Source organism: Athene noctua, chromosome 3 (genome assembly GCF_965140245.1).
Source record: "Athene noctua chromosome 3, bAthNoc1.hap1.1, whole genome shotgun sequence".
NCBI classification, from domain to species: Eukaryota; Metazoa; Chordata; class Aves; order Strigiformes; family Strigidae; genus Athene; species Athene noctua.
Window position 1 is genome coordinate 30,386,711 of NC_134039.1, and position 288,358 is coordinate 30,675,068.

At 45.0% G+C, this 288,358-nt stretch overlaps 1 protein-coding gene across 1 annotated transcript; it reads left to right on the forward strand.

Annotated features, from left to right (window-relative positions):
- Window positions 1–31,442: 31,442 nt before the first annotated feature.
- On the forward strand, window positions 31,443–215,565 carry CACNA1I (calcium voltage-gated channel subunit alpha1 I). The gene is made up of 37 exons (XM_074901371.1): window positions 31,443–31,522; window positions 44,176–44,477; window positions 116,855–116,966; window positions 117,951–118,084; window positions 134,985–135,082; window positions 151,371–151,530; window positions 153,751–154,066; window positions 154,776–154,868; window positions 164,413–164,719; window positions 166,106–166,506; window positions 180,725–180,876; window positions 181,491–181,676; window positions 182,350–182,467; window positions 182,944–183,099; window positions 183,527–183,617; window positions 185,540–185,742; window positions 187,483–187,899; window positions 188,808–188,908; window positions 189,942–190,065; window positions 190,878–190,946; window positions 191,870–192,054; window positions 192,397–192,523; window positions 193,644–193,769; window positions 194,251–194,340; window positions 195,333–195,525; window positions 196,693–196,844; window positions 198,481–198,590; window positions 199,201–199,334; window positions 200,080–200,150; window positions 203,831–203,909; window positions 204,469–204,590; window positions 205,401–205,739; window positions 206,390–206,536; window positions 210,790–210,906; window positions 211,281–211,446; window positions 212,298–212,494; window positions 214,762–215,565. The coding sequence occupies exons 2-37, from the start codon at window positions 44,197–44,199 to the stop codon at window positions 215,461–215,463; spliced, it is 6,576 nt and encodes a 2,191-aa protein (XP_074757472.1). The 5' UTR covers window positions 31,443–31,522; window positions 44,176–44,196; the 3' UTR covers window positions 215,464–215,565.
- Window positions 215,566–288,358: the final 72,793 nt, after the last annotated feature.

Here is a 288,358-nt window from a genome sequence, read left to right on the forward strand (position 1 = left end):
AGAGAGCACTAGAGAGTATTCTCATGAGCAGAAGATTTGTTACTACTTATATATTCAGGTTACCTTTGTCTTGGTCAGAGTGAGATAAATGATACTGGCAGTGATCTCACCATGGGGAAAGCATTTCTAAAAATACCTCATCAGTCAAACACTCTCTTTTAGCGCCTAAAATACAATTTACAGGTTCTTTGTAAGCTGTTCATGGTTACATATTGCATAGTATGTTCAAGATAGCTTATTCTACTGTTTAAACACTACATTTGCATCATTTAACATTATTAGCATCACCTAATACATTGTTATGCATGCTTAGTGTCAGAATGGTATAACCTCATAAATGCCTTTATGAAGGCACCTGATGCAAAAACATCTTCGTTACCACCACAGCAAAACCTGTTTAACAAATTAGTGTGGTACAAGCTGCACTGATTTATTATCCTGTTGCTGGAAAATATATGCCCTTTTCTACCTCAGAAATAAACCATTACCAATACTATCCTATTTCAATTTCTGTAGCACCAATTAATAAAGCTCTCAATTATGTAGGTCTCTCAGAAAATCTGACTCTCTTCTTATTAAATGTCTTCAGTAGCAAGAAACCGTAATACAGGCAACACCTCCTTTGACCAGCAAGGTTGCGTGCAGACTTGCTATCATTTTAGTCAGCAATTGCCAGCAGAATAAAATTTAACGAGTGCAAAGGGGTCACTCTGCTGAAGAGGGAAGGCAAGGCACTTTCTTTAACTGCATTCACAGTCTCCTGCCTCAGAGTCCGGTCAGGCTCTTGGAGCTAGTTAGTGTACCAAGAAGTTAAATGGATGCATGCTTCATGGTGTGACTCATTCCCCAGGTTTGGATCTGTTGCCAAAGATCACGGTCCAACATGGGCCATGGATTTTTTAACACTTTGTGAAATCATGTACCTATTATTAATACATTACATTTCTTCAGCTCCTTTTAACAGGATCTGGCAACTTTTCTTAGGGCATGATCATTAGTGTTTCTCTTAACTGCATTCTGGATTCAGCTGCGCTTCGTCTTGGCAGACATGGTGGTAATAGGGTCCATCATGTCTCTGGGTGACTTTGGTACAACTAATACCTCTCACATTCCTGCAGACATAGGTGCAGAGTCTGCCCGTGGTTTTTGACTTTGCTTACATCTTGTCCCTGCAGTGCTAAACAAGATCAATTTACAGACTTGCACTGGGAATGTATGATTGTCTCTTAATGTGAACTGCATTTTGCCTGTGTATTATATGCTACTCTTAATCTGTATATACGTAGAATTTAGGCATTTGGATCACATAATTTTTTCTCCTACGTGTCATAAATTGTAAAATATCCTCTGCTGACCTTAGATTAAGTCAACTAACCTGTCTTTGATAGATCTGCTTTATGTTGAGCACAGCGTATAAAATGCTGTATTTGTCTTTGCAGAAGCTACCATGGCTTTATCACCCTCACAGTGATGATATGTTCATTATTTCATCATGATAGATACATTTAACTATTACTTTCTTTTACCTGAATCACTGTTAAAAACAGTTGAGCAGACCCTATAAATAGCTTTTTCCAGACTATTATGTACTATTAAAAAATTAATGTTAAGACAGTTTGTGTCTATGGCAGTAAAAAAATTCAGTGTTACATTCTAGTGTTTTAAGGCTTCTGCTCAAATTAAAATTTCATCCAAGAAAACTTCATCACTTTGTAATCCCTCAAAAATCAGTGCAGTTAGCTCCTTGAAGCACTTTGGGGACAGAATGAATGTCAAATGGTGTTCATTTAAATGTATAACATCCAAATAAATCACTATTTTAGAGCATGAGTAATCTAACTTTGGATGGCAAAAACCACAGGCGCTGCATTTCAGATTGAGAATGTCTTTGTTTCTGAGAGTTAAGCTATCTTTGAAAGCTTTTTGACGCTAATGTTCATGTTTTATAGCTTGCTTTAAATCTCATGCCTCAGTGGATACCTATGAGCTAGCTGGCTTTTCAATTACAAATAACCCAGCATACAGATCAGTTTAAGTTTTAAGTAACTAACTTCCATATGTGAATATTATCAGTTCACTTTATGCTTGCTTGCTTATAGTATTGAAAAATAGCAATTTTCCTCATTTGAATATGTTGATAAGATTTCTGGTTCATCTTGGAGTGACTGTTCTCCTGGTTATTCTAGGCTTTGGAAGAAGTCTGAGATTATTTTACATTTGGCCTGTTCCACTTTATTATTCTGTACTACATACTAACAAAGACTTTATTGATATTCATGCTTAATCATATTCTGTCTGTGGCAGTTCATAATAGCTGTTTGCTTGCTTTTACTTTATGTTCCAGCTTCTGGTTTCAGGGGTTTATGTAGGAGTCTCAGTCTGAAGGAATATTGTGCAGAATGTTAAAAAACAGAAGCTGAGGGCAGCATTAGAAGTAAAATACAACAATCACAAGCATTTATTTAGTTTAGGACTTTTTTAGAAAGAGTCTTATGATTTTAGGAAATGGGATCCTGATGTTTGAACACTTGGTATTGTCCACACTGACACATATATCTCTATTTTCTCTTCCAAAATGAATCAGACTGATTTTCAAGCTGTTTTATAACGGATTTTCACCTCTGCACGTTTCTTCACATGTGGATTGTGGAACGTGCTTTGCTTTAGACAGCTATCCAGTTTCACCACATCCCATATTCTATATTTTCTTTTGAACAGCAGTGTTCAAAGCTGCTGTCATTAATACTTAGCTGTGTTTGCACCAACTTGAGGCAGTTTGTGTTGTTGTCACTGTTCCTACAAAGAACCATGGATCACTGCATGCGCTGTACCTCAACAGTACATAGGAACCTTTGTCCTTTAACTGTGTGACATGCCTTTGAAAAGCAATTTGACTTTCTGGCCTACTAAATTTGAACAAGGAAGGGCTAGACAGTGCTTTGATTCATACACTTGCATGGGTAAGTGTCTAGTTACTTTAGACTAATAGAACATGTTTTATTCTGGTTTGTTAGTTTTTGGGGTTTTTTTAAAAAAATATTTTTTTATTCTTTTAATCCAGTGCAAATATCTGCCTGTTCCATGCACTTTTCAACCTGTTCCCAGGCACCAGAAAGCTGGCTCTGCCTTGCACAGTTTCTGCATATAATGTTGGTGCAGGTTTAGATTAAATCGGCTTCCCGTCATACTAGATGCTGTAGTAAGAAATGAACTCTGCCCTTGAACAAGACAAGAATTATTATCCTCCTGTACAGATGAGATAAGGAGGCACAAAGATTAAGGAACTCGCAAAGTAGCTGAGACAGGATGAATGCTTAAACTAGATCTTCTGAATGACAGTGTGGAGGCTTAGCCCAAAACATATCCTTGTTCTCCACCTGCTATGTTTTGCCTCCAAATGGGAAGAGAGCAAGCATCAGTAGCTGTGCTGAAGCTGGAAGAGCCTACTTTGTAGAGAGAAGTAATATTTTTAAGCACGTAAGTGTCATATTTGGAAAATACCCAAGTCCTTCTTCAGGGCTTAGAATATCAGAAGAAAGCACGTTGCTAGTAACATTTTGCATATAATACAGAGTTGGTGTCACGAGGTTTTTGTGGTCAGAAATAATGGGGTTTTGCATCCAGACTCACAAAAATGCCTGAACTTCCACTTCCCTTATACTTTCTATCTTTGCCTGAAGAGAAATCTCTTCAGGACATCTGCTGCTCTTGCATGCCTCCTAGAGTGGAGCCGGCAAACAGGTCTGCAACTGGAGGCGAATGATTTCCCTCTGTTGCCCACCACTATCCTTAAATGGCAGGAGAGGGAAGAAGTAGTAGAAGGATCCCAGGGCTCAGAGTGATTGATGTTTCCCTGTTCCTTATGTGGGCCATGGAAATGGTTCCCGAGTCTTCCTCCTGCTCTCCCCACCTATTTCATTCCTGCAGCATCAGCTCAGGAAGAAAGTGGCAGAGCTTACTGCCACTGTTTCCCCCTGTCTAGAAGGCCAAAAGTTAACCTGCTGTAGTTTCTTGTCCTTTTCTAAAAACCTGGGAAGAGAGGATAAAGATGCTTTGGTGGAGCAGGAATGGTCCTGAGTGAACAGGATGTAGGGGAGCTGTGGACCAGACACCTACTGCCGTATGTACACACTGGGGTTTGTCAAAAAACTTGAGAGCTTTGAGCTCATATCTTGCATTTTGGGGATCTGACTTGTTAGTTTTTGTGGTTTTGTGTCATGAACAGTGCTGGATCAGCACAGCTTCCAGGAGTTATGGAGCTGTTTGGTGGCAGCCCTTGAAGAATCTTCCAGGACATCTACCCTTGTTTCTTTGGAAGCTTACAGTGGCTTGATGAGACTGAGGCATCTGAGCCTCCAAGCTTATCAGGAGCTTTGTTTTCCTTTCAAATCAGCTTCAAGCAACTGGACTGTTACCTGTTGACTTTTTTTCTTCTCTCTGTATTTCAGCCTATCTTTTTCCTTTTGTGCTTCTAGAACTGATCTTTCCTTTTTAAACTGCAGACTGGCCTCCCAGGCTTGACACTTGACCTTCTTCTTTTGTTTCACCTTTGGCTTTCAACTTACTCTTTATTCCTCCCTTATGTTGTTTGATTTGGTCTTTGTAGCTTTCTTTTGTGTTTTAGTCAGAACTGTAGATACTCCATGTCAGAATCTGAGAATTTCACCCCTAAAAATATTCCCCTTCTGAATACACAACAAATGGACAGAAATTGAAACAGGGATTTTGAGGCAAGGTTACGAGTATAACATTCTTTAACTAGAGAGATTTGTAAAAAGGCAGTGGTGGTTCTCATTTCTGGAAATATTGTGGCTTTTGGTGAAATAAAGTCTCATTTCTTCCAGGAAGGATGTATTTTATCCTGATTACAATGGAAATAATGATGTCTCACGTAAAGAGCTTGGAACTACACAGAGAAGGTGCTGTATCAGAGCTGAGAGCTTAAGTATCCTCATGCTGTGCAGATGTGAAATTGGGGAATGTCAGTCCTTGTTGAACTTGGCTGCTTTCAAAGAGGTGGAAGGTTCCGTGTTTTGTTCCCAGCCTCTTTGCTCCAGGGCCTTAAAATGTTTACAAGCCCCAGAGCTGGCTCAGGATGCAGCAAAGTTTAACTAGTTATTCTTGTCACCAACCATTAAGGGTTTGGAGACAGATGAGATGGGCTGGGGCTGTCATGGGCTTCTGCTGTCTTAGGCAGACCTTGTTAGTGGATGTCTCTGCTGCTCGGTACAGAGCAGAGCTGGTGGAGCTGGGGACAGCATTGCCTGCTGATGCAGCTCCTGCTTGCTCCATCCTGTGCTGATGCTGGTTTGATCTTCCTATGGCTAAAGGCGTGTCATGTCCCCTGGTGCAGTAGCTAAAGTTGTGTTGTGTCCCCTCTTGTTCCCCAGTCCCTTCAGGTTTGGGAGGGAGCCATTTGGAGACAGGAGGAAAAATGGGGAAGTGTAGGAGGGATGGGATCATGAAGGTGTTGCAGGGCAGGGGATGGCTGGGCCACCAGCATGCCCAGACAGAGAGGAGGTCAGATCAGCCGATCCCTTCTGCACTTGTTTCTGATGTGGGGATTGAGAGCAAAGCATCGTAGATTTAGCTGCAAGCAGCAGGGGGGCTGGATGCTTATTGCCACAATGCACACTTTGTGATTTCCTAATTTGTGTGTGGGGTTTTTTGTTTTGTTTTGTTTTGTTTTTCCAGAATTGCTCAGAACCACACAGAATAGCATGTGAGACTTGCCCAGATCAAAGAGATGTACTGTCCTGTGGCTGGCACGCTGCATTTGTCAGTGTGGTACCAGACCTCTCTCCCTGAGCGATGCTTTTGTAATTTTTCCCCTCCCTTGTTTTTTCTTTCCTTCTTTTGCTCTACTAGCTGTGTTTTGTCTTTCCTGTCTTATTCCCTGTTTCCTTGACTGCTGTAGCCCTTGCTTCTCCAACCAGGATCTGCAATTTCTGAGGCTGTGGGAGGGTGACAGTTCAATCTGACCTTTTACCATTTGTTCTTGACTCCCAGCAGTTGAGTCCTTCTAAACTATATATTTGGATCTCTACCCTCTTCTCATCCTTTCTCTCCCTTTCCACCCAGCTCTCCTCAGCACAGTGTAGAAAACAGTATTTCAGAAAACATTGAAAATCCACTGGCATGTGCTTGGGGGACCCCCACTCTCTTGGGGTGCAGGGGCTGCCCGGGAGGCACTGGGTGCCAGGTACCCATACGCTCATCACGTGACTCCTCCCTGGGCCAGGCTGCCTTCTCCTCCAGGGCCACATCTGCTCTGCCTCTGTCTTCTGAAGTCCGGGGGAAAAACGCCAGTGGGAGAGGATGCCAGGCTGCCGTTTCTCGTGCAGGTGTGTGGTGCCACAAGTCCTCTCCTCACTAGATGTCACTGTGAGGCTGGGTTTCGCCCACCACAAGCACAGCAGCCAAGAGAGATGGGTGCTGAGATGGGTGCTGAGCTTTAGGAAGGCCCTCGCAGGAGCAGGGGGAGGGGGTGGAAGGTGTTTGCAGGACAAGTGTTGAGTTGCTGTAGGTTTTACACAGCCCTGGCAAGTTTGGGGCACAGAACCAGCAAGGTGCAGGAGGGTTTTCAGGTGCAACTCTATACCCCCACCTTTGAACACCCCAGTCTGTATCTGGTAGTCGTCAGGGCCTTACTGTGAATTGGCCACCATGACTTTTGTCTGAGTAGTGCTCATCTCCTGCCGGTCATGGTACCGGTTTGGCAGCACATCCCTTGCTAATGCTCGGCCCTGGACCACTGTTCACTGTCCCCATCTGTAGCCCTGGCTGCAGCACACCTCCATATGGTAAGTGGCCATGTCAGTGGCAAAGAGGGCCCTTGGGGAGGCACTGTGGTAGCCCCCAAAGCAGAGGTAGGAGATGGGCAGATGTAGTGAATGGTGTAGGGAGGCTTGCCAAGGGCTGGTCTTTTCTCTCACCAAGGAAGCCAAGTGACAAGCCAGCCACATGGTCCCTGTTACCGAAGACATGACTGCAGGGTGGGAGCTGTCAGACCCCAGCACCTGTGGGGAGTCTGGCTTGCACAAGGCCTCACCGTGCAGTGAGCGAGGAGACCTTCTGTCTCACAGTTGGCATACACATTTCTCAACATGGTGGCTGATGCTTTTATAATTTCTTTTATTTGCTTAATTTCTCGGGGCTTTCCTTCTTACACTTACACTTACTTCTTTCCTTTCTTCACTCCTTCTCTCTTTGATAGTTTTCTTTTGACTTGTGTTGCCAGTTTCCCTCTCCTTGCCCTCTCTTTTTCATTCTAGCCCTTGCTTCTCCAATGAGGTCAGCAGTTTCTGGGAGGGTGACAGTTCAACCTGACCTTTTATCTTGACTCCCAGCGCTTGAGTCTCTCTAAATTACAAGGCCAGCTCTTCTTTCTTACCTCCCTCCCTTACTCTACTATTTTTTCCTAAGACTTTGTATTGTGAACTAGACCTAGTGTCTTCATCCTCTGAGGGCTTCCTACTGGGCAGAACCTGTAAGCTGTATCCTAAGGGTGGGGAACTGGCTAATGCATGCCCCAGGAACCACCATATCTGTGGCATATATGGTCTTTAGGAGAACTATGGGGTTTTATTTTTAACTTAATCAGTTGCAAGCCAGAGCAAGAGAACAAGGGTTATGTGGAAAGCCATCAACCCTGGGAAAGTGTGTCTGTTTGGTTGTGTGTAGGTATACAGCCTCCTGCCTTACTGGATACACTATGATTTACACTGGTATAAGAGCACACCCCATATATGTGCTGACATCCATATGAATTTATACCTGGGTGTACTTACATGAATGGAAACAGTGCCATGGGATGTACAGTGTGTGAGCTCCTCAGCATGCATTCGTGCTGATTTTATACAGCTGATTCATTATGTGGGGTTTGGATGGCTCTAGGTAGATGTGTGTATTTGTGTGCAACCTGAATATGTGCATTTACACATGCATGTGCATCAGTGCTAAGGAGGATGTGAAAGAGATTGGCTGTGAATCCCCACAATGTGCAGCTTTTGGGGCCAGCCAAAGTGGTGAGGAACCCCAGAGATTCCTCCACTGGGCTTGCCTTGCTGTGCTCTTCCAGCTGCGTGCTGTACTGGAGACTGAATCTAGCTCCATTCCATCGTGTGCCAAGGCGCATTAACATTTGCTCCATCACAGAGCAGCCCAATTAATATTTGATTCTGGCAAATGAAGGAGGGCAGAGAGATTAAATGGGGTTGCCAGCTGGAGTGGTGCACATGGCAAGGGGGAGGCATGCTCTTTTTTGTTCAGTCCAGAGAAGCAGGACTAAAAGACTTTCCTGGAGGATGAATCAGGATCTCCCCTCCTCAAGCAGTAGCTCTGAATGGTCTGCCCTGGTGCCTGCTGGACATGAAGCTGCACTGAGACCAGGCAGCTCTAGGGGTGCTATATGGAACTTTTCACCACTGATGACTTCTGGGCTGATCACTGGGTGTGATTGGGGAGGAGCAGAAGCCTCTGGGGCCTGATCGTGCAGACCTAATGGAGTGAACATGGCCAGTTTGCCAGTATCGATAGGAAGCTGCAGCACTTGAAGGGGACCCCTCGGAAAGCTCTCTGTAGGAATAGAAGCATAGATCCAGGCCACAGAGTTCCTGGGGAGCAGCTTCTGTCTCGTTTACTCAGTGCATTGGCAGATAGCTGATCAGTATCAGTGGTGCCCTGTCAGTGTTGCTCAGCAGGACTTGTGGCTTTGCTTCCACGTCCCAGGCAGGTGGACTGAGGCAGATGGGCTGAGTTGGATCTTGTGCCCTCATCTTCTTCTGCAGAGCTGCCTGCAGTCCCCCAAGGACTGGGAGGCCCAGCAGGGTTCAGCCAGGCTGGGGGAAGCTGGTCTGGGCTGCAGCTACATTAAACATCTCCCAGATGTGATTGCCCCTTCCCAAATAGTCATCATATCACTTCCCAATTGAAAAGCCAAATGAAATTTCCATGTGGTTTGCAGCTTTTATGATTCTGTTGTTTGCTTTTCTCCCATTCTCTCCTTTTAAAATTTTATTTTCTTTCTCTCTTCTGTCTCTATTCACTCCTGCCAGCTGCCTGCTTTGAATTTAGTTTGTATCAAGGGCAATAGAAATTCTTTTTCTGCTTTCCTATTTGATGTAGAATGGGTTCTCCCCCCTCCATTCCTCTTTCTCACCTGTTGCTGAAGTAAAGAGAGATGTCTTGGAAACATTTCCTTTTTAAAATCTCCTTGTGCCCTCTCATAACTACTTGGCCTCTCTGCTGACAGTGTGGGACAGGTGCTAACACAGTACTCCTTTCCTGATCCAAGAGCTGGAGAATAAACTCTTGGGCATATTGCAGATAACCAAGCAAGAGCACATCTCACTACAAATTTAGCTACAAAAAAAGGGAAAATAAGTATTAGAACAGTTGGAGAGGGACAGGTTTTTCACTGTCTCTGGGAAATCATCCCTGCTGCTGAGCCCCTGAGAGCTGCCAGCATACAGAGCATCTCAGGGTTCAGTGCTGGGGCAGCAGATATGGCCTGACCCTGCTTGGTAAATCTGTGTTTTTGTGCTGTGGATGTAAAGCTACCCAGTTAGGCATAAAGGAACTGAGAGCAACTTCCCAGCTCCCATAGCCCAGCTATGTATAGGCTCTATGTGTGCGCATGCATGTGCAATATTTGCTGGTGGAGCATATTTGTGAGATGTGGCTGTTACCTTTTAGCAAGGAAGAATCGTTTATCTCAGCATTCTAATTATGTTCCATTAAAATGCAAATTTGGGTTTATGCATTGAAATTGTCAGTACCATTGCCATGGCAACTGGAGCTTGAGGGTGGGGAATTGGAATAGGTGGGACCTTGCATCTCTCTGAATCCCTCTCAAATACCTCCAGGTAATTGAAATCACAGTGCCCTTCCCTGGGAATTGTGGCACTTCCCCACTAGTGAATTTGGGGCATCACTGAAGTTCTCCTTGGAGTTGTTATAACAGGGCAAAGCCACCATCTCTGTAGGTCACAGGGTAACTCCCAGCGAAGTGGAAGATCTAGTGTGCAGGTCTTCAGAATGAGGTGAATCCTTTCCATTTTACCCCCCATGTCATTCTTCTTTTGAGGTGTCTGGCTGGAAAGGAGGAAGAGGAGAATCCCAAATGACTTCACAGACTTCCACCTGGAAGCCCTTAGATGCAGCCACACTTGCTGGAAGAGCTAAGTGCCATCTCTGCTTTTAAAACCACTCACCTCCAGTTAAACACCCAGTCAAGCTGTCTGTGTTGGCGATGTCCTGCAGCAGTGGGTTCCCCTGGTCAGTCATCCTTGGCACAGAGTGAGTAGAATCTTCCCCATACCACCTTCCTGGGACCTTGCTCCTTTCTCTGTTTGTTTTGCATGGCAAGGTGGCATGACTCTGTGTCTTCTTCCTCCTTTTACAAAGTACAGCTGGGATTCCTGGAGCTTGTCTCTCTCCTGTTTAAGAATCAAACGGTTTTAGGATGCTTGGTGGAAGTGAATACGGAGATAGGTTGGGATATGGCTGAATAAATTTTACAGGGGAAAAATGTGCCTCTCTGTTTTGACTGTTGACTGAAAATTTTGATGATAAATAAAGCATGATGAGTTAATTCCGAAACCACTCTGACAGCTGGGCAGGGAAGACAGGACTAAGTCTGTTTTCTGGCTCCCCAACCCTGTTAAGAGGTTCACAAAACCATCTGAATTCTCATGCTGGTGTTGTCGGGGGATTGTTTTTTCCTCTGGAATGGGAATATGATTTGCTGATAGTAAAATCTAGATACAGTCTTATGAACCTGGTGATCCAAACTGCTGTTTCTGCTGAATATAATTGGCTTGGATAGCCTGGAGGCTGTTTACTATCCATTTAACAGTGAAATAAAGAAAAGAGGAAGCATTCAGAGAAGGCTTTAGTTCAGCCTACCTCCCAAGCAGGCAGAAGTAGAGTCGGGCATTGCCCCTGTCCCCCAGTACAAGACAGTGTCAAACTGTAGTTAGATTAGTGGACGGCCATGGAGATTATCAGGGGATTGGAGCACATAACATGCAAGGAGATGCTGAGGGCACTGCCTTTGTTTATCCTGGAATAGAGCAATTTAAGGGGGATATGACTGATAAGTTAATTGGCGGGGGGGGGTGTGTGTGTAGAGAAATTGAGGCTGGACTTTTCCCAGAGGTGTGCCCCAAAGCAGCAGAGACAGGTTGCAGCAAGGGAAATTCCAACTCTGTATGAAGAAATCATGAGGGTGAACGGTGGCCTGGAGGTATTTTGGAGTCTGCATCCTCTGAGATACTCAAAACTTGAGCAGTCGAGGCACTAGGCAACCTGCTCTGGCTTTGAAGTTAGCCCTGCTTTGAACAGGGATTTGGATCAAAAGCCTCCAGAGACACCTTTCACCGCCAGTTATTCTGTCTTCTCCCATTGGGGGCAGGTTCTGTGACGCACAGTGAGATAGGGAGCCCACACTGTTCTCTCCACTAGGATGAATCACAGCACAAGTGATCTGTGGGTTTCTTTTGCTGGAAAATGTGGGACCTTATGGTGGACCCTCAGCTTCTGCTTTGGGGGAGTTACGTCTGTGCAGTGAGCACAAAAGTGATGGGGACGGGGGCTGGGCAGAGATCTGTATCCCATGAAGACAAGGAATATATCGCTTGCTACTTCTACACTAGGCAGGCCACTAAATTGAGGAGACTGGGTTCCCCAAGAGTGACATCTGACTGGGAAGGAGGAATAGGACTAAAATAGCCATTTTACATCTCAGGCTTTCTCAAGGAGCAGGTTAAAAATATATGATAGAGAATGTCCTTCTCTTCCAAGTGGAGAAGATGGTGGGGGAAAAAAAAAGGTGATATTTGAGTTTCTGCATCTGATGTGGTAAGGAAAGGCATGGAAGTGGCTGGTACCTGAAAGCAGAGCAATGAAGAGCTGCCTTCAGTGGGAAAGAAGCCATTTCACCATGTTCAATATTATCATCATTAAGCTGATCAGCTTCACCAGCAAGGAAGATACCGAGAATGAGAGAGCAAATGTTGTAAGGGAAGTAGAGGAACACACATTCAAAATAGCTGTGTTCTGGAGAAAACTTGCCAATAAGTGCTTACAGAGGGAGAGACAGAAGGTGAGATGGAGACCAGAAGAGAAAGTGGAAAAGATAAAATGACAGGGTGGAGGAGAGTGGGAGAAAAGTAAATTTCTATCATTTCTGTAAATCTCTCTGTCCTGATCCCTCTCTGTTCCCTCGCACATGAAAGTACCCCTCCTTTCCCTCAGCTGAGCTGTGAGACTCAAGTCTCCTCTGCACCGCCCCGGTGGCACTCTCTTTCCTCTGGGGATGAGATGAGGGGCTTCTGCCCAGAACCTCTGCCCTACATCCCTGCCTGAGATTCCTGTCTCCTGCCCTCCCCTCCACCTCCCCAGCCAAGCCCTCTGCTTTGGGACAGAGAGCTTGTGCCACATTTCCTGTATGGCACACCAGGGTACAACAGAGGCCTCCTCTCTTACTGGGCTGAGGTTTTACCAACTATGAAGATTTAACTCTGTGTCTGCTGATATGAAGGGACTTTCCAAGCTAAGGAGTAAAGACATCAACGAAAGGTGGCTTCTGCATTATTGATTTCAGGGAAGAGCAGACAGACTAGCTGTAGTCTCTTGTAGTCCCATGTAGTCCCTTGTCACCCCATACTTCTCTAGGGCTTCATATGACACTGTGTGAAAATACCCAGTGAGCCTTGTCCCTGACCAACAGGTTGGCACTGCAAAATCTCATATGGCTGCTCACCTTTCCCAAATGAGGTCCTCTGGTGGCGACCACAGCAGAGATGCTGAGACTTCTAGGAGAGGTGTCAGAGCCAGGTGATGCTTTCCCCCAGCATGGCACGTGCTCCATCCTTTCACCTGCAAACACAGGCTGCCTGTGCCATTCAGACTGGTGGGGATGGCAACACATGCACCCTCCCACAGCTGTTCCCTCATCCTCCCATCCCCCAGCCTTCTAGAAACAAATCCTCACAGGCTGCTTTCCTCTCACACCCTTGGCTGTTCTAACATATCCTCAGGGAAGGTGTAAGACCGGCTGTGGTGATGAGATTGTGATCTTTCTCTTTCCTTTTTTATTTTTTATTTTTTATTTTTTAAATTGACAGTGGAGTTTCCCTTGCCATTTTCAGCAGATCTAAAAAAAACCCCTTAATCGAATATTCAGCATCTTCCCTGAGCGCAGTGGTAGCCAGCGGGGGCTGTGGGTATGCGCTTGCAGAGGGGATGACTCACTAGCCCTGTCTTGTTCTTGGGCCCCCAGGACTCCTCTGCTTCTCTCCCTTTCTCTCTGCTGGCAGCTTGTGCTGATGGGCATGTGGCTGCCAACTCTGACAGGGCTCTGGTCCCAGCAGCAGAGGGGAAGAGGGCAGGAGAGAGGCACCCTGCTCCTTGCAGGCTGTGGGGATGGGATGCGAAGTTTTCACTGGAGTATGTGGATAATTGAAGGAGGATGGCTGGAGGATTTACATGTAGTGGTGGGGATGGGCTGGGGGAGAAATCTGGTTAGGAGGTCTGGTGATTTGAGAGCCTCTGATTTGAAACCTCCTGTACAGATCCCCTTCAGCTGCCCCAGGCATCTGCCCAGCCCCTCCTGGCTCATGCTCTTTCCTGATGGAACCTGAGCCAGTGCTGGCTCATTTTCACACACCCTCCCCTGTCTCTCAGTCACTGACTAAATTAAATTTCAATTACTTTTTCTTATTAAAAAAACAGTGAAAACAGCAGTTTTTAATTGGCAGCAGTAACTTGGCCTGTTGCAGTGGGGAAGGGCATTTGTGGGTGATTTGAGGAGGAGATGGAGGAGGAGGCAGGGCAAGATGGTGAGTCAAGGGTGGCACGCTTTCATGCCTAAGTGGGAGGGTACGGAGCAGGTTCCTGGCTGGGTGCCTCACCAGGAGATGTAGGATGGCATGCTCTGCTCCTTCCCGAAAAGGGAAGCTAAAAATACCAATTGGTGACCCCTCACCTTCGGGGTTGCCCACCAGCTGTTAGTCCTGAGGAGGGGGGCCATGCTAAAGGGTGAAAGTAGTCTTGTTCAGGCATCCACTGTGGATCCCTCATGGTTGGACGTGACTGGATGGTTTTCATATCCTTGTTCTGATGGGCTGATGAGGGTATAGCTTGCCTGTTAGGAGATCTGACACAGCCTGACCTTACCTCTCTGGGAGTATGTCCTTCATAGCCCCTCAGCAAGTTGTCAAGCTGAGGAAAGACAGTGAATGTCTTAATTTGTGTGTCTGCCTGAAGACACACACTGTTTGGCTGCTCCCCTGCTCCCCGTATGAGCTGAACAGGAGCTGTGTAGTCCGCAAAGCTGTCCTGCATCCTCTGGAAACACCAGGAGTCCTGGCGTCACCTTGGGTCTCTGGTTTCTGCTGTTGCTCGATTTTTCTTTTTTTCCCCCTCTGGTCCTCACTGTTTGTCTCCAGGAAATGCTACTTGTGACCTCAGCCATCTTAACCCTGTGTCAGCTGTGTGGGCTGGGAGCACCTGGGGCCCCTTTTCTGCTGGTGACATTTCCTGGGTGCATGCTGACAGGTAGTCAGGACTCATTGTCTCTCTAAGAAACCGGGAAAATAAGCTTCCATTTGAATCCCAGGTGCAGAGAGGATCTGCCTGTCACAGCCAATTCAGCTGCTGCTTTGCCTGGCAGTGTTATTTTCTATTCTATGGGCTCCCATTCACCTTGCTCTCTTTTCCTTTTGCTTGCTTTCCCCTTCACTCATCTCTTTCTCTCTCCCTCTCCTCTCTAATCTGCTTCCCAGCAGAGATTGGCTGTTAAGCCCACTGTGTCAAGGCTGTGAGATGCGCACAGGCATTAGGAACAAATTACATTGTTTGGACACTTGCCTCTGTTGCAGCAGTAGTTCCGGCAGGAATCTCCACAAGCATCATCGTGCCAGAGAATGTGTGTGTGCTGTGGCAACAACACATATACAAGAGGTCTGATTGCCCTTAACTCTTTCATGAGCTGTCCCTTGCATCCTGCAAACCAAGGTGTGAGCCTGTTCTGCTTGAGCCATCAACATATGGGCATGTGAGTTTCTTGCATGGTCCATGGGTCCAACAGCTGCTCTGACAGTGTAAGTTACGTACAGACTGATGGGAATGGAGGAGATGTCTAGCTCCCACATGCAGTTATACAAGAGCCAGGGTGAGTCCATCCCCAGCATAAACACTGTGTGAGGAGCTCAGGGTTACCCCTACCTGTGGCAAAAATTTAAATGCAGATGCACTTGTATCTTCTGGCAGATGCAGTTGTGGGAGCAGTGGTTGGAAGACCTGGGAGCAGTGGTGTACAGGAAACATGAAGAGTATGGTTGTGTCTGTCACAGTGACAAGGGCACACAGGAGGGGAGGTTTGGAAATGCTTGAATTCAGACAGCTTAGAGCAGGCCTCTTTGAAGGAGGAAAAGGATGAGAGTGAAGTCTTGGTGTAGTCTTTTCCCCTTGAGAAGTTTATTTTACTTTCATGATGGCACTTTCTCAGGTATCTGTATTGTGAAGGATGTGTGGTGACATCCTTCTGTGCAGTGGTGATGGTGGGGACAATATGTGAGAGGAGTGAAAGTCTGGGCACTGGGGCAAACATGGGCATCATCCTGGAGGAGGAGAATTGAGGAGAGAAACAGGTTATCAGAGGAACAGACTCAAAAGGACTTTATGAGTTAATTTTTATCTGAAGGAAATTAAATGTCTTTCCCAGATAGGCACCAATGACTTGGTCGTGGCTGTGCTTAGAAATTATGTTGAGGTGGCTGTGGCTGGGTTGGCTTTTCAGCACAGGGTGCTTGATACTGGGAGAGTTGGGGGGAGTGATATGACTAGTGCTCAGCAACCCATCCATGCTGGTGGCAGGCAAGGTGCTCATGGGCCTTTGCAGGGGCAGGGTCAGCTGAGAGGAGATCATTCTTCATGCACTAAAGGGTCTGTGCCTGCTTGGAATCTGTCTCACTTCATGATTTGTTTCCTGTACAGACTGGTTCCCCCTCACCATGACATCTGACTTTCAGGGATTTGCCCAGCAGTGGGTTAAACTTCCTCATTAATAACCAGACAGATAAAAATCACTGGAAAAGGTAAATGCAATACTGCTCTGACACATCTGATGCAGTTGGGAAGTCAAATTCTCCGGACTGGAAAGCCGTTGTCTCCCAGGGGTTTTCAGATATCACATCCTTGATGGAAGTGAATAGGACATGCCCAACTCCGTGACAGCATCTGGTAATGTAGTGTGGAGGGAAGGTATAGGAACAGATCAGTGCCAACACAGTTTTCTGGTTTTATTTTGGGAGAGAGCTTCATGAGAGGTAGGGACTGGTTTAAACCCTGGGCTGAAGAATAAAGTGCAAGGGGCAGAGAAAAGACCCATCAGCTGCATGACTTCTAGGGGGGAGACTCTGTGAGTGATGAGCAGTGCAAGGGAAGTGTGAATCAGCACTGCAGGAAGGAGTGATGGACTCAGACTTTGGAGACATCAGGAGTGCCCAGTGCCTGGATGCTCAGACTCTTCCTTAGTGTGGACAGCACCTCCAGAGACATATTTCCCCATGACATAGCCTACAGTATTAAAAAAAATTAAAAGATGGTTAGGGAAGTATTTCAGATACCTTTTGCTGTTGTCAAGGCATCTTTCTAGGAGGCAGTGGTGAGAATAGGCAGCAGAGGCAGGCTGTCTGTCTGCTGCTGGGCAGAACATCCCGGCAGGAGATCACCCGGAAGGAAGTGGTGGGCTAGGGTTTGGAGCAGGGGCTCCTGCTATGAGCTCCTGAATCTTCATCCTAATGCTCACCTTTGCCAGTGGCAACTGGGCAGTCTGTGGCAGATCCCTCCCCTTTTCCTGTGCCTCTACTCTGAACCTGTTTGGAAATAAAAAATAAAAGAAGAAGGTGTTGAGGGAGGGAGGATGTGGGAAAAATGCAATGGAAAAATAACTCTGCTTTAATATAGGAAAACCTGTATCTTATTTTATTGAAACAGATACAGTTTAGAAGAAGGAACATTAAGGAACACTTCAATCCTTCAATCCGGTAGCAGCATCTGAGAGAAATAGTGCAGGAGAAAAAAACCCGAGGGAGATGAAGATACAGAGATGCATTAGCAGATAAACAGTATGCAGCATGCTCTGGGCACTTCCCCTTAACTATGCCCTGGGAGGACCAGCTGAGTCTTCTTTTCAGCAACTCCAGCTCTCTGGTAAAGGAAAAGAGAGGTGTGCAGCTCATCTCTCCCTGGCCTCAGCTCAGCAGAGGCTTTCCCTTGACCTGGCATCTAATCCTAATATCCAGAGCTTGTTCCTTTAAGCATTTACACCTCCAATCAGGCTCCCAATCCCACTGCCATGTGGAGCCATAAACAGGGATAAACAGTAATTAGCATGGTAAATAGCTTGGCCTTGTGTTTTCTGGTTACGATATCGTGGTAATTATTTCCAGCTCCCTGCCTGTGTACTCCTGCTGCCTGATTTTGTGCTTTGTACATCCTTGCCAGTCTGATTATCACTGGACGCATTAAAATTGGCAGTTGCTCTCTCCTGTCTCACATCCACTCCTTGAGGGGAGACTGGCCTAGGCCCGTTCCGCAGAGGTGATCAGGGATGAATGAGGAGCAGTGGGTAACATCAGACAGCTCTGTCTTCTGGGGACTGTACCTTAATGGACAGGAAGTGGGTCTGTGCTGAGATAGCATAGGACAGCATTTGAAGGGAACCTGCTGCTGGTCATCAGGCCTTTGTAAAATATGGCAAGAGAAATGGCCAGATGAAACAGCTGGGAAGCTCCTTCCTGTGCATCCCACTGGTGAGGCTTTTCTCTCTCTGCCTTTTGGCTGCCTTGCTGCAGCAAACAGCTTTGTCTATGACAGAGGGTCTGATTTCAGTCTGGATTTTGGCCCAGCAGGGACGTATGTGCAGGTGCATGCAAGCGTACATCCAGTGGCTTAAGGTTCTGCTTCCTGGGGAGGGACAGATCAAACATGCCTCATCTTGGTCTCCTGGCCAGCACCCCAAGCTCATCTTCTTTTAAATGCAGCGTGGTTGCTTTGGCATCTATACATAGGCTGCAGCCAGTTGAGAGCCTATGGGTTTGGGGGCCGAGACCTTCCTGGAATGTGCTCCAACTTGTGAGCCAGGGCTCTCCTTTCTTTCTAAACTTCCCTCAGTTAAAAGAGTCTCTGTTTTGTAACATGCTGTGCTTTTGTCTTGTCTCTGCTCTTCCTCAGAGCTCCTGATTCACTTTTTCCTTCTGAATGTCCCATCCTCTTGAGGACTACAGCAGGTAAGCGTGTGTCTCGTGCTTTATTTGCATCCAGCCTGTTCTGATACGTATGCACACAGGTCAGAGGTACTGGAGGCAGCTTCTGGAGCTGGGGTAATTGTGCATTCACTCCCACTGTCCCAGCGGCCAGGATATTAGTGGAAGCAATTTGTTAGAACCTTCTCTGAGGTCTTGTTTTATTCATGGTTTCCCCTATAAAACGTCACCGGAATGGTTGTTTTCCTGTTTTATTCATGGTTTCACCTATGAAATGTCACCAAAGTGGTTGTTTTCCCAGTTGTATCTGAACTCTCCCCTCTTCCCCCCATGGAGATACACTGCCTTATAACCCCTGTGTGCCTTGTGGGTTGGATTTTGCAGCACTGTAGGGTTCATTGGCAGATGCATTGGCTGCTCCTGATGTACACAGGCATGTGCCTTAGCTGACCCAGTTTTTTTATTTTGCTGGAGATATATGAGTGTTATTATTCACAAAGTGTTGCAAACACACGCTGGGCTCTGTGAGACTCTCAGGAAGACAAAATAAATGGGCACTGCTGGGGAAAGAATGGCCAGGGGAGAGACAGCTGCTGTTTCTCTCTGAAAAGCACCACAATAGCAACACTTGATTGTGGTGGTGGCCACAGGCATTGGGGATTAGACATCTACAGAAGACAGGCCTGGCAGGGTCCTCAGGATGTCATTACTGCATATCCATCTCAGGATGATTAATGCATGCATCGTTCCCAAGAGGTACTGGCCTGGTTTTGAAGGCCTGAAGTGCAGGACATTCCTGCACATCCTCAGGCACTCTGTGCATTGTACACCTTGCTCTCCTTAGCACTAAATGTCCTGTACTGAAATGTAAGCCTCATGTTGTTTCTTCTGTCCACCATGGACACTAAGAATTGAGAACTCTTCTCCTTTTGTAGCAAACTTGTATGTATTTGAAGACTGCTGTCGTGTCCCTTCTTAGTCTTCTGTAGTCTAAACAGATCCATTTTGATCAGTACCTTCCTGGTAGGTCATGCTTTCTGCGAGATGCAGATGATTGTGGCATCATGATTCTCCTAACTATTTGGAAGAGTGCTGTGCTGTCCTCCCTATCACTCTCAGACTGATGGAATAAAACCTCTCCATCACCCCTGGAACCATAAGTCCTTATGTGGAGACGCATGCTATACTTCTCAAATACGACTTTGACTACATGTCATTTTTCTAGACAACTGAAGTCATTCATCAGATTTTCCTCACAAGACTTGGATTGAAGTGCATTGCTGCTCACTAAGGCAATTAATTCTAGCTGAATCTTGGTTTAGATATGAGCCAAAAAGGTGTCCAAACAAAAAGTGATTTTGTGTGTGTGTGTGTTTCCTTTAGAAAGTCTCTGTAGTGTTGATCTAAGGGGTGGAGAACCTTTCATTTCTTTCCATGTAACACCCATGTTGCTTGGAAAACCATCTCAGCAGTGAAAATGAGCTCTACTGTTTGGGGAGTTTTGCAGACAGCAAGCAGATGCGCTTTCCCTGAGTGGCTGCCTTTGAAACCAACCTTCAGTTCCCCTCAGACAACACACCTGGGAGGTTGTGATTTTGTTTCCTCCATCACAGGGTGCAAAAGAGTGGATGAAAATGATTTACCAAGATTCTGCCCATCTCACTCTTCCACAGTTTTTATCCCTGCAGCTAGAAGATAGGGAAGTCTGTCTGTTATATGGGCTAGGAGAAGGACCTTCTCTGATTTCTCATTTGCTTCCATCACCTGTGACCTGGTCTTCATCTTTAACCTTTGAGTTCTCTTTTTGCCTATTACAGAATCACAGAATGGTTTGGGTTGGAAGGTCCCTTAAAGATCACCTAGGCCCAACCCCCTTGCCATGGGCAGGGACACTTTCCACTAGATCAGGTTGCTCAAAGCCTCATCCAACCTGAACGCTTCCAGGGAAGGGGCAGCCACTTCTCTGGGCAGCCTGTTCCAGTGCCTCACCATCCTCTTGGTAAAGAATTTCTTCCTCATATCTGATTTAAATCTACCCTCTTTAAAACTGTTACCCCTTGTGTGTTGCTACACTCCCTGATCAAGAGTTCCCCCATGTTTCCTGTAGCCCCCTTTAAGTACTGGAAGGCTGCTCTAAGGTCTCCTCAGAGCCTTCTCTTCTCCAGGCTGAACAACCCCAACTCTCTCAGCCTGTGTTCACAGGAGAGGTTCCCCAGCCCCCTGATCATCTTCATGGCCTCCTCTGGACCTGCTTGAGCAGGTCCTTGTCTTTCTTATGCTGGGGATCACAGAGCTGTACACAGTACTCCAATACTTACAGCTGCAAGCTCTGCCTATCTGCCTTCTGAAACAGCTGAGAAGTTGCCTTGGTGTATCTTTGCCTCAGCTCTGCCCTGGCTGAAGTCTCCTCAGCCTTGGTCTCCTCCCTTCCTGGCTGTTGTAGCTCCTATTCACCCTCTGTGCTTTAAAGATGTTTTCTTCCCTGCTTGCTTTTCTTTCTGCTGCTTTACTTCCTTGTGATTTCACTGCAGTGGCTGCAAGAGTCCTTGCTAGCACCCATGTTTTGGGAGTCTCCTGCCTGCACCTTTTCACCTCTCATGCTCCTGCTGAGCACAGTTGAAATGGCACCTGTTCTCTGTCCCCTCTGTGCCATGCCCTCCCTCCCTCATTTCCCCTTCGGCTGAAAGTTCAACTCTTATGCAGTGATGCATGCAGAAACACTAAGCGTCTGCTTAAGACGTATATTAAGCACTCATCTCCTACAGGCTGTTCTTCAGCCTTGGGCTCCAACACACTTCAGCAAAAAGATGAAGATATTGCCCTCTCTGTGCAGAGAGGGAAGGTGACTCACACAGGGCTGCCCAGCCTGCCTGTGCCTGAGCTGGGAAGAAAATACAGGCAGCCTAATCCCCACCTGATGCCTTTCCTTGAGTAGACAGTCCTGCCTGTCTCTGGATGTGTCAGCCTGAGAGACACCCTGCCACTGGTGATGTACATGCATGTGAAGATGTGGATCTGTGGATAAGCTGCCCTTGTTTTGGGTGTTAACACATGTGCATACGTGTAGACAGATGTGTGAGCGCTGGAGGGCATTTGAAGGCACAGACGGGCCTCCTGGCCCCAGTGGCTTTCACAGCAGCTGGAATTTCTGCCTAGCTACTTTTTACAGTCCCACAGTAGCCAGGGGAGGGAAATGCGGAGGGTCACCGGGGGCTGGTGCCAGCACAGAGGCTGTGGGGGAGTGAGGGACACAGCAGTTCGCCAGCTAATGATGGCTCTATCCCAGCTCAGTGCTGGCTCCTGACAGCTTTGCACTGGGCTCAGAGTGCCCTGGTTTGTTTGGCAGCCAACTCAGTAGCCACATGTCTTAGATAAGCGACCTTCTTCCAGGAGTTTTATGCATCAGCCTTTTTGCCAGGGAGGATGGTGATGCACTGGCCTGATTTGCAGGTGTGAGGAAGCACTTCTGAAATGCTAGTGGCCAACCTGGGGCAGCTGCTTGAGCCTTGCTCCTCAGTTGACATCAAGGGAGCTCCTCTTTGAAATGGTGACTCTGGAGTACTCCTGATGGTGTCAAGAAGCCACATGTCTTTTCTGCCCTTGCACAGGCCCAGTATTTCGTGGGTCTCTTCTTGGTGTATTGTTATGGGGAGCTGTTTCACATGGGTCTCTTCCTCCTCTTCATCTCCCAGCTGTAAATGCTGGAGTCCTTTCCTCCCTGTCCAACCCACTAGCACCCATCTGCTCTGCACATTGCTGGGTCTGGCCTCACATGTCCCAGTGGGCTGCATGCAGAGTAGAAGAAGAAGGCTTTTCCCCTCGAAGCCTGCACAACAGAAGGGGTAGGATGGGGTGAGACAGAGCCTACCCACTGCAAGCTGGGGCTAACGCCTGCTCTCCTTGCCCAGGCCTCCTGAGCAGCCCCTGGGGATGCATGAGGCACATTGCAGTGCTTTGTGGATACTATCTGGTTACCAACAATGGTGAAGCTGTTATCAGCAGGACAAATTGGTTTGGCTGAGCATGGTGGCTCCATGCATCCCCTTAAGATTCATCTATACCATGTGGTCCTGAGTGCTCAGGCAGGCCATTCTCCTTGCTCCATTGTCAGCAAGTGGAGGACTCTTCACCTACAGGTTTGGTATGCTCCATGCATACCTATGCCACCCTCCAGCGAGGGGGGCTGGCAGGAGGGTTGGTGCACCTGAGATGCAGTTGCATCTGTGCTGACAGCTGGGTCAGTGGTGTGAAGCCGTGGGAAGAGGCAGGCGCCTCACATCAAATTCCCAGCCTGTTGTGAAGTGACAGTGCAGAAAGAGTGAGCAACAGGGAGGGGAGGAGGCAGGGTGGGAGTGATGTAGGAGCTGGGGAAGGGGAACGGGAGACTGGTCTGTAGCCTGGGAGCAGAACAGCAAACTGGTTTATTATTAACTATAACCCCTGTCCCTTCCTAACTTTGCATCTGATAAACGGTTCTCCTATTTTTTTTTTTTTTTGTTGTTGTGTGTGTGTGTTTCTTTTTTCTTTAATCCTCCCTCAGGCACTGATGTATCTCAAATTTAGTCTCCAGTATTTATATCTTTCTGTCTCTTCTATTTTCTTTCTTATTTGGAAAATATACCCAAGAGGACTGTGGGACTTGGGAATTAGAAGCACAAGGGATGCCACATTGGATCTATTGATCTAATCCAAGATCTTCCTTTCTGCCCATACTCTGCCTCTGCAGAAAATCAAACAGCCCATCCCAGTGAAAAATACAGCTGTGCAATGGGAGGTTTGGTGAGAAACACCTTCCTCATCCTCCCCATGGCAGTGCAGACCTTGATGTGTCAGATTTGGTCTCTGATGAGGTTTCGTACCCAGGGATCTCCCAGCTGGGTGCTGGTACAGGATCGCCCACTGTGTGGATGTTGAGCTGGGGCTGGGCAGACCTGGCTTTGCACCTGCTCTGCAGAGTGATCTTGGATGGATCACCTTCTTCCTCTAGGCCTCAGTTTCCTCATCTCTAAGATGAGAGCTAATTAGATCTGCTCCCTTCATCAAGTGCTTATATAGCATGTCTATAGCTGAAAAATGCTGGAGGAGATGCCTTGTTTTGTACCTCAACAACAGAAGAGAAAATACATCAACTGCCTCTAGACCTAGAAAATTCCTCAGTGATATAATCAAAAAAGGTATGTTCTCCCCGATAAGGGGGAAATCAGTATGCACCATGCCTCAGACAGAGCTGAAAAGAGATAACTTTGGGGAGATAATCACCCCAATGGTTCCTCTCAGCTTATATCCTGGGGATTTGATCTTGTTTCATCTTGCTCTGGAGCCCAGAATAAGGATCATTGGATGAAATGAAATTTCAGTTATGTTAGAGGGCAGGTGAATCTCAAACCTTTCATGTTGTGCTAGTTTATGCTTTTAATTCAGGAAAAGGCATCATCTCAGCCACGCCTTTACTGCAGTTGCGAGTCCCACAATAAAAAGCACATTCTCCTTTCCAGTCCTATATTTTGTGCCTTTAGTCCACAAGCTTCTCTCCTATAGGGCATAGTATGATGGGAAAGGGTTGGATCCATCAGCATTTTAGGCGTCCTCTGTCATTTGCGCTGGGAGTTATCTACTGTTTTCCCTGGGCTTGTGCTGCTCTCAGCAAAAGCAGTGTCTGAGTCAAAGTTGTGTCTTTCCTGGGCCGTAGCAAATGTGAATGGGTCTCAAATTTTTGTGGATCTTACTGCATGTCAGTAAGATGGATTCCCAACTCAGTCCTTTTCCTCTTCTGCTCTAGCTCTCCGGAAGGCAGCTGCCCTTGGACCCAGGACTTCTTGGCCCAGGCTATGTTGTGCAAACTCATCACGAGGTGTCACCACAAGATTGCCTTTGCTGTTATTTTGGGTTTGTAAATAGCTGTCCATTTTTCTTACTAGCCCCAGATGTCCTCTTGCTTTTTGGCCCATTGCTGCTTTCTGCCACTCAGCTGACTGCAGATGCTTGTCTGGTTTTCCTTAGAGGTTCCCCTGGGTCCAAAGCCAGGTGAGACCATGGGTCAGGGCCAGCTGGGATAAAGCAGCTGTGCTGAACATGGCACATGGCCTCAAAGAGTTAAGGCCAAAGTGGTGGATGGGTGATGAGAAGGACTCTGTTATTTGAGATGCAGGTTTGCTCTCTTTTTTAAGGAGCAGTGAACATGCCTGAGAGGAGACCCCAGTCCAGCTTTGACCTTGCTGCCGCCTTCTCTGCTCCTTGAAGTAGCTGCTGATTGGAGGATGCATCTTGCCTTCTGTGCCTCTGCCTTGGTCTCCCTCCAGCTGTGTGAGGGCAGGCAGGGACTGACCGTGAGAAGCAGGGAGCACAGCTATGCCAAGGGGGTAATGGATCTCTTGGGGACTGTTGACCACAGCCTAGACAGACCCTGTCCATCTGCAACAGGCATTTTGCAAACATTTACACACTTGAGATTAGCTTGCTTATGCTCGCTACAAAGGAAGCACTGGTCCTTCTTGCATAGAGGATGATCAGGATGCTGTATGCAGGCTCTCTGTGTTGTCCTTTGAATGATCAGTGGGTTGAAGTAGGTCAGGGTGGCTTAGCTTTGGTGCTTATCCACCAGCTGGGAAACCAGTTCTCTTATACTTTGAGTGGGGACAAGAAGGTTTTGAGCAAGATGACAAATAGGTACTGTGTAAGACAGTCCCTGAGAGATGGGTGTGTCTCAGTCTGGGTCCAAACTCAAGGGATGCCTTGGGGAAGCTCAGATCCAAGTTTTACTCTTGAATCCCACAGACCTACATCTAGAGAAGATTAATCCAGGGCTTTTGAAGACAATGCTCCTCTTCCCAGCAGCTGCTTAGTGAACTGCAATGATGATCTTCCTTTCCTAGACTGAGCTGTTGATTTAAATTGGATTCCATCCCTTGGAGACCTCTCCCTCAAATGAACACCCCCTCTTTTCCTCTACAGTGCTTTTCCTCTACAGTGTTGTTTTTCATAAAAACCACCTTTTCATAAATGGTCTTTGTCTCCTGTCTAGAAACCTGTCTGCCACCATAGCTAGGAGCTGCCCTTTGGAGGCGGAGATTCCTTTTTCTCTTGCAGTCTCTTTGTTTCTCTCCTCTGTTTAAGGATTAATTTATATTTTCCCTCTTGCCTCTTTCTGAGCTCTTCTCTTTTACCATCCCGTTCTCCCCTTGTCTTGACCTGTTACAGATGAGGAGGGGTGAGGTGAGGGAGTATCACAGCTTGCAGATGTCACAGATCCACAGTGGCATCTGGAGCAATCAGAAATGGTCTTTATGTGCTTAACCATCTATTTCAGCTCTGCTACACCACTCTGGTCCTGTAAAAATGAATTCCAGACAGGTTTGTACATGTACATGTTGTTTCCCTGCAGCATCATGTGCTGCTGCACTGTCCATCTTGGCCCTTCTCCAGTGTTACATCTCTTGAGGTGGTTCTTTTCCAATGTGTAAGATGATGCAGTGTTTATCAGGTGGCAGGGAGGGATGACAGCACCCACCAGAGAGGAGGAGGAGATGTGTGGAATACTCCTCTGTGAGCCCTTGGACCACTGTGCAGCTGACGGACATGTTGCAGCCCACATCTGGAATGGTTGTTGAAGGGGAGAGCGACCGTGGCACCATCATGCCATAAATGTACAAGGTGCAGGTGCAGGTGTGAGAGAGGGTGCTATGGGATGCCAGCCATGCAAGTCACCTGCTCTGGCAAATCACAAGTGAAAGTTGTGGTGGTTTCATCCAGATGCTTTCTGCCAGTGTCAGAGCCCTTTTTCTGGGGACAGAATTGGAGAATAGCTGGTGGTGGCCAGCAGCCCTTCCTCTGGAGGCCCCTGATGCCCAGGTGCTGCAACTGGGGCCAGAGGCATGTTGGCAGAGTGGCATCGTGCCCCTGGGGTGCTGGGCTGAAGAAGGCAGGGATACACTCTGCCAGCCTCCAGGTTTGTGGGTGGGCACCGGAGGGGAGTTCCATGCTGGAGCAACGGGACAAGGGCCCACTGGGAGGAAGCTGACATCCATCCTGAGAGCTGTGTGACCACTGGGATCAGGAGGTGATGTGGATCTGATTGCCAGCACTGTGGCTGGGAGCACCAGGCCAGCTCTGAAATCCATTGGCAGATCTGTGTGAGGAGCTGTGCTTAAGAGCCACAACACTGAATCATTTCCCAGAAATCCCCTGTCAGTCTAACCATAAACACCAGGGAGAGTGGAAGGTGGGGAGACATGTGTTTCTTCAATTTCCTACAACAAAGCAAGCGTAAAAGGGGATTAGGAAGGCAATGCTGGGGGAAAAGAGAGAGAGATTTAGAAGGGAAGGGAACATTAAGATTGAGAGGGATAAAATGCAGATTGAAGTTGTTGGGCTAGAACAGAAGAACTTCTCAGTCTATATATTTAGCTCAGTGAGGTATATAAACAGAAACCTACAGCCAGCTCAGCCACTTCTCCCCCAGTGGAGTGAGTCATCAGCCCTTGGATCTAAAGTTAGGTTCACGTCAGAGCTTTCTCTCTCTCTCATTTTATTTTTCTCTTTCTATTTTGAAGGGTGTGGGAAAAGCTGAGCACCATCTCCTGGAAGCAGCAAACATAAACCCACAACGGCAACAGATGCCAGACCTGATGCCCTACCTGGGAGCACTGTGAAAAAGCCTGCTTTGTGTCTGGCTGCTCCGCTTCCTTGCTGCTTGCCTGGGGATGAGCTCAGCCGATGTGCATCTATCTGGCACATCTCTAATCTGGCTAATCTGGCACACAGTGGACCCAGGTTTGAGGTGTCCGTGTGCGGTTGTAGATTAGCCGGAGGGCGAGCTGGGATGCTCAGCCATTACTGGGGGCAACAGCAGCAGGATTCACATCAGCGGTCAGTATTTGATTCCTGTATGCTGCGCAGGAGAGCAGGATCTGCCATCAGGTCTGGCAAGAGGGACTGGGGCTGGCTCAGCCTGGCAGGAGGCAAGATGATGCTCATGAGACTTGGCTAGAGGATGCTTTTAAATCCAGTGTAGGCTGCTGCCTAGTGGGCTTAGCCCACAGCCACCTGCAAACCTGCAGAGGAGATGGCTGCATCTCTCAGAGCTATCCTTGCAGCCTCCCTGCTTTGTTATAGCTCCCCCTTTCCGGCTTGTTCCCTCTCACCTGGTGCCCTTTCTGAAGCAGTGGCAGTGAATCGCACACTCCTCAGTAACTTCTCAGCCGGTGCTGCTGGCTCAGGTGGTGACAGAGACTACATGGCCTCTCCTGTTCCTCTCAAAAATCGCAGTGGGGACAGGGAAGGACTCTTGGAAATGCTCTGGATGCATCTGTAGCACCAGCTTGTGCCATGCTCACCTCTGGTGTGACCCACCCCCAGGTCGCTCCCAAGAGAACCCACATGTATCACTCAAGGCAGGTGACAAAACTCTTTGAAAGTGCCTTGGGGGTTGAAGGTGGAGCCCTGTTACTACTGTGAACTGCAAGATGGGGACCCATTCATCTTCAGAGCCTTCTCTTGGGTATGGGGGAGAGGAGAGTCTGCTCAGGGGGGGCAGTGGCTTCCCAGCCCAAGGCTTGGTGATAACACTGTGGGGGATGCCTGTGGTGTATCTACCAGCAAGCCCAAGGAAATCCTCCCCAGTGTGTGTGGTCTGGGGAGGGGTGTGGGGAGGAGGGGGCTCTGCTCTGGAGCATGAGCTACCCTGGGCTTGCTCTTTTCACCAGCTCCAAATCTGTGAAGGGATGAATGGCATGGCTCTGTTTCCCCACCCAGTCCCAATCCTTCTCCTCTCCTTCCGAGCCTGTTGCATGTTTTTATCAATTTGGAGTGTTTGTCTGAGTGACAGTTCAAATGTCTCTTTATCCCATGCTGTGGGTATGCTGGAAGGCAAACAGACATGATCCTGGGATGTGGACATCAGTGGTGACCCATGGATTATCCTGGGTGTGTATTTATGTGTATTTTTCCTCCTGTACCCCTCTGTGTATACCCTTCATCTTCCTCTATGATTTCATTTCTTTTGCCTCTCCTTGCTGACCTGTTTCTCTCTCCTGTCTCACCCTCTCCCTCTCTCTCCTGCCCTCCTCCTCATTCTCTTTTTCTCATTTGATATTCATGCATGAATAAATTCAATTGCATTTTTCCCTGTTCCCCCTGAAGGGGCTTGTTGGTGAATTGCAGGCATCTGAAATAATATAATGCTCAGATTCATCATTTCGGGGACAGAATTGAAGTTCTTCTTCTTCTCAGGAAGGAATAACAGATGCTTTTTAGGAGGAGAGGGAGTGGTGAGTGTCTTGTGGCTGGTGAGGAGGAAGCCAAGGGGGATTAACCTTGCTAGCACAAGGGGACTAGAAGCACACACTCTGGTGTATGTAGAAATGGGGAAGGCATACGTAGGTGTGTATATATGGGAGTGCGAGTACCTGTGGTTGCTTGCATATTTGCTATGTGTGGTGCCTGTGGTGTATTTAGGGTGGAGTAACATCTCTTAGGGAGCTGCCAATTGATTGAGGTAGGAGATGTCTCAGAAGTTTGCCAGCAGCTTGGCACCCAACCATTCAGAGAGATTATCTAGAGATCTGTCTGGGCATCCACCTCAGCCAACTTTGGGGATGATTATGTGGCTCTGGTATCACCCCAAACTCTGCTGTGACTCTGGGGACATGCCCAGTGCCACATCCCCATCACACGAAGCTGGGTTCGGTGTGTCATGAAATCATGTCTATCCTGCACTTCAAGGGGCTTCCTGATGTGGATGGGCACTTGCTGTCTCCCTGCTCCTACATGGGAGCCCTTAACCACAACCATGTTTAGTAATGAACGTGGCTGGAGGTAGTGTCCTACATGGCTTCGGTACAAATAGGCTCTAACCACTGATAGGGAGAGGCCCGGCCATCACAAACATTTATTATTCTCAAATAAAATATCTTTCCAGCTTGTGGAAGATGCATGGGTTCACCATCTGGCTGCAGCCCTGGTCAGAAGCTATGAAAAAAGAAAGGCTGAACTTGCCCAAAGAAGGGCTGTTTTTCACGGGGGTTGTTGATCAGGTAACTTTTGATGCTCGTAATATTCCTGTCATTTATAACACTGTTCCCTTTTCATTTTTCTTAGCACTCTTTGTGCACCCTGAGAATCCTCTGAGTTTGCCTTTCAGGAGAGGGAACAAGATCAGACACTTTACAAAACACAAAAGTGCTATGCTAAAAGTGGACAGCAGCTGTTGTCTTTGCTCCAAAGACTTTTAAGGGCCTCACAAGAGACAGTGGCAATGCCAACCACCTTGTTCAGGCTCCAGGGAACTCGTCTTATGTGATGGAAATGGCCGGGGGCCCCTTGGCTTCTGCCTGCTTCTGCTGGCACAGCAAATCCAAGCCACACAGAGATGGATGGCAGAGGAAAGGATGTGTACTGGGCATTTTTTACCCTAGATGGTGAACGCATGTGAGCTACCTTGAGGTGAAAACAGAGATGTTCTGGCTTTACTGAAGGGTGTGCTTTCTCCATTGCCTTCCTGAAGAGAGTTAATGTTCAGGGCCTGTTTTGCAGCATGATTAAAGTGCTTGATTTCCCAGCCATTTTTAGGTCAGATGTGTTAATTGCCCTGACCCAGCTATTTTAGCTGTGCACACAAAATCTGTGACAGATGGCACAGACGTTGAATTGGTGGGGAAGGGATGGAGAAGGCTTTGGGTATCCCTGGGAAGCAGAGGAGCTTCTGGGCTGCAGTTCATGTTGTACCACACCCCACCTGGGAGTTAGGCATTTTTTAGCTGCTTCTTTACAATATATGCCCATGGCAGAAGAAAATATCTCCATCTCTCATAACATCTGAGGTTTTATTGGTCTGAACAGGCAATACCCATTAAGAACCTTGACAGTGTGATCCTCAGCAGGAAGGTTGAAGGTCAGTGCTCCAAGGGTGAGGAGCCTGTGCTGGTATGGGGCCAGGCTGCTCAGCCATGGGATGGGACTAGTGGGGCAGATGGATGGGCTGGTCCTCCACTGGAGGGGGCTTGGGGCAGCTGTACTCTTCTAGCCCCTCATTAGTGGGGCCCCTGTGTATTATCCATCCCTCCAGCTTCACAAAATGCAGTAGGAAACTAACTTCCAGTGAGCTGTTCCCATGCCTTGAGTTCCTGTAACAGATTTGGGAGTAGGATGGGGGGAGAGGTGGGACTGGTTTTGAGGGAGGGACTTTTTGGTGGGGTTGTTAGGTTGGTTTTTTTAACTCTTCCCAAGGGGTAATTCTCTGTTTGGTCTGTGACCTGTGGAGGGACACATGCTCACAAGTTCAGGGCAAGGCAAGCACATTGAAGTCAGTGTCCATTAGAAAAAGAAGAGTGGGTGGGCTGAAGGCAGGGGAGGATCTGCTATCTTGAGACTCCACCATGGATGTGGGTGTGTGATGGTGTACAAGGAGATTTCTTCCTTTCCTCTGGTGTTGCTAGAATTTCTGCCTTACGTGCCTCTAATTGTAGGTTTCCCCTAAAGACATTTGGTGTCACTGTAAGGACGGCGTTTCACTCCCTCTCTGCCTGTACAGTTATTCTCTCTCTCTCTCTCACTGTGCAGTTCACTCCATAAGCCGTTGGTAACATACCATAAGACACAGATAGGGAGACACAGACAGACAGAAACCCCATGCCAGCCCTTCCTCCTCGCTTTCCCACCATGGAATAACTAAACTTGCCCCCACCCACACCTCCATCACCTCCTAGCACCCCACGATTATTTTGACCCTCTGGTCTTTTTGGAAGGAAGCTTCTGTCACTTCTTAACACCACCTGCCTGGAAAAACACACACACACACACACACACACACACACACACACACACAGCCCCCCAAACCCAGGGAGGAAGAGGTCTTTTTTTTCCCTCTTTTCTTTTGCTCTGACTCCAGAGCTTCAGACTCCAAGCTTGAGCAGCCACAATTTCTTACCATGTATTCTCCTTTTAAAACATCTCCTTCCTGCACACGCTCAGTCCTTGCAGCCACGGATCTAACACAACTCCCCGCTTCTCGCCTGAAGGTTCTTTGCTCCCCATCTCTCAGCTGATCCTGATCTTTTTTCTCCTATTTTTCCCCTCCCTGGGCGCTGAGGTGTGTGTGTCTGTGTGTGAGTGTGCCTGTGTGCAAGGGGGGGAGGGGGGGGGGCTTTTTTTTTTCTTAGTGGGGGAATTTTTTCAAAGCGTCTTCGTTATTATTTTATTTTGCTTCTCTGACTTGGACACTTCTCCCTTGGAGATTTCTTTTCCATGCAAAGGTAGGTGAGACGCATGCACACCTGGCTAACCTTATGTCTGTCTCGTTTCGCTTGGTTTTGCTGTCCTTTTAATAGAAAACTTGCGCCCACCCATGTACCTGCATCATTCCTGTTTTGTTTCTTACCTGTTTCCTCTCTGTTGAAGTAAAGGGTAGACATGTCTGTAATGTTAATAATTCTGTCTTCCCAGAGAGGAAAGTTATTTCTCTGTGCATGTCCAGCTGTACGTGTATGTCCGTGTGTGGTGCCCATGTATGTGAGACTGCCTCTGTTTACCCAACAAGTAGCAATAATTGATTTTGGTGTGTGTTTTGGGCAGGGGTGGTGGTGGAAAGGGAACAACTGTGTGTCCAGCAATTCACGTCAATGAGCGATTGCAGCAGGAATGTTTTTCTCACACATATTCAGCAGCTCTTTATACATGACTATAAATGATACAAGGAGTGTGAATAATTCCAGGAATTTAAAATATAGCTCTGGTTAGTTTGTACTGTTATGATGGGGAAGGATGGTGGGAAAGAGGAAGGGTTACAAAATCTCCTCCCTGGAGAGGTACCTGTCTGAGACTTGTTTATATATAACTTTTCTTAAAACCATCTCACTGTTTAGGGTCTTCGTGGGTTTGGGGTATTTTTTTCTTTGCAAAGTGAGAGTTAGGTCTTGGATTTAGGTTTCATAAATTGTCTTTTCTTGTTTTGTTTATGATTATTACTTCATTTCAATTGTGTGTGCAACATCCAAAGTGTCTGAAAAGGGACAGGGAATAGAATGTACTTTAATATAGCAAATGCATCATATTCTGTACATCACTGAAAGCTGTTGGCTGGAGTCAGGGGGAGAGATATAGAAGAATTAAAAAGAAGAGAACCAGAAATAATGTCAGGCAGTTTTGACTAGCAATTATCTGGTATATTTTATGCCAATACCGGTTTTTGTAACATTCTTGATGGATACCTTTTGCTTCTTGCAAACAGCAGCTGTGTGAAAAGTACCAAGGGTTTAAAAAAAAAAAAAAAAAAAAGAAAAAAACAACATGCATCATTTCCCTGCAAATTATTACAAAGAAAAATGGTAAACATGAAAAAGCAGTACTTGCTCTGCATTTTCTTTCTGCTAATAGGAAGCGTTTTTCTCATTGATCTGGGTGTTGCTAGTGGTTCTGTATCTCTGTCGCTTAGAAGACTGCTATGTTAATTGTCAGTTGTTTCTGTGTGCTATTGCAGAGCTCTTGGTCTTAAATTTGGGCTGATGATTGAGGATTTATTATTTCAGAAGAAGGAAGGGGTCTGCTGACCCTCCACCCCTCTCACCCCTTGATGTTTCACTCCAACATGTAAACTTCTTTATCAGTGGAAGGAAATCTGCAAGCTCATTATCTTCTCAACACCCTACCTCCAAAGAAACTTTTATTTCAAAGCATTGGAAGGGAATTCAAGACCCCTGTTTCTGCCTCCCTTCCTCTTTATATTTTAAGGACACCTTCTGACTGTCTGTCCTCCACCCAGCATTGCTCCAACCCTCGGGTCTGGGCAGGAACACCGCCTCAGGCAGAAGGCAGCTGCCCACTGCCTGCAAGGGCTTACGCTGCTGGACTGAAGGCATTTATTTCTGTCTCTATTAAATAACATAATAGTTTCATGCGATTGGTATCGAATCTGATCTTCCTGAGAATGGCAGCTGTTCAAGCCTGTCGGTGAAGGTCCAGTGCCACGATCCTCTCCCCAGGGGAGGCAGGCAGGGACTGAATCTGGGCATTGTGCTGGATTCCCTGCTCACTGGCAGGGTGTTTGCACTGGGCTGGCTGGGAGAGGGTGCAGTGTCTGTCCAGGAAAGCCTTGGCCCTGGCTGTAGGAGTAAGGTGGGGAAAAGCAATTTTCCTGCAGATCTCACAGGAAGGTGTGTGTCTGAGCACTGGCCACCTCAATGCACCAGCAGATGCACATGTACCTTGCCAGGAGACCTGCTGGTGAATATCTCAGAGAGTCAGGGGTACAAGGAAGGAGCTTTGGTCTGCCATGTCTAAGGTGTTTGCCTCGGGAAGCCTGGATCAGTCTGACATTCCCTATCATAAAAGGGGTGTTATACCAACATGTCTCATGATTTGTCTTACAAAATCTCCCCTTGTTGCTGCCTCAGGAGTGTTTTCAGGCAGTGGACCTGGCTGGAGCAGGGCCAGAACAGCCACAGCTGTCAAGGGAGTGAGGGGAAGTGTCACAGGAGCGGGGATGTTGCTTGCCTCCAGGTGTTTCTGGGTAGGCACAGTGGGCTTAGTTGGGATATGAGGAGACTGGTTGCGCTGCTTGGGGTGTATCAAGGTGCACCCATGATGCCAGGCAAGCTTTCCTGTGTCCCCGCCTTTGTCCCCACCAAGAGCAGAACCTTCCTCATTGGTTCAGCCCTGGGCATCCTCAAAACACTGGTAACACACCTTGTGCCCCAGGCTGCAGCTCTGTCTTCTACTCTATTTCTGGGTGTCCCTTCCTTCCTTCCTTCCTCCCTCCCTCCCTCCCTTCCTTCCTTCCTTCCTTCCTTCCTTCCTTCCTTCCTTCCTTCCTTCCTTCCTTCCTTCCTTCCTCCCTCCCTCCCTCCCTCCCTCCCTCCCTCCCTCCCTTCCTTCCTTCCTTCCTTCCTTCCTTCCTTCCTTCCTTCCTTCCTTCCTTCCCTCCCTCCCTCCCTCCCTCCCTCCCTTCCACCAACTCACTTCATGCCTGGCTGCATTACTGCTACCTGGTCTGGTTTGGGAGCACCGGTGTGTCCACATGCAGTGCGATGTGGGCCCAAGCTACAGCCCTACTTAGTGTTACAGCCTTGCCCTGTCACATCCACAGCAAGGTACAGCAGGAAGATGTCCCCGACCAGGGTGACTTATGTTGAGCCCTGGCCACCTTTGATTTTAGGAAAAGCCTGTAATTATGGGCTCTGCTGCAAAGAAGCCATATGCTTGGTCAGCTTTTTCTCCTGGGTAAAAAAAAAATGTTGAAACCAATTTTTAGTCATTTTTCTCCAAGAGAACAAGTATCTACAGCTGGAAACTCATGAAATGCACACACAGGCTTAGGAATCTTTAAAAGAGCTGGCCTCTGATTTAAAACAAATTTTATCTTTTATTAAATCAAAGTCCTAATCCTTCAAATTTAGGCAAGCAGGTGAACTGCTGAACTTGCAGAGACTTGCTAAAACTGATGGGTCCGTGGATGGGCTCAGAAAACAAGTGGTGCAGGTGGATCTACAAGATCAGGTAGCACCATTTCTTAGCTGTGTTTTTCTAAAATCCATAGAAAAGATAATGTTGGGCTCATTTTAGGAGTGTTCAAGATCTACAAAACCGAACCTGTTATTGGAAAGTAAAGGGTTTTTTCTCATCTATGCAGAGGTGCATAGTTGTTTATAATGACCTAATATAGTCCGTTTATTCATCTGTGTCTGAAATGCTATGTTGAAGCTCTTAGAAATTGCAGTCTGGTTTGAAAAATGTCTTACACTGATGCAAAATTTATTTAAGCCCTCTAATCATAACTCAGACTGCATAAATCAACCCAATAACTTGGTAATAAACTCCTCACTTTCCCGGTACTCGTCAGGCCACGGTGTTTGAAGCACTGTGGTGTGCCCTGAAGAGCAATCAGTCCGGTGTATCAGGGACTAATTGCAATAAGGAGATCTCAGAAAATGTCTTGTCACTTGCCTTGGTCTGGAAGTGTGGGCTGCTGTGGTGGGGCATGAGAGAGGTGGTCTCTTGGCTAAACCAGGCTCAGTCATTGGGGCCTTTGCAGCCTGTGGGTGAGTGGACGTGCTGCGGGCTCTTGGTGTGAAATGCTGCTTATTGGTGTTTTCTGCAGTAGCTTGTGTTTCCCAGCTCCCACAGAGTGCAGTACAGCAGCCCAGTTTCCGTGTGACCAAGGCAGGATCAGAGGGGTGCCTCTGAAAGAAAAGGTTGTTTCCCTCTTATCAAGTGTGTGTGTGTGTATTAAAAAAATAAAAAGGCAGCTGGTCTCTGCTTCTGACATAACCATCATCTGCAGTGCAGGCAACACATCCTGCTCCATTGTGCCTTGATGTGCCATTGTGCCCCTTGATGGGGGGCATCCTGGGGAGGTTAACAAGGGGCATTTCCATGTGAAACCACTGGAACCTGGGGTTATAGCTGTGTGGATGAACATGGGGTGGAGAGAGCTGCTGACCTGCACTATTGGTAGCTGGTGAAGTGGTGAGTGTCAGGATTTTGCTGCTGTGATGTGGATGCGAAAATATTTGTGTGGTGTGATCATTGGGGCAGTGGGTGGGAGGTTTTTATTTTCTTTCTCTGAAGTGTCAGTGTTTGGCTGTGGCCAGAAAAACAGCACTGTATAGAGAGCACAGGTGGGGTTGGTGATATTAAACATTTCTCAGGTGTTGGGTTAGTGTGTCTTGCTGACAGGCTCCATTAAGCTGCTTTCCAGGACAGAGGTTAGGAGTGAATTTTCCTACAGGTCAAACTGGCAGTAATGGACGGGATCCTGTTTCTGCTGCTGCAGTGTGTGCGTGTGCAGTGTGTGTGCGTGTGCAGCGTGCCCAGCATCATCTTGCTTCTCTTCCCAGACCAGAGACCTTCAGAAGTGGTGATGCCCTCAATTGCTTGTCTTCCTTGGGCATTTTTTCACCTATTTTGCCTTTAGAGTTACTCAAATAGGCCAGTAGAGGTGGTGTGAGGTGAGGGTTAGGGTATCTGTTTATGCACTCTTTCGGACTGAGTTTCCTTGCAAGGTTGTCTGCTATGGGGAGGGATTGGACTTGGACTACAGGAGTCCATTTCAGGTCTGTGGTCAGATATGCTTGCATTGGTGTCTTTGGTGCTTTTCAGTGATTTCTATTCAAGCAACCATCCAAGCTTTGATTTGGTTTTTGCTGAGTTTGTTTTTTTTTTTTTTCCTGGTGGCAGCAGGGAGGGAAGAAGACTTTTCAGGCATACATAAATGAGTAGCAATGTCAGTAGCTAAATCAGGTGGGATTCAGGGAGCCATCACAAAGTCCTGGTCTGTCTACTGACCTGAGGTTGAACAGCCCATAGGCCTCTGCAGAGTTACCTCCTCTTTGCTTCTAGATAATTCTCGTCTTCATAGCTACATTTCTCTTCCATATCCCCTCTCCCTTCTAGAGGCAGAGCCTTGGGCATCATCTCATTCCACACAGCTTCAGCTCACTTCCTGTTTTTGTTTTTGATGTAGTTTGCTCCAAATGTACATCTGGGTTTATGCAGATTATCTCCTTTGGAGGAAAAGAAGGGGGGTGGGGGTGGGCAGTAATTTATAGGGAGAGGAGATCTGTGAGATATAACTCCTGATGGTCCCCAAATCCCTTAGCACTGTGTTCCTTTTAGATGTGCTCCTTACTCTCTCATTACTCCCCACCTCCCTTTCCGCCTGAGGGAATTGTCTCTCCAGATGTGAGCAGTGATGTGGGATGGGACAAAGTCTGGAGGTGGGGTGAAGATGTTTGTGCAGGGGTGGGAGGTTGTATCCAGTGCTGTGCTGTGATGGGAAGCAGGGGGTCTCCTGGGGTCCCCTCACCCCTTGTATGCTGCTGCTTTGCTACATCTGCTCACTGCAACATGTCTTGAAGGGACACTGGTTCAGGCTGGACAGTGGGACCAGGACAAAAGGTGCAGAGAGGTTGGTTCAGGAAGGATGGTGTGAAAGGGCAGAGCTTCTCACTGCTGGCTCAGCCTGGGTGGGAGTGACCAGCTTGGCCCATCCCTGGGCTGCCCTTTTCCATCTGTTCACAGTGCAGGTACGCACTGGCAGCTGCAGCACTGGGCACCATCTGCCCTTGTGGCGGGCAGGAGCTGCAGCTCTGTTCCCCCAGCATGGGCTTCTCCAGGAGGCACAGTCAAGGTATTTGCACATTTTGTCTGTCCCGCAAGCACTTCATATTCTGGCTCAAGGACTGAGGGTGTGAGGACAGCCCCAAAGCTGTCATTGCTGGGAGCCTATGAGACCACTATCTTCCACTATCATCATGAGACCACTATCATCATCCTCATCAGATCCATCTTAGTTGACATCTTCATTGCTGATCTGGAGGAGGGAGTAAACAGCATGTTAATGACTTTCCCAGATGATGATAAAACAGGTTTTTGCCTGCCAGTGGGGATGCAGAAAAACAGCACAAAGGGAACTAGCGAGGTCAGAAAGATGGGCAGAAAATAACAAAATGAGATTCATCTTAGGAAAAACGCAGGCTAATGCATCTGGGGGCAATGTAATCTGAAACACGCAGTCTGAGGACCTGGTGAGGGCAGGGAGGGGACGGCACATGCCACGAGACCAAGGTGTGACGGTAGATGGCATATCAGACATGGGCTTGCAGCATGACGGGGCCGGCAACGGAGACATCACGATGGCAGCCCGCCTCTGCAGCCGGCCCAGGCGCCAGCCTTGCGGGAAGGCTGTTCTTGGCACATCATTATCGGCAGAGCATTGGTAGGCGAGAGGCGACTTGCAGTGTGGATCTGCACAGAACGACCACAGGGCTAGGGAGATTAATTTATGAGCAAGGATTAAGTGCTAAAGATGTGTAGCTTGGCTAAGTGGTGGTTTAAGTGAGAGGACATGACAGGAATCCACTTGTGTGAAAGGTGCCCCTGTGCCTGAGGAGGAGGCATTGCTGTGAGAGGGCAGGTAGTGAGGGGAGTAGGTTGGAAAGGGAAAACACTGGCTCTGGGGCAGACTATTAGAGTGAGGAGTCATCCCCAAATGGAGATTTTGGGGTGTCTGTTTATTTGGGACACCAAAAATGAAAATGTTTTGTTGAAAGCAGGCATGCATATTCTCTGGGGAGCTGAGGCTGAGGTCTTCAGTACCACTAACCTCTGGGTCTCAAACACCCCATATAGTTAAGGCCAGGTAATGATTTTCCACCGAGAAACTTCCTTTGCCTCTGTACCTCCTCAACCGAAAGTGACCATGTTACTCCTGTGCCTTTTATTCTCTCATTGTTTACCCCATCTCTCCAGCAACATCTTTACTGGTCTCCACAACATCTCCTTCAGGCTTGGCCAAAGGCTTCTTAGCAGTGTAAGCAGATCCCTACTTTGCTGTGCCAGGGATGTGGACCAGAGGCATGGCCAGGATAGGGCTATCCCAGCGATGCTAGGGGGAAACGATATGGTGGACATCAGCTGTGATAAGGGTGCGACTGTCCACCCTCATCTGTGTGACGGAAGATCTGGGCTTGCTCTTCTTCCTACAGCTGTGGGGTGCTGTCTGCAGTATGGGTTGAAGTCAGGGTACTGCTGAGGCTTCAGGACAGGTAGTTTGCTTATCTTTATTTTATCCTGTGCTGACCACACCACTCCTTCCCCTGCTCAGTGGATGGGGCAGTTTCTTCTGCTCCCTGTCCTGAGCAGGAGGAGGAATCCAGAATCACCCGGGTGGAAAGGGGGAAAGAAAGCTCCTGAACAAATCTGGCAGAGGTTAATAATAATATGCGTGGAGATAAGGCACAGCAGTCACCCAGCCTGCAGCTGAAAGGCAACAGGTCATGGACATTTGACCAGGCAGGGCAGCTGGGAGACCCTGTCTCTGGTGCAGGCCATGGATGGGGTGTTTCAGGGGTGCATGGGCACACTGTCACCTGTGAGCGATGGGTGCCATTTGAAATGCTTTCTGCTGGGTTCTGCCACGTCCCCTTACATTAGTTGGTGCTGAGATGATGGAGATGTAAAAACTCCTTTTTCAAATTAGCTGCTAATAAAAGTGACCCTGTTCCTTACTGATGCTCATACACTTCCATGCACATACAAGCAGACGAGAACAGGTGCTGCCTCCCATGAACAGGCAGAGAAACATGCCGATGCCAGATGAACATAAACACAGAGGGAGCCATGTACTATTAATTATATTGTAACACTGCAAATGCTCAAAATGTGAAACCTGTATGCCTAACACATCCCCACAGCCAGACACATGCATCAAAGATAACACACAACCAGCGCTTGCCATTTATAGCAACAAACAAACACAGGCTCACAACTGTGTACGACAGACCACCCTGGGAGGCACACGTGCATACGCAGCTACCGAATGGGGTCATGCACATGCATTCATAAATATGCCATGCAGTCAGAAACATCCCTAAATAAGTCCAGGTTTCTGTGAAGTTGACCACAAGAGCCGTGCCCCAAGATGATCGTCAACTTTCAGATGGATGTTTGGAGATAAATAAATACATGCATCATGGGTGCTGCTCTGATTCACAGGGCTGTCTTGCTCTCCCCTGCAACGCCAGCTGGAGGTTGTAATTTTTGTCCTTCTTCTTCAAGGATGTTATGGGGTGTTAGCAGGATGTGTGGCTGCTGCGCTTCCTACTGCTTCTGAGTAACAGGTGAATGGTCTGTAAAGGACTTGTGCCCCCTCAGGATGGGAGGTGCTGTATACAGGTAAGGCTGCTCTGAAAGGAAATACACTCTGCACTTTCATCTCAGCTGTGGGCCCTGGTGTTGCCCATGCAAGCAGTCTGCGGGCAGGAAGGGATGGCCCTGGGCCAGCATGGGCTGGTGAGGGATGCAGGGTTGAGGATGGTGGGGAGGAAGGTGAACCCTGTGGATGCTTCAACATGGGAGGAGAGATGTCCTGCTGAGCTCTGGGGATCTCTTTCCAGTATTTCCCTCTCCTGTCTGGCTGCAAAAGGCTCTTTCACTGGCAAGATATGATAGTCTCCCCTATCCTGTCTGCACCCTAGAGGTTTTCAGGAAAGGTCTGCATGGGCGTTGCAAAGGTCAGCCCTCCCTCACCCACAGTCCCTGAAGTCCCCTCTCTTGCCCAAACCCCTTCCAAGGAGGGGTGGTGAGGAGCCAGGAGACTGCTTCAGCTAGGACATGATGCCTGCAGAACACCTTGGGCTGACTTGCTCATGGTACTTCGGTCAACTGTGGCATGCCTGGCATGTCATGGCATTAACAGCCCCAGGACTTCAGTTGCAGCCCTGGGGGGGCAGCATGTCTCAGCAGAGACCTCTCTGAGCAGCACACACCAGGAAGTGACATCTGCCTTTGGGAACAGACACACTCTGAAGCACTTCCCCTGAATTATGACATCTCTTTTTTCTCCCAAGCAATCTCCCCTGCTCATGAACTCCACTGCTTCCCTTGCTGTTTCAGAGCACCCTTCTCCCCTCTTCCCCGGTGGAGTCCAGCAGGACTGGGTGCTTTCTCTGAATCAGGGAAGAGCTGAGCCAGAGGCTGTCAGCTTCTCCTGTGCCTGCCAAGACAATGAGGTCCCTGCCAGCTCACGTGTCTGGGGCAGGTGTGCATGCCGGATGCAGGACCAGCAGGGGCTTGGCTCAGGATGGTGGTGGTTTTAAATGGCCCTTGGGAATGGATGGTGGGAGGAGGAGTACAGATGTGATACCTGGCTCCAGGGAAGGCTTTGGTGCAGACTGCACAGGGAGAGAAGCAGGAAGACCACCAGCCTACAAATACCTTCCCTTCCCCTGGGAGGGAAGTGCAGTGGATGTAGCATTGCTTCTCCAGCAGTATGCAACTTCTTCAGGGGAATGTTTTTGTGCATTTGGAGGGCATTTGGCCAGAAAAGAAAAGTCAAGGGTGGGAAGGATTTGGTTTTCACTGATTGGTCTGGCCTGTCACCAACAGCTGGGAATAGACTTGCCTGAACCAAAGGTTGAGTGGGAAGAACGTGCATCTGACCACCCTATAACCATCTAATGGTCCTCTTTTATTGCCCTTGTCACAGTAAGCAGCACTGCACAAAGGGGAGGTTAGAGGCATCCCAAAAGTGAGTTCTGGAGCCTTATAATCCTGTCTGTTCTTACTATTACTATCTTATATCTGGGTAGGAACCCTCTCTGTTGATGCATGTTTTTCAGTGTATGCAGATGCGTGCATGTGGCAAACTCACTCCTCTTCATCATTTTTAAACAGGTCCTCTCTGGGGTTGAAATATTGTACCAGGCTCATTCTAACTAAGTTACACAGCAATGCTATGACATGGGAAGGTCAGTAATTGCAATCCAAGAGAAAATATCAGCATTGCATCAGTTGCAGCCTGGCCAAAATAGTGGAAATATCTGATTCCAACCTCCACATCTGAGCTGGTAGTGGTGAGGACACTGGATCTCTCTCTGGCAGGAAAACCACTCCCACTTTGAAGCTGAGACAGGAGGACTGACTCAGCATAAAGAGCTCAGAAGTGCCTCACTGCTTGGATTTCCCCTCTCCTTCTTTTGATATAGCATCATGTAGGAAATATACCATGATCACAGCCTTGGGGCTGTGGGTGGCAGAGCAGGATTTAGTATTGGGAAGGAAAGGAGCATTACTTACATCTCCAGTGTGGCATCTGGACACACTGTATTTACTGTAGGACTGTATTTAGCTTAAGGCCTTCCAAAGGAATTCACCTGGCTCTATGTCCATATGACCTCTAATGAGTCACTCTGGGCTGCACAAATTGGAGTGATAAACTGCCCATGGTGCAGCTACTACCCGGTTTGTGCACGTGTGTTTGACATGGTCAGAGCTGCATCCCAAAGTGGTGAGATGGAGAAGAGGCCCTGAATGTTTGCTTGGAGGGAAAGCAGGGAAATGCTGATAAGGTTGTTTCTCCCATTCATTTGCTCAGTTGTATTGTTAATTATGAAGCTTTGTATGTCGAAGTTTGCAATTGTCATGCCCGCATCAGTGTGGATGCTCTGAGCACTGTAATAAGTCATTCTTCCTGGTTGTGCCTGCTAACCTTTCTCCTCCATGTTAATGGGAAAGAAGCTGGACTCAGCCACTGCATGTTAATAGCCTGCAAGGGAGCCAGCTCAGAGCAGGCAATGGGGAGCTAGTGGGAATAGGGAATGGAAAATGTGGTACAAAAAGTTGCATAGGTGATGAGAGTTAAAAACCTGGTGGAACTGAAAACAGAGGTGCTGGATGGTGGGAAGGATGTGCTGCCACTTTTGTCATAGGGGTTAAAAAATTATGAACAGCATCTCAAAGCCAGTCAGGAGACACAATACCCGTTTCTTTCCAATAGCTGCAGGCCTTTGGGGTAATGAATTCAAAGAGTCTCTGTGCTATCCCCTCAGGGACACTATGTCTGCTTTCTAAACCTCTTCGATTGCTGCTCTTTTTTCTGACAAATACCAAGCCTCGAAGAACAAGCAAAGCTTTGGATCAAAGTGTGTGTTGGAAGCAGGGGCTGAGAGAACAGAGGGGGTAGGCAGAGCTCGCAGGGTCTTAACCGGGTATGATGGGGGACTGCAGCCCATGGCGGAAAGGTTGGCTGGACCTAGCAGATGAGTGCTGTGGAAGGCACTGGAGGTCATGGACCCAGCATCAAAGGGGTCTCAGGCTGAAGCATTGAGGGTGCAGCATGCCAAAGCAGAGCAGCGTCAGCAGAGATATACATGGGCTGCATGCTCCTAAAGTGAAGGAAACTGAGCCAAGTGCCTGGGAGGATACCCTGTGGCCAGGATGTGAGGAGATGAGGTCTGTGTGTGGGATCTTGGTGACAGACACGTCCTGTCCTGCTGCTGATTGGACTTTTTTGTAATGCAGTGCAGCTGAGGGCTCTTGTATTGCTTTTAAACCTGTACTGGTAGCACGGGCACTCTAGACACCTGCACATGCCAACAGGGTGAAAGGAAGAAAGCACCCATCAGGCTACCATCAGGCCACCCTTGGGCAAACTCTCTTTCCCAAGAGTGTCCCTCTAACACCCACCCAGATCCAGGCCTTGCAGTTTATTTCATTCCCCTCACTTTGACAAGCCACTTCCACTGTGCTATTCAAAGGACATTTAGCTTTGCATTTTCCAAGAACAAGGCCTCTGTTGAGTGCAGACAGCCAGCAAAGTGATGTTCTTTAGCAAAAGCACCATGCTCTGCAGTACTTGGGTGCCACCAAGCATAAGACCTATTCTGCTCTTCCTATGTTCACCTGCACTCTCTGACCATTCTGCTTAGTTGAATAACTTTTGCAACCTGTGTTCATGGCGCTTCCACTGCCGTGGCAAAGGAGAACTCCACAAGCTCCAGTAAAGTGTGCTTAATATTTAATCCCACTACTAGTTTGTGTTAGACTCCCTGTTTGAATGAGTGACTATTCTATATAGGTTTGACATACATTTGCCAGTGTTGATCTGAAAGAGTCTGCCCAACAAGTGGCATGGCACAAGGCCAACCTGTTGTGTCTCTGGGTGGGAGAGGGCATGCATGGGGCATCAGAGCTGAACCTGGGGTTGGCAGGACTGTGTGAGGGACTGCAAGGGCAGGGTGGCTGTGTTGTGTTAGGATGGGGCCATGCCACTCTGAAGTGCAGTGCTCCATTAAGGTGCTCAGGTTGTCTCCAAAACAGTTGGCACCATCAACTGAGATGGTATGGCACCATGCCAGGGTGTCTCAGGGGCTACAGGGATGATTTAATAGTTAGTGATGGAGAGGACTAGTCAGAGGAAAGGACTAGTCTTGGTGGAAAGAGGGACTGGCAGAAAAGAGTTTTGGTTAAAATTGCTTCAACACAAAGTGTGATTGTGGTTTATCACAGTGTCAGAGCTGTCAGTCCTGCAGCTCTCCCCTGCTCTGAACTCGCTGGGAGAACATGGGTGTGCTGTGCTTTTGCTGCATATTCCTCATGGGGGTTTAATTTCTTGTTCTCCCCTCCTCTCCAGGGGTTCTTGCTTGTGGCTGGCATGGCAGAGTACGTCCCCCAGCCTCCCACCACCTGGCCTGCAGGCCCACAGCCCCCTCACGCCTCTGCCATCTGCCCACTGGAGCCTGTGGATCTGGGGGTCTTGGAGCAACAAACGCCACCAGAGCAGCTGCCTTCCTCCCTGGAGCTGGATGAGGATGAGGAGGTCACCTCCCCGCCGGACCCTGATGTCCCCTACCCCGACTTGGCCCCTGTTGTCTTCTTCTGCTTGAAGCAGACCACCAGCCCACGGAACTGGTGCATCAAAATGGTGTGCAACCCATATCCTTCTGAGCTGCCCCTTCTCCCTCCCCACCTCTTGCTCTGTCCTGCCCCATCTCTCCCTCCCTCTCCCTGCCCTCCCAGGGCACCTGGCAGGTAAGGAATGACGTTTCATACATATGTAACAACCTGCTTTGTTCTTTGCCTGTGTTTAAACAGAACCTCAGCTGTTTTAGTGTGTGATCAAAGAAGCTGATTATGAAAGAGGGGACTTCATAGAGAGCTGCTGACAGCCCCAGTCACAGGGGACAGGGTGAGGGGAGAGGGGAGGAGTGAGGAGAGATATTTTAGAAAGGCCTTCCCCTTCCCAGATCCCTTTTCACCTCTGCCCTGGGGCAGAGCAGGAGTTGCTAGCCTATGAACTTGTTGGCAGGCTCCACAAATGGCAGAGGTGTCTTCTCCCTCTGAGCATACAGGCTTTAGTGAGAGCTCATCTTGTCCTTGGTGAAGGAACCACCGCTCCTGGACCTCAATTGCAAGGATACCTTACCTTTTCATCTAGCACATATCACTGTCCTGCCAATGTCTTGCCATGATCTCTGGCCAGGAATGAACGGGAGAAACTGTTCAGAGTTTGATGCTGAGCCCCATATGCCCTGGGAGAGGTCTCTGGCACACGAGCATGTCCTTCCTTCGCATGGGAGGTCAGCAGACACACACGTGTCACCATTCATGCTCAGTGCCTGGATTGCAAAGAGACCCCTGCAACCCACCAGTGCAAATGATGACCACCTGCATAACTCATTAGCACTGAGGCTGCTAGGAAGCAATGGCCTCCATGGCTCTTGAGTCTGATGCAATATACAAAAACAGGTGGAGGGCGCTTCTTGTTCTTTGGTCTGTGGGACCCTTCATGACTGGGAGGAAGTGGAGAAGAAGCTGAATCATTGGAGAGGTTGGTCTGAAGTTTTACTTGAACCTTTTCCTGGCTAGAAATCTCAAGTGATGGCACTTCCTACCTGGAAGTTTCTTAGTTCCCAGTTAGGTGGGTATTGTCTATAAGGATGCTTGTTATGGTTTTGATGCTTTGGCTTCTAGATTGTATCTGAGTGTCTGGGCACACAGCATAGACTCACAAAATGTTTCTTAGAGCCTTTTCAGTTTCAAGTGCCAAACCTCAGTTAAAGTCTTGAGGTGCTGTCAGCAATAACAGATGACCTTAGATGGCTTATGAATCTGGAGACTTGTTTCAATTTCAAATGTAGGAAAAGGTTTGGGTTTCAGTTCTGAGCTCTTGTCTTAAAGTTCAGAAGCCCTTAAAAAGGTGTTACAGTCTCAAGCCCAGGTTATGACTGAGAACCTGTTGGAGGTTTAGGTTTTCTGCTTTCCTTTCTACTGGCTGCTCCTTAAAGTTTTAAAACTTTGTATTGAATTATGCATTGTTTTTCAATCACTATGTGTCTGTATTAGTTATTATGTCTTGGGAATCTTGTCCCAGCATGCGGTAGGCTCAGAGTAAATCATGAGAGATTTGTGCCTCATTGAAAAGGCTGGATTCAGGAACTGAGCGAAGAGTAATAGCCTGGGTTTGGAATGAAGATTTGCTCTTGAATGGGAGAATGAAGTTGTGGGGGAAGAAGAGAAGAGCCTGTCCCTATTTCTCGCTAAAAAAATCAGTTAAAACATTCCCTCCAATGTGATATATAACAAGGAGTTTGCTTTAAGGTGTTAGAGCTGTGTTATTCAAGGAGTTGGGTACTGTATGTCCCTTTCAGTGTTTAAATATTACTTTTGTTTTAACCCTCAGACAGGTATGCTACTTGGCTCTGAAAAGGGCTTTTTCATAGTAGAAGTTATAGAAAGAAGGAAAAAGCCTCATTCAGCCACCTGTTGGTGACAAGTTGTGTCCGGGACTTCCACATCAGCAATGACATTACACCTGGCTACATGTGACACCAGAGTGTCAAGGGCTATGGTGAGGCTGCTGGAAACCTTTTGAAAGGGTTGTTTCAGACCTGTGATTTCAGCTGAACTGTGTGAAGTTAGGAGATTACTTGAAAAGTAGAGACTGAGTGGAAAGGATTCAACTCTTCTTTTGATTCCCCTCTACCCCTTGTGGTCCTCATTTTGAACAGATTATGTTGTAAGTAGTTTCCATATTTTATTTTTTTTTTTCAAATGAGGGATGTTTTCTGCACCGTGCAGGTTTTTTGCAGGTAATCATATGTTCTTGGCATCACACTTTTTTTTAATAGCACCATAGAAACGGTACAGTTCCATGGCCTGGCAGCATATCACTCACTATGGTCTCACCCCTGGCTGGGAATAAGCCCCTTTGTAAGGGATGCTTCTATGCAAGACAAATTGTGTCTTCTAAGAATTTATATGCCTGCCTACTTTATTCCTGTCTAAAGTTTTTCATCCCTGTTCTATTGGGCTATTGGGTCTCCAATGTACTTGTGCCAAGCAGGGGCAGGCTGAGTCACTGTCACAGGGCAACACCTGGGTTATCCTGAAGATTCAGCAAAAAAGATGGGTCATTAAATAAAAGCCTGTTAATCTTCTCATTGACTTTCTACTAGGCCAGAGCTTCATGATCACTATTGTGGAAGTACTGTCAATGAGACTTAAAATGGAAGCTCTGGTTATTGAGGACTATGTAGCAATTTTCGTAAGCACAAGGTCATTAACCACCAAATTTCAGTTTAGTAATTGCATTCTACCTACTTAAATCCCCCTCCCCTGAAGATTATTTTCCTTCCATGAGCAGTCCTGCAATTTTTTTATGTGCTATTAAACAACTACCATATTCCTTTGCTGCAGTGCAGTGAGAGGCAAAAGAACCACTTATATCCCTGTTTTAAAATCACTTTTGGATGCATATTGGTGTATAAATATGTACTGCTGTTATTGCAAAAACTTTAGACCCTAATTCCCTTTTAAGATAGGGACTATGCTCCATGTGAAACTTGGGGTGTTTGTCCCCAAAAGGGAGTATTTACTGTGCTTTTTGGTTTTTGCCATTGTGCTGTGCAATGAAAAGGAGCCTGATGCTTTGAAGTTAGGTAGTTATGCATTTCTAGGGTGGCTTTACATAGAGCCTGAATGAATGCTTGAATTATACTAGTTATTTGGTGAGCAGTTTTGGGATTTTTTAAAATCCTGATTAACCTTGTTAGATACAGGTAACTGCTGTGTAATCAGCTGGGTATGCAATGCAATGCAACCTGGAGCCTGGCTCAGATCCTGCTAAGTGCGCCTGTCAGAAGGAAGTCCGGCGTGATGCAGCACATGAGTAACCAGCCAAACTGTTTAGGTTGATTTCTGTTTTGATGAACAGGGAGAAGGCTAGCTGCTCTGAGTTGCAGACCATGGAGCTGTTGCAGCTACAATGTTAACACAGTCAATATTTTAGATACGGTTATGAAAGAGGCTGTAAGATTTTTTCCTTTTAAGAAACCTAAACTCCATGCCAAATAGGATTTCAAGTCAAGCTCAGAGGGGAAATAGGGTGAAAAGTGTGAAAACATGTTTCCAAAACAACTGTGTAGCATTCATCTTATAAATTTATAAAGTGTTTGGGACTAAATAAAGGCCATGCCACATGGTGCCTTACAAATGGATCCTGATGCACTTTGCAAATTATGAGAAGATTGAGAGAGATGCCTGGATGTCTGCATTGCTGTTTGACTCCTTGGGGTTCCATAAAGACTTTATATTTTATCTGTCTCTAGGGTCAAATGCAATAGATTTGGTTTGTCCTTTGAGCCTTTCTTTAAAAGAAACTCTTTCCAGGAGGCCCAGACCTCCCTTTGCTGTCATATCTATAATATTGACATAAGAGCAAGAGTGAAGCATGCCATTAAAAAAAAAAAAAAAAATCAATGCTAAAGCTCTAGCAGTAATAAGATAGGCTCTGCAGTTGACCACTCTGTCATTTCCTTGCTTTTTGTTATATACCAGCCCCCTTCCCTCATTTGTGAAGTGTATTGGCTATTTGTCTTCTGTTTTGCTCTCAGGCAGTGTTGCGTTTCCAGTTGACTTCAATGGTGTAGGAGTAGTGGGTCAGATCCAGTTGTGCTAAAGGTTATAGACACAATTTTTAGTACTGGGAGCTGTTTTATATGGTATAGAGCAGGGTGGCTTCTTGAAACTAGTAAGACTACTTGTGTGTACTGAGGGAGCTGCCTTGTATCTCATTAGATTTAAAGATCCCCCAAGGTAGGGGCTTTGTACCTGTCCTTAAAAGTCCTATCACACTTCTGGGGGTACCTTTCCTGTAACTTGTACTGACATCTGTATTGGCTTGGCCTATGTGCTTGGTGCTCAAGGAAACAGGACTGGCGTTGAGAATATTGATGGAGAACTGAAAAAACCTACAGATTTATTCCCCACTTCCTCCCTGCCTTGTGCCACAGATATCACTTATATAAGAGTCAACTGAGTATAGGATGGCTGTTGATGGCAATAGTGGTGTTTCAGGCTGGCACTGCCCTATGGGAACAAAGTAAGTGATGTGTGTGTGGACTGGTAGTTGATACTTCTCTTGGTGACATTAAGCAGGCAACGCCATGATGTGGGGAGACCCTGTGCTGCCAAAGCCACCACTTTTCAGCCAACATATGTGGCTGAGGGGCCAACAAATGTTTTGCTCATTAATAAGCTTTGGGTGAATAGGTGTCTTATATATTACACCCTGGTCAAATACCAGTTTGGGCAATTTTTGTGCAAGTGAGATTTTAGGTGCAGATTCTGTAGTATGTTGTACTTGTTTCTGTCTTAAGCTGTTGCTTTGTGTACTGTTAAACCCTGGATGCAGTCTTCATAACATTTGGATGTAGTTAATTAATAAGCAAACACCAGCTGCAAATTTATTGCAAGTCCTGTAATAGTTGATATGTCTTAAGGCCTGAGCTCCTGTAATCCTCCGAGGTTTACTTTTCTTTTTAGATGTATACATTTATTTATGTGTGTATGCATATAAAAATAATAAAAAAAGAAAGGTTCCTGTCTCTCTAGTAGGTAGAGAAAAGCTTGGAAATATGACCATAAGGTATAATGATATATAAAAAATTGAGTTGCTTATGAATTTTAAGTTAGCATTGATCATTCTTGAGGACATAGGGATCATGGCTTTCCACTCCTGGGGTCAGCAATATCAGCTTTTATGTGCATACCTAGAAATTACTAAAATGCATATATTATTCCTGCTTCTCAATTTTAAAGAGAGATCTCTCCTGTCCCTCTTTGCAAATCTAGCTTGGAAGACAAGTGAAGAGTCTGTCACTTGTTTGAGGACCTGTGATAGCTTTGTATTATTCTAGGTAATCAGGCAAATGTTGCTGCTGTGCCTTTAAGAATGGATTGATTTCTGTTGATCACACAGCTCTGTAGACCTTCTTCCAGACAACAGATAGATCTGTATACCCAAGATCCAACAAGTACAAGGTGATTTTTTTCTGTAAGAGGTTGTATAAACCTCTCTGCCCTCCACAACATGCTAAATCATCTTTACAGTTGCTCCTGTCGTATGGGAAACTGAGCCGATCCAGAGCTCTCCAGGGGACATGCGGTGTTGATAGCATTGGTGTTTGTCTGGGCATGTGCTGAATGCTTTTCAAGCTTTAAAAGGGTGCAAGACAGCTTTTGATTCTGCTAGGTCTTCTGCCACTCTGCCAAGCTCCCTGCTGGTGGAATGAAGTTTGCTATTAGAAAATAAGGGTGACTTCTAATAAGCCAACAGTCCATAAACTTGATTAATATTTGAAGGCAATGCATGCATTGGGCCAACACGGCCATTTCCCCAGGACCAATCTATCCTCAAATATTCTCCTCCCCTTTTGTGTTAACAATGGTGCTTTAAAGCAGACATCTCCTATGCTTGTGAAATGACCCTTAATTTTCCTGTTAATTCTCCTGTTGGAAATCTGGCTGGACTTCACTCCATCAAATTCTACCTATCCGAAATTCAGGCATTTAGGCTCTCTCCATAGATATTTGACAGACTGCCGTCTGTATCAGGAAATTCAGCATGCTTAACTTAACCCCTCCCTTTAGAGAGCAAAGTCACTCTCTGCAAGTACCTATTTTGTCTTCTTTACTAAAGAGGGAGTTTCTGGATAGCGGGCTGTGGGGATTGCTGGCTAGCATCCTGGGCTGCCTTTAGGATTTCTGTGCTGTTTGGCTCCCCATATACTATGGAGGGAGGCAAAGGGAAAGTCAGGGAGCAGGTTTAGTTTTGAAAATGATGCAGTCTGAAAATTAGTTCTGTAAATTCCAGCTTCTTTCCTGGGATAGAAACCCTGTTTCATGATTGTGGTTGGTCGACAGAGGCAGGTGGCACGGGGAGCATGATAGTGCTCAGGACCTGCACAAGTAGTTAGGAAAGAAGCTGCCTCTGCAAAACTAATGACAAGGGAGTGTCATTAATGTGGGTTGTTTGATGTGCAAGCTTATGATAGGAAATTTAGAGGGATCATTTGCACAGTCAGACATGGTGTAAATGGAATTTAAACTCAATGCATTGTCATTAGTAGCACACAAGGGATGGATATGTTTGAAGGGGATTTGCATGCTTGTGATCTGTAAGAAACTGGCTTGCTTGGTGTATATGTGAGATGTACACAGTTCCAGGCAAGCAGGCAGATGTAAAAGGACGAGGTCTAAATTTGGCTGGCTTGCAAGCTGACCCTGTGTATCTAAGCACAAATACTGAGATAGGATATCTCACTGCTTCCCATCCCTTTAGCTTATTCTCTGAAGGTTTATATAGTGAGAAGTCAAGCACCATGGTTTCGAAATAAAGCAGGACAACAGTACAAACAAAACCAGAGCTGTCTGAAGCTTTAATGTCCATAGGGTCTAACAAAATCAGAAAGAAGGCTTAAAAAGTTCTTAGTGAATACCTACCATCTTCATGCCAAACTCTGAGCATATTCCCTGTTACTGAAGGATAGATTCCTACTCTTGGAGGAAGGGCTAACTGCAAAATAGTGAAAGGATAAGAAAGGGGCATTTTTTTCCCTCTGTGTATGTTTACTACCCTGTTTCCCCAATACATGCCAAAAGTAATGAAAGACCTGCTAATGCTGCATGCTCTGATGCTTCAGGAAAGTGCTGCTAGGACTCCTACTGCAACAGCTTTTAATGATATATTTCAATGTGGTCCCTGGATTTCTGGTCAATGAATGTGGAGGGTGTGGGGAAGCAGGTGGGAGAGAGTAGAGGATGATAGTCACATCCTTGTCAGGTGTAGATCACTGTTCTGCTATATCTAGTGAGAACAGACCTATTTGCACCAGCTGTTGGTGTAAATCACTGTTCTGCTATACCTGGTGAGAACAGACCTATTTGCACCGGCTGTTGCTCTTCAGGATATGTTAGGGAGATAGGTCTTGTCATATAGTACGTACAGTGTTATCCAGTGCAGACAGTGTGGTTTGTGTCAGTGTGGGGAATACCTGGTAGCGTCAGGCCGGAAGAGAGGAACGATGTGCTCTGCCCAGTGTGGGAATGGTAACACTGGGAATGTTCTGGGGACCTATCCGTCCCTCTGCAAAGTATGTTGCTGAACCAAAACAAATGCTGAAAAGCATTTTGGAGCATATTGTGTTTATTCACGAGAATATATTTTGCCTTGGAGATGAGAACCATTTATTCTCTGAAAAATGGTCAGTTTGCCTTTTTCAGCCTTTTTGAACACTGGAGCAGGGCATGTGAAGGAGCCAGAGGGGGCTCTTGGAGAAATAGAAAGGGCAATAAAAACACTCAGTTTAAGACCCATAAAATACTCTGACCAGACCTCTAATTGCATGTTCTGTCATAACAATGTGAATTATATAATGCAATTAACCACTAACAAATTGACCAGCTGGCTATCTGAGGATTTGATACCCTTCCCACCCCAAACCATGGGGAAGGGCCTGCAGCCAGCTGAATTTGCTGTGTGTTGAGTGTAATAATATGTGATAGAAGTTGCATCAGGTGAGGAATGGTTAACAGTTGCAGGTCTTCTGCAGCAAATGGCCTGTAGCTGGTCCCAGGATGGTTAAGAGGAAAGTCTGAAAAACTTAGCCCATTTCAGACCTATGGAGAAAATAGGAGCAAAGAATCTGCTAAGCTCTCAGCCTCTAAGCTGGCAAGATCTTTTTAGTCCTAGAGAGACACTGTCTTTAGAAGATGAAGGTGTAGGAAGGCTGTAGCCTGTTACAAGATGGACCAGGCTCAAGTTTGCACCTGCTTCTGTCCTGTGCTCTCTTTGCCCACTGATTCTGGTTGGCCCAGCACACCTTGGTCAGCCCTTTCCTCGAGTTCCTCACACATCTCCATGCCTCTGCCTCTCCTGTGTTCACTGCCTGCCATGGGGCAGGGGTGAAGGAGGTCCTGTTTGAAGTGTGCTTCTCTGAAGTGGGGATTGCAGCCTGTTGCTGGTGGGGACAGTGGGAGGAGGGCTGAGCAGCAGCAGGAAGGGCTAGCTGTTCAAAGGGACAGATCCGGTCAGTGGACTGGTCTTGCCCTGCTCTTGGTTGCTGCTGCTCCTAGGGCTGTGGGTTTGTGCTGTGCTGCCTCACATCTGTTGTGCTCTTCCATCAGGGAGGTAATGCTATCCTACCTGGAAGGCTGCTCTGGGCTATGCTGTGGAAATGAATATGTATCGTCTCAGGAAAAGCTTTGGAAGAGGGGACAGGCTAGTCGAGGGGGATGTTTTTTATTCCAGCTGGAGAGGGCACCAGAGTTGTGACCAGCAGCTAGGGAAGGAGGCTGAGATGAGCAAGGAAGGCAGGTAAGAGTGCAGCTGGACTTGTGAAAGAAGAAATGAAGTGTGGTTATGAAGAGGTAAGACAACCTGGTGGGGAGTGGTAAGTTGAGGTTATCTAGGCTGGAAACAGCTACTCCAGCACCACACTGCAACTCCTTGCTGAGCTTGGCTAGCATCTGAACAAATCCTTGTAATCAGCGGTATTAAAGGTGGCCAATAGATCTGAGACAATCAGCATGAGCACTTAATCTTTATTGACTGCCATCAAGGACAGCTGAAGCAAGTAAAAGAGGTAGTGTGATGGTGGCATAAACCTCCTGCTGGAAGACCTGCATAAGGGTGTTTGGATGGGTTGGTTGGTCTGGGGACGGGAGTTTGAGTGAAGTGCTGTGGTTGGAACAGCTTTCATCTGCCCAGCCCTGACTGCAGGGTCAGCTGTTGGGGATGGAGATGGAGAACTTAGCTTGGCCTTCCTGCTTGAAGTATGCCCATCCCTGCCTCCCCTTTCTCCAGATTTGTCCTTGACCATTGCATCAGTGTGGATCAGAGGAGGGGAGCAAGTGTCTTGAGAGGGATGGGGGATGTATAGAGCTGTAATGTGGGTAGCCATGTGTCCCCTGAGACAGTGGTGCCATTTACACTTATGTACTGCAGTTCATCCAGGAGGAAAGAGAAATCTGTCCTCGCTAATGATACAAAACCACACTCTTTGCTTATCCTTTTGTCCTTTAGTTTTCTCTCCTCTGGTCTCCCCTCATCATCACCTACTGTGCTTGAGTCTGTAAAAGCTGCTGTTGCTCCCCCTCAAGTGTGATTCGGAGCTGCTGAGTCCCTGCAACTCCTCTAGCAGGCCCTTCTGTGACTAGCCACCCTGTCTCTCCCCTCTCCTTTTTCCATCTGTGGTAGTCTGTCATTTTCCCCTCTCCTATTTTTTTCTTCCCTCACTGTCATTCCCGGGTGTCACTGCTAGCAGCCTGTCTGCATTGATTGCTGCTGCCCTTGAATTGGCTCTTTCTGTAAAGTGCCCTTCTTAGCCAGTATCAGGGACAACAGGCTTCCTGGGGGGAATGGTCAGGAGCTAATGGGAAGATCTGAAGGTAGGATTTAAGCAGGGGACATAACTCGTCAGCTTAGTTAGGAGGAGGGAAAAGGGCAGGGCTCTGTAGAGATGCAGGAGATTACTTGTGAAAACAGTGTCCCCTGTCTGTGGAGGGGATTGCTACATGATGGGGTGGGATTGGGCTTCCTCATCCTCACAGGCTGCTTCTATCTCCAACTAGACTATTTTATTCCCAGCCCAGGTCAGCAGCTATCCTCCTGTGGCATCCCTGACATCCCCATCCTGAGCTGTCAGTGTGCGGGAGTGCTGTGCTGATCTCGGGATGGCAGGGTCCAAAGGGTGCATCTGCCCTGGGAGAAGGGGCAGGGTGCTAGTAGGTGAAAATCCTCTGGGCCAGCTTGGATGATACTTGCTGCTGGAGCAGCTGGCCCTGGTCCTCTCTGGGAGGTAGCTGGCACTCTGCTAATCCATGCTCACCAGGGCTAGCTCTTGTGGGCAGAGGCAGACAGATGTGATCTCAGCATGCTGGCTGGGAGCTGTGTGGCTGTGTTCTCCTGGCTTTGTGCCCCAGCTTGGAAGCTAGACAAGGTGTTCAAGGCTTTCTTATAAAAGTTGAACGAACATTGCTGTCTCAGCCTTGTTCCTGACCCCCCAAACCTTTGTGAGAGCCGTTTCATCTTTACTTTAATAACTTGGTTTTGTTTATCGCTGCCTCCACAGAGTAGCATAAATGCTGAAATACCACAAGGGCTTTCAGATTGCTTGTAGCTTGAAGTAACTGGATGTCTTCAGAGGCAGAGTGAACTGAATGTACCTCTTGTGGGATTTCAGTTCTTAAAGAGTCACGGATGAAAAGGGCTAACATCAGTACAAAATCATCCAGGAGAAAGCTGCTGTATCCAGTGCTTGTAATGCTAGCTATGAGATTTGCCTCAACAGGCAAGAAGGTAAGGAATGGAAAGAAAACACATGGTAAAATATTAACCTGCCTATTGAAACAGGCAGTTTGCAACAAACAGCAGCTGTTCTGTTTCATAGTGTGGAAGAGGAGGGAACTTGATATTTGGAGGTGGAGAAGTATTTTCTTCCATGCAGAGGTTGATAGTCTCTCAAGTCAGACATCTGAAGTCTCTGCTTATTATTTGGGAGCACACTAAGACACTGTGAAGGTATACTTGTCAAATCTGCCTTGCTTAATTGTTCACACACCCTCAAAAGACGCTTGTTACATTTACCTGTATCCTGCATCTTACTTCTCAGCTAAGAACTCAGCACTCTAGTGCAGCAATAAGCCCCCCTATGAATACGTCTTTATTTTCTACAAAATGTACTACAGATAATTTACCAGCCAGTTAGCAAGCATTGTTAACAAGCATTGTTATCAATAATTAAACTAAAACATATCTGAGAAAAGTATGCTTTGTGATGTATTACAGTTTTATGTCATTGGTTTTGTTCACATATTTACCAACTCATGATGTAATTTTTGCTTTGAGTAAGCGTCCTAGTTTTATGGGTGAATCTGGCAGGCTCTGCTTTGTCCATATGTGAGATTCAGGCTGGGCCTTGAAAGCGTTTGTGTCATAAGTAAATTATATTTAAAAAGACATGCTCATAGAAGTACAACAGTAATAATATATTGCCTTTGGTGCTGCCTGATGTTCAGTGCCACTGGCCATCAGTGATATTTCTTGATGAAAGATGTTATTTTTTTCTCTCAGGACTGTTTTTTACTTGCTGTTTTCTTTCCATGTGGCTCCTTTCTGATTAATTTCCTTGATGGAGTCGGATCCTTCCCAGCTTTGGAGTTTGTCCTCTCTTCTCCATACTTCTTGATCCACTGTTTAGCAGCCTCTGTGCTGGCAACTACTCTTCTCTTCCTACCAGAAGCCCTCTTGGATATGGGATTTTATTGACTGGAAGGGGCTCTAGATAGTAGCCCCCTTATTTTATACAGGAAGAACCTTCAGAGGTAGTAGTCTTCTCACTGTTTCCTTGTAGCATTTTGTTCATCCCATGCCTCCTAGTTTCTTAATCAGTGGACCCCGTTGTCTTTCTCTATGTGGGCGACCTGATAATACATGTTTTTTTACTTGCTGGGTGCCGAGTGATGTTTTTCCTTCAGAGATACTGCTGAGCAAAGAGATGAAGTCATGGGGTTCATATGGGGGCCATGCACACAAACAGAATCAAAGAAATGGAAGACTTGGTTTTCATTATTACATGAGGTGGTAACATGGTTTTCTAAAGCTGCCCACCTTTTCCCATTGTAACACTCTTTATCCCTTAATGAAATTTTAATTTGAGGTCTGGGAGACAGGGACCAGGCAAAAAGCCTGGGAAGGATAGTGGAATGGGGGACCCAAAAGCCCAGGAGGAAAATAAATCCAGAGGGTCAGGCAGCCAGCAAGGAGCTGAGGTGGAAAGTGTGTCCACCAGATAGATATCTGTCTCTACCAGAGTGGAGGGACTGGGGAGTGATACATGAGTAAGCAACCTGGAGAGGGGACTGGGTGGGCTGGGCAAGGCTAATGGAGGTGTAGGTGAGGTTCTGGATGGGAAGAAGCCGGCTGAGAAGGCAAAGGCTGGGGCAGTGAGCCCAACTGGAGTCAGGCTGGCAGGGCTGGAGGGCTCAGGCTGCAGTGATGAGGGGTGGGATGGGAGCATCCCATTTGGGGTTGATGGGGTGAAGTAATGTCCCTTCCCCAGAGCCTTCATGCTTTCCATTCCTGATTATTTCTGTCACCTTGCTGTCAGCAAAATTCTGTCAAGCCCATTAGCTAAATAAAGATCACATCACTGTTGTCACTGATTGCTGTCCCTCCCTGTGGATGCAGAGATCCTGTGGAAAATACACATGAAAGTGCAGTAAAAGATTGTGTTGTAAAGGCAGTGTGGTGAGGGAGAAACTGAGGTTCTACGTCATCCTTAACTCTGTCTTAATTTCTTGGATTGAGTCGTATCAAAACAGTCTCTCATGATCATATTCAAAGCACATTTTTGGTTTCAGAGCATCCAGGAACAAGTGATAGTCAAAAAAGTCTTGAATGCTTCTGAACAGAGAAAACTTTTTTTTTTTTTTTTTTCTGTAGCTGTTGAATTTCAACTTCATTTTCCACTAAAAAAAAAATGTAGTCATACCTGCTATGGAAATTTCAGCTCAAGCTGCCAGTCAGATGAAGCTCTAAGCAAATGAGACTGGGTGTTAGAAGGGAGAATGGTTTGGGGTAGGATTAATTTAATGTTATCAGTGTAACTGCTTACAGCCTTCTACCATGTAGTTCAGCTTGCACTGAAGCCTCGAGTTTCCCCTACAATACAATAATTAACTATTAAAATAGGTACTTTAGAAAAACATTCCTCCTCCAGAGAACCATAACCCAGGATTTTTTTTCAAAGCACAGAATTAATTGCATCCCTCCACAGTATCTTTGAGGTGCTGTTATTGCTTTAAAATGCATTTCCAGCATATTGTGATATGTCACACATCCTTTAAATATCCAATAGCTTTTTAACTTTTAAAAATCTATTTCACACTTAGTGGCATGCCTGTAATGCATTTTTCTGGAATGTGTGGCAGATGTCTGGGGAAACTGTTTTCTCCCATATGGGGATTATTTTACTGAAAAATGAAATAGGATTGGCACTTCATTTGATTTTCCCTGAGCTGTCACATCAGGGATTCTCTGGCTGGGTGTGAGACATGAATCCAGATCATAGGGAGACTGCAGAAAGCGATATGTGCTCTCTTCCCTGGGTGAAGGGGAACTTCCCATGGAAGAGCATCCTTTCCGTGGGCTGCAAGGAGGTCAGAACAGGCTGAGGAGGTCTGCTCTAGGATATCCTGCTTCATGGGACTTGTCAGCATGCTCTGGAGATACAGAAGTAGCATTAAGTGTGTACTTGGACCTTCCTCTATGGGGAGGAGGAAAGTGACAGCTTTGAGGTTACTCAGACCTTTGGGGAATGCCTGACTCTTGTGACCCAGGGTCCTGAGGTAGGAACTAAGCTAGGACTTCAGGGTTGGGTGTTGCTGAACTTGACTCCTAGAAATGATAAATGCCAGGGCTGCAGTCATTTTAGATGTGTCAAGCCACAATTACATGGCTGTGGTTTAGGGACAGAAGGGAATTTGTCATTGCTGTGTTGGCCAATATACCTGTGTTTGCATGGGCCTGATCTGTGTTTCTGTTTTGACTCTGCTTTCTCTCTACCCCATTTGAATGTGGCCTTGTGTCCTCTTGTCCTTGTGCTGTGGTGAATCATGTCTCTGTATTTTCTTATTTTTTCTGTCCCCCACAGAGAGGGAGACAGACAGCACTGCGCTTGGGGCAAGTGCCTCTGTCATTTCTCCTGCTACTTCAGAGGGAGAGGCAGGGGAAGGAGGTACAGCAGAAGAACTGCTGCAAGCCCCTGAAGCTAGTGCCTGTGCCAACATCTCCCCTTTGCTGAGACAAACATAGTGGAGATAAATACCAGGTGTCTCTGGAAGGGTGGTTGCATGTGCCAACAGTCCCTGTTTTGTCATGGTGAAAAAGCTGAGTCTTTCTTCCAGCTTTACATTTCAAAAGATTGTCTGTGGCACTTGGCCCACCCCTCTTCTTGTGCTCAACCTGGGAGATATGTTCCTAAGTTTCTGGGCAACAAAAATGCCCAAGGCTTATTTGGCTGTGGTAGTAGCCAGTGTGCCTTCACTGATGCTATGTGTGGGTACAGGTGTGCTGCTGTTGAGGCATTTCTGGGCAGTTTCCAAGGGACAGAAGAATATAGCCCTGAGGGAAACTGTCATCGAGGGAACTGCAGTGGGAAAATCAGGAAAGTGCCGGGTCTCAGTTGAAATAGAGATGTGAGCTGCTGTACAGTGGTGAGGGGATGGGTGGCTAAATGATCTGGGATGTTCTCCACAGGACAGAGGATGTCTGTGGTCCATGTCAGCGAAATCAAATGTGTCAGGTTAGACAGCTCTAGCAGGAGAGCACAGAAGTGATTATTTCTTTCCCCAGCCACTTGACTTCTCTGGGTACTTCTTGAGTGCGATTAAGCAGATTAGTGTCATGCACTTGAGACTTTGTTTCGTACCTATGGCACTTCCCAGTCTTGTTTGCACGCGTGAAGGATTTCCTCATCCATTGCTGTGACACCTCTCCCCACTGGGTGAAGGATTATTCTTTTCTGATGATTAACATTTTCATGGGTCTCAGGCAGCTTTTCAGGAACAAAGAGAACTTCCCAATAGAGAATCTGACGCAGTCTTCACTTTCTGGATTTAATAGTTACACCTGGGATTATTTCATGCCACTGAATGACCTCTTCTGAGACCCTGCTGATTCCCCCAAACAGCAGTGAGGCTTTCTATTTATATAGGCTTATCTCTGTACCCCTTCCCCACTAACTGTGCTGCTTATGCTTGGTGCCCTCAGGCACTTAGCTAGATGCTTGTGTTTGGAAATTGCACGGAGGCCTCAGATGCACTGTCATGAGATTGTTATGTCTCAATCTTCCTCCCCCCCTGCTCAACATGCACACACTGAGATGCTGGCTGGAAGATAACTCTCATGGAGCCAGTGTGACTCTCAGCAAATATGTGCAAGCAGCAATCAGACCATTAAAATGCACTGAGAATTAAGCAGAAAAATGTATAGGAACTGTTACTGTAATGTATATATTGCTTTTATATTATTAACTCTCTATATTGATGATACATACACAGTAAATATATTTGACTAATAGTGATACAATTACTACATAATAAATGATCTAAATGATTTATTACTCTAATTTATATGCACCTGTATAAATCAGAGGTGTAGTCATCATTCTCTTGCTGTCCCTAAAAGACACAGGAGGATTAGAAGACATTTGCATTGATGAGGCTTAAGTAAATATTTGACCTACTGATGAGTTCCTCTGCAATTATCCCTAGGAGATACTTGCTGTACCTTCCTCTGTGCACCTGGCTGGGTGATGCTAGAGGGATACAGGGAAAAGTGGGGCCCTTTCAAAGGTGAAGATTTAAACTTTGTGTTGCTCTTCAAGGTGTAGGGGAAGACTGTGGAGCTATGATGACAGAATAGGTCATGATGGAGGAAATTTAGTGGAGTGCTATATTTTTGGGCAAGCTGGAAGCCACTGATGAAGAGGGCAGTGAATGAAATGGATCAGATGGTTAAAAGCAGTGGGCTCCCAAATGTGGCTCAGGTGTGTTGGGATCCCCATGTAAACCACCTGTGCAAGAAACTGTGTGTTGATGGTGAGTAGAGCCCTCCCAGCCCTTCATTGGGCACCTTTGAACTTAATATATCCAGACAGCCAGTGGGGTATGTGAGCAGTGTGATTTGGTTGAAGAATGAGGTGTGCTACAGGCAGTGGAGTTCATACCCAGGAAACAATCTGTGGGCAGGTGATGGGAAGGCCCTGTTTTGGCAGAGGTGGGCATGGGGCTGCCCCTGCCTGATGGCTGCATGAAAGGTGGGCTGAGCTTTCAAAGATGCTGGGTTTAGTGCAAGTATGTGCTCAAGCATTTGAATCATATCTGCTTGTGGCTAATAAATTGGCACTGCTCCATTCACTTCCAGAGAGCTTTGCTTGTTAACTTTAGTTTAGGGCCTCTTGGGTTTCTCAAACTGGGATATAAATCTTAGGGAACAAGCTCTTTCTTGCAAGACTTGTGCCACCTTTCTTGTTTTGGTCAGGCTGAATATACCATAAAGAACAGCCTTTGTCTGTGCTGGTTTCATACTTCTATTCAAACCAGTCACTTACTGAAACAAAATTAAATCCGGGCCAGTAAAATGGGTTTGAGTTTCAGCTTCACTTGGTTTGTGCTTTGTTCAGATTAATTCTTCTTTCCCCAAAATGCTTGTACCTCCCACCCCATCCCCCAGACAGAGATGCAGCTGTTGAGTTGTCATTTCTCTGCTTTCATGAAGGCCCAGTGGGAAGAAGAGGCAAAGCAGAACATCTTCTTCCTTCTTTCTCTGACTGCAGGCAGGGAGCTGAGCTCGTGGAGGAGCCTGTACCTAGCTGCTGCCTGTGAATTGGTGGGACATTGCTCTGGGGATGCTCATGTGAAAGGTGTTGCTGGAGGGAAAGAGTGGGAAGGTCCAAGAGAAGAGGTGATAGCAAGCCCAAGAATTGTGAAGGTTCCCAGTTTGGGTAATTCACTGGTCCTCTCTGTATCTGTCCATCTGAGGGAGAACTACTAGGTAGGACGTCCTGGTATGGCTGGGCAGCCTGGAGCACAGAGAAGGTATGGAAAAGAGGACTTGGGAAATAAGATGAGGCAGTGCATTAGTGCTCACAGGAGCTGGTATGTGTTTAAAGCTGATGTGTTGCCATGGAGTGTGCCTGACAGTGAAGCTCCCTTGTTGCTTCTCTAATCCCATTCAGGCAAAGAAGAATGGTGAGATTAAAAACAATGCAGAGTGAAGGCACTCCATCTCCTGCTGTAGCATACTCTCCTTGACCCCGACACCCTCCACTGCTTGGGCATTTTTACAACTTACTCCCCCACATGGGTTGGGTAAAATGGCTTCCCTGGTAGCGGTCACCCTAGGCAAATCTGTTGCTTTCCAATGTAGTGTGAGTCTGGGAGAGCACCTGCCACAGCTTCCGCATGAACAACAAAGCAGGGAGGGAGAAGGGACCTTTCTGGGAAGCTGGGAGTGTGGGTGCAGGACTGGGTGCAGCAGAACTAGTGGCAATACTCCCACAAAGGCAAAGAGCAGAGCTGGGTTGGTGGAGGTCTGGTGTTGCTTATCACACTCCATTATGACTGAAGAAGCAGCTAATAGTCCTGTAATGCAAATGTCAGAACATCCTAGACTACAAGATGATATAGGTATCATGACCTAGAGAGATTAATAGCAAGGAAAGGATGCAAGATGAGACTTTAACACTGTTCATCTTGCTTAGTTCTGTGGCTCTTCTATAGACTCTTCTCACCACCATCCACTTTATGTTGCCTTGTGAACCATCCATCTCTGGACCTGCTGGTGCCTTTGCTGGTCTGGACTCAGCTCCTCAGCTGGTTTAGCCATGTTCTCTCCCATTGCTGGTGCTGATGACCAGCCCCATCAGATCTCGCCGGCCTCTTCACCTCTTGCCCCTCAAAATCTTGCTCACACCAGATTGTGGCCCAGTGTCTCTCCCTGCTATCTGCCATGGTCTTTTTGTCTCTAATAGCTGCTGTGGTTCAGGAGTCCCTGCACAGCCAGAATGGCCCTTCCTTCTCTGTCCCTAGAGTTATCCCCCATCTCCATCTGCAAAATCACTTCCTTTTTTCACTCCCCATGTATGGACAGGGAGACAGTTGAGCCACTGGTCCCTCAGCATGTAATATGGGAGGAAGGAGTGGAGGGGGCAGTGGAGATAGAGGGAGAAGAAGCTGCTGCTGTTTCTCTACATGAAGATGACCATCCTGTGGTTCATGAGCAGTTTGGGTGATGTGGGGTCCCTTCAGTGGGATGGAGCTGCAACAGGGGTTACTGGGTGAGCCAAACCCCTGCTCCAGGAGGGAGCAGCTCCAAATTGGGGAAGAAATGACCCTGTTTCCCAGAGTGCAGCATGCTGTCTCTCTTGGCTTTAAATAAGCTGTTGCTTCTCCATGGAGAGGTTCCCTGTCCCATGCCATATCCCTCTTCTGTGACAGCCAGAAATACTCCTGTTTTAGCCAGAGGCACTTTTAGTGAAAAGAAACCTTTCATTTTTCATTTTGTGCTTGCAGAGCCCATGCAAACACCCTTCCACTTGGGAAAACCAGTGACTTGCCCCAGTGGAGCCCTCCTTGGAGAGCCCTGCCACCCTCTTGCCCTAGGCTGCCTGCTGCTTTGATCACTGTCCCCTCCCAGTTGCTCAGGGTCCCCAGGCCCACTGTGCAGCTTTGCCAATGGGTCTGCCTCCTGCACAGATGGCTGCCAGGCTCCTTGTGCCCATACTTGATTACTGATGGATTAACGGGTGTCTGAAGTGCAGGTTATTAATCCTGACCTCAGGCAATGTCTCATTAAGAATGAAAATAAAACAGAAAATGAATAGAAGAGGAAATGAAGAAGCTGAAGGCTGAAGTAAAGGGAATGTGGAGGAAATGTGGATATAGGGAGGAAGAAATTCAGTTTGGGACTTGGTTTCTCTGGAGGCGGAATGGAGAGCAGGAAAAATGGGCAGGAGAGGAGAAGATAGAGGTGGCTTGAGAAGAAGGAGGGTCAAAGGAGCTCTTGCTTAGGCAGTCTGCCAAGGGCCATGGGCCTGCTGAGATTTCAGCAGGGCCAGGTTGAAGCAGATGGGGAGAGAAGGATTATGAGTCTTAAGGCTGTATGAAATATTTAAGATGCTCTATAAAACTAGCTTCTTGGTGGTGGTGAAATGCTGGATGAGGGGAAGACCAGAAAAATTTGGCTGATAATGAGAAGCTTAAAAGTTCTGACAACATGCAGCTCTATATCTGTTATCTTATCTTTTACTTTCTTTTCTGTAGGAGTGACATGTCTAATTATTCTGGACACAAGGATAGGTTTCTTAATCCTCTGATGCTTTATTTTGCTTTTGCTTTACTTTTCCTCACTTTCTTTCTCTTTTCCCCATTGCCCAAACTGACAGCATCTATCAGATAGTAAGCAACTTCAGGCTAGCCAGGTCTTGCTCCCCTCTTCCTACTTCTGGGGTAGGATATAGGTTTGTTCCCTTTGGGTACAAATGTCCCTTTTCCCTCACCTCCTCTTTGCTGCAGCTGAGGACACCATGTGGGGAGTGATCTCCTCAAGCCCTTGCCTTCCTCCCCCTGGTGCCTGGTCCCTTTGACTATCTGCTCTTGGGAGTTGGATGACTTGAACTGCGCCCAGTACAGCGAAGCCTTGAGCTCAGTTGAGGTGATGCAGGAGCACAATCTGGTTGTAGAAGTATCCACGAGGATTTTTCTGAGTTTATTCCACCTTGGCTGGCAGAGACAAAGCTCTTGAAGTAACGGATATCAGTGAGTGCCTGGGGATCTAGGCAATGGCAGACCCCAGGAGAAACCAAAACACTCAACTATCTCTGCTAATGAGGTTTTGTACCAATGTGTACTGTGCTTTGCCTAGATACAAATACTGCACTCGTGCAATACCATCATCCTTTGCTTCTCCCTCTTCCCTCCATGCGAGCAGCAGAGAGATGTTGCCTTCAGACTGGATGTGTGTAATCACCATGACCTAGTTTGAGAGCTAAACCTAGAAGAGGGGGAAAACCACGCTCATGAAGTTGACAAATGCAATAAATGACTACACTTCCCTCCCCACCCTCCACCCCTCATCCCTCAATCCAGTGTTAAATTCACTATAATAAATTACATCAGGCTTTGGTTCGGTTAAAAAACCCCCAACAAACCAAAAAAAACCCCAAACCAACCAAAAAATCTCAACACCTGTAGCAGTCACTGCTTTTAAATGTAGAAAACGATCCAGATCTTTTCTAAGAGAGTAGAATTGTCTGTTTTTCCTGCTGATTCAACTGCAGGTGACAGCTCAGTAAGTGTATGTTGGGGTTTGGGTTTTTATTTTTTTGGAGGGGTTGGGAAGGAAGGATATGAAGTACATTTGACATGGTTCACAAAGCAAGTGAGCCTGGGTCATTGGTCTCCAGCTTTACTTGATCTCTCTGTCCAGCATCAGAAACCTTACAGGACACAGTTCAGTAGACAAATATTACTGTATTTAAGGCAAAATACGCTACAGGACTATACCAGCATGAGTTAATAAAAGTGAAGGAGTGAACAAAAAGTAAATGTTATCTTGGATGACAAAATAACAGGCTTTCATAATGAACTAGCATCCTTCCCTAGGACTGATGGATTCCAATAAGCCAAGCTGGTTTCTTCCATGTTTTGGTAACTGCAGCCTGAAAACATTCAGAAAATCTTTTGGGTTTTTCCCCTCCATCATTTTTGTAATAGGATCCCAGGTACTGAAATGTCTGGTTAACGCTATTGATAAAACATCTGTAGTACAGGACAGCAGCATATCATCCAATTTCTTCCAAAGATATGAGAAGTGTATCTGCATTTGCAAGAGCAGTACGGCAGCTCAGATCTGAGCAGATTATGTACAGGAAGCCTACATGTGGATGCTGCCTCTCTATTATCCTATATGAAGATTGATATTGGGTATTACCTTAGCTTTCCTCAATTGTTGTTATTCTCTTTGGCTGTTCCCATTCCTCCCTCATTAGGAGGAATCCATGAAGGGGGAGTGAAAAACAGAAACCTGGCTTGGCTCAGGAAGCCTGTGAGATGAGAGTGGCTGGCAGCTGGAAGAGTGCCTAAGGGAAGTACTGTGTCTGCTAATCCCATTTTTACACACTTCCCTGGGCAGCTGTGTTGCAGCCCAGTCTGGACAGATGTTTGGTCCAAGATGAGATGCTAATTTATTTGTTTTTCTTAGGTTCCTCTGACTGCTCTCTGACTTGTGTAGGCTTTCTGGGAGTCTGTAAACACTTCCGGTCATTTGCTTTATTAACATACTTTCTGCTTAATTTTATGACTGGTTTTCCCCTCCTTTGCTTTCAAGTTACTTGCCCTTTTGATGGGTGTTCTCAGCCAGAGGAAAACTGGACCTCCAGCTCTGGAGGGGACAGGAGCTGCTCTAGTCTACTCAGCACTTCTTGGTGGGGATTTCTTGATCATGATCAGTAGCTGTGGGGATGGGGCCAGAGACTACCATCTCAGCACCTGGTGGTGCCCAATCCATGTCTACCTGCTGACTAGATCACTGAAGAAGCAGGCTGAGAAAGTGTCTCTGCCCAGGCTCTTTGGTGTCCCATCCTCCATCCGCCCTGCAGAAAACAGATCAGGAGTAAGAGCTCCCCCAGAGGAGAGAGGTAGATATGGGCTCTGCTTCTCTGCTGGGTAAATAAGAAGCAACATGGAGATGGGCTGCTTGCCTTAAGAGGATGGGGCACCCCCAAGGGGAATATTACCTTTCCCTTGGTTGGACAGGTCACCCTGGCTCTGACTAATTGAACACACTGAATTCTACTTCACAGTTTGCTTCCATCTTCCCTCTCTCCTCCTTGATTCTGTATGGGCTTTTGGTCTAAAAATTTAGTTACAGTGATCTTTTCCTTCTAGGCTATGATACAGCCCCTGTTTACAAAGAAGGATCTTGACCAACTGGCTAGTTGGAGGCTCAACCATGTCTTGAAGTTCAGTTGAGGACAAACCTGTGGCACAGCTATAAAGTGCATAAACAATTGAGCAGACTGAGGCTGCTGCAGGAAAGTACTGCCTGGACAGAAGTTTTTATTTCATTGCACAAAGGCCCAGATCTGTTGTGTTACTCTTGCATGTCTTTACACCATATCTGCAGTGTTTTCTGTACTCTCACAACAGCTCAAGCTCTCACAGGCTGATAAGTTCTGATTTAGTCATAACACCAGTATTTGTCAGCAAGAAATGCAAATGATGCAAAGGGAACTGTTTTTGTTTCTACTGTTTGCTGGGTGTCTGTGTGAGAGAAACAGTTTTTATTTCTGGCTTTTGTCAAATTATATTCAAAGTTAGTTAAGCGTTACTTTCTACAAACCACTCATCCTACCCTCCCAACCCAATGTTTCTCTTTTATAATGGGATTAGCTTTGGGTGCTGTTCCCATGCCCTTTTCTTTAGACTCAGCACAGTATGTGGTTTTAAGATCTACTAATCAATTTTAAAGAGCCATGCTCAATTTCCAGGACTACACCTAATGATATACTGCAAGAATGAAGTGGTCTGAGGGATGGTGACCTGGAAGGAAGGGATAGGGGTGAATGAACACAGGCTTTGATGGGCACCCAAGAAACAATCTTGTAAATGATTGAGGGTCATGGAGGAGCAGTTACTTAACTTCTTAATGAAAGGCATGAGAAAATGTGGCTTGCTGTTTGCTTGGGTAAAGTCTGCTTTGAACCCCTGGGATCTGGTGCTTGTTCATGGGTGTTATAATGACAGTAACACAGCCTAAAGCTAATGGAGACAAAGATGACCAGGTTTTCAGAGGAGTGGCTCATTGGTGAACCCACTCCATCTTCTTAATAGAAGCAGCTTGTGCACCTAAATAGGTAGAAAGGGAAAATGAAAAAATGTATGGATACAGCTGATGTTAGCAGTTTTGGAGGGAATTTAGGGCAGGGGCAGGACAGATGTTGGAAGGAAACATTTATTCAAATTAGATAAAGTGTCTAATTTGACTAAAAGCTTGCTTAAAGAAAATGACAACTTGTAAAAACTATTCTCTAGGGCTAAATGTCAGGGTGAAAATGACTGTTCAGTAGGGCAGAGGATGATGTGAACCCAGAGAGAGTTTGAGAGATGGTTCACTTGCCAGTGGGTGATGCAGCCTGATGGGCAGTGGGGTAGGGACATGGTTGACTTTTTTTTTAAGCATCTGTCTGAGCTCTCCCTTGTGGGTTATGTCTGTCTGGGCAAAAGGCAAGATGAGACAGTGTGAGAGCGCCCTGATTAAGAAGAGGAGGAAGGATGAATATTGTGTTCCTCAGAGAGGGAGGTTTGTAGGCAGAGCACTCAGGTGTACATGCAACATTGCCTTGAAGTCTCTCTCTTGTATATAAACATATTTGCCCTCTCCTCAAATCACTCGCTTCATATATTTGATGTTGTAGGCACCTTGGTCCTTATATAATGTTTTGTCACCTTGATAGCTCTTACCTTATTAAGTATGTCTGCTTCTATCTCTCTAATCTCTTCACATCACCTCCCCAGGGTGCTCTCTCCTTTGTTTCTTACTGTTTTCAGTGGCTTCTTTACCTGTTTTGGTGTTTTTCCCACCTCTCACTGATGCAGTGCAACCCAAGTTGACATGTCTGCTTTCCCTTGGAGCAGTGGTGAGGAAACACCATGTGGTGGTTTTGGGAAAAGGATGCAATGTATACAGAAGGCAGCTGCAGTGCCCTGGGGAGCTGGAGATCTGGTGTCCTGTGGGTTGGGAACTGACCCCTTTAAGTTCCCTATGTAACTTAAGTCAGCTCTGACCTTTGGTGACATAGACAAACCAGATGTGAAAGCCTCTGCTCTACATTCATGCAAGGAGGGAATTCATGGCGGTTAGCAGCTACCCACAGTGCGGAAGGTGATGTCCAGAGATGTTGCAGTGGGGATCCTCTCACTCCTGCCCTGGCTATGCCCAGGTATCTCCTTTCCTCCAGGTTCCTGGTGCACAAGAACAGTTTGAGTGGCAGCCAAGGAACAGGGAAACACAGTGTGACTAATGGAGAGAGGGCTTGATGGCAAGAGCAGAAATTAAAGTAGCCCAGAATAAGCAGAGTTTAAAGCTGGCCAGGGTCTGGGAACAGATCCATATTTCCAAAGTGGAGTGACAGGGAACTGGCCAGAAGAATGTGAAGCTGGCAGGAGGGCAGATGATGGTGCTGCTCTGCAGGAACGTTTTCTATCCACCTTCAGCAGTATTGGCCTGTCTGAGCAGCCAGTTTCACCTGGGAGGCAGAGAGAAGTCAGAAAGCTCCAGATGCCTATAGTCTGTGCAGAGCTGTGGGAACCCCTCTGCATGGGCTCCACCAGGAGAACTGTTAACAAGATCTGCTTGTATAGAAAAGGGGTTGTGGTCAGCTGCAACCTCATTGTGTAGCACCTGCAGGCTTGTTAGTGTGACCGTACTCAACACCTTGGCATTGCAGTGGCTCTTGAGCTCAGGTGAGCACTGTGCTGGTAGACCCAAGTCTAGAGAGCCTGCTCCACTGAGAGTGGGTTTATTTGGCTGAGATTTGATTTCTTAAATTCAGACAGGCCTGTCACAGGGGGTGAGATGTGGAGGCGAGATGTCTAAAAGACAAGTCTCTTCTCTAAGAGAGCTGTCTAGCTACTGATGTCCAAGGCAGGTGGGCTGGATGGCCTGTGGAGGTACCTGTCCCCCATCAATGACTAGAAAGAGAGCCTGATCTACTAGCTTAAAATGCATCCCTACCTTTCCATGGGCTCCCTGACTGCTGACTGAAGTGATGTGAGGGGAATCTGAATCAGGGTGTGAGTGTGGGAGGTATCTGCCGTTACCCGTGCTGAACATGTATCGTTTTGTTGTCCTCCTCCTGCTTCACAGCAGGCAGCTGCTCTTATGGACTGCTAATAGCCATATTGCACCAGTTCTCTGTGCACATCAATAATGGCACCCTGTCCTTGTATGGTGCTTGCATCAGGCATGAGACTGGCATTTTGAGTGCTAGCAGTCAGGTGCTTTGTTCCCTGGTGCTGGTTCCCAGTAGGCTGTCAGTGGAGCAATGTGTGTGTGAACACGCGGTTGCTCCTCAGGCGTAGAGACGTGAAGAACTCTCTCTGACTCCTGAGCTCTTCCTGCCGCTGCCTTTTCTCTGCCTTCACTCCCCAGATCCTCTCTATTCTTTGCCTTGGCAGGAAGAGGTGTCCCAGTGTGCTCAAGGCTTGAAAAAAATGCGAGCAAAATTGGAAATGTTTCAGCTTTTTTGTACATGTTTCAATTTTTCCTTGCAGTTTACAGTGCTAGACGCACTGGATCATATTACATAAAGATGTTGTTTCTTGTCATTAATCCAAGGCACGGTGGCTGTTCTTGGCACTTTCCTTCTAATTTGCTGTTCTTCTTGGTGAATAGCTATCTCGGAGCACATACAGACTTGCTCTCCTTTAGCCCTATTGATAGCATTTGCTCCTTAACCCTACCATCAAGGGAAGCACCGTTTTCTGTTTTTTCTCTCTTTTAATTTTTTTTCCCCCCTAATTTTATTCATGATATAAAAAATAACTCTGGCTGGAGCAATAGTAGCAATGAGCAAGACTTTCCAGGTTTGCCCAGTCAGCTCAGGCAAGAGTCACAGTGCTAAATTCTGGGTCCACTGGAATCAGGCATTGGACCTGTGGATTCAGTTTTGCCTGGAAATGATACTTAAAAATGCTGAGAGGATGGTTTTCCACATCAAGAAAACAATTATCAGTGCTGAGCTGTTCATTCTCTTATGAGAATTCTTACTAGAATATGTCAGTATTAATGTTTTAGCATTTCTCCCTTTTTGCCTAAATCAGGATGCAGAAAGCAGCATCGTTACAGCTTTTCCATGAACAAACATGTTTCTTCAGTCAAGGACCTGGCTAGTGGATGAGCTGTCCCACAGTGAAAGTTTGAAGCTAGAATCATCCAAATTCTTCCCTTACTTCTCTCTGAGGCTAACCTTAGGCATGTCGCTGGACTCCTCTTTACTTCTTGGTTATCTGAAAATTAGGATAATTGTGCTCCACCACCTGTTGTGATAGCTAATTAAGGCCTTCTTGAGTAGTTAAAAAAGCTGGGACAAAGGGGAGGGTGGAAACATAAGGAACTGTTGCAAAACCAAATACTCCACTGTTCAAAAGTACAAAATTAAGTTAGCCAGTGCCTTTTCTTATGTGTTCACAGACCATATTTTTTCCCATTGGTGTCCTATCTCTGTCAGGTGCTCAAAGGATGGTGCTGACTTAGTGAGCAGACAGATTGCACTTAGTTTTCCTGTATTTGTTAAATGTGTGGCTCTAGGCCTTATTGACAACACACTGTTTAAGTCCTGTTCTGAAAACGGGATTATTGATTTCCTCACAGTCTTTTTTTATCACGGTAGTATCAGAGTGCTCATTGTTATAGAACCCAAGTATTTCACAAACATTAATTTATCTTTACAACACCCCTGGGAGGAAAGGGCAGCTCTTGGCTCCGTGGTTATGTAGAGGGATGGCAGTGGGCACAGATTGAAATCAGAAACATCCAGTAATTTTGAAATCCTAATTAGAGATACCTGGGACTAATATTTTTCAGAGCCTGCAGAGTGTAGCCCTTCCTGTGTTCGAAGTGTGGAGCCTTCAAATCCAGAAGTCTGCTGGCAGTTGTCCTTCAAGCTGGACTTGGAATTTCTGGTCTGTAATTCATAATGAAAATAACAGAATTGGTGACCACCTGTTTAAAGTGACTTATTTTGCCTGGAGATCAGAGCTTTGGGACAGCTGCTTTCTAGGCTCAGCTCTCTTCTGACCATTGTAACAGCAACAGTCCCTGGAAGAAATTCTGTGAGCCACCACTGCAATGGGTTACTAGATGGTGCAATTGCACCATGCTCTCAGAAGACAATAGGGTGTGGTGATTTAGGCCCTGCCAGGACCGAGACCACGTTGCCGTTGTCCCTCCCCCACCCTCGGACCGGACGGGGCAGGGAGTGAGATAGAAACCCCGGGGTTGAGATAAGGAAAAATTTAATACAACAGTGTAACAAATAATAAACTGAACAACAATAGCAGTAACAATAACAATAAACAGTAATAACAATGAACAGGAGAAGACATATACAGAGATATACCACAAGGATACAGCAGCGAAGGGTAGCGACTACGAACAGAAGCCGTCCCTGCTCTTCCCGCGCTTGGGCGCCCGGACCTGAGGTCAGCATGGTATTGAATAACCCAGCTAGAGCTCCTTCCCCACTGCTGGGGAAACTTAACCCTATCCTAGCTGAACCAGGACAGTGGGGTTGTCCATGTGTGCTGTCACAAGAGAGTGACCATATGGGAAACTTCCTAATTGGTTTTATTTTTCCACCAAAATTATAGAGTAGAACCGGGAAATCCAAATACCTTTGGTTCAGGTGTCTGGAGTAGATGGCTTGCCCTACAGTCAAAGTTGGAAGAAGGCCTTCCAAAGATGCCCTTCTCATGGTAGTAAAAGCTGTTCCCAGGGGAATGAAAACCGAGGGTGGTATGGAGGTCAGTATGCAGGTCCTAATGCTTCACAGCACACTGGGATCATGCTGATGTTTTGCTCCAGGTGATGCCATGGTGTCTGTTACCTGCAGTGGCATGAGACCCTTGTCTGTGTAGCTCTTGCTGAATTTCAGTGGAGCTGGGAGCTACAGCCTCCTCAGGGACAGCTAATCAATGGGATCTTGCCTTGGCACCTGGTGGGAGCATCCATCAATTACTTGTTTTGGAGCCAAGCACCTCTGTTAAACTCTTGCCAGTTTTGCGAGCAGGTAAATATGGGCCCTGCTTTTCCCATATGGGGAATATCTGGGAAATATGAGATTATTCCCATGTGGGAAATACGGTTCCTCTGAGGGAACCCCATTTTAGTCTATCTTCCTGTTTGAACTTTTGTCTGCTTTGTCTTGGGTATTTCAGGTAAGTATTAGTTAATTACTCTTTTGTACCTTTGTATTTTAATCTCTTCCAGAGAGCTTCTCATCACAACGGTTGTTCAATAGAAAGTTGTTTTTTCAATTTCATGGAAGCTTTGCCATGGAAAACATCTCATTTTTACAGGAAAATATTATTTGGGGTAACAAGCATGACATCGCAGGGCCTGCAATGCTTGCTCTAAGCTCTGAGTATCCAGGTTCTGCATGTTCTGGCTCATTATAACAGAGCAGGTCAGCTGCAGGGTATGACATCACTTGGATACCTTTTCTTACGATGTATTTATTATAGCTGCCTGGTTGTTGGGATTTGCTGCTCCTGGTTCCCAAAATAGCTGCCTTGCTTTATAAAAGGGGTGTGAAGAGGGAGCCCAGTGTAGGGACAAGAGTTTGAATGCTGAGTGTGTAGCTAAAAGCCCCACAGAGCAGCATTTTGGAATTCAAACAGTTCATCTTTTTTGCTGTAATAAATATCTTGATTTAACAACAAAAAGTACTTATTTTTCTCTGGGGAGGTGAGGAAACGTTTTCCTGACCTGCTGCACTCTGCAATACATAATTGCATCGCTGTTGTTGGGCTAGCAGCTTTACTTTTTGACTTCCAGCTGTCATTGTTTGATCTCAGCCATACTGGTTGATTGTCTAAATTATGGTTTTATATGTCATAGTAAAATTTTGGTTTATTTTCCCTCTCTCCCAGCTGTGTTTGCAAGGCTGGTGTTTGCTTGAATTTGGATAACTGATGTCTTGTGGGGAAAAAAGTCCCTGTTTGTCTACTTGTTGGCATCTGTGATAGGAAATCTAATCCTTCCACTGGTGTGTTTCTAGGATCCAGCAGAGATAGATGTAGCTCTTTATTGTCAGTTTTAGCTTCTTTTTAGACATACACATTTTGCTGACCAATGGGATGTCTGGTTCTCTGTGTGCATCTTGATGAGGAGGTAAAAGTATGAAATTAGTGTGTTTTAGTGAAATTCTAATATTTCCCAGCTGAGAATTAGATTCCTGTGTTTCTATTTGCAGCACGCGATCTAGTCTGCTGTTTGAGATTTTCTCCCCATTGCAGAATTAAATCACTTTGTTGCCTGCATTTTTCCAAGACGAGAATGACTGCTATGCATTTGAGCGTCTTTTCTGTCTAGCTGTTGCTAGAGCAATCTGTCTTGCTCCATTTAACAGAACGTTTTCCGCACTGATTTCTTCCTTCAGTGGCCAATGCCATCCCAATTTGCTTCTGCTGCAAGCTGTCTTTGTGAAACTGCTAATTGCAGTTTATGCAAAATTAGGCATCTCTTTGTTGTTCAACTTGAAATGCTGCACATTTGAAAGTGGAGAGACAGCTGCTTTACTAAGGCTATGACTGTACCATTGTTCAGAGGCAGGCACAAATTCTGTGCCCTTGCCCTGTGAACTGGCCTGGTATGAGCAAAGTCAAAGCCATGCAGTTACCTGTGGCACTGAAATAAAGCCATAAATCGTGTTGAGGACAGTGTGTTATGCTGGGATCATTGCTGTGCTGATGTGCTCAGAACCAGCAGGAAGCTGTGACCCCAAGTGTGGTGTATGCATTTCTTGCCAGACACTGGGCAGACATTGCTTTTGCATTAAGCTTCAGACCTGAGCAAAAACAAGGCCAGTGCAGGTTTCAGTCCTCCCAAAGCTGTGAAAAGGTGCTTACACAAGTGCTGCCCACTCTGAGAAAAGTGTAATGCACTCATGTTGCTCTGCACAGGGGACGCTGCATTAAAAAACACCTTATGTTTGGGAGAAGGCAGGTACCATTCTTGTTCCTTTGCTACAAGGGTGCTGGTTTTCAAGACTTTTTGCTGAAATTGCATGGAGGAGAAGCTTACTTTCAGGTAGGAAGTTTTCTAATGAAAGCTGAGATCACCGGTTGCAACACTTACATGAGAACTGCAAGTTCAAGTCTTGTTGTGAAAGTGGGGAGAGGCTGCCCAGAGTAACCTCTGCATTCTCCTTCTGCCCATGGGAGAAGTTGGTCCTGGGTGACCTGCGCACTCAAGGAGATTGCTCTGAAGCAATGCTGATGTGGCTATGGGTGTGCTCAGTTCTTTTCTCAATTTGTATTCTACCTGGAAATAAAGGGTAATTTTTGCTACCCCCCCTCACACCACAACATAGTCATTTTTAGAAGTGTAAAGTGGATTTATTGAACTGCAGGTGAAACAAGCTCCATTATCTTTTCAGCTTTGGCGTTGTATATTGTAGTCTAGGTGCTGCTCCAAAGCACACTCTTAAGAGGAGCCTGCAGCCATCTGTTTGATATTTATGAGATCGTAATTCTATATCGGGGAATTTATTATTCTGTATTAAAAGGTAGGCATAAAATAAACCAAGCTAAAGGGCATACAGCCTTTCAAAAGGTTTTCAGCCAGTTAAATCTTTCTCTCTCTCCTATATAATACTGTGTTTGAAAGCAAGATGATAAAACACGTGGATGTGCTTTCTGTTAGCTGTACGTAGAGATGGAAATCCAGATGCAAGTGGCTGCCACTTTTGAGGGGGAAAACCACCTTCTGTACCCTTTTTTTTTAAAAAAAAATAATAATTGCTGACATTGCAACTGACTTATTTACAGTATAAAGTTGCCTGTTGATCAGTGTGTTTAACTGTTCCAGTACCTTTCTACACCCCTCAAACCAGCTGTTGGAGGGAAGCCATGTTCCAGCACTTTCCTGAAGCAGTTTTAGTGCTTTATAGTAGATTTGCAATGTTTTTAGTTCAAGCTTTATCACACTCACAAATCCTTGTAGATCCACTTAGGTTATGGTGTGGCTATTTCCTCTATAGCTTTTATTTTGTTCTTTTTTTTTAAAGCCACCTTCATTCACTGCAAGTCAAACTCCCCATAAAAGAGGGATGACCCAGAGCTCAGCTGCTTGGTTCCTAGGTGGACATGGGTGAGGAATCCTTCTTTGTGGTATCTGCCTGGATTTCATCAGAGCTTGTGTGTGTGAGGTCATCCTTAGCTGGGCTCCTGAAGTGAAAATGAATTGTGGAGATGAACTGTTTGCCCCTCAGAGAACAACACTAACAAATGTCTGTATCATTTTCTGAACCAAGATACCACTGCATCTTTACTCTCTGGCAGATATGAAATGTATGCTGTAATGTGGTGTACTGAAAAGCATGGACTCTCCCAGATAAAGATGTGGGAAAAGACGAGAGAAACAAAAAGTTGGGAAAGAGAGAGTGAGAGACACTTTATTGTTACAGCAGTGCATATTTATGCTTTTTGTTAACATTATTTCTACTTGGCTGGCAAATCAGCAATTAAGAAGTTATCCCTTTTTACCCTATCACTATAAAGACTACTTAAAACACACGCCGTGCTGACCAATCACCCTCTTGTTCATGTGCTGTTCACGCAGCGATACTTTCTACAGTTCAGATTCCCCCCCCCCCCCCGTTCTGGGGATTTTCCACAGTTTTGATGTTGTAGCTTTCCATTGTTTTCCTGACCAGGGTTAATGCCAGACTGTAAAGCTTCGCATATAAATATATGTCCATTTGTATCAGTTTTCTGTGCACATGACCATGAGATATGATTGCTTTCATGTATACATGCATACGCTGTACACAAATTTATCATGTGGAAGATGCATTTCTTCACTTTGTTTTTGCATGGATGAACACAGTTGTGATCAGCCCATAGCCTATAGATTTTATATATGGGTTACCTGAGTTGAACACAGTGTAAAGCCTAAGTGTCTGTCTTGAGAATATTACAACACAAAAACATGCATGTACCAGCATGCTGAGCTTCTCTGCATCTAACAAGACATGTGAATGTTGATCAGGTTTTCCCCCAAAATTCTCTCCTGCTGCAAGTGAAAGCTCAACATGTCTTGGGACCAGAGAATTCTGCCATCCTGTAGTTTGAAGATAAATGGGTAAGTGAATTATGATAAGCCAAACCTAGTGACATTTCTTACTGTGGCAGAATACTTTAAAGTCTCAAAAGGTGGGTCTAAGTGATCTCAGAAATCAGCAGGAAAATTTGTCTTGGGAAAGCCTATGCTATGGTTCTGAGTTGTGTTGTTGGGTGGCTTGCTGAAAACTGCCTCATTTCAGGAGTCTTATCTGTGGTGAAGAGGTGCTTTTCTCTATTATAATCATGCTTTTAATACACTTACTAGCTAATGCATGTATATTCGTAGCAAAGCTTGGTTGTAGGGTACTCTTTACCACTTGTTATGTCATGTTATTCATGGCAGAACTTTGCAAAAGTGGAATAACACAAGGGAGAATTAGGTCCTGTTCTCTAATTGTTCCTTTAATGGATTACCCTAATTAGAAATGCATTATTTAATAATTAAAATACACTATTTTGTGATTCTGTAATGATCTAATTGGTTAGTCTTTGCAAGGAGATTTAAAACAAGGTAGAGAGCTCTTGCATGACATCTGAAAACATGTGTACCGTCACTAATTTAAGCTTAACCCTTGCTTTTTGCCAAAATGCTTGTACATACATATCTAATCGCCTGTGTCTTTTGGGGACTTGGCTTTCTCCATAGCAGTGGGTTTTCTCACACAATATTCACTCTTTATGGCTATATGTAAATCCCATGAATCACTGGATAGCCACACTTAACATGGTCTTTCAATAACAGCCACAGGCTCTGGCTTTATTAGGAAGCTTTACTTTTTCTACAACTCTCCAGACTTTCTGTATTGCTATGGCTTTTTCATAAAATTGAATTTTTAGCTCTTTTTTTCTTAAGGAAAGAGCATAGGTGTCTGCACCATCCATCTCCTGAACCTCTTGGTCCTACTGCAGTCCCTTTTGACAGAGGGGCAGAGGTCTCAAAGCTGTTTCAAGGAGGCCATATAGACTTAAAACACTGTACAAAGGCCTCTGCAGCAGAAATCCTGCTGTGTGCACTCACTCTTTACCAGACATCAGGGACTCCATGTAGCTGTTCAGCCTTGGGACACAGGCACGCAAAGGAGAGCCCCTGCCTGTGCATTGGGAGCCTGCCACTTGCATGCCTTGATGTTGAGTCCTGCCCACCCAGGGAAATCCTTACCCCTTGTGCAGCTTGGAAGATGAATATTTGACCACAGTGGAGGTGAGATATTTCTTAAAATTATCTAAAAACCCTTTTTCCTGGGTGCTCTGCTTCCAAAAATCATCTCATAGCTGCCCTCCAGTCTGAAGGTTGCTTCTGCCTCCTCTTCCTCCTGCTTGAAGGTTATTTTCCTGTAGCATCTGAATGACTCAGCAGTGATTACCCTCCATCTTAATGCAGCTCAGAATGAGAGGGCAACTCAATGGAGGAGCCCTGTGTTTCTCTGCAGGGCCTTGGAGACAGCCATACTGTACCAGAAGATACTTGCAGCTGATTTCCTCGTGTTTGGCATTGCAGTGAGGCAGGCTTTCAGCTACAATACATTGATCTGCATGCACTGTATGGAAAGTTATCACTAAGTGCTACTGTTGTTTTCTTGTATTTTTGAGCGGGATGGAAATATTTGCCCATGTACTTCCAAGTCTCGAATAAGCAGAATGCCTTGCCTTAGATTTCTGCGCATTTTTCTTAGCTATGCTATTTATTTTCTAGGATTAACGCTGTGCCTGGCATAAAATGATAGAGATCTGTCTGTATTCAGCTGTAGCTGCAAACCTGAATCAGTTTGTACTGTAGTCACCGCAGTTACCAAAAGACATGGATCATTGCCTCAGTGCTGCCCAAGCATGCAAGAGGCTTTGGCTATAGCTGCAATATAACTTCGAAAAAACCTTTCTTGTGTGTAAGCACTGATGACATAATTGACCAAATGCTAAGTGTCTTCTGTCTCTTATTTTCCCATTTGTGTAAGGCTTGGTACATCTGCAGTGGAGTCACCAGAGGATCTTTCTTGGCTGTGACAGGGTGCAGAGTTGGCCCTTTGTACTTCTGGTCTGAAGATCTGTGATTGTTGCCTTAGTTTTCTGCATTGTTCAGCTCTAGATTTTTTTTTTTTTTTTTTTTAATGATGTCACCTGGAATAGCTGCTTCTGCTGTCTCAAGCCTAAATTTGCATTTCACAGAATTTGAAAAATCTCTCTGGGTTGGGTTAAGGTTAAATCAGCTTCCCACATGAGTCTGACTTGCTTGGTCTTTTTGTATTCTGTGTATGAGCCTAATCTCTTCACTAAAGAACCATATTTCCTCAGACTGGCACATTTGAGCTTTAAGTCTGTCATTTACTGACATTTACTGATTCATCTTTCCATTCATGAAAAATAAAGGAGGGAGGTCCCACACCAGTAACTCTCTGCATGGAGGAAGATGCTCAACACCACAGCATCTGTCTGCCCTGTGCTCTATTTTCTGTTACCCTCTCCTTCATCTGAAAAGCCTGGGTGCCTGCTGTGCTGGGAGCCTGCTGCATGGAGAAATTGCATTGCCTAACCTTAGAGGCTGCAGAAGAAGAGCCACCCCTTTCCACCCTATTGCTGCCTCAAATGCCATGGCTGCTGTGGTTCTCTTGGTAGTCTGGGTGGAGGGAAGAAATTGTCTTGCCGTCTTTTTGCTTTGTCTGTGCAGCACCTAGCATATGGGTCCTGACCAGATGAGGGCCAGTAAGCACTGCAATTGTGCAATTAGTAGTGCTAATTGTATTCTCTCAGGCAGCAGATAAACACTTCAGATCTGGCTGGCTGTGCAGAGGAATGCTTTGCTTTGTGAAGAGAAGTTTGTAGAAACAGTAAGTCTATCCCAGGTACCATCAGCACAGCTTTTTGTCGTGGTGGCAGCTTCCTTTTAACCTTGTGTGGGCCTCCGGCGCTTACCACCTGTTGCCTAGGAGGAGCTGTTTTAGTTTTCATTGTGTGCTGTCCCCAGAACAGGTGTTCTTCCTTCCTTGGGTCAGGATGTCCCCAAATAGGGCCTGTGCCTGTTGCAGAGGCTCCCGTGAGAGCAGGGTGGCAGCCCAGGGCTGCAGGGAGAGTGCTGCTCTCCTGATGCTGAACAGGTTCCATATGGGACAGGGGCTTCTCCAGCCCCATGTCACCTCTGCCCAGACCTTGCCACTGGTCTGTTGCTGGATACAGGTCTCTCCCTGCTGTTACCTCCCACCTTACTGGCCAAGTATATGTGCCACACCTGGCACACTTTGCCATTGCACCAAGTGTGACTACCTGGTCTTGCCAGGTGGCATACAGCATTATTTAGGGGGGACCTGCCCAAAGGGGACAGAGCAGTGGAAATAGTTTCCTCTACCTGGATAAGGTCACTTGCTTTCTCGCAGAAAAAAATATATGTCCTCTCCCCCTTCCTCTGTTTCTGCCCTCCTTATTTTACTTCACAGCTGTTTTTCCCCTTTCAAGCCATCTCCTTCTTTTGAAAGGAGGGGAAAAAATGGCCCTGTAAAACCCTTGGCCCATAACTGACAGAGCTGCCTCACTCAGCACTGGAGCACAGAGAATGAGCCTGATTGAAGGGGGGGAAAAAAACAAATGGTGTTCCTGTTCATCTGAGAAACAAACGAATGTTGTTGTGTGTTTTTTTTTTTTTCTTCTTTTAGTGAGTCTGTGTGAAATGAAAAGAGGAAAAGGCAAAACAGAAGAGTTTAAATTCTGCACCAGGGAAGATCATGGTGTGTTACAGTCCCTGGGCACGGTGTATAATTAAACCCAAAATAGAGCAGGCAACCAAGGGAGAGAGGTGGGCTACAGGACCACGCAGGAGGGGGCAGGGTTACTTGCTTCAGAAGCACTATCCAAAAATAAGTATCTCTTTCTTTCTCCTGCTTTGTTTGACAAATGGTTTTGGTCTCATTTAATCCCATTTCTGGTTTTCTCTATTTCCATTTCCGTCTGCCCCTGTTCTCTGTGAGATGTCACCATAACTTTTTATTGGAGGTGTACTGGGCCATGATGTCCTCGGCTGAGGATGGATCTGCTGTGACAGAGTTACACCTGCAGTGAAGGAATCTGGTGGCTCTGCCTGGGGACCACTGGGGAGTGGTGGGCTGTGGGAACTCAGTCTGTGTTGACTGAAGCTTTCTCTCTTCTAATTTTAGCTGTATGGGGGCTTTTTTGGGTGTGTGGTGGTTTCTTTGTGTGTGTGTTTTTCTTTTTTTTTTTTTTTTTTTCCCTGGGTTGGAGCCTTTTTCTCTTGATCCAAATATATTTCAATGTAATTTTTGTTCCATCCGCCTCACACCCCATAACTTTCACCAGCCTTACATACACTCTTTTTTGCTTCTGTGTCTTATTTACCTTTATCTTCATTTTCTTGTCTCCTTTTTTTTTTTTTTTCTTTCTCTATTTGCACATCTTCCTGCTTCTTTTATCTATTTTTTCCTCCCATTAATGCTCTCTGTTGCTTTATTTTCTATCATTACATTGCTCTCATCTCTTGGATTGCAGTGTTGCCCTTGGCATGTGACTAGCCTAAAGCCTGTGCCCAAGTGTTTTGTGTCAGCAGGCATCCTACAGAATGGGAGGTGCTTTCCTGATATATCAAAAGGTGAAATAATTGTCCTATTGCAGGCAGATAGAGCGGAGGCATGAAATAAATAAATGGTTGTTTTAGCAAAATTATATTGTGTATGAAAATAATACCCCTAATAATTTTCTGCTCCCTTATATTTTATTATACTGTTTTCTTATACTGTGGCTTTTTTCTTCCATACCCTTGCTTTGCTCTCCTGTTCAGATTTTCTAGGGCATCATACTTATTATATAGCCACAAGGTAAAGGCCAATGGGCTTGTGAAGGAAACTGCTTTGCAAGAAAGTGAGAAATTCAGGTTAATTGGATGCAATCAGGTCAAAATTTAGTTAATCTTTGAGTGGGTGGGTGTGTTAGCACAAGGCTGTGTGTGCATGCCCGGTCTGGGGGCTGATCCAGGCATATTCATTTCCAACTTTGTGTGAATATGCACATTCCCTTGGAGACTGGGAGAGTGATGTGCATCTGGAGAAAAATGACAGGAATATAAAAGTGACATCTCTTCATGTCACAACAGAGAAAAGTCTTCCTTCTCTGGCAAGAGAACAAGACTGCTAAATCTTAGAGTAAGTGTAGTGGCAGAGCTGTAGCCTAATAAACAAGAGTGAAAAAGCAGATGGAGCATCTGTCCTCAGAAAAGTATGCTCTGTGTGAAGGGCAGAGGGACATTGCCTGCATGAAGGATGAAGGGAGGGATATCCCTCAGATAACTGTATTGATTTTTTTGTGATTAAGGAACAAGTTTAGTTTTTCAAAGCCACCCCTTTTTATTCAGTTACTGATATGTCCACTGTACTCAAATGCCTGGATGGGATTGCAAGTTGAGGAAATGGGTGCTGTAGTTTTGAGGGGTAAAAAATTGTTGAATCCTTCAGACTGGAGAGGACATCAGGAGATCCCTCAGGAGTCCAACCTCCTGCTGAAAGCAAGGTCAGCACTGAACTTGGGCCAGGCTGCTCATGGCTTTGTCCAGTTGGGTTTTGAAAACCTCATAGGATAGAGTCTGCTCCACTCCTCTGGGCAATGTCTGCTATAGCTTCACTATCTATGTAGGGAAAACTCTTTTGCTCCCATTCCATTTAAAGACCATCATTTCTTGTTCTCCTGCCGTGTACTGCAGTAAAGAGCCTTCCTCCATCTCCTTTTATGTAATGGATGGAGGTCTATTAGGTCCCTCAAATCTTCTCTCCAGGCTGAACAAGTCCCAGTCCCCCATCCTTTCCTTGCAGGGCAAGTGCTTCAGCCCCCTGAGTATCTTGGTGCCCCTTCACTGAACTTGATCCAGTTTATCAATGTCTTTCTTGTACTGACAGATCCAAAGCTGAGCCAAATATTCATATAGGGTTTAGCAAGTACCGCTTGAGGGAAATAATCACTTTCCTTAACCTAGTGGTTACGGTCCTGTGAGTATGGACCTGTATGCTCTTAGCTGCCCATGCTGCTGGGCCAGAGCTTGGATTCCTGAACTTTTCTCTGTTTTAAAGCATGCTGTCTGATTTGGCCAGTTGTGGCATCTGAGTGGGGATCACCCTGGTTGACAGTTGATTGTTCCCCATCTTGGCCCTGAATGGAAGCGACATGGCTCAGCATCTCTGCTGTGAATTTGGCATGTGGGAGAGGCAGTCTCTTGCGGGATGGTAAGGGCTCTGAAGCTAAGGTGGAACTGCTGACCTTGTCATCAGTGAAAGGAGGATTTGATAGGGAGTGGAGACTATTGCAAAAGGCCTGCTGCTTGGATATGGAAAAGCTTGCCTCTCTTAGGGAAAAGCCAACAAAGATAACTTCTTATAATCATTCAGTTGGAAATAGTGAAGTTTTGGCATCTATCATTTAGTAGCATAAAATCAGACCTACTGGAAGTAAAGCACTTCAAGTTTCTGTGGCCAGATACTTATATGGCTGAACTTGTGCTACCAGGTACCACTAAAACACCAGAATCTCATTTAGGTCTGCAAGGTAACTGTCATGTTGTCTGTCTGTCTGTCACACAGGAGGTCAATTTAAATAATTTCAGTCCTCCAGCAGTTTTAGGCATCTCTGATTGTGGTCAAGGGCAGAAAACCTACCTGTGAAAGTGCTGCTGAAGCAATCTATTTGTACTCTCCTGTGGACTTTAAATTCTGAATCCCAGTGTAGCATGACAGACCTTTGCCATTCACGCAGTGGAAGCTTGTCTTCATGCAAGCAGATATCCTCACCTATGTGGTCTGGTGTAACTGCTGAGCTGTAGGTTCATGAAAATATAACCTGCAGTAAATGTTCAAAAGCTGTGTTACTTCCAGTGCTGATTTTATATGACCAAGTGATTATGGGCTAGAATTTTCACTTGTACATCTTTGCTGTGTGTAAATATCTGGAGTATGATATTAGTGAATTATAGGACATTTCCTAAGCAGTTTGAATATTCAGAAATACAGCAGAAAGTCAGCAAGAGGAGTAACATACAATTTGTAGGGTGAAGAATGGGAAGCTGAGTCCCCTTTCTTTTGAATTTGGTTAAAAAACATTCATGATTAGGGTCTGCAGGAGGGTACTAGAAAATGGAGATGTAAGAAGTTCCTAGGAAGCAGGAAAGAGTGCACTGTTCTGATGTAACATGAAATTAATAAAAATCTTGCTTCAAACCTCAGAGACAGTATTTGCTGAAGCTGTGTTCTGTCCACATTTGAGGGAACCTCCGATGGAGCCAAGGACTTAGTGTGGTAACAGATTAAAAGGAAAGGCCCTACTAATGAATTAGCTAGGCCAACTGGTCACCCATGAACTGTATGAGTGTTTGTATGCTTCAAGTGATTCCCATTTTTGGTTCTGTGTCAGACAGCAGGGCTTGGCTGACGGGAGAGCTGCTGGGTAAGCTGGGGCTTTAGGCTGGGGTAGGGGGTAGATCAGGGTGAATTGGCCACCTTCCCTCAGCAACATGAGGTACATGGTGGCTCTTGGCTGTGTGGTGGCTGTCTGGTGTGGTTGGTTGGCTTAGGAGTCTTGTAGTTTGACCATTCCCATGCTGCAAAGCAAACACCCACCAGATACTTCAGGGCTGTGATTGACTTTTACAGAGTCTTTTAAGGTTGGCTGTGTGAGCGGTGCATTGCTGTTATTGGAACCATCTTGTTAGCACCTTCCAGACCAGAGAGCCCCAGTGCACCACCACTGAGTGCAACGAGAGGAAGAACTTGGAGACAGACCGATGACTGCAGGGAGTAAAGATCTGCAGGAGGAGATGGCAGGAAGGGGTTTCCTCTGCTTTTGGGGGTGTCCTGCTCCTTGGCCTCTTGACACACAGTCTGGAGAGACTCCCTTGATCCAGGCGTGAGGTGATTTTTTTCAAGGTGGGAGCTGGGCTTTGCTTGAGGAGTGGAGCCCTGCTATTGTCTGTCCCCTCCTGGTAGGGCTTTTAAGCCCCCAAGGAGGGTGGCAGAGCATGCAGGCAAACAGGTTTATGTGACACTGCATCAGTGAGACTGCATACCTTTCTTCCTGTAGCTGTGTAAAGGCACCCCACAGGCCCCTGGCAGAAACACTTTCAAATGTCTTTATCTGTGGCATGCTAAATGCTCATGATTAGCTTTAATTCCAGCTATTTTCAGCAATTAAAGCATGGCTTTCCTTGCATGGCCTTGTACTTTTAATTAGCCAAAGCAAACCCATGTGCTACAAAATCCTTTCCTTCATCCAGATGGAGGAGAGTTTTATCATTTCTGCCACAGCTTCTCTTTCAGAAATGCAAAGCAAGATCTAGTGGCTGGCAACCCCGAGAGATGCCAGGAGCCTATGCTGCTGCAGGCTGTTTCCCTGGTGTGGGAGGAGAGGGCTGGAGGACCCCTTTTGCTGCATGTGTCTGCTCTGCTCCTTGGGTAGCATTGCCTGGGATGGTGGGGTCCAAGGATCTGCAATACACAGTCTGTATCCCCTGGGCTGCCTCCTGTCAAGTGGCATATGCAGTGCCATGAGGCAGTGCCCACCTCGTTGCTCTAGTCAGGCACCTTTGCAGACCCCCCACCTGCTGTTTCTGCAGGCACCCTCTCTCCTCTTTTCTCCTCTGCTGTAAGCACAGATTTTCAGATAAGTGATACAATATCATCTTATTTTGTGTGCTTTCTGCCATGCTAGCTGTATTCTCCCAACACAATAGCACAAATTACTTTACATAACAGAAGTAGGGAATTCAATAATAGCAACAGCAAAGGAGAGGGGGAAATCAACCACTGAAGAAATGAGAGATGTTTCTAGCTATGAGCTTTAATATTCATAGGAGTTAAATTCAGTGCAAGATTGATTCTTGCGGGCCAGTTCTGAAACAACTGAAACACCTTGGCAGGGAGTGATGTGTGCAGAAATCCAGGTGGCTGTTTTGCCTGAAATGCAGTGGAGAAGGTAGGGACATGGGGAACGGCTGTAGGCCAGATCGGTACTCCATCTAACGAGAGCTGTCACTGTATCTTGTATCTCCTGCTAAATTGTGTAGTGTGATCATGGTCATGGCTATGTTTTACCCACCCTCCCTATTTCTGTGGTGGGTTTGTTTTTGTTTTTTTTTTTTTTGAGATGGTGACCAGCACTGCATATAACAATCTGGGTGTGATCCCACCACTGAATTATAGAGGGCTCAGCACAGTCTTTGTATGGCTTCATCCTGTTCCGCCTGTATTCTGACATTGTGGTTGTTTGGTTTTTGTTTGTTTGTTTGACTAGTTTTTTTTCCACAGCTGCACAGTAAGCTGAGCTCGGCATTCAGCTGTTCCTATTACCATCTTGATTCTTTTCTTTGGTAAGACAGTTGTTTCATAAATCTGAAAGATGTGTGAATAATGTACAGCTTCTCCCTCTTTAGAGGTATTATTTGCATTTACCACCATTGAATATAACTTACTATCACGTTGTCTATTTGCTTAGGTCTCACCCAGGTTCTTCCTCGTTCCTTCTGGTCTTGGCTACCTCAACTTGGTGGTGTCTGCAATTTTGTCACTCACTGGGTGTTATGATTTCCAGATAATAAGTGTGTTTAACGTGTGACACAGCATAGAAATGAATCTCTATCAATCACAAAATTATTTCACTGCCATAGTAAGGATTTTAATCCTGCTGGGGGCATAAACATTGACCAATTTAATTCATTCACTAACTTCTCATGTTTAAAATATTTGGGGGCGGTAAGACATGATTTTCGTTAGTGTGTATAAAAAAAACCCCAAATGTGGATTTTTGTCATAGCATGTTCTTCCAGATGTTTAGATACTCTGCTTTTAAAGGTTATTTCACCTCATTTGCTAGGTCTAACTTGAAAACTCTCTTGTCTCTGGGTCAGCTCCTAAGATGCTTTTCAAATGCAACGTGTGGCCTGTTAATTCCCCAATTTAGTTGATGTTATTGGATTTTTAAGTGATGGAGCTGCCTCATATTGCAAGTCATTTAGAGGTCATTAGTGTAATATTTGGGCATAGCAGCTTCTTGTTTTTTACCATATTGGCTTGTTCCTGATCTGCTTCTCCTCCTGGCCTCTCAGTCTTCAGCACTATTGTTTTACTTTTAGTGCAGAAAAGGATGGAAAAGAGGCCAGAGCAGAGGTTTTAAAAAGAGGAAATATTAAACTGATTTCTTTTAAATGAATTGTATTAATGAATCTATTCAAGTGCAAGAAAGATGATAGCTTCTTGTATGATGTGAACAGTAAGAGTGATATTGGGACGGTTGAGTGAAGTGGGACTTGAGACAAAATAGGGAAATGGGTCAGGATAAGAGGAAATGAAAGCATGGATGAAGGTTGAAGTGGAAGGGAGACTCAGGGAAACTGTAACAATTATTAATAAGACTCCTCTACAAAATAATATTTCCTATCAGTACATCTGAAAGCACAGATGTGCGGCACATGTTTGGAGAGTCCTACATGTAATAAAGGTAAGTAAATTAGATACGAAGTTAGAAATCAATGTATCAGAAAAAAAGTTCAGTGCAGTCTTGGGCTGCAATGTTAACACTACTACTATTGTTATTTTTAGCTCTGTTTCCTAAGAAAAGTGATTGATGCCTCCCTGTAAGAACCTGTTGGCCTATTTCAGTCACATAACTTGAGGTGGGTGGATGAAGGAGAGCGGTCCTACTGGTGCCCTTAGTAAAGGAAGGATGGGCAGAGCAGAGTCCTCATCTATTCTGCTTGGTCCACCAACCACTGAAAGGCAGTGACTGCCTGGCCAGACAGCTTGCCATCCCTGAGGGCCGAGCAGTCATGGTGGCTGCTGCTGCTTGCCATGCTGGTAGGGCATGCTGTGCTGAGTAGGCTGCACTGGTGGAACTAGGAAAGGACCTAGGCCAGGGAGGTGGTAAACTGTTGAGAAGATGTTGCGAACACAGGGAGGAAGTAAAGCATTGTGGTGTGATGCAGGGTGCATAAAGTTGCAGGAGGAATCAACCTGAGATGTGTTGCAAGGTGTAAGATGAGCAAACCCAGAGAAGATGACGAGTAGTTTTGTGAGCAGCAGAACTAATTATGTCTTGTTCCCTGTGACCCTCTCTCTCTGAAGTGGGAAGGGGGACCTTCAGGAGCACTGAGACAGAGACCCGTGACTGAAAAGGGCATTTTTTGAGGGATAAGACATAAATTGCAAAAGCTTCACAAATTATGCATCTTGTTCCACTATTATGTAGTAGTATAAGGAACTGGTTGTGGTAGACCCTGTATAAACATAGGAAGATAAGATGGTCCCTGCTTTAAAGAGTTCATTGTTTAGGTGCACAGCAAGGCACTATACTGTAGACCTGGTGTGTAGTACTCCTTTTTCCTATGGGATTGGGGTTGTTACACATTGAGTACTCTGAACTCTAGGGATACTGGGAAGAGCAAACTGAGAAAAGCAGTGAAAGAGAAAAGAAGGGAAATGACAAAAGATCTGGAAGGTTTGAGAGTTTTTTAGCAGGAAAAATTTTAAGTGCCGATTAAGGGTTGTTTGATTTAGCAACAAGTCAAGGGGGAACCTGGAAAGAATTTACAACAATAGGGAAAGTTTCTGTCCCAGGGATGGAGAAGATTTACTTTAAGACTGTAGAAATGCTGGAAGACTGTGGAGGAGGAAAGGGACAAAGTATTTTGAATATTCAAAAGAGCTTTGTGCCTGTGAAGTTGTTAAGCTGATGAATGCCCCATGGCTCATGACACTTGCAACCCAGCTCAAATGCACTAGAAACTGTGTTGCTAGGATCCTCCTAGTCAGAGCCTAGAGAAAAGGCTTGGCTGCTGCATGTGCCTCTGTCACTGCTGACTCAAATATTTCTAGGGAGAGAAGCATCAGCTCAAGCACAGAATTAAGAAGGAATATGGCAATTACCAGCCAGACTGGAACTCCTATCAGTGTTTCCTTGGCTGTAGCCAAAACCCACAAGTCTTAAGAGTGTCACAGACTTTACTGGGTACCATCATCAAGAGTGATAAAGAGAGCACCCTCATTTACAATAGCAGCAATTTCCAGGTATTGCTGCAGTCCTGGAGGGACCACTTATCGTTTTGCTTTAAAAAAGGGGATCAGAAGGCCACAGCAAGCAAGAGCATGAGTGGAGATAGCACTACAGAAATGGAGTTGCCTACAGAAGGAGGGGGAGAGCAGATGTGTTACAAATGAGAAGCCAAGCAGGAGGAAGAGATGTCAATGTTGAATTCCAGGAGGATGCAGCAGCTCAACATTTAAGGCTGTGCTAAGGTCAAAGAGAACGAGCCAAGAGAAAAGCTCATGGTTTGCAGAAACATGAGATCATCAGCTATCCCAGGCAGCTCCAGTGTGCTGGCTCTGCCAGAGTCTGATCTATATATGGGGCTGGGTTTATGCTGTATATAAAAATGAGAGGTGGCATTTCTCTCCTCCCTGCTTTCCTGAGAAGAGGGAGGCCTGAAAAGTGAGAATATGTCAGGGCAAAGGTGGGAATGCACAGGGGGTATAAGTAGTGACATCTGGCAAGGTGGCAGGAGAGTAATGGAGGAGAAGAAATTTGGAATTGTGACAGTGGGGCAGGGAAGCGGGGAGGGGGGGTGGAAGGAGTGGAAAGTTGTGCAAAAGGAACCAGAGATGAGGAATACCCTGAGGGATATGAGAAGGAATAAACAATATCCCGGTACCAGTGAAAAGCAGCAGCAGGCAGGGAGTGGCATTGTTGAAATTTAGACCAATCTTACATTGAAAGGAAGCGACACATGCTGTAGCTGCTCATAATACATGTGTGTAAGCTGCAATCCTGCATGCATACACTTTTTCAATGATAAGGAAATGAGTAGCAAATTAATTAGGAGTTGGGAGCACTGTTCAGATTGGCTGGCAATCCACAAAGAAAAGATGGTCAAGTGCCCTCACTGAAAAGGAGCTTGGAGCTTGGAGAAGGCTTGAGCACTTGGCACTCAGGCTAACTGAGCTAGATAAAACATTGCAAAAAAATTTGGCTGGCAAAGCAATCTACTTATCCTGAAATTGGCTTGTGTCACTGCAGCATCTCAGTGCAATACAATCTTGTAGCTTCATTTTCCCTGGACACTGAGCTAAGTGAACATTCTTCTGCCTGTTTATCTTACAGAAGAAGCTGATGTGAAGAGGGTAAGGATGTTGGGCACTTCTAGTGCTGAGCTAAGTCCAAATTGTTTGTCTGGTCTCTTTCTGACAGTGACTGGTGTGAAAGGTGACAGATGTCTGAAAGGTGTCTCTACCTTCTGGGGTATTAGCTAGCATGAATCATAGCAGCTGTACTAATTCAAACAATTATTTTTTATTATTTGAATGGGGTGCTAGGCAGGGTTTGCTTGGCCTGATCTGTGAACATCTGACTTAAAATGAGAGCAAACTGATCCTGAAACGAGGAAAAAAAGCAAATGAGTGTCAGAAAAGTTAAAGCTGATGTCCACTTCATCTTCTGCAACTCACAGCTGCCCCCATGTGATGCCTTACTTGCTCCATGCTCCAGCCCAGAGATCTGTTGCTTGTCTGCCTATGACCCCTGTATACTTAAGCACTTCAAAAAATCAAGCAATAAATGTGATTGCTTTGCTTATAAATGTCATCCAGCTCAGATGAAAGAGGGATGGCTGAACTGGGGCTAGTCCGCTACATAACTGCTGGTGATTAACCACAGCAGGAAGCACCTCACAAGAAGGTGTCCAGAACTTGCTTCAGGCACATGTGGATAAATCCCATGTATATGGGTTAGAGATTGGTGTAAGTGCTGGGGCTTTGAGTCTCTCTGATAAGTCTGGGCTATTTTCCTATGGGTTGCTTGGTCCTGTATTGAGTGATGTGGGGATTCTGTTCTTGCTACCTTTTTGTGGCAGTGAGTTCTGCTGTTTAATTGTATATTGAAAAGGCGTGGGTGGGTGTGTTCCATCTGCCAGATTTGAATTTGCCATCTTCTGATGCCATTGTATATCCCTTTGGCCCTGTGCTGGGAGCACAGAAGTTCCCCAATTACTGTTTTGATATTTTATACACTTCTATTATTTTTCCTGTTCAGAGGAGCTCGGGACCAAAAGAGATGTTTGGAGTTGCCTTATCCAGCACCCTGCAATCATGAGCCACTGTGCTGTTAAGCCTAGAATGAACTGCCAAAAATGTACTCTCACACATCAGAGGTCATGAATATTTGTGTGCTCTACAGCAGATGTAGGGTCTATGCAATAGCAGATCAAAAATCTCAAACAGTAATATACTGTGGTGACAGTTCTGGGAGGAATCAAGGGTGTTGTTAATGTAAATGGTGCTTGTAGTGGGGAAGAGGATTTCCTTGGTTAAAGGGACCAGAAACCAGCCAAAGTTTCCCTTCTCCTTGCAGAGGACAGTATTCCCAGGCTGTCCATCACTTCTGTCGCCTTTCTCTGAACCTCCTCAGGTTCTGCAAAATCTATTGCAACCTGAGTCCTGCCTAGTATCTGTGGCCTTCCTCCTCCCAGTCCTTTTGCAGCTGGACACCTTGCCTAATGGTGGTGTGCTTGGATGGGAAGCACTGAGCTGGGTGTGGGGACCTCAGTTCCCTTGCACAGCTGGCTGCTGCTTGAAATTCTTCAAGAAGACTTAATGTGGATTTTCTAAGATAATGTCTTTATTGACACAGTGTCACTTACCATCTGACTTGCTTGGTTAACTCTTGCTCCAGTACCCAAGAGTCCTCTCTGGTCTTGAGAGGCTGTTTTGACCTACTCAAAATAACCTGTATCCTCTGCAGATTCTGTGATGTCACTAAGAGCTCCCTTCCCATGTCACATTATTCAAACCATTTGAACAGCACTTGCTTCCTTTACTCTGAACTAGTGTCCTTCTGAATGACTCCTGTGCTCTAAACACTTTCCTGAAATCAAGCGTCACTTGTGTATTTCTTCATTCACTGCCTCCTCCTAGGACATTGTACTTAATTACACTGTGAACCCTATTACTTAAGGGCTTGAATATTGTCACTTTGTGAATTAGTTCCTGTGTGTTCCTGAAAGTGAAGTCAGTAATAGCTGCTTTTTCTTGGGGGTGCTTGAATTAGCTGTTCCAAGAGTAATTGGTTAAAGCACTGAGGAGCTGTTGTGTTCTTTGTGCCAGTTTACAGGTGAATTCCCCCATCTTAATTTTGTTTAAATTGTGCCACTGTTTTTTTTTTTCAAAACTGCACACCCAGTTGTCTTTATCTGGAGCCCTAATGATAAATGTGCAGCATGGGATTATAAATGTATTACAACACCTGGAGTTATGAATTCATGCAGAGCTAATGGTATGATCTTCCGTACTTAGTTTTCCCTCTTAAGAGTTTTAAGCTTTCTGAGTTAACTCCAACCCTTTGGCTTGAACCTACTTTTCTAAAGAAATTTCAGCCAGGTATTTTAATATCCCATTTGCTTTTTAGCATTTCACCAAGTTTCTGTCATTCATAGTGTATTAGTCATCATCCATTGCTGCAATTTCTAGTTCATCTTAAAATCAGCCCATTTTGAGATGTTTAAAGCTAGTCTTGAAGGGGAGCAGGGGGAGCAAGGAAAGAAAAAAAAAAAAAACAAACCACAAGAAAAGAGAAGAAAAAAGAGCCAGTAGTAGAAATGCTAATGTTGAACCTTCCTCCTTTATTTAAGAGCCTATGTAAGATGTGACTTGATCAGTCTTTCCTGCTCCTGTCTCTTCTGAAACTGCACAAGTGGCTGAGGGAATGTGATTTCTGTGCTAGAATCTGCCACATTTGTTTACATTTTTATCTGCTGTAATAAAAGCAAGCAAGTTAGGCAGACAGGTAAGAAAGAACCTTTAGTCATTCCCCTTACTCCACCCTGATAGGTTTAAGGGGCTGAGGGCTATACAGCTTTGCTCTATGTTATGATATGCTGTGCTGAGAGCAGGGCTGCCAACTCCAGTGAGTGGAAAAATGAGGGTGCAGTCTCCTGCCCCATCCCACCACAGCCCCTCGTGTCCTTCAGACTGGCCCTTCCCTGAAGAGGATGGTGGGCACTGCAAAGGGGCCAAGCCAAGGAAGGGAAACAGGATTAGGCATCCTAGAGGATGGAATAGCTTCCTCCTGGGGTGGCCACATGCCATAGGCTGTGAGATTATGCCAGTCCTTCGCTGTAGGGGTTTGCAGGGAAGAGGCTGATGGGATCTCCCACAGATTAATCTGGTTAAACCATTCTTCATGGGTAAACTAATCTCTGTGTCAGCATTCATGAGTTCAGACCCACTGATGAAAGCTCCTCTGCAGCCAGCTGGGAGCTGGATAAATAGGGCAGATGCTGCCTGACATAATGGCTTTCAGGACTGTACAAAACTCCGAAAGCCAAAGAGAAGGAGCTCAGTGGAGAAAAAGGGACCAAAGTTGGGTGTTTGAATCTGCTCATACGTGCATAGTGTCTCAGGTGTGCTCTGGGGACAGCATGTGAGTTCCCGCTGGTGCTTCTGGAGAACTTTGCCCTGGAATTAGTTTCAGCTGGAAGTTGCTCATTCAGTGAAATCAGCATAAATTTATTATTACCCCTTCACCTCCTGGAAATGATATGCATGTTTTAATCAGCTCAGCATGTTTCCTTTTGGCTTTGTATGATAATGTAAAAGTTAACATGGTACTGGGCGATAGTCAAAACCCTTAGGTCAAAACAACGTACTTCAAACAAGTCAAAGCAAAATGTATCTTTGAATATATTGTTTTGGGCCATTGCAAATTAATAAGATGTAGGCTTATGGCACATGGCATGACATTTGACTTCCAACAGCCTACTAGGAATCCATGATCTTAACATCCAAACACTCAATAAAGTTCAGTTTGTTTCTTTTTTTTAAACAGAGTTTAGTTTTGATAATGGCTGTGGGGCTGACAGCTCTGGAGAACGAGCCTTAATGTATTTCTGCAGCTCACATCTTTAAAGCTTGATGTGTCCAGGCAACTCCTCCTCCGTTTCTGAAGCTATCTTTTTATCTTTTTCTTTCTTCTTTCAAAGCTTGTAATGTTTCATAGGTAGACATGAACTACATCCATCAAAGCACAAGTTTAGCTGCAAGGTGGATAGTGGGGTCTGCAATGCAGCCCATGTGTTTTCCCACATGTTGCTAGCTCCAAGCACCCCTTGTGCAGACTCAGAAGGTTTATACTATGCTCAGGCTGCCTGTGACAGTCCACCCAGACTGCGCAAATGAGAAGAGACAGTGTGTGGATAGGAGTGCAGAACCTGGGCTGACACAGGAACTTATTGTGGCCACCAGGGTTTGCAGGAGAGGTAAGGACAAAGCCTATCAGGGAGAGCAGCTTTTATACCCCTGTTCAACCCACCCGTTCAAGACATTTACTATGCTCTCAGTTGATCTTGGCTAGGAGTCTTCTTGCAAGCTCATGTTGTCAGAATGGGGACAACCCTGCAGGAAACAAGTCAGGGATGAGTCCCCAGGGGAGGGCTTCCCACTTGTCCACCTGCCACCCCTGCAAGAATGGAGAAGGTAGAGGGGTGTCACCTGCAGGGACAAGCCTGGGCATATCAGTCCTCCTTACTCTTTGGCTGGCTGCTGTTTCTCAGAGAACAGGTGAGCAAGCAAGGGCCTGTGTTGGGAACCAGGCAGGACACAGGGCTGCTGCCTTCCCCCTCCATCACAGCATGGAGGAAGGGGTGAGAAACAGGACCAAACATATCAAGGGTCCTTGTTGGGCATAAGCAAACATATATGTCACTAGAGATCTTAGCAGCATGAGCTTGTTCCCATAGAGCAGTGTCTGTGCCACCCCTACTCCTGTATCCTCCCCCATGCTGGTGCAATGTGGGGCAGCTGGGGGGGAGCTGGGGACAAGCTCCCTTCTTGGGCTGAGGCACTGCAGGGAGAGGTACAAGTAATGGAAATGGAAATGCAAATTCTTCCTCTGAGTGGAGAAAAGGCCCCCATAAATCAGGAGTGACAGGAACACAAAGACACCATCAGGATGCATTTGCACAATCAAGGGATGTTTCATATATTGGAGACAACCAAGGCACAGTCTCCGCTCCTGAAATAAACCAAATCCTTTTTTTTTTTTTTTTCTCATCAGTGAAGTAGTCTCTGAAATTCCCCATCTGAAGAGCAACAGAAAACAGAAAGGAGATTTGAGTTAAATTTTACTCAGATGTGGCATGTTTTCTAAACCAGAGAGGAAAACATTTGTTTTAAAGGGTCAGTGAAAAACAAACAATTCCTCCCTCCCTACACATCCAGCAACATGATAGGGAACTGTGTTTTTGTTTTTCTATCCAGATTTGATCATCTTCAAATAAATGATACCACTGCTGAGAACCTTCATAAATGACCCTTCATAATATAATTGTGTAGTCTAGAAACAGAGTAAAGAAAGAGAGCAGAGATGCTTGAACAGAGATCCTGTCCACAGGATACCAGCAAAAGGAGCCTGACAGCATAGAGAGATTTTTCTCAGGCTTGAACCTATAACCACAGCTAAATGTTTCAGCTGCCTGCGCATAGGGCTGGGCAAGCTGAAGGTGTTGCTATAGGAAGAGTTGGAAGTTTTAACCTGAAACTAAGAGTGACAGAGCTGAGTGAGTGAATTTGGTCTTGCAAGCCCTGACCTGTTTTTTAGCTTCTCTCTCTGTCATGCTATCACAAGCACCAGATCCATCCAACTTTTTCTGTGGTAACTGATAAAACCTCTGTGTCTTGATGTCTTCCATGTTAGAGTGAAGAAAGGCTTACCAAGTGGCTTCCCTACTAGACAGTGCATGCCGAGTTTTTTTCTACTTCCGTTTAGACATTCCTAAGGACCCCAGCTCCTGTGGGTGCAAGATGTTTACCCCAGACCTGTTATGAGGGAGGTTTTTTGTGCAGTTTTCAGTGTGTCTCTCAAAACCAGGTCAAGTATACCTCTGTGTTGTGGAAAAGGTGGTTATGTGCAAGTGGTCTAATTAAATCAACCATAACAAATTTGATCTCTGCTTTTGACTACAGCTGTGTGGTCCTGTCCTTCATGTAGTGTTGGGTTACACTGGCAAGACTGTTCTCCACCCTATCTGCTGGAGGTTTGCCCCCAGCAAGAAGGGCTGAGCGGGGTGTGTGTCTGCCCCTGTGCTGTAGTGGTTTGCAGGATAGTGCACTGAGAGATGTAAATTGGTGGAGAGCTCCACTGACTGATAGTTATGGGCTATTCCTGTGCAATAGGACCCTTTTGGAAAGCTATGGGGTGGTAAGCACTGGAATTGTCCTAGTTAATATTTCTTCAAGCTGAGCCACCAGTCTCTGCTATTCCAGCTGTAGGGATTAGGCAGACAGGCTTTATGACATGATTTGGAATGGATTAAAATTTACAATTGAGTTATGTGGGTTCTGTGTTAATAAAACCGTTCCATCACACCACCACGTGCTCTAAAGCACATTAGAAAGCAGCTGCATTATGAAGGACTTGGGGAATTCAGATTTTTTTCCTGCATCTGTTTTTCCTGCCCCTGCCAGGGTCAGGTGCATCAGCCCCACTCTACTGGGGCTGGAAAGAACTGTCTCTGTTTCTAAAAGATGACTCATGATAACTTCTCTAATGCTAAACTGCTTTTTTTATCTTTTGGAGCCATTTCACAACTAGAAGGGAAGCAGGAGCATTGCTAGAAAGTGGGAGGTTCCTTCCTATGGGAGGGTGAGTCTCTCTCCCTGAATCAGGTACAAAACTCCTGAATCAGGTCTGAAGCCCAGCTGGAAATTAATCTGGCTTCAGCAGTCAAGAATAACAAGAAATGTTTCTATAAGTACATCAACAGCAAAAGAAAGACCAGGGAGAGCCTCCATTCCCTGATAGATGCAGGAGGAAACACACAAGTCTATGGGACCGGATGGGATACACCCAAGGGTGCTGAAGGAGCTGGCTGGGGTGCTCACCAAGCCGCTTTCCATCATTTACCAGCAGTCCTGGCTGACTGGGGAGGTCCTGACTGATTGGAAATTGGCCAGTGTGACACCCACATATAAGAAGGGTCAGAAGGATGATCTGGGAAATTACAGGCCTGTCAGCTTGGCTTCGGTACCCAGGAAGCTGATGGAGCAGCTCATCCTGAGTGCCATCACACAACACATGCGGGACAACCAGATGCTCAGGCCCAGTCAGCAGGGGTTTATGAAAGGCACAAGGTACTAACAGGCTGACTCCTGTTCTTACCTCTGCTATCAGAGTGGTTCCAAAGAATGTTTATCAATATGGTGATAGGCGCTTTATATATATAAATATAAATATATATATATATATATAAAATGCTTGATAAACCTGATCTCCTTCTACGACACGGCGACCTGCTTATTGGATGAGGGAAAGGCTGTGGATGTTGTCTACCTTGACTTTAGTAAGGCCTTTGACACCGTTTCCCACAGCATTCTTCTGGTGAAACTGGCTGCTCGTGGCTTGGATGGGCACACGCTTTGCTGGGTAAAAACCTGGCTGGATGGCCGGGCCCAAAGAGTTGTGGTGAATGGAGTTAAATCCGGTTGGCAGCCGGTCACGAGTGGTGTCCCCCAGGGCTCGGTGTTGGGACCACTCCTGTTTAACATATTTATTGATGATCTGGACGAGGGGATCGAGTGCACCCTCAGTCAGTTTGCAGATGACACCCAGTTGGGTGGGAGTGTTGATCTGCTCGAGGGTAGGGAGGCTCTGCAGAGAGACCTGGACAGGCTGGAGCCATGGGCTGAGGCCAACTGCAGGAGTTTCAATAAGGCCAAATGCCGGGGGCTGCCCTTGGGCCACAACAACCCCCAGCAGGGCTACAGGCTTGGGGAGGAGTGGCTGGAGAGCTGCCAGTCAGAGAGGGACCTGGGGGTGCTGATTGACAGCCGGCTGAACAGGAGCCAGCAGTGTGCCCAGGTGGCCAAGAAGGCCAATGGCATCCTGGCTTGTGTCAGCAATAGCGTGGCCAGCAGGGACAGGGAAGGGATCTTACCCCTGTACTCGGCACTGGTGAGGCCGCACCTCGATTACTGTGTTCAGTTTTGGGCCCCTCACTACAAAAAGGACATTGAATGACTCGAGCGTGTCCAGAGAAGGGCAACGGAGCTGGTGCAGGGTCTGGAGCACAGGCTGTAAGAGGAGCGGCTGAGGGAACTGGGGGTGTTTAGTGTGGAGAAGAGGAGGCTGAAGGGAGACCTCATCGCCCTCTACAGCTACCTGAAAGGAGGGTGCAGAGAGCTGGGGATGAATCTCTTTAGCCTAGTAGAAAGCAACAGGACAAGAGGGAATGGCCTCAAGTTGCACCAGGGAAAGTTCAGACTAGATATTAGGAAGTATTTCTTTACAGAAGGGGTTGTTGGGTGTTGCAATGGGCTGCCCAGGGAGGTGGTGGAGTCCCCATCCCTGGAAATGTTTAAGAGTCATGTTTACATAGCATTTAGGGATACGATGTAGTTGAGAATGGTCATTTTTAGGTTAATGGTTGGGTCTTTTCCAGACTAGATGATTCTTTGATTCTTTGAAAACTGTCTGTGTTTCCCTGGGAATGGCATGTGTTTAATGAGTTCCTGCTCTTCTCTGCTCTGGTTGCTTTATTCCAGTCTTGTGTCTCAACAGCCTGTTGATGGAACTATTGGTGGGGACAGTGCTCTGATATGAGAAATGAGAAGCAAAAAACTGACCCGGAGTGGTCTCAGTGCCTGTTTAAAAAGGGAATGATTTAGTTCTGCTCTTCCTCTAAACAAACATAAACATTCATGCATGTCCACACAGCTCCCTCTTTATGTATTATGCAACAAATTAAATATGGATCCCCAAATTTATGTGCTATTGAGATCAGAGGTGTGATAGTGTGGTTTGAATCTAGGGGGCAACTGAGCACGACGCAGCTTCTTGCTTACCCCCTCCTCAGGAATAGGGAGACTCAGGAATCGAGATAAGGATAGGGAGGGCTTGCCCATTATGGTCATGAGCAAAAGACAGACTCATTAGGGGAAGAAAAGGAATATCAATTTAATTCAAACACCACCACCACTTAACAGAGGAAGACAGTAAGAATTATAATCACATCTTATAAACACCTTCCCCTCCCTTCTTCTCAGGCTCAACTTTGCTCCTGATTTCTCTCCCTTCTCCCCCACGGCAATGCAGGGAGGCAGGGGATGGGGGTTGCAAGTCAGTCCCTCACATGTTGTTTCTGCTGCTCCTTCCTCCTCAGGGGGAGGGCTCCTCACATTCTTCCCTCTCTCCAGTGTGGGGTCCCTCTCATGGGAGACAGTCCTCCATGAACTTCCTCTGACATGAGTCCTTCCCATGGGCTGCAGCTCTTCGTGAGCTTCTCCAGCATGGGTCCTTCTTGCGCATTATAGTCCTTCTGCCAAACTACAACTGTTAGCGTTTTCCACAGAGTCCTGGCCTTCTGGCACAGCCACCTGCTCTGGCATGTGGCTCTCCATGGGCTGCAGGTGGGTATCTGTTCCACCATGGACCTCCAGGGGCTGCAGGGGGACAGCCTGCCCTCTCACCATGGGCTTCACGGGGGTCTCTGCTCTGGCACACCTCTCCCTGCTCCTCTTCCTTTCTTCCACTTACCCCAGTGTTTGAATAGGTGTCTCCATCAGAACTCCTCCTCTCAGGTTTCCCTTCTTAAATATGTTATCATAGAGGCACAGCTACCATTGCTAATTGGCTGGGCCTTGGCTAGTTGGCTTGGGTCCAAAATGGGAGCTTTGAGAAGCTTCTCACAGGGGCCACCTCTGTAGCCTCTTCCCTCACTACCAAAACCTTTGCCACACACACAAACTCAACACAGGTGGTCAAGATTTGTTGGTGTCTGGAAAGGGAAGCTGGAAATGGTTGTCTAGTCCCACCTCAAATTGTCAAGGTCTCTGTGTTTGGACAGTTGTTTCACTGTCTGTGCTGTGGGCTGAAATGTGGTTGCTTTACTCAGGACCTTGTCAGTGCAGCATGTTGGGGTCTGCTGGCTTCAATGACTGTGTTTTGGACCTTGATGGTGGTGGTTACAGAGGAAGGTGCTAAAGGATCATAGGAGATCCTTTTACAGAACAGGGGGTTTCAGTGCAATGAGGATAGGGAATAATGGTCTCTTTTATTGCTCTGTTTCTTTTAAATTAGGATTAATTGAAAAAAATAAGGAAATTCTCAAACATGGGAAGAAAAGGCCTTCTCAAGAGAAAGATTAAGTTTCCAAATAGGTATGACTGGCTTAAAATAGAGGACTTTGACAATATAAAAATAACATGTGCATCAAATGTGTCATCAAAAAGCCTGAGTATGCTAGGTGAAGAAAGGAAACACTAGACAAACCATCAAAATGCTGGAATGTACAGGCCTCCCCAATGAAAGACCCTATATCCTTGTATGTCACACATGCACAGGCATACTTCCTTTGAAAAGCTGTCATGCAGCAGCCTATAACAGGGCCAGCATAAGTCTATAATTTCTTTTTTTGTACACCTTCAAACAAAACCCTGTAAGGCAACATCCAGGAAGCTGAAAGGAGGAGTGAGACACATGTGACTGCTAATGGGGGAGGGAAGGATCAGGCATGTGTGTGTGCGGGGAGGCTTCATGGAAATGGGCTTGGAGCATGGAGAGATAGACAAGACCAGCAAAGAGCTTTGTACATGACAGTACACCTCAGCATGACAATTGTCACTTGGAAATCTAAGGCTCTGTGAGGCTGAAAAGTATATTTGAAGGGTTACTAGAACTAATTACCCTGGAGAAATGAAGCTGGACTTAAACAAATGAAATTATAATAGGGGTCACCATGCATGAAATACTGGTGCAAATTTGTGATTTTTTTTTTTTTCCTCTGAACCCTCCTCCTCAGTCTTATTGTCAGGTATGTGAGAAGGGTGCAGAGCAAGGTGAGGGGGGAGGAACCCACCTTATCAGGCTGGTGCCAGTGTACAGGCGTTCGAGCATGTGTCTGGCTCCAGACCTAGCATACCGTGGCTGCCCTGGGCCTTGGCCGCTTCTTTACAAGGGTCTCTGGCCCCATGGGGCCACAGGACCTCTGCTGCTTGGCCATTGGCAGGTGATTTGTCATGCTCCCTGATGGCAGAAGAGCTGGGAGCAGAACTGCTTTAGGGACAGACTGTTCTTTCTGGGAAAGTGATGGGAGCTCTTCAGCTCTCGCTTTCTGAGACTTACTGTGGGTCCTCAGCAGCTGACTCTTGTAGGCATGCCAAGTCTGTCTTTACTATCCTGACCTATGTTCTCATTTTTCTTTTCCTTCCACTTTGTCATAAATAAACTTAAAACTCTTTAAATGCTGTGAAGCTAAGTGGGTGCTCAAAGTGTGCCTAAGAGGAGGTTATGCTTTACATGCCATGGAGGTGTAGATGCCTCCTGCTTCAGCCTCTTGCCAGATACGGTAACTTCTTTTACAGAGAACTGGTGGTGCTGAGGGATTTTCTCCTCTTCCAAACAGGTGCTATGGCAGGCCCATCCCTTCTTTTCCTCCCTGATAACTATTGACTGCAGCTACCTGAAGGAAAATGTTTTGGTGCCTTAGCTGTCTCAAGACCAAAATAGACATCCTTCCTGCACAGCACAATGTCCCATGGGAATGGACATGTGAAGCAACACAAGTCCTGGCAGCAGAATGGGTGGATGCTTGAGGTACAGGTCACAGCAATGACTTCTCACCCCTCAGGCCTCTCTACCTCCTGACTTTCCAGGGAAACTGTTTTTTTCTGCATTTTTTTCATGTTCATTGTCAGGTCTGACTGACTGGCTGAGTTGCCACAAGTAAGCTGAAGTGGGACAGGCCAAGGGCTGTGGTCTGCTTCTGCTTGGAGAAGCACATGTATCTGGTCAGCAGAGTATATCAGACATGTGACTAGAGGAAGGGATTCTTCTCCTCCATCTCCTAGCCTTCCTCTCCAGAGCTCTCATTAAGCACAGTAGTGTCTTGCTGATGTTCATGATGAGAATGCACTCGGTACTGTCAGTTTGCATGTGTGTTACTTTCCCAGCCAGGTGGCATTCTGGGTTTGAGAGACGTCAGCTTGTGCAGGAGCACAGACAGCTTCTGCTTTGGGTTTGATGGTTGCTACATTGGCTGCATAAGTTAAGTGGATGTGATGTGCAAACAGGTGAGAGGAGATAATTCTGTTTTCTACCATGCAGACAGCTGGATATGTGATGGCCATGAGACCTGTAACATAATTTGCCTACTGGATACAAGGATGTTAAATCCCACAAGGTATGTGAGTATATTAGAGACAGCTGTGAGGAGCCTGTGGTTATGGTACATTTTAGTATCAGTGATATAAGAATCTGTACGGAAGAGGCTTGAAATATAAGGGTAGATTATTAGCAAAAAAGTCTAAAGCTAAAGCTCCTACTGTAGTCTTCTCTAGTATGCTGCTGGCTCATGTCTGATTGTATCTGGACAGGAAGAGTCATTCTCAGATGAAAGAAAAGATTGTGTGGAGAAGATGTGAGCTTTGTTAAGATACTGCTAAATCTATTTGGAAAGGTATATGCTACGTGTAAGGGTTAGGAGAATAAATCTGCAGAAGGTGATGGGTCTGCCAACTGCAGATATCATGAGTCTAGTAGTAGCTGGTGTGTTATCTCAGAGAACAGCGTATGAAGCTATTGCTCCTTGGCAGGGCTGCACTGGGCACGAAGCAGCCCTTCTAATCCACACAGAATTAATTTATCCCATATATCTGGTCACTTGGTGCCCACCACTGCCAATGTCTCATCTTGCTGAGCTAGGCAGATTATCAGGTGTCTCTCTTTGGCTTGGTGACCTACAGATCCAGGGGTTTCAGAGGTGAAATGCATAATGACACAGCCTTCCCTGCAGTGGACCTTTGCAGGCTGCTGTGACCCAACCTGAGCCCTGTCCTCTGAGGCAGAGGAGGACAGCTGGGTATTGTACTCTGCTCACCAACATTTTGTATGAGCTGTGTCCCAGCTAAACAATTATCTTTACACCATCTTTATGGTAAAGTCACTTTACTGTTATAAGCAAAAGTGAAGTAGGCTGCTGGAAATGAGGTAGTTAAATGGGCAGAATTTAAAGTGTATATATACTGTGGAGAGGGGGGAGGAATCTGAGGGTATCTGACTAGTGGAAAAGGCAATGAAACGTATGGGACAATGGAAATGCAAGTGATCCTTTGGTGCTCAGTAATTAATGTGACAGAAGATGGATGGCTGTGAGACAGTGAAGAGTAATCCGATGAAGGAGCAGCTCCTGCAGAGTCACACAGATTGGGGATGGTTTTTAAAAGTTAAAACAAAACCAACAGTCTCATAAAGACTCTGAAAAGAGAAAGGGAAATATGTGGCATGGCTGGAAAGGATGGAACAATGAGCTAGGCTTTATCTGGTCTGTCCAAAATGAAATGAGATTATTGCACATCCATAGTTTCTGACTGGAAACTGTACAGGGGTAAAATAAGTTAGGCTGTAAACAAGAGGAAGAGGCATATATTTTCAGAGGTTGTCAGAAACTCAGAATAAATAGAGTGTGAAGTTGAATCTATACGAAAGCAAATAGGTCACAGGAATATGAATGTGGTAATAGCAATGTATTACTAGTTCTAAATCTGAAGGGAGGTGATGAATACAACAGGCAGAAAGACATCAAAGAGGTAGCAGAACTATGCTGTACTGATGATGGAGCCTCTAGCTAGCCTGTGCTGTTAGCAACTTGCCATGTAGGAGTCGCCTTTTTTGGAGCTGGTTGTTCTGCAGTCAAACAAGTCGATAATTTGTGTTTACATAGCATGCTTTTATCTAAGGAACCTGGAGTCACGCTTAAAGGGTAGCAAATTCGTTGGCAGATTGGAAAAAAGAAGGATGTGTGGGTATTAGACTGGACTTAGTCTTACACTATCATAACTATGGGCTGAATTTTATCTTGAGATCCCAACATCTTGAGATCCCCAATGAAGGTATTAGTGGAAGGTGAAGGTGGAGAGCATAGGTTTTCTGGATCCTCACTATCTGTGCACTGCACACCTGAAGAGACAGAGATCTCTCTGAATGGGTGCAGGGGGCCCTACATTTATGGTAATCTATATGCAGTACATTACTTTCCTCTATATAGTGGAACCTGGACACTTCTTTTGTTCTCAGGAAAGATTTACAGGAGAACCATTCTCCGTGTGGGCCCTGTCTTCATCAAATGCAGTTGTAATTGAGATGGAGAACAATTTTAGGTCAAAGATGCTGGAGGACAAATTGGGAGACTCTTGTTTAGTTCTCAGCTGTGCCCCATGTCTCCTATCTGCCTTTGGGTAAATCTGCTTGTTTCTCTGTGCTCTGGCTTCTTGTCTGCAAAGCAGAGATCGTAATGCATCGTTAGCCTGTCCTGTTCAGTTAGATTAAAAACTCTTTGGAGCAGGGAGGATGTTTTACCGCATGTTTATGTAACATTTTGCATAATCTGAATTTTAACTTGGCTAGTGTCATCTAGGACACGTGGAGATACCTCATAAATAATACTAATAATATTTTAATATTGATACTGCTTAGCACATTCATAGCATTTAACCCACCTAAAAGAGCACTCTACTGTCAGCATCGTGGTGATTGAGCATTAGTCATGCTGGCTCCTTTCCCTGGCATGGTGCAATCTTTCAGCTAGCCAGAAAGCTGAGAGGATTAGTGAGTATGTACTGGGTGTTCAGAAACACCTAAATTTTAATGCAGTCCCAGGTAGTGACTTACTGTGTGATCTCTGGTTAATGTTTTTTCTAAAGGGGACTCCGATCTTTGGCCATCCAACTTGAGGCAATTGGTGTCACATGCTTGGAGGCTTGGACCTTCACCATTCTTGTAATTTCTAACACAGCCAACAAGTTATTACACGCTCCTGAAAACCAGGTTCTAAGCAGCCCGTGCACTGAAGAACTCAAATCAGGGGTCATTTTGGAAAAGCCTGCTCCTCTCCTGCTTGCTCGCTTATCAGTAACAAAGGGAAAGTATTTATGTACCTTAAGATGTAGTTGTGGAATTCAATAAAAGTTTATTTAGTGTTTTGAAGGAAGCACTAGATGGTTTAAATAATCTAATTTTCAATGAGTGCTCTTTGTTGCAGGATGTAAGAGGAAGGAAGGAAGAGAAAGAGAGCAGATTAGCAAGGAGAGTACTGTCACATCTGCTTGTCCAGCACAGGGTCCCTTCTCCTCGGATGAGAAGCTTAAATAATGAGTGTTTCTCCTGTGCTTCACAGGTACCTCTGTCACATGTACACGTCAGGAACTTCCTTTTCAGGAGGCCATCCATAGCCCATTTTTTGTTCTCGAGGAGGTTCCAGCATCTGCTGCAAGCTTGCTTGCTAGCTGGAGCTCCAAGCCTCCAGTTATCTGCTGAGGCAGATTGATTCAGTCATTACAATCAGTCCTTTCTCCAGGCACATGTCCTGTAGGCCATTGGTGACAGTTCTTCCAGCATACCCTCTGGGAACCAGGGCAAAGGGGCCAGCTATAAGCCTTCAAAATGAGGGGGAAAATGTGTATTCAAAGTAGGGGGTGGTAGCATCTTGAAACTCTGAAAATTATGAGTTTTATTTAATTACAGACAATAATGAAACAAACAACAGGAGCTCACACCCAGCTCTTCTTGTTATTGCCCTGCCTTTTGCTTAGACTTTATGCAATTTCTTCTGAGTGACTTCACTAAGCACACCCTACACTTCTGAATTAATCTTTATTTATTTTGCTGCAAAGCTTTGTCACTGCATGACTTTCTTTTCTGTACTGAAGCACTCATCAGAAAAGCCTGGTAAGCTAAGCACCAAGCACATGATTTAGTGATACTGTATGTGCTGAAAGCATCACCTATCTGGGAAAAGGGTGAAAGGCGAAGTGTCTTAATCTGTCTTTCTGCCTATTTAATTCATCCTAATTAATCCTGCTACTGGACTCAGAATACCCTCTAAGATCAGTTAGCTTTGTAAACTGGCTGTCTGGAGGAGCAGGGTGCTTACTTCCACATCCTTCACCGAGTGATGTGCTGGGGTACAGGATACTGCTTGGCACCTGCAGAGAGCAGAGCCCCTTGCACAGAAGGACACATACACCTTTTAAACTGTGAGAATGTCCATAATCCATCCTTTGTGCCTTCATATTCACATCCCTGCAAGGTGAGATGGCCTTTGATAAAAGGTACCGTGCACTCCCTTCAGAAGTATTTGAGTCTGTGAGTCCCTGTGAGCTCAGGTTAGACCCGTGCAACCTTTGCCAGAGATAGGTGTGAAGTTGCAAAGAGTGGAAAAAGCAATCTGTAACATCTGAAAGCTAGGATGGACTAGAAGGACAACAGTGATGAGCAGAGAGACCAGTGCAAGAAAAAGGAGCAGGAAGACAGTGGGTGTTTTATGGTCTTTAGACCTTCAGTGCTGGTGAGGTTTCTTCTACATGTTTTCTTCTCTAGGGAAACAGCTTATTTTTCAAAGACAGATGTTTCCGCCATCGCTTTGTATTTTCTGTAAAGTAGTAGGGGAGAAAAATAACTTTCAAAAGCAACACCCAGGACCCACATCTGTCTGTCCTCCACATGTGTGCGCTGTAGTCCTGGGGAGGTGACCTCCCATCCCTCCAAGCCTGGTCAGTGACAGGCAGCCGCATAGCAGTGCTTGTTTCAGGACGTTCATTGAAATATCTTCTTTGTGCCCCACAGACTGTTTCCCAGGGCCCACCGAGCCTAAAACCCACAACAAGAGGACAAAACCCACACCTATAAAGCACCAGAAAGTAAGATGAGAAAACATTCCTTTAACTGGAAGATGAAAATTGTGCTGGAAATTGAAGGATTTGGCCATGCTTTTGCAGCCAACTTTCCCTCCTTCATATGTTTTTCACCTGTTTGCATTTGTGAGCTACCAGAGAGCTCATCTCTTAGGCTTGAGGGGCACAATGTGGTTTCACCAAAATCAGTGGGAGGCAGGCATCTGTATGCTGTAAAAGATCCCACAAAATGTTCTGCATCCTTAACGGCCTGCATGTCTTCCAAAACCTGGCCCTTTGTTCCTGGTTCCTGAAGAAACATTTATTCCTGTCTTCATGCTGTTTCATTCCAAACATTTAAGCATTTCTTTCAACTAGAGTGGAGGAAGGAGAGCTCTGGAAAGCAAAAGAGAAAGAGACAAGGCAGAACTAAAAAAACCAAAACAAAGCAGAAAACATTAGAGCAGTAGGGAGGGGAAAAAGCAGTGTTGTCCATTTTTTTTTAAATTCTCTTACTTTCTCTGCCTTCCTAAACCCATTATCACTAGCTCTTTTCTCCTCCCTTTCTTGAAGTTGAGTCACACAGACACTGCTATTATAGTGTATATTTATTTGGTGGATATGTCTAGTGGACCCACCCAAGATAAGGACCCCATTCAAACCTATCATGACATGGAGGCCAAAGAAAGGACTGCAGTACTCCCAAACATGCCAGGACTGTTACATCAGTTTTTCAGGTGCTGGGGAAGACTTACACAACTTTGGATGGTGTTTCTGGAAGGCAGGGCAACAAAGCACAGAATCAAAGTGGGAGCATTTGGAGAGATTTTTGTATTCCTTGAAAAGCATTTTGTGTTTTTACACTTTGGAATGAAATTTCCACCAAGTAAGCTTGGCCATATCCAGATTAAATCAGATTAAAAGCCAATAAAAAAATCCCCTTCTGTCTCAGGCTGTGGTTTGAGAATAGTGACTCTATCAGCCTCTCTAGTCTTCTCACTTCATGGGGTCATATATGATGGGGGCCCTGTATCAAAGCATTCAGCTGCCCCATTCAAATTCAGATTTTGTTACTCTGGAGCACACTGCTAATTCAAATCACTCTTGGAGTGCAAATGCCTTCCTGCCTTGGCCTGCCAAGTTCAGGCCTTCTCTAGAGCAGAGGTCCAATTGAGTGCAAAAACAAAGATTAACTCTTTGAAGATCCCCATCTTGTCACTGATACTAGTATGGAATTGCTTCCACAAAGTGAAATACCAGTAAGTAGTAAGAGCTTTACAGTTTGGATCCTAGTTTTGAGGTTCAGGGGGTTTCATGTGGTGGTACTTCCCTGATACCTATTACTCCTACAGCTCCATCTGCAGCAGGAAGCAGCTGCTGAACCTGCCACTTTGAATAGGAGATTTTGGAGCAAAATTCTTTCAATTGCTGTATGGCATAATAATGTTCCAAGCTACAGTCCTATCATCTCATGCTGTGGCCTTGTTGAAGATCCTAATGTGAAGCCAGGTCAGGTTTTGGATGTCGATCTTCAAGACAGAGCCAGAATGCTGCAGGAGGTACCATTTGAGAGTCAGCAGGAGGTGTGATTCCTCAAGTCAGTCCTGAACTGATCCCACAGCATGGTGGAGTATTGCTTTGCTGGCAAGTAAGACATGCACTTGCAGTCCCAGCCATCTGAGGATATTAAAAAGCTCTTTCTCCAGGAACAGTCATTACTTCTAATACCCTGCTCAAGTTTAAATTTGGGTAATTACTTTTTTCTGACCTAAAAAAAGATTCTTGTTGTTTTGTTGTTTTTGTTTTTTTTTTCTAGACACTATTTTTTTTCCATGCTTCCTATAGTAAACAGCTTTGTAAGAATGTTACGCACTGTTAAACAGATGCTCTGTTGCACCCTGAAAGCTAGATGCAATTTGGAGGTGAGTCATTATCAGTAGAGAAGCTCTGAGGCCCAGATGCTACAGACAGGAGGTAGTCATTAATAGTAGAGCTGTGTAGCAGCATTGATGCATGGTATTTGTGAGATATTTGAATAATTAGCAGTGGCATCTGCACACCTCTTCTAAAGCAACCTGGTATTTTCTTCAGAAGACAATGTGTACCTATCCAGGTGGTGTGACAGCCAGCCAGAATTCTTGGCATAACTCACTCTGGCTTTAGGGCCAATGGGCTCTCCTATGGTCAACGTAGTGAAAAGCATCATAAAGAAGCCTTGCTTTTTCTCTGCAGCCTCCTGTTTGATTAGGGGCTGGCCCCCTGTGGCCTCTTGTGGCCCTACGTGAGGTCAGAACTCTTGTGTTGGCTTCCTATTTCTGGAATATCTAAAGACTTGTCTCAGTGCATTGATACCTCTGTTTGCTCTTCAGATTCCTTCTTAGCCTCTTAATCTCCATTGTACGTTTTTCCCACCAGAGGTTAAATTTCTTTCTATTAGTTCTGGACTTGCTGGACTTGAGAGTTTAATGGATGCAATTAGCAGGTCTGAATAAATCACTATGGAAAGAATTTTAAGAAATGAGAGATTTGTTTCATTTTGTTTCTGTAATGAAAAAGCCCAACAACTTTCCAAAAGGCATCTTCAATGCTTGCCTAACTCTGCAGGGGGATATGACATGGTGTATGAGATACAACTGACTGACTTCTCATTAGTATCAAAGCTAAACCTGAATTTGAGCTAATGCATGACCTGGTAAGGACCCACTTTCTGAGCAGTCCTGAGCAGACCTGTGGTGCTTTAGTTTCTTGGTATTTATCTGTTTTAATATGAATATGACTGAGTCTTTTTCTTTTCTAATGAATCTGTTCTTGATGTAAAGTCACAGAATCACAGAATCATCTAGGTTGGAAAGGACCTTGAAGATCATCCAGTCCAACCATTCACCTAACACTGACAGCTCCAAACTACATCAGATCCCTCAGCACTATGTCAGCCCGACTATTAAACACCTCCAGGGATGGGGACTCCACCACTTCCCTGGGCAGCCCATTCCAACACCCAACAACACCTTCTGTAAAGAAATGCTTCCTAATATCCAGTCTAAACCTTCCCTGGTGCAACTTGAGGCCATTGCCTCTTGTCCTATCACTTGTTACTTGGTTAAAGAGGCTCATCCCCAGCTCTCTGCTGGGCTTTCAGGTAGCTGTAGAGGGCGATGAGGTCTCCCCTCAGCCTCCTCTTCTCCAGACTAAACACCCCCAGTTCCCTCAGCTGCTCCTCTTACAGCCTGTGCTCCAGACCCTGCACCAGCTCCGTTGTCCTTCTCTGGACACGCTCGAGTAATTCAATGTCTTTTTTGGAGTGAGGGGCCCAAAACTGAACACCGTCATTGAGGTGCGGCCTCACCAGAACTGAGTACAGGGGTAAGATCCCTTCCCTGTCCCTGCTGGCCACACTATTGCTGACACAAGCCAGGATGCCATTGGCCTTCTTGGCCACCTGGGCACACTGCTGGCTCCTGTTCAGCCGGCTGTCAATCAACACCCCCAGGTCCCTCTCTGACTGGCAGCTCTCCAGCCACTCCTCCCCAAGCCTGTAGCCCTGCTGGGGGTTGTTGTGGCCCAAGGGCAGCCCCCGGCATTTGGCCTTATTGAAACTCCTGCAGTTGGCCTCAGCCCATGGCTCCAGCCTGTCCAGGTCTCTCTGCAGAGCCTCCCTACCCTCGAGCAGATCAACACTCCCACCCAACTGGGTGTCATCTGCAAACTTACTGAGGGTGCACTCGATCCCCTCGTCTAGATCATCAATAAAGATGTTAAACAGGAGTGGCCCCAAAACCAAGCCCTGGGGGACACCACTTGTAAGTGGCCGCCAACTGGATTTAACTCCATTCACCTCAACTCTTTGGGCCCGGCCATCCAGCCAGGTTTTTATCCAGCAAAGCGTGTGCCCATCCAAGCCACGAGCAGCCAGTTTCACCAGGAGAATGCTGTGGGAAACAGTGTGAAAGGCCTTACTAAAGTCCAGTGCGACCTCCCCAGTTAGCCATGATTTCAGGTAAATCATGGACAGTGGCTTGGCAAGCACATCTGCCAACTCCTTCAGCACCCTTGGGTGTAACCCATCCGATCCCACAGACTTGTGTGCATCCAAGTGGTGTAGCAGGTCTCTGACTACCTCCTCTTCAACTGTGCTGACCTCAGTCTGCTTCCCCTCCCCATGTCCCAGCTCATGAGGCTGGGTGTCCAGGGAACAGCCAGTTCCTCTGCTAAAGACTGAGGCAAAGTAGGCGTTGAGCACCTCAGCCTTTTCCTCATCCTTTGTTACCATGTTTCCCTCTGCATCCAGTAAAGGAGGGAGATTTTCCCTAATCCTCCTTTTGCTGTTAACGAACTTATAGAAACATTTTTTGTTATCCTTAACAGCTGTAGCCAAGTTGAGCTCCTTCTAAAGGGCAGAAACATGGAGGCATTTCCAAGCATTTAATGTCTTTCTACTGTCTTCCTCTTCTGTAGCTTCTTGTCCTACCTTCCAGTAACACCATCACGAGTTGTGTAAGTCTCCCCTAGCACTTCTCAAATCAAAAACAGTTGTTCTGTGTTTGGCAGTACTGCACTACTTTCCTTGGCACCAATATTGTGAAAGACTTGAAGACCTTAGCGATGCTGTCTAAAGTTCAGGTGCTCCTCATTCACAAGAAGAGTGTATAAATGATGACATGATGAAAGCAAACATGTACAAGAGATTACATGACATGGGAACACCTAGAGCATGTTGACCTTGAGGGCTTGCAAAAAGGCTTTATAAAAAGCCCTCTGGCTTGACTGCCATGAAATCACAGCATTGCAATACTGGGTATTGACCTTTAATTTCCAATTGACTCAGAACTCTAAAAAAGAGAGTTCTAAGGTCAAAAAACCACAACCTTTTTCTGTAATGTTGAAACATTTCCTTGCACTAAAAAAGACAAAGAAGAAATGTTTCAGCCTTTCTAAAATAGGATTTTAAAGCTTTTTGTTCTGAGAAATGTTTTGATTGTTTTGATGTATTTGAACACAAACACATTTTGAGATGTATTTTCCTCTGAGCATCGGATGTTACATTCAACTTTTTGTAGTGGGTTAGCTTAACAGATTGAGGCTGAAGAGAAAGAACCCTGTTGCTTCTGTTGGCTTGTTTTGTAGAAATAGACCATGAAATTCCTATACATCAGCATAGAAGGGAAAAAAACAAGTGAGTAGTGATAAGAAAAAAGTAGGAGGGGAAAAAAACCAACCCTCCGCTGTGAGGGCATCAGCAAAAGCCAACAGCAGTGAGGGAGAGAAAATAGGCACTTCTTTCTCTGGAGCTACTGTTTCTCTGACCTTCACAACACAAATCACTCCTTCCATTATAAATGAAATATTAACTGTCCTGTTGCAGTTACAGCATCCTACTGACTTCTTGCAGGAGGGTGACAAAGCAGGGAAGGAACACTCCACTGTCCATAGCTTACTTCAAAAGGAGGGAAAGAAAATGCAGTCGCTGCAAACTGGAATCACGGGCTGCAGCCATTTAGCTGGTGGGTTGAGGGGTAGGTGGAGAGGAGCCCAGAGGGGAAGCAGAGAAGAGTGATCAAGCAAATGTGATGTCTCCTCTGTGGGGTCTCAGAGCTGTGCCTGCTTGGCACCAGCTTGGAGATGAGAGGCCACAAGGAGTTGTGTGCGTGGGTGACTGGTGTTTGGGATGCATTGAGTAGGGCTCCATGTTTCCATTTCAGTCCCTGCTCTACTGCAGCCGTCTCTTCTCTCTGTTTTGAGGCAGGAGCAGTGCTGCCATGACCAGCCACATCACAGGGCTTGCTTTTTCCCCTTCCTGTGTTTTGTAGCCAAGGCATTTCTACTGCAGGTTAAACAGGTCTGAGATATTCAAGACCTGAATTGGCACAAGGCATTACCCTATGAGTGGTTTGAAGACAGCAACAGGAAAGACTGAGGGATTGTCATGCTTGTAAAGTTTATACATTTTCTGCACTGTTAGCAGTGACAGGCCCTGGGGATCTCTTAGCGCCTAGTGTACTCTTACTCTTTAGATGGTGAAGGAGAAAGAGGAGAGGAGATCCCAAAGTACTGTTTTGTTTTGCTTTGTTGTATTTTTGTTAGTGATAAAAAGCAGAGATTGAGGCTGATCCCAAGAACATTAAGTGGTACCCAGTTTTCCAGGTGTAAGCTATTTACAGCTCCAATATAGCGTACCTTGCTTCTGCTATTTATCTTTCAGGAACCGAACCCAAAATCTTTGCCTCTATCTCATCACCTGTTTCTAACATGACTATGTGTAATGCAAGATGATGTTATCAAGCACTACTGCAACATGTCCAGCTCCCAGAAGCACTTGTAGATCTCCTTACCTATGCTGTGACTTGTGTCTTTCAGCCCTGACTCCATCCCAGATGGTTTGGGGTGAATGATGGTTCTTTCATGGTGTGTACTGGTGATGCATATTCCCCTTGAGTCTCTCCCCATCCCAGGTTTGCTCTGTCTATTGGAAAACATGATGGAGGGTCAATGGATACATGGTGCTGCCTCTGGCCAGCAGCTGGCCAGGCACTGCTCAAGGTGTAGAGGGACAAGGATGGCACCAATCAGCAAAGCAAAGTGTCACTGCCACAGGCAGGCACCAGCTATAGAACCAATACAAGGAAATATGTTTTAGGCAATATATAATTAACCTAGATATAAATCTTGATGCCACAAGACAGTGGTGAAGGCAAGAGCTTAAGAGGACTTTTACAAGGAGGAGACAGTTATGTGGATAATGAGAATAACCCATGATTAAAGGAGTCAGGAAACCTTTCTCCCTTATGGTTTTTCATTTTTCAGATGAGTGCCATGACCCCTTTATCTGTAAGGGCTTGAATCAACTGTGAACTGTCATTGTTAGGGAAAAAACCCTCCCTTTAAGGGCAAGATATTAACGTGGATTGCTGTGGGTTTTGTGGTACCTTTCTCTGAAGCATCTTGTGATGGCTGAGAGGAACTGACCATGGGCAGAAATGCCTGGGTCTCCTTTTAGTTTCCAAAACCCATTGCAGGCCCCCAACCTTACTGGGAAAGATGTTCAGAGTGGGACTGTGGGAAGGAAGGGCTGGGGCGGGGGGAAAGCCTGTGTACAGGTTCACTTGTAATTAGGAGATTTGCACTTTGAAAGAATTTAATTAATAATGAAACTTCTGACTGAATGATGGAGATTGTGAAGACCAGCTTTGTCAGTAGCTGAAATTAATTACAGGCTCAGGAAAAGGAGGGGGTGAAAGATGCAGGGAGGGGGAGGCATCACCGAAAGAAAGATGATAAACCTGGCTGCAGGCTGTTGCTGTGGTGACGGGAGGCAGTCGTTGTGGTTGACAGCGGTGACACATCGAAGGCAGCAGGTACTTCTAATTACCCCCTCCACCGACCCAAGCAGGCAGCAATCTCTCCCAACTCTGGGCAAGAAATGTTCCAGTTTTCTTCTTGCACTTTCTTACTCTCTGCTGCAGGTTGGATGTGCCTTTTCAGGGTCCCTGTCTGCTCTGAAAGGAAAACCATGGGGTTTTCCTAACCAGTTTTTCCTAACATTTCTTCAATAACCTGGGAGCAGCCAGAGATTCAGCAATGTCTTTGGGAAGCCTGGACAATGCTGGCAAACTTTCAGAGAGATGGTATCCAAAAAGTAGGGGAGGAGAAATTTGAGTGCAGCTGGCCACAGCTTTTTGAGCAGGAAGATGAGGGCCTTGCACATCTGGTCCAAACTGCAATATTTTTAGGAGTGCTCGCTGTGGCTGGCCAGGTCTTGTGCTTTGGGGTCTTGTCAGCTGCCTGAAGGCACCATGCCGTGATCTGCATGGCCTGGAGGGGGGCACTGCAAGGGGAGCAAGAGAAGCAAAGCGAGCACGGAAGCATCCTGACCACCCATGCACTGCTGATGCCAAAGCATGTGCACAGAGGTGTAGATCTGTATGAGATAAGCCCCTGACTTTGAGCTTCTTTGCCTGAATTCCCTGAATTTGGTTGCAGTTAGAGAGTAGTGCTTTCTGCCTCCTAGGTCTCTTGCGTCATGTTTTCTGGATGTTTGCCAAAGAAGAAAAAAAAACCCCTGGCTTTTAAAACAATTTATGTTTTTCATTTTTTATGAATTAATTTCATCCAGAGCTGTTCTGAGCACTGGCTCTGTCCGTATCTCTCCTGACTGCCTTATGCCAAGGGAGACGGACTTTTGCTGCCATTGGCTCAGCCTACTCCAAAACACTGTTGGTCCCTTGAAGAGTGTTATTCAGCACTGATCCCTCTGTCAGTGTTTCACTGATGCTGCCTTTCCAGTAGCTGTCAAAGCACCTGCTGCAAAATGGAGAGCTGGGACTGCTCAGCCTGGAGAAGAGAAGGCTCAGGGGGATAAATACCTGATGGGAGGAATATAAAGGAGACAGACTGCTCAGTGGTGCCCAGTGACGGGGCAAGAGGCACTGGGCACAGCCTGAAACATGGGATATCCCTTTTAAAAGTAAGAAAACATTTCTTCACGGTGTAGACAGTCAAACACTGGAGCAGGTTGCCCAGAGAGCAACGATGGTGCCTCCATCCTTGGAGATATTCAAAACCCAACTGGAAGTGACCCTGAGCAATCTGCTGTAGTTGATGCTACTTTGAGCAGGTGTCTTGGACAAGATGATCTCCAGAGGTGTCTTCCACCTTTAACCATTCTGTGGTTCTGTAATTCTGTGAAAGATGATGCCAAATGGATTTTGAAAAGTCCAGAAGAGAATTGCAGTCTTACCCAAATACCCTGTGGGAGTTAATGGAAACCTCTCTGGTTGCTTTCCTGGGCTTTGGATCAGATCATTAAAGATACATGTAAGAGAGAGAAAGGTGGAAAGTTGAAGTTGTGTTGTGTAGACCTCCGAGGGCAAGCATCCTATTAATGTCCTTTTGGTGTATTCCTCAGAAAAGGCCTCTGGTTTTTGAAGCCTACACTGAGGGTGGGCTCCACGTGCATCACTTTGTACAGCACCTGGGATTAACTTAGTGTGGGATAGTGATGACCTATTCTTGATATCACCTCATAGCATGATTGGCACAATAGAGCTGGTGCCCTGCTCTTGTCTGATTTTTCAACTGAAAGTAGCTAACCAAAAACCAGGTGAAGCAGAAGAGAAAGAATTAATAATCTTCTAGAACAGATTGTGCATGTTAGTCATGAATCAGTCAGAGAATGAACATGGAAGAGTTGCTCAGAATGAACCACAGATGTTGAGTGTCTTTCAGAAGTGACCAGAGATACAGGCCACCGTTTCGGATTCAGTTCTGCAAGGACTGAAAATGGGTGCACTAAGTCAATGGGTTGTATTTTAAATGGATAATTTCTTGGCTCTGTTATTTTAAATAATAAAAAAAATTGTCTAAAAATGGAAAATAGGCAGATATGTTTGAAGTGTGTTTAAAATACCCAAGAAGAAGAATGGTTCTGCCAGAGGCTGAAGGTCCATTCTCATTAGATCTACATTACTGCTTTGCAATGCTAACCCTGGAAAGATATCACAGAAACATGCCCACTTTTAGAGCTAAAATACTGTAAATGAGTTCTTAGATAAGTGTGTATCAGGTCTTATGACTCCTTCAGGAGGAGAAGGATGGTGAAAAGGAGACAGGTAGAGGGTGTGGAGAGCACAGAGAAGGTCACACAAATAGACCATTTTTATCCTCTTCTGTAACATATAAATGAAGTGGCACTTCATGAAATTAAAAGGCAACAAATTAAAAATAAATAGGAGGAAACAATTTTTAATGTAAAGTATAATTAGCCAGTGTAGCTCATGGTTGCCTACTATTATCAAAGCTGATATTTTGGTAAGATTATCAACAAAGGATTCAAATGAATAAGCAAAGCATCTGCAGGGACACCAGCGTAGCTGAGAAAACAATTATAAGGGCTATCAATCCTCATGCTTTAGGGCATAAACAGATCACCAGCTGGGGTCAGAAATGTGATTTCCCCCCATGGTTACTGAATAACTTAATTAGGCACATTGTGGAGTTTTATCCAGCATGGGTCACTGCTGTAAGCAGAATAATAGCTTAGATGCACCACTGATCTCTTCTAATATGGCAACCCTTTATCTCTAAGTCCATCCCGGAAGGGAAAGAGGGAGACTTCTAGCCTTGTGTTGTACCCTCTTCCCAGAAGAGGAATCACTAAGACTCATACAAAGATCTGGCTGTCCATTTTCCTTTAGATCCCTAGATCATAGAATCATAGTGGTTTGGGTTGGAAGAGACCTTAAAGATCATCTAGTTCCAAACACCCCTGCCGGGGCAGGGACACCTTTCACTAGATCAGGTTGCTCAAAGCCCCGTCCAACCTGGCCTTGAATGCTTCCACGGAGGGGGCATCCACAACTTCTCTGGGCAACCGGTTCCAGTGTCTCACCACACTCACAGTAAAGAATTTCTTCCTAATATCTATCTAAGTCTACCCTCTTTCAGTTTTAAAAAAGTTACCCCTTGTCCTATTGCTACATTCCCTGATAAAGGGTCCCCCTCCATCTTTCTTGTAGACCTCCTTTAAGTACTGGAAGAGATCTCAGAGAGATCTCCGCTGTGTTTGAGTATAGACCACCAAGAAAAGGATCTTCCATTTATTTAGAAGAGTCAGCAAACCAACGAGGAAAGGTACTCAGCAAACCAACAGGAGAGGAGTGAGCATGTCTTTAACTATGACAATGATTTGACTTGTATAGATGCCTTAGGCCTTTGTGCTACCTCCACTTTCCTCTTTTCCTCAGGAACAGACGGAAAAACAGAAGAATGTAATAAATCAGCCTATCAGCAGTTGTTATTTCCCTTAGTCTTCCCTTTTTGTTACCCCAAGCCTAGAGCAAGGTTATCTCAGCCATGATGTTTTTACAGAAGCTTTCCTTGACTCTTTTCCACCTGGTTTGAGTGTGTTAGCATGATGGTGATTTTGTTAAACTGCGTTACCCTGGGGATGTACCAGCCATGTGAGGATATGGACTGCCTTTCTGACAGGTGTAAAATCTTGCAGGTAAGACAACTTCCTTCTTGTTGTGATGGTGCCTCAGTCTATGTCACAAATTTTCATGCATGCTTTTTTTTAGCCTGTGGGCAGCACCTTTCCCGACAGGTTGGCAAGCATGTCTCTGGCAGGAAGTAAAATGGCAAGAGCTTGCTTTGAGAAGGTGAATGGAGTGAAAGAAAGATAATGAATGAAGTTTACTTATGACCATGCAAGGCCATAGGATCAGGATAACCTTCCTGATCCTGTGCATAAGCAGGTACTTCCTGACATAGACAGCTACAAGATGTATAGCTCAGAGGTAAGCCAGGGAGAAATAACTAAGGTTAGGAAATTCAGGCAGGAGAGAATAGCAGCCCACAATGCATTTGCTACTTACTGTGAGGAGAAGGGTACTACTGAGTCCACAGGTAATGTGGCATTCAGGATGCCTAAACAGAGAAGATACAGAAGGTATGCTAGGCAGGGACATGGGTACATCCAGCCTACAAATGCACTAGCTGTGCTTGCTGCTTCCCCATAAAGACAGTGACAGCAAAAGTTGTCACCTGTAGTGCTGCTGAGGGTGCAAAGTTCAGATATCTGAAGCCTCCATCTGTGATTGGTATGCGCTCTCCAAGCTGTGTATGAAGTTGCACTGTCCTCAGCTGAGCCATTTCCAGCAGGGTGATGAGGAATCCCTCCTGGGAGGCTTTGGAAGGGATAGTCTTTCCCTGGCCATGTTTGGACTGGCTCGTGATAAGCCAGCACATCCTTTCAGGTCTGTGTAAGGAGTGTATGTCAATTCCTTAACCTATGGGGAAAAAAAAAAAACTATAAAAGCCCATTGCTTACTTTAACAGTAGGAAGCTGTGATGCCAGGGCTGCATGGAATAAGCTTTTCCAGGCTTCCTCTAACTCATTTTCAGAAGTACTGAAATTTGTATTTATCTCACATTCTGTGTTAAGGCTGAGAATGCTTATCAAACATGCTCTTGGGTTTCTGTCTGGCAGGTATTTGATGATTTCATCTTCATCTTCTTTGCTATGGAAATGGTCTTAAAGATGGTGGCTCTGGGGATCTTTGGCAAGAAGTGTTACCTTGGAGATACCTGGAACCGTCTGGATTTCTTCATCGTCATGGCTGGGTAGGTCGATAATCTCTGGGGTTTTTCATTCTGTGTTTGCTAGAGTCTTGCATGGGACAGAAATGATGTAACTGAGTGGAAAGTTTCCACTCTGGTGCTACTCTAGTACATCTGCTGGACCGGAATCAGATGTGCTGGGGTTAGCAGTCTATGGAAGAAGCAGTAGAAAAGGTAACTTATCTCTCCAGGTGGTATGCAGCCATCTATCTCACACAACTTCACTAGAGGGTGTTAATTTGTACCAGCTGAAGAGCTAGCCCAGAAACTTTTTTTTTTTTTTTTTTTTTTTTTAATGTCTGAGTGGAACAGGTGTAGCCTTTACCAGAACCAAGCTAGCTTCTGTTTCCAGCAGCAGTGTTTCAAAAGTGGGAATATCATTTTTGTTACTCTGGGATTTTTGTCTTTGTATTGCACTGGCCTTACCCATGGTACTATTGGGACAGGTTGACATTTGAGTGTTTTTTACAACAAAGTTGATATGGTGAAGCTCTGATTTCCCCTCTGCATGTATGAAGAGGAAAGCTTACCAGGATTTGCCTATTGAATCAGAGCAAAATATCCATCTCTGATACCAGTGGCTGTGGGTTGTTTTTATTTTTGATTTATCAATATTCAATTAGATTGTCTTGTGGTATACTAAAAAAAATGTCAGAAATAAATATGTAATATTGCTGTTCTCACAGCAAACAAGTGAACATCTTTTCAGAGAGAAACCCACACTTTGCGCTTCCTCCTAGCAAGGAATTAGCTGCATTTGTTGTAACCTGCAAGCGTGTGTATTGCTGACTGAGCCAGCAGAGAGTTTGAGCTCACTTTTCAGGGTCTTCCCCTGTGGTGCAGAGCAGCACTATCTTTATATTTGCTTTTGACACAGTTCTTCTATAGAAAGACTTGAAAGTCATTCCCTCTGGAGAGGCATATAATTGTTTGCTTCTTTGGGGAGCAGAGATTTTCAAACTCAGTTCATTTGGAAAAGTTTGAAAGCTGATTCTCATCCAGCTTGTGCATGAAAGGAGGACAGGCAGATGAAAGCTGTAGCTTTTTCAGAATTAACACAACATGTGTGAGATGGGAAAATCTTTCTTGTGGCTGAGCCTGCTGTGATGAGCATCTGATTTTAAATGGCCTGGCATGGGGACTGTGAGTTCATCAGGAAAGGGTAAGTTAAAGCGCCTGACATATGGTGGTGAGAAGGCAGATCATTGTATGTTCTAGCCTGAGCTCCTGGTGGTAAAATTACTGGTGATTGGATGCAAGGAGAGCAAGATCCTACCACAGCAGCCTTTGAGGAGGAAAAGGAAGAACAGGTGTGTTTGAAAGGGGGACCTCTGTGTGGGTGATGTGCTGTGGTATGCTGGGAAGAAGGCTTTTCTAGGTGGGCACAGAATCACTAGCATATGGGGTAAAAGGCTTGGGAACTGGGGAAGTCTTCCTCTGCTTGGTGTCCCTGCAAGCATGCTATCTGGAGACATGAAGAAAGCAGTGGGGCAATGCTAAATGAAAGAGGTTGAGCTCAAGTGCTTATTCTATGCAGGAAACAAGTGAAATCCATGCTACCTAGGTGAGAAGGGAATAAACTTCATCTATGTTTCTCTCTGTCACCACTGCTCGCAGAAATTTGAGGAGGGAGTCTTTTGTGCATCTGATAGCATTACTAGGAAAAAAGCTCATATCTGAACTCCTTTTCAATGCCAAGGAGACCTAGAATCAACTCCTTAGGTATAAAACAGCCAGTGTGGAGGACTCTTCATTTCAGATCCAAAACTGAAAGAAATTTGTTTCCTGATTTCTATAGAATTGTCCTCATGAGGTATCAGGCTGAAATGATAGTCATCTCATTAGAATATGTGATCTCAAAAGACTTCTGCTAAAGAAAGATTTTTCCATTTAGTTATATAGAACTAATGACTATATAATGTATTTTGAGTTATAAAAGCTTGTGGTTATTAATTCATTATTCTTTGAAATTCATTAAAATTGTCTGCACTGTTTAAATCAAATCCAAGGCTCAAACTTGTCCTTACATACAGACTGTAGGCTTTTATTTAACCTTAAATTTAAGCACCAAGCTTTATCCTGAGTGTTCCCACACCTGGATCATGGCTTCAGCTTATTCTGGGTCCAGATGCTGCTTTAGCCTTATGATTAAGAGAAGACATCTTGCATCAGGTTTTGCATATTTTCTCCATGCCAGAGAGTTAAATCCTGATCAGATGCTAATCAGTTTTCTCTAAGGGCCTTCTCCTTTTCATGGTCCGGGACTCTCATTGCCTGCAAGGGAGGTCATAAATTTGTCTCTCAAGGAAAAGTCCGTGATGTTAGGAAGTGATGCACTGCCTAGAAGGTGTGCAGCTTCTCTCAATTTCAAGAATAAGGACTGTACTTCCTAGCCTCTTCTCTTCTCTCTTTTCAACTAAACACTGAGGCAGCAAAGGTTGGAAGAATAAACTGTAGCATTGAAAAGAAAAGTGCAGGCAAGGGACTGCTCTGTCAGGCATTCCTGGGCAGCTGAGATACCTCCATCTGGCTAGCTGCATGACAGCATGTTTTATCAAAGAATATAATGACAATTTGCTGCTATTGCCCCAGACGGCATTTTGGTTACATAAACCATGTATTCAGGCATTCGTTTGTAGTTTTCTCCTCACTTCCTTGGAAAGCCAGAAGCATAGTTTTAGTTAGCTGAATTCCCTCACATGGCCCTGCCCTGCTTGCCCCTGCTCCCCACGCAACCAAGCAGCTCAAGGAGGAAGACTCCATTGTCACTAAAAATGTTCAGTTTCCATGGCGATAGGAGCTGACATCACCAGAACTTTCTCCTCTCTTGCACATTCCCTCCCCCAACCACCTTCAACACCTTTTTTTTTTTCAGAAAGGATTAGAAAAAAACCCCAAACAGTCCTAAGTCAACACTCTCCTCCATTGTTCCCCTTGGAGCTCCTAAAACTGAGTGAGGTAATTTGGGTTGAAGAATGCTGGTGCCCTTGTGCCCACAAGCAGTCAGGGCTGCAGATTCAGCTTGCCGATGCTCCTGTTCCCAACTGCTCGCTGGCAACAGGAGGTTGCAGGTTCCCAGACATTTCAAGCAGACTGTGCTCGCTACCAGCTGTCCTGGTAGGAGTCCCTCTTCCCCTGCGTTTGTGATTAGGTCTTGTCTGTCGTCATTTCTTTCCCACAATGATGGGTGCATTTGGAGAGCTTGATCTGAGGCAATATCAGAGGGCAGCTTCCTAAAGTTGAGAGCCTACTATATTTTGAAAGTTAGATAATGTGAACACTAATCATATTGGAAAAGTCAGCCAGTGTCTATATGTGTGTGATTTTAGAAGTGTCACTTATTTCTGGGATAGCACTCATCAACTTTTTAAGCCAGGCAGTTCTCTAGGAAGAAGAGTGAGCAATTTCTCCTGGTTGCTCTACTCTGTGAAGCAGTTGTGTTTGTGTGCAGTTGGAGATGATGCCACTGTTGTTCTGGAAAGGATGATGTCCCTTCCCGTGACTCTGTCCTGAGGGTCCTCATGCAAGGAGTGAATTCATGCAACCTGCCTGGGCTTGGGGGCATTAATTCCACTGAGGGAGTAGTTGGTTTGCCTCTCTTGAGCCAAATGCTGTAATTAATGATTTGTGGTGGGAATTATGTCTGTCTCTGCCATCTTCTGCAGCATCCCCGCAACATGTTCTGGTATATAATTTGCTTCTGTAAATAGGTAGGTAGGTTAAGGAGGAGAGGGCTTCACTATGTGGCTGGGGGGATGATTGTGTTTACAAGTGTGTGACCAAAATATGTCCAAAATCTTTCCTTAACTACTTGCTGCCTGGAGTCCAGTGGCTGAGGAGAGGCTGATCTACCTTTCAGAGAATGCACCGACTTTGCCTCTCTCCATTATCACACTGGAATTTGCCACATAGATCTCATAAACTGTGGTCAAATCCCATCCTGACCTCACCTTTGATGAAAAGAATGGCATGACTTGTGTATTTTGGCATTTTGAGACATAACTTGCAGTGTTTTTTAACAGTTTTTAAAAGTGGTGGACATCAGAACGAGACACAGTGCTCTGTGTAGCTGCTTCAGTGCCTTCAGTGGTAACACTGTCCCTCTGTTCCAGCCTGAAATTTCCTGGTTCCTACTGTCAAGCATTGCAGTAGGCCACCTGATCAATTGCAGCATCTCCCTAACAGTTCATTCAGCTGCTTTCTCTACTGGCTCCAACTTGGTTGGTTGGGGTTTTTTTCCTCTCAGTCTCCTCTTCTGAAGAGAGAAAATCCCTTCCTATTAGTAGGAACAGAAAACTTTGTTCCTAGATGTATGCTGTTCCATTTGTTCATGCAGGAATATGTATTATTTGCATTTCCAAAGCACTTCATACTGTTCTATATCGCTGACTTGTTCTCTTAGTTTCTTTTCTGTTCTCCCAAAAATACGCTTCAACTGCAAAATCCACCAGTGATTTTTTTTTTTTTTAATTTTCTGCTAGGTTGTGATAAATAAATAAAGAACAGAGCAACAAGAATTCTGCATTACCGAAGTACATCTGCTCATGAATGAGTCCCCATTTACTGTTGCATGTGAGGTTTATTACTTAGCCAGTTTTTCTCCAGCTAATGTATGTCATGATGATTTCATATCATTCCATCCATATCAACATAATTACTTGTAGACTTGTAATCTCCTAAGAAATTATAGCACATTAGTTTGAAGATGACTATTTTTCCTTAAACCTGTGTTGTTTATGGTTAATTTTATTATCCACCTTTAATCCGCAATCTATCAAAACTGTATACTGGCATTTTCATTGCCCATTGAGATCACTGTATTGCTAAAGTACTGGCACAACAGCAGAATTTCTTTGACCCTTGGATGCTTTCCTGGCTTTCTGAGACTAATCAAAAATTATCAGTAGCAGTCCAGGTCTTTTCTGGCTATCTCTTTTAAAACTCTTGGATATAAATTGTCCAGGCTTGCTTATCTTAGAATATCCCTATTTTGATAGGCACAGCCTAAAATACTTGATCACAGCTGGAGCTGAAACTAGCTCATTCTCATTTATGGTACACATACATCATCTGACCTTCCCCATAGAACTTTTTTGTAACTGAGGTTTTCTGCCTCTTTACACTGTTTGTGACAATTCTATTTTGTTGTTCCAGTGATTAACTTGTACCGTTTTATGTGCTTGTTCAATTCTCTTACAATTTTTCTACAATTTCCATCTCCTAATTTATATTCATTGGTATCAACTTACCCTCTCTTGCTATTACATTGCTGCTTTTGCTTTCACTTATATTGTGCTATATTTTTAGCCTGTTCAGCTTTCTTGTCTCTACTGAAGCTTCTTGGATACCTGATAAATATTCCTAAACACTACTTGATTGTCATCCACAGTTCATGTATTAAAGTATTTAGCCTGACCGGCTTGATGCATGGCTGTTTCTCTGTGTTTTCAACTTCGTGAATATAGCCTCTCTAATTCGTCAAGCATATCTAGGCCTGTTGATGACCTTACTTGATTTGTACATACACATGTAATCAAGTAGTCTTAGCTTTAAGTCCTATGATTAAAAAAAAAAAAAAAAAGAAAAAGCACTTAATAGACAGTCTCTGTATCTTCCATCCTTAAATGCAATTTTCTTTGAGTTGTAAGGCACATCACTGTAAATGCTGGGAAATTGTTAAGAGATTTAGGTGTCCCCAACACATGTTGCCCAAAGTCAGCTCTTGCAGATGGTTAAAGGGAGGGTTTTTCTGCTATGGATTACAGACCAATACCAAGAGACCTAGTCAGCCTGTTTTCTAGTGTGATCTGGAAATACCTAATCACATTCATAGGATCACAGATAATTCGGGTTAGAAAGGACCTTGTGAGGTCTCCAGTCCAATCTTCTTGTTCAAAGGACAGTCAGCAACAAATTCAGGTTGCTCATAGTTGTCCGGTCAAGTCTCTAAAACTACCACAGATGGAGACTGCATCACCTCTCTGTGCTCCAGCCCCACTGCTGAGTTATCTCTAACTAGTCTGAACCTCCCTTACCTGCTTGGATTTATGTCTGTTGTGTCTTGTTCTCCTGCCATGTGCCACTGTGAAGAGTCTGGCTTCATCCCCTTACTGACCTCCTCATAGGTACTAAGGAGCTGCCTTTAGGTCCCTTCAAAATCATCTCTTCTCCAGGTTGAACAAGACCCCATCCCTCATCCTCTCCTCAAAGGACAAGTGCTTCAGCCCCTGAGCATCTTGGTGGCCCTCCACTTAACTTGCTCCAGTTTATCAACATCTTTCTTGTATTGAGGGGCCCAAAACTGAATGCTATTCTAGATGTGATCTACCAAGCGCACAGTAAAGGAAATAATCCCTTCCCTCATCTACTGGCTGCACTTCTGTTGGTGAAGCTTGGTATACCATCAGCCTTCCTCGCATGGACTGTCTGACGTCCCCCAGGACCCACAGGTCCTTTTCAGCAGAGCTACTACCTATGTCCTTAGACAGCTGGTCACTTCAGCACAGGTGCAGGACCTTGCATTTGTCTGTTGAATTTCATGAGGCTCCTGTCAGCCCATTTCTCTAACTAGGAGGAATTATTTAATATATATGGCAGAAAACTAATCCATAACTATTCATTTCCAAATTGTCACAGATTCCATACTAGAAAATGCCATTTTTGACAGTGTGCTACTCCACCTCCCTTTCTGACAACTTGAGCCTCCCTAGCTAGGTTAAAATCCTTGATTTTAATATTCCATTCATACAGATCTTCCCACCCAGTCTTTCTTAATGCCATTTAGGCTGCTTATGATCATAAAATGAACAAATCCTATTCTCTTTATTACTCAGATCCCTGGCATTGGTGTATCAATGACACCATTTTTTTCCTCTTCACAACTTTTAGTGTCTTAATTGGTTTTGTTCTTGACATGGAGGCTCTGTAAGCATTAACTTTTTTCCTAATTTCATCACTTTCCCCTTTGGTCTTTTCATTTAACAATCTCCTGACTGGTCTATCTCAGTTCTCTAAAACCAAATTCTTCTTCTAATGAAAAGCTGGTTAATATTTCTGCTTCTCCAGGGATAGGCCAGTGCTCTGCAAGTCTCCTGCCCTATGCAGCTCACCAAGCCAGCAGTTCATTACCGGATTGCTCCATCTCCTTTGCTTGTTGGCCAGGATGAATCACCAAGGAGTTCAACGGAACATTTCTTGTCCATCTTCAGAAATTATCTATAATCTGTAGCATATGATGATAAGAAAAACAATTAATTTCAAAGTCCATCATCATGGGTAAACATTGTCCTGGAAGTTTGAAAACCTTCTCAAGTTTGCTTTTAAAATCTCATTTCATAGTATGTAGTAGCAGCTGTCCTGATATCTTAATTTCTTTTCCAAAGCATCCTTTCCTTTCTGAGTAGTTATGCAGCCTTTGGAAAGGGTTTCCTGGCATCTTTATATACAGGAGATCGCTTCTTGGTCATGTCTGATAGCCATTTAGATTGAGCAGAACCTTTCTTCTCACTCCTTGTGCCTTTTGGCTAGTTTCTTCTTCAGGAGTGCTTTATGCAGCTTCCACACTGGGAGCCTGGAAAGTATTGCTTTCTATTAACTGAGATTAATAATTATCATTATTTGTACCTTTTCTCTCTAATATCTACTGTCTCTGATTTCTGCTTCCCCTAATTCCTTAGATATTGTGTCCCTTATTCCATAAACCTGCAGTGATGCTGCTTCCCAAATCCATCCAGCCATCCAAGCTGTTTTCAAACCTGTGCAGCATCAGTGCATGTATCTCTGAACACTAACTGTCCCCTTACTGGGAAGCCAGTGGTTTACACTTACAGCCCCAAGTTCATCCCTCTGCATTTCAGCTCAGGAAAGGGGGCTGGCAACTCTCTGAAGGATGAGAGATACCAGCTCCCCAGCCTCAAATGCCCACCTGTTACCGGGAAACAAAATTGGCATCACATGTGCCCTTCCATGCTGGGAAGATGCTGCTTAGCCTGAAACATTCTGGTTGGCCTTAATATTGCAAGACTGGGAAGTATGTTGCCAATCTTCTGCTTTCTCTTAATTCTACTTTTAATTAACTATGGTCCTTCAGGGATGTGGTCAGAATTTGCATAGTTATGACTTTAAAATCTCAGACCGTTAAATACTTATTAGCAGCAGTGTAAACAGCAGAATGCTCAGAAAATCCTAGTTAGCTAATCTTTGATGCCAAATAAAAGTTTCTATAAAATTATGGCAAGTTAAAGAAAACTGTGATAAATACAGCAATTTGGTGTTTCAAGCAGTGATCAGATAAAGATGGAAACCAGCAAGCAGTAGTCTAAGTAACATCTTAACCAAGGGCAGGAATATTGGAAGCATAGCCCTCCACCCCCACCCCCAACACACACTCACTTTTTCCTCCTTAATGATACTAATTATTTCATTAATTATTTCATTAATTATTTCAAAAAAAGGAAAAAAGAAAAGGCAATACCATCAGGCTTGAAGGACCAAAATGCAAACACCCTTTATTTTCTTTTTTTTTTTTCCCCTAAGCAATGAAATACGGAGCTCAGAGCCTGTGTTTAGACTCCTGCTTTTCAAAAGTGAGGCCCTGTCACTTGTCTTCAGTCATCTGAGCTTGGCGAGTCCCTCTGGCTTTTTTATCACAGTGTGAAAACCTGCTTATGTCTTTTCATATCATGTCTCCAAAACTATTAAGAAACTCTGACGTTTTCTCTTAGTACACAGTTTGGAGAGAAATCTGAGTGTTCAGGGGTGTGAAATAATCACATTCCAAGCAGCAAGGGACCAGTCTCTCAAACTCTGGAAGCTTTCAGCAGCTTTTGCTTGCAGAGCAATGAAAAAAAAAAAAAAAGAAAAAGTATAAAAAAATTTTCGTACAGGAGGTGGAGGACAGTTGCAGGTTAATTTTTTGAAGAATACTAAGCATTATAGCTCTGGAGCTGACTGTGTAGTTAGTAATTGATCTACCACTCCCTGATGAAATGCCTTACTTTTTACTAACTGAATTGTACCCTCTTTATTTTTTTTTTAAAATAAAGGGGGAAAAAGGTTGTAATTTTTGCAGTCCTTGTTTTACTAGCAAGGGATTTTTTTTCTTCTATCTTTCAGCTTTTTTGTCAGCAGAGAGTTTTCTTTTTGCAGCATGATGGGCTCTAACTTTAAAAGAGATAAGCAGGACTACTTAGCTGAGTACACTGTGGTTTGCAGAGCAATTTAGAAGCCTACTGTGTAATGTCTGGCCACATTCCATATGATGTTATTGCATCCTTGCTACGGTAGGTGTTGAAAGGAGTTCGGCTCATCTATTTAAGGTACATCTTGAAGCCTGGCCCCAGAGGCACCAAACTGTGCAAAATGTGTACAAATGCCAGCATGGTTTGCTCTTCAAGTATGTACCAAGCTAGCTGATAGCAGGTTCAGTGCTGGGGGCTGCCTGGAAGCCTCCTGCACCATGGAGCACCACAGATCAGGTCCAAATAACCCATCAGCTGGGAGCCAGAGAATCTGTGAAAATAACATTTTTAAGGAGTTGCCCATAGGCAACTCTAGCCCTGATATGTCTTGGGTGGTTGCATGTGCTTAGCACAGCCCATGCGGGCTGGTGCCCTGTGCTGTCTAAAGTCCTACCCATTCCCAATGCACTGGTTAAACTTGTGTCTTCTTGTAGTTGTGAGCAAGTGAAGGAAATAGGGGCATGGGCCACAACACAACTCTCTGAGCAGGGAAAAAGGAACACCTAGGAAGAGTCTAATTTCTGCCATAACCCCCAGGGACCTTTGGGGACAAGTAAGGATGTGGCTCCTTAGAGATGGTGCAGAAAGCTTAAATAATAAGTCCCACCTGGGAGCCCCACAGTCCTGGGGCTGGCAAGTAGTCCGTTTGCATGTGCTGTGTGTTTTTTCTCTTTGCTGGTATGTGTGTCCTGTTGCTGCAGACTTGGGGTGGAAGCAATAGCCTTTCTCTCTTGCCCAGCATCTGGGCAGGCATTGTCAAAGTCTCCTGGCTTCACTTCTGACATCTCCATATGGGTTTGTGAAAGATTAGATTCATCCCTTACTGGTGCCTGCCTACTTAGAGTTCTTCTTGTGTACAAGCTAGGGCATGTCCAGCTCTAGCAAGGGCTGAAAGCAGGTGTCTCAAATGCTGTGGTGCTCCATGTTCTCACCATTCAGTTGTGTGCTGTTCTTCCTGCCTTCTTGCTGTTGCTCCAATGCTGATGGTCCTCACTATCTAGGCAGTTGTAGGAACCAGTAAGTGGATTTTGCTGCCTGCCCTCTCCTTTTTTGCATACCACAGATTCAGCTAATAGAGCCCCTGGGGGAGCCTGACCAGCCCTGTTCTCCATGTCCCCTGCCCACTGCTACAACTCTGGCCACAGAGAGCAGAACTGGGTGGATCTAGCAATGCACTTGCTTTTTAATTTCCTTTCATCAGAATGGCTCATTAATATAAGAGGGGAGATATGAGACCATTGGAGTACATTTTGCAGGGAGAGGACCAGCTTTGCTCCTTCTTTGTGTTGTAGTCACAGTCTCTGAAGCCAGAGCAGAGGCAGTGAGACCTTTCTCTCATCCTGGTGTGTACTACAAAGGTGCAGGATTTAGGGGTAAATCAGTCTCCCACCACCACCCCACAAACTGCAGGTGGGAGATTTTAGCTGTGGGATGGCTCTCTTATCAGGGAGATGGACATCTTGGTAAATGGAGAGATGTCAGCTCCAACTTTTGGCACAGACATTTGACTTAAAAATTCAGACAGGGAAAACTGGCAGACTTAGTCTTATATTTCTCCTGTGACTCCTATGTTCTGGATCTTCGAAGTGGTAGAAATTCTAGTTTGTGGAATTTGATGGCCTTATCAAGGAGCTGAGAACAGAAAGGCGTGTGGTACACAAGACATCTAGTCATGGTATAGGTACATATCAGGCTTAGACCCTTGACATAGCTGAGAAGCTGAAGGAATTCAGAGCAGAGAGCAACCAATCTTATGCCTTGGTCTTCTCAGGTGCTCATAGATTCAAGGACCAAATAAAAGTCCACAAGCAGAAAAAGCTTCACTTTGCATGGAGACTCAGCAAGTCTGAAATTACAGCTAGGAAGTCACAGCTACAAAGTTTCTGCCTTCAGTGCCAAACCCAAATTTATTTGACAAAGAAATATGAATTGATTAGACTGCAGTTAATTAGATTTCAATTGAAAATTCCTATCAGAGAAGGGGAATTAGGCAGCTTTTGAATTTGACAAAAACATATTGGCTTTGTGTCATAAGAAAAATACTGCCTTGGTGTTTTTCATGAATGCTTCCAGAATACATTTTAAATATTATTTTTTGGCTGCTAATTTTCAGCAAATAGAAGTTCAGGAGCTACAAGTAGCAAAGTTAATAAGTGTCTAATAAGGGTGTAAGGAGATGTAAATATGAAGAGGTAAATGGTAATGTTGGAACTCTTTTAATCATGGATTTCATTGAATGTAATTGAGAGGAAGCTGCTAGCCAGGCACTGTATAAGTACATTATCTTGGGTTACGTGTACAGCAAGAGTAAAGTCTGAATTTTCTGGACTCCTTATGTGGTTTTCATATTCTCACTATGTCTATTTTAAATAGTCTTAGTTTTTATTCCTCCATCCTGCTGGTTAGTCTGCTCTTCCCGTGTCTGGCACAAAGCCATGCTGGCCATGCATTTCTGCTGCTGGGCAGTGAACATTTCTCTCCCAAGTTTCATTGATGCTGGAGAAGTGGAGAGTGCCAAGACAGATTCAAGCTCGCAGGTGCAGAGGAGCAAAGGAAGTGCCAAGCTGTAGCTAGTGAAGCTATTCTGTTGTTGAGACCTCATGAGCAGTAAAGGTTTGCACTGCTGGTGGTTCACTGTCCCCTTGTCCCCATGTGCTCACTGTCTGCTCCAGTGGCTTGGCATAGGATGGAGGTACATCAGACCAGGCAGTTTCTGGATAGGGACAATGTGCTAACAAATTGCTTGCTTGTTCCTTGAGCTAGTTTGGTCTCATTAAACTCAAGGTCTCTTGTGTGTTCAGCTGAGCAGTCTTGCCTGGACATATGCTTATATGTTTATCAGCAAGGCAGAGACTAAGTCGGAGGAGGAAGCAGGAAGATGATCAGTAGGGAAAGGGACAAAAGGAATTAAGAGGAAAGAAAGGATTGGGAAGAGAATTGAAGGATATGAAATGAAGTGGAAAAAGATGAAGAGACAAGGCAAGGGATGAATGGAAAAACTAGAAGTTAAGGAGGAAGATGAAAATGAGAGGTGGAAATGTTGCAGACAGGCAAGGAGAGAGAAAGGGGGTGGAGAGGAGGTGGAATACCTTGAGAGTGAGGAGGGAGGCAGAGCTTGAGTGGAGAGGCATTTTCTGCCAGACATGCCCCCTGTTTCTGCAGGATGAAAGCCATGCATGCAGCCAGTGCCCCTGTCACATTTCCCACCCTGTCAGCATTTCAATCATGCATCAGCCTTGAGCTGTATGGCGTGGGGCCAGTGCGTGCATCAATCCCCTCTCCTTTCAGAAGAGTTTCATGTGGAAAGTTTTGAAGAAGAATATCTCTAGTGAGGGAAGAAGAATTACTGTATAAATTCAATTACCTCGACAGCTCAGTGCTCAAATTCCATCACAGATCAGGAGTTTCTCTCTGATTGAGATAGTTCTAGCTTCCTAACGTGCCCCTGCATTTGCCCACCCACACCAGAGTCCACAAACTGCTTTAGCAGTGCCAGAAATGAGCCGCTGTCTCCCTTGGGAGATATGCATTCCCCCCTGCTCTGTCATGATAAGGGGAAAGAACAGCTAACAACCAGAACAGGCTTTATTTTTTTTTTACACATCATTGACTTTCACTGCCCCTGAATCTTAGAGAAACTAAGGTTTCTACAAACAAGACATGCTTAAAACAGCCAAGAGGGAGGGAAGAACTAGATTGAAGGGTGGTCAGATCATGGGGGCTACTCTTGCTCGTGGCACTGAGCTGCCACAAAGCAAGGACAAGGAGCCTGGAAAGCTCCTGGAGTTTAATGAGGAGGCAAGCATTTTTTACTAGATTTAATGTTTCCCTGCTCTTGTCTTATGAACACCCACCAAACACACAGTTTCTTGGATTGCTGGTGCAATAAGGATCCAGGCACCAAAGGTCAGGTCACTGTCTGAGAGTCAAAATAAGCACTATGCACCTAATCCACTACCATAGTATCTTGAGACACAGACATGGGAAAATGTGAACCTCCTGAGATAAATCTGCTGCCAGTTTCTAACTGCTTTTTTGCAATGAGCGCTTTTGACTCTGTCACCATGTCTGCATGTGGCAGTAGGAGATCAGGTACAGTCCAAACCTAGAGGGGGTTAAGTGTACAGGGTTTCCATGCAGTGGGAAGCAGGGCTGGCTGGAGAAAGATACATCTGTGCTGGTAATGCCTGCAATGTTGCAGATGCCCAGAGACTCTGGCAGAGTGCTTAGAGATCTCATTTCATTAGAGAAAGGAGGCACCATTTGGATTCATCATTTTTACCTATGTAGAAAATACTTTTTTTTGTTAATCATGGGGTTTAATTTCACCTTGGTCATCTGCAGTCCATTGTGGCATGGGTGTGCTACCCTTGTGCAAAGAGATGTGTGAACATAAGCTGATGCTAAAGCAGTCACCAGGAATGAAAAGGTGAAAACAAGTGGTCCTAATGCAAAATTGTGCTGGAATTGTGTTTAAGTTGTTTGGATATGATTTATGTGACTATGATAGGCATAACTCATCCGCAGGGATTTAAACATCCTGGATGTGTCTCTGTTGTTATAACCAAGACCAGGAGGCCTCAGGAAGAACTGTAAGCAGAAGGGGTCTGCTAAGAGAGCCAAAGCCCTGGGGCCTGCTAGGACAGAGAATGTTTTTGTTAGATGTTGCTCTCTGAAAAATTTAACAGTTGCCCTTCTCTGACACATCCTTGGGAACAGCCTGCTGTTTTCATTGGCAGAGTGACTTACTGTTCGGTGGGTTTTTTTCCAGCTAAACTAGAACGTAATTGCAGCAAATCTGCAGCCACCAAGGGCTGAAGGAGGATGGCTCGCTATCTGTCTAAACTGCACAGTTGCAGCTAGGGTAGCATTCATCTTGCTCTGAAAGGACCTGCACTTGATCCTTTGATGATTATGAACTTTTTAGTGACACAGGGACTGTGCTATGTAGATGGCAAGCTCATTCCAGCTAGGAAAGAGTAGTGATGTGCACCTGGTTAAGGTTACTCCTACTGTAATTCCAACAACATGACTATAGCCACAAGAGGACAAAACTCAGACTGTTTGTAAATGGAGGTTCTATTTTTACATGAATTTTGCATAGCTAAGTCTAAGAAAAGATGTCACCTCTGCCTGTTGATTTAGCCTCAGGCCTAACCCTGTGTTCTTCCCTTGTGCTCAGTTTCTGTGAGGGTCACAGTGTCTTCAGGACTTCTCATTTGGTTGCTTGCAACTCAGAAAAGACCACTTTTTGAAATTAGATGTATTTTTGGGCTATTTGCTTGTTTGGCATCTGACAGTGTGTGCTTCAGGTTGTTCTGCTACTGCCCAAAAATATTTTTTTTTGCCTTCAGAGGTCTAACTGCAACCCAGTGCTCTAGGGAATGTGTTTTTTTAGGAGAGGAAAGGAAGTTCTGTGGGACTTCAACAAGCTTGGACACCTTTTTGTTTCTGTGCATACATCTACCCCTTATAACAGACTGTAGCACAGGGACTCTTTCAGTCATGAAGCTGCCTCTACGTGTCACGTCTGTGCTGTGAAGAGATGTTAGCCCACATCCTGGGAGCAGTACAGCTATGTCCATATGGTGCTTTGCCCATAACAGTAGTTCTAAAGTTTCAGCAGGTCTGTCTAATTCTGGAGCAACAACATGCTGATGAGGCAATCTTGCTTTATGCTTTTGGAGCAAGGTTGATCAAGGCCCTTTGCACTGTGTTCATTTGCACCATGCAGGTACGTCCCTTGTGGGATGCCCTGTAGTCATATCTGTGCATTTATATCCGTGTGTGTTCTTCCTCCTTTCATATCCACTTCTCAGTTTTATCTGACTAGGTTCTAATCCTCTGTCTATCATGAATGCTTTCTGTAGGCTAAGTATTGCTGCTTGATTTGGGGTGGAGGTTTTTTGGGTTGCATTTTCTGGGGGTGTGTGAATATGTTGATTATCTGCATGAAGTCTCTCCTCTCTCCTGCACTCAGTATATGTGGAACTGACAGCTCTGGAGAGGTAAATGAATGCCACTGCATTTCAGAGGAAGAATTATTTCATGCAATTACTCTAAAAGTGCATGAGAGAGCAGAGTGAAAGGAGTAAGGGAGGGAGAGAAAGAGAGCATGAGAGAGAATAGTCACAACACTTTGACAGGTTTACCCCATTGTGTTTGAAAATCTATCGCTCTGATAAGTCCCCTTTGTGAAAGGTGCAGAGAGATAACGACATTTGCTCTTCAAGGTCCTTTTGAGTGAAGAGGGTAATCAATAGAAGGATCAGTCCATTTCAGTCAAGTTTCATTCAAGTCCTATCCCTGATATTTCTTATGGACTGGCTGTACCCCATTTCCCTCTCAACATACCACTTAGGCTCTCTAATTCACTCCTCAGTGGTTCCTGGGCAGAGGGATTTGGGTGGACTTTAAGTTACTGGATTCTTGACTTGTAGGTCTGTCTTTATAAATTATAATGGTTTTGGTTTGAGAAGGGGTGCAGTAACAAAAGGCTCTGTCCCCTGATCCCTCTTGGTCTCTTGGGTATGTTGAAAGGCCAAGGAAAAGGAAGCTTTTTGTAACTTCGTTATTCACATCTGAGAAGAGATTCAGGAGAAGCAGTTCCTGTCCTGACTCTGCTGCTGTTTCATCTGCCAACTTCGTCACCCTTTTGGTCCCCTCTGCACAGGCGGTCACCCCAGGGAAGCTGGTGACAACAGCCCATGTCTTCCTGGAGGCCTCATGTGCCCATGTTCACTAAAACATGCAAAATGCTTTGAGATCCTCAGATGGAAATTGCTGGCCGGGGTAAATGGTTAGTATAATCTAGTTTCTTGCCATGCTGTCCAAGAGGTAGGCAAATTACTGGACATTTGCTATAGTGGATGAGGAGGGGAGCACTGGGCTAAGGGATGCTGGGCCAGGTCACTTTTTTCCACCTGCACCTGCTGCTCTTGCAGGAAAGCCAATGCGTTAGTCATAGTTATTTGTACTTTGAGGTTATTTAGGGAGCATGCTGGGTTAGAAAAGCTAAGGTCTAGCATATGTCCTAAAATTAGGCTTTTCCCCTTTTGGCTGGTGTCAGAAAGGAGTGATTTTACAGCTATGGGAGAAGCCTTCCCACCTAGCCAAAGCAGTTACCACTTTAAGTAGAGAGTTTGCTTCTATGTGAGGTAAAACAGGTTAGCTGAATCCGCCTCCAGGGACCTCATCCTGCACTGTGAGATGAGGGAAACACAGGGAGCACCCCGCTGCACTGCAGGCAATGCTCAGCAAAACTGGCTACGCAGACTCTCCTCTTCCTGGCCTCCCAGGCAATGTCCACCCCATGTGCATGCCCTCGCCAGGAGTTCATGCTCTTTGATCGGGCATCTTCATCCACCTCTTCCTCTCCTGATGGTTGCAGCAGGTAAGTGTTATTGTAACTCCTGGCCTGCATCCCCATGGCATGATGTCACTGCTCTCTGTCTTGCTGCAGACAAGCTGTGTTTTCTGCCAGGGGAGCTGTGGGCTCTGTTCCTGATCCCAGAGGCTTTAGCTTTTCTCTCAAAGATTCAGGCTTCATCCCCATGACTTCTAGAAACCCTAGTTTAGTGATGACTCTGTGGCTCAAGCCAAAATTTTGGATTCTTTTAAATGTTCTTTTTTTTTTTTTTTTTTTTCTCTCTCCCCTTCTGCAGGATGGTGGAGTACTCCCTGGATCTCCAAAACATTAACTTGTCTGCAATCCGTACTGTCCGTGTCCTAAGACCCCTGAAAGCTATCAACCGTGTGCCTAGTAAGTCACGCTTCCCTCTCACACCTGCTCAGCTTGGGTTGTAGGGAGTATGTCATCAGTAATGCTGTTTGTGGTGGTGTTCTCCAGGCGGGGTTCAGGTGCAAATTGAGTGGAGACTGCTGCATGGTGTGTGCAGGCTTTTCCTCATCATGGGGCCAAGAGGTGTCATTGGGCAGGAAAACTACAGTCTCCTAGCATATCTGCCCAGGTCATCCTTTGTGCAGAGCCATGCTGATGGCTCAGGAGCAGAAACCGAACAACGTTCATTAATGGAAAGGGTTTTTTCTCACTCTTACTGAAGGATGTTGCAGGTTTGATAATGTCTGCAGCCTCAAAAAGGGATGTGTGTGAGGTCTGGAGAGGGGTGAGCTGGGGCAAGTAGGGACAATTGGTTTGCTCAGGCTTTCACAGGCTCTTTCAGATCCTCTCATGTGAAAACATTTCATGCCATTACAGCTTAGGGGTGTATAACACCGGGTATTTTTTCTCTCCTCCTCACCCTGTATTTTGTACTCTCTCTTTTATGCTGACTATCTCCCCTTTGAGCTGGCATATGTGTATAGCTGAGTTGAATGCCTCTGGGCACAAGGCTGCTGGGGCTGTCCATGAGCCTGAATGTGTCAGCAGTTGAACTGCTGCTCACCAGAGCCATTTGAGTCTGAGACCCAGTCCCCAACTCAGGTCTGCATGCAAACAGAGAAGTGCTGCAGCCCTGGGATGTGACCCGCAGCCCTGTGGCATGTGCCACACACACACACTGCTCCCATAGCAGAGGTGGCCCCTCCATAACCCTCACTCCCTTCCTTCCCAGAGGATGGGGACAAGATCAGCATCTTTGCCGTGCTTTGCAGTTTTTATTGGTGCTGAACTGTTTATTTCCTTTTCTTCCCTTCCTTTGCCTTTCTTGCCCCCCCCCCCCTCCCCCCCAAGTCAGTGCTGTTCTCCCTGCAGTCCTGGAGTGAGTATGCAGGTGTTGCCGTTGTTATTTAACTGTAGGAAACACTGATGGATGTGGCTCATGCTTCTCAGTGGTTGTATCCAGGTGGATGGAAGTGAACTGGTGGGTAGGTTGCATGCCATTGGGATCAGGGGGTTGCGAGAGCTTTGAATTCAGTCTGCTGTGTCACTCCAATGTTTCTGGCTATTCCCTGTGCAAAGGCAGCAGCTGTCACATGCAGCTCTGTGAGACTTTAAGGGTTTCTTCCGCAAGTTTTTCTGTCTTGCAGAATGACAGGAAGTCTCTTTGCTCTTCCCTGTAATCTCCCTAATCAGGCTGTCTGCAGTGGTTAAGACCTTACCAGAGCTTTCCTAATCCTCTTGAACTCAGATGCTCCTTCTTCTTTTTCAGATCTGAGGAATTTGGCACAGTCAGCCTCCCAGTCTGCATCATATGTTTTTCCTTGTGCCAAAGTCACTTTCACAATGCCACCTATTTCTTGAACATGCTATTGAGACTGATTTCAGGGTCTCTGGCTCCATGCAGAGCCGTTCTAGAAAAGGGTCTTTTCTCTCTTCCTGGGTGTATTTTTATCTCTGAGCAATAGCCAGGAACAGAATGTGCTTGAAAGGTGGCAGGAGGGTGCCAGGCAGGAAAGCAGCTGGTTTGGACACTGAGTGAACACCATATAATAGGTCCATTGTGGGGTAATAAAGATGGGAGCCAAGAACAACCTTTTGGCTATTGACTGTCAGCTAAACAACTCCCTCAGCCAGTCTCCATTTCTGTGGCCCTTCTCCAGAGAGAAGAAGACTGGGAGCCAGCCATAGTCCTGGCTGTAGGCATGCACTGTGGCAGGGGGGAGGCATCTCCTCTGTGAGGGGGTGGGCTGGAGGTTGTGCATGGCAAGCTTGCCCCTTCCAGGAAGTGTATGGCTGGCTGTGTGAGGGCAACACTGTCCTCGTGTTATGCAGCCCCTTTTCCTGCCTGCTTCATAAGGAGTCCCATGAGTCTGCACTCAGAGACCACTTTGAGACTGATCCCTGTTATCAGGGTAGACTTAACCTTGGTGGCGAGTGGGAACATCTGGAATTATATCCAACTGACTCCTGCAGACGTCTGCGTGTTAATTGTTAGATACCAGTGGTCAGGAGAAAAGCTTGACTGGCAAAAAGTTGAGAACTTGTCTTATTCCTACTTACCTCCTGGAACATCTGGAGTCACTCCCCTGCCAGCAGGAACCACTCTGGGAAGGAGCGGTGTGAGTGGCATGAGAACTGGCCCACCAGGGACCTGCTGCATCCATGCCGAGGCACCAGTCATGCTTTAGATCATCTCACCTGACCTTTGTGGAGGACGGGCCATTGAATTTCCCCTGACTGTCCCATCTGTGGCACTGCCAGTTTGCTCCTTTTATCAGTATAAAACTTTATTAAACTGTTGCTGTTTTAATTTCCACTCTGTGGTTAAACCTTTATGTACCTTTCTAACTACATAAATCTGTGGTTATATGGAGAGAACATTTTGGAAGAAATGCCATCCTGCTATGAATTAAAAAAAAAAAAAAGAATTAGATTCCCTGTGAGAGAAAGAACTGACTTGAGGGCTGAAAACTGGTGAAGAGACTGTAAACAAAGGCTTGTGATAAACAGGAATGAGCTGTGTTGGAAGAAGGTGCCTAGTGGGGTACAGCAAACATAATTAATGGGACCTTTGGCCACAAATCTTTTTTTAATGTCTTTTTAAAGTTCTTCATTACTGATCTGAAGCAAGAGGAAAGTCTATTAGTGAGATGTACTGATGATACCAAGATGGAGGTGTTGCAGGTGCTAGCAAAGAAAGTGGGGAATAAGACAGAGGGAAGTAGAGGGAAATTGAGGTCTTGGTGGGAGTGTGAGATATTTGGGGAGGTGCAGGGGAAGTTAATCCCAAAGGCAGATATTCATCTGTATTCAGAAGGCTGCAATGGGACAATGTGGCCCAGCATTCACCAGTGGCCCATTTCAAAGACTTCCACATGGGCACTCAGGTAGGGACTGATTTTCACAGAGAAGTCTGGCCTTGTGAACTGAACAACAGCAGTTTATTATCAGAAGAATGGACAAAGTGATTAGGAACCTGAGTGATTACTGCATGAGAGGAAGAGTGCTGAAGTGGTCTGTCTGGGTAGATTATTTAGCACTCAAAGAACAGTAACACTCTAATAATCAGACAGCGTTTGAAAAGTCCACATACTGAAGTGAGAAAAATCTGGAGAAATTTGAGAGAAATTTTGTACTACATGAAGCAAAAAAAGAAGTGATGCCAGAAAATGAGGAGGGAGGAAATTTAGGATGACTCTAAGGCAACAGTAGCAACGTGGCAGAGGAAAAAGTATCACCCGTTAAATAAGTTAAATAAACGTTTTATATTCTTGGCAGGTGGGCAAGGCTGAAGTTTAAATGCCTAAATTGGCCGTGTTTAAATTCTGCTTACCTGTGTTTATTCTTAACATGTTCCTAAAATCCCTTCCTTACAGTGAGACTTGTGAGGCTTTGAAACAATGAGAAAAAAGGAGATGACAAATGCTGTTTGTGTGCGCTGTACTCATTATGTATAGTGTAAAGGATGCGTAGACTCTCCCATCTGAATCGTGACAGAAGAAGAAAAGGACACTTAGTGTAACCAAAAGGTGGCAAATGTTCATTAAGGAAGAAGTTCTCCACCTAATTTGTAATAAGGCTGTAAAGCTCACTGCCACAGGAAGTCCTTCCAGCCCCAAATCATGTAAGAGGCACTGTGTGAGTGAAGTAAGTAAAATGGGATTGTCCAAGGGACAACAGCTCACATAGAAACACTTCTAGATTTCAAATCTCCTTGCTTTAGGTTTAGAGCTGATCTTCAACGGCTGGTTATCAGCAATTGATTGCATTTCTTGCAGTTCTCAGCGGGATGTGCTACTGACCATTTTGAATTTCACTCTGGATGAAGAAGTCTCTGGTTCTGCTCTGCCTGATCATTCCTCCATTCTCATGTCATCTTTGAAGTGTACTAGAGAAAACATGAAGTGCCCTAGTTTTGTCATACATATCACACCTTCATTAGTATTCTGGCTTATCTCTTGTATTCCTGACTACAGCCACAGGAACGCTGCCTTTTGGGGTTTTGTTTGAAAATGCATGAAACAAAAGTCAGAGATTGTTCTGGTCCTGTTACCATGTGATTCAATACCATGGCAGTGAGCTGGTGTGACAAGCCCTTCCAGCCACTGAACAAGTATAAAGAGGGAAAAAATACCCTCCAGGTCTCTGTCAGAGGTAGCTGCTTTCTGCTCTGGGCATGTCTGTATCCTGGGCATGGGGTGAAAGTCCACATCCATTTGTTCTTAATATCTTTTTGCGATCGTGTGGCAGGTTGCTAGGTGAAACGTTGCTGTTTCTGCTAGCTCTTTCATCCTTTCTTCTCATGGCAAGGCACAAGGTTTGGGGGGAGGCTGGTTTTAGTTTATTTCTGCCAGCTTTTGAGCAGGGAGTCTGCAGTAATTTCTGATCGTCTGAATTTCTTCTGTAATTTTTTTTTTTTTTTTGATTGGAGCAGAAAATGTTTCTTCAGTTTACTCTTCTTTGTTGCATTGGACTTATGCAAAGAAGAGTCCTTGAATTGTGTTTGATGTCTTCCAGTTTCCACTTACAATTTAGTAACTGATTCATCATTTGGAAGCAGATTACTTCAGCTGAGCATGCTGTACGGAAGTGGAGGAGTCTGTTGCAGAGTGTTGCATAGCAACTTTATTGAGTAGAAAGTGTATACATGCGCTAATGCTTGGTGTGTAAGTGCAGTAATACTTATGTGGAGGTATAGGCATTAGAAATATAATATTATATTCTTATTACTAGCTGTGCAGGAAATAGAATTTCAGATTTGTGGGAAGTTCTGCTCTTTCTAAATGTGTTTCTTCTCAGTCAGAACAAGAACAAGCATTTCCTATCCATTTTAATATGGTTTTATTCTGCCTAATTTTAGGTTGTTGTTTGCCTTTTTGATTTTTTTCCAATACTTTGTCATGACAAAGAAGTTTAAAAATAACAAAAACCTCAACCATACCATCTGGTATAAAAATGCTTTCCTCTCCTCTTGTCCTCCTTTTCATTTTGCTAAATGATGTTTCGATAACTATCACAACACTAAAGTGTTTCCATTTCAATGAAATAGCATTTTTTGCTGGTAAAAGTGCTGTGTAGGAAAATCTTGGTCTAGCTACATTTTTCTTTAATAAATATTGTTATTACAGTAGCTCCATGGGTCCAAATAGATCATAGTTTTCTACTGTTCTTCTACAGACCTCAAAGATATAAACCAAGGCTTGCTAGTTTAATCTTTCTCATATTGCAGACCAGGTGAGAGAGATCCAGTGAGTGTCACCAGCAGGAATACAACTGCCATCTCCTAACTCTAAGACCTGTGTTCAGCTCACTAGATCAAAGCACCAATATAAAAATAGTCTGAAGCAGCTGAACTCTGGTATGAGAAAAGGAGATGTTTTATATTTATATCCCCACCTTAAGTTTATATTCCACACCAAGCTACCTGTGTTTGGTGCTATAACAGTGCCTAAGACAGAGTGGTCTGGCTATGAACCCCACATTTGGCACAGGGGATAAGTGATGATATTTACTTCTCTAAATGTGTTTTTGAAGAACTAATTTCACTGATGAGCATGTGTGAAATGAGCTTCTGACTGAGATATATTAGGCTGTAAACCAGTCTCATTTACAACTAGGTCAGACAAAAAGCAAGCACAGTTGACAGGCATAGTCCTGCCCTAGCAGTTGGAAATACAAAGGGATTATGAGATTCTTCTTCTAAGGGAGACCCACCCCCACCCCCCCACAGGGTCTTTGCTTCAGATGTCTCACTCTTTCTGAAAGACTACTGTCACTTGTTCTCTTCCAGCGTTGACTCTCTTTCAGAAATCTACTCTTCCTTTTGACTCTTTTGGAAATACATTTTTTCCCCTTATAACGGCTTTATTTGTGAAGTGATAAATGAAACTCAGACATTGATGTATTTTTGAAATAGCTAAACTTACCCCATCCACAGTTCTTCATATGAGCTGCTCTGCAAACATTTATTATCTCATCTCAGTGACACACAAACCATACTTAAAACCAGATGCAACTGCGTACACAGATTTATCCACATGCAGCTACAGTCCTGAGCAGGTTAGTATGGTGACAAGAGTGATGTTCTCTCACAGCATTCCTACACAAAATTTAAGAGATTAAAAAGCCCTTTTCGTTCCCTGGTCAGGCTATGTGTGACTCAAATGCATTCAAAGACAAAGCTGACAACTTTCTGTAGGTTCTGTCCCAGGCAAGTGGGCAGCAGAAGGATGGAGAAAAGCTGGCAGGGCATGGACTCAACCAACGGGGTCAAGTTCAGCCTACATCTTCCCTTTCCAACCCAGTCTTCTAGCCAAGTGGAACAAAGCACTGAAGAGAGCAGTGTGATTTATGCCTTGGAACAGGCCATTAAAGGATACCTTTCCTTGGAGAGGGGGCAGATCAGAGAGGGAGTGTAACTCAGAGTTTCACTTTCCTGTATGTGCAGCTTTTTATCAAGTCATTTGAGCCCTAAATCAAACAGGCATGTTCAGGATACAGGGAAACAGTGTGAGGGGGAGCAGAGCAGTGTGAGGATCAATAGAGAGGAGAGCAGAGGAGGAGTGGGGCTAGAAGAAGAAATGCACAGGAGACAAGTGGCAGGGTTTTCTGGGCACAGCACGTGAAGGCATGATGCTCCTTTGTGTGTAGGATAATGCAGAGAAAGTGGGGGTGGAGGGAGAGAGAGAAGAGGAGAAAATCAAAACTGAAACAAGGGCTAGGAATTGTATAAAGAAAGTCTGTAGACTCAGATAAATACACTGGATAGGTTTGCAAATCAGTGCTTCTCTGGGGCTTTTTAACAAACTGAGTAGGATGTAACAGACCCACATCTTGTAGTGCTGGAAGAAGTCTTCAGCCACTGAAGACAGGCTGCAATTTTATTTTCTTGTTACCTGATCTCAATACTGTTTTTTGCGTGCATTCCCCAGTGTGCAATATATGGCCACATGTTTAAATGGGTAATCAAAGTAAATTTGGGAGAAAAAACAAATCAAAACAAAATGAAAATTATATCCTTGTGTTAGTGTAACATCATGGCAGAGAGCTGGATAACACTGAAGTGCAGGAAATGTAGACCTGGTCATGCCTTGATTTGTACTACATATTGCTTAGCCCTTTTTTTTTTTTTTTTGGTCATAGATCATGGGAGAAAATCACTTTTCCCTCTCTGAACCAGTCTGCTCAATTTCAATGTTACTATAAACAAGTATTCAAAAGTCACAAATTGTGCTTGTAGGTTGTCAGATAGGTTTTAAACCATGAGATTTTAAAAAGGAAAAGGAAAAAAAAATATCACAGATTATTTCTATTTTTCCTATGGCTTTCAGACCTTTGAACCAGTGACTCAGATCTTGTAGTCCTCTTTTTTTCCCCCATAATAGTGAGTCATAGAAACTTCTCTTTTTTTTTTTTTTTTTTAACTGTGATCCAGATTGTCAAGTCATAGCAAGATTTCATGCCTGAAGGTTTATGCCATGCATCCCAAGACTCCCCATAAAAATCACAAGAGTTAGCAACAGCACTTTGGAGTTTGTGTTATTAGAAGTAAAGCAAGCCTGGAAAAAAAAGTCAACCCAAAAACCAGTCATAAAGAGACCTTCACTGGAATCTTGATTTCTCCTTCTTCCTCTAGGGGAACCTGCACAGCCAGAATTTTAAAAATGCTTGGTGCCTCACGGTTCCCATTGTGACAATTCTGCTGCCTGTTCAAACAAGCTTAGCCTCCAGTGTACACAGCACTCTCGAAAGCCCAGCCACGTATTTTGCTGCCTAAATGGGAGCTGAGCTGTTGTGCAAAATCTGTCCCATGGGACCTATCAAGCAATGGATACCATGGAAATGTGAGCAATAATGACAGTGTATTATGGGGTGAAAGATAATGTCATATTACACTAATGCAAATTGCACTCTCTGTGTGGGCAGGGCAATTTACAACCATAACCTTAAATTTCTCAATCTTTGTGTATTTCGGGCCTGATTCTCCTTTTCACACACATTTCACCTAACATCACGTCACTATCTGCAGTAGAAACATGATTCATGCTAGTGACAGTAAGAGGAAATTAGATCCCTTAAATCTTAACCAGAAGTTGCATTAACAGTTTTACATAATCTTTTGCATTATTCTGTCATACTTACACAGCACTAGAGATGTGGAAAGAACCTAAAGGTATTTATAGAATAGAGGCAAGTGACTTGTAGCCCTGGCACTGGAGTTACTTTTTGTCCCCAGTGCTGGGTGACCCCTGCAATTCTGAAAGAAAAACTGGCACTGTATGTTTTTAATAGTTTTCACTGGAAGTGAATGCAGTCGTCATTGCAGTGATAAATGGGGAAAAAATGAGATGATCAGTGAATGAACAACAGTAGCAGGTGGTAGTAGGTGTTGCTTATTAGATGTTCAGTATTAGAAAAAAGAACAGAAGGACAGCAATCCCCCAGAGACACACCTCTCTAAGAAATAATCTAACACCTAGTATTGCTCTCCAAGACAAGGTTACTTAACAGCCTAAAGCTTGCAAGCGGTTAATATGTCAGGAGAGTGAAGAAGGGGGCCACTGACTGAGACCTTTGTCTGCATCTGTTTCTGCTGATATCACTGATTACGTGGCTACCAACTTTGCTATGGTGGTACATACTGAATGTGAGGTGCCTGTGGTGGATGAGCTTTCTGTTGCTATCCATGGACCTTATCTGGGCTCATAAGCATCCTTAATAGGGTGTAGCCTGCTGTAGAGATGAGCTGCCTCCTTCTTTTTGGATCATAGCGAGTCTTGGACTGAGGCCCCTCTTTTTCCAGAGATGTCAGCCTTTAGGTGTCAAGGTAAATGCTCTGGGTTTTACCCTCATTCTTGAGGCCACCGTAAAACTGGGATCAGGTCTGCAATTAGTAGGCCTCACCTCTGGGCTTGCTTCTTCAAAGCACATTGCATGGCTCTAATTTCTGATCCCTCTGTAGGGCTGGTGAAGTTCCAGATCAGTAGGAAGGAACTGTTTTGAGCACTGGGTCTTGTGCATCTTGGAAAAAACTGTGAAACATGAGAGCTTGGGACTGCTGTTTAGACCACCTGTCTTCTGTGAAAGACTTGGAAGATGCAGCTAGAGTCTGACCCTTCAAGCCACAGTTAATTTTTGGTGTTATTTATGATCTAGTGAGAAGATAATTTTCCATTACCTTAGTGTGTATTTCTCATAGCATTCCCACAGGTTTGTCTTTTTTTTTTTTTCTTTTGACATCTTGATATTCTCTCAAAAAAAATCCTTTATGAAGAGATCTTCACTACCCAGTGCTGGAAGTTGGACCTGTTTCTCTGTACGATTTACTGCAGGTCTCTGGCAAAGAAATATGGCAGTAACTACTTGTGGCATGAGCCAGGCCAGGGGTCCATGGGACTTGTTGCTATATACCATACTAAAGGTAATTATAATTTTCAAGGTTGCTGACACTTCTGTATGCCAGGTCTCACTAGGAGGGGCATATTTCCTTGACATGCATGTGATGTTTGATGGGCAGGTAGGAAACCTGCCTGAATCCCTCTGAGGGATTCAGAATATCAAGATTCAGCCCTGACTCTGGGATCTGAGCCCCCTTCGATGGTGTGCTGAGCACCGTGGTTATGCAGTGTCCATGTGTTTGTTTTCTCACCTTCCCCCCAAGGAAAACAGCATGTCTCAGGTTTCATTTGCACTCTCTTTTTGGCAGTTGTTTTAGCTGAGTGTGTGTTGGGGGATGTTGTAAGTGGTGTGGGTTTTTTCCTTTTCTTCCTTTTCCTTCTGATGCTTGTGTTGCCATGACCTGATCCATCTAGGGTACGCATCTTGGTCTTGGAGTGATAAGCAGTGAGGTCTGTGCTAGACCCTGGCTCCCAAGGGAATGGTTTCTACAGCCTTGGAGCAAGCTTGAGAGAGCTCTTTCTCTTACATCAGTACACTTTAAACCTACTTTGGAGAGCTCTGTTGTCCTAGTAGGGTAAAACTCTGACCAACAGGTTTTTTTTCTGGAGCTTTAGTCTCTCTTTTGACTACTTCAGGCTTAAACTGAGAAGTACTTTGAAGGTAAGGGCTAAGGACACTTAATGCTTGAACTGATTCAATATCCTAAGGGAATATTTTACAAGCGAGACAATGTGCCCATGCTACTGAGAAAATGAACAGCTTTTTGTAGTGGCTGAAGCTTTGTAAGTGCTGCTGGAAATGTCATGCTTTGATATTTTCTGTGGTCAAGCTGAGGAGTGATAAAGATCTAGATAACTGGAGGTAATATCAACAGACTGAGCAGGATGAGGTGTCTGAGCTGGTCAGGAGATTCTAGAAAGCTTTGCACAATGGCAAGGCAAGAGTGGGGTGTTAGTGAGGAATTTAGTGGCACTCCTAAACTATGGATCATGTTGACAACCTGCAAGTACAAAACCCCCAACCCTAAATGTGTCCTACAAATGTACCCGAATCTAACAGAGAGATCAATGGAAAGACTTTGCTTGCCTCTGAACAAAGCCAGTGTTTCACATTTGTGTCTGGGGCAGCTTTTTATTAGCAGCAGAACTGGCTGAAGATCTCTCACTACCTTGTACTGTCAACTGGACCTGGTTTTCCATAAGGTTTATTTAATCTGGCTCAGGCCCGCCATCTAGACATGCTCCCTCTTGCATTGGTGCAAAGCAGAGGGTGGTGATCTGCAATGTGGATGAGGCTGGCTTTGCAGCTTGAGGAGAAGCTGGAGCTGCATATCGGCTGTTCCGGCTGAGCTCCTCTTGCTTATACCTGTGTTTGCAGGAGAGGCTTCAGTTAGGAGGAATGCAGCAAAGGGAAAAAGATCTGAGTGGTAAGGGAAACTATGGGTTATAATAACAATGAACTTGGTAGTGCATCTACTGTTACACACACAGCTCATTGGTTTCTCTTTGCAGTAGTTTGGCCTCACGTTTTAGCTGATGTAAATGAATGCAGTGTGTGAAATGACGACTAAGCCTCGGATCAGCAAGAGATCAGTGAGGAGGGCCACAAGTTTGAGCACCAGCATGCACTGTGAATACAAACTGAGATTACATTAACTACAGGGGTTGGCCACAAACAAAGGTGCATATCTCCGTGTGCTTTCTGCACAAATACAATCTATCTGCTGGAATTGTTCCTCAGTTCTGCAAATTCCCGTACAGAGCATGCACAGGGAAATCCTGCCAATCCCATACTAGCTGGATGGACTGCCATGTGTCCTGGGGCAGGGGAGGAAGGAAAGAATGCATGCTTGGACAAGCAGCCTGGCTGAGGGACAGAATAATGCTTCAGTCTCTGTACTCTGCAAAATGTCCTGCCAGCTACAGTCACAAGTGGTGATGGGGAAGAGATTTGTTTTCGCCCTAGTTAAAATGACACTTGGTGACTTGGCCCATGATGCGGATGAGTGCTGAAAATTATCTTCTCTTCCATCTGGTTTACTCTAAGCAAGGGAATGATTGCCTCAAACTACTATCTCCTTTTGACTCTGCACACATTAGCTTTGTCTCTCATTGTAGAGCTGGAAAGGACTCGAAAGCCTCAGAGGTGGGTGAGATATAAGAAACCAGAAAGAACAGGGTTTCTCACCCTCTCCTGAGACAGTCCCCGGTTCAGATCATGGAGGGAGTGAATCAGCTCAGGTGTTGGTCCTCACTCTTGAAAAGAGGCAGGCGGAGAGAAGGCAAAGTGATGGAGCGATGCTGAGCAGGAGAATTGGGAGGTTGTGGTAAGTTGTTGGGCACACCTGCACTGTGCGGCTGGCTTGCCTTCTCCCCAGCCCTGCCCCAGCTGCTCACTGCCATGCTTTATCCCGGGGCTGGCATGTGTTGGACGAGTCTGCTTAGCTGTGACAGCCAGGCTAATCAGGGTTGATGGCAAATGTCTGTCACTGTAGTGTCTGCAGTTTGTCAGGAAAGGCCTCTGGATGCTGCAGACATGAGGCAGAGGATTCACTTTGCCCAAACCCAGAAGATAGTTCAGTGACTTTGCTTCATCTTTTGACTTTGGTCAGCCCTGTGCTTCCTTTCAGCAGCTCGCTCCCCAGCACTCCTCTAACCCTCCTGACACTTCTCATCCCTGTGACATACTTTCCCCCGACATCCACTGCTGTGTTGGAGTGGTGAACACACCTCTGTTGTGCTCGTGGCTTTGCTCCCACAGGATATCCTGCTAGGAATAGCCCTGCTGGTGAGGTCCTATCTAGCACTGTTCCCCACCCCTTAACCAAGGGCATGGGTGAGCAGCAGGGAAGCATATCTGATCTTCTTTTGTGAGGATCCTTCCTTGGATGCCCACAGCCAATGCTGTTTCGTTTCCTCCTTTCTACTGGTCTCCTCATGAGGGTGTGGGGAAGAGAAAAGGCCTTTCAGAGCTCACACCTGGCACTCATGAATATTTCATGTTTCTAGCTTTTCATCCCCTTGAAGAGCAAAACCTTTTCATATTTGATGCCTTGGGAGTCTGTTTGGTTGCTGAATGTTACTTCACCAATGCTCTCCCTCTCTGCTTTTCCTCCAGACTGCCCAGCCCCTCTTCCTTTTTCTTCTCAGGGAACATCTCCTTTTTTTCAAAGGCTACTTCAGAAAAGGTCATTGTCCTTTTCATATTCTCTTCTTGCTGTGAGCCAGCATGGCTTCTCTTCTGCCAATGGTAAAGGACAAACAGGGATGGGGGAAAGGCAGCAGTGGAGAGGGAGGCTGGGAGACCTGTGCACATAAGCTGTGGTGTAGAGGCAGAGAAAAGTAAAGGGGCAGAGCAGCATGCAGAGGCTGTGAAAGGTAGGAAGGAGGCAGCAGCAGGACTTTGTCGAAGAACCAGCTTTCTAGAACCTTCCAGAAGTTGTCATGCAAGATGCACCAGTGTTGCTGTGGATGGTGTCTTGTCTGGCAAAGGCCCCTTGGAAAAGGGTAGGGTGCTCCTAAAGCTACGCTGACAAATATGCCTTTTGCCCATTTCCATTGCCCTGCAGCTGCTTTAGGGACCTTGCAATCTCATTCACCAGCGTCTGCAGTAAATCATATCCCTCCATCCTTAGGCTTTTCAGCCTTTCTCCTGCTTTTCCCTAGGGATTGTGAGTGCTTGAGGAACCAGGGACCATTTAGAACCTGCTCCCAGCCAGGCTGTCCAGACCCTGAAACACTGCCTTGCAGGTGCTGCCTGAGTGGAGTTCATCCCCTCCTGCCCAGGAAGACACCTGGCAGTGAGGATCCTTCCTTAGAAACCCACAGCAGACTCCCTAGCATGGCTGCTGGACCAGCCTATCCCTTCCTGGTTCCGGGGTCTTCAAAGCCTCAGGTGTGGACAGACTCATGCAGGAGGGGACAGAGAGGCTGCAAGAGGTTCCCCCCAAAGTGCCTATAGGGACTGGCAGAGGTGCAGGAGGGTCACTACCAAAATGCCATAGCAGAGGACAGGGCTTAAGGACTCGGGCATGAGTATTGCAGGCAGCACAGCACAGGCAGTAGGGGAGGCTAACAATGAAGAGAACAAAGGTACTGAGCTTGTATTTACACTGTGCCTTTCATCCATATGGAAGTAGTAGTTGAAGTACCTCCACTAATTGCATGAACTCAGCAGAGGAGGTCCATTCGAGGGAAAACTGATGCCTCTGGTGAAAAATGGGTTCCCAGAGCTATTGCTTTGTGGTTTAGGGCAGGAAGCAGAAGAGGATTTGCACAAAGTAAAAGGATGGATTTGTTTTAGAGGTAGCTGGCTGATAGGAGAATTGCAGTTGATGTTTGGATGGGTGTAGTTTCAGCGTTCTTGCTTTTGGAAGATCTAGTCTCATATCCACAATCAGCACCAATGGGCAGAGAAGGATGACTGTTTAACTGAGAGACTTTTAAAAAATAAAAATCAGTTTCCATTTGGACTAGAAATGGAACCCATCAATGCTGAAATTCTTTGTGATATGGAAAAAACACCAAGCACTGGGGCTGCCTGCCTGGTAGCCACCGGCCTAGCATGGGGCCACCTGCCTTTTTTGGGGTTATGGGCCCAGGTATTCCAAAGAGCCTGGCATGAGGGCAATCATTATGATCCTGGAGCTGTGGATAGCACAATCCTGTACCATCAGTAGCATCTCTGAGAGTCAGGGTATTCCAAGGAAAAGGCAGGCAAATTTTAGAAGTCATTTGTCTTCTCTTGGACAAAATCAATTTTTGCAAATTCTGACCCAACAAGTGTGTTATCTGTAAAATTCTGGTGGGGATGTCTGTTCTATTTGTTTTGTGTTTTAGTGTAAGGACAGTTGCGTTCTTTGCATTATCTCTGCTGTAAGACAGAGCTAGCATCAATTGATCTGAAAAACATCACCGCCTCTTGCAGTGCTGCTGGCACAGCTTCCCAAGTCACTCAGCTCTCCCTAATGCACTGACCAGGACAGTTTATGGGAACTACTGAGCTCGCACTGTGAAGCAGTGTTAATGCTGGGAACATGCTGCACTGCAGTGAGGGTATGTGGCCTTAAAGCCAAAGTGCTGTGCAGTGTTGCTCCATAGCCTGGCAGGTCACAGCAACAAACAGCAGGGCAATGTGGCTATGCTGTTGGGCTTTGTACGCTGACAGATCAGAAAGCTATCAGTGAGTCATGGCATGTCTGCCATCCCCAGTGAGCGGCTGGCGCTGTGCCTTTGCACTCCTGAGTTACTGATGTGCTGTCTAGAAACTGCCTTAACTGGTGACTAGTGATACAGCTGGGCAGTCAGGCAAGCAGGCCTGAACTGCTGCTCCACAGCCTGGCCTTAGAGATAATACCATCATTCCTTGTCCTTCATGATTCCATGTAGCCATCATTAAGCATCTTCTCCTTCCTACACATCACTTACTTGCAAATACCACTCCTGGCCATCCCACCCCAATCTGTCCCCCAAACATTCCCTCCTGAGCTAAATCAGTCTGATGTACCACATAAGGCACCCTTCTCCCTGTCCCTTCAGTGTGTGTGCACCCCACACCTGCATGCCCCCCACAGGCACCACTATACGTCCCCTCTCCACAGTGTGAGCAGCCTAGGGAATAGAGATAGAGCATAATGCACAGCATCGTGTGGCTAATTACTTGCTTCTGGCCCACAAGGGGGATTAATTTGTGCCTCAAAGGGCTGTCAGAGAATCCTAATCTTATCTTCCCCTCCTCTTTCCCCTTCCACTGCCATCTAAAGTAATGAACTGGTTATAAATACCTAATTAGCTAATTATTTGCTGGCCTACATGGAACATCTTCAGTGAAGGAACTCCCTGAACCTCTGAGGAAGGGACCTCCGTGGAGGCGAGGAGAGATGATGACATGAGGTGTATATGGGGGTAAAGGCAGTATGGTGATGCTCAGAAGGATTTATAGACATTTGCTGTCCCCAGAGAGCAGAGGAAAAGTCATTAGCTCCATGGAGAAATGAGCCTATCCTTATCCCTACTTGTGGCTGTGTGAGCTGAAGAGCCAGGGGAGACATAAAACCACAGAAATAATTAATTAGGTAATTAAAAATTAAAAAAAAGTTTTGGCAACATTTGTGCTGGCCAGAGGTGCTGTGATGACAGCATTTCAGGCTATGCCTGCTATGTCTGTGCTCCAGCCCCACTGGGGAGGGAGGACTAGCCAAGAGAGGAGAGTGTGGTCTCCATGACTGTCCCCTGATGATGGTGTTGCTGAGAAAACCAATTTATGCCAGTTTATGTGTGCTGGAGAGGTTCATGCCCCTAGGCAGGTTGGTCTTGGTCCATTGATACAGTTCTCAGGTTTCAGCATGCAGTTGTTGAACGGGGATCACTTGCAGTCTGAGCCATCTGAGGATGGGGCCATTGAGCTGCTGTGCACCTCTGGGACAGAGTTGTCACTCTGTTGCCCATCTGCAGGGAAGGAGGAGTGAGGGATATCAGTCAGGTAGCTGATGGTACCAAAAGTTTCATTCTCTTTTCTTCTCATTGCTGTAGATGGAGGCTTAGGGTTAAAGATCACAGCATCACAGCAGTTCTTCTGGCTGCATGTCAGTAGCAGTTAGGACAAGAAAAGGCAACAATCACAAATCTAGCCTGGTTTGGCAGCAATTAATTTCTGATACTTTGCTTTTATTTTTATCTTTGTATGGCTTTTTTTTTTTTAATTTGTGTGTCTCCTAAATTTTCCTTTCCTTCTCCTTCCCTTCTTTTTCTCCCTTTCTCTTTCTCTCCCTCCATACCAAAATTGTCCTTCTGGTTCTCTTCTCCTGATGCAGGCATGCGCATCCTTGTGAACTTGCTCCTGGACACCTTGCCCATGCTGGGGAATGTCCTTCTGCTCTGCTTCTTTGTCTTCTTCATCTTCGGCATCATCGGGGTGCAGCTGTGGGCTGGGCTGCTCCGCAACCGCTGCTTCATGGAGGAGAACTTCACAATGTGAGTGCCTGGGAGATGATGTCTCCTTCCTTTCTTCCAGGGACATTTCTTTTTCCCCTTCCCTGATCTTTTGCCTTCTGCTGCCTGTGTATCACTTACTCCAAATGGCTGTAGGGTGATAGCCTGCAGAGCACTGGTCACATCTTGCAATGGAAAGGGGAGGGAGCCAAAGGCAACTGGTTTTAGTCTGTCTTCAGAGTCCACAGATGTCTGGGCTTATTTTGATTTGGCCAAGACACAGATTAGTTTAGCAGCCTCCTCCAGACATGCCCAGGGATTCAAGATGCTGCTCCTACTCCCAGAAAGAGTTGAAACTCTGAAACACCAGCCATCTTTCTCCTGAACTTTTCTCCATCTTCAAAAAAACTCAATCAGATGAGTCTTACAGAAAGCTATAGCGTTGCCTGATGCTTCCAGGGACATCTCTGGCACCTCCAATGTGGAGTTGATGTTGCTGGACAGCAGTGCATTAGCTCCGGAGGCTTTGGAGGGACACTGGGAAATTACTGGAAAACTTCAGGAGTATAATTGCACATGAGAGGGGACAGAGAGCTGTTGGGAGAGGTGTCCCACACCTGGGTTAGCAGAAGTGAGAGCATCTGAAAGCAAAGAATGGCTGGTTGAATAGGGCAAAAAACCCATGGAGAAACGTGTGCCCAGTTCTGGCAGAGCAAGCCAGGAGCCACACGAGGGTCGATTACAGGTATCTGAGGTTTATTCTGGGGGCGTTGGGGTGAGCCTGCAGAGCATGGATCTCCCTCTCCTTGGAGGTAGTGGAAAATCTCCTGCCCAACATGAGTTCTGCAATTACTCTCCTGAGGAGCAGAGCACTAGTTCCAGGGCACAGCTCCTCCTGTTGATTTTCTGGCTTTAGCAGATCTCAGGCTTTAAAATGTCATCTTAAAACCATATGCTAATCCCAAGCGTCCTATCAGATTAGACTGCTTAAAAAACCCTAAAGCTGTAGATCAGTTTAGACTGATTAAACAATTCTGAAGCTTTAGATCATCTCAAATTGAAAAAAGTGTGAAAATACAATCTACAGAACAGCAGTGGGATTGGAGAGTAGGAGCTGTTTAAAGCAGCCATTTACTGTGTTTATATATTCCTTGGGGGAAAACAAATGTTTAGGATGATTGTCCTTTATGTAAATCAGGGGTAGTACTACTTTAATGAGTTTAATTGCATCCATGCAGAGTTGATGTAACTGAGAATGGAATTGGGGCCATAACCTGCAAAGGGGGAGATACTAGAAAATCTCTGGCTGACCATTACTAGAGAAATAAATTCTGCAGGCACCCAGTTCACCAATGACATGGATGCATTACAGCAGATCTTTGTGGTTTAGTCCCTCTTAGTTTAGACTTACTTTCTCTCTTTTTCATCAACACTTGTCCTCTTCCAATGACACTTGGTAAAAAAGTCTGCATTCATGCAATGTGAAAGTTGTGTATTGTAACACTACAAGGAATGCACCAGCTAAAGTTTAATGGAAAATATTAAATCTGCACCTTTCACTTTCCTGATCACTAGCTTATCTTGAACTAGGCAAACACAGATGATTTTAATTATTCATGCATTTGGAAGGTGCTTGCATTATTTGAAAAAAAAGCACATGAACTTGTCGTAAAATATTGCACCCATAATGCCAATTGTCAAGGAGAAGTCAAAGTTAAGGTTAAGTCAATTTTAACTTTGCATTTCCTGATTTTAAGGTTTAGCTGTACAACCTTAATTATGCATGAACTGGATTTTTTTTTGGAAGTACAGGAGGTTCACTGCCAAATGTTATAAAACATGTCCATCAACGGTTACATACATGAGCACATCACACTAAAGCCTGATGAACTTCCCTAATATCACTGCATCTGATTTAGCTTTGATGCCAATGGAGAGAGTGATCAGAATGCAAGTCTCTGCATTCCAACTTTTTTCTTCTCCATGCAAGAAGATTGTGTAATTTGGCTTGAGGTGGTGTGATGGCAGGCAAAACTCTGAAAACTGGGACTCACCCTGGAAATTTCCTGTTTCCCAGGAGCTCTGTCTTCCTTCTCCTTCCCCTTCCACTTCCCTTTCCCCTTCCCCTGAGGCAATAAACCTAGAAATCCCTTACCTGATGCAGTCCTTATGTCAGGATGGGAGCTCCCACCTCCACCAGTGTTGCTGATGGGAAACTGTCTGCTACAGGAATTTTATGACTGTGTTTTTTTATCCTTGCAGACAAGGTGATATTGTCCTGCCCCCTTATTACCAACCTGAGGAAGATGATGAGATGCCCTTTATCTGCTCACTGTCAGGAGATAATGGAATTATGGGCTGTCATGAGATACCCCCAATGAAGGAGCGAGGCCATGAATGTTGTTTGGACAAGGATGATTATTATTACTACAACTCAGTCCGGCAAGAGTTCAACATCAGTGGCATGTGTGTCAACTGGAACCAGTACTACAATGTGTGCCGTACCGGCAATGCCAACCCGCACAAGGGTGCCATCAACTTTGACAACATTGGGTATGCCTGGATTGTGATATTTCAGGTAAGACCGAGTTAACCTCCTAACAAGGCTCAAGCTATTTTTCTTTCTTCCAACTCAATCTTTCTGTGCTCCCATGATGGTTTCTGCAACGTGTGATACAACTTCAGAGAGAAAAGGGCCTTGTAACTACTCTGGCAAGAGAGACAGAGTCCACACCATAACCATGTTCCTGAAGATGGGGAGGGGCATTCCACACCCTTGCTGAAATGACTACACCCTTCAGGCTGACTTGTATGAGTTCTACCTTCAATCCAGATAACTATAGAAAAGGAGTCGTTTGGTTGTTTGTTTTTTGGGTTTTTTTGGTTTTTTGTTTTTTGTTTTTTTTAATTCCCAGCATGTATTGCAGATGGGAGATAAAATCGGTGCCTTTTTTCTTTTCCACCGGCTGTACGTGGTGTCCAGTCCAAGGGGCACAGAAACCTGCTGCGGGTTTTTCCCTGCTGCGATCCAGGGAAATGAACTATTTTAATGAAATGCTCCTGCTGTGGGCTAGCATGATTTCACAGGCTTTGACAGCATGCCAGTGTCACCAAGCAGTACCATGCTGATTTTCTGGAATGGAAATTTGGCCACCTTGAAATGAATTGTTGTTTCCCACCTTCCTTAGGTTGCAACAGCCTTGCCAGTATCTGCCTGTATACACTGAGAAGTGAATTCTGGAAGCCCACTTCCCTCCTGTTTCTTTTGTTGTTGTTTGTCTTTGCAGGTGATCACACTGGAAGGGTGGGTGGAGATCATGTACTATGTGATGGATGCCCATTCATTCTACAATTTTATCTACTTTATCTTGCTGATAATCGTAAGTATGAGACTTGATGGCTGTCAGCATTGCAAGCCAAGAGCCTACAAAAACCAGGTGTTAGGTCAACACAGATACTGGGGAAGCAAACTACTTAAACTGGATTTCTTCTAGGAATTGCAGGAACCCAGATAGTTGATTTTCACTAAGAGTTGGTGTCAGGATCACATGGTTGTCAGCCAAGTTATTCTCTTCCACTCAAAAAATATGCTCAGGATTGACTCCTAGACATGTACATACCCAGTGTAGAATAAGGTTCTCATTTGCAGATCGTCTCTCAAAGTTCCCCAAACCAGTAGGCCCAAAACCACAGAAAACTACTTCTGCATCTTCCCTCTTGGTCTCTCTATACATTTTAAGCTCTTGAGTCACCCTTGAGTCATGTTTTATGGCTTTTGGCAGCACCCGGATTTCTCAGATTCAGGGTCTTGGATTCAGATTTTGTCAGATTCAGGGTCTGTCATGCTGAATTACTTCCTCACCATGAACCAAAAGGACCTGCTGCTCCAAAAGTGTCAGCAGTCCAACATAAACTGGCTGTGTAAGGTCACTTGGGGCTGGTGGGGATGGAAGGAGAGAAGTGTGTCAGTGGTAAGAACATAATAAGCAGTTTATAAGCCCTGTGGATTTACAGAAGTGAAGTCTGAAGGTTGCTTTGCTGTAAGAATGTTTGTTGCGAATGCCTGGAAAGCGAGTTGAGAAACCTGGTGCCATTTCCTCTTCTATTCCTTAAGCCTCCTACATGTAAATGTATTTTCTTGGAGGGAATATCCTGCTTCTAACAAGGATTTTGTTTTTATGAAGACTCTTGCACTCTTCCCCTATGGGGACCAAAGTCAAGAGTAGAAGGAAAAGACATAGGATGGATTATGAGAAGTATAAAATCTGTACACAGTACACAATTTAGTTCTAGGTCACTTAGTAAGGACCTCGGTGTATTTCCAAGGCATACATGCATTTGAATGGCTTCTGAATGGACCTGGCTAAGACTCTGCTCTTCACCTACTACTTGTCCTATGTGGCCATGCCCTCCCAGAAATAGGATCTCTGGAAGCAGTAACCCAGTAACAGACTCAGCTGGCACAAGATCGAGCTTAAATTCAAATTGACATGCAGTGACTTGAGAGCAAACAAACCTTAATCCAGTTTCTGTGAGAAATTCTGCAGCCTGTACATAGGGGAAGTGACACCAAAAAACCTCTACTGGTCCATTCAGGTCAGAGAACTTACAAAAAAGCTGAATCTTCATGGTATCCTTGATTTCTCCCTGCTTTCTGGCCTTCTATCATTACAAGGGAAACACAAGGAGAGAAAACCAGAAAGATGACCTACTCCATTTGGACTGAAGCATAAGCCAGGGCAGCAGAGGTGAAATACACCTTAAGGAATGCTGCTTTTACTTTGAGGCTGGAGAGTCCCAAGGAGAGACAGTGCAGAGGTATGATTGCACAGGATGGAGGGGGCAGTTCCCTGCAGTTCTGTTCCAAAAGGTAAACTGAACATCCATTGCTTTTTGTGAGTTCAGAAAACAATTATTTCCCATAAAGTTTGTTCAGATCTCCCATTATGCAATAGATATTTAGTACCTAATTGCATTTTTACTTTGAGTAGCATGGCCAGGACCCAGATTTGTAAAATGTGCGGTTCGGCACAGAACTTACTCCTTGTCTCAGACCCAGTCTCTCCCAGAGCCAGGGAGAACTGTGCGGAGTCAGTGTTTAACCACTGGGGTGGGCATGCCTGTCTCCTGCAGGCCAGTTCCAAAAACTGATCCTCACCCCCTGCTCCAAACTAAATAAATTCTGTCAGCATATTTTTGGTTTCTAAGCAGGAGCATACTTCTAGTGCTGGCTCAATTCATGTGGATTCCCAGGGATTCAAACTTTGTCTCTGAATTTGCAGGTGCTGAAAACCCTCAATTAAACACTCAACCTGAGATTTTACTGCAGAGTGTCATTGACATTTCTAGATACTCCCTCCTCATTTGCAGAAGCCATGTAGGTTTATTTCCAATAAACACAGTAGCACATGAACCTCAACTAACTCTGGGGACTGCTCAGAACAAAGGAGCTACATGAGATATTTCCTTTGCCTTTGGTGGAGTTACACCAAGAAAGTATTTAGCCTTTCTGTTACCTTCTTTGCATGTGTAATGCATTTTTTGCAGCACATAGCAACACCACAGTGTGAACATGCTATCACTTGGTTTCATTTTCCCTCTGAGTCTTCTTACAGAAATGATGATCCCTCTTCAAGTGTCCTGAAGCACAGTCCTTCCAGCCTTTATCCTTCTCCCCTTCTCCATGGTTTGAAAGGCCTGGGTTTCTAAGCAGGATTACTCTGACAGTCATACTTCAATCCCTGACCCTTTTTCTTTTCCACATACATCCTAGCCTTGGTTCAGACTCGCTCTGCCGGGGCTGGATCTCTGCAGCCTCTTCTTTAGAGCTATGCTTTCATCCATTACTTCTCCTTCTCTCACAGAGATATCTTCAAACACCTGCCGAAGGGCATTGACTACTACTGCTCATCTGTCAGGAAGAAGGCTCCACCACCTGGATATATTTTCCGCACAGTTAGGACTCCTGCATAGATGTGCTCCCCCAAGGGGAAGAGGCTGACCCTGACACTCAGAGTGGTAAATACTGGTAAAAGCATTTTCTGTATTCAGCAAATTACAAATAGCTTCTCCCTCTGCAAAGATCAGGGAGGTGACGTGAAGGAAGTACTGCTTTCACCTCTCTGGTCAGTGTCTCATTTGGGTCTTCCTGCTTGAAATCCAGCTGTCTGTCACCTCTCCAGTCACTGGTGTGGCTCCTGGACTAGAGAAAGCTTTTCTGACATCTCGGGCTGGCATCCACATTGCAGCACTCAGTGGCCTCCTTAAAGTACTCTGTGCTTACACACAGAATCATAGAATACCAGGTTAGAAGTGGCCCCAAGGATCATCTGGTCCAACCTTTTTTGTAAAAGCATGGTCTAGACAAGATGGCCCAGCATCCTGTCTAGCTGAATCTTAAAGTGGCCAATGCTGGGGAATCCACCACTCCTTAGTGAGATTATTCCAGTGGCTGATTGTTCTCACTGTGAAAAATTTTCCTCTTGTGTCCAGTTGGAATCTCCCCAAGAGTAACTTGTACCCACTACCCCTCATCTTTTTCAAGTGAATCCTTGTAAAAATGGGGTCTCCATCTTCTTTGTAGGCACCCTTTAAATACTGGAACATGGTGATAAGGTCTCCCCTAAGTCTTTTCTTCTCAAGACCGAACAAACCCAGTTGTCTCAACCTTTCCTCATATGACAGGCTTCCCAGTCCCTTCATTATCTTTGTGACCCTCCTCTGGACCTTCTCCAGCCTGTTCACATCTGTTTGGTATAGTGGGGACCAAACCAGAACACAGTATTCCAGGTGTGGCCTGAGAAGTGCTGAGTAGAGTGGGGTAATCACTTCTTTATCTCTTCTGGTGATGCCCTTGTTCATGCAACCCAACATCCTGTTGGCTGCAGCATACTGTTCACTCATATTGAGCTTGTTGTCCACCAGGACCCCCAGGTCCCTTTCCAGAGAGCTGCTTTCCATTCAGGTAGATCCCAGTCTGTGCTGCACTCCTGGATTATGTTTTCCTAGGTGCAAGACCTTACACTTGTCCTAGTTGAACTTCATGAGGTTCTTGTTAGCCCACTCTTCTAGCCTATCCAGGTCTTCCTGCAGGGTAGCTCTCCCTTCTGAAGTGTCCACTTCCCCCTCAATTTGGTATTGTTATCAAACTTCATCAAGGTATACTTGATTCCATCATCCAAATCACTTATAAAGATATTAAACAGTGTTGGGCCCAATGTTGGTCCCTGGGGGACCCCGCTTGAAAAGAGCTATCTACCACCACCTTCTGGGTGTGGTCTGTGAGCCAGTTCCCCACCCACTGCACAGACCACTTGTCTAGACTGTAATGTATCAGTTTCTCTCATAGGAGGCTGTGGAGAACCATATCAGAAGCCTTGGAGAAATCCAGGTATGCAATGTCCACTGCTTGCCCCACATCAACTGAGCAGGCTACTTTGTCATAGAAGGTGATCAGGTTTGTTGAGCATGAATTGCCCTTGGTGAAATTGTGCTGGCTTTTCCCAGTCACGTGCTTCATTTGACTTGTGATAACCCCGGGGAAGATTTGTTCCATAACTTTCCCAGGGATTGAAGACTGATGGGCCTATAATTTCCTGGATAGTCTTAAGAACTTCTAGTAGATGGGGGTGACATTAGCCTTCTTTCAGTCTTCTGGGACATCCCCCCATCTCCACAACTTCTCAAAGATTATGGAAAACAGCCTCACAATAACATCAGACAGCTCTCTTAACACCCTTGGGTGGATAACATCAGGGTCAATCAATTTGTAGAGGTCAAGCTCCTGTAATATAGTTCGCACACCAGCTCTTCCTTCACTGACAATGGGTCTGTGTTTGTATCGATCTGGATTTTTATTTCCAAGGCCTGGGGCTCAACAGTGCTGGTAAAGACAGAGGTGAAGAAAGTGTTGAGAACCTCTGCCTGGTCAGCGTTATTGGTGATAAATTCACCTCTCTGTTTAATAGTGGGCCAATGTTTTCCTGCTGTTTCTGCTTGTTGTTTATGTAGCTGAAGAACCCTTTATTGTAGTTTTGACATCTCTGGCCAATTTCAATTTGAACTGAGCTTTTGCTCGTCTAACTGCCTCTCTGCACACCTTGGCAAATGCCCTCGTAGTTCTCATTGGGTATTCATCCTCTTTTCCATCTCTGGTACGCTTCTCTTTTGGTTTTGAGCAGACTCAGAAGCTCGCAGTTAAGTCAAGGGGGTTTCCCACTCTACCCACTTCCCTTACCTTTAAAGGGAATGAACTGGTTTTGTGCTTCCAGGAGTTATTGAAGCATTCGCTAGCTCCTTTATCCTCTGTGGAGGCTTCCCATGGAGCTCTGAGTGAGCTGAAGTCTGCTCTTGTAAAATCTAGAACCTTTGTCTTAGTACTAGCCTTCAGCATGCTCAGCAAACTCCACAATATTGTGATCACTGCAGCCAAGACCATCACTAACCAAGATATAACAAAGCAGGTTTTCTTGGTTTGTGAGTTGCAAGTCCAGCAGTGCCTCATTCCTGGTTGGCACATCTAACATTTTTCTGAGGAAGCAGTCCTCTACACATTTCAGGAACTTTATGGATGATGTGTGAGCTTCTGTATTGTTCTTCCAACAAATGTCTGGGTAGTTGAAGTCACCCATAGAAACCAGGTTCTGTTGACCTGAAGCTTGCTTAAGTGACCCAAATATTGCTTTTTTAGCCTTATTGTCTTGGTTTGGAGGTTGGTAGCTGATGCCTACTCTAAGATCCCCTTTGGACACAATCCCTCTGATCTTGACCCAGAGACATTCAGTAGGGCTTCCACAATTGCTGTAGTTGACTTCTATGCATTCAAGGTTCTCCTTACCATAGAGCACCTCTTCTTCCCTGCCTGTGTTTACAAAACAGCCTATAGCCATCCATCACAATCCTCCAGTTACATGAGTTGTCCTACCATGTTTCAGTTATTCCTATATCATAACTTTCAGACTGGGCATGGAGCTCCAGTTTGCCCTGTATGTTTCCCAGGATGCTTGCACTGATATACATACACTTGAGGTGACTGGTCTTCTGGTTCACATCTTGGGAGGCAGCTAAGGAACATTTGTCACTGCTCTGGTTGGTTTGGCTTATTTCCCAGTTATGCATTGCCACTTTGGACCCTGCCCCCAGAGTCCTTCAGTTTAAATCCCGCCTCACCAAGTTGGCCAGCCTGCTGCCAAAGATTCCCATGCTTCTTCTAGGCAGGTGGATCCCTTTCCTCCCTAGCAGGTTATAGTCATCAGAGAATGTCTCATTGTTATAAAAGCCAAAGCCCTCACAGCAGCACCAGTCACGAAGCCAGAAGTTGATTTGCATTATAAGTCTATTTCTGGCTGCACCTTTTCCTCTAACTGATAAAATGGGAGAAAAGATAACTTGGGCATCATTACTTTTTGCCTGCACCTCCAGGGCTTTGTAGTCTTCCTTGATTCTGCCCAGGTTTCATCTTGCGGTATCATTCAAGCATGAAAGAGTAGCAATGGATAGTAGTCTGTGCTTTTGACAAGTTGTTGCAACATCTTGGACCCTAGCTCCTGGAAGGTAGCATACCTCATGATTCCTTGTCAGACAGATGGGTGCCTCAGTGCCACTCAACAGAGAGTCACCCACTGCAAGCACTTGTTGCTTTTTTTTGCAGTATCCACTGTGTGCTGCTGGTACAGTTTCTCCTTGTGGACCTTGCTCATGGGTGTCTACAGCTGTTAGATTTTCATAACTGGTTTTGGTTCTAATGCTGGAGGGTGGGGACTGAAGCAGAGCCCTGCTTTTGCGGGTCACCAGGGTCCAAGGTGCCTTATTCTCTGTGGTGTCCACCACAGAGGCATCATTCTGAAAACACCTGTCTCGCTCTCAGCCCCTCTAATACTGTGCAGCCTTTTATCTGTTTCTTGAAACTCTGCCACCTGATGCAATGGATCATCAACCTGTGCACATCTTTTGCAGGTATTTACCTTTTCTCCAGGAGAAGAGTCTGGGCACTCATTGCAACCTACTATCTGTATAGAATTCTCCTTCCTTACCAGTTCCATCTGGGTGGCAGCGCCAGACATCTCAGGGTGCTTCTCTGTAGAAACACTGGGTTAAAAAGGAGGCAAGTGCCCACCATTATTGCAGAGACCTCTTGAGCTGGTAGGGTGACTATGCCCTTCTGTGTGAACTGCTGCACCATGCTCTGTTTGCCAGTTCTGTTCACAGTGCTCCTGTTTGCTCATGCTCCCCAGGCTGCTTTTATAGGTATGAGGGTGTCCATGATTGGTCTGGCAATGCCCAGGCCTCATTAGCTTGTCTCATGAGAGCTTCTGGCTCCTGGTAGGGGGGTCTCTGCTGCCCTGGTGTTTCTCTGCTTCAGGAAAACCACCTGTGTGCCGAGATCTGCCACTCTGCAGGGAGTCAGGCTGGCTTCAGAGCAGCTCCCTTTGGCAACTGACATGTGGGCTTCAGAAGACAACCTGGATATCCAGGCATAAGCAGTAAAAATAATGGGCAAGTCAATCAGCATCTCCAGCACAAGTCAGATTTTCTTAGATACTGCAGAGACAGGAATCATACCTTGGGCTGAAAAAGACCAAGGGTCTGCTTAATTAAAGTACAGCTTAGTCTCAGGGCTGAATGGCACTCCTGTGTTTGGTCTGTGAATGAATGGTCTCCTTCTGCCTCTGTCAGATGCTTTGTCTGACTCCATGTCAGACACTTTCGGTCTCTCCACTCAGCTAGCTCAGATGGATCGCTCAATTACAAGCCATCTGGGACCCTTCCTGTCCTTCTGCTAGCTGGGAGCCAGTGTCAAACTTGGCAGAGCCTTAGAGTTTATGGACATCTTAAGGATTAAACAAGATCATATGTTTTGTGTTTGATGTCCCTAAAACCTAAGAGGTTTAAGGAATGGGGGTTATTTGCCATATCCAGTCCTCTCACTCCTCCTCTTTATGGTCATCTGGTGGTGGGTCACAGCAAATGGTGCCTGTGAGGTCAGGGCTTGGTGATGTGAAACCTGAACCCCTCCCAAGATTCAAGCCCAGGTTGACAGTGTGACCCTTCTTGAGGGCATCTTGTTGCCCTCAGTTCCTCTGCTTGTAGCCTAGAGAGAAGGTGTTGTAAGTCTTAATCAATTGTTATTTGTGTAGTTGTTGGAAGTTGCAAAGTAACAGTATCACAATTGGTGTTCCAGAAATGCATGTGTAGCTGGTGTCCAGCTTCCAACCCTCCCTCACTCAGTGCAAGATGAAGGAGATAACAGAAGGGGCAATACTGAGAGACACTGTATTGAGCTTCCAGGCAGAGCTGCTGGGCACCTGTGTGCAAGAGAAAGGGACAACCAAGGGGGCAAGCTGGTGGGGAAATGTCAAGGGCTGTGCACTGAGGGCAAGGCTGCTTGGACAGATAAAACGGGATGGGGTATTTGGTGAAAAAATGTCCACCTTTTCCATGCATGAGAGAGGGGGTCAGGTTATTGCCACCTTTTCTTGCCCTCTCCTCTTTGCTGGAGGGGTTATATAGAGGAGGACACATGCATGAATATAAGGGATCCAACTCTGTGTCAGAGCTGTTTGCTTGGAAAGGAGAGATAGGGAGATGACACTGAGTCCTGTGTGGGTTCATACAGGAGGAACATGGTGCGAGGATGTCCACTGATAGGGATGCTCGTTGTCCAGGGGAAGCAGAAATCTTGAGCTGGTGCTTCCTCTCTTCCTGGGTTCTGCCCCACTGAGTCCATTTCAGAGCAGCGCAGACATGTGATCCTTGTTCAGAGATCGGACTCTCTGTTTTATCAGTGTCATATCACTGTTTACAGCTCTTACAGGGAGCAGGCACCAATAAAAACATCATAGTTTTTGAGAATGATTTTGAATGTGGTTACCAGCCCTTTTATGTATGAAATTCTCATCATATAGAAGCCCAGGTTTTATCCTAAGTGTAATGTACATACCTCCTAGTGGAGATCCATCTGTAATTTCATAATATGTAACACTGAGCATGAGATTTTTAGCTCCAGATCTCTCAGCACCAAGAAATATTTCCTCCATTTTACAAGTAGAAAAACTGAGGCAAAGGAAGCTTAAAGGGAACACACAAAGGTGTAAAATAAGCCTTGGTAGACTTTTTTTGGCTTCTGTATGGAGAATATGAAGAACTTGGGCATTTTTGTTTGTTTCTAAGACATTGGGGCAGTGGGTTGTGGTTGGTTTTGTATTCAAAATGGAAAGCCTACTTAGCTTGGAGGACAAATAAAGCAAATAAAGGTGCTAATATAATATGTCTAGTATCAGAAGAATAGAAAATGAGCAAGGAAGCACTGTTTTGCCAGATTATTTAGTGTCCTTCTTAAAGTCATTAGTTCTTGTAAACTTGTCTTTGAGTTTAAGAACTCATTCATTTCAGCAAAGTGCCATCTCCCTGGTGAATTAAGGTGTAAATGGTAGAAACAAAATGCTCCAAGAATACTGACATATACTCCAAGAACTGAAGACCGTAAATGACAGTGCATGATTTTTTCAGTAGTAAAGGAGCAACCAGAGAAGAAAGCAACCAAACTACCAAACTAGTCCTCTGTCTTCCACCCTCTGTTTAATACAGGGGAGAGTGGGGGGGAAAAAAAAAAAAAAAAAGTCCTGTTTTCATCAAAGCCTTTGCAGACAACTTCTAAGTGACTTGCTAAAAGTCCCAAAGCCTGCCAAAACTGGGCTTGTGTTTCCTGAATTTCAGTTCAGAGCTCTCAATTCTGCATGGAAATGACATCGAGTGAGTTCCCAAAAACAAGCTCAGCCAGTGCTGCCTTTCTCTGAAATCCCATCTCCATGGTTCCCATTCCTTTGCTTCCAGTCACTTTCACCTCCTCTATTCTCTTACATTCCTCCTGCCACACGTTCTTCCTTGAGCTGACACTGGCTGTCCTTCCTTCTCCTTTGCTACTAGGTGGGCTCCTTCTTCATGATTAACCTGTGCCTGGTGGTCATCGCCACACAATTCTCAGAGACCAAGCAGCGGGAGCACCAGCTGATGCAGGAGCAGAGAGCCCGGTACCTCTCCTCCAGCACTGTTGCCAGCTACATGGAGCCAGGAGACTGCTATGAAGAGATCTTCCAATATGTTTGCCACATTGTGCGCAAAGCTAAACGCCGCACCCTTGGCCTGTACAACAGCATACAGAGCTGGCGCCAGGGCCACGTGGAGCCGAGCGATGCCAAGCTAGGCATGAACAAGAAAAGCCAGAGGCACTACAGTAAGGATTGCATGGGTAAATCTGGAAATGCCAATAGTGGAAATGAGAGAGTAGCTGGGAGCATCTCCATGTGCCAGCTTGCCAAAGGACCTGTTCTTACAAAACACAGAATTAGAATTAATATTGACCATTGAGCATGGGGCCGTGGCCAGCGCACCAGAGCAGCAAGGTGGGGTTGACCAACAAGAATAGGAATGAAACAGGGGTGACCAGCAGGGAACATGGGAAACCCAGGTCTGAAACCCAGAGACCATAATGGGATAACATTGAAGGCACTGGCTGAAGCTTGTAAAGGGCTTCAGGTCTGGTATAGCAGGGTGATGATAGCAGCTGGGGAGAGAGAACTATTAAGGGGATATGATGGAGTGGGACTAAGGATTGGACTTGGTGACACAGCAGGTCCCCCAGAGCTCTTCTCCCAAACTGAGTTGATGTGGGACCTCAAGAGAGAGGCAAAGGGAATAGAATTGCAATAGGGTGTCTTCCGAACCAGAGGAGCAATGCTGAAGAAGTCAGTTTGATATGCAAGATCAATGGCAACAATTTCTGTTGATGGGAGCACATGCTTCTGTTGTGTAAAATTAGACACAAGATACTATTTAAATTGGATTCCTGGCCTGAAAAGTGACTGTAAAAATGTTTTTATGGAGTTAATATTAACTGCCTGCCAATGTCTTTCCTATGTTATGCTCCCATTAACAAGCAAAAAGGTGGATTTTCCTTCAGCTGGTCTTGCATACTCAGTCTTTCATTTTCTTTACTTGCTGGGAGAAAAAATTCTTCAGGCTTCATGCACTGTGTTAATGATTTAATTGCTTCATTCCCTTGGTGTTCATTTCATCTTCCAGGCCCAACTGGAGGATCAAGGAACACAAATTTAGTTTTCTCACTGAAGTCAGGAGATACGTTCTGATTCAGAGTGCATGGACTATCATTTCCTGGACTCTTGAGATGCATTGCTAATAAAACTTACCTAATTTAGAGAGTTCAGCTCAGCATATGGGTTCTTTGACCCCACTTGCAGCAGTTCAGGCCAAAAGCAGCACTCGTGATCGTTCTTCCCTAAGTTCCCTCTAACTCAAGCTACTGAGTCTCAAGCTGTGATTCCTGCATCAGACAAAACAGTTCTTCCTCCGTGGACATGAACCCCCCATTGAGCCTAATCACTGACAGCTGAACAGTACCATGCCTTCTAGCCAGTCAGTGTAAAGCCCTCAACAGCAATGGCTTTTATTGCTGCTCTTGAGATGATGTACCAGTGTTTAGTCATCCTTACAGCTAAAAAGCCCAGTTACCCTGTCTAAATACCCAAAAGCCAAACAGATGCCCAGTTGTGATGTCTTTCTCAAAGCCTTCTCTTTTAAGTGTGATCATTTTTCTCCCCAGGGCTTTGCCAGCAGCATAACTCTCTTGACTGCCCTCCTCAGGGCTTGGTCCAGCCCATTGCTGTGACAGCAACCTCTGATCCCACCAACTGCCCCCAATGTCATAGAGGGGAGCACGAAGTATCCCAAAGGCTCTCTGTCCTGGATAGTGCTGACTCAGAGCAGGATGGAGGAGCCAGCGAAGAGGAGGGGGAGGGCAGCAGAGAGGACCAGGGTGCCTCGGCACTGGAGAAGGAGGAGGAGAGAGTGGAAGGCGATGGACGGTTGAAGCTCTGCAGTGACATGTGGCGAGAAGTGAGGGTCAAGCTTCGAGGTATTGTTGACAGCAAGTACTTCAACCGTGGGATCATGATCGCAATTCTAGTAAACACTATCAGCATGGGCATCGAGCATCATGAGCAGGTAAGTCTTCTCAGGGCACAGAGTGGGCAGCAGGAACTGGTGAGACCTGCTTGGACTTATAGCCTTGTTAAGCAGCTGATGCAACTTGGTGGTGGCAGAGACTGAGAAACTGGGACCCCAGGCCACAGCACAGACGGTCCCAGTATGGCTTTGGAGAAAACCTCAGGACCTTGCAGGGTCTTTTCTTTCTTACCCCTGCACTTAATCACTTACACTGTCCCATGTATTTTCCTCTCAGCTCTTTTCAATCCCTTTCTTTTCCTCCTCCCTGCTCACTGTTATCCCTCTGTTTTTCTTTTTTACCTGTCTTCTCTTTCCATCTGCTTCTGTTTCCTTCACCCTCGTCTCTTCCATCTCCCTCATCTCTCTCTCTCATTTCTCTCTTCATTAGCTTACTGAATCTTTAGTCTATTTGCTTAATTTAATGTGCCCTCTGGGGATGTCACAGGCACTCCACCAGCATCTCAATTCAAATCCATCAGCTTGCTAGCCTTTCCAGTTTAATTAAGAGATGCCTGAGCACAGTCTATCTATACCAGAAGCCTAGGGTAGGCACCACCTCCCATCTCCAGTCATTTTGGGGACTCAGATGGCTTGAGCCTTTCCCTTGACCTGACAGCAAGAAGTGATAGATAGGTCAGACATAGACAGCAGGTGTGGGCACAGGTTGGATTTTCATGCCAATAGTTTTCAGGCAGCTCTGAGTCAGCAGTGCAGTTTATCCTAATGACAGACTTGCAAGATGGATAAGGATTGTGTGCCCTCATTTTATAGCTGGGAATCAGAGGCTGTATCTACTTTGTGATGTGCAGAGCCAGCTTCAGAGGGTGTTAAGCATGCCCGTGACCTTACATCTGCATTGGCAGCCGGTAGCTCTGTTGCACTTTATGTTAAAGGAGTCCATGCTGTACACCCATGTCTCAGATCTATGCCGCCAGTCTGAATGTGACCATGATTCACTCCACGTGTGCCCAGATCACAAAAATAAGAGTTCACTCCACTACTGAGATGCTGACTGCATGGAAGCTTTGGAGACAAGGTGAAGTCTAATCGTGAACACGGTCTCAGGCAGCAAAGAGACAAGCAGTGAATCTGGTTCAAGCAAGACACTCAGCTTTGTCCTGTGCTGTATCAGGATGGAGGTCTTGAGACCCAGAGTATCTTAAATTCCCTGTTTGAGGCAACACAGTGTCTGAGCCAGTATTTAAAGCCTCAGATGTCTGGATCCCACCCACATACCAAGCCTTAGACCAGTTTTCAAAGCCCAGCTACTTTCTGATACAAGGATGAGAAACCTTAATTTGATCCCAGAACTGCACTGGATGCCTCAGTACCAGAAAAATACTGGCAGGAGCTCAGAGGAGAGGAGAATGAAGAAGAGGCTGGAGGGGTTGACTCATGAAAATAGATAAAAAAGAGCAATGTATTTATCATGTAGCAGAGAGATGAGTAAGAGTTGAAGCCCAGGACAATATGAAAACTGCCCACTGATGTTTTAAAGATGTGAGCATCAAGCAGGGAGACTCATTGTTCATTTTGGTTTATTGGAGACAGCATGAATTAAGAGTTTATCAGAAGAATATCTGAGCTGGAGGTAGAGAATTCACTCTCATGTTTTGGCTATTGTGAGTGAGGATTTAAGCCCTTCTAGGCTGCCTCTGCTGTGTTTGTACAGCCCACAGCAGAGTGGGATCTGCCTGCAGCCTTGAGGTTTCTAGTAGCAGGTTATTAATGATACATCCTTACATTTATGCTATTGCTTTTTATCCATAAGTAGCTACGAAAAGCTTATGACCCTGCATGCTGTTTCTACTAGAAAGAGATGTCAGACAAATTGATCATAACTGAAAAATGTGGTGCAGTCTGTTTATTTAAAATATGTATACTGAATCCTGTTTCCCTGGCACAAGATAAAAAAATAAAAATATTCAGACTATACCATGAATTCCAGGTTCCTTTCAGTCAGTGGTTAACTTGAGAACACACAGGCATTTGCACTTCCCTTTGCTCTCTTCATTTTTTCCTTAAGTCATGCTATCAGTACATGATACAGTCTGAGAGACTGGTGCTTCATTGCCTCGTTTTTCCTTCTTCCTTTCTCTTTTTCCTGTTGTCTTTCCTCCCAGAAACAGAAATTTTCACAGAACAATATCCAGCAAAACCCCTCTGCTCAGAGATCTGTGATTTGCAGGGTGATGCCATCCTATGACTGAAGTAGCTTCTGTTGCTTCAGCTGCTTCATCATATGAATGTCTCCTGGCCTAGAGCTAATGCATACAGAGACCTCTCAAGCTTTATTTTCTGGTGCATGGGAGATCACAATCCCAGCCACTCTCTAGGGATGTATCTGGCTGGGTAGGAGGATGTGTGAAGGTGTCACAGGTTTGAACAGTACTGGGAGCAGCTCATGGCACATCCGTCAGTCCTCGCTGCTCTACTGTTTAGGGACTACACACCGGTGAGCTAGCCTGCTGACCAAAGCAACCACCACCCATCAGGTTAAGGGGTGAGAGAGACTGCAGGAGCCAGGCACAAGGTTCAGGCTTAGACGCACAGGGATCTGGGGGACAGAGCCCATGTGCGAGTCTTACCTTTGATTCCTGAGCCTTAACCAACAGAAAGAAAAACACGTTATTATCTGTTTGTTACAATTCAGGGGTTTAATATTCACAGTGTTCTTGAGCCAGGAGACTTAACCTCAGCAACTCAAACCACTTTACTTGGATCCAAATCACCTTGGAATTTGGCTTTGTTTAACTTATCCATCCAGTCCCTTGTCCTGTCCTGTCCTGTTTATGTGGCCAAGACAGCTTCCTATCTACTTATATGTTTCTTGTGAGGGAAATCAACTCATTTTGGGACAAACTGCACTGCTATTAATAATTTTTAATCCTTAAATTTATCACAAGTTTTCACTTGTAAATAGATAAGTCTATTCAAATCCATTAGTGTGCATTATACCATGTAATATCCTCAGTTTTAGGCCTTCAGATATTGCTGGGACACTGCACAAGCCAAAATCCGTAATTTCAAGATTTGTCCTGCCTGAAATAGTTTTTGCAGTTCTCCAGATCTGTTTCTACTTGGAAGTGTCTATTTTTAAAATTCAGTGTAGAAAATCAAGATATTAGATGCTTGTGGCTGTCCAGAAGGATCCTCTTAAGAGGCTTACTTTTTAAAATATTCACAGAGGATCTGGTGCTGCTCGTTTTTCTCCCTTATTCAGCATGAGAATGAAGAGCTGGTCCCAGCTGCATGTCCCAGGCTGCCTGTGTAGGTTTAATTCCTGCCGGGATCTGAGAGCACGTTGCCGTTGCCCCTCCCCCACCCGCGGCCGGTCGGGCTGGAAGTTAGGCACAGACCCGGGCTAAAGTAACAAGGAGTTTAATACAACAGAGTGATAGAACAATCTGAACAACAACAGTAACAATGATAATAACAATAAACAGCAATAACAGTGAGCAAGATAAAAGATACACAGAGAAATACCGGTAGCTGGTTTACGGACAAAGGATTCCCGTCACCGAGCCCGCCAAAGAGCAAGGTGAAAAAGGTTCCGCCCCTGGACCTGACGCCAGCATGGTATGAATAACCCAGCTGCAGATCCCTTCCCCCTCTCTCTCTGTTGGGAAGCTTAACCCTATCCTAGCTGAACCAGGACATAATCCACCCCTTTATTCTATACCATCTGCGTCATGTCCAGTTGCCATTTAGCAGTTAACAATAGCAAAGTAATAATTTACAAAGGCACAGCATATTTTATGGCATGTTCTCACCCAGAATCAAGTCCCCCTGTGGTACACATCGGACCTCTCCATTATCCTTCATCACCCACCAGGTGCACCCAGGTCCTTGGGCAAAAGCAATCCCATGGATGGGTTTGCCTTTACCTCTTCCTGGCGCAGGACTAAACCAGACCATTTTTCCCAATATATTCCTCATGCGCACCACAGGGACTTTATCCCCATCTACAGCACGTGGAGGTTTCGACTGAGCCAGGCCAGCTCGACTGGCAGACCCTCTTGTGTTGACTAGCCAGGTGGCCTTTGCTAGATGCATGTCCCAGTCTTTGAAGGTCCCACCTCCCAGTGCTTTCAATGTGGTTTTTAACAGTTCATTGTAGCGCTTGATCTTTCCAGAGGCTGGTGCGTGGTAGGGGATATGGTCGACCCACTCGATGCCATGTTCTTCTGCCCAGGCACTTATGAGGTTGTTACGGAAGTGGGTCCCGTTGTCCGACTCAATTCTCTCTGGGGTGCCGTGTCGCCACAGGACTTGGGTTTTAAGACCCAGGATGGTGTTTCGGGCGGTGGCGTGGGGTGCTGGGTAAGCTTCCAACCATCCAGTGGTTACTTCCACCATTGTGAGCACGTGGCGCTTCCTGTGGCGGGTCTGTGGCAGTGTGATGTAGTCAATCTGCCAGGCCTCTCCATATCTATATTTCAGCCATCGCTCTCCATTTCTCTGGGGCTTCACCCACTTGGCATGTTTGATTGTGGCACATGTCTCACATCCATGGATGATCTCTGCAATGGTGTCAATAGTAAGGTCCACCCCTCGATCTCGAGCCCACCTGTATGTTGCATCCCTACCTTGGTGGCCCGAGGTCTCGTGGGCCCACCGGGCTATGAACAGTTCACCTTTGCGCTGCCAGTCCAAGTCCACCTGAGCCAATCTAATCTCAGCAGCTTGGTCTGCCTGCTGGTTGTGTCGATGCTCATCAGTGGCCCGACTCTTGGGTACATGAGCATCCACATGGCGCACCTTCACAACGAGGTTTTCCACACGGGCTGCAATGTCCTGCCATACTTCAGAAGCCCAGACGGTTTTACTCTTACGTTGCCAGTTGTTCTGCTTCCATTGCTGCAACCCATTTCCACAGGGTATTTGCCACTGCCCACAAGTCGGTGTAGAGGTAGAGCCTTGGCCACTTTTCCCGCTCAGCAATATCCAAAGCCAGCTGAACGGCTTTCACCTCTGCAAATTGGCTGGATTCACCCTGTCCCTCAGCAGCTTCATTGACCCGTCGTGTGGGACTCCATACAGCAGCCTTCCACCGTCGATGTTTTCCTACAATGCGACAAGACCCATCAGTGAACAGGGCATATCGCTTCTCCTCATCCGGCAGCTCGTTATATGGTGGGGCCTCCTTAGCACGTGTCACCTCCTGTTCTGGTGACATCCCAGAATCTTTGCTCTCTGGCCAGTTCGTAATCACCTCTAGTATTCCTGGGCGGCTGGGGTTCCCTATTCGAGCCCATTGTGTTATCAACGCAACCCATTTACTCCACGTGGCATCGGTTGCATGATGCGTGGAGGAGGCCTTTCCTTTGAACATCCACCCCAGCACTGGCAGTCGGGGTGCCAGGAGGAGCTGTGTTTCAGTGCCGACCACTTCTGAGGCAGCCCGAACTCCTTCGTATGCTGCCAGTATCTCCTTCTCAGTTGGTGTATAATTAGCTTCAGAACCTTTGTATCCCCGGCTCCAAAAGCCCAGAGGTCGGCCTCGGGTTTCCCCAGGTGCTCTCTGCCAGAGGCTCCAGGTAGGGCCATTTTCCCCGGCTGCGGTGTAGAGCATGTTCTTAGCCTCCTGCCCTTCCCGGACTGGCCCGAGGGCTACTGCAATCTCTCGTTTAATCTGTTCAAAGGATTGTTGTTGCTCAGGGCCCCATTCAAAATCGTTCTTCTTACGGGTTACATGGTAGAGAGGGCTCACAATCAGGCTGTAGTTCGGGATGTGCATCCTCCAGAACCCCACAGCGCCCAGGAAAGACTGAGTCTCCTTCTTAGAGGTTGGTGGGGTCATGGCTGTTATCTTTTTTATCACCTCCATTGGGATGTGGCGACGCCCATCTTGCCATTTTATCCCTAGGAATGGAATTTCCCTTGCAGGCCCCCTAACTTTCTTTTGCTTAATGGCAAAGCCGGCCTTCAGGAGGATCTCAATGATTTTCTTCCCTTTCTCAAAGACCTCTTCGGCTGTGTTCCCCCATACAATGATGTCATCAATATACTGTAGGTGTTCTGGGGCCCCATCTTTCTCCAGTGCAGTATGGACCAGTCCATGGCAAATGGTGGAGCTGTGGTTCCACCCCTGGGGCAATCGATTCCAGGTGTACTGGATGCCTCTCCAAGGGAACGCAAACTGTGGCCTGCACTCTGGCGCTATCGGAATGGAGAAGAATGCGTTAGCAATGTCAATCGTGGCGTACCACTTGGCTGCCTTCGACTCCAGTTCATACTGGAGCTCTAGCATGTCCGGCACTGCAGCACTCATCGCTGGCGTAACTTCATTCAGGCCACGGTAGTCCACAGTTAGCCTCCATTCACCATTAGGCTTTCTCACTGGCCATATAGGACTGTTGAAGGGTGAGTGAGTTTTGCTGATCACCTTCTGGCTTTCTAGTTGGCAGATCAGCTGATGGATGGGGACCAGGGAATCTCGGTTGGTGCGGTACTGCCGCCGGTGCACCGTCCTGGTAGCAGTCGGCACTCGCTGCTCCTCAACCTTAAGCCGCCCCACCACTGAGGGATCCTCTGAGAGGCCGGGTAAGGTGGACAACTGTTCAACCTCCTCCAGGGCAGCTACACCAAAAGCCCACCGGTACCCTTTTGGGTCTCTGAAGTACCCTCTCCTGAGGTAGTCTATGCCCAGGATGCATGGGGCATCTGGGCCAGTCACAATGGGGTGCTTATGCCAGTCCTTCCCAGTCAGGCTCACTTCAGCTTCCAGTAGGGTCAGCTGCTGGGATCCCCCTGTCACTCCAGAGATGCAAATGGATTCAACCCCACTGTAGCTCGATGGCATCAGGGTGCACTGAGCGCCAGTGTCCACCAAAGCCTTATACTCTTGTGGGTCTGACGTGCCAGGCCATCGGATCCACACTGTCCAGTAAATCCGATTATCCCTTTCCTCCACCTGGCTGGAGGCAGGGCCCCTCTAATCCTGCTCGTCATCACTCATTTCTTGCAAGAATGATTTACTGGTCCCCTCAAGAGGGTCAGACAACGTTCACCATTCTGTTCTGCCTGTGGGATTTCTGACTGTACACTGGAGCTGCGCTCTTCTTGGAGGACTACCCTTTTGTGATGGTCTTCCCTTTCAGCTGCTCTACTCGTGCAGCTAGGGCGGCAGTGGGCTGTCCATCCCACCTCCTCATGTTTTCTCCATGGTCATGGAGGAAAAACCACAGGGTGCCTCGTGGTGTGTACCTTCTGCTGCCTTTCTCTTGGATGGGGAAACGTTTACTTCTAATGGCTGAGACATCAGCCTGTGTAGGTGGGACGTAGGACATGTCCTCTTCCATTTTCTGGACCCTCTGAGACAGTTCCTCCACAGCTGAGACCAGGGAATGGTGAGATGAAGGAAGATTTCCCTCATATTGCCGGAGCTTGCCAACCACTTTATCCACTGTTAGAGTGTGGGCGTCTGTCCACCAGGACACTATTGCCAATGCTTTCGAGTGTGCTTCTGGTGCACTCTTCAGGAACTTTCGCCACATCGGGTGTGTGCAGGGGGCCTGATCTGGGTCCATGGGCAACTGCTCATTATTCAGATCACCATAGATCATCTCAAACACAGCCAGTTCCCTGAGGTTCTGGATGCCTTTCTCAATGCTGGTCCATTTGCTTAGCTGACATAGGATATCATCCTTGTAGGGGTGCCTCTCCCTTACACTGAGCAGGAGTCGCTTCCAAAGGCTGAGGATTTGAGCCTGCTTCCCTATTTCCCTATCAATGCCAGCGTCCTTGGCCAAAGACCCCAGCTGCTTGGCCTCTCTCCCCTCCATCTCAAAAGCACTGGCTCCATTGTCCCAGCATTGGAGCAGCCAGGTGCAAATCTGCTCGCCTCCCAGGCGGCCGAAATCTCTCCGCATATCTCGCAGCTCAGTCGGGGACAGAGATCGGACAGTCACCTCTGGTCCTTCCTCCTGTTCCCCTGATGGGCCTGGCTCATTCTCATCCCTCACTCTGCGAACAGACTTTCTGGTATATTTTGTTTTCTGTACTGGGGCGACTGACACTGGCACTGCCTGGCTCTCTGGCCCAGTCTGTGTGCTGGTGGATGCGACTGGCACTGGCACTGCCTGGCTCTCTGGCCCAGTTTGCGTGCTGGTGGAGGCAACTGAGACTGGCTCTGCCTGTGCCCCCGGTTCAGATATTGTTTGTGTGGCCTTTTCTTCCATTTGAGGGCAGCAGGTGGTATCAAAGAGGACACGGTATGCATGGGCAAGTCCTCAACACATTGCAGCGATTTGTGTCTCCTGGGTTTCACCAGTTTGGTAACACACACTTTCTAAGCACTCCATCAGCTTCTCAGGGCTCTGTATTTGCTCAGGAGTGAAGTTCCAAAGCATTGGGGGTGCCCACTGACTCAGGCCTTTGCCCATCTTTTCCCACACCCCTTGCCACTCACTATCACCTGACCACAGGGCAGGTTTCCGGGCACTGCTATTGTTAGAGAAGTGCCGCATGGCCAAAACCGAAATCAGGCAGGCATTCAGAAGGCATAGTGCAGCAATCACAGTGGCCTGCAGGCTCCAAGGATAATTTAAACTCCCCAAAGCCAAGAGGATCTCTTCCCCTGACTCACTCACAACGGGGGTGGTACCCCTAACAAAAGCCCAAACGGCAAACAGGTACTGGCCCACCCCCCCGCACAGCGATACAAAAGCAGCATAAGCGTTCGATACCCCTTATAACAACATAAGACCTTTTATACATTTTCCACCGATAACAAACACCGCCACTGGGATTATACACTGGATATAAGGATTAATCCAGCCCCACCGCGCAAGCAAATGGGCCAGCATTGCAAACATTTTCTTATCAAATAAACACGAATACAAACGGAAAGATTACACCCAACAGATTGCTTTATCACACTCTGGTTAGGGTCTGCCCCACGTTGGTGCGCCAGTTTTTAATGTGTAGGTTTAATTCCTGCCGGGATCTGAGAGCACGTTGCCGTTGCCCCTCCCCCACCCGCGGCCGGTCGGGCTGGAAGTTAGGCACAGACCCGGGCTAAAGTAACAAGGAGTTTAATACAACAGAGTGATAGAACAATCTGAACAACAACAGTAACAATGATAATAACAATGAACAGCAATAACAGTGAACAAGACAAAAGATATACAGAGAAATACCGGAAGCTGGTTTACGGACAAAGGATTCCCGCCACCGAGCCCGCCAAAGAGCAAGGTGAAAAAGGTTCCGCCCCTGGACCTGAGCCAGCATGGTATGAATAACCCGGCTGCAGATCCCTTCCCCCTCTCTCTCTGTTGGGAAGCTTAACCCTATCCTAGCTGAACCAGGACACTGCTTTTCTCAGGTATTTCTCAAATGACCTGTTGGACTCAAGCTTCTTTGCCATTAGTAGCCTAAGGGAATTGCTGAGTAACTTGGTTTATCTTCTCCAGTATCTACTTAGAGTATTCCTTCATATATCAGATCAATACTTTGAGTTCTGTCTTGTGTGGATCTGGAGACGATCCCTTGTTTCCTAACTAGACCAGCCCTGTGGATTGGTACCTTCATATCCTTTAGCCTGTGTGATTTCCCTTTATACCAGCATTTATTGCATCCACAATTTACAGTTATTGCTTCTCTTTTTGCTATTTGCTGCTTGACAGAAACATTCAGCCAATGTCCAAGTCAGCTCATCATGCTGACATTTAGTAAATGATGAACAGTCTCCCTGGGGTGTTAGATGAAACCACATTACTTCAGTCTTGTAAAGCTAGGGTATAACAAAACATCATGAAAATATGCATTGGTTGTGGGGTGGTGATTAGAAGAAGTAAAAGCCAGTTGGTATGTTCTATAGCTGATTTCTATGACTCTTCTGATTATTGTCAAGTGACTTTGAAATGGTGAGTAAAAATGGACAGCTGGAGAGACCTCTCTATGGAATATTTCTCTCTCATGTCCTCAGAGGCAGTGATGTGCAGGTACTGTTTGGTAGGGCTGGTCTGCATAGATCACATCAGTTACTCTTCTGTTTCTAGACAGTTGCAAATTTACTCCTGGCTAGGAGAAGCTTCTCCTGCAGGGGCTTCATGGTGGTCTGTGTATTCTTAACCTTTCCTATAGTGCAGGAGTTTCTGACTGCTGTCAGATAATGGACTAATTACATTTTCAGTCTTACCTGACATAAGAACTCCAATGTTAGTTAGTAAGTAACTGAAAAGGGGGAAAAAAGCTGAGCCACTGCCCTCTGTTACCACAGTTCTAGTTTCTGATCACTGGGTAGGAGCTCTGAGGAAGATCAGAATCATACATTTCACTCTCAGTATTTGATCTACATTGTTAGGGATGAAGGACTTTGTGCCATGAAGATGTGAATTAGGTAGTTTCATGGATTTGGATTTGGTAAGAGATCTATACCCAGAGTAGGTGAATCACAGAGTGGTTAATACACTGGCTCTGGGTGTGTTTTGCCCCCTTGGATCTCTCTCCTCTTCAAGCCACCCTCCTCACCCCAATACTCAGCTCCCACAGTTTTGTTGAAGTTTCTCTCCTAGTGTAAACCTAGTGTAAACCATGGCTTGGCAATGTGAGCAGACTTCTTGTGAGGAGATTCCTGGTGTTCCCTGGTTTTGCTTGGACTAAAATAGCCTTGTGTTCAGGCCTTTACTTGTGAACACTTCAATTAACAGTTTCTATGTAAACCTGGGTGGCCTGGGAGGAGGAAGCCTTGCTGATAGTTTTAATGATAAATGCCCGAGTGCTGTCTGGGAGCCTGGGGAGTTCTCACAGCTGTGAGGTGACACATCGGTTGTGTTGGGGATCCCATGTGTTGGTAGGAAAAAGACGAGGGAACCACTTCTTCCCTGTTCACTTTCCCCCTTCATCAAGTTCACACTTCCCTGCTCAGAGAGTCCCAGCCCCAGCCTTATCCACTGTCACTCATGGCCACACTGCCCTACGTGCGAGGGTATCCCCCACATGGGACACAGTCCCTGGTGGCCCCCACCCTGCAGCCCTGGTTGCCAGCTGAGGGCTCTTTGCACTCTGCCGAATTATCTGTATCTCCAGAAATGGCTGCAAAGGAGGATCTGCCTTTAGCCAGTGAGCATGCCTCATCAGTTAGCTCCTCTCTCTTTTTCTCTTCTCTTTTTCTGAGTTCATTCCTTTTGTATTGCTCTTCCTTGCCCAGCCTTTACTTCTTTCCTACTCCATTTGTAAAAATCTCTCCTTCTCTACTTCTTGTGGGTGCCAGTGAGTTTATTCTTTTTCCAGCTTTGTTTCTTGATTCCTCTTTTGCTGCCTTTCTCTCTGCCCATCTCTCCTTCCTTTCCCTGCCTAGTCTTTCCTGCCCCTCTCTCTAGGAAAGATGCTTTGCTGGGGCTGATTGATGGCCCATTAGAAAAAGATTAACAGGTGGAGGCTTGATTAGAGAAACAGATGTCAGGGAAGGAAGGAGAGACAGGGGAACAGGTGACCTTTTCCACAAGTGAGATGCAAGCATGGCTTTTCAAACATCAATTGCTCCCTAGGACAGCACAAGAGAGAACATGTGGACAGCAGAGATGAAGATAATCCACCATCGCAGCCTGTCGCTTTTTTACATTGCTCATTCTCACTGACATAATCATTTGATTCAGGCTGAAATTGGCATCTCTGTTTAGCATATGGACCTCATGTTCCCAGCAAGTGTCATTACTGCCTGGCTCTCCGTGAAGTGATCTTCATCTCTCCCTTCCCATGTGCACTTGCTCATTCTTTCTCTCTCTTTTTTCTTATCTCCTCTCTTCACCTCCCCTCATTTTCAGGGTGGTTTTGTTATTCAAATGTGATTACAGATGGAAATTGAGCCATCTCCCCTTTTTTTGATTTTAAAGAAAGGGAGTATTTCAATAAAAAGCTGTAATGATGAGTGCAAGAAATTAGCAAAGGGCATGGGAAGCCACAGATGTGAGGAGCAATTTCCAGTCCATTTGCTCACTTGTAAGGATCTGGGCCCCTAGGGGTCTCAGAGCAGGGGTTAAAGCAGCCCCCAGCTTCAGGGGGAGGATCAGACCCAGAACTGATTCCTCCCTCACTTCCCTTTCTACCAGCTGAATAAGTAACAGGCACAGCCAACACAAAGGCTGCCCTTCAGAAAAACAACAGTTTTGCAGTCCTCAAGGAGAGACTGTGACTCCTCTTCCTAGTGGGCACTAATACTGAGTTCGTGGTAAAAATATTGGCTCTGACCTGCAAGAACTCACTTTTTTGTTTCTGCAGTGCCAGGAATGCCTGTCCTGCCTTGTCCTAAACAACAGGCTTTTGCAGTTTTCTTGTTCCCATCCATTTTATGTGATGCTTATAAGAGTGGCCTGGTGGCCAGACATATCTCAGATCTTCATATATGAAGGAAGAGGGGAGTCTTCAGCCACCTTGTCAGCATGGGTCACCAAACAGTAAGAGCAGTACTGCCTGCTACCACAGAGACTGGGTCAGACTCACCTCAAAGGCTTGAAGCTGGGCTCAGCGCTGCAGTAGGTTAAACCTCAAATATGTAACCTTGTCTGAGGTCTGACATAACTGCCCCAAGGTAAACATGGAAATCTGAGCCAGAGGAGCCCTGAAGAAGTGCCTTGGAGCTGCTGTGCCTTGTCCCTCTGTTTGGGAAGGTGGCACACCTTCATCTGGAGCAGGTCCCCACCAGCTGCTGCTAGGGAAGGTGATGACCAGCTACAGCCAGGTGAATTGCCCTAGCAGTCTCATGTGGCCTGAAGGCCATGGGTTGCCTAGCCTGGCCCCAAGATGCAACCTATTATACTGGGAGGAAGTTTTTCTCTCACTTTGCCATTGCCATGGTAGTCTCCCTGGGCTATGTATGTGTGTGCCTAAGTATGTGAAAACATGGGCAGGCTTGTGTATGTGTTGCCCCTCACGCATCTGACTTTGCTCAAGACCTCAGCCCTTGCTGTTTGGCCTGGGGCACTCCTAGTCTCTGGGTGAGAAGTGATCTGAGCAGATGAGTCCATCCTGAATTCACTGTGCAAATTCCTCCATTTCACAGGGGATGGCATCCTTCATCAATGACATAAGTGTAGCCTCTGACTCTTTCTGAAGCATCATCATTCCTGAGGAAATGGTCTAGGCCCTTTCCTGACCTTGTCAGAGAAGTTTCGAAGGCTGCACACACTGAAGAAAAAGTAATTAATTCAGAAAACAAAAGGAGGAGTAATTTAATTTGCTCAGACTTGTTCCACTGAAGAAATCATTAAAACACTTTCTCTCATATGCACAAACACATTGGTCTCTGCTGGAGAAGGCTGTATCACTGTGGCTGAAAAATGTGCCAGAGATTCAACAGAAAAAATGCCTGAGGCAGGGTCAGATTGCCTTTTTTTTTTTTTTTTTCTTTTTCTTTTTTTCCTTTTTTTTTTTTCTTTCAACACAGTCATCTTGTGTCATCCCTGGAGGTTTTCACCTTGTGCATCTGCCTTTCTACTCTCACTGTCCATTTTCCTCTTTTCCTCACCCTGTCCTACTCCTCCTGTCCCTTACAGATAGGTGTTAGCAGTTTGTCCCTCCTTACTGTTGTCTTATTTATCCAGTCTGATATTCACTTGGGTAATTCTTAAGACCACTCTGAGGACAGAAGCATGAGTAAAGACTTCTAGAGCAAGACTGGAAAACTAATGCATGCAAGAGATTTGGTGAGGAGTGGGAAAGAAAAAAGTGGGGAAGGGAAAAAATAGAGGGGAAAAGGGCAGAGAAGTGCAGTGAGGTTCAGAGGAAGATGAGGAGCTGTTTTCTATCATTCAGATGTTTTCAGAATTTCAGCAAAAACTTGTGCCATCTACCTGTGGAAACCTCAGAAAAACAAATCCTTGAAGAAAGAGGTTAACAACAGATGAGCCACTTTTTCTTGCTTAAAAAAAAATACTCAAGTTCTTTGCACAAAGTAAATCAGCATTTAGCCAGGGGACGAGGATATGGGTTGGGATGTGGGAGATGCTTGGTCAGTTTTGGCTGTGCGAATGGCTCTGGGGCTGCTGGTCATATCTAGTAAAAGCATTTGTTAGGGACATAATTGATGATGAAGGGTAGTAAATGTGCAAAGGAATTGGAGACCAAGTGGCTCTTTCCAGCTCTGTCTAATCTCACCCATGGGAGATTTGCAGCTCCCTACAAAGCCTGTCCCTTGGGAATGGTGGCACTTTATTTCCCATAATTTCAGGGCTCTTTCCATTCTGAATTTCTGAATTTGCCTTCTCTCCAGCCAGAGGAGTTGACCAACATCTTGGAGATCAGCAACGTTGTCTTTACAAGCATGTTTGCCCTGGAGATGATCCTGAAACTTGCTGCTTTTGGTCTCTTTGATTACCTCCGCAACCCCTACAACATCTTTGACAGTATCATCGTCATCATCAGGTGACAAGGGCCTTGGGGATCAACTGAAATATACATTAAAAAGAGTACCACAGAGCTTGCAAGTTTTCATATGCCTTTTCAAAAAGGATTTAGCACCTATACTAGAAGGAGATGAGCTGATGCACAAGGCCAAGGACTAGGAGACCAAGATGTCTTTTCCCATCACTTGGTGACCCTAGGCAAGCCACAAATAACTTCTGCCCTTCAGTTCTCTCCTCTGTAGAATGGAGGCAATTGTATTTGTCTTGTAAATCCACAACAAATACTAGCTGTGAAATATTTTAAAAATACACAAATTAAGGATGCTACAAAGGTTTAATGTGTGATAGAAGAACTTGTCTTGCTGGAATTTAATGCTGCCTTTCCTCATTCCTGCAACATGCCATGTTCATGTTCTTAAGGGATAAATGTAGCTTTCTACACATAAGTATAAGCCTATAGTATATACTTCTAATTATGTCTTGCTCAATCAGATTTTCTCTCTGAGCCCTTTACACTTGCTGCCAATGCAAAGGTGAAAACTTAGATTAGTATTTTTATTGCTCTCTCTCTCCTGTTCATTCACTTGTCTTTCGTTTTCTCCCTCGTGCTCCCTGGGCCTCTCTGGGCCTTAGCATCTGGGAGATCATTGGCCAGTCGGATGGGGGCCTCTCTGTGCTGAGAACTTTCCGTCTCCTGCGGGTGCTGAAGCTGGTGCGTTTCATGCCCGCACTGCGCCGCCAGCTTGTGGTGCTGATGAAAACTATGGACAACGTAGCCACTTTCTGCATGCTCCTCATGCTCTTCATCTTTATATTCAGGTGAGGAGGCAGTGAGTTGCCTTACAATGTTTTGGAGAGGCACTGCATGGCTCACATGGACAGCAGCTTCAGAGAACGACCACGTGACTTGTCTTGCCCACTGCTTTAGTCTTAGGCAGCACTGACAAATGTTTATTTGTTCATAAGGGCTGAGGTTACTGCTGCTCTAAATTGGGTTCAGCAGCTGAAGATTTGTACTGGATGGGCTGGAGAAATACTGCCACCAAATGCACACGTTGAGCATAATGTCCCATTGCAGGATAGGTGAAATCTCTTGATAATCAACATTGGCTGCAGGACCTGGAGTCTGGAGGCTGACTCTGGCAGAAAGGCAGCAGGAAGCAACCAAGAAAGTTTGCCAGTGCATCTACATAGCTGCAGTGGTAGGGAGACAAAGAAAAATGAGACTAAATAAGAACAATGGAGTGAGCAGATCTGAAGGGTTGGAGGGAATACATGAGCTTGGAGGGGGAACAGATGGAAAGCAAGGGGTTTTGGTGAACTACAGGGGTGCAATATACAGCTCCTTCTTCACAGATAGGTCCCAGTGGTCTGGCTGTGTTGTTCTACCCCTTGCTCCTGTGGTGTTACATGAAATTGTTGGGAGAAAAAGAGATGAGCTCATTGTTGTGGCAGAGATATTTGACACCATCTCCACTTCTTGTCCCAACAGCATCCTGGGAATGCATATCTTTGGTTGCAAGTTCAGCCTCAGGACAGATACAGGAGATACGGTTCCTGACCGGAAGAATTTTGACTCCTTGCTGTGGGCTATCGTCACTGTCTTTCAGGTGAGCCGGCTTTGCTCTCTATGTGTCAGGGCAAAGTGAAGAGGATCAGGAGGCGCTTTTACTCATGGCAGAGTGTCATGCTCACTCCCGATAGCACAAAAGGCTGCACAAAACGCTCTAGCATGTGATGTTTGGAGAAAGAACAATTGCATGTTGTAACCAAACAACTGGTGTATCTCTCAGGCAGGGGCACTCCTTCCTTCCTAGGAGACAGTTTGCAAAGGTCACTTCTATTGTAGCAACTCCCATTTTAACACCATGACCTCAGTACATGGCTGCCCTCATGGTTGCTCTAATTTCTTCTTGCTCAGCTAATGTTATCAGGGCAGTACCACAGCTAGACAGTGACAATGAGCAGTTGGGTGTGTGGTTATGGGGAAGTTAAGAGGCCTGATGTGTATCCTTTCACTGTCCATTTCTGAGAATCCCCTTCACATTTTCCTTCATGTTTATGTGGCCTCTACTCCTGGTTGCAGATCCTAACCCAGGAGGACTGGAATGTTGTGCTTTATAATGGCATGGCCTCCACCTCACCATGGGCATCCCTCTACTTTGTGGCTCTCATGACATTCGGCAATTACGTGCTCTTCAATCTGCTGGTGGCCATTCTCGTGGAGGGGTTCCAGGCTGAGGTGAGTTGCCACCAAGGCCTCATCAGGAGGAAGAAAAAAGCTGCTAAAGAGGTGACATTTGAGATACTTCAAGGGTACTGGGGTGGACGACTCCCAAAGCATCACACCTCTGTCATTTCTCTTGTTAAGTTCAGAGTGGGCCTCATTTAAAAAAAATAAAATAAAATGACTGTGTTAATCCTTGCAAGGAAAGAGAGTTAGAAATTTCCATCCTGTGCAGATCCTACACTACTATAGTGAGTCCTTTGCCCCTCCAAAAGCAAGAACACAGTATGTCAGCCATCCCAGGTCACACGAGACTCTTTCCCGTGATGACACTGGTGCCTGGCTGCCAAGGAGGATTTTACAGTTATTCCAGCAATGAAAGATAAAGACAAATGGTCTTTTCTGTGTATGAGTTCACAGCTTCTAAATTTGTGTGTTCCAGGGTGATGCCAACCGGTCATACTCAGATGAAGATCAGAGTTCATCAAACATGGAGGAGTTAGATCAGTTCCAAGAGGTCCAGGAAGGCTCAGGTACAGTAGCTCAAACAGCCTCATTTCCTTATCCTCCACTGCTGTTTAGTGAGAAATCAGAAAGTGGATTCTGCAGAAAATTCACTCTCATCTCCAAGAACTTACTGGTTTTCATTTTGAACTTTGTGCTAGTTTGTGGCATTATCTGTGGAAAAATAGAGCTGTGTTGGCATCCCGAGGAATGTGATAGCTAAGGGGAGTGATTCTTCAGTGACCTACAGAACAGCAACTAAGACCAAAAACTGTCTCTACTTAGCTTCAGGGGCACCATTTCAGGAACACTGTGTCCAAATCTAGGACTCACATTTGGATAGGGGATACCAACACATTAAAAAGAACTCAGAAAAATCTGGAAGTCTTGCCTCATAGCGAGAGGCTAATGAAGCTTAGAGAAACTAGAGAACTGACTTGATCACACACTCTGTAAGTGCTGACCATAAAGAGAGGTTTCTGATCATAGATGGCTCTTTAATTGAGCAGAGAAAAGCATAATGAGATTGTAAATGTTGGAAGCTGAAGCTAGAAAAATTCAGACTTTAAGAAGCCACATATTTTTAAGGAAAGATAATTAACTGTTGGAACAGTCTGCCTACAAACTGCCAGGTAGGGTCTCCATCCCTCCAAGTCTTTCCTTGAAGACTGCAAGTCTTTCTACAGGAAGTATTATACTTCAGAAAAGACTTGGTGGCAGAGAGCAGAAAGAGTAGCTTGCTCCCAATGGATTGCAAGGAGCTAAGAGGGAAGGACAGCCAGGCAGGAGGGCGGGGACCACACTGGCAAAGGCACAGTACTCACACAAGGTGAGCAGAGCAGGTCCGCTGACACTAGCCAGGTTCAGCCAATGGTTCAGTTATTGCCAGGGAAGTCCACAGTGATGAGGTAGGTCTGAGGTCAAGCCAAGAAGTCCAGTCAGCAAGACAAGATCAGGATCAGCAAGGTGTAGGGACAGGCACAAGCATACTCACAGCTTAACCCAGACAAGGACCACAGGTGCAGATATGAGCTTAAATGCAGCTCCCACAGCAAGGAGCAGTGTTGGCTTATCACAGCTCTTTCCTGCAACTTAGCTGTTTTCGCAGCAGTCTGATCCTGGGTTACATGGCTGTACCATATCAGAGTTTGAATGTAGGCAACCAAACCCCTAGGAGGGCAGATGGGGAAGAGGTTAGAGAGTCTGTTGGTGCATTCATGGCAGTGACACTGAATGCAGGTGATGATATGTGATCTTTGTTATGCAATGGGTCAAACAAAAATGATTGTTCCAATCCTTTCAGGCATTAAAATCCAGTAACCCATTCTCTCCATCCATCTCGACAAATGCTGATGGTCATCCACAGCACCTAACATACCTCTCAAGGTGTCCTGGATCTTCAAGGTCAATGATCAGTCATTTGAAGAGGCCCAATGTAATAAGATAGACTGAGATAAAGACTATGATTTCAGGAATTTAAAGGTGACCCCAATACATGGATGGCTGCGGGTCTCCCCCCATCTTAGTCTCTTCCTCAGTGTCTCAGCCTAACTGCTTTAAATAGCCAGTCTGAGAGACAGTGGTATTCGTTCAGACCTGAAGATGCAGGTGTCTTCCTGGCATGCAGAAGCACAATGTTCTCCCCTTGGTGCCAGGGTTTGACTTCTTGCTCTGCCTGTCAGCCTGAGTCTGCCTGACGAGCACTCCAATTGTCTCTCTGGCCCCAAAGAGAGCTGCCATCAGTTTTGGGGACTGAGGAAAATACTTCGAAGTCTTCCCAGCTTGCACTGCTTTTGTCACAACACCCTAAATCAGAAGGAATTGATGTTGATGCTAAACAGCTAGTATTCTGTTAGCTGCTGCTAACATGCTAAACAGTTTAGTCATCAAAAGAGTCACTGCATAGTGAGGAACCCACCATCTTCTTTTCTTTCTGCATATTTCCACGTAGATCCCAAGCTGTGTGCAATTCCTGTGACACCTAATGGACACTTGGACCCATCCTTGCCTTCTTCCAACCTACCAGTGGCTGCTGGGGGTGTCACCAACTCTTCATGCAACTCCCTGCAGCCTGACCAGATACTTGTTGCTGTTGGGTCCCGGAAGAGCAGTGTGATGTCCCTGGGGAGAATAACCTATGACCAGCGGTCCTTGGTGAGTGAGTGCATGAGTGAGTGAGTAGAAACGTGTGTTGCACCTTCTTTCGACATCCAAGCACACTTATGGCTTTCTGCCATCATCTGGGGATTGCTGTGGAGGATTGCACTGCTGCTGTAGGCTTCTAACATGGGCACATTGCCTGTTTTTTGGAAGCCAGGTCAGTTCACATTATTGTACTGGTTTTGGCTGAGATAGAGTTAATTTTCTTCACAGTAGCTAGTATGGAGTTACATTTTGGATCTGTGTTGAAAACAGTGTTGATAACATAGGGTTGTTTTAGTTAATGCTGAGCAGTGCTGACACAGTCAAGGCCTTTTCTGCCTCTCACCCCACCCCACCAGTTAGTAGGCTGGGGGTGCACAAGAAGTTGGGAGGGACACAGTCCGGACAGCTGACCCCAACTGACCACAGGGATATTCCATACCATATGATGTCATTCTCAGCATATAAAGCTGGGGTAGAAGAAGGAAGAGGGGGTGTTCAGAGTTACGGCATTTGTCTTCCCAAATTACATTACATGTGATGGAGCCCTGCTTTCCTGGAGATGGCTAAATGCCTGCCTGATGATGGGAAGCAGTGAATGAATTCCTTGGTTTGCTTTGCTTGCGTGCACGGCTTTTGCTTTACCTATTAAACTGTCTTTATCTCAACCCACGAGTTTTCTCACTTTTACCCTTCTGATTCTCTCCCCCATCCCACCAGAGGGGAGTGAGCAAGTGGCTGTGTGGGACTTAGTTGCCGTCTATTTCCAGGTTATTGATCTATATTCCATTGAGTGTGGGATTCAGTGCTTTTATATTCTTCTGGTGGGAGAGAGGGAACATTAAGGAGACAGAGTCTCCCTCTTAGAGTGAAACATGTTTTGTCCTCTTGCCCTTTCCTTGTTTTCCTAGAGCACAGGACACAAAATTATGCCCTGCCTTAAGAGCAGAGGAGTATCTGGGTGATGCCAGAGCTTCCAAGTCCCATAATAGATGCTTTTTTCTAGAAACTTTTGTAACAATGAAGAGAGATATCTTGAGTTGTAGCTCCCCATAGCAGGTCCTGCTGCCCCTTAGCACTTCCCCAAGCACTGCTGGCTGTCCAGCCAATGCATCTCAGACTTGTCCATGTTGTAACATCAGCTTCTGGACTTTCTACCCACTGACACACACAGCTTTGGAGGAGTGCATTGGTGCTCAATGTTATCATGCCCCTGTTATTTCTCAACAAGGCGAGCTGGCAGCCGTGTACTACATGATAAGTTGCCAATGTGGTTGAACTAGACTATAACCACCAGTCTGTTTCTCTCATTTCTTCCTTTTACAAAGACTGTACTCAAAGTTGGTGTGTCAGATTATCCATCACCCTGTACCTTGTGTTATCCTTTACCCCAGGGCAGTGTAAAAAGCTGCCAATCAGATTTTTTGAGAGCTTTATTCTTGCTCTCTGCTGGTGTACGTAACAATATCAGGCACCTGGCCTTTGGCTTTATTATTTACCTTCCCCATAAGTGCTTTGTGCACAGATGGTGCTATAAAGTAATCACAGCCAACACCATTGCTAGCTCATTATCAATTTATTGTCAGATTTACAGAGATTGCTGCTAAATTCCCACCATGCTACTTCCTCAATGGCTGAAAAATGGCAGCCTCCTGGCTTAGGGGCCCAGGGAGAAGTCTGTGATATGAAATAGGATCGCATGCTCCCTCCTTATGCCCAGAGTCACTGACTGCCCATCCCACTCTCTTACAGTCCAGCTCCCGCAGTTCCCACTATGGTGCCTGGGGCCGCAGCGGAGCCTGGGGGAGCCGTCGCTCCAGCTGGAACAACCTGGCCCGGGGACACAGCCTGAAGCACAAACTTCCCTCTGCTGAGCATGAATCCCTCCTGTCTGGGGAAAGGCACAGGGCAGCAGATGGGGAGACGAATGGGACAGGAAGGGTGCTTCATCACCGCCGGACACTCTCCCTGGACAACAAAGGCTCCTGTGACCTGTTGGAGTTGGCCTCAGTCCCATCCGGCCACAGAGTGACCCATAAGATGGGACCAGCATCCGGGGCCAGTGAGCATCAAGACTGCAATGGTAAAATGCCCAGCATTGCCAAGGAGATCTTCCCAAAGATGAACAACCGCAAGGAACGAGGAGAGGATGATGAAGAGATAGATTATGTGAGTACTTGGTGGAGGGAACCTGGGATTACAACACAGTGCTTTGGGAAACCTCAAATTCATCCTCAAGTTTCAGTCTCCCTGCCATGGATGGGAGACCTTGCAAAGGTGCTTTAAGTACAGCTGGAGGACAATATTGAACAATCAGATGAGAGCTTCTAGGCCCAGACAAGCTCAAGCCACATTTGCAGGCTGCCTGTAAGGCAGTCATACCGGTGGATGGTGAGAGGAAGGCACATGTGAGGCATGTGCATGGTCATACGGGGGCTGTTATTTCAGAGCTGTGCGGCCAGTGATTTCTTCAGACTAGGAAAGGTCAGGCTGTGTGAGCAGCAAGAGCTTGCTTTGCATGAGGAATATCAGCAGCTCAGAGTGGGAAACACAGGCACAAGAGACAAGGCAAGTGAGTTTTGCAGTGCCAGCCTGGGAGACCACAATGCCCAGTCTCTGAGCAGATCAAAATTGAAAAGACATATATGTTGTATGAAAATAAATTGTTTCCAAGACTAACTGCCAAGAGAAGGCCTTCCCGTCCTGTCCTCTTATTTAGCTGAGGTGGCGAGGAAGCTCACTCCTCATGTAAGAGAGCCACTGCAACAGTTCTGAGAAGGTATCATGGACAACATCCTGCTCTAGAAAGGACACCAGCAGTTTTATTTGTAATGATGTGGGGAGGAGACCAGATGCTAACACGTAAACAGGCCCTGGCAAAGCAGCTCCTACCTCCTTTTCAGTGGCTTATTGCTCTTTGAGTCCATTTCCTCGTTTGGGGGCTTAAAGGAAGGCAGGTAGTGAACCTGGCAAACTGCAGGTAGCGGTGTTTTGGGGTCAGATGTGAAAGGAAGAGTGCCTTTCTCAGGCAAGTGGGAAGGTAACCAGTGACACTTGCTTCTGCTGCATCCCTCCAGAGCCTGTGCTTTCGCATCCGGAAGATGATGGAAGTCTATAAGCCAGACTGGTGTGAGTTACGGGAAGACTGGTCCATATATCTCTTCTCTCCACAAAACAGGTTTGTGCAGTTTTTGCCATTAGAGGATTGAGAAGATGGGGAGGATTCTATTGCCATGCTGGCCACATGCCCTAAGCTGCATGTTAGGTTGCAACTTTAAACTTACCAGCTGGGAATATGTTTTGACTCCTCCATTTCCTCTTCTACAGCCTTCTGGAGATGAAAGAAAGGATGAGAATCCTAAGTAGCTATTGTGACTTTCCCTCCCTTTGGAGCGTCCCATTTTTCTTTTGTGTAATCATAAATATTTATAGCAAAGCAAGGCAGGGAATGCTAACATTAACCCAAAAAGGAGAAGGAATGTATTATTAATGACTCCATAATACTGATATTTCCTCCCCTGGTACCAGAAGAGTCTCTCCATTTCATTTTCAGTCCCAGTACCAACTTATCAGCAGTCATATCACACCTTTTAGGGCAAAGTCAGAATTCTTCTTTCCTGAAAAAAAGAAATTTGGGATAAATTCTTCCTGCTAAAGGGGTCTTCCCTCTAGGAGAAAATGTCCATGTACCCTAGGCAACAGTATTCTCATCTACTTGCATCACCCCTTGAAAAGAAAGGAGTCATTACAGGTCATGAGGGAGAGCTCTTTGCAATGTTCACAGTGTGTTTCAGAGTGGACAGAAGTGTGGTCCCCGTGACTGCCAGCCTATCTGCCTCTCCTTAGCTTTCAGCATGTGGCCCCTTTGCCCTGGGGTGGTACAAAGTGTGAGTTTGAGAGGAAAACCAATACTGAGCCTCTTCTTTACAGGGCAAGAGAGGATCACAGAGCGATAGTGGTTAGGAAACCACTCTGGCACTGGGCAATGGAAGAAAGGTCAGCTCCTTGCTCTGCCCTTGATCTGTTCCAGGCTCTCTGAGTGACTGTGAGCTACCCTGGGATATTCCCATGGCAAGGGACATCAGTATCAGTGATAGGAAGGCTACTGTGTCACAGAGCTCAGTTATCGCCACACTGCTGAATTCTCTGTCATCATAGTTCCTAACGTTGCTCTGCCCAAGGCACAGGTGCCTAGTGGAACTCTCTTGCAGGTTTCGACTCCTCTGCCAAACCATCATTGCTCACAGGCTCTTTGACTACGTTGTGCTGGCCTTCATCTTCCTGAACTGCATCACCATTGCCCTGGAGAGACCACAGATTGAACATAGAAGCACGGTGAGCACCATTTCCTCCCACCTGCTTTTCAGCATAACCTCTGACGGAGGTTCATAAGTGTTCCTGGCACGGGTATTACCTCTGGAAGAACTTCAGCATTAAACATCAGCTTCCACTCATCTATTCAAATGCCCAAGTATTAGTAATTCACATAGTGTGTTCTTCCACTGCAGAGTCTTATAATGGGGAAACCCACATTATAATACAGTAATCCTAGTTCCCTCCCTCTTGGAAAGTAAGAGGGTCCCTCCAGCACCTGCAGTTAAGAGATGACTGGCAAAAGGCACAGGGACTGGGAACAAACATGTAGAAGTAACTTCCATTCTGTAGGAGCACGTCATCATTCACGTATTCTTTTTTTGAACTATCTTGGAGATTGCTCAAACTGGCAAGTGAAATGTTTTTTTCTGCATGTCTGTCTTAGCTGATCCCCAGACTCTACTGCACTTACACACAATCCAGTGGTCAGTGTTCAGCAGCCCTTCAGGAAGGAGTCTTAGGGCAGTGCAGCAGGTCAGGACTGAGCAGCACTGGCAGAATGGGGCAGAGAGCACCTTGAAACCAGATTTGTGGGATGCATTGCAAATCTCATCCACTGTGCTCTTGTGGATTTGTGTAGGATCCTGTCCCAGCTGTGGCACAGGGCTGAGCCAAAAATCTGCCCAGCACTGACCTTTGCCAAGGTCACCTCTCTTATTTCCGCAGCTTTCAGACCCTTCACAGGAAAGCAAAAGGTAACAAATTCATTGGAGGGGCTTGACAGAGTAACAAGAAGTCAAGATACATTTAAGGCTTTTCTCTGTTTTTTCTAGGAGAGAATCTTTCTCACTGTGTCCAACTACATTTTCACAGCAATTTTTGTAGCTGAGATGACACTGAAGGTAAGTTACTGAAGATGAACAGCTCAGAGCCTTTTCCCAGTGTCAGGAACAACATAGCTCATGTTTGCTCAGCACTCTGCTAAAACCTCTCCATCTTTTCAGTGTGCCAGTCCTTCCCTCTACCTTGGTAAAGGCAGATACTGTCTGAAATTGAGTCTCTTGTCAGGCATGGAGGAATGTTTATCCTAGGTTTTAAATCCAAAAAGATCTTAGTATCTGGGAGGGATAGCTCGCCTTCAGATATGGATTTTGTAGTGATGTCAAATGTCTCTTCCCTTTCTCCTGGAGGAAGAATGGGGGAAATAGCAACAATATTAATAACATGCTCTTAGTTGAGATATTTACTCAATAGGTGTCTAAGTACTTTGCAACAATAGGGAAATCTTGTTATTCCCCTCTTGTGATTGGTAAAGAATCCTAAAACTGGGTGCCTGAAGTTAAACCCCTAAAATTTGGGCCATGATTTGCAGGGTGTTCAGCTCTCCCTAAGGCCAGCAATTTGTGTAGTACCTGCTGGTGTCAAGAACTGCTGAGAATTGAACCACCCCTTTAAGAGCCAAAGTATGGGTTTTCATGCCCGATTTTACCTCCCAGGTGATCTCAGGACTGGGAGACTTGCCCAAGGTCTGTGGTATGGCAGGTAAAGGTTTCCTACATGTTCTCTACAGTGTCCTGTTACTCAGGGAGACAGAGGAAAGGTGAGAAGACATCATGGCCCTGTTATTTCTGGAGTTATGTACCACCACTTTCCCCAAAGATGTTTTCCTTCGTAGCCTTCCAGGTGAATGGAAAAGATGATGAGATGACATTTCAGTGTCATTTGGAGTTGATAAGTGTTCCACACTCTCCCCCTCTCTCCACAGCTGCCCTCTACCAGGCAACATGGAGAGGAATCATTTAATCCCCTCTCCCTTCTCTTGCAGGTGGTCTCTCTAGGCCTGTATTTTGGGGATCAGGCTTATCTCCGCAGCAGCTGGAACATCTTGGATGGCTTCTTGGTCTTCGTGTCTCTCATTGACATTGTGGTCTCGGTGGCCTCTGCTGGCGGCGCCAAAATCCTGGGGGTGCTGAGAGTCCTCCGGCTGCTGCGCACCTTACGTCCCCTCCGGTCAGAGCCCCACTGAGCCCTCCTCAGCCCCCTCTTCCCATCAGCCCCCCTCCCCTGGAAAGGTCCCAGAGTCAGATCCCCCTGTGCCAGGCAAAGTGTGATCTTTGACAAGCCATAAGCCACAGAAAGATTCCCCTTAGCCATATGACTCTGGCCCTGAAGATACCTCATCAGATAAGCAATCCATAGGACAGAAGAGGCTTTTTGATCACAGGAGACTGATCCCCACTGATGGGTCACTGCACAGGGAGAGCAGAGGTCCACTGCTGCTGAAAATGCTTAGCTTAGGCCAAACATCCCTTCCCTGTCTCTCTGTCACCCCTCCCCTTCCTTCCTTTCCAGAGTCATCAGCCGAGCCCCTGGCCTGAAGCTGGTGGTGGAGACGCTCATTTCTTCCCTCAAGCCCATAGGAAACATCGTCCTCATCTGCTGTGCTTTCTTTATTATCTTTGGCATCCTTGGTGTGCAGGTAGGTTGTTACCACCCATCAATCAACCCCCATGCTCCCACCCCTGCCATGGACATCTGTACCCCCAGGTGCTACGACAGGCACAGGGAACCAAGCAGAGCAGGAAGGGTAGGCAAGCCAGGAAATTTTCTGTACCTGCCCTCCTCTGTGAGCTGTCTCCCACCATAATGCCCCCACAGCCTTTGGCAAGGACAGCCAGGTGCTCAGCAAGTTCAGGCATTGCAGGATGTCCGAGACAGGAGTTCATGCTCACACCTGGCAGGAGTTGGATCAGGGTTTAGGTCCACGTTACAGGGAGAGCCCAGGGCTGGCATAGCACAATGCTCCCTGGGCACATCCATTCATGCCACAAGGGCAAGAAGCTCAGCACCTGTTTGCACAAACCCCGCCTCCAGTCAGCTCTGTTTCTCCCCCTCGCTCTGAGCCTAAATCCACTCACAACTTTCTTTTATTTTTTTATTTAATCCTCTTTATTTTCGGCTGTTGCATTGCAGAGGAGCAAGGGCGTGGGTGTTACTTCCATCTCAGGGAATGCACTATACTTAGTCTGTGCTGATGCATTTGTACAAATGCACAATCCAGTACCTTCCATATGGGGAAAGGAGCCCTGGGCAGAAGAGCCACAGAAGTGCAGTGCAGCTTTGAGAAAAGAAGTATCTGAGAAGCAGGAGATTTTTTTCTGGTTCTTTAAGCTCAGATGAGATCTTCTTTTCCTAATCAGCTCTCTAAATAACTGGGAAGCAAGAAGAGGAGATTACTCTTGGGGACTGAATAGAAGATTTTTTTTCCTTTTGGGCAAGTGGCTCTAATTGCACCCATAAAGGCTGCCCTAAAGGCTGTCACATGGAAAGGGCTTACAGTCACTGCTGGCCTGGGGCAATGGATAAGGCTGAAAAGCCAGGTGTGGGTTTTCAAGGATGGCCCTTAGTCCTTAACAATGTTTGAGCCTGTGCTCTACATCATGTTGGTAATCCTCCCTACCTGTTATGCTCCACTTGGCTTGCAGCACTGCAGCCCACCCACCATCTCAGGAGCTAGGAGCACTTCTGCACATCCCAGGGAGCATGGGGAACCCTGTGAGGGAAAGGGCTGATGGGGTCTCTCCTCTCCTCTTCTGCAGCTCTTCAAGGGCAAGTTCTACCACTGCCTGGGAGTCGACATCAGGAACATCACCAACCGGTCTGACTGCGTGGCTGCCAACTACAAGTGGGTGCACCACAAATATAACTTCGACAACCTGGGGCAGGTGAGTGTGCCCACAGGCACTGTCTCTGATGGGAACCAGCACAGGGTTTGTATCCTCCTATACATACCACTCCCCAGGGCAAAGATGCAGTGCCTGGAAAGCCTCATCACTGAGCCAGGAGGGGTGGTTATTTGGTAAAGGTATCCATGCAGAAGCTATGTCACTAGTGAGTTGGTATCAGAATGATGCTTACAGGTTGCGGGGGAAAGAAATGGTGGCAGCAGAGAGCTTGATTTTCTTTTTCCTCCTGCTGTGAAACAGATGCTCTTCACAACCTCTCTCCTCTGGTGGGTCTGGCTGCACATGGCTTCCTGCACCCCCCTCCCTCTCCTCCACGGGGGAAGGAGCAGGTTTTGATGTATGCAGACACAGGCAGGAAGAGTATTTCAAGGTTGTGTGTGTTAGAGCATAAACCCACAATTTTTTTTCCTAGCCTGCCAGATGTACCTGCTCCATATCTGCTTTGTTTTGTATGTTGCAGGCTCTGATGTCCCTCTTTGTTCTGGCTTCCAAGGATGGCTGGGTCAATATTATGTATAATGGACTAGATGCTGTGGCTGTTGACCAGCAGGTACAAAGACTTCATTGTAAAAAGAGCTTTTTCAGTTTCCTTGGGCTAGTAAGGCAGAAGAATGCTTTAATGTCCTGCTTCAGACACCTCCCTCAAACCAACAGTTCCTTTCAAGGCCCTTCTGAATCCTTTGCTCATCTATTTGCAAGGAATCAGGATCACGCCTGGTCCATGCAAGGAGGTGTAGCTGTGGCTGTGCAGTGGGTTTCTGCAGTAATTCTCACCGTCTACTCTGGATCTCACAGCAGGCCTTTATCTATTTCTAATGATGGAGCAACAATACAATGTGCCTTTCTGGGCATGCTGTCTCCCTCCTGGCCCACAGATGGTTATTTTAATACCCTGTAAAGCAGGGACCGTTGGGCTGCTGTCCACTGCATCCCTATTCCTTACTGCTAGGATAATGATAATGATAGTGTCCAAGTGTAGGCACCTGCCATGGGATGCAGTACCACAGGCTTGAACCTCAGATGTGATGCTCCATTTGCCTCTGAACTTGTGCAGAAGGTACACCAATGTTGATTTTTTAGGCTTTTTCCAGGAGACCCAGTCAAAGTCAGGGCATCACTTCTTTCCAAGCCTGAATGACATTCCTATTCTGGTCTCATTGCCATTTTTGTTGTGTGTGGATATGGTCTCTACTTGCCCGCGAGCCAAAGGTGTTCCTGGTGCCTGGACCACCCATTTTACCACATACTGATGTTGTACTCAACCTGCAGCTGGGGTTGCGCCTGAATTGTGGGTGACTCTGCAGGTGGGTCCTTGCCCTTGACTCTCACCAACTCCATCAATTGCCAGCTGATGCCAAAATCCAGTCAGCCAATCAGAAACTGCCTTGCCTGTAGCCCCAGCTCTTCCCAGCCCTCTCCTGATTTCCATAACTCCAGCCCACCTTGCCAGAAGCCAATCACCATGGCAAGTTCCACCCCCATCATTTCCATACCACTGCGCATCCAACCAATTGACCACCCTTCTTCTTCTCCCTCTTCCAGCCGGTGACCAACAACAATCCCTGGATGCTCCTCTACTTCATCTCCTTCCTCCTCATTGTCAGCTTCTTTGTACTCAACATGTTCGTGGGGGTGGTGGTAGAGAACTTCCACAAGTGCCGGCAGCATCAGGAGGCCGAGGAGGCACGCCGGCGGGAGGAGAAGCGCCTGCGCCGCTTGGAGAAGAAGCGAAGGAGTAAGGCACAGCCTAAGTGTTTGGTCGGTTCGTAGGCCAAGGTTTTCTGAGAAAAACCTTCTCCTCTTCTTTTTCTTTCCTGACGGACTGGTCTCCGAAATGCATCGCTTGTGGCCACGCTCTCAGCCTTCCTCCCCGCGCCACTGCCGTGTCGCTACACACCTCACCGGGGCGGTCTGGGGAAGAGGGGTGGCTGACAAGGTCTGCTGGGACTCCGGGAAAGCCACTGGGGTTTTAGCACGCTGCCCCTTGGGAGATAACATGTACCAAAAATACCCCTGTGCACATGCTGACGTGCACTGTCGACACAGGACATGCACGCATCGGTACATCTTGTGGGCTTGGGATAGTCCCACCTGGGCTTCCTGCAATCCAGCTGGTGTTTGGGGGAAGACCTGGACAGACCATCCTTTGTGTTTAAACCCAAATTTAAAGAAGAGGAGGGGAAAAAAAAGAGGAAGACCCCTGTGTTTTGTTCCTGGCTCTTTCCATCAATGTTGCAGTGTCACTCCTTGGGGTCCCAGACCCTCTGTGGTAAAGCAAGCCTTCTTCCTGTTGTTTCTGTCCTTTTCTATATTACCTTTAGATAAAAATTGCAAAAGCATGCTTGTCCTTAGAAATCATCCCTACTACCCCAGACTGATGGTTTTCTTCCATTCACAGCCTGTGGGCATGCTTTCCCTTCCTCTCTCCAGTTTTTCCCCTCTCTCCTGTGACACCCCAGGCCTCTCCTGGAACCATCTGCTCCCTTTTATCATTTGTGATCTTAATTTGTCGAGGCATAAAATGCTGATTTAGCGTCATTCCCACAAACATAGACTAACAGATTTTGTTTCTAGCATTCCTTTCCTTGTCTTTTTTCTACTCATTTTTCCCCACTTCTCCTTCCTTCCTTCCTTCCTTCCTTCCTTCCTTCCTTCCTTCCTTCCTTCCTTCCTTCCTTCCTTCCCTCCCTCCCTCCTTCCTTCCCTCCTTCCTTCCCTCCTTCCCTCCCTCCCCCCCCTATGGTTTACCCATCCTTTTCTGTTCTCTCTCCCACCTTCATTCCCCTTTCTTTCAAAACATATCACCACTCTCATGCTTGCTCCCTCCTCAGTGTTTCTTACCCATTTCTCTCTTTCTTCCAATTTCTTCCTAACTCTGCCCATCTCCCTCTTTCCACTGAAGAGGCGCAGCGTTTGCCGTACTATGCTACGTACTGCCCCATACGCCTCCTTATTCATTCGGTCTGCACCAGCCACTATCTGGACATCTTCATCACTTTCATCATCTGCCTCAACGTGGTCACTATGTCCTTGGAGCACTACAACCAACCTGTGGTGAGTGAGATCATGGAGATAAACCCTGCCTCTAGTCATTATGTTATTTTGCTACAGCTCTCTGATGTACCAGCTACAGCTCATTGACTACCAGCATACATAGGACACTTGAGTGTCTCTAAAAAATACTGTTAAAACATCGCAAGGGTTGATGTAGTAGGCAAAGTTATGTATGTATCCAGAAAGGTAGCCCCTACTCAGACACTTTTTATCCATTCAAATCAATAGAAAGAAGGCATCTAAGCAAGAGTCAGGCCCCTGGAAAGCATGGTGCAATTAAGTCTTCCTGCTTTATATTAAGTGGGTATGTGGGTCACCCAAATTTAGCTGCCTGGTCTGCTTTGTATGTTCCCCTGGGTCCTAACAGGACAAGTGGTGAAAGCAGCAGTGTCCTGGGAGCTTCAAGCTTTGCATCAGATTTCCAAATGTGAGTCCAATTCCCATGTCATATGGCCTGAGCTGAGAAAATTAGTGGCTGGTTGTGTGTCATGTAATGGGATGTCTTTACTAAGCCACCTTTTTTCTGTAAAAGAACCTGGAGGGCCAAAGCGCTGAGCAGAGCCCCTCTCAGCTGCAAGGGGTAATGCCCAGAAAAGGGCCTTGAAGTCCAAGTGAGTTCTATACTTTGGCTGAGGGAGACCATGTACCTCTCAGTGTTCCTGGTAAAGCTCTAGATGTCTTTGATGGAAAAAATGGACACTGCACATATGAGAGGAACTTTCTGCCTCCATATGTAGACAAAGCATTTGTCACATCTGCCTGGTGGCATTTCAGTTTTCTCTTCAGGAGACCCTTGGTTTAAGTGACAGCTCTGGTGTCTGAGCAGATACTGTTCAAGGTAACCCAGGCTTTGATCAGGAGCTGAATCTGTCTGTCCTCATTCAAACCCACTGCCAGGCTCCTCTGTTTCTTGCCCATCTTGCCCAACTGCCCAGCTTTTACCTTGCCTTTGATGGTGCCCAGTTTTACTCTGCAGGAACTCTCAACTTTTATCTGTTGCCATCCTCATATCAGGCCCTTGTTCCTGAGCAAGTCACTCCTCTTCCTTACTCCTCAGCTCCTTCCCCTGGAATGCAGCTCCAAACATGCCAGCCTGCTGCCAGGGCCTGCTAAATAATCTTGCCAAAGTGCTTGACCTGTTCACACTGGTCCTCAGTGGTAGAGGAGGGGCAGCACATAAAAGAACCAGAAGTCCAATGGCTAAAAGATATGACATATGCCTGCCTCAGACAAAGGCACAGAGGGGTTTCAGCCCATCAGAGATGACATGTATCCACAATTGGAGTAACCTTTGTACCTCACTCCTGGTTGATAGTTGTGCCAGTGCCATTAACATGGTGGCATCCAGAGGAGGCTGATAGTACTTTGTGGATTCCTCTTGCAATAGCCTCCTCCTCCCTGTTATGCTGAGCAGTACAGGAGAAAAGAGCATTAATCAATTCTGAGAACAACATGGAGCAGAGGGGCCAGATGGTGGTTGCCCTTAGTAGGCAGCCCCCACACTCATGTAGGTAGGAGTCTTGGGGCACCTTCCCCACCTCCCACTGAATTCCTGGCACTCAAGCGAGTCCCCCCACAGGTTACATGCCTGATGTTGCTTTTGCCTCAATTCTTTACCCTCTCTTTCTGCTGGCAGTCCCTGGAGACCGCCCTCAAGTACTGCAACTACCTGTTCACCACTGTCTTTGTGTTGGAGGCAGTCCTCAAGCTGGTGGCATTTGGTCTGCGGCGATTCTTCAAAGACAGGTGAGCAGAGGGTTATGTCTACTGTGGCTGTGGGACAACTGGGTTTGGGGTGGAGGTTTTGAGGATGGATCCTTATCTGGAGTATGAGGTGGTAGCAGAGTGCCCTGACTGCCTCCCATTTCTGCACAGCATGGACCTAGCCTTGGCCCCTGTGAACCACAATGACAAAGCAATAATAATTGTTGTCCAAAAATTGCCTCCTGATTGGCATCTGCTGGTTAGGCTAGAAAGCAAAGGAGGTGGGGTTAGAGAGAACCATTCTTTTCCTGCCCTTGAGGCAAACCAGTAGCATGCTGAAGCAGAATGTGTATGATGAAGCTGGTTTGAGGTAGTAAGGTCATAAAAAGCTGAGCTGATTAGTCAACGCATGGCACCATAGTAACCCAGCCCCATGCTTTCAGATCCGGCTGGCTTGCCTCTGGCTGCTCAGGGTGTGTGCAAAGTGAATCTCTGTTTGTCTGCAAAAGCCCATATAGGCTGACTCAGACTGGGGCCTTGAACTCATACATAAAGAAATATTTAGGGTGAACTGGAGACAATTCACTTTATTTTTTCCAGGGAAATGGAAAAACTCCATCTTCCTTTATTATCTTCAATTTTTCTTCTTAAGGTGGAACCAGTTGGATCTGGCCATTGTACTGCTGTCTGTCATGGGCATCACGCTGGAAGAGATTGAAATCAATGCTGCTCTCCCAATTAACCCCACTATCATCCGGATCATGAGGGTGCTGCGTATTGCCCGGGGTGAGAGAAACACTGGCCAAAGGCAGGGGTGTAGGCAACCATGGAGTGGGACTTGGTGCCATGACTCATTGAACAGTGGCTGTAGAGTCATGGGCTCGCCCTGTCCCTAGCACTGGGAGGGAGGTAGGGGGTGTGACGAAGGACAGCCTGGAGGCTAAGGCTTTCTGGCTTCCTTTAGCCAAGCATTTAGATGCAGTTGTTTTAACAGGAGGTGAAGGACCAGGAGGGTGAGCAGATCATGTGAGAGCTGAACTTCCCCTGCTATTCTTTTATGGGGCAATTATGGCAGTGGTGTTTGGAGAAGGGGCCACCCAGCAAGTTGAAGTTTGCACAGGGAGGGGACCAAATCTTCTTGGTGGTGGCCAAGGTGTGCTAAGCTGCCTTAACAGATGGTGACTGGAAGAAGAGAAAGTGATGTAATGAAAAATCAGAGCAGAGAATTGTGATACACACTGCTGGGAGAAAGAGGGTTCTTGGCCGGACTGTCTGGTTGAAGCAGAGGAGGCCTGATAGGCACGGATGGCAGAAGTAAGAAGGAGATGGACTGGAGGAGAAGGAACCACTGGGGTTGTACAGTCAAAAGAAGTGGGAAAAAGGAGAAGGGGACAGAAGGTGACAATCTAGATTTTCTAGGGCAGGGGGAGATAGAATATCTGTCTTGTGCTACTGCCATTTGTAAGTCACACAAAGGATGGACCTTCTGAGATCAGTCTCAGTGACACTTTTCTTGTGCTTGTTGCGGCAGTCCTGAAGCTACTGAAGATGGCCACAGGAATGCGAGCACTGCTGGATACAGTTGTTCAAGCTCTGCCACAGGTAAAACAGACCAGCTTCCCCAAAGACTCTCCTTTTCTGCACTCTTTTTCAAAGGATTGATTCCTATGGAGTCTCAGAGGTGGTATCTATTGTGTCGTGCAGGCAACTGCCTGAAGGTGATGTCCAAATTTTCATGTCATTCATGGGGGTACAGGTCTCCTCACATAGGTGTTGTCCAGGTTATCATGTCAGTCATGGGGTTACAGCTTACCTCACATCTCTGTTCTCCAGTGGGTGAGTGAAATAAGGCTTGATTCCTGGATAAGGGCAGATTTCTTCCCATCACATCTAGCTAGTGTCTGGCTGCTTATGACTAGTCCCCAGCTCCTCTGTCCCCTTTCCATAAGAAGGGAAGAGTGACTGACAGTCATTTCAGGAGGAAAGGTCTTTGCAGCTCTGCCCTTCTCACCCATCCCTGCATTGCCCTCTTTTTCCTGTCTCTCTTTCATTTGCACTCCCATCACTCCTCTTCTTAGCCAGTGCCTCCCCCTTCCTACTTGCTTTTCTTCCTCTCTCCTTCTGGATCCCTTTGTGTTTCCAAGCCTCTCATGTATGAGAAGCAGTGACATGCTCTGTTGTGGCTCACGCAGCCGGCAGTTAAGTGTCTACGGCAAGACAGCTAGACAGGAGGATTTCATAAGCTGTGAGTGGCAGCTGTTCCCAAATGAGACGCTGACATGGTGCTTTACACAGGCTTCAAGCCCACTGTGAGGATCCTCTGTGATGGATGAGCAGCCAGGGAGACTAGTCCCCTTCCTTTTGGATCCTTGAGAGAGAATTCTTAAGCAAGGAGTAATGGCAGCAAGTGGTTCAACTGTTCATACATCAGACCCTTACCCTGCCAGGCCCCGAACAGGCAGCTATATTGCATGATATCAAAATGCATGGGCATTTGTCAGTTGATTTATCAACTAATGTGCCAGTCTCAGTGAGTGATGAAGAGCTGAGAATCAATCTGAAAACAGCATGAGTAGTTACCCATGGAGTTTACTTCTGATGTTGGTGACTATAAATGTCAATATGAGTTAGATGAATCTCATGGCACAAAAGTGAGGGGGAAGCACTGTGATCCTTTATAGATCCTGTCTCTGTCTGATCTCCTATGCTTTTTATTAAACAATAATAATTTGTGGGTTTGTCTAATAGTAATAATTATATAATTCATATGTAGGATATATAATAATATAATCATCCAGGATAGCTGGGTTCTGAGATACACTGGACAATGGAAGAAACAGGAAATTAAGGGTGTTCATATACCAGGCAGCTTTGAGACAGTAACATTTATTAGTTCTGGTTCTGCTGCCCCAGGCTGGCTCAGTGCAGCTTCTTTGCACCTTGCTCTTTTCCATTCCAGGAGCCACAACAGCTGATTTTTCAGGCGAGGATCTGGAACAGAGCAGGTCTCCAGATCCAGTGTCTGCATGTCTGTGGCATGTCTATTCTGCAACCCAGATAAATGCACACAGGTGTTAAGAGCTGACTGAAGCTTATCCAGAAGCCCTTGGTAAGAGGACTCTGCAGTATATTTATACTTAAATGGTGAGACTCAACTTCTACGCCCAAACTACAGAGAAAAAATAGGAGGAAATGTTCATATCCCTGTCATGTAGATGGAGAAACTGAGTCATCAGACATTGAAGTGTTTTGCTCAAGGTGGCAAAAAGCACAGCTGGGACCTCAGTTCAAGCCTCTGAGCCCTGCTGTCACCCTAGGCACAAGCCACAAGCATATTCTTCAGTACTTTATAAATTCTGAATTTTCTCTCTCCCATTCACCTACAGCCCCTTTGCTAACCAATGTGGCAGGTCAGGTTTTCTGGAGGTCATTAATATCTGCCACAAAACCCTCACAATCAGATGTCAAAAGGTCTGGCCTCTAGGTATTCCCTGGGAGGTAATAACAAGCAGTACTTAATCCTCCCAGCATCAAAGCCTATGATCAATCCACTTCCTATTGACTGGCTTTTTCTTCCTTCTGTAACAGATTGGCTTCATTTAACGAAGTTATATAACAGAGGGATTAAAAATAATTCCATAGTTAAAGTTGTGCAAAAATCTGCACTTAAAGCAGGGCCAAAATCCCCCAAGTTTCACTGTTAAGAGATTGAATTTAGTCTCCATATTTTATACACTGGGTCTTCAAGGAACAACTGAATTATCTGTAATATTATTCTCCAAGATTTATTGCCTCTGTGAAAAGAAGCAGTTTAAAATAAGCTGTCCTTTCCCTTGCACTTTTTCCTCCTGTCGACCTTTCTTTTTATGTTCCTAGATCAGAGATTCACATCAGGGATCTTGGCTTGCTAATTGCATATAAGGCGTCTCCAGTTGTCCTGTTTCAATTCCCTTCCTGTCTTTGTTATACTGCAACAATTCTTGATAGTGAATAGAGCTTTAATTTTAAAGAGCCCTTTGGAAATGTAGCCCTTAGCTAAGTTTTATTAAGTTCTTTTTCTTAATGCCCTGTAGACACAGACCCAGAGGTGTGTGTTCACAGCATTTACTGTGGTGTCCAATTTAGTCATCAGAAATAATTCCCTCCACTGAGTATGTAGGGATCCAGGATCTGGCAGCCCAGGGGAGTGGGTGGGCTGAATCATTCATTTTTCTCCTCAGTTTGGATGGCACAGCAGTTGCAATGACTAAATTAGACTCCTGAAGTGGATGATCCTAACAAAGTGACCATGTGCATTCAGACCAGACAGTGTTCAGTTTTTAAAAAACACACATGTACCAGTTAGATCCTTAATTTTTCCCTGCCTTCTCTTGTTCCACCAACAGTGTGCTAACCATTCCGTTACTGTTCAGCCTACCTCTCCCAAAACCCCCTCCTCCTTCTCACATATAACCCAGCTGCCTCATATGCTGGGACGCAGAAGATTCAGAGACAAGCGGTGATTTGGGAGAGTGAGGACTTGGGGGCAGTGCCCATATTGCTGGTGGCACTGCTGCCTTTGTGCACCACAGAGCAGCAATCATCTCATTGGGGGGTTTCCAAACAATACCTTCTGGAGGCCCAGAAATCAGGCTTTGACCTATGATCCATGAGATGCAAAGGAAGCTTCTTCTCTTGACTCCTTCATAGTCTCCTCTTTCCTCTTCTCCTCTCCACACATTTCAAAAGTGTCTCTTTATACTTCTTCCTTCCCACCTGCCTACTCCTTCCACAAGCCCTGCTGTAACCTCCGCATGTAGCTGGTGCTTTGCCCCACCATGCTCTGCCTGGTTCATGGCAGGAGTTGATTCACTTGTGTCCCTGTCTCTTTGGAGCAGTGCTTCAAGGGTCTTAGGTGCTTTGGTAGGGCATGTAGCACTGCAGGACATGTCTGTATGCTGTAATCCATAGCTTGTCCTTCACCCAGCCAAACTGGCTTCACCTTCTGTGCCCCTGCTCCAATGTGCTTGTCTTTATCTGGCCCAGAAGCTGCACACTTCAGCACTTCAGTCAGCCCTGGCCAGAGCCTGTGCTGGAGTGGAGGTAACTGGGAAAAGAGCATCCTTGAAGTCTAGTTGCAACTGGTACCATCACTGGTGGTTTCCCAAGTGTTGAGCAGTTGTTTGGTTGCATTTTAACACTGGGAATTTGCTAGTGTCCTCTTCAGGCTTTGAAAGACAGAAACACTTGCCTGTACAGATGAAATAGTTTTGGGGTAGGCTGATCATGCTGTTTGATTTCAGGTGGGAAACCTTGGACTCCTTTTCATGCTCCTCTTTTTCATCTACGCTGCTCTAGGAGTGGAGCTCTTTGGAAAATTGGGTAAGTCTCAAGCAGACCATGCTCCAGTGTGAGCTACAGACCTGCTGGAAAGCTGAGGTTTCTCAAAATCAGTACTCATTCAATAACAGGACTGAATTACTTGATGACCTTTATTCTCCCTTGTGTGTAATTGATGTAAGAGGAATTTCACTCTGAGTTGTTATTGTCCTAACAAAATAAAAGCACTGTCTGGTTTCTGTTTCTCTTAAACGTTTGCTTTTTTGCACTGCCTACCCTGATATTGCCCTCAAGATTACAGGAAAAACTCAGGGAAAGTTTGTTTACATCTCTTTCCCTGAAAGAGAAGAAAGACAGCACAATGACACACTGGGAGGATACCCCTGAGCAACAGAGTTACACTGTCTGATATCCAGGGGCTGAGCTGTCAGGGATTTTTCTGTATTGCTGGGCAACAGCCAACTGTTGGGCAGGGTGCTGATGTCATTACCTGAGATCTCCAGGCTGTGAGAAGCCTGAAGTCCCCTTCCCCAGTTCCTGCTGTTGATCTAAGGGCTGTCAGCGTGTCCTCTGCTAATAGCTGTGATCCCCTTCCTTTCAGTATGCAATGATGAGAACCCCTGTGAGGGCATGAGCCGCCACGCCACCTTTGAGAACTTTGGGATGGCCTTCCTCACGCTTTTCCAGGTGTCTACTGGTGACAACTGGAATGGGATCATGAAGGTAACTGGGCCTCGGGGGTGCTGATGTGCTTATGGTGGGGAGGGAGAAATTCTGATGTGTGCTCTGTTCAGAAGTGCTTGGGCTAAAAAAGGGAAGGAGTGCAGGAGCTGGGTTGCTAGATAAGTTCCCTGCTTTGGCCAGTCTCCCTCCCTACCATTGTAGCTTAGACCCTGGTCTCATCTAGTCCCACAGATATCTGGCTGAGAAAAGTGAAAATTATCCTTGGGAGGAACAAAAAGACTGTCCAGACTAAGAGGGAATGTCCACTGTTATAAGGCCTGTTACCAAAGCTCAGTGTAGGTGCTTTGGACATGACACCCATCTGCAGAGCTACCAGGGCAATCCAAAATGAATACCTTCTTCCTTCAAAGGACATAGAGAAAGGAAGGTTCTCTGAACACATGGTGCTTTTGAGTCTGTATGGGAGAAGGCAGTACTAGACTGCTCATTTTTGTTCTTGCTCACATGTGTTGGACTACAGCAGCAGCAACATGTGATAGTCTGGAAGTAGTTTGCTCTCTACATCTTTGGATGTATTTGCTCTGAAGCAGAGAACACATGATCAGATAGTGTCCCAGATTCTTTGAGAACCTCATGATCCCAGAGGGTGTGGAGTGATAGAAATGTTTGCCGCCTACTGTCCGTTCGCTTCGGTGTTCTTTGACAGAAAGAGCATCCAAGTTTGTATTCTTACTTTAGTCCTTCCTTCCTTCCTTCCTTCCTTCCTTCCTTCCTTCCTTCCTTCCTTCCTTCCTTCCTCCCTCCCTCCCTCCCTCCCTCGTTCCCTCTCAAACCCAACTTCCCCTCAAGGACACCTTGCGTGACTGCAGCCACGATGACCGGAGCTGTCTCAGCAACCTGCAGTTCATCTCCCCACTGTACTTTGTCAGCTTTGTGCTCACAGCCCAGTTTGTCCTCATCAATGTGGTGGTAGCTGTGCTCATGAAACATCTTGACGACAGCAACAAGGAGGCCCAGGAGGATGCAGAGATGGATGCTGAGATTGAGCTGGAAATTGCTCATGGGCTGTGCTCCCGCAAGTCAGGCTCCCCAAATTCAGGACAGGGAAAAGGATCAGGGACAGGAGGAGGCAATGGGAGAACAGATCCTGAAGGACACCTGTGCATGAGGTGTTACTCTCCAGCACAGGTGAGTACACTTTTGAGCTTACCAACAAGACCGTGGCATGTAACTGTGGGGAGAAGCTGGGCAGCCTTTGATGACTGAGGGCTTAGCAATAGCAGGTAGGCTCTTCCACCCCAGGGTGAGAGGTTTGCTTTCAGTGGTAGACTTCTGAGTTGGTAGGATCATGTGGGGACAAGGCTGTGACAGCAGTGGGTCCTGTTCATTGTCATCATGGTGTAGGAACCTGAGGGCTGGCAGAGGAGGGATGCAGCAGATCAGCTAAAGGTGTGTTAGGAGCACATTGGAGAGGGAAGCTCAGGAGAAGAGAGTGGGGGAAACAGCAGATCAGGAGTGAGGCATTCCAGCAGAGCTGCAAGGGAGGCATGAGTAGTGCCATGGTGCACTGACAGTGAGTGAAGACAGTCCCACTCCCTTTTTTTTTTTTTTTTTTTTTTTTTTTTTTTTTTTTTTTTCCATTGAACTCTGTCACCTTTACACACCTTAAGAAGCAAATGCTTCCCCAGTGACCCTGTGCAGGTACCTGCAGAACAAGGTGCTGCTCCAAATGAGTCAGGGTGGAGAACCCAGCCCCAAATTCACATGAAACTTTGAAGCAAAAAACTCAGCATTCTTAAAATGATCTCTCCCATCCTCCCCCCTTTCTTGTCCCCTAGGAGAACTTATGGCTGGACAGTGTCTCTTTAATTATTAAGGACTCCTTCGACGGGGAGTTAATGATCATCGATAACCTATCGGGCTCCGTCTTCCATCATTACTCCTCGCCGGCCATGTGCGAGAAGTGTAACCATGACAAGCAAGAGGTAACCCGCGTACGAGGATGTGTGAGGGGACTCTCCCCCCAAGACCTGCACACCCACACCCACGTTGCCCGCAGGTTGTCTGATGTGTGCTCCTGGCTGTAGATTGTGTAGACAGACAGATTGTTGACCTGTGTTTGTCATCGGCCATGAATTGCTGATACTGTCTCTAGTACAGGCCTGCCCTCCTTAGCCACAGGGTGATGTTTGAGGTGGTGGAAAGGTGAGATGTGCCAGGACACAGGTCAGGAGGGACTGAATGAGCTGTAGAGAAATGACTATGAAGGTATCCTGGCAGCTCTTGTTGTGTTGAATTCTGCAAGAAAAGCAGAGGTTCAAGCTCCTGTTTTATGGAGGACTCAAAGGATCTCACCCTAATGACAGCACTCAGGGGCAATTCAGTGGGAGATTTAAGCATGTGTTTTGTCTTCATTTTAAGCATATGCTTGCTTATTCCCTGTTGAGGTTGATGAATTAAGCAAATGCTTAAATGTTTTGTGGAATAGAGTCACCATCTGTGAGCAAGGATTGGTTTGTGGTGAAAACCAGTTAATTAGTTTGAGAAAAACTAAATAAAAATGGGCCCAGTGAGAAAGTTTGAGAGTCTCTTTTCTGATGTGGAACCTTTTAGCTGAGAAATGGGTTGTTGCTAAGAGCAGGACACCAAATGGCTTATACTTGTGCTTCTAACATTAGTAGATGGTTTGGAAAACTACTTCCTAAGCAATTAGTCTTTTCAGGATGTGAAACTTCAGGAGCAAATTAGTCTGGGAGAAGTTAGGTGAGTAGCAGAAATAACTTTGTTTCTGAAATAATTTTATTGTATTTAAGTGCTGTGATCGTGGTCATACATGTAACAGTAGCGGGAGTCATCTGACAGAAATCAGTAAATACATCAAGTAGCGATCTTCAACGTCTCCTTCCCTGAAACAACTGATAAGTTCCTATTGCTCATAAAGAAACCAGGAAACTTGGGAAGAGAGCAGAATTGGCAGACTACTGTATCCGTGTTTGAAGAAAACAACATTTTGCTTGGCTTCAGTTGCCCTGTTTTGGTGCTCCAGTTTTTTTCAGCCTTTCAGATATTTACTTGTTCTCATAGCTTCCCTTTGAAAGTATCAAAATGTGAACATTGCTGTATTTTTTCAGTATTGCAACACTTCACAAATGGATGCTGCATTAATGCAGCTAAATAACTAGTTTTCATTTAACTGCAATTTCTGCTTTATGTAAATCGTTATATTCAGCAATTGGTGCTCAGCCTCTTCAGAAAATCAGGTCTTCTAAGGCATTCCAGAATGATTGCCCCAGAATTAAGTAATTTGCAGCTAGTTTTCTGCATTTTACAACCTTCCAGATAGTCTTTGGTATCCTGCCTAGGAATGAAGACACCAACAACAGATTTTCTTACCTTCCCAGCAAAGAAACTAGACAGCAAAATCTTCAAGTGAGACCCACAGCCACAGCAAAGAGTTTAACAGAATAATCAGAACCAAAGAATTATTCTTAGATCGTATTTTCTAATGGCTGTTATAGAGCCATAAATTATTTTTCAAAATTGATATTTTAATACATCTAAAATGTGGAATTGAAAAGAAATTATCTATATCTGCAGGAATAACTTTAGTAGTTAAATGTAGATATTTTATTTCTGATCATATGAATCAAAACTACAGCTCAGGATTTTAAGTCATGGTTGATTGTGACCTTTTCTTCATATTTCATAGTATAAAAAGCACTGAGGAAATTTCAACAGAAAATCACTACATGTAGTCAGAGCTAGGCTTGTCCCAGCACTACCACCAGCGATGAACATAATCATTAATCAGAGGGTACTCTGGTACATCAAGATATCCTAATGTGCATTGTACACACAAACAGAATTGTACTATCTCATAAGAAATCAATCACAAGTTATATAGGCAAACCAGTTTTTATCTAGTCCTATTCAATACATGTGTGTTGAACAAAATAATATGCTTGCTGCCTGCTGAATCACCCTTAACTCTGTCCTTGTGAAAAAGATCACATATTAGCCAAAAATGTTCATTCCCATTTTGTTTGTAGTTTAATCTGTCAAGATGCTGAGCACAGTGGAAGAACACAACACTTAAACATATGCTCAAAGTTATAATATTAATATGTGCTAAACTTTTTGTTGCAGAGTAGAAGTGCTCAGCGTCTTTCCCAGTTACACTGCTGGCATTTTATTTTCAAATCAATTATTTGTTTAATTAAGGATTTTTGTAATCATGGCTCTTTTTTAAAAGACATGCTATATCTTCAACTAGTTATTTTCTAAGGGATAACTGTGCATGGTTCAGTGTCTCAGGTTTATGTCCCTGGCAGTCTTCATGGAGTGTGCTCCTAGTGAACCACCACTGCAATTTAAAGATTTTTTTTGTTCCTTATCTTTAGTCAGAAGATTTTTAAATATTCTGTGGCAAGGGAAGCTATGAGAACAAAGTATCTTCTTTTTTTTTTCATACTACTAACCTCTTGTCTTGTCATAGCTATCCTTTCACTCTTGGGCTGGTTGACAGTTAGACATCTGTGTATTGGTGGCTGATAGTGTGTTTAGCCAGTGGCAGGAGTTTGCCAGTGAGCAGCGGTGAACCATGTTTCCACACATGCAGTTTATTCATGACTTCATTGATTATGTTTTTCGTGTTGATTCCAGGGTGGCCAGAATGTGTGAGCAAGTGGTTTAGTGAAGAACAGACTATTCTGGCTTTTGTTGAAACCTTTTTTTATGGATGAAGGAGGTAGTCACAGACGTTATCACATTTCACGCTCGTGTCTCTACAAGCACAGCTGTAAGGCTGTTCTGGTGTTACAAGCACTTAGGCGAGTAATAGATGAGTACGCACACAAGTGGGACTGAGTGAAGACCGTCTTTCTCTACACAAGTAGTTGCTGACTGGTGGCTGTGTAGCGTGCTTGACATAACTTCATTGTGGGCTCTCCGATGCATCTGTGCTCTGAGCAGCAGTTGTTGGTTTTGGGCTCTCTTCACAGTTGAATGGCACCATGTTCCTGTGTCAGAATAATATTCCAAATAAGGATGTCATTTGTGCCCTTTACTTAAATCCAGCTCTGGTTTTCTGTCCTGTTTATTCAAAGTGCATTATCCCTTGGATGGAGACCTCTTCCAGTCTCTGGCATTGGCACAAGCCACTAAACTCCCAGCTCGAAGGAGTCATCTCTCCAAATGTTCCACCTGCTCTTGTAGTACAAAAGCTGTATCCACCTCTTGCAAATGCAAACACAGCAGGGGACAAGTTAAATGGCCAGGGAGTAAGCTGTCCCGATTGAGACAACCCTGAATATAGCTCTCAAGAGTCAGGTGCTGTTTTTGGAAGCTGGTGGGACTTTAGAGACCAGTGACGGAAAGCCCAAGCACAGGAGGGACAGAACAGCTGCTTGGGCTATTAGAAGAGGAAGATGCTTTTCAGGCATTGTGGGAAAGACATGTCAGGGAGAGGGGACTTGAAGCTTGGAGGAAAGAGGATGGGAGAAGGGGCACATGTGGTATGAAATACACCAAAAGATGAAGCAAGGTCAGGCATGGGACTGGGGCAGAGCTGAGGCTAGTGGTCAGACTTGGTTTCAGAGAGCAAAAGTATGAGTGGGCGGGAGGGGTGAGTTTAGGGACAGAGAACAGGATGGGAAATGGTGCTAGCTGAGGTCTTGGGTAGGTTATAGGTGAGGTAGACAGAGAAGACACAGGGAAGCTGGAGGGAGACAGGGTTTCAGTGATGAAGGTAAGAAAACATGAAAAGCATGATACTGGCATGTACTGCAAGAGGCATGACTATCCCTGGAATGAAAACACCTTTACATTTAAGCAGGGCTGTCTGTGGCCCCTTCAGAGAGAGGGGCTCCACTCCTCATCCTTCAGCAGAGCAGACTGCCTTCTCACCAGCCTGAGGGAGTCCTCTTCCTGCCTGGCTTTACTTGCAGGGCTTTGTGCCATCCGTATCCCTGGGACAGATTCAGGACTCCTTCCTCCAAGTCTGGCACTAGAGGAGCATGGACTGGCAGTGGGCTCCTTGCAGATATGTTCAACCTTCCATAAAAAGTGGATTCTTCTGCCCAGCCCAGGTCTGGGTTAGGCAGTGCCTGATGTATCCAAGGAATATAACCTAAAATTGATCTCGGGTCTACAGGCTCTCACTTATTCACCATAAACAGTGTGACTGCTTGAAATACGGATGCCAGGCATGAACTGTGACAGCTCCTTTCCCTTCCTGCAGGTCCAGCTGGCTGAAATGGAAGCATTATCCCTCAACTCAGACAAGTCCTCTTCCATCCTTCTAGGAGACGAGTCAGACAATCGCAGCACTTCTCAGCTGAGTCCTAAGGAGATCAAGGTTAGTCCAGGGCGGTCATGAGCATGTTGCACCATGTGCTGTATTTCTGTCCCTGCTCATTTAAGTGCTCTGTATTTATCCAAGTGTCTCTGCTGAGGAATATAAATTCTGGTCATTTTTCAAGAGCTTCTCTGTAGACACATATCATGGAGAATGATTTGAATAGAAAAAAAAAGATGTATATTTTTGAAAGGTCTCTTCACTGTTGTTAGCAACTTCCTCTTAATGAGCCTAAATTTAGGGGATTTGGGCTGGAAACTGGACCATCTCTTAGCTAGCTTCAGAATCAGCCCTTCTTGAGGCTTTGACAAGTCTGGTCTGTCGTCTGCCATTAAATTTCACAAGGCTTTGTCCTCACTTATTTTTTCCAGCAGGATGGCCAGGACAGCCCTGACTCCAATTGGGTAGGTGATCTGGGGGAATGCCTACTCCCAATATCCAGTGTGGATGGCTCTACAAACCCGGACAGTTACCTGTGTGAAATGGAGAAAACATCTTTCAACTCAGTCCAGTCTTGGCTAAAGCATGAAAGTACCAAAGGTGAGCGTGGATCTGATCATTCTCCGGGTCTGCTGAAAGTGTGGGTTGGTTCAGCTCATCTGCCTTTGTCTTGCCTCCCCTCTGCCAAGAATGGAGTTAATGTGATGTGGGATTACATTAACCAAGAATTAGCTTTCAGTTTGCCAGTCTTCAAAAATGGGGTGGAGAAGTTCCTTCTTTTGCTGCTAGATCTTATAACCTCCCTCAGAGTTGCCTGTGTGAAGTACCGTGAAAGAGCCGATTCCCATTCACAGTAGTGGACCCATGCACGGTCAGAGAGGAGTGGGAACAGACTCCCCTGACATGCCAGTTGGATGTGGTCACTTGGCACGGTAAAATGTTGCTGCCTAACAACAGGCTCCTCAGATACAGGTTCAGGGAACATGTAATACATGTCTGTCCTTGGTGGAAGTGCTTCAGTTGTATTCTTGAGCATGGTCAGGCCTCCTGTGGTCCCCAGCTTTCCACTAGTTTATTTATCTCCCTTCCAGGATCTGAGATGAAAGTCCTCTGGCATACATAGTTTAATCAAGGCCTTACAGCTCAGAATTTCTCTGTGAGAGCAGCAACAGGAGAGTCAAGCTGGGCTGCTACTTTATGGCTCTGAACTGTGTTAGATCTTCTGGGTCTGGTGCAGGTTTTGGTCCTTGTGTAGAAAGTGGGACCCACTGGTGTGATCACTAGACTAAGACTTCTTGGCCAGAAGTGTGTGTTACTAGTTATCATACGTACACTGGACTTGCAGGACCCTTGGTGTAACAGCAGCAAAGGCATCAAATCAGATGGGAGGACATTTCATTTTTTTTTTCCTCTTTCTGTTCTCCTTCCCATTTCTTTTGGTGCTTTGTCAGTCCCTCCCAGCCCCTTCTCTCCAGGTGCATCTTGCCCTCTGTTACCTGTACCAGCAGAATTTTTCCACCCAGCCATCTCTGCCACTCAGACAGGGCCTGAGAAAGTCTCATGTCCACGCAACCTTCCTAAGATCTCCCTGCAAGGCTCATGGGCATCACTGAGGTCTCCGAGTGTGAACTGTTCACTTCTTCATCAGGTGAGGACCCCTGCTTCCCTCTACTAGGAAAGCTTGATCTTCACATCACGCCCAACCAGAGGGGACTGAACAGGGACGAGGGCAGAGGAAGGAGAGAGGAAGCTGTGGTCATGGGCTGGGTGACCTGGATCTAACCTGTTGGAGTTGGAGTGGACTCCAGAGTGCTGGAGGGTTGTGGAGGAGAGAGGGTTGTATAATAAAGGGGTGTTGTATAGCTCTCACTCCCTGAAATCATATATTATTCTGCTTTGGATCAAAAAATAGTTTGACAGCTACAGCTAGCCCCACATTGTACAGGTTTAAGCCCTGATGGGATAGGAGAGCACGTTGCCGTTGCCCCTCCCCCACCCGCGGCCGGTCGGGCTGGAAGTTAGGCACAGACCCGGGCTAAAGTAACAAGGAATTTAATACAACAGAGTGATAGAACAATCTGAACAACAACAGTAGTAATGATAACAACAATAAACAGCAATAACAGTGAACAAGACAAAAGATATACAGAGAAATACCGCTAACTGGTCAAGGAGCAGGCCCGCCGCGTGCATGGCAACCCCCAAAACCAGAAGCGAAAGTAAAAAGGCTCCGCCCCTGGACCTGACGTCAGCATGGTATGAATAACCCGGCTGGAGATCCCTTCCCCCTCTCTCTCTGCTGGGGAAAAACTTGACTCTATCCTAGCTGAACCAGGACACACATGAAGACGAAATCACGTCACCTTTTAGCTAACCCCTGGGTCCCCTGCACCAAGTACGCTGCAGACACCTGCATGCACAGCATCCACAGTGTGAGCCAACAAGGTGACAGCCTCCTTGGTTCCTCTTAGTGCCATGGCTCCAGATCATGCACCTACTTGGTTGGAATAGGCTTCTCCCCACCTACCTCCTCCACAGCCCTTCATGCCACATCCACATGCTGCATCCCCGAACTCACTCTTTTCCCCTGTCCACTTATCTCTTACTTATCACTTATCTCTTTTTCAGAAAGGTGCTATCTCTTTCTGAAAAGGCAGCTATTTCTCACTAGTGGAAGAGAAGAATAAAAGTGGTGGGGAAGATCAAGTGTCTCTGAAGAGCAGAGGAGGCAGAGATGAAAGTCCAATAGAGATCCCTGTTATTGTTCGTGGAAGATACTCCATGAACAATTCCTATTGAGGTGTACAGGGACATTATTCTACACAAACGAAAAAATAAAAGTGAAATCATATGTTATCTAGTTCTATGTGACAGACACCCGTGGCATAATACAAATGTGTATAAATTTACCTAGGATAAATATAGCCTCAAGATGAGACCACTGAGTTGTTGCAGTGTTGAAACTTCTGGTACGAGTTTAGACATGAAGAGGAAGAGCTCTGGAGCGGGCATACCACTGGGACAAAAGTACTGAACTGTTGCAAAGGAGAAACTTCTTAGCAAACTTCTGATTATGTGGTGCAGATTGTATTGAATGACTATGGTTCAGGAGATGGCTTCCTGTCCTACATGCATCATTCCCAGTGCTGTGTCCCAGTGATGATCTCATAGTGCAGACCAATTTCCTAGTAACAACTGAAATGCAGCTTACCTAACTAAGCCCTGATACAAGGAAACTAAGGCTGTTTCCCCTTCCTGATGGAAGGGGACGCCACCTTTCTGACCTAAATACCGTCACTGCCACTAGTGCTGGTCAGAAGAACCATGAGACCTCATTTCTTTCCCCAAACACTGCTGAATTTTTAATGAGAGGAAGTCTATGTACAGATCGCGAGGTCTGTGTACAGAAGCTCCCTGATTTCTGGCCTGCTGGTTTTGATGTGTCCACTGCCTGTGTGGCAGGTGCACAGGGAAGCCAAGAGCAAGGACCCACAGGGAACATTGGCTCCACTGCCTCCTGGACCACCAGTGGCCAGGGACCCCACCCAGCAGCAGGGGCTGCAGAGCTCACAGACCTGGCACCCCTTCCCTTTGGTGCATCATTTCACATGAGAGGGGAAGATTCATTATAGAGCAGGATGAAATCAGAGCTCAAAATATTGAAACCTTTACTTCTTCCCCAGAAGGGAATCCCCTGGGCAAGCTGTGTGGCTGGTGCTTTGTAGCATTGCTTGGGTGGTTTATAGCTGCCCTCCCAAGCAGAGTGAGAGAGAAATTGGAGTTTTTCCCCTTTTTCTGTAATTGTGGTTTATTTTCACACCACAGAGTATTAAAAAAAAAAAAAAAAGGGCAAAGTCTCTTGCCCCCTACCCATCTCTTTTCTAAGAACTGTGTTTTCACACTGCTGCTCCACAGGCCCCTGAGAGTGATACGTCGCTGGACAGCCGGAGCAGCAGCTCAGCGGGCAGCCTGCAGACCACGCTGGAGGACAGCCTCAACCTCAGCGACTCTCCCCAGTGCACCCTGGACCTCCCAGTGGCTCTGTGCCCCATGCCAGCTGACGGCAGCCAAAGACCCCTGGCAGCCCCCCTTTCCCCTGCCTCCCGCCGCCGGAGCCTGCGGGGTCGGGGACTCTTCAGTCTGCGAAGCATGTGTCGTCACCAACGCAGCCACAGCAGTGGTGGGAGCACCAGCCCTGGCTGCACCCACCACGACTCCATGGACCCCTCAGATGAAGAGGGGGCAGGCAGCAGCTTGCGGGGGGGTGGCAACAACAGCGAGCCCTCGGAGACCCTCAGCAGCCTCTCACTGACCTCTCTCTTCTCACCCCCACCACCGGGGCTGACACTGGTGAAGAAGTGCAGCAGCACCAGCAGCCTCCATGCCAGTCCTTCGCCCCGCCGTCCTGCTGCCCACCACACCAAGCCCTTCTACACCGTTGACCCCCGGGGCTTCCTCTCGATGCCCTCCTGGGTGACGGACTTCTGCAAAGACACCCCATCGCCCAGGGAAGGAGAGGAGCCGGATGGCCCCAGCAGACTGGGGACAGGGGACTGTGGCTCCCCACTCCCATCCAAGCTGGAGCTGGGCGATGGAGTCAGCAAGAGGAACAGATGAGGGTTCCTGGGGTGCAGGGAGGGAGCGTTCGGCCGCTAGCATGGGGAGCATGTTTCATTAGCTTCTCCCCAGCAGCAGTTCCAAAGGATTTGCAAGAAACAGAACCAGGCAAACAAAATTTTATAAATATATATATATACATAAATATATATATATATGGAATAAATACTCTGGTACCATACCTCAGAGGCGTGGGAGAGTGCAAGCAATACGGGAACAGTCCTGCCCAAGGGCAAGACCTGGACCATCACTGCAGAGACTATAGTGACAAGAAAAGGCCATGGGGGTGGGAGGACCAGGACCCCTCCTCCAGCCAGGTGACTGCCACATGGCGGTTGTTTAGTTATATACATATACATATATAGAGATCTCGATTTATTTATTTTTTTTACAGAGAGATTATGAATTTCAGAAAGTGCTAAGGAGGAAGAAGCAAACAGGGGCTGAAGGAGGTGCTATGCCAAACAAGGGTGGGGGTGAAGGGAAGAGAAGCAGGGTGACCAGCAAGGGAAAAGCGTCTGGGGTTTGCCTTGCATGTTGCTAGGAATTTCCTTATTGTCCATGCTTCCATTTCAAACATTAAAAATTGTGGGCCAGATCTTCAGGTTGAGTGTAAATTGGCAAAATGCAATTGTGCGCGTCTGTTAGTGTCAAGCAGCAGCACTCTGGCTTGAGGTGGATTCACGCTGATTTACAGCCGGTGAAAATCTGGCCCTGGCAGCAGGGAAATGCAAACAGCCATGGAGCATGGGAAACGTTTTGAGGTGAAAAGCCTTGCTTTGAAGGGAACGTGTGAACACAGCAGGCATGCTCATGGGAGAGGGGATGAAGCTACATGGAGTATTTTTGTTGGTTTTGTTGGTTTTGTCTTTTTCGTTTTCCAACAAAAGAAAACTGCTAAGGGAAAAAATTACAAAGTATGTGGGGAAATTTGGAGTGGGAAAGGCAGGGTGGAAGGGGAGAGGGAGGTAAAAAGGGGAGAGGAAATCGAACTTTTCCCCCTTTCATTTGCAGTAATTGTGATATTTTATTTTAGAAGCCCAAAGGTGCAAAATTCATCTCTAGAGAAACCTGTTATTTTTGTATCTTGGCTATATATATTAAAAGAAGACAAAACCTAGAATTTTAAGAAAGACAAATAAAAGCAAAGGGGGCTTCAACAACACAAAATGTAGTCAGTCCCCTGGCTGAGGGCTAATCCTGTTCCAAGTCCCAGCAGGAAGACCCTAGAAGAACATCCTCAGCTCAGTGGCAGCTCTGCCTCCTCTCCAGCATCACCTTCATCCTCTGGTGTTTTTCTGATTTGCGTTGGCGTAGCTGGGACCAGAGTCCTGCTCAGTGCCAACTGTGGTCATAGAGAGCAGGGAGTATTAGCGTGTGTGTGTATGTGTGTGTGTGCACCAAATGTAAGGATGTTTGTGTGTGTTGTGTCCTATCTAACTGGTTCACGAGCTGGAGAGATGGAGGAGAAGGAGCAGGAGAACTACAGCTCTCCTTGCCTCTGTTCTGCAAGGGAGTGTGGGTGAGGAGGGCTGTGGTGTGGAGGATGAGGGCAGACTGACTCCTTGGACCATGACCTGCCTCAGGATCCAGGATTCAATCTGGCAGACGTGATCCTGTCCTAGTGTGGTTGCATTAAGGCCTCCAGAGGCTGCATCTCTCCTTGCCTTTCCAGTGGTATGACTGTATGTGCCTCCTTCCCAGCCAGGACAAGCCTGGATCTCCTCCTGCAGCAACTCCAAGGTTTTGTACCCTTCCCAGGTTTGCAGGTGGTTAGGAAAGCCAGCCACCTGGAAGGGCACCAAGAATTTTGGATGTCACCCCCCAACCCAGGGAAGTTCCACTAAGGTGTGTCAGAGAAGACAGAGTGAGAAGGTACATATACACATCTTTTGTGGGAAGGAGACAATAATAGCCCAATGGAGATGGGGAGATTTGGAGGCTGGTACACTTCTCAGAGGAGGAACAGCGGTCCCTTGGGGATTCCCGTGTCATTTTTTCCATCAGATCAAGAGGTCCCCTGCAGCCATCCCAGAGCTCTCCCAGCTGACATATGAAACATTGTGAAGTGGGCAGTACAAAACAGATGTTCTGGTTTTATTGTGACCTGTCTGATTTTAAGCAGTTGTTGCATCATACTTACTGGGGCTGTAAACAGTAAGCACATCAAATGGGACCAACAGCTAGGGAAAGGATAATTACTGTGTGGACTTTATTTGCTGGAAGGAGTGTTTGCTGTGTTGCAAGCATGCATGCTAGCTGCAGGGAGGTCAGGCCTGTGGAGACAGGAGGGCCCGGATCCTTGTCCTTGCAGAAAGGATCCTGATCCAGATTTATTAAAGCAATAATAAGGGTCTTTGCACTGGTGGTTTTTTGGGTGAGCTGCCCCTGCCTGCTCTCCCATGGGCAGAGAGGAGAGACAAGACACGTGGTTTCACATCCTTAGGGAAGAAGGACAGTGAGTCCCCAACTGCCTGAACAATGAAATTGGGCTGCACAAGGCTTAGACTCAAACCCAGAGCTGTTTTGAAGCCAGAGGCAGGGTTTACCAAAAAACCCCAAACAGTTAAAACTCATCCAAACCCCAGACAGCTCAGTGCACAGAGTGTTCCCTGGAAAGTCACCATAAGGGCACTTGGAGGTTGAACTCTGAGCTGTGCTGGCAGTCATGTGGGCTGTGAAACATTTCAGCTGATAAATGGAAGAAAAATCAGACATTGGTGCAGTGCTAGAAACAACCCCGATATTTAGTCATGTTAGAAGTATGGCCTGCACTTGGGATAGTTGGGAGGGGAAAAAGGTCAAAAGATGGTGGGAAAGATGGTGGTGGTGACCTCATGGGGTGACTTACAGCCTTTAGGATGGATGCTCTCTCATCTTATATTCAGTTGTCCCTTTAAGTGACTTGCAAGGAAAAAATTCTCTGCTTCTCTCACAGTTTGGGGTTCATGCTCTGCATGATGTCTCCCCTTTGCCTCCCAGCAAGGTCATGCCACAACTCCCACCTCCCCACAAAAGGGCTTTCACTCTCCACTGTATGGCTCGAGCAAAAGGCTTCTGGCTTAGGAAGGAGGTTGCCATGGAAACAGAAGACTAGGTTATCTTTAGAGAATATTTTGTCTCTCTCTTTTAATTATTTACTAACTGTTTGAAGAAGAAGGAGGAAACATCCATCCTTCCTGAAGAGGAAGCAGAATACTAAAACCCAGCAAATGCCTTATGTTTTTGCTGGGGATTTCTGTGGTGGGGCAGGTTGTGCGGTTTCTCCTGGCAAGGGCTGCCTTTCCCAGCTTTGCCTGGCTGTTGGCACCAGGAAAAACCTCTGTCATCACCCACCCACCTCCCAGACAACACCTGAGGGCAGCCCAGGATTTGCCCAGCCATCTTTTCAGCCTCTCATACTCCCCACTTCCCACGGGGGACTATATCGCAGGCAGCTCCTGCCAGGAGGCACTTTGCCGTCATCAGCCTGAGATCGCTCTGTTTTGTCCCGCTGCCATGTTACCCTCGTACCTAGCTCTCCCCCACGTCTGCCACCAAAAGCAGTCCCTTTCCCTGCTTGATGCTGAGTTTCTCCACATGCTCGCACACCACTACTGTGTCCTGCTCTGGCTGCTGCTCCACCAAGATATGTGTATTTAGCTCTTTTGATCTTGGCTTGCCAGCTTCCTCCACCTCTTTTCAACATTTTTCTTTTTTTCTAAGTCTTCCCTGCACATCTTCCCATCTCACCACGGCCTCTGGGCGTGCTGGTGTGGTTTACAGAAGCTGCAGAGCAGAGCCCATGCCTCATGCTTCTCACCCTCTTGCATACGAAATCCTCAGCTGCTCCAATCTGCCCATGGAAAGCACACCTGTATTTAGTATCTTTTCTGCACCCAGAGACCCCATCTCAGCACTGCCAAATGAATGAAGTGTGTACCACCAGGTGTACTTGTGGCTTCTCCATCTTTTCATCTGTCTTCCTTACTACTACAAAAAGTTTCCTTGTGAAATTAGATATATGGGAAACAATGGCCAGCATGACCATTGTTTCCTTTCATGAGAAGTTGGCAGTGTAGTGCATTTGTGGTTTTTTGTTTTGTTTTGGGGGGGGGGGGGTTTGTGAGGCCAGGTCCTGTGAAGGACTTCTGTGAAATTAATGTGAGTTGAGCAGGCCTGGGGAGGGGAATGGGAAATTGAAAGTGTCATTGAGCAGGAAAGTGATTTTTTCAGACAAAAGAAACATAAAGCAGAAAACTCAGATATCTTCAAGGAATTTTCTACTTTTCTGCTGAGAATGAAATGATTCCTGCCAAAATCGCCCTTGTGTCTAAAATGCTTCCACAGGACATCACAGAGGTACTGTGTCCTGGGTGGCTCTTTGTGACTGTCTCCTCACGACACCAGGCCACTTGTCCACCCCACCGTGCACTGAAGATAGATCCCCAGGCAGTTAGTGCAGATGTGCCCTGCACAGCCACCATGCAACAAGAGCAAAAGGTGCTGTAGTAGTGGCTCAGGAGCAGAGTTCTGATTTTGGCCAACGTAACTTAAAACTCAAAATCTGTTATGAAAGAAATGGAGGTAAGCAGCTTTGGTTTGCCTGTTCTTATCACAAGAATTTCACAGATACAAAACACAGTGCACCTTGTAGGAAGCACTTGGTACTTTGCGAAGTCAGGAAGGACCCTGGATGTATGCCACCTGGTTCAGTTTATCTGCATGTGATCTGACTTGCCAAAAATTCCCTTCCTTCATCTTCATGAATACTTTATTTGATGAGATCTGCCTTACTTCTCAGTTTTTTTCATGTTATTTTTGCTCCTTGCTAGGGACTGGCTTCCAGTAGGAACTCAGTATCTCAGTATCTTTGAATTATCATTCATTTCTTCCATCTCATTTAGATATATACGTTTCTTCTCTAGCACTTTTTCCTCCCTCTGTGTATTTCCAAGCCCCCTGTTTACTTCTACTAAGATCCTGTCACACTTTGAATGGGAGCTGGCAATGTGATATTCAATATTTATGCCTCCCAGCCACTTCCAGAGCAGATGTGCTCAATTCACAAGTAAAAAGCTCTCACCCCCACCAAAACTGACATCCCAGCCTCTGGTTTGCAGTGTGCCTCTGTTTTTGCTGCAACAACAGTCACAGTAATAAGGGCTCTGCCCTTTCCCTTATGCTGGCAATGAGATTGCACAGATGGACCTTATGGCTGGGTATGTCCTCAGCATTGCTTTTCATGTCAGCAAAGCTGCTGAGCATCTTTCAGGCTTGCAACATTAGTAGGAGCAGGGAGAACGCGGCACCTCACAAAGTTGCTCCCATTAACAGTTGGGCTGTTGCCATGTAAGGCACAGCAGGCTCCCCCTCACACGTCCCCTTTGCTGTGCAGCGTCATGGGTGCAGAGGAATACAAATAATTTTCCTTAGCGTTTTTTTCTGTAGCCACCAAAGTCAGCAGATACAGCGCTCTCTTTTGTCTCACGGTCCACGGAGCAGAATGATAGAGTGGGAGAGGCACTGTTTTTCCAAGGGCGTTTTCGTGGAAACCAGAGCACTTTAACCCCTCTGGCTAACACTGTTTTAGTTATCTGTATTATTTCTGAAACCGTTAAAAGATGCTGTGGTTTAGGGTTGGGTTTTTTTTGTTTGTTTCTGGTTGCTGGGGCAGGGTCGGTGCACACGGTGCATCATGCAAAACAACAGCAGCTCCTCCTGCAGCTCCCCCCCCCCCCTTTCCTCCAGCTTATTCATCCTGGATGAAATTTTTGCACTGTAAATTACCTGTTTGTGCTGACCACGGTGCAGTGGGATTTGTTGTTTGTCATTGCCCTGCTGCAACAACTTCCTTTATCTTCTTATCTTTCTTATGACTGCTGCTAAGGGATTGCACTGTTCCTTCACACAGCCTGGCAGAGTATCTACATAAAGGGGGCTGGCAACCACCCAGCACAAGCAGGCAGGGTGGCCGCCCCTCCTTCAGTTAGAAACACCCATATGGGCTAAGATGCTGCTTCAGGACAAACCATCAGCAATATCATAGGCCATGCGGATGGCAATCTGAAAATATTTTTCAGTGAAACATCTTTAATCCAAGCTTTTGCTCTTAAATTGCAAAGTGCCTTCTTAGGAGAGAGCTACCTGCCCACACACAATGAGGAGAAGTATCATGCAAGAACCCAAAGTATGTGGTCCATGTACAGGCAAGCATTTTTATTACCCTGCAAATCCTTGGTATAAGCCTTACTTATGAGCGATCACAGCTTTGGATATGAAGTACCAGGTGGGCTTTCCTCTAAATCTACCACTGTCACCTTTAGCTATATCTAATAATTGGCTGGGTTGATAACAATGATAGCAGATGACCCCATTTCTCCTTTCAGTTACAACTTCACAAACACAATTAATTTAGGTTCCAATTTACGCACTTCTTCTCCCACCTCCTTATCTGAGACATATGAAGGATTTGTTTCAAGATATGATCTATACAAAGAAATACTACACATTCTAGGTAATAATAGACATTTCTAAGAAAAAGTCAAGTGCAGTGTAAATGGGGTGGTGGGGATAAAAGACATGAGTTTGTGTGTATATTCCCTCTACACACATACAGCTGACCCCTATACACTTACATTTCTTGCCACAGTCTTTATAAATGACCTTCCATTGAGTGTAGAGTTAATAACACATGAGAGACTGTTAATCATCACTGGTCACTGATTAGTTTCTGCTGTTATAGTAAGCCCAGGCATAGGAAATAAATCAGGAAGGAAAAAAGGGAAAGAAACAAAAGAGAACAAACCAACAGCAAACAATATGGCATTGAATAAAAACCACAAAGACTATTCTGAAAATCCTCGGTGTCTGCTCAATATTTATACTTATGCTACTTATGCTTCCATAGTCACTGCTGCTTTGAGTGTGTTTGTGTGCGTGTATATGGGCATTGGCAGGTACCTATTTCAGGGTGGTTTGTGGTTTATAACCAGATCTCCCACTGGACTTTTTTTTCCAAGTGTATATTAAATCAATAAACAGACCAAACTGTGGACACAGGACACTGCTCACAAGTAATCCCCACAGCACTGATATAGGCAATGCCCAGGCAGAACTTCCATCACTGTCTGCAGTGAGTTGCAGAGGTCTCTGCTCGCCCCAGGGCAGAAAGCCCCCTCCAGCCATGCACCGTGGACCTGGAGCAAGGGGCAACCTCAAAGTGTTGCAGCCTGAAGAGCCAGGCTCACCTCAGCTGCAACCCACACTAGTCATTGCAGCGTGCCCACGGCTGCTGCTCAGGGGACCGACATCCATGGGGAGGGCAAACAGGGGCAGCAGGGCTGGTGGGGAGGGCAGCAGACTGCATGGTTGGGCTTGCAGGGACCTGGGGCCGCTGAAGTCACCACGTGTGTGTGTGTGTGTGTGTGTGCGCGCGTGTGAACATGTATTTGCACTGTGGGGGACCACCATGACTTCCCTTGCACCGTTTAAATCACTAGTGTGTCTGCAATTCAGGACCTGAACTGTGGCACTTCAGCATCAATAATTCCCTCAGGAACCCAAATTGGTCACAGGTGCATGTTGAAATACTGTCCCTTTTGGGCAAGGACATGAAGGCACCCATACAAGGGAGGCCAGGGAAATGGCAGCTGTGGTAGAAACCAGTGTGCAGAGCCTTAGCTGGGGTGGGCAGGTGTGGCAAGCACCCTTGTGCTCCTCATGAATTTGGAAGGTTAGTTATCATCTCTCTGAACATTGCTCCTAAATGGGTTTGCACATGAAATGGAGACGGTGTTCGTGGTCAGAAGAAACTAGCAGCCCCTGATCCTGGCCCCAACATCCGGGAGTCTGTTTGAAGTGTGACCCATAATTTGGGATTTTTGTTTCAATCCTGGGCACCTCTGATGTGGGAAAAACTGAACAGCCCGAAATCTCACAAACAAGGGTGCCCATGTGCCTTTTGGTTCTGCTACCAGAGTAAAGCCCAGGGCTCTGGATCCTGCTCCAGAGTGATCCCTCTGGCCTCATCTATACTCCTGCTCAGTGACCACCACAGAGGCAGAGCCACTCCCTCCATCTAACTCCAACACCCTGATCTGGTGGGACCCACTGGCAGGCTAAGCCCTGGGGTTGGGGGTGCTGGTCCATCCCAGACTGACTGGTAAACAGCCTTCCCTTTTGTGCTTGGGTGGACACAGCATTTAATGTTTATTTGTGTCCAGCCATGCGAAAATACAGCCTAGGTAACAAAGAGTTGAAAAGGCCTGAGGAGAATTTGCACTAATGATGGAGAAAGCTAGTTAAGGGTATGGAGGAGGTGAAGATCTGACTCCTGGTTTGAGATGCAGATGATTCACACTGAAGGACACCCTGAGGGTGTGGGTTTCTTCCCTCCAGCCTCATGCTTGCTGCGGCTGCATTTTTCTGCTCTGTAAATACTCCAGGAACAGATGCAGCAGCTAATGTGGCACTTCTGACATTTGGGGGAGGATTATCTGGGAAGTGGGTGTATAAATCTGCTTCATCAGAAGTCCAGAGGTGGAAAGCAGATGCCGACTCACAGTCCCCTGCCTGCCTGGGGTCTCCTGGTGGCAGCCGGGGAGGGGCAGGACTGGGGCTGTTGCTATGGGGCAGCTATGGGGCTGTTGCAGCACCCAACAGATCCGAACTTGCAGGTAGGGAGGGAAAGAGGCAGTCTGGCTGGTTGGGTTGTTTGCTTTGCACTGGTGATGATGCAGTGGTATCATTTTCACGCTAAATGCTAATTTTCTGCTTTGCTGGCCTCAGAATTGCCTACATTCATATCCTTCATTGCAGCAATTAAAAGGGCTGGGTGCTTGAGCTGAGGCACTTGCCATGAGCATGATTTTAATCAGTGTGCACAGGAGAGAAGGGGGAATGTGAGTGCTTTGCAGTTGCTGTGGGAACATGTAAGAGCAAATCTGGGCCCGTGAGGGGCAGGAGAGCCCCTACCCTGATATGTGCATGCAATGGCTCCAGCCCAGCGCTGGACCAGATAGTGCAAGCTTGCCACATCTTCTGCTTCTCCATCTGGTCAGGAATAACTTCAACTTCAGCAAAACATTGAAACAAATCACCTGCTCCCCTGCCTCATGTTCCTAGCTCATGATACCACCCTCTAAGGTGCCATGTACCACACGGAGGTCCCCAGCACATTGCAGGACAGGCTATCCCTGGCCTGCCCCTTCCCATGGGGAGGCAGGGCAGAGGGAGAGGGTCACACAGGATTTCCAAGTGTGCCTGTAGGCAGAGGGAGGCAATTACATCAGTTCCTGCTATGAGACCACAGCTGAGGTTGCTCTGCAACTGGTCAGGAGAGTCCATCTGTGAAAGTGCTAGGAAAGACATTAGCATGTAAGTACTTAAGCATTTACACTGTTTGACTAAATCATAAAGCTTGTGCAGCTGCATATGCTCGCAGATCTCTTCTGCCTCTCCAGCAGGCTTAACTGTCCCTCTGAAGGGGAAATCAGCCATGTTACTTCAATCCTTGCTGCTTTGCTTTCCCTCAGTGTGGCTCAATGACCTTGTTTGCAAGGATCCCCAGCAGATCTGCAACTGCCTGCTGCTGCCACAGCACTGTGGGAGCCACAGTAGGTGACAGGGGCAAAAAAACTGCTGAGAGGTAGAATGGGGAGGGGTCCAGGTCTCCTCGCCCCGCTTTGTGCCCCATGTCAAGGGATTTCTATGTGCAGGGGCATCTGCAGGAAACAAACACCAAGGAAGAGAAGAGGCACATGTCAAAACTGCAGGAGCCAGTGGGAGGGAAGGACGACAGGAGTGTAACAATATTTCTGGGGCAGAGACAAGCTTCCTAGGTTATCATTTCAGCTATTCCTTGAATTGGTCTCAATTTCTTCCTGCACACTCCTCTCCTCTTTTCAGTCCTTCCTCTCTTGAGCTCATGCATTTGGCTCCATGTGGGACACAGGGAAGTGGGTCAGTTACAAGCACCTTTCGTCTGACATGGTGGCTGCTTGTGCAGGTCTCACACACAGGTCTTACGCACATAGAGCCGTTTGGGTCCCTCAGCATGGGGACTCATATTTTTTAAACCCCTTTTAAATTCAAGAGTCACCACTGTGTTAATGCTCCTTGCCAGAGCCAGTTTCCCCAGTCCCACCCCAAGCTTTCAGCATCACTACTGCTACAATCTCTGTCGAGGGGACTGATGCATGCCCCCTTCAGGGAGTTACTCGGTCACTTCAGAGTCCCCTCCCTGTCCCACCCACATGAAGAGCCCCATGTCCCCTCAACAGCCCATTCCACATCATGGGTGCTAGAAGGAAGGAGGGGGCGTGGGAAAATGCACACTCCTTTTCCACCTACACTCAGTAGGTCTGAGCATTCTCTGCAAATGTCCTGAGAAGGAAACCCTCTGTCCATGCTGCCTCTGGGAAGCGGGAAGAGAGAGAGACGTGTTAGCTGGCTGATGTTGACTGTGTGTGGCCCATGGCCAGGAACCAGGCTCAGGGCACTCCAGCTTCCAGGGTGATGGGCACAGGGTGAGGAGGCAGTGCCAGGTGTCAGGCAGGAGTGCACTCAGCCCACAGGGCTTTGGACCACAGTGGGCTGTGGAGACAAATGCGCACTTGCTTCAATGTAAGTACTCCAAGCACTTGTTTGTGAAGGGATGGAAGGAGAAGGCTTCAGCACGAGCTCTCCAAGTGTACATGGGACCACAGAGGTCTGTGCCAGGGTAGTTTCACTGCTTCCTGCACCCGGCATAGCATGAAATGAAAGTAGTCTGGGATGAGTTAATCTGCCACAATTCTACCACTGATGGCCACAGAGACATGTCTCATATCTGTCTTACTACTTGACTTGATTTCTCCATCTGAAGTCCCTATCTGTCTCGTTTCCCCATTTTGTGGCCCACCCATTTTTTGTGGCAGAGATGGTAACTGCAGACAACACAAAACTCAGAGGAGCAGCTGGTTTTGTTTCTTTCACCTGTTAAGAGAAGATTTTTAGTCTTCTCTCCAGATTAGGCACCATATCTCAATGCTTGTCATGTTCCCACCAGTAGACTTTATCTCAGAGAGATTTGAACATTTTCCTGGCTTTTCTGGAGTTTTTAGCAGTGACACTGCTCTCTGTTCAGGCAGGAGGCAGTGTAGCCTTGCTAGGCAGTGCTCAATCCTGGGCAAACAGCCCACACAGCCTACAGCACAGCTCTGCAAGACCCCGCACCTCCCCAGCACACACGGTCTGAGCAGGTTAGAGCTGCTTTGTGTATACAGGCCAGCTATATAGCTGTATGGTTACAGAAGAGCTGACTTTGCCCAGCGTGTACTACAAGATACATCTACACATCTTTTTGACCTTCTGCTTCCCAGCCAGGGGCCAACCTGAAGGACAAGGTGGAGCAGGAAGCAGTTACAGAGGAAGTAGGTTCTTCCCTCCACTGAGTTCGCAGCTCCTGCCCAGCAGGACCCTCTGTCAGATCCCATCTGACCTCTCTAAAAAGCATCTTTTCTGTCTGGGCCAGCACTTGAGAAGGGAGGACAGACCCAGCAAGCATAAGTGAGCCAGAGGTACATGTTCATTATGTAAAAATATTTTTTTTTTAACTGTGTTTGTGACCAGCAGTACCTGAAGCTGTTATTTCATCATGAATAGGTGGACTTACAGGGCTCAGGTATGTGGGCAGGGGCAGGAGATGCTCACAGGGTGGAGTGAAGGGGCCATATTTGGACCCCGCTGCACATCCCAAAGTTCTGTGTCAGCCAGGGCTCCCTGCTGCAGAGGGGAGGATGAGTGACACCCTGGCTGGGGTGGACACAGGCTCAGACATAGAGACAGTGCATTCCCTCTTCTTCCTTCAGAAACATGGATAATGAGAGCTTTCTCCTCCATGTTGCCTGAGCTTTGTGCTCTTCCTCCTGCTGTGTGTTAATGACAACACAAGGAGTAGAGAAGCTGGAGACTGACAACCAGGAGGGAGTTCCACTGCTGTTTACAATTGTCCTCTCTCGATCTCTTCTGTCTTTCCATTTGTTTTGTCATCTCCCTCTTTTTCCTTTCTACACCCATTCTCCAGCCCCAATACCTTCCCTCAAGCCCAGCTCTTCTCTCCCATTTGTCCTAGTCCTCCTTGCCTTTTCTGTAAGTGAGGAATTAAATAAGCCTTTCTGGGGACAAACTCAGGTATTAGCTTATTCTCCCTTTATTCCCTGGCTAGGATATCCATACAATTAAAGAGGCACCTCCTAAGGATGCCTTATTTATTTTAATATCAAATACAGCATGCACCAGGTCACAGTTTTGCGAGCATCCTTAAAACTGCACGCATGCTTGCAATGTAAGACATCAGTGTGAGGTCTCAAAGCCCTTGCATACCCAGGTCCCTGCCACCTGAAGTGACAATAGCCATGCTCCTGGCACACCCCCACATGTAGGACAAAGGAAAGTGGAGTTTGACCAAGGACTCCCCATCACACAGATGAAAGCCACTTGGAAACTTGGTAATAAAGACGGATATAGGGTACCACTCTCAAGACTTTTGCACTTAGTGGATTAATGAAAGAACCTGAAGGTAGTAGGAGCAAATAAATAAATAAAAAATATAAAAAAAAAATTATGTCAAGGAAGGGTTTATTTGCTTTCCAGGCCTGTCTTGGCTGGGGCATCCCTTGGTGCTGCTATCTTACATCTGTGCCATCAGAATAAATACACCTCCTCTTGTAAGCACTGACTTCAAACTATACAGTAAATTCTGGTGCCAGTCAAATGTCTGCTCAGACACTTGAAGCAGTATGTTGGTTCTCAGTGTGATGCTGTTGTACTGTTTTCACCAGAAGCACCGAAGGGAAAGGCCATGAGATGCTTTCCTTGGGGTCTCAGTTCCAGGTATACTCCAGCATCTGATCAACTTTATTTATTGCTCACTCTCACTCCTCATATTGTAAATGTAGCAAAGTTTCCTGTCATGTTTTAGACCATTTTTCTACTTGAGAGATGACTTAAATTTTGCATTTTCCTCTCCCTGTTAATCTCAGGATTAAGAAAAAGCCGTGCAAGTATGACATGAGTTTTTAGAAATATTTCTTCTTTAAAAAAAAAAAAAATTAACCCGCAATGAGCAATGCTTTCTGTTTAGAATTGAATTCATGAATTTTAACTGAAGATGGGCATGTTGGACATTAATATATGTATAATTATGCAAAACCACTGTTACGTCTCTAATGAAAATTAGATTCTACCACTGACACTGTGTTTGGCGATAGTGTATATCTTCATTTGAGCTGTATTTTATTTTATTTTCTATCTGCATATCCTAGGATTATAGTTGCTATGGCGATAAGACAGTTAGTGAAGGAAGGAGTGAAAGGTAAGTTTGCATGTCTGCCTGTGTGGTGGGGGTGGTGGGGAGGTGCTGGTCGTCTCCCTCCCTGGTGCTGCATCTGCATCCCGCTATTGCTGCTGGGACTGAAAAGCACTACTGCACAGGCTACGGTATTTTCTGAGTAGCTCAGGGATGGGTGCTCAAGCAGCAGTGGCAAGGGCTTTTTTCTCCCAGTACTACGTGTGCATGACCAGGTATGAGATTTCTGTGCTGGGACTATTTTTTAGTGGAGTGGGAAGAGACCAATCCCCTGCGTGCATCTCTGCCAATTGCCTTAAGAGGGGTTTAGAGGTGGGGATGCCTGGGCTAGTGGGGTTTAGAGTAGAATCTTTGATTATTCTTATATTTGTTGACCTGTGTTTGTGATCCTGTGTGCCCTTTGCTAGAGATGCTGACCACAAGTGACAGCTCCATCTTCCTTGAACCCTCAGTTATGTTACTAGCCCTTCCACTGGGGTTTTGTTCATGGTGCTTGTTGCAGGAGAGGCAGAATTCCCCCAAACCCTTCCAGCAGCCAATGCTACCTTCAGACCTGAGTAGTAGTAGTAGTAGTAGTAGCTAGTGCTTAAGAGTGCAGGGTTGTTTTGATAAGTAATTGATAGTGGAGGAAAGTCTATCCTTGCTTTATTGACGAGGAACATACACAGAGTCCTATTTGCTTGAACATAGCTGCCCAAAACTCCAAGTGTCTCTCCTAGACTGTGCTCTGCAGCCAAAGCTCTCACTTAGCTCACTCTGTCTTGTGAAGGAAGTGCTTCCTTGGATTCATGCCTGCCTCTCACATCCTGCTGCCCCTGCCTTTTTCTGCACCCCTTCATCATAATTGCCCTTGCCATTTGCTTTAAGTCCTGGTGGAAATGCTGACCAGCCTTTGTGATTGCAAGACTGATTGAGGCAGATTTTTTTGCAATTGTCTGTTCCAAAACAGCTGAACAGATTCTTTCTCCTTCCTCCTGAAAGAACAGTGGCTTTACCACCGCCAGTTTAATTTTCACCTGATCCCCCCCGCAGCAATGCTTTTGTAACTCTGTGGAGCTCTGGATCATGCTCTTCTCTCGGGTAGGTTATGAATTAACTTACTGAGGGGCAGTGAGTAAGTCTCAGGCTCTTGACAATTGGTCTCAGTAGCCTTGAATATCTCCTTGGACTTGTTAAACTTTTTATTAGGTATAGATTTTCCACTAGAGGTCTTATTACTGTGATTATCAAAAGACAAAAGTGTTTTAAAAGAGTCTCTTCTCTCCTGCCCTGACACGCTTTGTGTTTTTCTTCAAGTGAACTGTTTGCCTGCTTGCAGCTTATCAACAGTGCAACTGCTTTAATGCAAGCAGGCAGTGCTCCCCCATTCATTTGGACAGGGGTAAAGCAAACAAGCTGGCTGACAGGGACAATCCTGTGCTTGTACTGCTTTCTCCCCTTGAGAAAAATTCTTCCAAGTCACTGAGCCTCTGAGAAAGGGTCCTCTTCATGCTCAGCCACCCTCCCACCCACAACAATCAACATCCATCATTGGCTGCACAGAATGCCTGTGCTCACAGAGGACCCCACAGCTAGGGGAGAAGGTGGAAAAACCTGATGGGTGATGCCCAGTAACAATTAGAGAGCAGAGGGAGTTCCTTGTAAGGGTGGGAGCTTGAAGGATCTGTATTTCATCCTGTTGGAGAGTTGTTGCCACCTTCTCATGGGAGAGAAGATATCCTTGGGGCTAAGGCTTTTCTAGATCAAGTTGGGAAGCACTGAAATAACAAAGCAACTGCTTCACTTGCTCCTCCAGTGGGAGCCTGTCTTCCTTCCAAACACCAAATATCATGGCAGGCGCTGAGGGCAGAACAAACCTGTAGCCTGCTTCCCACTGCCCACATGGGACTGCTCAAGAAAGTAAACTCTCCTGCGTCTTTTCCAAACCACAGGGCTCAGCAGAGAAGACTGCCTAACTTTCCTCTTGAGGACTCTTTCAAAGTGTTGGCAAATGTAGCCTGGAGATAAGGAACATGCTTCTGTGAGCAGAACCCGAAAAAACAAGGGAGAATAAAGACCTGTACAAGCGGACGTTCAGCTCACAACAGAAGGAGCAGAACTCTGACGTTTTTGTCTCCTCTTCCTGAGGTGGGGAAAGCAGTAAAGGTGGGAAAATAAATGGCTCTTTCTCTTGAGAATGCCTTCTGGCCAAGTTCTGCTTCAAGGTGCCCTTGCATGATAGGTACAAGGCTCTGCAAGTGGAACCTAACAGTAACAAGGACAATGGTTCATCTATCTTGGAGGTGTTGCTGAGGTTAAGATGGTCTACGCCTTGCATCAAAACTGCTTCCATAAAGAAAAAAAAGACAGGTCATTGTCATAGGAGACTCCCTACTGAAGGGAACAGAAGGCACAATACGCAAACCAGACCCAGTTCTTAGGGAAGTCTGTTGTCTTCCCAGGGCCTGGGTTAAAAATGTGAAGAGAAAGTTTCCTACCCTGATACAGTCTTCAGATTATTATCCATTATCAATTTTTTCAGCAATAAATTTGCAACAAGATTTGCGAGAACAATCAAGAGAGACTTCAGGGCTTTGGGACAACTGTTTAAGGGATCAGGAGCATAACTAGCATTCTCCTCTATCCTTCCTGTTGCAGGGAATGATGAGGGAAGACACAGGAAGAGCCAGCAGATTAATATCTGGCTCTGAGTTTGGTGTCACTGGCAGAATTTGGGGGTTTTTTGGTCATGGGTCAGTTTACATGACACCAGGCCCACTGGCAAGAGTACACCTGTCAAAGCAGGAAAAGGACCTTCACACAGGAGTTCGCAGGGCTCACTGAAAGAGCTTTAAACTGTATTTGAAGGGGGCTTGCTAGACATAAGCCTGGGGGCAGCACACCAATGTTTGGGAGATGGTGTATTAGCGAGGTCCTTTGATCTGCCATCTCAGTGGAGACAGGGGATGGAAATCCATGCTGCAGCAAAGACACGAGTTCATCAGTTCGTGAACTGTGTTCATCAGTTAGAAACCACAGAAGCACCTGAGAGTCGTCACATAGGAATTAGGGCTTCTCCCTTCAAAAAGGTGGTGGGATCAATAGCCCAGCTGAAGTGCATCTACACCAATGCACACAGCATGGGCAACAAACAGGAGGAAATGAAAGCCATTGTGCAGGAAGAGAACTATGATATAGTTGCTATCACAGAAACATGGTGGGATGACTCGCACAGCTGGTGTGCTATGATAGATGGCTATAAACCCTTCAGACAGGATAGGCGAGGAAGGAGAGGTGGTGGGGTAGCCCTGCGCATCTGGAGTGTTTTGATTGTCTAGACCTTAATCATGGTGACAATGAGGGTTGAGTGTTCATGAGTAAGAATCAGGGGAAAGCGCATCAAAGCAGATATCATGGTGGGAGTCTGTAACACAACACCCAACCAGGATGAAGAGGCAGATGAAATATTCTATAAGCAGCTGGGAGAAGTCTCACAATTCCTAGCCCTTGTTCTCATCGGGAATTTCAACTTACCAGATGTCTGCTGGAAATGCAATGTCTGAACCTAGAGAAAAGGAGGCTCAGAAAAGACCTTATTGCTCTCTACAACTACCTGAAAGGAGATTGTAGTGAGGTGGATATCAGTCTCTTCTCCCAAATAACAAGTGAAAGGACAAGAGGAAATGACCTCAAGTTGTGCCAGGGGAGATTTAGGTTGGATATTATGAAAAATTTCTACACTGGAAGGGTTTTCAAGAATTGGAACAGGCTGCCCAGGGAAGTGGTGGAGTAACCATCCCTGCATGTATTTAAGGCATGTAGATGTGATGCTTAGGGATGTGGATTAGTGGTGGACTTGTCAGTGCTAGGTCAAACAGTTGGACTTGATGATCTTAAAGGTCTTTTCCAACTTAAACAATTCTATGATCTCATCTATGAGTTGAGGCTTCTCAAGCTGTGGTCCCTCTTGCAGCCAATGCCTGGGGTGAAGGTGAATGCAAAATAAAGGCAGATTTATTGCATGACTACTGGGGAGTCTGGTTAATGCAGCAGGTTGCCTGTTAGTACTGGTGTCAGATAGTAGCAGTCCTTAGGGGGAGGTATTAAGCCTCTCAGGCTTAGTTATGCTGTAGGTCCAGCCCGGATCAGCAGCATACTGAGTCATAAACACCTGGCTGAGATTTGGGAGTGGTCTGTCTAACAGTTTTGGGCTTCAGTTTGGATCTGCCAGTGCCAGGTCAGAAAGATCAATACAGCATTGAGCAGTGTCTTCATCAGCCTTTGACTTCTCTGATCTCCTCCCTTAACCTTTTGCAGGTCAGTACTGAGGTGGGAGAGATGCGTGTGTACATACAAATTCACAGTACCTCTGCCAGCTGGATATAAACAGATGGCTGGAGGCAGCCTGGGTGGCTGTCAGACTGGCCTCTTCTCTGGAAGAAAACCTGCTGCAAAAAAAACCAAATAATGTAATGGTTTCCCCCTCTCTTCTGTACATATTCATCATAAGCAGTTAAAAGGGAGTAGCTGCCAATGATGAATCCTGACTTGTCATTTTCTGTCATCAGGAGGACAGTCCAGTCAGCACTCAAATATCCTTCCCCTCTCTCTGGCCCCCTGCCACCTCCGTGTGCTGCATCCTTATGCTGTCAGGGGTTCATAAAGAGCATATAGACAGGGATGCAGCAAACATATGCTGTGCCTGTGACCGTAATCTCAAATGAGCTAGTCAGGTGCTTAGGGTCAGAAGCTACTACCAGGGTAGGAGCAGTTGGACAGATGCAAGGTGACTATGTGGAGCGATTGGCATCACAGGTTTGGTCTCAGCAGGAGGAGTGGGCAATGGGGTCAGAAGAGGTCGCAGCCTGACTTTTACATCTTCAGACACTGATGCAGTAGCATGGCTCCATCACAGTCCTTGTGTCCTGTCTACAAGAGTTCCACAGAATACAGACATGTCATCCTGAGGGCCAACACGTAGCTAGGAGCTGTGAGGGTCCTGTGTGCTTGGCAGGGAAATGAGAGAGGTGGCAAATTCTCCTTCTTGCAAGACAGAAGGAAACAGTGGTGTGTGGGAGGGGTGCAGTTGGCTGATGAACTGCCCACCTGCTTTGGGATCAGATGTAATTGCACTGTTCATAGGCAGGTTATATCAGGCACAGAGCACAGCAAATAGCAGTAACTTGGGGGTGGGAGTGTTTTGGCATTTTTGTTTTTCTCAAGAGCCATGAGACGTCTGTGCTTCCAGGTTGACCCAGGTCACCAAGTCTCCTCCTAGATTCAGGTCTGGGCCAGCAGTGTTATGTCCATACCTTCATGGGGTGGGGGGGTGGGGGGGAGTAGGCTTTGGTTGAGAGGTGCAGTGGGTCCTCAGCGAGAACAGGCAGACACTGCTGCATTGTACTGCAGTGTCACAGCATGGTTATTCTCTCCTGGTGTCACACACAGGCTTCAGTGGGAGCACTCCCTCCTGCAAGGGGAGGGATGGAAGGTGGGAAGATACAGCAAGGACATGGCTCTCCAAAGGGAGCAGAGCAAGTATACAGTTCCCGTGCCCCGGACAGCAGTCTGCTTTGTCTTTTGGCAGCTGAAATCAAACCCCGAGCGGCCTGGCATTTTAATATCTAGGGCATAGCTTGCCTGCCTCAACCTTTGCCTTTGTCTAAGAAATCATGACTGCTCTGAGCTTGCTGCAGAGAGTGCTGGATGAGACTGCTCTGAGGGAACATTTGCTCACCCCTGCACACTAGAACTGGGAGCTCCCCAACCTCCCTCCTTCAAACATGTGGCAAAGACATATAGTCCTATTTTCCTAAGCTCAATTTTTCTCACTAAGGTTTTCTTCTTGCATAGAATAGGGTGAAGAAGGGGTGAGTTTTTTCTCTTCAGTTCTCCTCTTTCGTTGGGATTAAAGTTTTTTGGCTGGAGGTCTGATGCCTGGGATTTCAGCTGCAGGGGCCAGGGCTCCTGCTGTGATAGTGACCTTTAGTGGAGAGCTCTGAAAGCCTCACTGAAGGATGGAGGCCTTTTAGACACAAGGTTTTATTTCTACAGCCATTTTGATACAGAGCTACGCTGGATGTGGCATTAGAGGTGTCTCACACATATCTTTAAGGCAGTCCTATAGCTTATAACTTGTGTACTTGCTTTTGCATTTCTACTCCTTAGACAGCAGGAAAGAGGCAGATGAAACACCCCAACCTGTTGATCTTTATAGTGCATCCATTTTCCTTGGCATCTGGAGAGTGGGGAGGATGAAAGGGATGCAGGAGAGATAGGTGAAAAATGAGGGCTGTAGTCAGCTTCTTAGTCCTCTAACTAGCACTTTACCAACGAGGGTGACCACCAGGGCTTTCCTGTGTTTCATGAATCTGTGATTTGAAGCACACAGGTCTCTAAGTGCTGCTATGTTTTTTAAAAATGGAGTAAAGTTAAATCCATATGGAAGGTGAGGAGCCTTTCTTGCCTCCTAATCAAGGGGCAGAGCTCATGACTATTTGATAGCTTACCCAATAATGTACCCTGCAACCCCTATACTCATTGCTAGTAAAAGTGTTCATCATCCTGAGACCTGCTGAGAGAAAATAATTTGTGTTTACAAGTTAATGGGTGTTAGAATATTTTGATATCTCTTTTCCTATATCCTCTTAAGTCTCCTTTTTACTTTTCTCTTTGGCTCTTGTGTCTCAGGGCAAAATCTAGCAGTGGGCCATAGGTGTGTTTTTTCAAAGGTGGGAAAGAAACAGCACTTCAGCTCTCCCTATATCAGCCTCTTCAGGACGCCTAAAAATACAGCACCTTATTCAAAGGACATCTGATTAAATTAAAAGATGGCAAGCTTGGAACTAAGATCCAGATTATTGCTAAGTGAAAGCACGCTGTAAAATTAACTCCCTGCCCCAGAACAGCACTGAAAGCAGGATCTATCCAAGATTCATTTGGGCTGGGCATATGAGAAAATCCAGAGGTTTCAGAATAAATAATATTATTTACTGATAGTAGGCTAAACCCTATTCAGTTCCTCAGCCAATTTCTGTTTATTAGGAGCATGATAAGACTAACACAGAAGATCAATGCTTCTGCATAATTTGCCTTCTCTGTAGCAGCTGGTGGTCACAGGGAGACCAAACTGTAAAGGGCTTGGCCAGAGACCTGCACATTTCCTTCCCTTGCTCTCTCCTTACCTGTGTCTGCCAATGATGTTTACAGGAAGATTAAGTGAATTGGAGGGTTGGCTGATCCATGGCATGACTTACAGCTTCCCATTCCAGATGAATGAGCAGCTGATAAACAGGGGCTGTCATACTGTAACTGGGACCTCCCATCAGCTCGTTTGTACATCTCCCCTCCTGGGGCAGGTTGGGGTGCACAGGGAGGGGGACCCTTTCTGGAGGTGATGGTGCTCCACACTGGCTCTCAGCAGCTCCCCAGGAAACAGAAGCCCCGTGATGGGGTGACAGAGGCATTTCTGAGACAAGCTCGACCCCACCAGGTCAAAAAAGCAAACAAAATAGCCTGTGCTTTGGGATAGCAATAATTCAGGAGGCAAGGCGGAAATAACTAAATATGAATGGCTCCATTAGGTGGGTTCTGAAATGCAGCTATAACCGTCTGCACTGGTGAGGACAGCACAAGGTGGGGGAGCAGGGAGGGAAGGGAGATTGAGGGTGGTGAGAGCAGATAAAACCCAGAGTAATGACTTGGGGCTGAGCGAGGGAAACAGAGCCTGCGGATCAGCAAGGGATTACTGCTTTATTAGCCTCTGGATTAGTGTCCCAGGGCCAGAGACTGTGGAATAGACTGTATTGAATTATTCCTTATCAGCTGGTGCTGACTGACTTGGGTCTGTCCCAGTAAGCTCCCTCGTTAGGGGAGGTATTTTATGTGTTCAGGTTGGTATGCCATAGTAAATAGCTCGGAAAGAGGTGGCTTTTAGGAACAAAAAAGCCACATGGAGATGAGAAATTATAGCAGGATTTGTGGGTGAAAGAGTCACACAGTAGTTGCTCAATACTCTCCTTTTTCTTCCTTAAATTGGAAGGGCTTTCTTACATCCAGATCAGGTCTCTCAAGACATAGCTGGAGATTTCCAGTCTTTCATTGCGATAACTTTGATTCCAACACCTTTCTATGTTCCTATTTATTCTTCAAAGGTGAATTCAGACTAGTCAAATCTGCTTTGGCTACAGGTATAAAATGTCTGGGGATATAATTTTAACCACAGAAAAGTCACTTTATTGATATGTGTGTGTGAATGAGGAAGAGAAACAGATGGTGTAAAGAAAAGAGGGCACATATGCCTGCGGCCTTTGTGTAATTGTGCCATGAGGTTGTAGGAGGCAAGGACAGACATGGAAAGATTGCATAAAGTGCCATTGTTTCAACAGGGGATGCACCTTGCTCTCAGCCAGCAGCAGTTCCTCATCAGCCATGAGTGTGGTGATCCCAGGTTTTGGATGAGGCACCAGCCCAGGTGTCCTATTCACTTCTTACCACTAAAGATTTTTGCACAAGTTTTTCTGGAAAAAGGACACAAAAACTGCTTTGCCTGGTCATCCTCTAGTTGGGAGGAAGGGTGAATTACGCTTTGCATTTCTACTGTCTTGTGTTTTTGCCACCTTCCAAGACTGCTGGAAGGATAAAGAGGTATGGGGCCACCTATGAGAGAAGTTCTTGTTCCAGTGCTGTGACAGACCATTGAGAAGTGCTGTGTATTGTAAGATAAAGAAAATCCCTGTTGCAGGCGTATTTCCCTTGGTCTGTGGAATCGGTTTAGGCTCTGCAGTATCGAAGATGGTGTTACATTAATGTTTCTAGCCTTTATTTGCAAAGGAAAGCTTCCAAACAAGAACTAGTTACAACTTCATGCACTTTGAGGCTTGAAACAGCAAACAAGAAGCATTAAGGCTTTTGAGCAGAGCTGGCTCCCCCAGGCATCCACCACCAGAAATTTCTAAATAAAAGTCATTTGAATATGTGAAATTTGTTACGATGCAAACAGGTGAGAGCTGGGCACTCACAGGCAATGAGGAAAATGAATAACCACCTAACAGCAAGACTCCTACCTGTAACAGGCATTTTGTTATGTAGAATGCAACAGCGACTTTCTATATGAATAATAATAAATAAAATTATAGTTCCTGGATGAGTGTGGTGGCCTGCCAGCATCTTCTGTGCAAATCTCCAAGCTCCAGTAGCCAGGGGGATCATGAACCTTAACTAGCTAGTGAGGTCCATAGCCAGAAATACAATCCATTCCTGCTCCATGCAATCACACTGGTATATGAGGGACTTCATTTCCATTACACTGTTAACCACAGTTATTAGGCTAAGCAAGTACATCCTGTGGCATGACTGACCTCTCAGAAACCATACTGAGTGCTCCTGGCCTAACAGAAGTGTTAAAAGCAAATGTCTGCCACAAAGTTATGATCATACTGGCTCTTGAAAAATGTTAATCTTCACTGGGCTTCACTGATTGATACTCAGCTGAGAGACCCTTGAGGAAATGCAGGTGACTTAAAATGAATGTTGACGACTCACTAGGTAACTCCTGGGCCCTGTCTAACACTGTGGTAGAGGCATTTTGCTGCCAGAGGTACTATACTTTTGTTTAGATGTGAACCCAAAGGCTTAGTTGTTAGTGATGCCGTCACATCACCTCCTGGAAACTCTGCTAAGACACATAGAAAATAAGGAGGTGATTGGTGACAGCTGACATGACTTCATGAAAGGCAAATCATGCCTGACAAATTTGGTGGCCTTCTACAATACGGTTACAGCATTGGTGGATAAGGGAAAAGAAACTGATGTCACCTACCTGGACTTATGCAAAGCATTCGACACTGTCCCTCATTACATCCTTGTCTCTAAATTGGGGAGACATGGATTTGACAGACAGACCTTTCAGGGGATAAGGAATTTGCTGGATGGATGTACTCAAAGAGTTGCGGTCAACAGCTTGATGTCCAGTGGGAGAGCAGTGATAAGTGGTGTTCTTCAGGGGTTGGTATTGGGACTGGCGTTGTTTAACATCTTTGATGGCAACATGGACAGTGGGATGGAGTGCACCCTCAGCAAGTTCACCAATGACACCAAGCTGTGTGGTGTGGTCGACACACTGGAGGGAAGGGATGTGCCATCCAGAGGGACCTGGACAGGCTTGAGAATGGGCCCATGCAAACATCATGAAGCTCAGCAAGGCCAAGTGCAAGGTCCTGCACATAGGGCGGGTCAATCCCAAGCACAAATACAGGCTGGGCAATGAATGCATTGAGAGCGGCTCTGCACAGAGGACTTGGGAATGTTGGTTGATGAGAAGATCAACATGTGTGTTTGCAGTCCAGAAAGCCAACTGTACGCTGGGCTGCACCAAGAGAAGTGTGGCCAGCAGGTCAAGGGAGGTGATTCTCCTCCTGTACTCCACTCTTGTGAGATCCCACCTGCAGTACTGTGTTCAGCTCTGGGGCCCCCAGCATAAGAAGGACATGGACCTGTTGCAGCAAGTCCCAGAGGAGGACCACGAAGATGATCAGGGGGCTGGAGCACCTCCCCTATGAGGACAGGCTGAGAGAGATGGAGCTGTTCAGCCTGGAGAAGAGAAGGCTCTGGGGAGACCTTATAGCAGCTTTCCAGTACCTAAAGGGGGTCTACAAGAAATCTGGAGAGGGATTTTTTACAAAGGCATGTAGTGATAGGACAAGGGATAATGGTTTTAAACTGAAAGAGGGTGGATTTAAATTAGATATAAGGAATAAATTCTTCACTGTGAGGGTAGAGAGACACTGGAACAGGTTGCCCAGAGAAGCTGTGGCTGCCCCCTCCCTGGCAGTGTTCAAGGCCAAGTTGGACAGGGCTTTGAGCAACCTCATCTAGTGGAAGGTGTCCCTGCCCATGGCAGGGAGGTTGGAACTAAATGATCTTTAATGTTTCTTCCAACCCAAACCATTCTATAATTCCATGAATGCAATCCTCAGTCTTCCACTAAATTTCACCTAGAGAAAGTAGTGTTCTGCTGACTTGACATTTGTTCTGTAATTCAACCAGAAGAGTTACTCTTCATTTTCTTCCCTCTGACTCTGCTATATAATTTTATTATGTGCTGTTATATAACTTATTTCTGATGTAAAGCTAGCTATATTTCAGAGTTAGATGAACAATTCCTACATAATATGCATATATGTCTGCAAAGCACTTTGGAAAAACGATGTTAAGAAATGCAGGTTATTATTTTGCCTTTCCTTATGTTTTGCTTTGTCAAACGCTGTTTAGCAACTTTGCTGTTGTTCTGTCTCAATGCCTTGTTGAATGAAGTGTTCTGAACAGTTTTGGGAGCACTGGCATATTTATTAATTGCCTTTTATAGGTTGTTTTTCTGTCTCTTTTGAAACTCCCCATTTCACAGACATAATGAAAAACAAATATTTGAAGCTGAAGTTTTAGCAACCAAGGCAGGGGTGAAGAGAACTCAGCAAAATATCTGGCTGATTTTAAGCCAAGCTTTGGGGCTGATGTGATACCAGAGTCCTGTCAGTAGGGTTTTAGGGTACAGGAATAATAATAACTGAAAAGGCAGGATAAAATAAACCAGCAACCCATATGGGTCTCTGACGACTTCTCAGAGAAGGGTTTCATACTCTGAGATTTCTTCTGACAGCAGTGTTTTGAAAATGTTTAGGACTCTTGCCATCACATTTCTTTTAAAGTCTGATTACCTTATGTGACATATCCTCAGCTGTTGTAAATTGATACCACTTCATCAACTTCAGTGACATCTTGTCAGTGCACATGAGCAGAGGATTACCCCTCTGCATCCAGACATGTTGCCTTGAGCTGGATTGGGATCTCATCATAGGTCATTATGAACCTGATGAGAGGTGCTGAAGGGAAGATATAGGTTATGATAGGTCATGGTGAGGACCGACTCAGTAAGTGAAACTCATTTCTTTTTGATTTATTACTAATTCCAGTTTCTCTGTATGATTTTGACTCCAGGACACATTATCTTGTGAAACAGAAAAACTTAGTAGCTACTAAGATCTCTGTGCCATCCTTTGTAAGAATGGGGGTGATATTGGTTCTGATGTTCTGGCCAGAACCAAAGTGAGAAGCTGGATTTGCCCCACCAAAATTCCTCTTGTAGGTAGCTACTTTTGATAATCATCTTTGCTGCTTGTCATAAGGCTACTCTGCAATACTTATGCGCTGCAGTGTTTTATCATAATTCAGGTGTAAGACTTTCTCTACAAAATATGGTTTGAAGTGTCCTTTGGCATCCATTAGTGTGAAATGTGCCATGGAAATTTAAATCATGTCACTGGCTGTCAAGGAGCACCTGGCCTTCAAAAAGTGTCCTGACGCATTACTGAGGGAGGGGTGAAGAGGCCAGCAGAGCAAAGCAAAGGAGAAGCTGAATTTCTCATTTCACTTAGAGGACTCTGCCAGCTAGCATTCAGTAACCCCCTGGGACTGGAGCTCCTGAATGCAAGGGCCACACTGATGCTCAGCTGGTGAACACAGAGGAGAAAATACTGTTGCCCGTGCTCCTGTGATACCGCACAGGCAGTGCTCTGTCACCTGGTGGGCAGATTATTCTCCCCATGGGCAATGCTTCCCACAAATACAGAAATGTTTCACTCTCTGGATTCTAACAGGCACTGACTTTTCTTGTGGTTTGGGGTTCTGAGCTGGAGCCCCACACTGGTAGCACCAGGGAACACAGTGCTGGGACTCCCAGCCTGCTCAGTAGTGGAAGTGGGCTCAGACACACCCCCAACCATCATGGTGAGTTTTTCCTGACTTATTTCAGCCCTGGGTGAGTTCAGCTGACTGCACACAATAGTATCAGCGTGTCTTCCAATGTGCAAAGTAGTATTTCCAAGGGCTATTGATCTGTGTATGGGCACTGGCTGACTTGCTTAGGTAGATTAGGTGTAAACCTTTGGTGTACCCTAAGGTACCGCGATCCAAGCCAATGGTTGGACAATACATCTCCTGTGATGATCCAAGTCCAGCTCACCATCAGATGGCTGGTGCTACAAAACAGTCACTGAGAGCTTCAGCTTGAAAATACCATGACTCATGATTTGATGCAGTTTATTCAATTGGCAGGTTGCAAAGGTCAGACTAGGGTATCTCTTAACCCATGCCAGAATGCTCTGAATCTTTCCTGTAATGTCTTAAGGTTTTTTTAAATTTAAAAAAAAAAATAAAAAATCCAAATGCATCATCTTCATCCAGTCTGAATCCCAATCCATGATACCCAAGAAGTGTTATTACTAACAAGTGGGCCTTTTTGTTGAAAAGCTGCATCTTTCACTGCATGGTATCCTTCTTCACATCCCTTCACATTTTTTTAATTTGTGGCTAGCTGTATGTCAGGTGGGTAGGTTTGCTTCTTAGCACTTCTTCAAGGCTCCCAATGCAGACATCAGTTTTGTCACTATGAAGTGCTATAGTCTACAGTGAGTCCAGTCACCGCTGGGAAGACTCTGTGAACTGAGGATATTTGATTTGCTGTGTGGTACTGGGAAATAAATCCTAATCTTCTAGGATAGATGAAGGTTTCAGACTGTCCTTAGGCTAAAGGAAACAGGTTCAAGTCTTGTTAAATGGAGCATTTCCCAGTGACATTGGGAAAGCAAGGAATGGATTAGTTTGCCTTTATATCAGGTATGTCTTGAACCTACCAATGCATGTATGTCAAACAGATAATGTGCAGATCTTTAGGCAAGAATCCTGATTCACTCAGCCTTGTAAATGGTTCCCTAATGGACTTTGCTTGAAGCCATATGACCTTGAAAGTGGGAGCTCCTTAAAACATACTGTTCAATTTCTAACGATTAAACTTGTATAGATGGGCACAAGTGCAGACTGTGTTATGAATGAGGATTGCTCACCCTGTAAAAAGTAAAGTTTATCAGAAAAGGAGCCTTCTCCCTTAACAAAAGGATTTTCCATCAATATTTAGCAGGTCGATCTTACAAGATGACACAGCTGAGAGAAAGAGGATTTGAAAATATTCACCCTCACATATGTGAAATGTTGTATAAAGATTTTGCTGCCATGCATCCACGATGTTTGCTCATTGATAAAGCTACACAGATTAGTTAGCAATGACTGTCACACTCTTGCTAATACAGTGTGTTCTACTAATATGCCAAGTGCTATTAAATAACTCAGGTGTTGTCAGAGACCAATTTTTATAAGAGCTGCAATATCCGAATTTTTGTATAATTAGAGACTCCTAATCATGTATAGTATAACCCCTCCTTGTCAGGAGAACATATTGTGCCTCTGAAGTAAATATTTCAGCAAAAGTGGAATATGTTCTTATACTTCCCCTCAGCAAGTTAGCTCCTGTGACTATACAACTTGTGTACATATGCATACAGCATGCATAATTGGCAGTGTCTATGTGGTAATGATTTTAACTAGCTTTGCATCCAATTTTGAAGCCTTCTAAATCCCCTTGGTAACAAAGTCCATTCTCTTGATTGTTTGTGTCACATGTGGCCAATAAATGCTATTTCTGGCAATGTAAAGCTGTTTTGTTGGAAATAAACTATAATATCATCTGTGCTGTTTGCTTTTTGCAAATGTTTCTTTCTCAGCCTCTATCTCAAAAGTGACTTGGCCTAGAAACTGTTTTACAAGATTCCTTGATGATTTGCTGACATAAAGTATGACTTTGGATCAAATTAGGAAATAGCATTTCAAGCATTTGGCAAGGCCTCTTTGAATTTTTGCAATACTCACTGGCTGTACACTGTAAACGTAGAATTTTCCAGAGCATCCAGCACTTATCTGAATTTTCTGATCCATGCCTGCTTGGATTTCCACAGAGCAAAGGGTGGACAACAGCCAAGCCCTCTTCAACATCCTGTTCAAAAAGTGCATCTAAGGTTGGTGCTGCTGGGCTGTGGAAGAGGGACTGAGCTTCCCAAACCACGTAAGCCCTGCTGTTTGTGTTAAGAGAGCTGGCAGTTGTTTGGACTGCTCTCTTGCAGGTAGTTAATGTTAAATTCCACTAGCTGAACCACTCAAGTCCAAATTGGTTATGTGCTCTCCTAGCACTGCCTGTGACTTTGGTGAGCTCTGGCTGAGTCTTTCTCCCTTGATAGGGGACTGATGGGCTCTGCCCAAGAAGCCAGTGGAGTTTGTAAACTCCCTTAGCCAAGCTGTTCGATTTTTACTTTCAAGAAAGAGCCTTCTGACCCAGCCTGTGTTCTTGGTGATTGCAGCATGCCAAAACAGTCCTGGCAAGATGAGGTGCTTATTTAAGAAATTTTTGCTATGGAATTTCTTTAACTTTTAGTGCATATATTATGCACCTCGTAGAATTCACCTATTGCCTCACAGAGGTTAGAACTGCTCACTCAGGCAACAGCTGGGGCTTCTTTTGTCAATTCCTACAAAATCAAGGAGCCTACTCTCTTATCTGTTAGCCTGCTTGACTTGGTTATTCTGATCTGAAGTCAAGGAGGGTATTTAAGCATTCTTTGTGATCTGAGGTATGAGTAATTCCAGAAAGTCAAACTCAACTTGCCCTTTCTGCTGATTAAAGCTATTTACAAGCTTCAGTTTTGAAGTAAAGGGTTGCAGGGGAAGAGTATTAAGGATGTCATTGGGTCCCACCAGGGATTGCTGAAAACTGACACAGGGTTTGATGGAACTACCCTGGGCCTGTGGCATACCTAATGCAGGTCTGAGTCTAAGCCATCTGAAGTCCATGAGGGCTTGTCTGTCTCACTCTGTGAATCATAGATCTGGGCCCCATGTGGCAAGACTGCACCCCTTCTTAACCTGCTCTGTGCATCTTTGCAATGTCACCAGCTGACCTGGGAATGTGACACTCTTATGCAGTAGAATAAACCCCAACAAAACACATAAATAAATAAATGCAATTTAGCTATTTTTACTTCAAGATACAGAAAGGTGGCAGTTACCCTTCTAAAAGCAACATCAGTTACCCTTGTAGAGCTGGACCTGGGGTGGTGACTCTAAAAAATGTCAAGGGTTTGCTCTGTCCTTTGCAAGGTTGTAGTGTGAATACTTCTGATGGTGTCACTGGAAACAGCATCTGGCCTATTCCAATTGCAAATCACATCTCTTCTGCACGTAAGATACAGTCTTAATTAATATATGTGATGCCTTAAAAGGAAAAATGGAAGTCTAAATGCAGACTACTCGAGATCTCTGAAGTAATGTACATAATTTTCTAGCAAAATGGACTCAAGAAAATGTTCCTTGTGCTTTAAAGGTATCATAAATAACTTCAACTCATGCTGCAGTTCAAGGGCCAGCATAAGGGTTCTGCAATGGCATGAAAATATTGTCTTTTCCTAAGAGTTGTTGCCAGGTGTACCTTGTCGAAGTTGCTAGTCAAAAAAAGCAATGTTATTCAAAAAAAAGGAAGCCATACTGCAGGAAATCAATCTCTTTTTCCTCTTATGCATCTGCTTCGAGCCAGAAATACATTGGCTAAATTGGAGATAGAGAGAGGGTTAGGGGAGTGTAGAGTAAGGGAAAGTATGAGGCTGTGCAGATTGTATTCCATATCTCTTGTGCCTCAGATGTTGCCCTTCACAGCATCGCATTGCATCCCCTGCAGCTGTGCTCTGAGCTGAATCAGAAGCTGTGTAAAAGCTGCCTGGCATACTCATTCTCTTAATAACAGCTGAAGCGTATCTAGCCTGCTTTTCTCTTGCTTTCCTTACCTCCCCTTCCAACAGAAGAGAAAACATGAAAATGAGTGGGTCTGCTTCCCTAAATAATGCCCTGCATCCTCCATGGATTCTCCTACACACATCCCAGTACTGCTGTTTGGATGCAGGAACAGTCTCCCCTCCCCCCAAGAAATAAGAAATCATAGAAAAAGCTTTTGATACGACATGTGAGCCAAAGATAGGGACTGCTGGTGTCACCAGGTCAAGAACCAAGAGGACATCCCCACTGGCAGTGTCTGCACTGGCCAATTCTTAAAGCACCTTGCCCACACATTGATGCTGATAGAAGTGATTGACTCACCGATGTCAGTATGTCACCAGTGTCTCTAGCATTGCCACCTCATAACATCTCAATTTGCTCACTGTAACATAAATGAGATTTCTCTACACAGTACGATAAAGCCAAGATGCAGTCCATGCAGTCATATCCTAGGTAGATTAAACTACAGATTAGAAATATCTGTGATGAGAACACGGAGGCACAGCCATCTTCGCAGGTGTCATGCCATTAAGCTGGTCACACACACGGATGCCTGCACAGCCTGCCTGCCTGCAACGGTTACCTCTGTCAAAGGCAGCCTGCACGGGCTGCAGTCCTGTGTCCTGCTGCAGGTCAGGCAGACTGAAGGAATAGGAAGGCAAATAGGCCTGTGCCACATCTGCAGATGTTAACAAAAATAACATTGACTGGACCAAAGGCAGAGAGGCTTTATTCTCCTCTGTGCAGCTGCTGTCACCCTCTCTGAGGTTGCATTGTCACCACAGGTTGGCTAATCACTGATCTGTCATTGCAGCAGTGAGCGTGATGCATGGCATAACACTATCCTTTGAGCCCAGGCATCAGGAAACAGGGCTCTGAAGGGAAGGTCATGGTTGCTGGCAGAGCTAGGGCTTAAAAAATATGAGTAGGGGCAGTGGCCAAAACATGGAAAAGATAAGACATTGCTCTTTAGTTCTTTGCCAGGAGATGGTGTGGTGGTTCTAGTGTGGGTTGCCCTTCAAGAGGGGGTGATGTCAGGGGCCCAGCTGGATATCGAGATGTGGTTCTTCTCTCTGCCAAGGAACACCCCATCTCTGGTTCTTGGACCATTTCTTTCAGCTCTGCTCATCTCCTGTCTTTACTATGTGATATACTTCCCACATGGGAGTGTTTTGTCAGGCTAAGTTCAGTGATGTCAATAAGGTTTCTAGACACAGTGATGACAGGAGGAGTTAAAAGTTTTCAGTTAAATCCATCAAAATTTGTGTAGCACAGCAGAAGTCAAGTGAATGCATGGGAAAACCACTCTGTCACACTTCTCTCTCAGTCTGAATTCCATTCAGAGGGGTATGTTGTTGTGGTACAAATGTGTGTATATATGTGTTTATATATATTTATATTTTTATATATTTATATGTACGTATGTCAATTATTTCAACAGTGTGGAAAAAGAAATAATGTAGCTGGATATATCTAGTATTTATATAGATTTCTGTATCTTTTGCAAAGTAGGAACATTGTGTGGTTTTTTTCTATTTTTTTCATCCCCAGAATGTAGCTAGTGGTAATCTTCCTCTTGTCATCTAATCACAAATAAATCTTCTGTTTTGCTTAGTAATTGAAATTGGCATTTTTGTGTTTGCTGCTCCTAGGCACTGCAATGAAGGAATCAATGTCATATGTCACAGCAGCAATTGATTTGTGAGCAGTGGCACCCACACTGAGGATTTCAGGCCTCAGGAATCAAATACCTTGAGAGAGCAGTAAAGTAATTTTAAATAAGGAGGGATTATGAGGAAAGGGAGATGATATCCAGGCTAGATCCTAAAGCCTGATACAATGAACAAATCAATTCCTTGTTTTGTCTTGGAGTTTCTGTGTGATCATATACAAGTACTGAAAACTATCACAAGTGCAACTTAATTATACTGTAAATTTTGCACCATCCAAAGCAACCCCTTGACTGGTCCATGCTTATTGCTTGCATTGGTACTGAGAGCTAAGGATTATAATCAAGGCACATCCTCAGTGTAAACAGGTAAAACACAGGCAGTAGTTGTTTGTGGGTAAACCTGAGCTCAGTGTTGGGCTGCTCCTTTCTCAGAGAGTTGTACCTGGGTGAGCTGCAGGGAAAGGACTGCTCAGCCTCCAAAGAAAGACTGAAAAGTTTGGGAAAAAATTTCTTCAGTTGTCCCCTTTTACTGAAACCACATGTGAAGGTCTATCAGCAAGATGATTCTTAACTATTATTAACGAATGGATGTCAGTGGCAAGGTTATTAGATTTTCAGACACTTTGGTTCCTTCCTCCTTTGTCCAGGTGGCAGAAGCTTTCTCTGACAAAATGTGCAATACCTGGCTGTTACTTAAATTTCAAATTCTAGTCTCAGTGGAATTGCAGCAGATTTGGTGCCATTTGGTGGTATACCCTAGTCTTCCTTAAAGCCAGGGGGGATAAATGAAAGGTGGACAGGGCACAAAACACTACCTTAGATGTCTAGATAAAATCAGGCAATGCTTCTACTATTCTCAGCACTGTCAGTCTGAGATATACCTGTCATGCTGTACTTTTGCATACATTGGTCCTATGAATCATGGCCTCTTCAGATGAAGAGGCAGGGATTAATGAGCTACCTGGAAACACTAATCTGTCTGAGTCAGAAGAGATTAGTTTTGCTTAGACCATTAGCATAATTAATCTTGAGACTAGAAATGTTAATTTGGTATTGCAGACTCATTGATTTTTTTCAGAAGTTTTAGTCCAATGCTACTAAACAATAATTTCAAAATACATATTTTATTTAAAAATGTGATCTCTGTTCTTTGAAAACATATAGAAGCTACAGATTTGTAGAAGAAAAATATCTCATTTCTGTAATAATCTATTCCACTTTAATGTCTTGAGGGATCCCAAAGTGGTTCCTTTGGGAGCTTTACTATGCTGGGAGGATTTACTATACTAGGGGGCAGAAGGGAAGGAAATCACCAAAATAAGTTGCAGAGCTTGAATCCTTGCTTGCATCTGTGCCCTTCTGTCCCATCAGACTGCCTGGGGAAACATTTCTGTCTTTTAGTTTTTCCTCTTTTCCCCATTTCTAAGTATTTCCCTCTCCCTCATATCAAAAAGAACCTGAAGTCAGGCTGTGGGAATCATTTGCAGGCATCAGAAGGCGGCAGCTATGGATCTCAGAAAGTATTCATAGTGAGAAAACTGCCGCCTTTAAGGGGACAAGTAGTTAAGGAGCACAAAGTTCTTGTCCAGGTGGGGAAAGCAGCTTTGCTTGCATTTTGTGGAGCGGTAACTGGCTTGGAGGAGAAATGAGAAAAAGAAAAAAGTTCAGCTGATAAGAGAGTTCATCTCTACCCTAAGAAGGAGTATGAAATTGCACCTGTTTCAGGAGCTTTGCACCTCCAACCACTAAATAGTTTCCTTACCCAGTCTTGAGGTTTAGGATCAATGCAGTACAGTTGGTTCAGCTTGCAAACAGTCTGATTTTAAAAATTCTGTTTCAAGACTTCTACAGTTACAAATCTATCTGAAATAGTATAAAACATTAAGGAACTGGTGCTAAAATGAGTGTGCAGACTGAAACTGTTGTGAGAAATGCATCTGTAAAAATGATACTGGGTTATAGCTTGTGTTAGTCTTTGATTTGGTGTGAGGGGATTCAGAAACTCTTCTGGAAACATTTTTTAACGTGGAGCTGCTAAGTGAGTTTATTCTACCAATTTTCTAAATGGAGCATTGAGCTTTATAACCTTAAGACATGGGGTTTCTTTTCAGCTCTTTGAGAGTGATGGGAGGAGCATCTTTCCTTCTGACATTTACTTTAATTCATAAAAATTACAGGCATCTGCTAAAATATCCTAAATTGTGGAAGAGGTGGAAATTGGTCATGGAGCAGGATTAACATTGAACAAAATATTTGCCAGTAGTTTAAAATGAGAAAAGGAAAACGGTGTGTGCTGCAGAACAGTCTGTGGTTTTTTTGCACAACCACAACTTACTCATTACTATAACAGAGAATGAAGAGAACGAGCTAGCGTCAGGGTAATTTTCTTTGCACTTGTTTGCTCTTCATCTTTTATGCATCACCAGATTCCTGTGTCCTGCCCTTTTGATGGGGGTTACTTGGATTTATTTCAGGCACCTTTATAGTTAGGGGGAGGCAAGGCTAAATTTTCAGCAGACAGATCTTCCATAGGGGTCGTATCTTATAAATGCAAACAGCTTTAGACAACTCATTAGCAGCAGCTACAGCAGAAACCTAGCTGCTCCTCTGGATGGAAGGAGGGAGGAAGGCAATGTGCCTACAGTGGATTTTAATATATTCATCAGTGCCAGACAGCTTATGATTAACAGCAGTTGTCTTTTTCACCGAAGCATGACGATCAGGGCCCATCCATCCTCTCTCTCTCTCTCTCTCTGCATGCTGCCTTCCAAATAAACCTCACCAGTCACTTATTCTCCCATTAGTCCTTTATCAGATGGTGTTTAAACTGCCACTTGAAATCAGCCACATTGAGTCTATTACTGGCATATCCACTCCTGTTTCCAGTTCTCAGATTCTCCAATTGATGAACTTCTGCTATCATCATGTGTTTTCTTCAGCACCTTCAACATCATCAGCCAATTCTCTTTTTATTGGCACGTAAATCTATAATATTAACTTCTTGTTGTTCTCTCTCACCCCCTTCTGCTCAAGGCTCTGTTTTGACTTTCAAGGGAGCAGGCAGCACTGTGTGGGCAAACACCACCAACCACAGGGACTGAGCTGCCCAGAGAGAAGTACCTGGGGACATGGTTCCCTCCCAGAGCTGCTGCAGGTAAATGTCCCCAGACACCACAGCACCATATGCACAGGTAAAGCACCATGGCTCTGCTTCCCAGCCTGTTTTGAAAGGGGCTTAGCAAAAGCTGTGGCTGTCTTGGCATACTGAACACCCTTTACTGAGGAAGGTCATTCATTCAGCATGGAATAATGTATAATTGGTATGGAATATAATTCAGTATGGAATAATTATATCCACTGAAGGTATAAAAGACCATGACAACTTACGTAGCTTGTGTAGCTGGCACCTTTATGTAACACAGAAGTTGTTTATCTGAAAGTACACTTGGGGTGTTGTGTGCTGGGAGTTGAAATTGGTACAAAATTTTGAGAGGGTAGGAGCCAAGATCTTCTCTATAAAGGTCCTGTGTTTCTGTAATGTTCTTTGTTACACATTAATACCCCTTCTCCCTCCCAACAGATACTAAAGTGCTTAAATAACTATACAAATTGTACTTGAGCCATACCTGAAACTTTGCTGTTTCTGAGGTTAAATTCGGTTGTCTCAAAGCAATATTATATGACAGTTCACAACAGAGAATGAAATACACTTTCAGTAGAATTGCAAGGAGGACTTTTATGTTAAGGGAAATACACTGGAATTGTGGTTAAAATGCAGGGAGGGCTTTTTACTTATGAAGATTTGCCACAGACAAGTTTACCACAAAAACAATATCAAGCGTTCAGAATTTCTGTCCCATGCCACCTCTGTCAGACTGTGTACAGAAGCCCTTGTTTCCTCTACATCTTGGTGATCAGTTAAATATTAGCTTAAAAGGAAGGATGTCACGTATGAATTACAACCTCTGTTTTCTTCAGTGCATGGGTATTTTTAGACATCTCTGAGTCAACCATTCAGGTCTGTCCAATCTGAATGAATCATAATGGTGACACCCTTTGCTGGAAGGATTCAATTCCTCTGCTGCAAAATCTGTCATGGAAAGAAGAAGGGTTTAGGTGGTTTGGCACACTGTTGTGCCAGTGGATGCATTCTGCTTTACTGAAGGTCAAGTTGCTTCTATGTTTAGGGACCTGCCTGAGGAGATGTCTTAAGTTCTGGCTAAGACTCTACAGGGACCATGTCATAAGTGCTTGCGCAGGAGATATTCTAAGAGTGAGAACAACTCAAAAACTTTAAGGCAGCGTTGTTTCTGTAGTTCACAGGACTGTTAAAAATGCCTGTGTGTATCTGGACTGTACTGGCACTGTTAAGTTAAACCATCTAGTTTTCATTGTTTGTTCTGGTTTATCATTGCTGTGACAGGTAGGGTAGCAAAATCTGTTTGGGTCAGTTGCACGGTTCACTGGGTACTGTATAATTCCTAGGAGTAGTCAGCAACCACTCCTGCATCAGTCCTTTGCCCTTGCAACAGGTTCACTCTGAGGATAATGGAAAATTCATCTATTCTGTTTTGGTTTTGTAGCCAAGGAAGAAGGTGCCAGCTATTTTAAAAAGGTATGCAGGAAGAAAATTTCAGATTGCCATAGAAGGATGGTGAGGCTGTGGATTGTAAAAAAACAGGGTTTCAGAGTCTATTTAGTCTGTGGTGTGAAAAACAAATTGTAAAATAATACTTTAAGAAGTCCGTCACTTAGAAAAGTAGAGACTTGTTTAGAGTTGTTATAAATCAGGTTTTGTATCACATAGAATATTTCCAAGTTTAGGGTAGGGGTTTCCATCTTGATGCAATAAACATTTTCATAGATATTTCATTTGGGTCCTTTTTAGCTTTTGATCCTAAATCTTCCACCTCTTGACTACTATTTCCTATAGCTGTCCATGGGCTTCCTTCATACTATACCTTCATGTATTTTCCCACTACTATCCTGATGCTTAGTTGATAAGGCATCTTTATTTTTCTGTTTATGAGAAGATCAGATTATTGGGAAATGCAGGGACAACCCACAGATGCAAATATAGATGAATGTGCAGATAGCTGCACAATATTTGTCTTGTACACACAGCAAGTTCTTGAGGATTAAACTCTTGAACAATGGGGACACGCTAATAGTTTCGGCAGCGACAAAGCACAAAGGACAAGATTTGAAAAGTTTATTTTCAAAGAACAAGAAAACTGAACAACTCTGTGTTTCTGATTGTAATGACTTGAACACTCTAAATGAAATCTGATGGCATGTGTGACATGTATTACACAGAATAATGGCACAAAGTTGGAAAGAAGGCTGGTGTAATCATCCTGAGAACTGGAAGTGACTAGAGGCATCCTTAATGCTTGGAGCACATTGTCCAGAATCTGATCAGATGCTGAATGGCATTAACCATAATTGCCACCTGCCTCTTAATAATTTGTAGCACCTGGACTATAATACCTGTATTGCCTTGAAGCCTCAGAACTTCAGTTTTCATCTCCAAGACCATAGTGTACAGTGTAGTATCCATAAAGAACAGGCCTCCAGTCAAAAGCTGCACAGGACACACAAGTACTGTTCTGCAGGGGAAATTTCTTCCAACTCCCACCGGAGATGAGGAAAATTCTGCTATAAAAACCGTGTGTTTTCAGCTGTATCTCCTGAATTATCTGGAAGGAGATTCAGGATGAATTTTCCTCTTCTGGCATGAGGCAAGAACTGAAGGTTATGACCTTGTCCTTGAGTTCTTTGAATGAAGTGGAAAAGGAGAACCCCTGAGGTGAAGGCAAACATGAAGACTCTGTGGTAGGAATAAGGAAAGGATGATTAGTCTGCTGGAACAACTGAATTGGAAGACAAAACAGAGATGTAAAAAGAAGTTGATGCCATGGGGATGGTTCAATCTAAAATACACATAAGGGAGAGATAGAAATCAACATTATATCAGATTTTCATAAAATGAAAGTTTAATTTGTGAGTCCTCATTAGCAGTGAGGATAGAATAAATAAGCCACATTAAAATAGCTCCTCAAGGCCCCAGTTTAAATGCAGCTGTATTTTGCCAAAGACCAGGCAGTTGGAAAAGTGTGCCGAACCCTTTCAGTATAGGCTTGATTTAAGAATCAACAAATAGAGGCAGTGGAAAATGGCACAAAGGCAAGGGTAAACAACTATTCATCTAAATCTCTACATGTCTTAACCACCAAAAACTCTGTTAGAAAAGTCATACTGAAATGAGAATGCAGTTATTTGCATCAGGTATTTGCTAATGGGTATGCTAACATGTATCTGATGCAAATACTTGTTGACCTGATTCCTACTTAAATGGGTGAATTTTAAGAGTTTAACTAGTTTAAATGGACAATAGTGGAGGCAGGAGATGTGGGAACAAAAATAAGGAAATAATGAGGCTGCTTGATGCTTTTCTGAGAGGTCTTTGCATACTGTAGCAAAAAAGTGTAAAAGCTTAATTTAAAATGAGCAAGGCATCATATCCAGCTATATGCTGGGGTGGGTACCAAACCTCAAATCTCCAGGTACTACTATTGTATTAGGTTGTCATGTACTCTGGTCAGTATGGGATTGACCACCACCATATTTATTTTAGACAAAGATGTTTTAAAAGCCATAAGCTTTTCCCCACAAACACTGCTCATTTATCTATAACATTGTTGTGGGATCACTCAATTCTACAGATCGAGTTGGAAAAAATTCCACACATTTCATGGAATTTTCTCAAAGCACGAGGAAGGAAGTTGTGGAAAGACACAGCCCAGCAAATGAGAAGTCAAAAGGGAGACTAGAAAAATCATATTTAGTTCTCTAAGAGAAAATACTGAGAAACATTTCATCACAAGAATATTTAAAAATAGAATTGAAGCTTCAACTGAAACTTTATAAATATGAAAAGATATTTCTTTAATTCACTCCATGTGACACTTCTGTAGCTGTTGATGACTGTAAGCTGTTTTCCCCTATCCAAGGGAAAAATTTATTTAAATTAAATTATTGACTAGGAATTTGTCTGAACTAAAGCTGAGATTTTGCCATGAAGAATAAATTTATGGAGTCTGCCTTTTGTTCAGAAGGAACCACTTCATACTGCAAAACCTGGTAACAGCAGTTGCCACTACTACACCTTTCAGGCCCCAGCTGAAGGAAAGCAGGAAAATTATAGTCTGCAGTAAATAGTAGCCAGCTATGTAACACCTCTTCTGTAAGGATGAAGCACTTCACAGGCTCCTTCAGACCAATTTTTGTAACCTGCAGGGTGGAGTATGCAGTCTGAGAGGGGTAGAGCTGATCCACTGACTGGTGACAGCTGTGGGATTGAGAGACTGTCACTGGGGAGCAATGAAACATCCATCTCTTAAGGGAAGCCTGGGGGTATCAGAGTAGGGAAAGAGGGATGAGAGTTAAATGGGAGATGCTGTCAGCAAAAGTGCCTACAGATTTAATGAGGATTTGCTTTCTGTTTCCCAGAACAGCCATTCAGCAACCGAAAAAAGTATCCCTCAGAAAGTCTAAGTGCAGTGCAGTCTAACATGTCACACAGAGTGCCATGCTGTCCTTGGAACAGTCCCAAGCTTGATGTTGGCCTGATCTATGTACCAGAAAGCACTTACTCAGCCCTCAGCATACTAAATAGTAGCATATCTAGGAGCAGATTTACAGGCAGAGCAGCTGCTCTTTTCAAGATTCATATATGCTTTTCTCTACCTCTCCACCTGTGAGTTTTATCTTCTACACTGTTCCCTTGAGCACCAACTTGCAACCCAACGACAAGATTACACTGAGGACTAACTACACCTTTATATCCTTCCTCTGCTTCCTAGGGCCAGCTGGGGATGTGTTCAGCCTCTCAGCTAATTAATTAGGCTGGTTTGAAATAACCTTGCAGCTATTTATTAATGTTCAGTGTATTCCTTCTTTGGGATGCGGGAGTGTGGCTGGAACCAGCGTAATTCCCCATCTGTGGAGGAATGCAATGATGCCTCTTTTAGAAAAGTTTTATGGCTCCTTTTCACTAGGAGACATGAGAAAGAGTCCTTGTGGGCAATGATCTGCTGTCTACTTGTCACATGGTAACATGCTGATGCGAGATACCGGTGTATAACTAGGCGCCAATCCAACTCACATGAGAATGCAGATAAGATGCAATCATTCTGTTTCTTATTTTAAAATTATGTTATGCTTATGAGAATAACCTTAATATTTTTACTAAATAGAAATAAATTTATTAATCTCAAAAATATTTTAGAGGTATGCAGATTTGAACAGTTGCATATCAGCTTTTTACAAGCAATATTTGCTTCCTGTCTGTATACTTCCAAGCACCAGTTACCATGCAGGATGTTTGATTTTTTAAAAAGTCTGTTTGAGACAGAAGTTCCTCTGCTCTACACTTCCATGGTAGTGGCTTCTCTTTTATTCTAGAATGGCTTAGTGTTTTCTTGTTGACAGTAACGTCTCTCTACTGGAATAAAGTGGATCTTCCAGCATGTTCAGAGCGGTCACTCACCCCAGGATGCTCTGAAAGGTTTTTCTACATACTACAGAACAGCTGTGTGCATCAGAAATTTATATGGCAGAGTGACATCTCTTCCAGCAGCATGGGTGCTTTGAATGCCACCATCATTCTCCAGTAGTGAATGCTGCGATAGTGTGGCAAGGCAAAAGCAAGAGTCACTTCTTCAGCTCAGCTAATACAACAGACACTTTTCTGTTTTCATGTGGACCTAAGGACACCTCTCTGACTATGGACCTGCCTAGAAAATGTTAAAAACTATATTTTTTAACCTGGCAATTGTTTAATATGTAGAAATAACTGTAAAGTTGGAATTCCCTCAAGGTCAAGGGACTGACAAAGGAGACTGGGTCAAGGAAAAGCTTGCTGTGTCCCTGGTGAAGTGGCTCATGTTGTATGAGTAGCTGAAGAGTTTTGGGTTTGTGACTGAAAAGCCAGAGCTAAAACCATTTAAGTGAATATGTACAAATGTGTCACCTGATTTTGAAATGCTCTCTTAAAGATGATTGTTACCGGTTATTAGATTTTATCCTTTACTAAGAAGACCTACTGTTGAATAATGATGATTTAAATTGTAATGATTACTTAAACCCTGGACAACCTGAACTCTGTTGAAGCAGCTTGGCATATTCAATATTGTACTCACCTGGGGTGACGGTAAGAATTGCCTGCAGCACAGTCATGCTGATAACACACACTAAACTGTGAAGGGCTGATGTGCTTAGTCTACTAGGAAGTAGACTGGGAATGGAGAGAATGTGGAAATCTGAACACGTGTAGTGTGGGCTGTGTCAACTCACCTGTCACTGGAGAAGGATAGCGAGCTTTGCCAGCTGCCTGCGTGCTATCCCGAGAGCAAGGTGTTGGCTTCAGAATTACATTGCTCACTACAGTGTTTCCCAAATGTTGAAGGGCATTAAATGTATAACTAAGGTAGATGGTCTTACAGAAGCTTTGCTACTGGGTGGAAGAAGATACAACTTTGAGTTTTGGTGGTGACTTGTGACATCTTTTGGGACTGGCAATCAAGGATTTTTGTGTCTTTCAGAGTACTTTCACCTAACTGTTTTGTGGAAGGATGTTTCAGGGTGACACAGGAAGCAGGGTTTAAGGCAATATTATCTCCTTTCCTGTTTAAGCCCCCTGTTTGTGAAGTAGTTTGTTTTATCTCTGAAAGGCAGGAAGCAACACCTGCAAGGCAGCAAATGAAAATAATGTCACAGAAAAGGAATGTATCGCAGATGGGGGGAGGAGGATGTTGTAATCATGTTGGTTGCAGTGCAAATGGCTAAGCATAAATATGGTCATGCATTTCAGTGTACGCTACAAGTGGGTATGTGCCACAAGAACATCTGAACTGACAAAGAGACAGATGAGCCAGCCTGATTACTGCTCAGGGACTTTCTCAGCAAGAGGTGATGTTTTTAGATATGGTGATACTGAATAGATTCTTTCTCATGAATGGGTTCAGTCACTTTTTGCATATAGGTAAACTTCTAGTGTTCATAATACACTTTGGCGAGGAGTTCCACAGTTCAACTACGCCTTACTTAAAGAGCTACCATTTTGTTGGTTTTCTTATCTGTCACATTTGTTTCTTTGCTTTTGTATTCAAGTCATTCTTTTCTGATCTCTTACTATCTTACGTGTGATTTTTAGTGGTCTGGTGCCCATCTCTAACTTTCACAGTTCTGTTATATGATTCTGGCGATAGGTTGGAGCAGGGATGCAGAACATGATGCAATATTCAAAATGTAGGCACACCATAAATGTATACACTTGTTTAATGATGATCCACTTTGGTCATTATTCCTTTCTTAACTGGTTATGCCATCCCACTGGCTATTTCGCCACTGATGAGCAATGAACTGACATTTTCACAGTTCTCTCAGACCTTGTTTCACAGTGGTGATTGTCATGTCAAAACTAATCACAGCATGTGTAAAGCTGCTGGGCTTCTCCATGGCTGGTATTTTACCTACACTGTGCCCCCTCTGCCTTTTTATAACACTTTTGTTCAGTACTTTGGCAACTCCTTGTGGTCAATCTTTGTCTTTAATAATCTAATTAATATAGGCTTCTCAGCAAAGTTTGTCATTACATGGCATGTTCTTTTTCTAGATAATTTCTGAATATGTTCAACGGGACATGTCTCAGTACAGATTCCTAAGGGACTTTTTGGTGACCTCTTCCTACTACAAAACCCCTTTTTCCCTGTCTTTTACCTGTTACATGATCATTTGAGGACCGTTATCCCATGGCAAGTTAGTTTCTTTAAGAATCTTAGCTGAAGAGCTTGTTCAAGACCTTTGTATTTATACAGAAGGAAGGCTTGAGATTCCCACAGAGAGTGACTGCTCCAGCTGTGCCTTGCCACAACTGGGGAAGAACTGACTGCGATCAAGTAGTTCTTTAGAATAATTTAAGGGAAACTGTGATGAATATCAAGTTGCAGTCACTATAGCAAATAACACATAAGCATAAATTGCTAAATCTAAGTTTATTTTCTATTAATAGAACATCAACAGTCAAAAAGAAAGTTTCAGTCTTGTTAGTCTGGCACTGGATCAGCCAAGGAAAATGAGATTTGGTATAGGAAAATTGTAGGACAGTCCTTCTGACATAGTTAAACGGAGAGAGGGAGTGGCTCATCTGTAAATATTAACTGCTAAGCTACTTTAACTGATCAGGAATATACAGATTACATGGATATAATCTTACTTCTATGCTTATTTTGTGCATTCGGAATGGGGTCTGCATTCCAAGATCTTAAACTTGGAGGAGTCTCACTTCCTCACTAGTATGATCACTCTGTAATAAAAAAATGTTGTTGAGTCATGAACGAGATGCTCAGAGGATAAACATTGACCTGCTGATAAACCATATGGTACTGTATTATATTATAATGATGTCATTCCCTCCACCTACATACAGTGTCTGTTAAGCACTGATTTCTTAATACTAAGTGAGCCCAGGCAGCATTGTGAGTGACCCAAGTCTCCTCCTTGGCCTTCTCTGCTGATGCACGTTAAGATCACTTAGATGTTTATGTGGTGTGAAATGTGCGACTGGAATAAAACTGCAAGACAGACTGCCAGCCAGAGACACTGACCCCATGGGGGAAAACTAAAATACATTAAATGAGATGAAAATTATTAATTATCCCCCAGTATATTACTGACTTGTTCTAATGCCAGTACTATCAATAGAAAATTTTGTGCAATTTTTTTAAAAATAAGCAGGTAAATGAGTATTGCTGTCTGACATCAGAACAGGATATTGCAATAAACCTTCGCATGTTCAGTAGTTTAGGACACTGAATTTTCTGGCTTGGCTAGATAAATTACACAAAGGCATCTCCCTGCCTAATAAAGGGAAATCATGTAGGTCTTGTCAGTTAAGATACAATTCAATAGAAGTTAGAAAGCCTTGAAATGTTTGGTCTGAAGAGCCCTGTTTCCAAAAAGTTACCTACAAGTAGTAATATTGATGAATGAGTAAACAAAAACCAACAACAACAAATAGTGCATCAGTGGGACACATCACTTTCCAACTTGCCTTGGCATAACAATACGGGATATGCTGAAAAACATGTTGGTTTTATATTTCGATTGCCTTTTTTTTTAATACTTTGTTGAAGTTGGTTTTATAATCCAGCACCAGTATGCCACTGTCAAGATAAGGAAGACTCTTTATCCATTCATGATGGATTAAGATGTTCTCAGACAATCTTTTTTTATAGGATCAGCAGATAGTTTGATGCTAAAAGTTCCTTACCACCAAAACTATCAAAAAATTTCCTTATAATGGCATCTGGTAAAAATTAAACTTAACGTAATTCTGCAATATGCCTTCCACAGGGCTGACAATCTAGTAGCCATATGATAAAAGCACTTTATGAATCACATTGTCTTATTTTTCATGAGCTGTTGATACAGTATTGCCATTACTGTGTTCTAATATAGTGCCTGATTTGCTGAAAAAGGATTTCCTCATGTATTTCCAAAGAAGGTCTAAATCAGCAGAGACCTTAGTATGAGAAAAATAAGAATAAGCACTTGAATGATGTCAGTTCTTTGGGATTTTATGATCAGTGCTCTAGAAAGTGAGCTGAAGCAATGAAATTATTGCAAATTAATCTGCAACTTCTAAACACAGGCATCACATCTCTTCATGATTCATTACTCTCTGATCTTGTGAAACAAATGAGTTAGTCTTGGTCAGACAACAGGATTGACAGCTGATTCAATTCTTTTTTTCTTTAGATCAGAAAGAAGGCAATGAACCTGTTCAGAAACTTTAGGAAAGGCAACTGTTGTAAAGTTTACTGGCACTTTTATCACATGTTGGTAACTGTCTTAAAGACAGTAGGTCAGCTGAATCCCAGAAGGTTAAAGTGATTGAGAGATGTTTTTTTCCCCTGAAAACATTCACAGTAAGATTTGTATGCACCCATGGGATCACAGAATATGCTTTCTATTATTTCCTTGAAGAAAATATTTTCTGCTGTTCCTCTAAGCAATAGTCTTGAAACTTTTTTTTGAGAAACTATTTCAATGTTAAATTCTGACTTATAAGAGGAAGATTCCATGCCTCTCATGTTTGTTCTATCTCTTGAGAAGGCAGTTCCAAGACCCTCACTGAAAGCATTTGTAAAATGGCACATCTCTTTGTCCATCCACTGTTAGCCTTGAATGTTGGCTGCCACTGCATATGTGGCTTGAGACAAGTCTGGAGCCAGAACACCCGAATTAATATGGAAATTTGCTGATAGGCTTAACAGACACGTTATTACTGAAAAATGTAAAATAAGGTTTTTTACTAATTAATATAATGCACAGGGGAGTGACACAGAAACTTTTTGTTGGTTATCTGGCTGCTCTTAATGATGGCTATCAAATTGTAAATGTTTTAATACCTCATAATACAAGTGATTTACAGAAACATTTGGCATGGAAACAAATGCCCATCTTAGTTTGAAAATAATGATCTAAAATCAACTGGCAAAATTGATTTTACACACACTCTTGCAAAGAAATTATTCTGATGGTGATATTGTGGTTCGTAATGGAGCAACTCTCATCTACACACTAGGTCCCAGTCAGAGTACTGAAGACTATGCATATCAATGAAGTAAAATGCCAAGATTCAGGATCAAGTTTGTTTATAAACTAAGCCACAAGCATCAAAGCTTGAAGTCAAAGAAAATGTGTGTGTGTGTGTGTGTGAGGGTGTGTGTAAAATACCCTAAACTGTTGACAGTACCACAGATGCACAGAATGTAGTTGAAGTCCGTATGCTGTGAAATCTAATGAGCAATCTTGCTGTTGCTGATGAAGATCTTGTCAAGACTGAACAATTTATTCTTTATCACTGTGGCCATACCAGTGACAGCACAACTGTTAAAACCACCAGATTAATTCTATTTTCCCATAAAGTAAAACAGTAGAAAACATTCCACCCACTCATTCCACATTGATATGGCATATTCACTGAGCAGCCCTAAAAGTTAGCTGCTGGCACCAAATGGTCTTAAATGTTATCATTAGTAAACTCAGAGCCATGTGGAGAAGGAAAGGTAGAGAGAGATTTCCAGCCTGCATGGAAAACTCTCTCAAAGGAAGAGTCATTGGAAGCTGCTTGCATAAAAAGACTAAATAGCTGTACACATATATCCAGAGGCTGCCCCACAGCATCGTGCTGTCTCACCATGGTAGAGTATAAGATACAATGTGCAGCTGGTAGGTATGCAGAGAAAGTGTGGTAAATAAAAAAGGGGAGTAAACGTACCTACTTGACATACAAGGGTTGTGTGCAAATTTTGCAGGACCTACGTAAAAATTGAGTAAAATTCATTTTTCTCTCAACTGTGCAACAGAAGGTACCATCTACAGAAATCTAAGAGCCATATAGCATATGGTAATATTTCTTCCTTCTTTTCTTTAAATGGTAGGAAAAATCTTTTAACATGGCTCCCCTTCCTTACTAGTTTCTCTCGGTCACTTTTCCCCAGCAGATTTCTGACAACACAGCTGTCCTAACAGATACAGGTTGCTTGTCATGACTGATGTGCAGAAGACCCCAGCGCATGGAGTTTCTGACCTTCCATTGGCAGCTCCAAAACTGGGCCATGCCCTTTCAGTGTATGCACAACTGCAATAGCAAAACAGCATCTTCTGTGGTGCAGTCTGATTGTGTTCATGGGGTACTCTGGCTACTGAAGTACAAAATGCAGATTTGTGTGTGATTCATAGCTACATTCAAATTAAGGTCACTTTTAGTAGCATGAGAAAGAGGTTCTTATGAGGACATAGCTTTATTTGTAATGTCAGAGATTCCTCCAGGTGATCCAGAGTGCAGTTTCTTCTAATAGCTGCAATGTAAATCTGGGCTGCACAAGCTGATGTCATGTGAGTCCCTGCACCTGCGGTTTAGACACATCTGTACTACCATTTCCTCCTTGACTGCTGATTTACTTCAACTTCTCATTGTAGGCATATACTGTGTTGTTCTTCATGCACTGCTAACTGGAGCTTTCTTTCAGAAAGCTAGATTTTTTTCAGAGATTGTCTCTATAAGCAATTTCTCCAGTAGTCCGATATGCCATATCCCATTAAAGATTACAAAGCAGACTCAGCAAGCATGACAAGGGATTTTTAAAAAAAGTTTAAATTTATCTCTTGATTTGAGAATGTGCAAGAGAAAAAAAATTGCCTTGAATAATTATGTTGCCAAACGAAAGAGAGCTCATAGATAATAGAAAGGCCAGTGTAGTAATTGCTTGTAGTACTAAACAGCTGATACAGTGGGGAATTTGAACTGCTTAATGAAGTGATTTAAAGGTAGATATGTTGTGTCCTTTGACAATGACTGCATATGTTGTACCAGACACCCCATTTGCGATAGGTTTTTAATTCTTCTCTCTTTTCCTCTTTCTTCCACCACTTATACAAGATGAGGCAAAAATATCCCTCCAGTAATGGAAAGACATTAAATGTCTTCATGAATCTATACATTTTGAAAAAGCTTTAACATCTTAAATTTGGATGGGCATTTTCACTCAGGACCCTCACACTACAGCTTCAGCAGAAAACACATCCAAAGGTCTTCCAGTTAGGTAAACATATATATATGCTAGCTCATGCTTTTTGGCTTTCTCACATTGGAACCTGGTGTGAAGTCAATGAGTACAACCTCTGTAAAGCAGAGCTTCATCTGAGAAATGTCGTAGGTGCAGATCCTTTTCCCCTCCTGTGGTTTGGGTGGCTCTCATTCTTCACTGGACGCTAGTTCTCATGCTAGTACTTTATCAGTGTAATGTACATGCTGGCCTACCCTCCCAAAACTCTCCCAGAGAAGACCTGATACCAGGAAATACTGCTTTTATCATTCATTTTCACTTAACTCATCTTCCTTGTACTCCCTCCCCCCAAACACTCGTTTCATTTGATATCAGAGAACAGCAGAGACAGTGAAGCTGGCAAATAGGCTATCACTGAAGCTCTATAAACCTCCCAAAAGAAAAACAGATTGTGTGTGATGGGCTGGTTACAGCTTCTGTAGCAGGACCCTCCCCGACTTTGTCCTCAAAAGGAGGTGGTGGCTGTCACCTTCTGCAAGAAGGGGAGCAGGCCTGTTGTGAAAATATCAAGGTTATTAAAGATTAAATGTTTTAATGTTGGGGTGCTAAATTCTTCTGTGGGTTTTCAACAGACTGCGTGGCTTTTAAGAGTGCTGATGGTGTTTGAATTCAGCATTTTTGTCAAAGCTGAGGCAGGTGGGCTCCACAGCATAGTTTCTAACCCTGCTTTGCCTGCCCAGACCCCTGCCCCAGCTGTGTATATGGACAAGAATTAGTGTGCATGGTCCTTTTGTATGCCCAGTCAGGGAGGGAGCCAGGGTGTCCTCCAATCTCAACATCCAAGGGACCGGATTGTGCAGGACATTACAGGTTGAATGAGCCTCACCACTGGGACATAGCCCAAGACCTGCACTGCAGAGATCACCATGGCATGCACACTGCACCAGGGTGAGCAGCTGGCTGCAGACTGCTCTTGAAAAGTCAGGATCCATTTATTCCCGGTTTCGTATAGATATTTAAGCGTCTAGTTCCCAGCACCTAGTTTAAGCATCTAGTTCCCAGGTCTGGGGTTTGAGGTGGGGGGCACTTGGAGGAGTTCAACCACCACTCATTTTGTTTTCCTGCAGATCTTCTCAGAAAGAACAAAAAGTGTGTTCTAACCATTACACAAAGCTGAAAGTACTAGGACTTGGTGCATTTGACTTGGGTAGTTGAAAATTTGGATAGGGGCTGGGGGAATGGCAGGGTATTCTGCCATTCTTTCTGATGGCCTCTAGCCCTGATTTTGTAGTGAGTTAAGAAGCTCTGGCCCAGCCACCTGAAACAATTAGGTCGATTTTCTTGTGCAGCAGCCCAGGGCATGCAATTCTAATCAGACTCAGTGAAGCAGACTCTATCCTGTATCAGGCTCTAAATGATTGCTGAGCTACTATAGTACTAGGAGATAAGTGAAATTTTTAAATACCCCAAATGGAAAAATGGTACAGTTAACAGCCTCACCTGTGATGATTTTTTCTTCTCGAATTATGGAAGACAGCTGGAAAGGATCTAAACAGAACTTTGTTGCTGCAAGGAATGGATGCCAGAAAAAGGAAGGCAATCAGAACAGACCTTTATTTTCTGACAGTATCTGAGTTTGAAGCACTAGATGTATTAAATAGTTTTATGTTAACTAAAACAGTAAAACTCAGTTATGAACCACATAACAGAAATCTGACAGGTATTAGATTTGTACAAAAATGGAAAGTCTGAGAGATCCTAGGATAGGTTGCAAATGGTTTGAAGAGGCAAAACATGTTTTCACATGACGTTCTTCACAAAAAATCAGTTAGTGATAAAGTTTCAAGGCCAAGAAAAAGACAGCCACAAGGGAACCAAAACTAACAATTAGAAAGAAAAGAATTTCAAACAAAAGTTTAGCAGTCCATACAACATCTTATGGACAGTATACTTGAGATACTGATTTTATGAGGTTTGAGAGAGGGACCTAGACAGACTTAAGCATACCTCTATGGAGCACTGGAGCAGAAAGTGTTCTGTTACCGTCTTTATATATGCAATATGTAGTCATAAGGTTAATGTCTCATTGCTAAGAAAAGTTTGGACATTCCTCTTCTAGAAAATCCAAAATGCTATAAGAAAATGTATCATAGGGAATGTAAAAGGCAGGGCCCACATGAAAAACTTTCACATACAAAGCTATTTGTGTTGCAAAAACAAAATAAGCCATGACAATCCCTTGCATTTCGAAGAACCACCATGGTTCTTACAAATACCATGGTTTGGCAGGAATTTAATTTTGGCAGTGTACTCAACATAAACAAAAAATGCGCAAAATATTTTTTTTCAGCTAAAGGCAGGTGCACAAGCCAGCAAAACGGGGCATTTGAAAACAACCATTGGCAGTGAAAGCAAAGAAAATTGCATTTATAGAGGTGAGCACACCTTTTTTAGCAGGATGTGGGGTATATGACAAAGAGGGAAAGAGGTGTATTTTGTAGTACCAGGAAAAATTAATGATCTGAAGGTATTCAGGCATTGGTCCTGCAAGCAATATCCTCTTCTGGGACCAAGAAGCAAATAACTGAGGGAGGATATGAACTTGTTTCAAAGGGATGCAAGAGCTCCTGACAAAGAAGTCTTTCTTTGAGACCCTCTCATTAGAAAAGGTCTTCTCCTAATCTGGAATCTTCAGGAGCTGGGTAGACCCACTGCTCTGCAAGCTGTGCAGCAAACCGGCATGTGAACAGAACAGGTGCTATCACAGCCTTACCAAGTGCTGGTGCCAGCCTTTGGGGCAGTTGCTGCCAGCCTCTGGCCACACGTGAAGCCTCAGATGCTATTTTCAAGTACATTCACATGCTCCCCACTTGTGAGATACACAGGTTCATTTATTTATCACAAGCCAGGAGTGTGAAAGTGCTTGTAAATAGCACTCTGCCATCTCACACATTCAGGGCTCTCCTTTCTCTGGGTAAGGATCTCACAAGTGTTCCCTTCTTTCCTCTAACTTCTATATTGACATCACCTACTGCTTTAGTGCTGCTCCCCATGTGGGCCCTGAAGGGAGGCACCACAGCCAAACAACGCTTGTAGTTGTTGCTTGTACAAACACTAGTGGGACTTCAGCGGAGACTCCTGGCAATTTCTGAAGTGTCCAGAGTCACCTGCCTTGGACTCAACAAACAAAACCATAAACTCACCACATTGCAATATAGCTGAAGTTCTTCAGCAATACACTTCGTGCTAACAAAAAGGTCAAAATCATGGTCAATTTGTCTTTACTGACAAATAAGGAGGGAAGGCAAGGCTCCCTGGATTACTGAGCCAAGTAGTTTTCTGCCCAAATTACCCACGTGAATCAGCAATCTGATGGTGCAAAGCTGTCTAATGAGCAGAGGGTTAGAAGCAATAAAAAAGGTGCTCCAGTTCTGGGGTGATAAGTGACAAATCAATTTGTTCACACCTCTTTGAGCTGGCCAGAAGCACAGTCTTTGTAACAGCATGGTTAATATTGGAGATTGGTGATGTGAACATCACAGGTGCTAAAAAAATTGAATGTCCATGTGTTCAAATAAAGCAGAAGTTATTAATCAGGATCCACACAAAGTAAGAAAGGGTTGTATATTTTTGTATGAGAGATGAGCACTAGTTGAAACCAACCACAAAGTGTGGCTGATACTTTGATGGGCAAGAGAAGCCTGCCACGACCTAGAGTCATAAAGTTACTCTATGATATTCATATTATTTGAACACAAAGCTGGATGTCTGATGGCACAAATTACTGTTTTTCCCACGGGTAATGAAATTAATCTTGAATGAAATTAACACTATACATGTTAGTTCCTGGATACTTTTCCTCTTTGGTGACTTTTCTTGTCTAGTTAGTACAGAGATAAATGTTTGGTCACTTCCTGTTCAGTAATTTATTTAGTCTTTTCAAAACAACTCAGGAATTAACACTGAATTTGCTGGGGAGGGAATTTTGAAGGAACTAGCTTCTCCCATTTTCACCCAGGATCATCCAAGAAATTAAAAACCCCTTTTCCACCCAAAAAGACCTAAACCTACTTTTCCTACATACCAGACCCGCAGGGAAATCCTGGATGTGAGGGAGAGGCTCTATGACACTGGGACACAAAGACATTTCAGAAATTTCCTGTTGTAGATTTTCTGCTTTGCATGGGACAATTGAAATATTCATTGAGCCAAAGACTGGAGATGTATTGTTAGGCACTCATCTGGGAAGTGGGATACCTGTGTTGTAGTTGTGAACACTTAAGTATTTAATTTAAAGTGAGCAGCATTAATAGTGATAAAAGGGTTATATTATAATCTTCTCTAAGTGGATAGTTAAAGCATTCTCTTAAAAAAAATATGCACCTTTTGACGATAGATTTAAAAGTAGAGTTCAAGATCCTTGGGGCAGCAAGGAGGGTGCACAGCAAGCTCACTACCCTGGACTTCAGAAGAGCAGACTTCAGCCTCTTTGGAGATCTGCTTGGTAGACTACCATGGGATAAAGCCCTGGAGGAAATAGGCGCCCAAGAAAGCTGGTTAACATTGAAGGATCACCACCTCCAAGCTCAGGACAAAGAGGAAGTCAGGCAAAAACGCCAGGAGGCCTGTATTGATGAACAAGAAGTTCCTGGACAAACTCATACACAAAAAGGAAGCCTGCAGAGGGTGGAAGCAAGGACAAGTATCCTGTGGGGGAATACAGAGAAATTGTCTGAGCAGCCAGAGATCAGGTTATGAAGGCCAAAGCCCTGATAGAATTACATCTGGGCAAGGACACCAAGGGCAACAAGAAGAAGTTCTATAGATATGCCAGTAATAAAAGAATAACTAGGGAAAATGTGGGTCCTCTCTGGAAGGAAACAGTAGCTCCGCTTACCCGGGACATGGAGAAGGCTGAGGTACTTAACTATTTTGCCTCAGTTGTAAGGTGCAGCACTGGGCAAGTGCTCCAGCCACACTGCCCAACTCACAGAAGGCACAGGGTGGGACTGGGAGAATGAAGAACCACCCACTGTAGGTCTGAGACCATCTAAGGAACCTAAAAGTGCACAAGTCTATGGGACCTGATGAGATGCATTTGAGGGTCCTGAGGGAAATGGAGGATGAAATAGCTAAGCCACTACCCATCATATTTGAGAAGCTGTGGCGGTTTGGTCAAGTTTCCACTGATTGGAAAAGAGGAAACTTAACCCCCATTTTTTAAAAGGGAAAAAAGGAAGATGCAGGGAACTACAGGCCAGTCAGTCTCTGTTCCCAGCAAGACCATGGAGTGGATCCTCCTGGAAACTATGCTAGGGCACCTGGAAAATAAGGAGGTAATTGCTGACAGCCAATGATCTTTAAGGTTCTTTCCAACCCAAACCATTCTATAACTCTGTGAATCTACCGCATCTCACATTTTTTGGCAAGCTGCTGCCTTACACGTGTTCGGTATGGTTCGTAATCATTCACTTCCTTTGCTTTATTATCAGTTAAAGATGTTTATGCTGGTTTTGGCTGGGATAGAGTTAATTTTCTTCACAGTAGCTACTGTGGGTCTATGTTTCGGATTTGTGCTGAAAACAGTGTTGATAGTTAATGCTGAGTAGTGCTGACACAGTCAAGGCCTCTTCTGCCTCTCACCCCACCCCACCATCGAGTAGGCTGAGGGTGCACAAGAAGTTGGGAGGGGACACAGTCCGGACAGCTGACCCCAACTGACCAAATGGATATTCCATACCCTCTGACATCATGTTCAGCATGTAAAGCTGGGGGAAGAAAAAGGAAGGGGGGACGTTTGAAGTTAGGGTGTTTGTCTTGTCAAGTAACCATTAGGATGATGGAGCCCTGCTTTCCTGAAGACAGCTGAACACCTGCCTGACAATACGAATTAGCGAATGAATTCCTTGTTTTGGTTTGCCTGTGGCTTTTGCTTTACCTATTAAACTGTCTTTATCTCAACCTACAAGTTTTCTCACTTTTGCCCTTCTGATTCTCTCACCCATCCCACAGCAGGGAGGAGTGAGCAAGCGGCTGTGTGGGGCTTAGTTGCCAGCTGGGGTTGAACCATGACAATGCCTGAAACAAGGAAAAAATATTTTGGTTTGAACTTTTATTTTTAGTTGAAAAAACTTGGTTTGAATCAGACAAAGGAAAGTACTTCTGTTCTGCGTGCTGAAGCAGCTGGGGGGAAATTGTTCATACAACCCTAATGCCAGCTGACTGGGAGGAAAAGAACAGAGAACAGGGTTTATCCATATTCAATGATCTAAAGCCTCTGTGACTGTAAGATCCTTAGCTAATGGTGACTTGGCATGATCCATGGTGTCAAATATATTTTAGGAGCCAGTCTTGTTCCAATGGCCTGCCATTTGTGCAGCAAAAATTCATTAAAGCAGGGACCGAGATTATAGAGACAAACCTCACTGGTACTTACATTTGGATTTTATTTACTGTTCTAATTGCTTCCCCACACCCCATGCTGCGTGAACCAGTTCATATCCAGAAGAGACAGAGCTGTGCACAGGAGATCATGCTGAGAAAGCTGGTCTCTTTAGCCCTAAGACAGTTTTCTGAGGATGTGACAGTGGTGCTTCTGTATCCTAACTAGCTCATCTGTGCAGTGCAATATTGGGCTTATTGAACTGGCCCTGTCCTGGCAGCAGTTCAGGGCTCCCTGCATTGCACCCTGATACAGATAACCAAATACTCACAGGAAGTCTGCAGACCAAACGAATGCTTTCTGCAGACCAGTTCTGCACATTTAACAGATCTGTTAACACTAAATGAAGGCTTGGCTCAGTCTTTGGCTGTGAAGTATTTCCCAACAGTCATTTTAGATTTATTTTTTTTTCAAATAAGACAGATGGGTTACCAAAAGGGTTATCTGAGGAGAGTCTTTCTCAGAGAAACACAGCACTGTGGATGTGATCTGAAAATGCATCTTTGGCCCTGACACTGAGGACAGAAGCATTTGGCTGTTTAGACAAGTTGTTCTCATTTCTGTCCCTCAAAGATACCTGGAAATTATTCTAAACACTTCGTAGTGCAAGTTGCAGAGCAGCTTATTGGACTTACACTGTCAGGCATTTAATGTTTAAAAATTGCTTACTTTCTGTTTTCATTTCTGCACCTCAGAAGAAATACATTCTGTTTTATCTAAACAGAAATAGATCTGACTACTTTGCTTGCAAAAACTGCCTGTAATGTAGCTGAAGGGTTTGTTACTCATCTTTTTTCAATTCCAAAATGAAATAAAAAAGAAGTAATTGCTCAGCTGCTACTCTGACATCAAGGAAAACTAACCTATAGAAATCGTTCCAACATAGCTTGGAAATGGGCTGGATGCCAAGCAAGGGAACACAGGGAAACTAAAAGCAATATAATTTTGCTTTATGCAGTTCTCTTACTGCTGCATTACTGCAGGACCGCCTGCTAGTTAGGGCCTGAGTGTCTCAAACTTTTTTCTTGCTTCTAAAGCTGTGAGCACCTTTGGTACATTTTAGGCAAGGAGCAATGAACTTGATACTCACCATCTTAAGAGACTTCAGCATCCTTAATATCTCATGAGCTGGGAAAATGAATTAAGAAAAAATTACATACTCAAATCTCACAGATTGTCCCAATAAAGCCAAAACTTTTAACAAATCCCTGACAACTTTTAAAAGAACAGAAAATCAGATCATAACCAGGTGCAGGATAATAGTAGGACAGTCGGTTTACTTAGACTACAAGTTTCAGTACCCAAACCAGGTTTTAGTCAGAGATAATTCAAGATGCTTTAGACATCTCAGAGATGAAAAAAATCTTGCTTCACTGCCTACCTTGAAGACAACAGCACTTAAGCATCAAACTTGCCTACTCTTGGAGAAAGCTTGAAAGACCAGGGCAGTGGTCTGACTACCATAATTCATTTGTGTTATGTCTGAGCAGAATATTACAGGAAAGGCTGCAGATCTGACTTTCTCTCATTTGCAGTGGGTAGAAATCAGACATTCAAACACAGAATTTCTTCTTCAGTGTCTCAGTACGTGAAAAAATTGCAGCTATAAATGCAGCTGGGAGAATGATTCTCACTGCATCTCTATTCCAAGGCCCATGCTTTAAGTCTATTCCTCCCTTCAAAGAGATGCCTACTGGCAATCTTGGGGCTATTTTTACAGAGCAATCACTGAAGATGCTGAAAAAAAAAATAGAGGAAAAGAAGTCTTCTCTTTAGACATAACTGATCAAAAATGCCATCTCTGTACCACATCTGTGGGCTGATTCTGGTGCTCACAGTCTTGGGTGCAATGCAGCGCAGTTTGAAAGGAAGCAAAATTCAAGTGCTCTGCTATGGCTCTTTCAACATTAAGGCAGAGTAACGTGTTCTTGAGCACTTTTCAGCTGCATCTGGTGCCAGAGAAAGGCAAGAGTAAGCTGCTAGATCCATTTCAAAAATTACCACAGGGAAATACAATGGTATCAGTTGTTATAGAGGCTAGCCTCGAATTTTACTGCAATGCACTGCATGTAGACAAGCCTCCAGCATGGGAAATGTGAACAACAAAGTTTTGATTTCAAATAAAAGGAATATCGAGAAAACAAAATTAAGATTTCTTAAGTTGCATATGACTGTGGTCATACCTTGCTTACCGTGTATCACAAGAGTCAATTAAATGCTGCGGGTTTTTTGGATGTACTCCTGATTCTCAGTCATTCTCTCTTTGGGGTTTTAACTGTAGTTTAACTGCCATAGCTTTATCTAGAGCTAAGCAGCTTGCACCAATTTCAGATTGCTGCTGCTTATTAAAAATTGAACTATACCTTTTCCCTGTTCTTAAGGGTTCTGAGCAGCTCTGAAATTGAGTTTGTAAGTAAGAAATACACATGGCATTTACTACACTGCAGAAGTAAGACTAGCATTGGGGTCTGCTTTTGCAAAGCTAGAATGGCTTTAACTGAGAGCACTGCTAATTTTCCACCATTTTGTGAGCAGGAAAAAACCTGCCTGAAAAAGTATTCTTGTTTCTGGTGTTCTGGTCCCTAGAAATGAAATTAAGCGCTTGCTGGTAAGCTGCAACTCAGGCAAGTAGATTTCAGGCAGCCACAGACAATTCTGCTGCTTATTAAGCTAATCAAAATTGTGTCACTTGCTCCCTTCCCCCGCTCATGATTTGCCTGTTGCCTTCTCACAAAACAAAATTAAGCTCTTCAAAGACTGTTTTTTAAATCATGGCTCACAGCAAAATTAAGATCTCATAGGAGTCTCTAAGTGCTACAACAGCACAAGTAATTATTTAAATAAGCGCATTTACTCATCACTGGACTTTTTCCTACATTTCTTGCTTTCCTACTGTAGGGGTAATCATGAACAAAATGTATAGAAAAAAGATTTACTGAAGATCAGGATAGAAAGTCAAAACCAACAGATAATTTATACTAACCTGCTAAAATGCAAGCTTTTACATTAAAAAATAATTTTTTTTATATCTCTCTATTGCCAGGAACATAAAAATACCTTTTCACATTCCAAGTATGGATATTCGTAAGTCAGCTAAGTTGCCTCAAAACACCATCATCTACTTAAGCTAGTGAGCTGGCTTCACACTGAAGCACATGAAAAATATTCCTATGTTTTGTTTTACAAGGTTCAAATGTGCAGGTCATAATCTCCACCAAAAAGACAGTAACAGAGTGGAGAAGGTAATGTCTTGATTTAATTGAGGTTATTGCCAAGCGAATTTGTATCTAGCAGTTAGATACAGAGGTCTTTGCTTTCTAGATATTGATAACACTGGTACTATATGAGATTGATATGTTGTTCAATTAATACCAAGTGATGGCAACATATAGAATTTGGGATGTGTGAGAAGTATGAGGAGAAGTTAATTAATGCAGATGCTCTGTTACTGCTTTGCTTTTTTATTATTTTGTTAGATTATTTCTGTCGAATTCCTTCCTCTGGCTAGATTCTATTCTATGCTTTTCACACATGGGGTGAGAGAAAGAATGTGTATGTGGTACAGCCAAATTGACAGTAACTGAGATAAGCAGAGATATAGAAAATAGAGTGGCAATTTCCTGCATTAAATTCACTGCATTTTAAGATAGGTTTTGCTAACACCATGTTAAAATGTTTGTGTCCATTACACCAAGGTTTGTGTGACAGACCCTACATTCATAGGAGTGCACATCTCTCATATTTGAGGCTTTCTAATATAATTATTACTTCTCTCTTCAGAATAAATGCAAGGGAACTGCAGTCCCATGTATAGTTAAGATTTTTCTGTTCTTTTGGCTCTTTAACTGGTTTTCACTGCAGCAGTTTTTGCTATGACCTATTGCATTAACAGGAGTAAAAATGAACCTTCTTCGTTGCGTTACCCCCACCCCCAGTTTTTTCATAGGCTTTCTAGAAAGAAATTTATGGCCTGTTTTATATGCACAATTAATAGTAACACATTCTCCTATGTTTTTATAGCTGAAGGCAATGGATAAAATTCAACAGGATTTTTTTTCTTCTCTATACTTTTCTTACATGCGTACCTAAATACAATTCTATAGCTAGACTAAGTCTTCAGTTTCATTTCTTCAATTTCATGTCTTCATTATGAATGTAAAGAGTTACTGAAATCTCACTGAATACATAAAAAATCTAAACCCATTTCACTGTCTAATCACTGAGATTTGCTTCATCTGACTCCTCCTCATTTTTCATCTCTAAGGAGACAAGCATTGCCATGAAAAGAGACTCTTGAGTTCTTGATAGTTGACTTGTTCCCACTACAAATTCTTCTTTCACCCCAAGTCTTGTATTTACCATCTTAGCCCTGTGTTAGTGACATCAACGGTGACGTTATAGAGGACTGTCGTTGGAGGTGCAGGAGATGAGGCAGCAGGAAGAAGAGGTGGTCTGTCTCAGTGAAGCTGATTTTAGTCCCAGTGAAATAGAAGGAAGGAAAGCACAGAACATATTGGGGGGAAGTTGAACTGCTCCTACATAAAAAGGTATTTTAAGCTCATGTCAGCTGTTAGAAATCCATATACAGAAAACAGTTTCAGGGACTGCTTCCATTACTCTAGCACTATGCAAAATGGATCTTAAAAACATTAACAGTAACTTTTTATCAATAAATCAAGAATTTTCCTCTCAGACTTCCTGGCCTGAAATCCCCTTTCATGTCAGTTGGCTGTGATCCTTCTTTCTATTTTTCTGCCCTGTCTTACTCTCTCCCTATATGCCTGTCTGCTTCCAAAAAGGTTCCCCTGCTACACATCCTTCCCAAACCACTTTTCAGTATCTTTTGAAAATGCCCCCCCCTGCTGTACGGAATGTCCTAGAGGCTGAGTTTGGAACTCCACTGTATTGTTCTCTATTTTGTAATATGCAATGTAATGATCTGCTTCTGAACATGGGAAACCGGCAAATGTAAAAATAAAGGATGCCTATAAACAAGCAAAGAAATTAATAATCTGTATACAGCAGGGCTGTCATGGGACTTTAACACCATGGCGTAGAAATTTCAAGAACAAGGAGTTAACATCTGCAGATGCAAAGTGCAATTTCACTTGTGAATAGTTTCCTGAATCAAACCAAACCTCTTCTGAAATCCCTGTTCATACCATTTCTTCCTGGTGGACTGGACTTTACTTTTAAATAGATATCATAATATATGGGGTAGGACTTATCGTGCTATCTGTACTAATACTTCATTAAGCAATCACTTTCAAAACAGGCGTATTTTGATAAACTTCAGAAGTTGAAGATCCTGTGTCAACCAGGATATCTGCCCTGTTCATGCTGTGTGCATTTTAAACATCATACTTTTGCTCTAGACGTCACTGACAACATTGTTAACCACTGGTGACTATTCATCTGCAGGGCTTCTGGCAAAACAGCATGACGATAAAGTGGTAGTGGAAGGGAACCCTCTTCACTGAACACTATCAAGTCACGATGGAAAAGAAATACAGAAATGATAAATGGAAGAGTGAATGTTCATATATAAGCCACTCTAATCATTATAAGAATGATTTTTTTCATTCATTTTAAGTTGGAGGAAGAGGAAGAAGGGTGAAGCGGTTACAGATTGCAACCTATTTGACTGGTATTGGTGCATAATGAACCTGTTGGCCCAAGTGTCAATATTTTTAAAATGCTTGAGACAACAGATGATTGCATGTGTAACCATGGGAAATCCAGATGATTAGAAGCAGGTATTTAACACCAAAAATGACTGAATGTTTGCTTCTCTCCTCTGCAGCAGGGGCTAGGGGAGAGTAGAATATTTCCCCTGCTGCAGGTAGTAGTATCACCAGTGCTTCTACTGCAACTAGAGCTGCTCCTCCTTTGTGTTGTTACAAGAAGACAACACCCTTCAGTAATCACTGATGGACTTATCTGATCACCTTTAAAACAAAGTAGAGGACCTATTTAGTAAACCTGATCTACTAAAAGGCAACTTTCATGCTTAAATCAAACTTTGCTCTAAAAAAAAAATAAAATCTGTGTACCTCATTTCCATAGCTGTTTCTGAAAAGATACATCTAAGAAGAGCTGTCTAATATTTTGTATTTTATTATATCCTTCATGTTAAAACACTTAAGGATTAAATTAAATGGACTGCATGGCATTATTGTGTAATAGACTATAAAAGGGCTAGACACCTCTGGAATGGGAGAAAGCACTGCGCAACCACACCCAAAGCATCCCAGGTACCTAAGGAAGGGAATATAACCTGTCTGGACATAGCCCTTATTAGGAAGTTCATGCCTGATATGCCTTCCTAGCCATGGAAACTTTGGCACAGGTCAGTGAAATGTATCTGAGGTCATGTGGGGAGAGGTCTTACATCTCTTAACTCTGTCCAAATGCTAGGCCAGATCTTCATGTGAAATGAGTTGATATTGCCTCACTGAAGTCAGTCAATTCATATCTGTTTTCATAAGGTGAAATTCTAGTTGACTTACCCTTGAAGTCAGTTTGAATTTTTAAGCAGAGATCACAAATAGATAACAGGCTTCTCTACTTGCCTACTGGCTGATAACACACAAACCTAGCATCCAAGCATGTAATATTTGAGATGTTTATCTCCCTTCACAGAAGTCTTAAAAAATACAGCAGAACACCACTTGTTTAAATAGGTTGGGTTTATCAGTACACTGCTGAAAGCAGTTGAACTAAGTCTTTTTTCTATACTAGAATAAAAGTAACTTCCTTAAAGGAGAATGATGAGAAGAAGTACAGTTGAAACTATGCTGAATAACACCCGAATATATAGGGACAAGGTCCCTTCCAAGCCAAACCATTCTATGATTCTATACTGCTAACACCTGTTATTAGCAGAGGATATTTCTGTACTACAGTCATGATGAAGGGCATAAATTCATAGAGCAGGTTAAAGTGATTCTGCCCTGATAGCAGATTGACAGCCACCCAGGGTAGACAGGGAGTAACTGTGATTGACATATGACTGGAAGCAGTAACTGTGAGTGACATAAATGTGTATGATCTCACAGGATTGCAATGTGGGTGGATCAACAGACACAGACATGCACAAGTGGAAAGCAGTTGCTTGATGAGGCACAGGATAAAACTTTGAACACAAAGCCCTTCAGAAAGTACCCTGAAATTCATACTTCTTTTGTTTTTGTTTATCTTTCTTCAAGACAATTCTAACAACAATAAGAAAAGTAGACCAAAAAAAAAAAAGAAAAGCCCACATCCATGTTTGGTCTTTTTTTCTCACAACAGAAGAGCATATCAGAGAAGTCCAAATCATTTTATGCTGTTCAGAGCTGGCACAATTTTAAAGTCTTAGTAGTTTAATTCATGCAAGCATCCAATAGTCTGGCTGATGTTTGTCTTTCCCCCTCCTCTTAGTCTTGAAAAATCAGACTAGAATTACCAGGGAGGGAAAAATTCCTTTCAGAATTTCTGTATTTTATTTCACATTGAAAAGAAAATAGAGAATTTCAAACTGAAAAATGACTGGGGAAACTGACAGACTAGACTTGAGTATCTAAAACTGTTTGTTTAGGTTCAATTCCAAATTAAGACAATGGCTTGCTATTTTGTTTTGTTTCTAAATGAGAATCAGGCTCCACTTGATAAACATATTATTCCAATAGCCATGCATGATGATGACAGGATCATTTGGAAGAAAAAAAGCTGAAGGAGACTGCAACTTTTATCAAAAGGCTAAAGAAGACAAATTAAAAATGTTTGGGATCTAAACAGTACTGTATTTTAAGGTCTGTCACGGTGCAGAATAGATGTAGTTAAACCATTCAAAGAACTGAGACAATAATAAAGTGACAGATAGTAAACATTTTTTATTGATATTTTTCCCAATTTCTAAATGTTTCATTTGCTGTATGTTTGTAGTTGCTTAACTCTCTAGATCTCAGATCAAAACTTCTGACTCTTGCCTTTGGCCTAATGAATTCTTAGAAGCCAGCAAAAGGATTCTTAGAGCTTTTTAACTCTGCAGAAACTGCAAAGCCATCTACAAAAGTAAACTAAGAAGATCAATAGCAATTCTATCTCCCATGTTCAGGAGAACATCTTCCTGCAATTTCAGTTCTCATTTCCAAGATCTTGTCAAAGAGTGAAATGACTGTCAAGAGCTGTGGAGTACACTGTTGTCCTTTCAGTAACATTGCCTTCATTTAGACTGATACATTTGGCAGCAATTGAACTGTTTGAGTTCAATACTGTGGTCTGTTTTGCTTAAACTTGCATGTATTTCTTTTTGGAGCTGCCTGGTCTGTGCTTGCATTTCTCTCTTGTTCCAAAACTTTCCTTGCGTTATTTCTGTTCTCCTGCCTGAAGCCTTCTTCTTTGTCCACTACAGCTTATCTCATCCTCTTCAGGCTTGAGAAGACAAAGTCCAAGCTCATGTTTCTACATGTAACCGTGTTCCCTCTAAATCTAGGTGACATACACGTGTCTGTCCTGAGATGTCCTCTACTAAAGGAACTGTGAGCCTGTAAATGCTATTTCAGCATGTGGCAAAATAACCTTCTCTGCTGGTCTGGTATTCCAGTTCAGTGTGGAGGCCATTTTCAGTCAGAGTTACAAGACAGAAAGGTGAATGAGAGTGCTAGATTCACTTGAAAAAAAATTGAGTGCTGGCCCTGATCAATGGGGAGATGCCCAAACCATTTACTTTTGAAGATTCCAGCAAGACAGCAAAGGCATTTTCAAAAGAGTGAGGTAAAGGACTCATCTGCTTCAAAATTCAGCATCTGCATGGGTGATGTTGGAGGTCTGGCATTGTGTGGGTGAAATGTAGTCCTCCAAAACTTAATATTTAAGCTGAAAGATTTGGTTTGCATGTGCTTTTCTTTTTTTTTTTTTTTTTTCTCTCCCAACTTGTCTTCTGAGACTTGCATTGTGTGGGGTGAAGTGGGGGATTTTATGTTAAATCAGTGAGCACCTCCAAGATATTTTAAAATGTGTATTTTATGGCAGTTTTGGCAACATTGTGATTTTGCTCACTTATGCTCTGCATTGCTCGTATATCACTTTTCCAGTAAAATATGCTTCAGATTTCTTTTCATGCATTAAGCATCAAGAAAAATTTAAATCCAGTTACAGAAGTAAGAACAGCTAATTAGGCACTCTACCTGATACATATATTTAAAGATAAAATGTTGTGTAAACAATTTGTCAAAAATGTCCCCTGTGTTATTTCTTGCTGTAATAATCACTTCTCTTGAAACATTTCCCACCATGATTTCTTTTTCTTCTCTGATCTTCCACTTCTTCCTTTGTCCATCATTTTTAGTCCAATCATAAATAGTCTGGAACATCAGTCTCCAGTGGCCCTTGTTGCAATATAAAACTGTATACCTACTATCAAAAAGGGTTGTTTGCCGCCAGATTCCCAAGTCCCCTCCTTTAAAACCAGTGAGGATGTGGTTTCCATCTCTACTTCTAGGCCCTGCAGTCAAACACATATTCAGTATCACTTAATTGGATCCATGTTTGACTGATCCACTCAATTCAGATGCAGTACTCACCTACCCCCTTACCAGTGTGACACAACACAGGAAATCTTCATGTTACTGTATAGCAACTAAGACTATGTAGGAAGGTGACTCACAAGAAATCAATCCATCTTACTGCAAAATTACCACGTTGCTACTTTTCACTGAATCTGCTAGAATTGTCGCAATCCACCTCCTTTCAGAACCTAAGTATCTTTATCTTCTCAGCGTTCTTTGCCATTCTGTGACAGGTTCTAAATTAGCTATTAGTGCTTGCAACAGACATCTTGCAATTGTCTTGTATAGATCTACGAAAACATCAGCTCAGTATTGCACAGAAGTAAAAAAGGCAAAAGGAATGTAAGAATTACCGACAAAAGAACAGAATTAAACCAGAAAGCATCTTTGTACTACTGTATAAATTCCTAGTGTATTTTCAACCTTGACTATTGCAAATAACTAGAAAGATTACAGAGAAGGAAAGTGTGATTCAAGGTATAGAGTGGATTATACAGGAGGAAGTACTAAATGGTTTCATTCACTTGGAAAAAAAGCAGGACATATTATGCAGATCTATAAAAGACGTGTGGACCAGAGAAAGTGAATACGAAATGACTACTTGTTATTTCTCGCAACACAACTAAAGGGCACCCAGTGAATTTATAAGCTATAATAAATTAGCTTAATACAAACTGAAAGCAACACCTTTCCCCACAGCATATAATTGTGAAACTCAGTACCACAGGGTTTTGAGGAGGCCAAGAGCAGAAGGGGTTTCAGAAACAGACTGAACAAATTCAGAGGATAAACACATTTGTGGCTACCAAACATGATGCTACATACACACTTTATGTCAGTTCCTATAAGCTATTACGTGACTTGAAACTAGAAGGTTTTTTCAGGAAAAGATCACACAGAATTTAACCTGCTTTTTGTAGTCCTTCCCAAGATAGTACTTATGTTCTCCTATTGCTGGACAGAGAATACTTAACAAGGGGAACCTTTTGTCTGATTTTGTACAGTTATTCTTAAATTCTATGAATTATGTCACTTTGACAGTAAATTCAGATACCTCTTCCTATATTGAATTGTAGTGGAGGATTTATCTCATGGAGATTTGGACTTCATCTTCCTTGGCACCATTTGATCTCACCCGACCAGACATGCTGGTCTTGAGCAAGGTGGGAGCTGCTGGTCTCAGGAAAAGTCTTTTCTGCTGAAGTTTTGAAGGAAGATGATTAGATTTCTAAAAAGTAAAATAAAACAGAAAGAGAAGTAACACTGAGTAATCGGGGAGATGTCTTTCTAACTGGGCTTTATTATAGTTTCCTGCTGTGGTTATTTGCATATATTTATTGAGCACAGCAGAGGTATTTTCCTTGCTCTGGTTTTGTCTTACAAAACTCCAGTGTATAGAACTGTCACTCTTGCTTGCCAGGGCTGAAACGTTGGTGTGATGTAATTTAACTACAGGCAAGGTGGCTTAATTAACAGTTACGGTTTGTCTTTAATAGGCAGGTTTAGGATATGCATTTTTATTTTGTAGTAGCTTTCTATTTTCCTTTTACATTTTTCCTTTTCTACTCTGGCAGTAATTGCTCATGTGCTCTTTAGTGGCCATATGACCATGCAGATCCACAGAGGGACAGGGAAGGCCCTACTAAAAAAGTCAGTGTATTTAGGGCAAGTCTTGATGAATTAAATGGGAGCCTGTTTTTCTAAAGGCTGATTTATGCCAACAGGGAGATCCTCGTACAGTGTGAGCAGCACTATGGTGATCTCAACAGAGCTATGTGGTTCAGTAGGGGTTAAAAATCTGGTCCCGTGTGTGCGAGATTCCTTATGCTGACACAATTATCACCATTCTACCTGGGGAAGGTTTTACTTCTGCCTCCTCCTCTCCTTTCTTTATGGCTTAGTAACCCTATAAACGCACTGTTTAGCCCCTTGCTTTTTTTGAAGGTTATCCATGCTCATGGGGGAAGCTGTGTTTGTGGCTGGGTGTCACCACTTGTGTGATGCCACAGGCTTGCTGGCAGTGAAAGCCTTACTGCCTGCATCGGGGCCCCAGCACTCACCTGGTTTGTCCAGCTGAGCCCACACCGCCATCTCACTTACTGCTGGGAGCACTCCCAAGCCTGGATTTGCCTCCACAAACCAAGAGTGTGCTTTCCTCCCCACAGCACAGCATATTGAGGAGGTAGGAGTTACTCTGAGTTGTGTTTCCCTGCCAGCAGTGGCTCATAGTGCTATATTGAACTGGTTTCCTTCTTACATATGGCAGTAGAACAAACCTGTCCCCATGCTGCTGCTCCTGTTCTAGTTTATCATTTTAAAAGACATGGTCCATTTAACTAGCACTCTTTCTGTGTTGTAGGTTAGCTGTGGGTCAGCTTTATGTCTTCAGCTGTAAACATAGGTCAGCTGGCTGCCATACAGTATGTTTCTTATCCTTAAAAGCACAGGTCCTCACATGCAGCTTCACAGTACATCGCACTTGCACATCTCGTAAGAAAGCTTAATTTCCTAGAGTGGTTCAGCTGTTCTTGTGACAGTAGCTGTCTTACTGGGATGGTAGCAAAAAAATTTTTCAGTCTAGGTGTTGTAGGCTCATAATGACGGGATTTTCTGCTGTTTCACTTGAAGGTTTTCCTTCCACTTTTTTGGTAAGGATAAACTGATCTCAGCCCTATCAATGAAATTAATTACTATAGGGTGTAACAGCTGGTGTCTGTAAATCACGGTCTGTCTCTTCTGATGCTAATGATTTGCTCATTCCTGCATCCTAGAGAGTCCATCAGAGATTTGAAGTCTAGATTTGAAAGGGATTCTGACAAGCTCACAAGGAACCAGTTGGGTTCAGTTACACTGCTGCAGGACCTGCTATTTCATTTTTCATACACATTTGCTACATTGCTCAAAAAAGGCAGCAACCTGGTTTATATATCCATGCTTACAGACTCTAATCTTAGATATGACACTTAATATGATCTGAATTTTTTTTAGCCCAGCTTCCTAAGATATTGAGGCTTACGCAATCCTTATGCAAAAGGAAAAGCCCCAAAAGGTTTCCCAAAAAAGACAGCAAAAACCAGCTAATGGGTACATGAATCAGAAAATTTATTTTGTGGTGACTTTAAGACAGAGAAGGTGGGCGGTGTGGAGCTCCCTTTCTCAATGGCTGCAGGCACCGTCCAGCTGCTCGTGGGATGATGACAGGGTAGAGATGGAGGCTATATCTGTTTCCATAGCCCTTAGGTAGATGTCCTTGTAGGAAGTGATGACACTCTCCAGCTTGGGACAGGGCAGGGAGATGGCAGGAGTGTACCATGATCTCACTGTGTCACTGATCAAGGCTGAGGCTGTAATAGACAGGTGAATCAAAAACCAGAGCAGTCAGCCCCATCACCACATGCCTCCTTGCCCAGGGCTCTCCCAGCCTCACACCAGGGCTGTCCATTCCACCTTTCCCTGAGAGCCAAGAGACACCTGCCCTGGGCCCACCATGTCACCAACTCCACAGTGATTTGTTCCAGTAGCTGATGTGGGACCCCGTCCTTGGCCAACCAGGGATAAAGGGTTTGGAGCTCCCTTTGTCAAGCACTTGTGGGGGACCTTCCAGCTCCCCATGAAACCATGACAGAGTATATGTAGGAGCTATCTTATCTGTCCTGTGGCACATTGACAGCTCTCTGGCTTAGTGGCCATGGAGGGAGAGGACAGCAGCATACCAACATCTCGTTGTGTTCCTGACCAAGGCTGAGGCTGTAATAGACAGGAGAATCAACAAACAGAATAGTCATCCAGCGTTGCCGCAGGCAGCCCCAGCTGTCCTGCCCAGGGCTCTCCAGTCTCACGCCAGGTCTGTCCATCCCACCTCTCCCTGACAGCCAGGAGACACCTGCCCTGGGCTCATCATGTCACCATCCTCACAGTGATTTGGGCCACCACCAGTGCTCTGCCTGCTATGACATGACCACTATAGTGCTCAGGATGTCACTAGGAGCTCATGTGGGACGCAGCCCTCAGCCAACCAGGGAGAAGGGGTGTGGAGCTCCCTTTGTCCAGGGCTGTGGGGACTCTCCAGCTCCCCATGAAACTGGGACAGAATGTATATAGGGGCTATCTTATCTGTTGTGAAGCACAATGACAGCTCTCCAGCTTAGTGGCCAAGGAGAGAGGGGACAGCAGTATGCCATTGTTTGGTCACATGCCTTTATGGTGTCTGGAGATGCAAAAAAAGTGAATTCCTTCCCCCCAACCCCCCCATGCCACCACCACCACACGTAGCCCCTCCTGTCCCTGCACTTCCGTCTCTGTCCTCCCCTCTCAGCATTTGCTTACCTTTACCTCCTCACCTACCAGACTGGCCTGGTGCAGCCCTTTTTATACCCATGACTTCTCCATTCCATGGCCACTGCCAACATTCTGTCTGCTGTAACACAGCCATGACATCAGCAGAGCTGGTTCCCAGAGTTAGTTCTGCATCAGCATGACATGGCTGTTATTTTCCACCATTCGTGAGAGAAGAAACAATTAAACAAATTAATCATAATAAGTTATAATGCTGGGAAGGGCAATAAATTATCTGTAGCAGCCATTTAAAGAATAACAGCTCAGAAAAGGTTATCAGAGAGTTAAAAGCAGCTGTCCTAGCTACTGCCCAATTTTAAAGATTTGTGTGATACTTGCTGCTGAGATTTGTGGGTTTAAAGTCTAAATTTTGAAAGAAAAAAGCTTGTCAGATTGACTGAAGGCAATACTTTACACCTTTAGAATTAAAGATACGTTCAGTGACAAACCCTGCATCCAGGAGTGGCTGACAGTGCTGAGGACATGATCTGCAAGACCTGCATCTTTCTTTCTCTGAAATGAACCAAAGATTTTGTGAGAGATAGTCCTGTGCTACACACTTCAGTTGGAAACAGGAATGAAATACATGGATTAGTTTTCATTTACTTAGCTCACTGCAGGCTATTCTATCCCCTTTAACTGACAGGACCAGAGGCAATGGGCACACACTGAAACACAGGAGGCTCTATCTGAACATCAGAAAACACTTTCTTACTGTGAGGGTGACCAAACACTGCACAGATTGTCCAGAGAGGCAATGGAGTCTCCCACCTTGGAGATATTCAAAAGCCATTTGGACATGATCCTGGGCAATCAGTTCTAGGTGACCCTGCTTGAGCATAGGTTTGCATTAGGTGGTCTCCAGAGATCCTTTCCAGTCCCAACCATTTTGTGATTCTGTGCTAGATGACCAGATAATGTTAAGGCTGATACTTGGTTTGGCAACATTGTGTTTTTATAGTTTGTTGCTGACAGTATTTCACACATGCTCTGAGCCATACCAGGAAGGACTGTCAGAACACGTTAGAATATGCTGCTCTAGGCACGGTCCACAATCACATCTGAAGTGTGCTCAGACTTCCTCACAAGGAGTACTTCTGGATTTGGTTCCAGCTGGAGCTCAGGAGCATTCTAACATGCAGGCAGGTTAGGCAACTGGGGAACATGGCACAGGATGCAAAACTGGGAATGAAATTACCTCATAGTGTTCAAACGCCTAAAAACCTCTTTACACTGCCTTACAATAGTTCTCCCATCAGTAGGAGTTAGGCCCCTAACATCAGGAAGAGTACCACCTAATGTCATTACTGTTAAAAGTCAGTATTTCCCTGCTGCTATCATATTGTGAGAAATCACAGTAGTTCCCTATTTTTAGAACAGAAGTGCAAAATACCAGGCATCCTTGTGCAGGACTATGCCTCAGTAACTGTTACCTTTTTAGGGGAGTTAGTATCTTATAGTAATAATTAATTAAGACAGTGAGTTGAAACAGTAAAGTGCTTTCTAAATGCTAAATATTAGTATTACAAAGCATGAAAAAGTAGGAAAATGAAAGCTCTGCTTTCCTAAATTCCTGTGGGCCACACATGGAAGTCAGAATGGACTGAAGCAGATTTTATCTCAAACCATTTAAAAAAAGAGATGTGCAAGCTTTGCCTGTGCTGACTGAGCAACCATAGAGATGAACCCTTTACAAAATCCCCTTTTGTAATCAGATTGCATGTCTTCCTTCAGCACCATAGATCACGTACAAGCCCTTGCACAGCACGTGTGGGCATCACTAATAAGATTTACTCTTTATCCATGCCAAGTTTCATCATACATTGAGAAGGCAGCTTGCCGAGCAGAGGGAAGATTTGGATTGTGGTGGATGCTGCTGATACTAATAAGAAACTTGGCAAGAATGTGATGGAATATTGCCATAATATAATAATGTTTTTAAAACAAAAAAATCTATCATTTCCAAGCCTCTTTGAAAAGCAGAGGGCACAATTTATAGAAAATTATTTGTATTCAAGACAGTGGCAAACCAGTTACAGCAGGTCTTCACAGAGCCCACTGAAATAATCATCACGGGCAGTTAAGAATAAGACAGAGATGAGGCTGCCCTCCATTCCCTCATAAGATGTCATGAAACATTTGGGGGCATATTCCTCCCCTCCTGAGTGCACAAAGAATTAGTTGCCTTGGCTGAAGAATATGTCCTCAGTGTCATACAGTGTAGAGTTATAACTGGTTACAATTTGCTTAAAAAGTACTTCTCTGAGGACAAATAAAATCTTTCGGGTTTAAATTTTCTTCCTTTTTTTTATTCTTCTTTTCTCCTGCTGCTCTGCAATTCAATTGCTGAAAATCTCATTTACACAGTGGCTGAATTCAGATCCAGCCGTGGTCTGTATTCTCTTCTGTAAATTCTAACAAATGAGTAGCTGCTTGATAATTTCATAAATTTTTTTTTTTTTTTTTTCAGTTTGCCAGTTTCAGTATAGGTCATACCAATGCCCTTACCTATTTCTGATATTAAGGGAAGAGCGCAGAAATGTTTGCCTTACCTTGAAGATTATTTGTTCTTCAGTGCTTTGAAATCTTTCAGCACTTTGTTATTATGCACATACCTTGAGTAATATGAATGGTATATTTATGTATAAAGCAGATTCCAGATCGAATGTTTTAACTACCTAGATGAAATATTTCTTACACTTGACAGATGTAAGACACCGATAGCCAGATACTATTTAACTAGTTTAAAAATAGTCTTTTTGTGCAGAAACTAGTGGCCAGATGTCCAATGCAGCATTAAGTGGGTAAAGAGTTTTGCCCTGAAATACCTACACAATTTTATAGATATACATTATTATGCATTTATTCACTATTAATAAATGTAGTCCTGCAAATATTTTACATTCTAGGGAGCTTTATTTCTGCTGACTGGTGTCCAGGTGCCAGATCAATTTAGTCAACTAGCCTAATCCCCTATGTTGCTGAGTCAAATTGTGATATTTTTATTCGTATTAGGTAGCACCTGATAGATTCAAACACGATTACTCATGATGTAAGACAGCATTAAACATGAGTGAGTACATGGCACAATTCAGAATGGGTGTCTCTCTGGGATCTCAGAGTGCAGTTTTACAATATGAATAAAATCAACTCTACTCCAGGATACCACAATGTCCCACTAAAAACTATACTGAAGTATCCTGAGCTGCACATCCTTCTTTGCAGATCCAACTGAGCAAGAGAGGACTCACAGAGAAAGCTTTAATGCTCAACCTGTGGAGTTTTATCTCTAATGTAATTTTTAAATGGCAGTTTGTTTGATTCTTGTCAGTGGAAGTTAGGCCAGGAACTACCATAGCCCTTTGTATTTGGGAATATGGTAGACACTCAGCAAGACATGGTTAAGTGCAGGTTCTTACTTCATTTATACCAGAGGGAAAAGATGACGGATAAAATCACTACCTTTATTTCAGTTGTTTGGGTCCCACAACTCTGCCCCTGAGACGACATCCTCATTTGGAGTATTTGACTGCTAACACCATCTGTTTTCTATTTGTTAGTTACTTTGAAGATTGGGGAATAGAATGATGATTAAAAATAAATCTGTTAGATATCCATCAACTCTTCCCCTCTGAACACATCACTGTTACCTACAAAATAGGCCTCTGGTGATTTCACATTGTCAAAGAACTTGTCTTTCTTGGGCCACTGCTGCTTGCCTGGGTGCAGATGGAAAAATGTTCATCTGAGAATTTTTTTTAAAATTATTGGGCGGGGGAGGGGGTGTGTGATACTTCCTGCAGTTAATCGGCTAGAAAAATGCCTCTGAGGCATCATTCGGTCCATTAACTGCAATGCCAACTGCCAATGGCTGGAGTTGAATACTAACGAATTTTATAACTCTTTATGATAATTGACAAAGCCAGACAGATTCACAGTTCAGCATAGCCCTCCTGTTCTTACCTGCTGCCTTCTGTGTTTATATTCTCAGTGTCTGAACCATGCTTCCTTTTTTACCAGGGGAGATGGGAATTTAAGAAGCTGGGTTGTTTTGCTCATTTACATGGAAGTTATACAGGTGAGTGAACACTCAGCAAACCAGAATCAGAATCCCCTCCTCCACTTCGCGTTACTACTTTAAAAGGAACAGTACTGTGGCATTATATCAGACACATGCCCCATAATGCATAGAGCAAAACAGGAGAGTAGGGAGCGGTTCAAAAAATAATTTTTAGATTGCAATTTCCTGAGAGATGTCTTTATTTCTAAGACAAATGTGAAAAAACATAGAAGAAAAAAGAAAATATGTTACTGTTATTTAGTGTATGTGTGTCCTTTTGTTGGCTACTTCAAATTATGTTGTATGAAAGCTTTTAACAGTCTTTTCCATACAGACAGTGTCCTGAATCATGGTGTCTTTCCTAGAGAATTTAGCAAGCTGTCGTAGATTTCTTCATTGCAGATTCCAGTTCAGCAGAGAGTTGTATAGCAGTGTAGAGCATTCCCTAAATTGACATAAGTTGTATGTGCACCCACTTTGGATTCTTACTTCCATATTTCACTTAGACTATTAGGACCATGTCTTGTTAGTTCTCAGCTAGGAGGCTCCAAGCAGAACTTTGTTGAAATAGGTCATGACAATTTAGTATGCAGAATATTTCTCCGAGTTTCTATTACACCAACATCCATAGAAAATGCTGACCTTGCAACCAACTATGGATGAGAAATAAAACCCAAAATCCTTATTACTTGGAGTGGTTAGTTATCCCAAATTACACTTAAAAGACTATGAGGTTAATTTTAGTCTCCTGATCATATTGCATTATACACAATTAAATGCTCCTCCCTGCAGTTTCTATAGAATATATGGTATTTCTCCCATACCTCCGATGGTGGGTGTTCCAATATGATCAAAAATACCTAACTAATAGCTTGTTTATCTGTCTGCTATGTAGTATCCCTGCAGCAGTCTTATTTCTTTGTTTGAAGTTTTTTATATACGTGCATTTATAAGGCATTTGGGAATGTGAGGATAAAAGGCAGCAAGTAATGTTTGGAAAAGGATATGTTGTACTAAATCAGCAAAGGGTAAAGAGCTCCAAAAAGGAGAAGGGAAGAAAATTGACACCACCTTAGAAAACTAATGTGAGAGCTGCTGAGTAAAAAAGAAGTCATCCAGCTAGGATTTATTAAGTTGAAAGCTTTTTTTAAAAAAAATATGTGGAAGACCAGAAATCAAAG

Excerpts from the sequence above, each read along its gene's own strand:
- CACNA1I (XM_074901371.1), top strand. The coding sequence starts at position 44,197 with ATGGCAGAGTACGTCCCCCAGCCTCCCACCACCTGGCCTGCAGGCCCA. Across the intron at positions 199,335-200,079 it reads GGTGCTGCGTATTGCCCGGG|TCCTGAAGCTACTGAAGATG; the intron begins GTGAGAGAAACA and ends TTGTTGCGGCAG. Across the intron at positions 212,495-214,761 it reads ACTGTTCACTTCTTCATCAG|GCCCCTGAGAGTGATACGTC; the intron begins GTGAGGACCCCT and ends GCTGCTCCACAG.